This window comes from Camarhynchus parvulus, chromosome 5 (genome assembly GCF_901933205.1).
Source record: "Camarhynchus parvulus chromosome 5, STF_HiC, whole genome shotgun sequence".
Taxonomy (NCBI): Eukaryota; Metazoa; Chordata; class Aves; order Passeriformes; family Thraupidae; genus Camarhynchus; species Camarhynchus parvulus.
In genome coordinates this window covers 29,702,738-29,991,095 of record NC_044575.1, presented here as the reverse complement: position 1 = coordinate 29,991,095, position 288,358 = coordinate 29,702,738, and the positions used below count along the sequence as shown (strand labels likewise).

The 288,358-nt window shown below is 38.7% G+C and overlaps 5 protein-coding genes across 5 annotated transcripts; 2 read left to right on the top strand and 3 right to left on the bottom strand.

Annotated features, from left to right (window-relative positions):
• Positions 1–94,167: 94,167 nt before the first annotated feature.
• Positions 94,168–110,079, top strand: THBS1 (thrombospondin 1). The gene is made up of 22 exons (XM_030949424.1): positions 94,168–94,326; positions 94,489–94,583; positions 95,298–95,875; positions 96,355–96,430; positions 96,678–96,874; positions 97,047–97,172; positions 98,710–98,803; positions 99,150–99,323; positions 99,695–99,871; positions 100,177–100,350; positions 100,527–100,654; positions 100,771–100,923; positions 101,408–101,626; positions 102,128–102,235; positions 102,614–102,773; positions 103,165–103,283; positions 104,978–105,212; positions 105,593–105,820; positions 106,023–106,294; positions 106,755–106,852; positions 106,963–107,102; positions 107,730–110,079. The coding sequence occupies exons 2-22, from the start codon at positions 94,514–94,516 to the stop codon at positions 107,735–107,737; spliced, it is 3,534 nt and encodes a 1,177-aa protein (XP_030805284.1). The 5' UTR covers positions 94,168–94,326; positions 94,489–94,513; the 3' UTR covers positions 107,738–110,079.
• Positions 110,080–119,403: 9,324 nt separating this feature from the next.
• FSIP1 (fibrous sheath interacting protein 1) lies at positions 119,404–185,189 on the bottom strand. Its single transcript, XM_030949756.1, has 13 exons — positions 184,948–185,189; positions 183,968–184,091; positions 183,443–183,629; positions 182,508–182,591; positions 180,845–181,017; positions 179,887–179,971; positions 178,329–178,427; positions 176,682–176,773; positions 175,853–175,960; positions 172,275–172,439; positions 168,154–168,291; positions 120,096–120,642; positions 119,404–119,411 (listed from the first exon to the last, which is right to left on the bottom strand). Exons 2-13 carry the CDS (start codon positions 184,058–184,060, stop codon positions 119,404–119,406), a joined length of 1,779 nt encoding a protein of 592 aa, XP_030805616.1. The 5' UTR covers positions 184,061–184,091; positions 184,948–185,189.
• A 3,431-nt stretch (positions 185,190–188,620) lies between these two features.
• Positions 188,621–220,922, bottom strand: GPR176 (G protein-coupled receptor 176). The gene is made up of 3 exons (XM_030950449.1): positions 220,663–220,922; positions 192,442–192,694; positions 188,621–191,501 (listed from the first exon to the last, which is right to left on the bottom strand). The coding sequence occupies exons 1-3, from the start codon at positions 220,889–220,891 to the stop codon at positions 190,394–190,396; spliced, it is 1,590 nt and encodes a 529-aa protein (XP_030806309.1). The 5' UTR covers positions 220,892–220,922; the 3' UTR covers positions 188,621–190,393.
• Positions 220,923–225,795: 4,873 nt separating this feature from the next.
• Positions 225,796–264,577, top strand: EIF2AK4 (eukaryotic translation initiation factor 2 alpha kinase 4). The gene is made up of 39 exons (XM_030949162.1): positions 225,796–226,010; positions 227,633–227,748; positions 228,890–228,992; positions 231,558–231,731; positions 232,583–232,663; positions 233,106–233,254; positions 233,560–233,675; positions 234,322–234,479; positions 234,885–235,420; positions 235,793–235,902; positions 236,443–236,600; positions 236,943–237,355; positions 238,090–238,159; positions 239,272–239,355; positions 240,560–240,682; positions 241,130–241,234; positions 241,471–241,528; positions 242,222–242,301; positions 244,039–244,140; positions 244,708–244,758; positions 245,811–246,047; positions 246,697–246,772; positions 248,421–248,542; positions 248,931–248,980; positions 249,065–249,233; positions 249,735–249,851; positions 250,269–250,334; positions 250,851–251,021; positions 251,598–251,732; positions 251,832–251,939; positions 252,691–252,819; positions 254,192–254,278; positions 255,569–255,681; positions 257,198–257,256; positions 258,327–258,424; positions 260,441–260,509; positions 261,129–261,173; positions 262,287–262,411; positions 263,504–264,577. The coding sequence occupies exons 1-39, from the start codon at positions 225,858–225,860 to the stop codon at positions 263,556–263,558; spliced, it is 4,971 nt and encodes a 1,656-aa protein (XP_030805022.1). The 5' UTR covers positions 225,796–225,857; the 3' UTR covers positions 263,559–264,577.
• A 549-nt stretch (positions 264,578–265,126) lies between these two features.
• On the bottom strand, positions 265,127–268,311 carry SRP14 (signal recognition particle 14). The gene is made up of 5 exons (XM_030949163.1): positions 268,209–268,311; positions 267,655–267,727; positions 266,871–266,983; positions 266,299–266,331; positions 265,127–265,957 (listed from the first exon to the last, which is right to left on the bottom strand). The coding sequence occupies exons 1-5, from the start codon at positions 268,230–268,232 to the stop codon at positions 265,868–265,870; spliced, it is 333 nt and encodes a 110-aa protein (XP_030805023.1). The 5' UTR covers positions 268,233–268,311; the 3' UTR covers positions 265,127–265,867.
• Between the last annotated feature and the right edge of the window lie 20,047 nt (positions 268,312–288,358).

Below are 288,358 nucleotides of genomic sequence, written 5' to 3'. Positions count from 1 at the left end.
AAATGTACCTACATGATTAGTCTTGTGCCGCTGGCATTCCTGGAATATTATGGCCTGGGCAAGGGACATTACTCTTGCCTGAGATCTCTAGAAGAACTGTGGTTAGACCACCCGGCACCTAAATTCAGTAATTGAACTAAAGCCGTGCTAAATGGCAGGATTAGGATGATTTTTTAAATTGTTTATGTTCTTTTCTTCTTAATACACAAAACATAGATCAGAAATTTCTGTTAATGGGCAATAAAGTATAAATTTCCCATGTTCGCTTTGCTCATGGTGTCCACCTGAGCAAAAAGACCAAATCCCTCCATAATTGTATGAATGTCCTGTGTGCATCAAGCACCATTTCATGGAAGGTGAGTACCAAAGTAAACATCATTAACACAGAAGCACTGATACACCCATTCCTGTCCATGCTTGTGAGTAAAGAAGTATTAGACTCAACGTGCTCCCATAACAAAGATGTGTAAGAAATGCAGGCTCACTGAGACATTTCTTTCAGGGTTTCTACATCACTTGCAACACAAGGATAAAGAAGGTGGTGTGTTGCCAGAAACATGTGACAAGCAGGCAGGGATGCAATACTTGAACTTGTCTATCTCATGGATTCATGCATCTGTACCTCACTTTCTCTTCCGGAGAAGACCCTAATATTTAGTGATTTTAATTTTTTTTTACCTTAAAAACTAATCCATTTTGACTTGCTGAGATTCTCTAGTTTTGACTTTCTAATCTAATTTTAACATTTGTTGGGACTAATTTTAACTTTATTGGAGTCAGTTATGTTTAGTAGTTTGGTACTGGAAATTATGTCCTGGTTTATTCCATACTGCAGTGAGTATCTTTAAAAATTTAAAAAAAAAAAAAAAAACAAACAAACGAAAAAAAACAGCATAGCAAAATAAAAAGAAATTGTTCAGACAAATACCTTTTTTCATTGATAAAAAAGTTTAAAATCTTTGAGCCCATCCCTGAAGTTTTGGTTTCATAAAGTGACTAACTCCTTTTTATGCAAATAAACAGACATTTGTCTATTCTAGAATCTATACCTCAATAAAATCTGTAAGCAACACAGCTTAAAAGTTTCTGTGAAATATAACACAAAGCTGTGAAAAACAACATACCATTTCACTTCTTGTAGTAATTTCAACTGCAAACTTGAGCAGTTCTATTATAGTAAACAAACCATGCAAGTCTGATCTGATTGTGCAGCCAGTAAGCAGGCACATAGTTCCTCTTAATGTATATTAAAAATTCTTGGCACCTTAATGCAAACAAACTGCAATGAAAAAAAAATACCAGCATGAGTAATCCTCCTTGTCTTACTTAAGATTTCCTTCATTGCCCCAGGATCAGTCTTCCTTGCTTCTTGTCCTGAAATTCATGCAATTATTTATGTAAGCCTGAGACAAGTAAGAAATCAAAACTCTTGCTGAGAACATTTTCAAGCAGCTTTTCAGAAGTTTGGTATAGCCACAGTACCAGCTCCCATTGAAAAATATTCATTTCTTTCCTCTGCAGCTATAAACATGCTTTGGTGTTTCTCTGGTGACATCTGAGGAGCAACTGCATCAAACTTTCAGGGTAGCTACATGTTCAGTAGTAGAATTCAATGAATTCTGTCATTTTAATTAATGAAATGGCCAAGCAGTCAGAACTTCCCTTGCTTGAATACGGTAAGAGCAAGCAGAGAGAATAAGTAATAGACAGAAAAATTTCCTTTATAAAGAAATCCATTTTTATTTAGCAATTGACTTTAGCTACATATCTTCTCCATAAAATCCCATAGCTCTGAGTGGCTCTGGGAACTATCTTAATGCCAGAAATGCTTTTACATTTGAAGTTTAATTATGGCCCTTATTTTTATCTTATGCCAAACTTTTGGTAGTCAGAGGGAGTCCTATACGTCTAAAGTCACCTATGCAAAGGAAACACAAGCAATTAAAGATATACTGTCAAGTAGATTTGAAATAGCACTTAAAACATTTCTGCAATTGGAACTGTAAAGAAAATTTTAGTAGTTTAAAATACAGTTTCTATAAATGGCAGTATGTTTCAAAAAAAATGTTATCATCTTCCATGTTCATCAAGAACTTGAGATATGCCTTTAGAGCAGTAATTACTCAGCAATTCCAGTTCACAAAAACCAGAAATTTTTCTGTGTAGCAAACACAGCACTGATGGCTGTTTCAGATGTCAGCATTCCAGGTTTTTCAATCACAGCCATTTAACTAATGATCAAGTTGCTACCTTATCAAGACTCCTCTTTCTTTTCCTTCACTTCAAATTCATTTAAAGTAATTTATCAAGTTAAAAACCCAGTATAACTTCATTCCTTAACTTTTCTTGTGGGTCCTGTCAAACTAAATTAGTCTATAATTTTGTCTTCCCTGAATGAAAATTTGTATCAGAGACAAGGCTCACTAAAATATTCTGCATTTGTTCATAGTACATTTGTGTATAATTTATCATTACATCATAAAAAATAGACAACACTGAGTTATTGGTGCAATAAATTTGTGCTATGACAAGCAGATGACTTACAGAAGGCAAATGTGCTGCAGATAGTGCTCAAGAGAACTTTTCTGATTATTTTACTTATAAGAAACACATTTTACAATTACTAAAATATCATCCTTTATCAAGTATTTCTTTTTTCCATGACAATTCCAGAAAAAATAATATTTACATTTCATATATATGCCATATATAATTTATAAATAAATAGATAATATTTAAAATAATATTGTTTGTCTGAAGCCAACCCTTTCCTGTTGAGAGATAAAACTTCTCTGTAAAAGAATGTAGCAAATATTCCTGTCTTGTAGCTTTCTGACACCAGATTTTCTCCAACAACAAAGCATGAGGATTTAAAATGTGTAACATATACGTATAGTAATGTGTAACACATACTCAGCAATTTTTAACTGCTTGTTTTCATCTTGATTGATACATTTCTCTTGCCCCTTCTTCAAAACTCCATCTAGTGAAATATAACTTATTTCGACAATAGACAAGTTACCATCATCACTAAGAAAACTTACAATCAAGAAGAGAAAATGACAACACAGGAAGAGTTTCTTTCTGACAAGAGGGAAACTTTTGCCCCAAAACAGAACACTGACCTTGCTGCTTAAAGATGCTTCATAAATAAAACACTTTCCTAAGAAACATTTAAGGTTGCAACACTCAGAAAGTCCCAGAACTCCCAGGAAATATATTGCTAACACCACACAATGACTAAGCTTTCTAAAAATGGTCCCAAAAGAATGAAGGTCAAAAGGAACAGAATGAAGACATAAACACACTGTGTGGTTTGGCTCTCCCCATCAGAAAGCACAGCTCCACAGGTCCTTGGCAGATGCTTGTCCTGCCTCTTGTATCACACCCTACTGGTACAAGTTATACCTGCATCGTTTTCTCACGGCCTCCCAGTTCCTGTCCCATTTGTAATCCTTGCACTGCTTGACCTTTCAAGCAATCTCCATTCTGCTCACCAAGCACACTCACTCTCACCCTCTCTTCTGCATTTTTCCTGGTTCTTATGCCAGGAAACCAATGCTTTCCATGACCCAGCAGTTGGATTTAGAGAGAGACCAGTTCAAATCTAGCACTGTTTATAAGGACAAATGATGATCTTTGTACATTCAAAAACAACCTCTTGTTGCCTCTTAACCTTGTCCCAAAATTGGACTTCTCCTCGGCGAGGTCAACTTAACAAAACATGACCAAGTCATGTCAATGATATTATAAGCCAAGAGCACGAAAAGAATTTTGAAAAAACAGAACTGCAATGCAATTTTCAAAATGCTTAAATGTTTATTTTAATCTGGTTGCTGACCAAATTTCCCAGGCAATTTTAAAACCAAAGTGACATGAGGTGTACAAAGTTATTGGTAGTTTGCTTTCTTTCTGATGACATTGGGGATTATCTGTAAATTCCTAGCATTTGATGATCCTTGCATTGATAATATCTTAAATAAAAGACTGAGAACAGTCATGGGAAGAAGAACAGGCCTAAGGTTAAAGCAGTGTAATGGGCCTAAGGAGAAATAGGATCACTTTAGAAATTTAGAAGACATATAAGGATGTCATTTTTATGGGTCTTCAATCATAGACTGCGAAGAATTATAGAGCATCCATATCAGATTTTGGGCCCATGATTATTTTTTATCACAGCTGTGTCAAGTACAATATGTTTACAATTTCAATAGAGATCTCCAGGACATAGAGATATATACAAACCAACAATAAGAAAAAACTATTAGCTACTAGCACAAGTGAAAATTAGATTACCATATTGTGGTAATAATTTAATGGATGAAATTATTCAGACAAACTTCTTTATGTATTTTTAGGATTGTCAAAATTTTAATTACTTCCTGAAATAAATATTCTTCAGCATTTCACACTTCTACAACTGTTCCAGATTTCAGCAAATATTAGCTTTTTGGCTGAAACTTTGAATGCTTCAGGATGATTCAAATATTACTGCTTGAGAGATTCTGATGTCTGCAAAACTTCCATTAAATAAGGCCAGTCTAACCTCTGAAAAACATCAGTTGTCTTATAGTGAAGAAAGGGTTGCAATAACACAACAGATCCTTACTGTGGATTCAGACTGTGCTGTTCATGCCCAGTTCCCACAGAGCATCCACATTTAGCTGAACTACTGCACAGGCCAGTACACTCTGGTTCATGTTTTAATTGATTTACTGCATTATTTACTGCTGTATTCCCCACACTTGCAGTCAGTTACCACTGGGGGGAGAGGACAAGCAAACCAAAGGCAACTAAATTTTCCTATACACTACTGAAGTCCTGCCAATCCTAAAAACAGTGAGATTTCATATTTGTTCTTCCTCCTAGGTTTAAACCCCTTTTCATATTTTAACAACCTTCTCTAGGATGAGATGGATTGTGTTAAACGTTATCGGTTCCAGGATTTCTCTTTCAGCAGAATATTGTGGATAGAGGGGTAGACATGGTGATATAGTCTCAAAATGAAAATTTGTAATAGAGCTGTGGCACAACTTCAGTTACTGAGTGATTACTGCCATTCCTTTGTAACCCACTTCCCTCCTCATGCTATGCCATTAACATTCTGGAATATTAATTAGTATCTTTGAGGTCATCTCCAGCACCTCAGCTATGTAAGGATTTCTCAAAATTTGGAAGGAAGAAACCTTGTAAGAATCCAGGACTAGAAGTAGATCTGTTTTGATGCAATCACATCTCAAAGAAAAAAAAAGATATTTTATTATTTGCACTCAAAATGTCTAATTTTTTAACAAATATTCCAGCAAAATGTATATTTATCCCACAGGGGAAGAGAATTAGAGAGATGCTCTCTCTTGTAAAGAAACCATATTACTCTCCACTCCACCTTGTGAGCTTCACAATCTTCTAGGAATATCCTCCAGACAGACAGAGAGCTGCAGCAGGGAATGGCAGGGATGGGAGGTCTCTCTAAATGATCCAGTGCTGGAAGAGCAATTCCTATGATGGCTTCAGTCTTCAGGACCTTAATGGGCTCATGCCAATTCAAGGGTAGTGCATTTTTCTTCCGAAGTTAAAGTCTTGGTATGCTCCTGAGAACTTCACAAAGTCACCTTTCCAAGCAGTTACTGAGGGTGTATGGTGCCACCACAGTGGGTTTGTGATACTTTCAGAGACCAGAATTACCCTAACCCAGTTTTCTGGTAGCTGCCCCCTACAAGCTGAGGAGCTCCAGACCCTAAGTCTTTGTTCATTCCACTTTTCATCCAAAAATCTGAAGGTTCTGCATTTGGTACCTTTTACAGAGGTCCCAGGCTGAGATCAGGCATTTAACTTCCTTCTTCCATTTTTGATGGATATAAAGGACTTGCTTTCTTGCTTGCTTTTAGTTTTTTGAGTGTGTTTTATTTTGTTTTCACTGTGACGGAAAAATTTCTTGCTACTAAATGAACCAGAAGAACGAAAGTATACAAAGGTTTTGCCTAAGGTTGTATGAAGTACTGTCACCACAGCAACACAATTTTAGGACAACTAATGAATGAGCTGAGCTGTGATGTGATAAACAAAGTATTAAGAATGTCAGGATAAAAAAAGATTCAAGAAAATTCTGACTTTGGTCTCTCTGACTATAATTTTGAAAAAAAAATTTTAAACTATTGTATTAAACCTGTAATAAATACTTTTTACCCTGAAAAGTGCCTTAAAAAGCAAGGGACAAACACCTAAACTATTTTGAATCACTTTAATAAAATATGTTATTTTTTTAAAATTTAGTTAATCTGCAGTTTTCTGAACTATGGGAGTGGCTTATTGCCATCTCCCAGTGTTTTTCAGTTGTATGTGCACAAGAACATTTGAGGATTCAAGGCCAGTAATAGTGGTTTATCCTGTGGAGAGCTGGAGCTGACTCCATCTTTTCTTCTTTGTGTTATTTTGTTTCTATCCTTTTGGCATTTAACCCAGCATATTCACAGCTATGGTCTATGATAAACTATATTGCTAATGGCAATATATATAGTTTGATCTTCCATTCAGCCTGGTAGGCTTGAGATGAGATATTCAGCATGGATCTGCAGGAAAAGCTTGTGTAAAGGCACTATAGAAATTCTATTTACCCATTTTTTAATGATTTAAGTAATAAAAACAAGGCTTTGCTTTTTTCTTCACAAACTTCAATTAAAAATAATTTAACAGCTCTCTATAATCTGGAATAATGAATTCAGCAAGGACACTAATCTGTATGGTTACTTCAAGTGTGAAGTACCTTTTTCAGATGAATAACAAACTGAACCTATGATTAAAAAATTAAAATAGATAGATTAGATAGATAGATAGATAGATAGATAGATAGATAGATAGATAGATAGATAGATAGATAGACAGATACATAGATACATAGATACATAGATGCATTACTTCAGCAATTTCTGGAAATTAATGTTATTTTACCTGCAAATATTTTCCCAGGACATAACCAAAATATACATGCATATAGAACAAAGAAAAAGAAAAACCTTCTAAAAGACAATAGTACTTGCAACCATTCTATTTACTCAGCCACAGCTTATCTGATTTAATTTGGTAAGATCTGAAAATTATTTCATTCCAGCATAATTTCAGCTGCTGAATTACATATTAGATTTTCTTCTGACAGGTTTAAAACCTTTGATTTAATGAAAACTATGTAAAGCAATCTGTTTTGCTATAGCATTGTAAGCTAAATTCTCTTTTCACAGAAATTCACAGGAGCATAACCTGTATATTACAAGAGTATAGCATACAATTAAAATTCTGCAGAACTAAAAAATATTGTTTTAAAAAAGTCTGATCACAATAAGGGACAAATTATTAATTGTGGTAAAACCTGGTTTGTGTAACAAGAAATAACTGGAAGCATGTACACTGATTTTAAATATAAAAAGGAATAACAATTTCTCAGAAGAAAGCTACAGAGGAGACATTTTTTACTAATTCAGCCTATTAAAAAAACAGCCGAAATTATCTCCAGGAGAGAGGATAAGTTTACATCTGCCTGGGAATTAAATTCATGACAGTTTTAGGGTTTTCTACCTACTACTGAACACTTGCATAGCAGTGATAAAATTGTACTGAGGTTATCTCACAGCAAACCACTCTTGATTCAGTAAACTATGTACAGACATGCTTTATTTTTAGCATGGACTTGAACAACTCTGTTTCAATTAAAGCACTTACATGTACTCTTATCAGACTGGAAGGCAGTGCTCTCTTGAATACAGAGTCTGGTCCCTATTCAGATGGAATTTCAAATGACATGAAGGACACATGCTGCTACTAAACCCCAAGTTTACAAGCCCACCTCGCTCCCTATATCTCACATTTTATTAATCCCTTAATAATGAAAGCTTTCATTGAAGAGCTACAAGCCTGCACCCAAAGATTGGAAGGAAATTCTTTCTTAACTACTGATTTGAATGAAAACCTGGAGAGGGATGCAAGTGTCATATTTTTCCAAGCACACTTCCTTTTCTTGTTTTGGGTTGGGTTGATCGTTTTTTGGTTTTGTTGTTGTTGGCTTTTTTTTCGCTAGAGCGTTTGAAATAAAAATTGTCCTGAGCACAGGAAAAAACCCAAAACATGTTATAAAGGAACAGATGACCCAGCTCAAAAATCTGATGGACATTTCAGAGTACACTTGGGTGCTAATTGTAAAAGTAAGGTGTTTTCCAGAACAAAAAAAGAAAAGCTACCTCAAGAGGCAATAATGAATATTTATCTACTTACAGAATTAGATCATATGCCAGAAGGTTGAAAAAGAGTTGGAGGAAGGCTAGGATTCTCTGTGCAGTGTTCTGCATCATCAACAGAATTATTTACCATGGAACTGATCCATGAAGGGTTTACCATCACTGCCACAACACTCGCCTTGCCACCACCTCAGGGAACTGATAGCTGTGAACAAGGCAGTTCAGTTCATGTTCCAAGGTGCTGCAAAGTTAAGCAACAGTAAAAGTGTTCTACAAAAGCAGTGCATTACTAGGAAAGTTTTCTCTTTTTTTCTTCTGTGTATAAAAGGAGAACGGGAATCCCAGTTTTTCAAGATTCTTCTAGGAATTTCAAGGGTTTTTTCTTGGAATTAAAATGTACGTTGATGGTTTCTCACAAACCACAGCTAGAAGAGGCAGTGGAGCAGCATGGGAGATTTTTTTTTAATGTTTGCATTTAAAAAATTCTTTTAAATGTTTGCATTTTAAAAATTTGGCTTCCTTACAGAACACAAGGCATAAACTGCAAAGTTACAGTGATTTGCACAGTCCTGAATGAATTGATGTGCTTTTAGGGAGAAAAACTGTTAACTTAGCAGACTCAAAACAAAAGGGAAGTGGAAAAGATGAGTCCAGTAATACAATTAATGTCATTTTTAAAAGTGGGAACATGTCTAAAGCTCATGACATTTGAGAAAATCAGTGTTGCAGGTAACTTGTTTGAATGTCTGGAGGGAAAAGGTGCTGTAAATAAAACAGCCTTCAGCAAGTGCACATGTTAGAAAAACTTCTTTTTATCAATCAATCATTTGCTGTCAATTGTTTTTCACAGCAGGGTGACTCTGGATCAGGAAGTTAGTAGCACCTAAGGCATTTAGAATCAGACAGTCTTCTTGGTCAGTAATCAGATGTAATATTTTAAATATACAGTGCTCAGATAACTGATTAGAAGTCTTAGTAGTAATTCTCTGAAATTAAGCCTTTAAAGATTTTGGCCAGACAGGCTATGGAATCATGGCAAAATAGTCATGGACTCACCACTCCTTCTGTGTAGTCTGTAGTCAACTTCTACTGTGCTTAATGAAAGACTTTGGAAGCTTGCAGAAAAAATACCACTGAACAAGCTTAAAGGCTGCAATTGTGCTATCTCTAAGATGAGGCATTGTGCATACCTAGCTTGAGTGGCTGGATTAATTATGTCCTGCCACTCAACTATATAGTTTCTGCAGCACTTCCTTCTACTACAGTCAAAGGAATTTAACAGGATCAAAATCAGGTCACCTTCAGCTATAGCAAGCCTAGCCAGCTTGAGCAAGGAATGACAAATCAACAAAGGAAACTCCAAGAAGCCATACATTTCGCTCACCAGTCAGAAAAACAAACAACCTCTTCACAATTTCTTCATACACTGAGAGTGATTCAGTAAATGACACATCAGGTTTGGAATATGTGTTAGCACACCAGAGGCTGTCAGGACACTCAGGCACATATGCTTTGTCAGCACTTTCCCTTCCATACTTCACCCTTATTTCAATGTGCTGATCATGTCCAAGCAGTACCTTTATGGGGAGCTTTATTTGGCCTGCCCTCTGGATTAGCCTGAACAAACACCTACATCATAATACAGGAAAATACCATCATGGAAAAAGAGAATGGACTTCATTTGATTATTCGGTCATTCATTTGGTGATTCAATCTTTTACACCTCCCACAAACTCACAACTGCATTTTAATTTAAGATAGTTCTTAGCTGTGCCAAGTGTTATTAAGTTGGTGAGCTGGCAAGAAATATATAGGAAGATCCAGCTCCAATCCTGCGTAAAAAACCACTCTGAGTATGTATTTCAATTATTGAAGTTAATTCTTATATCTGTCTTCCCCCAAAAACCAACCCCCCTCCCCCCCTCCCAATCCCCCCACTCTTGCAAGTTAAAGTGATTTCCTTGTAGTCTGGAAGGAGAAAGAATAAAATTTAGACTTAACAAATTTTCATCAGACTACCCAAATATATGAGCAAGTCTTGCTGGAAATTGTTTGGAGCATTTCATTTGACCAGTTACCCAAAATTTAGTGCCCTGTAACTAGCCATTATTTCTGGCAGGTGTTGTCACTATCTGGAAATTTGCATATTGCACAACAAAAGGGATTCAATCCAATTGTGGAGTAAGCATAATCCAAAACTGTTGTTTAAGGCATCTTATTTGAAGCAGAAAATTGTGCTGTAATCCTTTGGCATAGAAATCAGTGACCCCAGAGTCCCCTGTCCCCTCCCATCTTTTTCAGCAGCTCTTCCTCCAACCTCTCCTATGGTCAGTCATTTCATATGGCAGAAAAGATGGATTTAGAGTAAATCATTCTTTTCCATAGGGAAACGCTGAAATGATAAATAACTGGTAGCTTAAAATGAGAACAAAACGGAGTAAATGTGATAATGTTACACAAGATACACTTCCAGATTAACAAGCATAAAATGATATTAAATGACTCCTACATAAAATTTATGTATCCCACAACAGTGCGGTTTGCAACAGCATGCAAGGATCTACATACAGAGGTGCTATGGTATCATTTAATTGAAAGATATTTGAGAAATACAAATATTGAGTCTTACTTAGCTCAGAAACATACTCTTTTTAATGGATTTTCTAAAATAAATGAAAGTACTTGTAACTCTACTGGTTTCTGACAGCTATCTAACACAAAAAAATTACCTTAGAGGTGAAATACTGCAAACTGATGGCCTTTCCGGGTGTTGCCTACATATTTGTTAAATAAACAAAAATGAGATTATCAGAAAATGAAAAAGATGGCAAATATAAATAGGTATTTATAACCAGATTCTCCTACTCAAGCTGCTTAAACCAAATAGAAAGAAACACAGCATATTCACAGACACCAGGCTGGTTTAGAAAGCATTTAAAAGGTGACTGGATATCTAACTTAGTCTCTCATTTTTTGCATTACAGTAATTTCCAAATAGCTGCAATCTACAAACTATCAATTTCAGCATCACAAAGTATTATGAGCCTGAGGTTTTGTCAGTGGCCTAATGATATTATCTTCCCCTATTTTTCCTGACAATTAAGGGGAATAAAAATCATATTACATCTGACCACACAATGTAGATTGCTTCAGATACCAAAGTGCCTTTCAACTGAAGCAGTCAAAACAATGTGTTTCATTTCCACAGGGCTGCTGATGCTCCCTTTACCAAGCCAGGTTAACATTTCCTTGAAGTTTTCACTCATTAAGAAATGTTTTACACTCTGGTGCATGAATTGAAAAGGAGACAAGGCTTCATTCAATTCATACTACATGTGGCTTTATGTCCATTTTTGGGCATTGGGTCCCCCATGACACAAACATGACATGATAAGAACAAACAGTGATTGAAATAAACAGTGCAGATGGGGCATATTTGTGCTGATGAATTTGTTTCCTGAGCAGGGCCTAAGAAAGAAGTGTATTAAAATGAGTCACTATAGAAGTGAGCAGTTCAGCTTCTGTGTGATTCATTCCAAAAGAAGCTGGATGTCTGTATATGCCAAGGCCTTCGTTGAGAAAATAATGTATTTTGTGATTTATGTTGTTTCTCTATGTAAGTATTGGGCAATATGTTGATCTCAAACAGATCCATTTTCCAGACTTTAATTCCTTAATAAAGCATTAATAGGCAAAAAATATGCAATTCAGAAAGTTGTCCACCACAGCACTTAACTTGAAACAGGAATCTGAGATTATCAAGTACTCACATGATTTGAGCAATACTGCTTCTTTTAAACTGTATGTGAGTTATGGCTCTTGGAAGAATCTGTTTACTCAAATACAGTGTTTGGTAACCTTAGCAATAGTTTATTTATCCATTTAATGCCCCACAGGTCAACGCCTTAAGCTTGTCAAATTGAGGGCAGTTTTTTAAACTGCAGTGAAGTTCAATAAAGAAAAATTGAACTATATTTTTGGGTCCTGAATGATTCAATATATGTTCAGTAATAAAGAACTTGAGTTTCTGAAAAGTTGGTAATCTGGCATATTTGAGCAGCACTTGAAAATAAAAAACAAAACAAAACAAAAAGCCCTTGGAAACAGAATCAATTTGTCTCGTTGCCTTACTGATGGATCTGTGAAATTCTTGCCAAACATTCATGCCTTACTCTGTCTTCCAAATTTTAAAAGTTTTTAATCTTTTAAAAATTACTCTATAAATGACAAAGCACATCATTATGCTGGTTGCCTCATCAACACAATTGTGTTTTGGGAATCACTAAATTTAAAACTGTTGCATGGCACTTTGCCCTTGACCTGTATCACTCAGAAAGCCAAGCATGCACACATGACTGGGAGGTCTGGAAGAGACAGAAACACTGAGTAACATCTCAAAGTTGCGTGATTGATAAAAGCAGACGCTTGAAACCTCCTTCTCCTTTGAAACACCTGAAATGCTTGTACACTGGTAATTCTTGAAGTTCTGTTATCTTTCATCCCTAAACTGTGAGAAAAAAAATAGCAGCTTATTGATTTGTTCTGATTTCCTCATCAGGGAATTTTCTCTCATTCCCTGCAGTTATTATCTGACTTCTGCTTTCTGGTAAGAGTTTGAGGTTTTCTTCTCTGTATTCTAACAGAAGCCCCCATGGGTTGAAAACCAGCACTGAAAATGAAGCAGGCTTTCTATTTTTATTTTAAAAAAGCTGGCACCCCTTAACTGGATCTGCAGAAAGGCTGTCATCTGCAGTGTCTGGCACCAGTGCTCTGGTTCTGCCACCAGCTCAAGGGTCTGGTGAGCAGAGGGGCAGCACAGGTCTGAGCAGAGAGAAGAGAGGATGGGAAGGAGCAGGGACCAGGGCCATAGAGAATGGGCTCAGCATGAGCTCTGGCCTCTCCTGCCCAAAGCACACATCTCTCTGCTCAGCTGACATGATCCCTCCATTCCACACTCATGAGACAAACGAGTGGCAGGGGTTCTGCCTGAGGGGCTGGCTTGGCATGCAGACAGCAGAACAAGCTGAGGTAGACATCTCTGCCATGACAGGAAAAGTCAGGTCACCAACATGGCCATGCTCCTCACAGACCCCTGTCCCCCAGAGAGGGGGCCCCCCTCAGCACTCCTCACAGACTACACCCAGGAAAGGCTGCTCCAAGGGAGACAAACCAGGGAATTTATAGCTGAGCACAGGAATGGCTTCGCCCTCCAGCTCCTCCTACTGCAGCACTTCCTCCACGACCATGTCTGGCAGCCATGAGAGGCAGGAGGCATTTCTTGCCCTCCTCTTCCCTGCTAGACCCAGGAGAAACATGGTTGAACCTTGTTGCCTGAAAGATCACAGAAAGACAGAGACAGGGAACAGAAACCCTCTCATTTCTCATGGTTTCTTCTAAAAGATCCTTTTATCATGACTTTGAGTGGAATTAGGAGAGTTCTCCCAAGGCAAAATAAAAATGCATAGTTCCTATTTCCTGATTGGGAATGCATAGCTGAGCAGACACACTCCCCAGTACAGCACTCTCCCCTCAGTGCTCTGGACACCTCCAACCCTGCAGGACCTGAAACTACAAAGGTGGATAGTCACTGAATGGCATCTGGCAAGCCCAACATTAATACTGGATGAGAAACCCAAGACAAGGATTTGGAAGTGAGATTAAAATAAGCTGGGTGTTTTCGGAGGAGACAGTATATGACATAACCAGATCAGATAGGAGTGACCAGGCAAGGGCTGGGCCCAGAACAGAGACCTGAGAAATGTATGTCAAGACTATGATGAAAATGAGACTGAAATGAAAAAACTGGAAAGCAGAAACTGTCTGCCTAAAGGAGAGAAATTGAACTGGATGACAAGTTGTAGTAGGGGAGAGACAGGACTACAACAAAGATGGCCAGAAGGAGATGAACAAGAGAGTTGAGGCTAGCAAAACCCGGACAGAAAAGCAAGTATCTTTAAAGGATGCTCCTATATGTGGATGTGGACTGTGGCCTCTGAATACCACTTTTTCCCAGACTTCTGAACACACTTATCAGCAAAAAAAGCTTGTAAAGACGGTGGATTATAAAATTTCTGTATTTACACTCTGTTTCACAAAGAGCCTACTTTCCCCTGTCTAGTACACAACAGATGAGTACTAGATTCACCTGTAGGAAAAATAAAAGCACATGTTCTCAAACACTGTGCTCATGAAGAGTGGAAGCTTCTAATTTTAACATTTCCACATTTCAGTTTTGTTTATTTGATAATACTCTCCTCCACTCTTACTGAGATATTGTGAAAACCAATGAGACATTCCAGGGCTACAGCTGTGGACATAAGGAGAAACACACTGTGAAAACAACCACAGAAGGGAATTTCAATGACAAATACTAAAATAACATGGGGGCCATCTATTTAACTGCAAAGTAAGAGAAAAATTAAGATAATACTCTTGTTAAATGAAGATCAGTTAGGTTTTACTGTGAATGAGACAGAAAGCTTCTGAAGAAAAATACCTGTTTCCCTATGACAAAAATTGTGTGCATGTGCGCACTCATAAGGAAACTAAAATTTAATTCTGGTATTACCTAAATTTTCAAGTATCCTAGTGTTCATCAGACATCCTGCATATATGTGTGTGTTTGGACTTAGATGGATGAGTGACTGTGCCATTCCATAATGTACAGTACAGAGCTGAAAAGTTAATCTTTTAAAGGCTCATGAATAGTGACTTATATTAGCTTTCAATTTTCCAGAAAAAAAAAATAAACTAACAGATCAAATGCAAGTGTTAAGAAAATAAACAATGCTGAAAAGGTTATGCTTCTAAGCAAATGCTAACAAAGTGTTTATAACATTTGCAGGAACTAAGTGACCTCTGTTTGCTAGAAAATAGGTAACCTTTAACCACAGACACTTGTGCTAGATATTCAAAGAATCTGTGGGTTTAGCACATCATCATGATTTGCAGTGAGTAACAAAAAACTAATCTTGAAGACAAGGATTGATTTCCCAAATAAAAATATTAAATTTTACTGAAAAATAAAAATATCTATAGCCAAGAGCTATTTCTAGCTGAAAACATCTCATTCTAAGGAAGTGCAAGCAGATGTGTGTCAAGAATGATAAATGGAATAGGGTTTTATGTGCACCATAAATGTGAAGAAAGGATTGTACTCTCATGTGATAACAAGAGAAAAACAGATTAATATGTTTAGAGGTGTCAGTAAATCAAGTATGATTTCCTGTACATAAAAGTCCTAAATATTCTAAGGTTATCAGCCTTGAAAAGACCAAATAAATATTTCAGCATTTTCAGTAGATGAAATGAAATATCTATTAAAGAAATTATTGTACCTGGTGTGAACATCACTCCCACAACGCAATATTTTTGTTTAAGAATGACCTATGGAAGCCAGAACAGTATACAAAGTGTTGTGTATATATATCAGTATAGTGTCCTACAATGTTGATATAACATATAACATTTTGAGTTAATCTGCATTTTTTATTCATAGTGCATTTGTTTAACACCTTCAGCTCTAAAATGGCACATTCAACCAGAAAGCTTCTGACTGCATTGGAGTTAAATACATGTTCTATAATGCTTGTAACAAAAGTGGGGTATGAACTCTTGTCATAGGGATAGTTCTACAAGGACTGTTATAATCAGCTACAGATGAAGGAATTGAGGCACACACTTGAAAGACACCCAAGGTAGGAGGAAAGAAGGCAATTCCACATTCTGCACCCTCATTTTTAAATACCTTCATTAAAAAGAAATGGAATCAATTGAGCCTTTTATTCTCTGTAAAACAGTTCCTGTAGGTGCCTGGCTACAGGCTGGGCTGTCCCAGAGCTGCCACTCCAGCTGCACCACAGCCACAGCCCAGCCTGGCAGCATTGCAGAGCTCACCACACCATCATAGCATCTCCTGTGCCAGCCTGGGCCATCTCCAGGAAAGTGCGCAGTGTGTGGGACACTGTGCCACTGCTGGCTGAGGCAGTGCAATGGGCCTGGCTAGCACATCCTGCTGCTCACACAGGGTGCCCTGTGGCTCCCAGTCCCCAGGCCACAGGGAGCAGCTCTCTGAGACCTGCCATGAAACCACTTGTCCCTTTCTGTTTTGTTAGTTTGGGGCCTTTGTGAAAGTGCATTTTTCCTGATGCCAAATTAATGTGAAATGGCAAGGAAGGCAGATTTTCTCTGTGAAAGTCAAATTTGGCTCCAAAGAAAAAGAAATAGCCTTTTTAAAATGCCTTGTAGGAGTTGTCATTTCAGCCTCCCTTTCTCTTTTATGGGACTATGTTTTGCTTCCACAATGCAAGAAGTATGACAAACATCAGTTTGCCATGGGCAACAATAATTACAACTCATTATGGGAGATGCAGATATACAGTGAATTCTGGTTTAAAGAGAAAAATGAGGAGATGTACCCTTAGACCTTGACAAGAATTGTCACATCCGATGTAAATGTAACCTGTCCAGATGAATGATGGCCAGTTGGTAATCAAGTCATCTGAATTCTGAGATGGCTCTTCAAAACTTTAAAGCATTTAACTACTTTAAAACCCCTTTTCTTCTGGTCTTGAAACAACTCATGCTTAACACATAAATCCAGAGCAGGCAGTGCTTCTCTGGCTAGCTGGTGTGAAGATGCACCACATCTCTGATGACACTGAAAGCTCTAGGAGACAGAACAAGAAAAAATATTTTAAAAGCAAGAAAAAATAACAAGCTGAAGAAAGCAAGTTGCCTACAACCTAGGACTACCTAAAGACTGCTGTAGCTTTTTCTTCTTCCCATACACAAGCTTTAGCTAACAAACAAGTACACTGGAAAAGAGCCTTGGAAGTTCAAATTGCAGAGCAGCAAGTGGTAACATAATGACTGTAGAGAAAGCAGTGTGCAGGAAGCAGCTGAATTTCCAGGTTTTTGCAGGTCAGAAATTTGCACGAGACCTATCCAGAGGCTTTTCAGAAATTAAACCTCTGTTACCTGAAATAGCTGTGTCCATGCGCTTTCTCCTGATATCACAGCCTTTGGTTCACCCTGAGAGGATTCCTTCAGGCTTCAATAACTAGAAGATTTGCACTCATGCAACTGAAAAGTGAAACAGGGCCTTTGACTTATTACAAAAATGTAGCTGCTTTTCAAGAGTTGGATGACTTCTGTACCTCAGCCTCAAAAAGAGAAGGGCAAAAGAAAAAGAGGAAAAATACTGGAATGGCTGATGGCTTTTGTGGTGAGATGGTATTTGCATTCCTAGAATTTCCAAAATCTCCTTAAAGGAGCCTAAATCCTCAGCAAAGCCTTTCCTCAGAATTGCACCAAAACAGAATTTTGCATTTTAAAAAAATGTAAAGGGATCACCATATGCCTTTGAAATACTGAAGTGTCAATGGATGAATTTAATAGGGGGCAAGTGAGTAAACTGATTGCTGCTGGGGCTTTTAATGAAAAACTAAACATTTTTTTTCCTATGTCAAAAAACACCTGCAGGGATGGTCAGATTTTTTTTTTTGTACGTGCATGTGGGAAGAAAAAAAAAATTTTTCAGGAAAATACACTAATTTTTCTATGAAAATGAGTATTTTCCTTAGAAAGCCTTATATCTTTCCTTTTGCCAAATGTTATATAGAAACAATCTTGAACAAGCTGGACTTGCATTTAGGATTACATTTAATACATGCATAGAATATATTTGGTCTTAATTTCTCAGAAATCTCTTTAGTTTTTTATAGCTTTCTTTTACTGAGTTTGAAGAAAAATATTTTGAAAATGCTATCATTCAAAGCTGTGCATGAGATCTGCTTTGTTGAATATATAAAAGCACCAGAACAAACTTTATAAATAGGTCTGTCTTTTCAGCCTGGCCTACTTGTACATCATTTTCACTTCAGATCAAATCCAGATGGATTAAACTTGTGAGAGTTTTTCACATTCTCCATGTCATGTATCATTTTCCAAGGAAGCATATAGCCATTAAGTCCCTGATAGCAGTTTCACTTAGAAGAAATCAATTTGCTTCTGAAGGCATGAACGTGGGATTGCAGCATTTTAAGGATATCTGCTTGGATTGTAAATTTGTTGTTCTGGGCAGCTGTCATCAAAGCAAAGTTATATATTAATTTGCAGTGATATAAAAGAAAATCTGTCATTTCTACAGGTTCCCAAATCTGCTTTGGAAAGAAGCAGTTTAAACAACTTTACCCTAGAAGTGAAAATACTGACTTCACCATGATTCCAAAGCCTTCAAAAGACAAAGAGGGTTTGATCCAAGCTGATCTTTAGCAAAATTTAAGGAAATATGCCTAGAAATATTGAAGGCCAATAAACATCAGCATCATTTTTTTATAGTAACTAGATTTGGTTACAGTCCCTTCCCCAACCAGCATGTTGAAAAGTGAGTGGCAGTGGTTCACCAATTAATGCGTGGCTTAACTCAAAAGACATTAAAAATACCACTAGTGACTTTCTGGAAGAAAACAGCAACAAAAGCTGTGCTTTGCAGAAGGCAAGGTTCTGAGTCCTGCACTTGGGTAACAACAACCCCATGCAGCCCCACAGGCTGGGGGCAGAGTGGCTGGAAAACAGCCTGATGGAAAAGGATCTGGGAGCGCTGGTCAGCAGCCATCTGAACATGATCCAGCCTGTGCCCAGGGGACTAAGAAGGCCAAAGGCATCCTGGCCTGTAGCAGCATTAGTGTGGCCAGCAGGAGCCGAGCAGTGATTGTCCCCTGTGCTCTGCAGTTCTGTGTTCAGCTCTGGGCCTCCTCGCTACAAGACAGGCACTGAGATGCTGGAGCAGGTCCAGAGAAGGGCAACAGAGCTAGGAAAGATTTGGGAGCACAAGTGTGATGAGGAGGGGCTAAGGGAGTTGAGGGGTTAGTTTAGTCTGAAGAAAAGGAGGCTCAGGGAGACCTTATCAACTATCTGAGAGCAGATGGGGATATGGCATTTGAGGACGCAGTTTAATGGTGACCAGAATGGTGGTGCTAGGCTGATGGTTGGACTTGATGCTCTTAAAGGTCGTTTCCAGCCTTAACAATTCCAGGACTCTATGATTCTATGAAATCAAATTAAAGAGAGGTATGTGATTCACATTAAAGCAAAGTGATACCGAAGTGTTAGCAGGTCTGCATAGTTGGTTTGCAATCTCAGACATGGTTTCTGCAGAGCCACATTTGTATTTCCTCAGTTCTGAACAGACTCAGAACCAAGGCAACCCCTGGGGATACAAGAGCCTGAGCACCACTTTGCTTCACTACAGTGTTCATATTGTATTATTTGCTTTTTTTCCTCACCGTGTGCCACACAATGCCTGTTTATCGCCTAGTGAGAAAATCTAGATAATCAGAGAAGCAAGATAATGATAGTCTGGTTCTCCACAGCAGTATCATGTTTCATTGAGCACAGTAATTGCATTGAAATGGGACAAGAAAGTTGACAGAGCTGGGTTTTTTGCAAGTTAACAAACTTGAATATCCCCAAAGATGGATAGATCCATCTACGTTAATATAGCAGATGCATAACATAGCAGAGCAATTGGAAAAATAAGGGGCTTTCAGTTTTTACTCTTGTTTTAAGTAAAACTTAAGCATGCTTCTACCAAGATATCATCACATTTCCTGAGTACTTTTTTGAGTCTGAGATTCAATCAAATTTAAACTACGAGAAATAAAAACTGCTCTCCTTTTTTTTCCTTCCAAGTTCTACACATTTTCCACACGAAAACGTAAGCAGACATGACTGTGTTATAAAAGAATTGCACCAAAAAAATCTGATACTTTGAAATTTTGCATGTGATTGTTTTTCTCATGTTTGATATTAAACAACAAAGCAAAGCCCTTCTTAAGCAGTTGTGCTCTTCACACAAGGCACTATTCCAGTTATCTAACTGAAGAAGCCATTTGAATATTGTAATAGAGAGCAAAGTGCCCCAGTTGTCTCAATTTATTGACGATATTTCTGGTTTGAAAGCTCATTTTTCTGAAACAGTTGAGGATTTGCTTGAACTTGTAAGTGAAAAACAAACTACACTTGTCCAGTGCTGTTCTGATGCAATTGTTGTTGGATTTTTGCTTTAGAAATCTGGTTGCACTTAATAATATTACTCCTATCTCCACATGTAGGTTTATGGAACTAATCTATTTCCAATAAGATCATTCACTGAAGCCCCACCAAGAATCAGTCAGGCTGGAACTTCCACTGTTGTTTAAACTAGAGCCATCGTGTATATTAGTCATTTCAAAACCCACAGCTTTTCATCATGCAAGTCAGAAAAACATGTTGAAAAAACATTCTGCAAATCAACTTTATTGAGAATTCAAATTTTTTGTTAGCCAAAAGGTTTGACATTTTTCTAGATATGCTGGTAATATTGCAGGAATTTAACTTCTGGCTATGGCAACATTTAAAATGTACATTTTGGAATTGGACAGCCTACAGAGACAGGTCCATGCTGCTGCACATCAACCAAATCCACAGGTGTGCTAGGTACAGCACAAATCAAAAAGCCATGTCACAAACTGCAGTTAGCACACGGCTTTGACCACTTTGCCTGTCTCCTGCCAACAAACCCATTTTCTCTCAAGCTACTTCTGACATTCCACTCCTCTAAGCAATTCTAAACAACCATTGTTTTTCAAACATCAGCATGCCACAAAAATGCTTTCTACTTTCCCCCAAATACCAAATTTCTCTCAGAAAATAACCCTGGCCTGATGCTGACACTGAGCAATATTTAGTTTTGCAGAAATAGAGAGCTCTGATGCCCTTTTGTGACTGCAGAAAAAGGAGGTTTAGGCTATGAAAAAGCCCAAGCCCTTGGATGTAAAACATTTTTAATAGAAAAAAGAGTTATTTTTAACTAATTTATCGATCAATATTTTGGTTTGATTTCCCCTTCTCAAATACAATCTAAAAGAGAGATTTTTAGACTTTGTTTAAAAGTGTGGATGTTCTAGTGTCTTTTCAAAGATGAAACTGGAGAATCTTCCAAATATCCTTGTTTTTACTTATATTCTCTCTATTTAGGCACACTGAAGGCATACTTATTCTGATTCAACTTTTCATTGCTCTGAAATGAGTTATTGTTTTCATCAAAGCCTCTTTGATAGACCATTTTGCAAAAAAAAAAAATTTCTAATTGTTTGGTGATGCATTATAGACTATTAATATTCTTTATAATCTCCAGAAGCCTTTCTTCCTATCCATCCTCAGAGTCCTTTAGACCACTATTAGACCACTAGAATGATGCAAAGGCATTCAAATGTAAATGACAATAAGGCCCTGGTTTTCCAATCGAAGAAAACAGAGTTTTCTGTTAGAGATCAGTTCCATTAGAAAATAATGACAATGACATAATCCCTATTTTTATGAATGGAATAAAAGAAGACCCAGGGAACCACAGCAGCTCAATGTCCTCCAGTGAGGAGTTGATGTTCCTCAGGGTTAGGCACTGGGACTGGCACTGTTTAACATCTCTGTTCGTGACATGGACAGTGGGACTGAGAGCAGCCTCAGCAAGTTTGCTGGTGACACTGGGCTGTGTGGTGCAGTTGACACGTTGGAGGGAAGGGATGACATCGAAAGTGATCTCGACAGGCTGGAGAGGTGGGTCTGTGTGAAACTCATGAAGTTCAACAAGGCCAAGTGCAAGGTCCTGCACATGGATTGGGGCAATTTCAAGCACAAATACAGGCTGGGCAGAGGATGGATTAAGAGCAGCCCTGAGGAGAGGGACTCAGGGTATCTGGTTGACAAGAATCTCCACATGTCCTGGCAGGGTATGCTTGCAGCCCAGAAAGCCAATTATATCCTGGGCTCCATCAAAAGAAGCATGAGCAGCGGGTAATTCTCTCCTTCTACTCCACTCTCATGCTATCCCAGCTGGAGTGCTGCATCCAGCTCTGGGGCCCCCAACAGAAGGGAGACATGGACCTGCTGGAGAAAGTCCAGAGGAGGGCCATGAAAATGGCCAGAGGGATGAAGCACCTCACCTATAAAGACAGGCTGAGATTAGAAGTTGTCCATCCTTACAGCACCTTCCAGTACCTAAAGGGGGCTACAGGAGAGCTGGAGAGGCTTTCTACAAGGCCATATAGTGATAGGGCAACGGCTGAAAGAGGGGAGGTTTGGGTTAGATTTTAAGAAGAAATTCTTTACTTTGAAGTGGCGAGGGACTGGAATCAGTTGCCCAGGGAAGTGGTGGATGCCCCAACCCTGGAAGTGTTCAAGGTCAGGTTGAATGGGGGTCTGAGTAACCTGGCCTAGTGGAAGATGTCCCTGTCTATGGCAGGGGGTTTGAGCTAGACATCCTTTAAAGTCCCTTCCAACCCTATGACTTGAAAGGAAAACAAATTGCCCTTGGTGTCACTGGGGCTGTTTTTCATTGAGGATTTGCAGCCCTTTAGGAAAAAAACCTTTAAATTACAAGCCTTTGCCACAGTCTGAACTTACAGAGGATATGAAGACTACTGGTGATGTTTTCTCTACTGAGTTATTTAATGAGTTCACATTTCCTTTCTTAATACCCTGTAGCTAGGCTAGCTTAGTCCTGTTGAAAGCATCACATCTAATTTCAGCATATACAGAAAATGTGTAAGTTTTAAATAACTTTTAAAATATCTGGATCCTTGAAGAGCTCTACAACACAGTATGACAAAAAAAGAGGAAGATTAAGGACCATGAGAAATTAAAAAATCGATTTTGCCTTGCAGGTATGGCACAATCTTCATTAAAAAATTAGCAAGGGAGCAGCAAATACCTTATAGGATTGCTACTTGTATACTAACAGGCATAGATATATTAAAAAAATATTACTTTATTAGTCTTTTTGTTTCAATTGCCAAAAACATACTCACATTTGGAATACTGAACAGAATGATAGCTCAACAAGAGGAATTTTACAACCATAAATTCCCTACACAAAATAGCCTAAGGTGAAGCAAAGTACTTTGAATTAATTCTTTTGCCCTGAAAGAGACATGCAAAACTCAGCAATGACTTTCAGTTTGCTTAGTGTAATGAAAATTGACAAATAACATTGTGACCATAAAAAGAATTATTTAATAACATGGCCAGGTTAATATTTATTTCTTCCAAAGTTTTAAGACTAAAAAAATCTTAATTTTAGTAGCAGCACAAAGAAGTAATTTTCTTTCAAAATATACCATCAATCCAAGCACACATACTGAAAAAATAGCCATAATGTTATAGAAATTTATACTGAGGAGAGAATGCCCCTGAAAAATTGTTAGCTCAGCATAGCAGAGTGCAAAGGCAGCACAGCATGAAGATATTCATTGGTCCACAAACAAAACAAGTAGATGCAAAATAGCCTAAAAATATCACACTGTGTAAGAAGTAGTGCAATGGGAAGAGATGGAGTAAAATGAGCTAGGAGGAAAGTTCTCAATACATGGAAATTAAAATAATGATAAATTTTTGTCTGCATTTCTGACAAAGCTCACTCTGGAAAGCAATGTAAATATCAGCTAAATCAAAAACACACACAAATTATAAACAATCAAAATCAGAAAGATAAATATTTAATGCAGACCACAGCATACAGGTTAGGTTGACTTCTCTTTAATTGCTGCAGGATAAGCACTTGGACCTCCAGTTTCAGGGCTCCCTAATACTTGGACTTCACATAACCTGAAAGAAGGTCCAAAGGACCTGGCTTTCCAGAGCTGAGGAGTGATCGTCCCAATGAAAATTAATAGGCGAAGGAAGAGGGGATGCATTTAATTCCTTCCTAATAAAATGCTGTCTTTATCACATAGACTGACTAGTTAAAATGGGTTAAAGGGTTACCATTATATAAATTAATTAGGTGTATTAAATATTAAAAACTCTAAAACACACATACTAATAAAAATATAATTAAAGATAAGACCTTCTGTGTTATCTGTGTATGAAAACAAACATGCACTTAAAAGCAAAGTACCCTCAAGAGATTTAAGGAATATAAATAAAAAATAATGGATTAAACCATAAAGATCCTATTCACCTTGTCCTGAGGGAAAACTTTGAACAGTTTTAATTACAAAAGTCTGTAAAATCCAACAGAGATTTTTAAGTAATAAGATTAAATCCTGGCATTAGAGTGAAGCAGTATTTGACAGTTTTTGTTTCAGAACAAGATGGACTCCAAAAAGTGCAAACAGAAAAGATTCTCTATGCTGTTCAAAGTTGCTTTCCAAGTTTCTGATTTGCTTTCCTTTAGTAAGGACATAGAGTTCTCTGAATTTTACAGATGGAAAACTGGAGGGAAAACAAAAGAGACACAATAAGAACCAAATCCCTGTTGTTTAACCCTAGTTAGGCATTAAAAACTCAGGCTGGCATGTAAATAATATTAAAATCTGTCTCTATATGATTTACTGCTAAATGGTCGTGAACCTTGCACATACAGGACCATGCTTGCTTCTATGGCCTCATCTCCTAGAAGAACAAAGGATAATGACAGATAAAGAGCAGATTTAGCCTTTCTTTGGTTTGGTTTTTTTGCAAGAAACTGCAACATGGAGCATCTGGAGTTCTCTTCCTCTTCTTTTATACATATTAGTATAGAGGATATCCTGGTGACTCCAGGGTTGGATTGTTAGATAGATAACCACCAAAGTAGCCAAACTAAGGCATGAATAACTATGCTGCCAAAAGATCACACGTTAATGCTCTTGAAATCCACGATACTGGTAAAACTTCTGGGAACCTCACTTTGTTCTTCAGCAAAACAAGCGGCTTTAAAATTTGCAGTGCATTTGCTAAGTAAAGATTTCAACCTTTCTCATGTTCAACATTTTTTGAATCTAAGCCTGCAATGCATCCTTGCAGCAAAGAATGCAAACAGCCTCCTGGGCTGCAGCAGGAGCAGCCTCTGCAGCAGTCTGAGGGAAGTGATCCTTCCCCTCTAACCAGCACTGGTGACACATGTCAGGTGTGCTGAATCCAGGATAAGAGGAACATGAAGCAAGTACCACAAAGGGCCACAAACATCACTAGGAACTTAGAGCATCTCTCATGTAGCCTCTGATCATACAAGGAGTGGTTGAGTGATGGGACTGTTCAGTCTGGAAAAGGGCAGACCTAGGAGAGAATTCCATCACAGCGTATGCAAATACCTGATGGTGATAGTGAAGGTGACAGAGCCACAGTGGAAGGGCTTAAAGCAATGGCCACAAATTGAAACTTCTGACTTTGAAAATATTGAGACCAAAAGGGACACAACCCTGAACAACTTGCACAAGTTGACCATGTTCTGAGCAGAGGACTTTGAGCTAGTTGATCTCCAAAGGTCCATTCCAAACTCAATTCTTTTATGATTATTCAGAAAAAAAACAGCACCAGGAAGGCAGACAGGTCACTATGGACACCTATATGTTCCAATCAGTTTTTTCACTGAAAATTATTATGCTCTATGAAATCAGTACCTAAAATCTAATTTACCTTCCAAACCAAGCCAGCCAGTCCCAGTTTAAAGCACCATTGTATCTGGGAAAGAGGAATGCTTCTCTGTGAATGGCAGCTGGGTAAAAGGGAAACCTAGATAAAAATTAATCAGGAAAGTTGCACGTATTTCTTCCTTGAAAACATGACTCAGTTTAACTACTAATGTAGGCTAGGTAAGAGAAGTCACGGTGCAGAATTTCACTTGAGGTATGCTGCATGATGGTGTTAGTGCTGGCAAACTGTTCCAAGGTAAAAGTGCAGCCTGAGCAGCCAATACCTTTGTTTCCAAATGGCCAGCTTATTCCTGCGAGATATATACGAGTGGTTGCAGAAGGACAAAGCTAATGCCCAAAGGAATCTTTGGGTCATAACCACAGTCAGCTCTGCAGTGGGAGCACCCTTGGATAAAAGATAGCTTATATCAACACCAAGGTTGTAATTCCACTATGTGAGTGCTTGATATGGTTATTCTATCTTTGGAATATTTTACTTGTAAGAGAATTCCCACACCACAGTCTATGTAAGTGTTTTTGTGGGTCAGCTCTATAAATTGTTTGGAGAATATACCCATTTAAAGAAAATGGACAAAAGCTAGGATTAGCTAATACTGGAGCCAAGTTTTCCACATTGAATGTGTTAGTTTTGATCAGAAGATAATGAAGCCACCACCACTACACACCAAATTTTTTCATATATAAAGAGGTGTTATGTCATCAAGAGGACTTCAATTTTTTTACCCCCATAATTAAGATATTGTCCCTTTTTTCTTCCTTCATGAACTGCATGGGTCCCATGAAAAATTTCAGTAAAATTGAACAGAATGTAACACAATGTTTTAAACATTTGGTGGCATATTGTCAAATTTAAGAATCATATCATTATAGAATACCTAAATGATGTAGGAAATAGCTAGTGAAGACATTTGAAATACTTCATAATGCATATATACAAATAGAGACCTCATTAGCTCTTAGAATCACTAAAGCTAATTCTTATTCCTTCTGTTGATTGGATGTGAACTACTTTCCATTAATCACAACACCTTTTCCCCAAAATATCAAAAGCTCTGAAAAATAAAAAGGAGACCTTAAGTGAAAAGCAAAGCTTGAAAACTTTTATGTCAAAGTCAATTATGTCTGCCTTGTTATACACTTGTGTACTTCCTACCAGCATGAACTGAGAAAAGTTGCTCTGATTCAATCAAATTTATCTTGAAATTACTTAGATTTTTTAGTTTTGGTCAGACTCCATAATGCTTTTTAAAATTTAAGTGTTTGTTTTTATTTAAAGTGAAAGAAAATTGGTTTTTATTTTGTCTAGACAATATTGTGTATAACTAAAAACCTTTGTAGAAATAATTGCAGATGTTGGGTATATATCCTGAAATTGCCCTCGTGTATAACTTCTTACATTTGCCTTTTAGCTGGAATTGAGATGGAGGAAATGAAGATAAAGCAGATTTATGTAGCAATTCCCAAGATGTTTAAGCATTCTCTCACACACTGCATAGAACTGAAGCAAATAAGCTCAACTCACCAGGAAGATTTGCCAAGTGAAAGGAAAAAAGGAAGCTTTGTGCATTTTTCTAAATAAGAAAATCAGAGCTACATAGCTTAGTTTCAGTAGTTTGCAGAACTTAATGATTGCTACAGCCTGGTGTGTTTCAAAGTGTTTATGTGAGGAGATTGCATTGATTTAATCTCAGATTTGATATGATTTGAGGGTTAAGAAGATTTTTGGCTCTGAGAAATAAACACACTTAATACCACCTACTAAGTATGGTTTCACTTTCACAGGACTGCCAGCTTTTGCAGCAGGAAGGCTCTGAGCAGAGCCTTGACGTTTTCAATGCTGCTCTGAGTGGCAGCTTTGAAAAATTTGCAGCTACCTCAACAGGTGTCCCACAGACCTTGCCAGGGACAACCCAGTGAGGAAAATATGATCATGGACATATACTCCAAAGCAATGTACTGCAAGAACTGCATTAACACAGGTTTAGTAATCCTAAGTCCAGGAAGACTCAAATCCAACGACATAAGAGGTCATGGATGGAATGCTCTATTTTCAAATCTGCAAGTTGATGGATCCTTCTTAGGAAAATATATCTTTCTGGTTTTGTCAAAGCCATGTTGCTTACTGAAAATACACTTAGAATTATTGGGATGGAATATCAGAGCACTTGGAGAGAAATAGGTGGTTATGTGAAGGAAAATGATCTTTGACATAACAATTTCACATCAAACCATTTGCATTCAATTTAAAAGAACAGCTTGTTCATTTTCATCTTTAAAATTGCCAGTATTAGATGGTGGAGGCTCTGGACTGGAGTTCTCAAGCTCTGATTAATTTAGGGTATAGAAAGCAGAAAACTGTGATGAAGCTTCCGCTCCCCTGATTAGACTAAAACAGAGGTAGAGGACTAAGATGACACCACTAACAACAAATTAAAGATCTTCTTGTGTCACTCCAAATTATCCTCTCTTTACAGTGGTTTTAAAGAGACTCATCCATAAATAACTGTTTCCTAACTGTCTGTTTAGACTTTTAATTTTTTTAATGGGTTAAATCTCCATTTCTCTCTATAATTTCAGTTGTTCTCTTCAATGCTGGCATTACAGGGAAAATCAGGTAATTCCTGTTTTAAAAAATCCTATTTAAAATAAGTAACTTATATATGGATAAAAGTACTAAATTTTAGATTCCTACTTAGGGACTAGGTTTTTCCTAGTTTAATCCCCTCATAATTTAAAATCCTAGTTAAGAATGAAAACAGTAAACAGAAAAGAACCAACACCTAAAGGATTCTTGTATAAAAGACAAGCAACAAGAACTATTTTGAAGTAAAACACAAGGTTATACATAAATAAATAATAAGGGTCCTTTTAAGAATATACCCTGTTCAAAAATTTTGCATTTTCTGAGCTAGAAATAGCTCTGTAGATATATTTATTTTCAAAACAGTTGAAGACCCCTCCTTCTGAAAAAGTTGGATTAGGCTTTTAATCAGGAGCTCAGAGACACATTAAAAATACCAGTGTGAGTTGGTTTAAAAAATAAAAAGTATTTTTATTGTGAAATGTTCCTTTGGACTTATAAAAGGAAAATGCTTGCTTTTTTTTTTTTTTTTTTCTTGTAAGAGAATAAGCCCCAGACATTTGGAAAGTATCTGCTCTGAGTCAGAGGCACAGGAGTCTGCAAAGCACCCCTGTATGCAATCAGAGACACTCACCATTCCAGTGTTACGTGCACGCCAGTACATCAGATGCACTATTTTGGTTGTTCCACAGGCGCTCTGAGATCAGACACACTCTTGGCAAACTTTGCAAATCATGCCTCAGCCTGACCCGACACTTCAGCCTCACAAAGCTGGAGCTCCGAAACACTCCCATGCCACTGAGCAGGGATCTCAGCACAGAGGCTCAAGCACATCAAAGAATCCTTTGACTGCTGAGTTATGAGGAGACTCCCTTCGCCGAGCAAGGGTCCAGGGAGAGGGACAACACGCTTGCTGTGTTAGCTTTAGCAGTCACACACTGTTTGCAGAAGGGGTTATCTTGTATCCACACTCTCTGATCTAAGCTAATGTTTGTTTACAGAGACTGTAAAGCAGGAGAGCTGGAGAGCAGGAATGTTTCACAGCATTACTTGTGGTCTCCCGCATAAAGGGATCTTTGAGACAGCCTTTAGGGGTGCAGAGGGAGAAGTCACCTGTAACAGCCACATCAGGAGATGCCTATTTCCAGGAAAAAGTCTAACTCTTTTTTTCAGTGTCTGAGCAATCATTTCAGCTTATATTTTGCTTTCAATGCTTTCACAGAAAGAAGAAAATAAACCATGAAGTGTATTATAGCTCTTTTCAATAATTTTTACAGCTGGTGAGCCCAATAACTAAAATCAAATACTCTAAGCCATTTACTGGTTCAGTGACTTCCAACTGACTGTTTTCCTTGCTACTAATCACTCTAGGTGGTGTCTGGAATTTTTTAGCCCATATATTCAGAGAAAAATGTCCCTCAAAAAGTCTTGATTAAGAAACCGGTAATACTTAATTTAAATGTTGCTGACATAAATGACTTCTTGACTACAAAAAAGAAAACCCTGTATCTGCATTGTGCTTTTCAATTTCTACTGCTCTAAAATATTTTAAATTTCTCCTTCAGAAAGCTAAATTATACTTACCAGTAGCATGGATGCACTTACACTCTAAATTCTCTAGAACAATGCAAACTCCCAATTCAGTTTGTCACCTAGGAAAGATAATTAGGAAATGCTGACTGTCTTGATTTATTCGTGGTTCTTTTACCCTGAAGTGCAGCCAGGAATACAGGCCCAGTCATGTACTGGATGCACTGGGGCACAAAGGAGCAACATGTATATGGCTGCTTAGTGTGCAACTGTATAAAACATACTCAAAAGCCCTCAAAACAGAGCAAGGCTACCATTGTTGCAGGCAAGCATGTTTGAATCAGAGCTTTGGGCTATTCTGTTTATAAAATGTCAATCAACACCATTTTGTCCTTCAATTTTTCATCTGATAACAGTGGTTCAAGTGTGCACACATTATGTCTCTCATAGTATACTCTATTATTCAATCAGGCATAAATTTATAAAAAGAGCAGGGAGTCTCAGCACTGTTTTAGCTATCATATAATTAGCTGCTAACTGCTGTTTAGCTAGCTGGAATTTTTCTATGTTAACTTCACTGGCTGATTCATTAAATACTCCATGCATCTTTTTTGATTATTGGTTGAGTTATTTAGATTAAATTACTTTGTGTAATAAAGTTACAGTCAGTTGCATGTACTGATAATGAAACAGGGGCTCTTTACTCTTTAGTTCTCCATGCCTGTGAATATTGGGAAAGCACTCTTGTGTTTGAAAAATATTGCTGAGAACATAATACTACCTGACTTACCTTGATGCTATTGCACCACTTTCAGAAACACAAAGAGAGTTATTAAAAAGAGGTAAGGAAAGACTGCTTTAAATTTTGTTCTACTTGGGCTAATTTTACAAAGAAGTTATGAAAACATTTCAGTAAAATCCCTCTAAAAACCATTATCAGGAGCTTCTGCAGTGTCCTTTCTCAAGGACTAGGCAGGCGCCATGGCTGATCTGGGTATAACATTCTGGTAAGTCATTGAAAGGTTGAGAATACAGCCACGTCTAAGAACACTTAATACGCTGTGAGATCTGTTTGTACTTGAAGCAATGCTTTTGAGACAGGTCCAGCTCTGAGAACTGCAGAGCACTGAGAGCACTGAGGTGTATGCCAGTATTTACAACAAAGGGCTGATGTGGGTGGAAATGGCCATCTCTGAGGATAGAGCTGAAGAGCCCCTCAGAACACCATCTCTGAAACTTCAGTTCCTGGCTCCTACTGATTTCAGGGCCTCTGGAGTGCTGTATACATTTAATTTATTGTTTTAATTAAATCTTATCCCCAGAGAGTGCTAAAATTAAATATGGTGCTCAATTTTTCATCCAATTTCAGAGTCCAGCATTTTAGAGGAAGAAAGAGAGAGAAGAAAACAAAAAAGGTGTTATGATTTTCTCTTGGCAATGTGCTTTGATTTTAATTATGCTCTTAACATTTTTTAATACAGTTGTTTGGAAAGCTGGCTAGTATAATGAGTGAAGTCAGCGGAGCTATTGCAGTTTAGACCACTAACTTTAGATTTCGTCATCTGTGGAGATTTTTTTTTCATTTGTTCCCTGCTCTCAGACATAATTTAGCATGATCATTTTGTGATGTACATTCAGCGTTGCACCCATTCGTTTGTTTTTCAGAGATTTTTCCACTGTTGTCAGTGATCAACAATATTAACATATTCCTCTGTCTGGCTCACCACTTTAGAGTTTGAATCTGTGCCGGATGTCCTGGTGGTTCCACGGCCTGAGTGTCAACACACAAGGTAGAGTTCCTTTTACTGGAACCTTTGGCTTCCTCAAAGCACTATCCCTTCTCCTAATCTGAGAGTCATACCAGGGGCTCAGGAGTTCCCAAAGCTAAAGGCTGTTTGGAGAAGAATTCTCATAGAAGTAGACTTCTGTTAAGAAACAGGAAGACAGTTCAGTAACTGATGTCAAGATAGGAGAAGGCATAGAAACATTAGGTAGCAGGTTTCCACAAGATTGCAGATCATCCTCCTACAAATTGCTGCAGCTGATTTTGGCAGTCCAGCTAAACTCTGATCTGCATAGTAATCACCTCCTCAGCATGAGTATGGGCATTTATATTACTGCACCTGTTGGTCTTCTGGGTGAAAATCAACCTCTCCCATACTTCCCTATTCCCCAGGGTTATTTTAACCTGCATCAGTTTGTATGTGTGGAGAGCCAGGCCAAAAAGCTTAGCAAGCACAGTGGAAAGGTAACACAGGCTGGATCACCTCAGCTTAAGCAGAATAGTCACAGCTTCTGTCAGAGTGTTTGGGGAATTGCATTCGACACATATTCCACAACATTTTTCTTCATTGCTTAAAATATTCACAGAGGATTAAAAAAAAAAAATTAAAACTTCAGCAAACAATGAGAACAAATGGACAAATGCCTAAATTAATGGTCTTCAAAAGCAATTTAGCATTCTTGAACCATGATTTATCTTGCACAAATTTGGGATCTAAAATGTAAAGTTTATAGGATAGTTTTAATTTTAGCATGCTTTGTGAGGCCTCTCTTTCATCAACAGAATCAATGCCAGTCTCAATGCAGCATTCTGAATAAATAGTAAAATAACAAGACAGTTAACTAGTGTCCCGTTCATTAGGCCAGTTCTTAATTCAAATACCAGTCTTTACATTAGGAAGATATTTAGCTCATTTTCTCAAGTGCCAAGTAGAAACTTTTGCAAAAAGATGTTGAATACCAAGGTGACATGGATGTTTCCAAAACCATAATTCACAAAGGAAATAAAAAGGTTGTTCTCCTAAGGCAAAAGCTTTCCATTTGTGGGATAAACAAATAAGCACAATGTATCCTTTAGAAGATTAATTCCTGAAAAATCCTTGTGCAATGTCAGAAGGCATTTAATGCTGCCTTGGATATGTCTGATTGAGTCAAAGATATGTTTGATTTTCAGGGAAAAACAAGATGATATTTAAAGTACTTCTGTTAAATATTTCCCACTCAAAAGCAGCTGAGTGCAAGGTTCTGCAATATTTAGTGAAGAACTGTAATTTATATTTTCAGTCAGTCTTTAGATCTCATAGGACCTGCATCTAGATTTGGTCTCAAGTTGTTCCCAAGACATATAAACAACTGAAATCTCTATTGACTCAATTTTTCCTATCCATATCTACAAAGCAAGATGAAAATTATGAGTGAATTCTACATCAGTCACCTTGCACAATCATACTTGCAAGATTGGGTTCTAGAAAATCTAAACATGTAAGGAAGGCATTTTGATTATCTTTGTGAAATCTTATTCCTTTCCCCATTCCATTACTGGTACAGGTAAGTGAGTGTAAATTATGTCTTACTTTGACTGTTGCATGCTTAGAATTAACTCTCTCTATCGCAAGAAAGAGCCAGATGTCTTTAATCAGCTCTTTTTAAGCTTATCTTTAAAGCTCTCTGAAAATGTCTTTATTTTCTTTCCTCTTTCACAGTGTGATACTATGTATTCTGTAGCTGTCATTCAGGGATTTTGTGAAATCCACATTGAAAGTCATCTGCAGTATTGCTGGTATCAGAAATGTAAAATTAAAGTCATAATTAAATTTATAAATGCATACCATGTACATATTTTGCAAGGAATCACAAGACCTCTGCGCTAACTTGTACTTTTGTCTCCTTGTTACTATTAGTATCTTCCTTTTTGTTTTTGTTAGTGCTGCTTTTATCTTTTTACTGAGATGATCAACAATAGGTCCTCAGAAAGGAGGACTGAAGACTCAGAAGGCTTTACACAAGTCATGGGAACCTAGTACTTCTATTAGTTCATTAGTTCAATGAACAAACTGTGAGTCTCATTTTTTCAGCACACAGGGATAAGATCCTCAAGCAAACTTTGCCTCATTTCTTGGGCATGTGCTCTTTTTTCCTCTGTAGCTGTATCTGGACCAAATTTCCTGTATTTTGCCCTCAGTAGCTGAGGGTGAAAGCACTCCAGACAGTCTAGCTGATAGTAACAAGAGTTTCTCAGAAATAGTTTTGGTTTTATGCTGGAGAACAGCCAGGAATTGCTTCTCCAATTTGTCTCTAAAGGCTGACATTCATGTTGTAAACACTGAAGCGCAATTAAATGACAAGCATTATTGAACCTCTTAAAGAATCATGTTAACACACAGTTAAAAATAAGAAATGTATGTAGAAAACCCTTTTTTTCTTAGAAAAAAGCATATTTTTCAGGCAGTAGAAAAGCAAGCCTCCTTAAGGTATCACTTAAGCTATTAGTATGAGAGATTGCTAACCTCCTACTGGACTGGTGCAAGCCAAAAAAGACCTTCTGTAGGGGAAAGCAGTCTACAGTCATTGCTCTTACCCATGAAGTTTGTCAAGAAGGCCAGATGAAGTGTTGGTATTTAGTACTGTTGACTGTGTTGCTCAAAGTGTGGACAGAGAATATCAGATTAACCATTTCAGACTGAATTCAAGTCATTTCAGCATCTCAGTTAACTCAGTCAACATCTACCCACCACCAAAAAAATAAATGGGGTACGCCATAAGGAACACTTCCAGAATCATAGATTGTATTCATGTATAAAAGTATGTTGAACATCTGGGGATTCCAAGTCAAAAGCCTTTTCGTATTTTCTGCATTGTGCAGTGTTTAAAATCTGTTAGTTCAAAGTTTAACATGTGTGGATAGTTCAGAAGGGAATATCCATACTACTCTTTAATCTGTGTTGATAGCTTCTTGAAATGGTTCAAACCAGTCTCAGTGAAAGGGGTTTTGCAGTTTTTGTTCAAAGAACAGAATGTACTGGGTAGATCACAGAGTTCTAGTGTGTCACCCACCCTCCACACAACCCTTAGCCAAAAATAGGGAATAGCTTATAAAAGCATGAGATTTCTGAATGACAGCATTACTGAAACATGCATACCCTTTTTTTACGTCACAAAAACCCCCAACTAAAATATAGCATATTAGCTCAAGTCAAGCAAGGTCACAGCAGTAACAAAACACTCCATTATTAGCTTACATTTAGTCTGAGGAAACAATTTCTTTTAGGCCAAATCTCTTATGAAACCTGAGCCTGCAAGATTTTATAATATCAACTTTGTTTATATCAATATACTATACCTCTTTTGCTCTTAAATCTTTTAAGTTTTAGACACTTCAACGTTTTTCAGCAAAAAAGTTTACTGTTAAAGTAAATTTAAGCCTTCTAACAGCAGTTAAGCCAACCCTCTCACTTAACAAAGCTTTTTCAACATGAAGGATGAGGGCAAGGATTCCTCCATGTTAGGCAGGTCAGCCACATGAACACTGATGAAGGTCCTCATTTTATGAGAATTTATGCTCTGTGTTCTCCAGACTTCTGGGAAGCTCCATGTGACACCATGTAACATGACCAAAATAATGAAACTTCTAAGCAGAGGAAAGTGGCAGTGCTAACTTGTGAACTCCAGCTATGAACACACTGTTGTTCTGAGAATGGGATACTCCTAAAGACAACCAGATTCCAAACAACTGGGATAACACAGCTGGCCCAGATTTTAACAGTTTTTCTGTCATTGAAGTATCACAGTTCTATCTAGTGCAGAAGTGTTTACTTTGGCAAAATGAAATAAAGCTTATCAAATGCAGCAAAACAGAAATGAGATGGACCTGGATGTAGATGCCATATGATGGAAAGTAGAAAAATGTTGGTGTGGGGAAATGTGAGGTAGAGACGCTTGTTACACATCCCAAGGAAGCTTCAGGAAGCTTTAGAGGAATCTTCCCTAGAGCACAAGTACACTTGATAAGCCAGCTTTGAATGGTTGTCTACTACTCCAAGCAGGACCAGAAAGTTGGTCCAAGTTCCATAGTTAGGCTTTAATATACTGAATCCTATGCATGATTCACATAAAAAGACTCAGGATAGGTTTATCCGCAGGCTAACAAAGTTGAGACATTACTCAATTCCCACAAAGGTTTTCCCATTAATTATGGTCACTTAAGTATCCAAGATATGAACAACATCAGTTAAAAAGTTGCAAGCAAAGGACAGATCAGTTGCATGAATCCTGCAGATTGAGAGAAAGAGGTGAAATCTTTATGGAGTACCCTGAAACTATTTCTGGTAATGGGAGAACACTGAAATGAGTATAGCTGTTTATTTATTGTCATGGACATTGTTACAGAACATTGGCATCTCTAAACCAAGTATTTGGTAATAACAAATCTCGTGCCCAGCCCTCCTCTTAGTACATCTACTATAGATGGGAAAAGAATGCACAGCATCTAAAATTCTGAAAATTCTGCCATTAGTCAATTTGTTCATCAAAACCAAGCATTGAAGATAGAACCTAAACAGCCATTAAAACAAAGAAAGCTTAGAAAAAACACAAAAGAAAAATTTATATCCTGCATCAACAGAGAAGAAGTAAGAAGCACAATTTAAAGATAAGCAAGGAACTGGAAAAGGGTAGTACTATTTTGTTTTCTCCTTATGGCAACAACTTTGGAGCTTTCAATAGAGGAAAGACATGCAATATCTTATGCAAAAAAATGGCAGCAAGTTCAGCAGAGCTACTGGGATGGCTGGGGGCTGGGGCACTTGCCTGTGAGGAAAGGCTGAGGGAATGAGAGGTGTTCAGCCTGTGCAGGAGACGGCTTTGGAGAGACCTAAGAGCAGCCTGCCAGGACCTGGAACAGGGAGACAGCTATGAGGAAGATAAAGCCTGCCTCTTCCTCTTCATAGTGCACATGAAGGAAAGACAAGAAGCATCATTTGATCTAAGAGAGGTCCTAACTGGATATAAGGAAGACCTTTACCGTAAGGACAATTGGGCAGTTGGAGCAGGTTGCCCAGATATTTTGTGCCCTCCTCAGCCTCAGGTGTTTTCAAGATGAAAGCTTTGATAAAGCTCTGGGCTACATGGTTACTGACCTCAGTCAACCCTGCTTGGGCAAGAGATTGGACTAGAGACAACCTGTGATCCTTTCCAATCTGAAATTACCTACAGATTCCTACAACACTAAGCTGCATTATTATGTATTTTCAGTATACTGTGTGTGATTAAATGTTGAACCTCTACACACAACACATACCCATGTTATAGAAGCAAATTCTAAAGTAGTTATGTTTAAATAAACATCTAAAAATAATAAGCATTCTTATAGTATTCAAATGTTCTATGTAACTACCACATTTCTAAAATATCTGCTGCCCCCTGCTATTATAAAAGGACTCTTTCTAAATCTACATACTATCTACCTCTTATATTGTTCCTCAATCTGTATTCAAACAGTCCCTCTAAGTAATAGCCCTCCAACAGACTGAAACTACTGTACATGAGAAAACCAAAACAGTCTCCATTCATTTTTGAGGCTTTGCCTATCAAAATGCTGCTGCGTACATGGATGGAACTCAAGCTGCAAAAATATGAAATTGAGTCAAGTTTTCCCTTAGACCTATGACAGTAGCTGGTTTCAGATACTAATGTAGGAAAAGTGAAAAAAATTAGACAAGCAGCACAGGAGACTGTTTCCTTATCCTGCATTAGCTTCCCTTCACATCAGAACATCCCTTCCCAGACCTCTTCAGAATAAACACATTAATTAGAAAGATATTTGCCCTCAGAAACAAATCAGCAGCAAATGGTTGCCAAAAGAGAGAATGACCAAAGCTTCAGCTTTAGATGGAGCATTCAAAATTCTCTGAAGAAAACAGGAGAAAGGGAAATGGTCATCTAGCCAAGCTGTCCAACTCCCTCACTGGACTGCAACTTCCTTCAGTGCTTTTTCTCCCATCCACCCACACACAGAGTAGTTTTCGTTTATAGAGGCTTTGATATGAAATAAGCATAACGTTTACTTGCATTTCAGGTCAAATCTCACAGCCAAAAAAGGGGAAGAAAATAAAAAGGAAAAAATAGAGTAGTTGCTGGTTGAGAACCACATCTCTAAAAATAAGAAGGATATAAACAGATTACATTCTTTTTGCAGAGTGGGATACAAACAAGAAGCCACAAGTTTAAAGATAATTTGACAGGAAGATTAATTGGACAGCTTCTAGAAAGAAAGTATAAAAAAACCCTCTAATATGAAAAACAAATTCTTCTTTATTTCAGATTACCTGTGAGGGTTTTTTGTTTCCCTGAAGATTCTCAAAACAGAGCAACTGGTCAGATGCTACAAAACAGATAAAGCAGTTAGGTGCTTTGTATGCAGTGTGGTTGTTAATTTTGCAAGGAATAGACAAGGGAGAGGGGTTTGTCAACTCCACTATTCTGATCATTTCCATTTAATGTCAGTGGCATAATGTAACCTTGAATATAAAAGCAATATCTCATCCTAAATGAAGGAGAAAAACCAACTAAGGCCTAAGTTAGCCTGTAGTGAAGCTTTACATTTCTGGAAAATTAGTTGCATAATACTCAGTTTTTAAATTTCTGTGGGCTTTGTCAAAATTGTATCCACCTTACAAAGATTAATATTTGATTCTGGAAACACTGTCATAATGGGAACACTCAAACTGGAAATTAGCGTAGGCTTTTAAAATACTGCCTGGAGTGAATCAGTTAACTGCTGTGCCTTGTACAATATGTAAAATAGGAATAAAAATTGCAATCTACCTCACATGGATTTTTGGACAGCAATCTTAGTCTGTAACACCAAGGAAAGCCAAACAGCTACTGACATACTTGGCTTTATATCCACGGGAGCTGGTTGCTGTTCTTACTTGAGAGTGCTGGAGTTCCCCTTAGATTGATTACTTGAGGAAGATTTTTGTAGCACTTGGCTACTCCAAAAACTTTCTGCATACTAAGTACTGAGTAAACAGAAGCCATAAATCATTTATTTGATGATTGCTCTGACAACTTATTAAATGCAATATAAAATATTATCTACAGTGACCTGTTTCCTTTCATCTCTTATTTTGTATGAAAATTTACTAGTAATGTCTTTACTTGTTCAGCTAGTGAGTAACAGTATAGACAGATATAGTTGAAGGACACTGTGCATAATCTGTCACTGAATCGCTAATGGCAATGAAATAATGACATTTTACAATCTCTATCTGGCTCTCTTGAGTCACAAACACAATTCTTAAGCTATTTAAAATAGATGTTCTTACATTGCAATCAATTCTTTTGACAGTAATAATACCATGCCTACCCAGAAGACTCCAGGTACCTTCTGCACAAATAGTACTCAAAGTTTGTATTAATTAATATTAAAAATTTTGACAAAGTGCTTGTTTTTATGGGATAGTAAGATTAGCAAATTTAAAAGATACCTATTCTAAGATGTTTAACTCCTTTCAAGGAGTGAATGCAATTTCATTTCTAATAAATTTCAAATAAACTGCCGAACTAAATTTTGTCAAAAGACTCAGATCTTCAGTGCAATCAGGAAAATCTCATATTTACCCCAAAAAGGAGAAAAAAAGCAGGAAAATGGAAAGACTTAAATGTGATGCAGTCAGCTTGTTCTTTACTGCCTGAGATTATTGTTGAGAAAAGATCATGTCAATTGGTTAATGATGGCCTTTTTATTTCAAATGTGCTTTGTGATGATATTGCAAGTATATAAAATCAAATAAATAAATAAATAAATAAATCCTCTCCTAGTTTAGAAGAGGAGAGCTACCTCCATGGATTTACAGTGGTATTTTCTCTTCACATGATCTGTATGATGTGACAACATTTAGAGGAATCCAGCTCTGAATCACTTTTGCTAATGTATAATTTTAATGTCTCCTGAAGGAGAATCAAAATTTGCAGGAAACACAAAAGTTAAGGAAAGGAGTGGAAAATTATTGAAAGGAAGGGAATTAACGTATGGTTTTTCTTCCCATATGTTAGTGACTTATGGAGGTTTCTTATAAAAAGATGTATTTTAAATAATTGCAAGATACATATTTTAATCATTGTGGTCTCCATTTTAATCACAGAGACAACACAAGGGGAATGCTAGGAATACAATAAGGCAATAAGACTAGTAGATGTGAAAGAAAGTAATCTCCTCAAACTAGAAGCTGGAAGATCATTGGGGTGGGGTGGGGAACGGGAGGATGTCATGGAAAAACAGTCTTGTGGCCAGAATTGAAGGTGACCTTGGACTTACCCCATCTATGGGATGCAATGCAAGAGAAAGCATGAAGAAAATTGTACTAGAAAACAGTTTATTGCTTGAATTGACAGATTTTACAGTATACCATAACTCAACTTCACAAGACATAACAAACTGCATTTTTGGCTGTTGTCACACTGCACCAGCAACACATTCAGTATTGCCCAAATATGTATCAAGCATATGCCAGATAGCTGGGTTTGCTTTCCAAAAAGGGAAGACAGTGAAATTTTCTTCGGATTACTATTAGACATTTGCTACCATTGAATTTGGAGAGACAAACTCTCTTGATCAAGTTAAAATCTTCTCTTAAATATGCATTTAGGTCATCAGACTGATGGAAGGTTGAAGGGAAACACATATATTGTCATTCATTCTAAATACAAAATGCAGGACAACAAAAACATGTCTTTCTGCTTTTCTCAGATACCTAAATCTTCCTTCTTCCTGTTTTATGTATTTCAAACACCAATTTCACAAAATTCATGGGCCTATTTAAAAAAAAAGACCACAGCAGTTTCCTATGAGCCCAACATTTTTATGAATTTTTTAAGCCCCCTTAGATAGTAGGCAACATATATCCTCAGTATCAATGTGGTTTTAGTAACAATCATGGCAAAATGAAAACTTCTCCCTCATATTGCAAAATGAGAAACACTTCAACTAAACACAGTCCGGGCCTGTTGCCACCACAGCAAATATGACTTTCATTACTTTCCAAAAGACTGGATTCTTTTGCAAGAATCATATTCACATCACCTTTAGTCAAAGCCCTTAACACAGAAGAATTAAAATGACATGGAAAAATTAAACACATAGAAGAGAAAAAGAATGAAGAAAGAGAGTTAGAACTGAAGTTCCAGAATCCTTTTGTAGAGTAAAATTTTCCCCTAAAGTCTCACCAAATAATCCATTCCACCAAATGTTTTGTGGACACATGCGAGAACATTTGACACACTCTCCTGTGGTGAGAGCATGTGTGAGGCATCTTTAAGATGTTTGGTCTGCTCATTCTGCTTCGTCATTCTTCCTAGACTCCCTTGGCCTTCTCGCTATCTGTCTTGCAAAGCTCTGTGCCACACCATCTGCACGCCAGATTCCTCTGACCGCAATGACCCACAAGCAGGGAAGGACTGCAAGTTCTCCAGTGAGTGTGCTAAAGCACTGTTCTTCTAATTACCTTCTTTAATGGGCTGCTTATGGAATTTATTTCTTTTAAACAAGGCAATGAAGTCATAATGTCATTCACGCAATGATTAAAGAACATTTCACTTCTGGGAAACAGCTATTTTACTCCTTTATTGGGCAAGAAACAAGGAGGAGTTAGACACTGAAAAGAGCTTGACCTATTTATCACATCCTCAGTTTCTACAGGTCACAGACAAAAGAATGAGTGGAGTTATCCATGCCCTCCCTGGTCAAAAACATTAATTTCCTATGTGATAAAAAAAGACTTTTCTGCATTGCAAAAATCCTTCAAGAATTTCGGCATTTGTCTATGCCTTCAGAAGTTTTTTCAGTAAAATTTATAGACAGTTAATTAACAGACTAAAACTAGACATGCAAAGCCAAGAGTAGCCATTCAAAAGCCACAGTCAGCTCAGATGTCATTACAACCATCTGCCATGATGTCAAGCCAAAGAAGGTTGGTACAGTCAGTGTCGGGAGAAGTTACCAATGACCAAGCTGTGTGCTGTAAGCCAGCATGTGAAGTACCTCCGAGCAGGCAACTGAGCACAACATCTTACAGGAGAAAGCAGATCTATAGACACACCTGGCTGCGGAGCAGGTCAGCCATCCTTAACACCCATATTACCACACAAAGTCTTTCTGAAGTTCAAAAACCAAACTACTAACTCCAAAAAGTCTCACAAATGCTTTTCTTATACAGGAAAATTATGATTCTGGAATCATGTGTACACTGCTAGTACTTAATCTCACTAGAATAAAAAAGGTAACTGCAGTCAACTCACTATGAGTTGAAACTAAGCCATCCTGGAGCAAGGAGGTAGTGGAAGGAAAGGAATGAGAACCTTAGTGTGAAAAGGCTCTTTTTATCCAAGGACTCTCTTGGATAAAAAAAGCAAAGTTACGGAAAATAGCTTTGTTATTTATTCCCAAATTTTTTATGATATTGTCATTCACAAGTCAAGTCCAGGTCCTACAGACAATAGATGGATAGGTGATTCAGTGACTGTGTGTGATTCTGTAATAATTGGGATATTCCCTTTCATAGATACAACCTTCAGTTACAAGAGGTAACCGAAGAGGAAACTGATGCCTAGTCATGCACGAGGAATCCCAAATATACATCTATATATAACATGGATAAGTCACGGCATGATGCATTCTAAACACATGAGTCAACATATTCAGCAGCTTCAGCCACGCATGGGGAAAGTTCTTCCTGTTCACTAATGACTAACATAGTCCTAATAAGCAGAACCCAGGGAAACATGTTTGCGACAATTCACTGTCTTGTCATTTTATTTATTTATTAAGCAAAGGTTTCTTGCGTTCATGTTGTCTGCATGTTACTTTAGCCTCGGGTACAGGATTTCTTGAGGTTTTGATTTTTGTTTCTTTAAAATCACAACTGTAATAATCTGGTCCCTGGGATTCACTAGGTCATGTTATCATATCTATCAATTGAATAAAGCAAATACCTACTAAAGAAAGCCGCAAGCAAAAAGACCTAATTTATTACTATTAAACCATATTACAATAAGCCACTATGAATCTTTTCATCAAGCAACTCCACATTAGCAATATTATGCAAAAAGCAAAGATACCTATTGAACAAATTAGCAGATTCTGTTCAACAGGCTACTGTTCTGAAGCACAGAAATTGTAGGAATAGAGTATGGGAAAACAAAAGATAAATGCAATCTGAAGATCATAATTTTCAGTAGAAAAGTAGCTCTTCATCCTGTCCCAGGTATATGACAGAAGCATGTTTTGCTCAAATCAAGGTTGATATAGAGGGATATTTTAAAACTTAAAATAGCATATTCAGTCAAAATTTTTATTGTTCAAGGTCACACTACGTCCTGCGCTGCTGCGCATTTATACACGGGAGGTCTTTGAAGTCATGTTAAATTAACCAACTGAATTATATTTTCAGTATCTCTGTTAAAATTTCTGTCTTAAGAGGGCAATTTCTCGGCAAAGTTGTATAGTAAAACATCCATGAGATCTTTAAACAATGCAGCTGTGCTACCCAGAGGAAAATTTTACTTTATTTAGTCACTGTATAGTATTACTGTCATACAGTAGTAAATTTTAGGCTCTATGTCAGAAAAGCAATTAAGCATGACTTTGATTAAACACACAATACTACCCAAACTGATTCAAATAGAATAGGGTACTAGCTGGCGCACTGTGTTAATCAGAAATGGTTTTCTGGATCAGACCTTGACACACCACAACATCCATGTAACCATAGCAAGGGTGTCTTAGTATATGAACACCGTCAAACAGAGCTCCAGTCTCATGACCACTCTCTTCCCATGGCAAGCAGTGGATCAGAACAGGAGCATACATTCTTTAAGAGCATCCCCTCTTTAAAGTCTGACTGTTCCCTCTGAGCTGCAGAACTAGATCATTCTCTCCCACTGAACCTATTATGGAAAGACCAGCTTACAGCAGGCAATAGGAGCACATGGGTTTTAATTTTTCAAACCAACAAGCAAGATTTCTGACCAGTTCATCTGTCAACACACTTATTCCTGTGACATTTGGGGTGACAAATGTGGTGGCCAAGAACTTACCACTGTCTATTTCCACTGCTAGTACATTCATTTGGCTCCAGCTAAAACACTTAAATCCAAAGGACTCCACTGCTACATGGATTCTTACACTCCACAACTAATATTTCCTTCTGTTTTAAATGACAAATCTCTTACTTAATTGATTGTTAATTAAAGGTTCTTGAATACCAACCAGCAGGATGAAATCCTCTCTAGAGGCAGCATTGCAAGCCACAACTAAGGTTTCCCCATGACATCCTCTTGCATTTATCATCTCTAAGTGGGCAGCTTTTGTCTCTGGGGTAAAAGCAGAGTTCAACAACTGCTTGGTCATCTCCTTCTGATTCTTCCTTCTGCTGTCCTTCCTGATGTGAAATGAAGAGCAACAATTACTTCCAGCAGAGAACAGACTGAGAGCTAGGTCACCAGTTCAGTAGCCCAGCTTTAGGGAAAAAACATTTAAGATGGTCACACTGCAGTAAGACAGGGTTTAACTAGTTAATTTGGAAAGTAACACAAAAGTGAAGAAAAAGGAAATGCAGCTGCTACTTACAAGCAGACATAAAACCATTGCAGTTGTACTTTTTTCTTGCCAGTTCCTCAGTCACTAACAATTTCTGATCCAGTACAACAGCTGTAATATTGTATATAAATGCATTAATGCTCTACTGAGATATGCTGTTTGGGAGAACACTAACTTAAATAATCTTTTTAAGTTTTATTTTTGTTATCTCACTGCTGATGATTTACAGATTTCACAGGAAGTCTTCTATTAGCCAACACATGACTGCACAACGAAAGAATCTCCATATTTCAGGGAAACATGTAGGCCAATTGTTTGCTGGAAAATGTACAGATGTAATCTGGGAATGCTCAAAGATTCAACAATAAGTTATTTTTTTGTGATGTTTTTCTCTGCTTCCACCGGAACAATGGCCTTATATGTAGAAACCTGGGCTGTAACTCCCTATGACGCGCAGCATGCTACCATAAATGCTTTCCCCTTAACTCATCAACTGTCCCAGGCTGCTACTCCCTCTCAGATGTGAACAGCCAAGGAATGTCACCATGCAGTACTACACTAAAGCATTCCAGTGCTCAAGATGTCACCAAATATTACCTACAAAGGCTAATACTTTACTGTGTACTCTGGGCAAATATTACCGTGGATCTGGGCCAAGAGAAAGAATATTTTTTATTCCCTATTTTTCTCATTGTTGTTCATTTTGGTTTTTTGTTTCTAAGAGCTTTTTTTTTAAATGTCTTAGCTACATTTTTCAATCTGCTGTCCCAAAGTATGTGCCTCTGAATGATTCTTCTTGACTATGTTATATCTAAAATTATGATGCAAGGAAGGTTAGGATACTTCTATCAGGAAGAGCAAATTATTTCAGAAGGAGACAAGTTACAAAAACTCTTAAAAATAAAATCAAGAGTTCAAAATTTGTAACAAAGAAAGTCCATAATACAGTATATAATTTTCACTCAGCTCATTATCATCACAAATGCAATATTTAATCATATTCTGCTTTAATAAATGTTAAGAATGACATTCTAATAATACATTGCAGCGGTTTGCTCTGTCTAGGCAATGTAGAAACAATCAACCCATGATGAACATTCATCTACTATGCAACTGTTATCTACTTCAAAAGACAAGGAAATTAAATAAGTAACCTATACTACAATTTATTACACTATGATATTACAGCAGGAGTGAACAGTGCTGAGAAATTACAGACTTTAAAACTGTGATACTGCACTGGAATTTTGCTGTGCTAATTAAAATCCTACTGGAAATCTGAACCTGTAAAAGAGACATTTACATGTAAGAACAAGGTACAACAAATTCCACAAGCGAACTAGAAAACAGAACACACACAATAGTAATTTTGCCACTAGTTCTTCACACCATTAATTTCTCAAATCAATACCCACTTTTTCCTCTCTAGACAAGATTCTTACCAGTTCTCCATTTACCTCCTAATTATCTGTTTTCCTTTCCAGACTACTATGTGCAGATTGTGGGTTCAATTTATCATTCTATTTATCCATTTATATCATGCATCCCAGTGCATGATATTGTAACTTTTCACTACTATGTTAAGCAAACAATCTTTCACCATTCAGACCTTTGACTTGTGTACCTTGTTAAATCACTATTCTATAATCTGACTTTCTAATCTTTGCTATGACTTCTACTGATTACTTTATATCACATTAGCAAGATAAAAAACAGGTAAACTTTCATAACATCTTTGTTATTCTAAAAAAGAGCAAAGTACTGCAGTCTCCCAAGTGCTGAGAATGAACTGTGAATTTGAATGAAGGTTACAACAACTTCATTAAGCGGATTAGAGGAAGACAATCCGTCTGATCACAAACAGGTGAAATAAGGAAGAAAATACAGCTTTGGTTTCTTCTGCTTGTGAGGAAGGCACTAATCAATGCAATAACCCAAACTCTCTATCTGATCCTCAGTTGTTTGTCAAATGCAATGAAGGAAAAGTAAAAAAACTCCAAGTATCAAAACATTTACAGTTTTACTGCACATCTTTATTGTTTGTTAAGTAATAATTATTGCCAAGTAATAATAAATAATTATTATTTATTGTCACTATTCCTTCCATCCCAAATGCCTCTCTTCCTGGTTGCATTTCAGAGATGAAAGGATCTCAGGGTGAAGGCTAGTTCAGCTTACCCTGTAACTTCACATAGAGAGAAAACAGCTGTTGCAGATTTAACCTAATAATACGGCCACCACCATTTCACAAAGCTCTGGCCTCACTATTTATAAGGATAGTATTAGTTTATTTGTTTTTAAAACCTACTACAAGAATAGGAGATCAAAGAGAAGCAATTCATAAGATACAAGTTATGTTTACTGATGCTTCTGTAATGAAATAATATAAAATTTTGCTCTCCAATTTAAACAGATATGGATACCATAATGTGAAAAAAACATGACTACAAATGAACTCAGAAACAAAAGGTAACAAATAAGCTGTGGAGTAGAAAAATCTGTGATTATTTAAAATGAATTATTGATTTTATTTTTTTGGTCATCTCTACATCTGTCTGAACAACATTAAGATTGTTGATCACCTTTTGCAAATGCTGTATATTCAAGTTAAATGTTAGAGTTTTGTTCAGTGCTAATGAGTGCAGTATTCCAACAGCAACGTGTCCACGTTATTTGGACTCTCACTATTATCTTCAGATTCAAGTAGCAGCAGGCCAAAGCCAAGACCTTATTTTTCTTCAAATCTAGGATTTATTTCTGTGTCTGATTTCATAAAGGTGATTTTTAAGCAGGCCTCAGGAAAGCCAATAATGAAAAGTCAAAAATTTATAACATTTTTAACTTTTTTTTTGCTGTTTTCATAAGATGATCCAAGATCAAAGCTTTTCCTTTAATTTCTTTTAATTAGACACTTTAAAAATAATGAAAATACCAATCATATTGTGAAAAGTTTTCAGAGTTCATTTTTTAAAGAAACCCCTCCTTAGACTTTCAATTTTGATTAAAAACATTTTATTTCAAAAAGGTTGTACATATACATATGTACATATGAAATAAAATAAAACCTCTACCTAAATAACCCTCAGCCACTGAAGACTAGCCGGTAATGCTGTGGAGCTCTACCCAGGAGCTCTCTCTTGTATTTTGACTAAAAGCAGTGCTAACAAAAAAATGAAGGCAATTTGCACCAGAGAGAATTTCAGCTTGACAGACTGGAATTGACGCAGCAAGGCTTCCTGATACTGCAACTATTGGATTTTTGCAGTTTGTCCACAGCTGGAGCTCACTGGGGAGTTTCATCAGATTTGTTCTTCCAACCCTGTAAACATGGGATTTGTCCTTACAAGTCCCTGTTGCTTTGTCTTTCTTCTTTCTCTGTATCTCCAGAGAGAGATGTAAACAAGTCCAGCAATAGAAAAGTACATGAGGGCACCTTTTTCTCCATGTTTCTAAGCAGGAAAGAAAGAACTGGGAGGGGGAGAAAAAGATCACACAACATGATCTCAAGAAGCCATGCAAATTCCAGAAAACATGAGAGAAAGAACATTCCTGGAAAGGATTTTTAAAGTAATACCACTGATTATTATGTGTGTTTCTCTCTAAGCTCCTTCAGGCTGGATACTGAAGGGACCATTTGAGATGGCAGCCTGTGGTTGAGAACAAGGAATCAAAGTTGCTGCAGCATTGCACAGATAAACTAAAGCAGCCAGAATCTGATGTGTGGAAAGAAGAGACAAGCTGGCAGTACTAAAGCAGAAAGCAAAGGACAATTTCAATAAAGCACTAGTTAAAGAGAAAAAAAACACTGTAGGGCTGCTTTAGGCATGTGACAGTTACTTAGCATACACAACCCAAAAGTTTCTGCTATTTAGCATTCCTATGGCATGCTTTATGAGGTCTGAAAGACATTAACTTCTGTTTGTACACTTTCTGTGAAGCAAGAGCCACCTTGTCGGGATGCCATTCAGTGATTCTCACTGCATTCTCCCTTATATTTAGTGAATCACACTTTCAAAGGCTGCAGTGGAGTGAGAAGAGGACCTCAAAAAAAACTGTGAAGTGACTCTTTCCTTCATTTTGCACACAGGTGCCTGAATGAGGAGAGCCCTGGACAAAGTAATTTGGCACAGTTCAAACTCCCAGAAAACTCTTTGGGTAGAAGATAATTACTTTCTGGTTAGCACATCACATTCCAGTCTAATTATGAACAGAAATAGGGTATCTAACTACAAAGCTTCTCAGGTTATGCAACAGTATAAAGAAACCTCTCTTTCTCTTGCATGCACTTACACACCACTTCCCTGAAAATACGAAAACTATCTTTTACATCTTAAAGAGGAGCTATTTCCAATTTCAAAAAAAGAAAAAAAATATTAAAAAAATAAAAGCAGACTGTAAAGCCATTGTTTTCAGAAGCACTCTGGCAAAATGTTATTTAGCACTTGACTCCCCTGTGCCCTGAAATCCAAACTTTCTTTAAAGTTTTTTAAATGGCTTTCTGCTATGAATGCAGGTAACCAGTTCATTATTGTCTGCCTGAATCTACAGTAAGCCTGCAACAACACCCTACATGATATTTATAACTTTATGAACCAATCATCACAGGATAATTAGAACACTGAAGTGACTGAGCACTTTAAAAAAAAAACACAGAAAGCAGTTTCTTTCCTGACATAAAACTGACCTACACTCCTTTCAGGTACTTGAAGTTGGTGTTTCAGGCAGGCAATGACTACTTCTGCCTGTGAACAGGCAAAGGCATGGATTGTCTCATGATGAATAATGTCTGACCCATCTGATTGTGCTCTGTGACGAAATGACTAAATTTGTGGATAAGGGAAAGCAGTTTCCTCAACTTTAGCAAGGCTTCCAAGCACTCTCTTGCAATAATCTTGCACACAAGAAGGACCATTACTGGCCAAGAGGTTGACTTAACGGGGTGAATAGCAGGGTTCTGTCCTGGGGTCATCCTGTTTAACATCTTCCTCTTGCCATCTGGAGGACACGACAGAATGAAGGTTAGTCATGTTTGCAGATAGCATTAAACTGACGGAAACCAGTTAACAGACTTGAGAGCAGGACTGCCCCTTACAGAAAGCTCAGCAGGCTGGGGGAAACAGCTGACAGAAACTTCATAAAAATCAGTGAGAACAAATGGCAAGACCTCCAGCTGGGAAAGAAAACATTCTTGTACTGCTGGAGGTAGGGACTGAGTGGGAACCAGTGATATTGAGAAGTACCTGGTAGACAGAGAGGGAGGTCAAGCAGCATGTGAGCCAGCATTGTCTTCTTTTAGCAGCAAAGGCCTAAAGCACCCTGGGCTGCATTCACAGGTGCAGAGGTAGAACAGCAAGGGAAGCAATCAGCCTCTCTATTCAAAGCACTTGTTGGACCATATCTAGAAGATGCATTCAGTTATGAGCCCCTTAGGACATGAAAAACACTAATAAAGCTCATGAAGTTCAACAGAGAGGTACCAAGATGGTTGGTAACTGAAGCACTTGATCAGTGAGGAAAGGTTGATAGACCCATCTTTGTTCAGCCTGCTCAACAGACGGCTTTGAGAGGACCAAACAGCAGCCTGTCAAGGAAGGAAAACACATGGAAACACATTTAGAGTAAAAGTGAGACAACCACTGTCTCCAGGGCCAGCAAGGCTTCTCTGCTGTATGGCACCATTCTGCTCTCTGCTCCCTGGCTGAGGTACAATATCTAGGACCACAAATCATACAAGAGCATCTTGGAATTACAGCTCTACTGGTCACTTTCTGTGGGCTTATTTCCTGTGAAATCAAGCCTATAAAAGATCATGTAAAGACACCCAAATGATAAATCATCAGCAATTAAGATTCATATTGGGAGGGATGCATACAGGAAGCCAGAGGCATTCTTCATATTCCAAGTAGCCACTCCTACACACTGTGCTATACATTTGGGGATTCACAGCCAAACATGCACAGGAGTCCACCCTCAGACAACATTAGGCTTTAAAGTTTACCACCAGAATTTTCCCTTTTTCTTCTAAGGTGGTTTGCTGTTCCAGTCCCTCCCAGAGTCCAAGCTCAAGGCAGGACAGGGACTTCTTGCGCCATACACCTACCCAAAAAGCAGATAGCAGTTGTTTTCATCTCTGCTGAGCCCCTAGCAGGATGTGTGGCAGAGCTTGAATCAGTTGTACCTACAAGCAGTAACAGGTCAGACAGCCTCTCCCTGATTACTGTAATGAGATATATAGCCCCGCTTCAGCATGGTACCAGACAAAATTCCCATTACTTTCCTCATCTGTTCAATTATTTGGGCTGACTGCAACTTTCTTTTACACAAAAATCTACCTCCCTCCTATCATGAGAGTCGCATAAAAAAATTAATTTTTTGCAACAAGGGACAAGCAAAGCTACTGCAGTGCCTCAGTGAAAGCATCACTGCAGCTTTTCTACTGAAATGGTGCTGTGGGGTAGAGCCTCAGAAAACAGATATTCTTGGAGACTTCCAAGTGTGGGTAAGCTTCTTCTTTCCCCTGGAACTAGGTCCACTTTAGCATACCCAGAGAGAGGCTATCCTGAGCACTGGCTGTCCTCCCTGCTGGAGAGGCGAGTAACTCATCCCTCAAAGCATGGCAACAACAGCTCTCACCAAGCCCACCTCCCTCCTGACCCCCAGCAATCACAGTAGCCAGCTAAGGAGCCCCCAAGGCTCCCCACTTAGCCCTTCCCTTGCTTCTCACTGCACACATAGCACATGCCCGACAGCCAACCACAAATATTTAGTCAGAAACAGGAGATGTTGACACTTAGTGCAGCCCTCCTATTCTTGGCTGCTGTGTGTCTTTAACACTTAAGGTGGGGCTTTATCAGCTAGATTGTTTATTTTGTTTGCTGGCCTGCTGTTACTATGTACGCTACAATGAAATGGGCTTTGTCACCATGTTATATTTGATTGCGAGGCAATGACAGGAAGCTGTGTCAGGGAAGATTTAGGCTGGATTTTAGAACAAGTTTTTCACCCACAGGGTGGCTGGGCACTGGAACAGGCTCCCCTGGGCAGTGGTCACAGCACCAGCCTGACAGAGCTCACAAGCATCAGGACACTACTCTCAGGCACATGGTGTGACACTTGGGGTGTCCTGTGCAGGGCCCGGAGCTGGACTCGGTAATCCTTGTGGGTTCCTTCCAACTCAGAATATTCTGTGATTCTATTCTATGATTTTGCAATAGCACGCTACAAGTTTAAGCAAGGGCATACAGAAATAAAGACCTCCCATGTATCTGACCTGTTTCTGTCTTAAGTTCTGCGCATGCACAGAATATTTCAGTAAGCTTCCTGTGAGGAACCGGGGGACTCCAAAGCACACTTTCCTGTTATAATGACCTCTCAGAATTAAATCCTAGTGGTCAGACATTTGAGAATGTGGGAGGGGTCTTCAGCTAGTGTCCATCCCGCAGATGGCTCCACTGAGCTCTATAGAAAGCCTCTAAGTCCCCAAGAAACTCAAAAAGCTGTTAAAACTACCAAGACAAGATACAAGTTCAGCATCTTGATAAAAATAGCTTTAGAAAACATGGGTGCTTTGGCAGACCAGTGTTGTTGGGGCTCCATCTTTTTAACTGAGTTTTTTCTCCATCTGGTCTTTTTTCCCCTTTTCAACTACATTTTAATTCTCTCCTCTCTCTTTTGAGTCTTTCTAATTATTTATTCCCTTGTTCACCATTTTTTCATAGCCTTCTCTTTCCTAACAGCTGCATGCCAGTGAAAAGTGACACCAGATGAGAATCCTGGATGACAGTGACATTGTTGATCCTGCTCTTGCTAATTCATTGAACTACACAGAAAGAAAAATCCCCACCGCTGTTCATGTTTAATTTAACTTTGAAGAAATACTAGATCTTAACAATTTCAACAGAACTGCACATTCATTTCTTGTGCTTACTACCATGGTTTTTTCTTCACATATATATAGTTTAGATAAAGAGTCTGTTCTTGCTTTTTATCAATAAGATAAATAAGAAGTAAGATCAGAGATTTCCTTCCATTTGTACTTGCTCCTGAAGCATATTCCCAAACACATTCTGTCGTCCTACCCCAGATATTTTTTCTGTAAAAGGAAGGGAAGAAAGGAAAATGAAAAGGAAGAGGAAGAGGAAGGAAGGAAGGAAGGAAGGAAGGAAGGAAGGAAGGAAGGAAGGAAGGAAGGAAGGAAGGAAGGAAGGAAGGAAGGAAGGAAGGAAGGAAGGAAGGAAGGAAGGAAGGAAGGAAGGAAGGAAGGAAGGAAGGAAGGAAGGAAGGAAGGAAGGAAGGAAGGAAGGAAGGAAGGAAGGAAGGAAGGAAGGAAGAAGGAAGGAAGGAAGGAAGGAAGGAAGGAAGGAAGGAAGGAAGGAAGGAAGGAAGGAAGGAAGGAAGGAAGGAAGGAAGGAAGGAAGGAAGGAAGGAAGGAAGGACCCCCAACATGTAAACTGACTGTGACCTCCCATTCCCTGTCTCCCTGCAGTACTGGGTGGGAGAAGGTAGAGAAGTGGGAATGAAGTTACACCTGGGAAGGAGAGAGGGGTGGGAGGAAAGTGTTTTTAAGATTTGTTTTACTTCTCGTTATTCTGCTCTGATTTTCATCGGTGATAAATTTGATTAATTTCTCCAGGTCAGGTCTGTTTTGCCTGTGATGGTAATCTGTGAGTGGTCTCTCCTGCCCTTATCTCAAATCATGCAGTTTTCATTATATTTCCTCTCCCTTGTCCCATTGAGGGAGGGTAGCAATAAAGTGGCTTTGGTGGGCACCTGGCATCCAGCCAAGGTCAAGTCACCACAGTGTGCTGCCACAGGTTTCTGAAATGCTGTAAGGAATGCAGAAGAATCACACATCATTTTGTTGTTGAGGACTGTGTTATAAATGTCAACAAAAACATGTACAACTGCATAAACCTGTTCTTCCTTATTGCCACTGCTTGTAGGAATTTTATGTTCCTTCCATAGTGTTAAGACATTTGCAATTTTTTCAGATGGGAAAAAATATAAAGCCTCAGCCTCAAAGATTTCTCAAGATAGAAAACAACAGCAATATTACAGATATCACTGTCTGGGTTAGAATAAGATAAACAAGGAAAAAGTCAAGTTGCCAGGGACAATCATTAACTGCTATTTCTATTATGTCACTGTACATTCCGCTCCCTTTATTTTTAATTTTCATTGTCTTTTACATGAACCAAAGCTTTGGAAAATGTCAGCAAACTTTTAACTTCTCCTTTTTATTCTGCGTAAATAAACTTGAACTTTAGCCACAGCAACCTTCACCTTATTTAGCCTTCAGATAACTCTTTTTCAGTTTCCTCCAGTCACTCTAAGATGACCTTTGCAGGCAGTCAGGAAATGTCTAGAGATTATGAGCAGTCCATTGCTTTGAAGCCTTGTAAAGCTTGTGCCAGTGGTAGAGAACATTATTTTCATTTTATTTTTAATCAATTTTCAGGGAAAGCAATAATAAATTCTTAAAAGGCAGATTACACACACTCTTACCTCCTTTACAGGCTTGACTTCCAGTGACTAGAACAGGATGCTCCATGAGCATGAATTCTTACCTGTAATTCACATTATGGAGGACTTCCTTCCAACAATTTTGTACAGGAAACTCCTAAGGGATGGATAAAGACCATACTAGAAATGAAGCAGTAGAAGTTTGCCCTTATATATAACACCTGTCTGGTAAGAGAGCAATTAACCCCTTTTGAACCCTGTCATTTCTCCCAGGTCCCACAGATCCACATTTATTGCCTTTTGATCTTTGCCTTCTGCTGCAACAGTAACTGATGTGCAGAGTTAGTGCAACGCCAGTATTTCTCCAGGTAATAACCTTGCTGGTTTAAAATCTCCTTCACTACAGATCTTGCAGCCTGCATGGGGGAACAGATTGTGAGTGTCATCCATGAGCAGAGCTGCCACTGCCATCACAGGGACCTTCAGATGCAGTTCACTTGCAGGATCAGTTCACTAATCCTAAGGTAAACATGAAGAAGTCTATATCTATAAGATTTTTCTTACTGCTGGACAACAGCTAAAATAAAAATCTTGCTGCTGCTAATGATTTATTTGATGTTTTCAATACTATTTCAGGATACACATGTAAAAACTGGATTATTTTAACAGCTCTGTCAGTAAGCAAGCTTTTGCTTCTGATGTGAGAAAGCCTTACTTCTCCCAGACGTGGCTGGTAACTTTACTTAATGCACACCTTTAAATATAGAAGTCATAAAAATTCTGAAAATTGTTGGAGAAAAATAACGGATCAGCAGAAATGCTTTAACTTACCATTGTTACCTTGGTTCTGACAGTTTTACTCTTGAATAAAACCAGCAGAGTTGTTAATGAAAACATCAGTCTTGGTAGTGGAATAAATAGCTCTTGGTATAAATAAAGTATATGGCACGCATTCAGCTTTTTCAAGAAGTATGTCAGTGGGACCATTAACATCATGGAAAGCCTGACCTTTCTCAGCTTGCACTTCTAGTTCAGACTATAAGGATTTGCTAAATCTTCCACCTGCAACATTCTGCAGTAGGTTTGTCCTCCTACTGTTCCAGGGGTTTTCTGTTCATCAGGTTCTGGGGTTTTACTCTTCTTTCTCACCAATACTTTCTCACTTTCTTTGTCCCTGCCGTTCTTACCTAGGCTAGTCTGTTACTGTTTTATATAGTGAATAAATAACTCCTGTGAGTCTGGAGCTGACCCACTTGTAAAGAGGCTCTTAGCCTTATCTTTTACACTCGCATGGCCCTCCGCTGACATCGGCTCTCCACTCTGTTCTCATGAGTAAAGCAGTATGGAAAGTGCTGATAAGAGGATTAGCTGATGAAAAAATGCCAGAGATCAGTTTGCAAGTATAGAGCATTCATGCATACCACCACAAAGCCTGGGTCCCTGAAGGGGGATATATCTCACACAGATTTTGCTATCTCAAAGTGAGCCAATTAGCCCACGTTTGTCATCTAGTCTTCCTCCTTGTCAATAGAGAGAGAGAAACAAAAGTCATTTGAGAGACACAAATCTGTCCACCTATTTTAGGCCTGCCTTAGGAGGGTATCTCGTCCACAGTGGGTGCCTGCTGTTAAGATAGCTAAAATTAGTCACTACAAGGTTAAAAAAAGGACAAGTGGAGACTTCCACATTTGCAAGAGGGAAAAGATTAGGCATCCCAGGAGAAGACAGGTTGTGTTAAGGACTGTTGTTGGACTTAGTCAGTGATTGCCTCCTCAGATCTAAACCTTCAGAGCCGGACAGCAGAGGAAATAAACAACACATACTTCATTGGAACTGCATGGGGTGGGTGTACACACCATAAAAGAAACTGAACAAACAAATGGTCCATGGGAGCCAGGAAAGCCATCTGCAGAGGAAGCACAGCAGAGCAGGCAGAGCAGCAAGCGGCGAGCGCTCCCAAAGAGCCGCGCGTGTCTCGCACAGCAGCACATGTGACACAAACCACATGAAAGGGGCCCGGCGCACTCTGCCATCGAAACTGCCAAAGCAAGCAGACACAGGGCAAGCAGGAGCAGCACTTATGATCAAAGTCACACATTGCAGATACACTGGTGGAAGGGGAATGTCTGAACTGCAACCAACAGACAGAAAATCATAGTGCAGCTTTGAACTCCAAAAGTAATTTTTTGCTACCCAAGGCTAGGGTCATTTTTGTGTTCTTTTATTTGCTAATTTCTGAACTACATTGTAATAGCTTTGTGTTTGGCTCATGGCTGGGAGTTCCAAGCGCAGCCTAACAAATCCAGTGTGATAATAATACACGTTCTTCAAATAGGAACTTTGCAAAACCAAGCTTGAAATAATGTTAAAAGGAATGTTTTCATGCTTGCACAGCATTCCCAATAGTTCCATTTGAAAAAGAAAGATAGAATTTAAAAAACAAAAAACAAAAAAAAAAAAAAAAACACAAAAACAAACAAACAAACAAACAAACAAAAAACAACCAAAAAAGAAGCTGCTTGTGTTTTTGAAAGCCTAGAAAGCAAGCAGGAAGATTTTTTTTTTGTTTTTTATGGTGGCGTCTGCAGTGGAAAGGAAAGCTGAAAGGGGTGTCAATTCTAATGTTAGATTCTTTTTCATCTGATCCTGTTTATCCACCAGAAAGTACTGCTGCTGCTGTTGCTGGTGTCATCATAAAAGTAGAACATGGTGTCAATATGAGCTTTTAATCTCTAAGGTCCTGACAAAAACTTCCGAAATAAAATGCTACAACTAGTTGGAATTATTAAGATGCAGTACCTTTCCTTCTAACGCCTTCAAGCACTCTAGGATTTGCTACTAAAATCTAATATGACTTGACACTAAAAAACTGCAATTAAATACTGCAATTCAGTTCCAGCAGCAATAAATCTGGCACATCATAGGTAGTTATAATACACAAAGACTAGAGAAGAAATCTTACTTGCAACATCCTCTGCTGCTATTTTTGAGAACAATTGATTCCTGTACATTTCCTTTCTTCATCCTACCTATTTTTGTGAAAGAACAGAATTAGTTCACAGAAGTACTCCTGAAAAGTCTCTGTCAAGATCCCACACAATGTGTCAAGCATGTCCTTAGGCTGTCACGGAAAGTCCCTTGTAAATAATTCTGCTCAAATTTTATTAAAAGGAAAATCCAGTGTACAATAACTCTGAATTTCTCTTTGTTTTGTGACATGATATAGAATGGCAAATTATACTTTTATAAGTAAAAAAAGAGAAGTGTTAAGACAACCGAAAACTTTTTTTTTACTTATTTTACTAAGATCTGTTAGAAAGATCTTTAAAAGGGCTTGATTTTCCTCGAGCTTAATTTGTGAAACAGGTTTTCTCATAAATTAAGGCTTAAAAGAAATATAATATCAGTCTACTCGGTCTACTTTTCTGCTGCCTGTTCTTTCAGTGCACCCGATGCTTAGAGAAGAATGCTTTCAAGTGTAGTTTAAGGGTTGTACTCAGGCTATAAAGACAAGCAGTACTTAAAACTGAATGCAGAGCTTAAGTGTAGCAGAATGTAGGGCTTAGAATGTTTTTCTCTTTTTGAAATTAAAGAAATAAGACATTATGTTTCCTTCTGCTGGCTGCCAAACTGAGTAAATGCTATGGTGCCTGTTTCTATCCCTTATGCAGACAGGAACCCACCAGCACATGTTAATTACAGGTCTCTGAATCTCCTGAGTAAAATTCTTATGTTTGTTCTCATGTCAAGCATGACATGTTGTAGTGACAGCAGAGCTCCCCTGAGTATCCAAGCTCTGTGTCCAGTGTGGAATTCTCACAGCAGCTTTGTCCCAGGCTTCACGAGAGGCTGCAAGCAAAACGGTCTCCAACAGGTCTGCTACTGTAATGATACTACAGGAAAATAAGTTCTTTCTTCCTTTCTTTCTTTCTTTTCTTTCTTTCTTTCTTTCTTTCTTTCTTTCTTTCTTTCTTTCTTTCTTTCTTTCTTTCTTTCTTTCTTTCTTTTCTTTCTTTCTTTCTTTCTTTCTTTCTTTCTTTCTTTCTTTCTTTCTTTCTTTCTTTTTTCTTTTTCTTTCTTCCTTTCTTCCTTTTCTTTCTTTTCCTTTCTTCCTTTCTTCCTTTCTTCCTTTCTTCCTTTCTTCCTTTCTTCCTTCCTTCCTTCCTTCCTTCCTTCCTTTCTTCCTTCCTTCCTTCCTTCCTTCCTTCCTTCCTTCCTTCCTTCCTTCCTTCCTTCCTTCCTTCCTTCCTTCCTTCCTTTCTTTCTAATATATTTCATTTTTCATAGAGGTGTTCATTAAGCAGCACCAAAAATACAAGGATCATTACAAACACATACAAACCTCAACAAATCAATACAAGTAAGAACAACCACTGACAGGTTGACATCTCTCATTGAACAATGTATTGAACAATGTATTGAACAATGTATTGCTCAGTTTACAATGCTTACAAGGTACATTTGTCCTAAGAAATTACTGAATCTTTGCTGTACCCTTACACAGTAAACTTATTAAATGAGCATATATTAATTGCCCTTTCTGTTTACTTTGATGACTCTCAGAAATAGCCAAAAGTAACCCTCACCAATAAGCAACCATCCCCTCATCATGGTAACCACAGCAATGAGCACATATTTCAATTTGTCTAATATACCATGACAATAAAAAATAGGTAAGTGCACCTGGGTTGGCCAGTCACTGCTCCTTTCACTGTTTATGTGTTTGTATCTTCTGAGGAAAGATAACTTTTTTGAAAGAACCTGGGCAGCTCCATGTATGAACAACTGTCAGTAAATGTTTTCCTCTACTCTCTCGCCTAGAAGTTAATAGATTTTAGTGAGAAGAAATATCTGCTCTTTCAATTAGCACAAAACCACTCAAAAAAACCCCAAAACTCAAAAGATAAACACATACACAAAACCAGCTTGAAAAATCAATTCAGCATGGTTCTTGGGTTCTCAAAATGCATGCATGTCTATGCTCAATGGGATATGTATCAACAACATCTGAGTGAAGCAGCAAAATAGAAAAGGTCTTTATACTGTAGACTGTCTACACAAGAGAAAACTGTATACCATAGATTGGAGCTCAGTTTATTCCATTTAACAACCTAACCTCAATCCAGCTGTTTCACACAGGATGGACTATTATTAATTTCATGTCAATTTTTCATTTCCATACTTTTCTCATGTAACCCCAGCTGTCACAGTGCCGAACAGAACAAAATGGCCCATATGAAAGTATCATTCTGAAGGGAGCTACTTAATCATCTTACAAGTTATAGGGATTCACGACTGAATAATGAGCAACCACCAACCAGCAAGAGCATGACAAAGGGGAAGTTTACACTGGTGAGAAACCTGACAGAGTGATTCAAGTTCCTGCTTCATGAGATGTTCTCTAGGACCATTTCCCCAAAAAGGAGTAAAATTCAGGGCAGTATAAATGGGGTGCTCAACCAAGCTGCATAGAACCACCACTGATTTTCCTTTGTAGCACTCCTTCCAATTTTCCATTCGTGGCAGCCAGATGCTGGACCCATATTTTCAACAGATTTTGCAAGTTCACTAAATATTGTCACAACCCATGCAGAAAATATTTCCTAGGCCAGTGATATCTTCTGCTGAAGACACTTCAATGCTTAAGATGCAGCACACCAATGTGCATGATTTTTCACAAGTCCTCTTGTTTTCCTTTCTTATTCCACAGCTGATGACAAAATTTAGTTTTCAGCTGTAATACCAGGTTTCTATACATGCAGTAGACTACTACTATAGATATCTGCAAGCATGATTATGTTTATTTTTTCCCAAGAGAAATCCTTCTTGGCTTGCACCTAGGATGCAGCAGTGGTTCTGCCACCTCGCTCGCTTGTTCATCCCTTTACAAAGGCATTCATAAATGCCATCTGTTCTCATGGGCATAATAACAAGATGTATCTTCCTAGATCTGTTTGCCACCCCAGGCTGTTCCTTCATGTCTTCCCTAGAAACTTAGAGTCAGGCTGTCCTTGCCCAGAATTAAACCATATCCTGTGTGCCTCGGCTTTGAACTCCTTGGATAGCACCAGAGCAGGTCATGCATCCTGCTCTTCCTCTGTGTTCACAAATTTAACTCACTGCCCTTACAGTGCTGTGGTAACATCCAGATCCCATCCCAGCCTGTGGAGAAACACCTTGCAGAGCTACTGGATCTGCAATAGGTGCACTTATGCCTATATGGGCCACTTGCAGAGACACACCTTCAGGAGCAGTACAGAGGAGGTTAGATGAGCTTCAGACGGATTTTAGAGACCACAAAAGAGCTGCACCTGTTCTAGTGGGGATGGGAGATAAACTACAATTTCTGCCCTGAATTCAGATTCTTCCTCATGGTTTTGTAGCTGACCTAAAGGAATGTCTCTTTGCTCAATGTTATATTAAGAAATTAGTCCTGAGTTGTTAAAGATCTATTATGTTTGCAGCAATATGCTGCATGCTGCTTTAAAAGACTAAAAATACAAAAAAAAAACTGAGTAAAGCTTTGAAAGCAAAGTATCTGTGCAACACTAAGATTCTAAAGTGGAACAATGACCATTTTCATCATCTGAAGTCCCTTCTCACAAAACAAATAAAGAATTTCTTTTTAGCTTTTGACACTGGCAATGAAAAAATAGCATTTTTCAAATAAATATGCACAAAATGGTCACACTGTGGTTTCACCCAAAATTTGAGGCAGATTTGAATCTACATTTTTGAAAAACTTCCAGCTACATCTGAATTGATGCTCCTAAAATGTCCAGTTTGTGAAAAAAAAACCTGAAAAACTATCAGTTTCCAAAGAAGTGTGGTGTACATTGATAAATCGTATTTTTGCAACTATTTCTTTTGCATATAGGTACTACAATCTTATACAGAACTAATGGGCTTCAGACACTCTACAAAAGCTTGAAGACAGCCAATATATTTGGCATCTTCATAACTATAAAAAGTTTACATATTGTAAAGCAGCTAAACAGTTACAGGGAATCAGCCATAAGGCCCTGTCCCTATGACATCAGGTCAAAATTTCTAAATTAGGTAGACTGAAATCTCAGTTGGGAAGATTAAATGAACTTTAACTAACATCTTACATCATTCAGGCAATATTAAACTTACATTTAGATACCATGGATGAGGCTAAAATTTATCTATAAAGCTACTTAGCATTTGTTGACCTAAGAAACGTGATAGAAAAAGAGGAAAAGGAAGAATGAATCTGAGAGATAGAGATAAAAATAAAAAGCAGGAATAGAAAAGAGGAAGGGAAGAGAGAGAGAAACACTGAGAGAGACCACATGAATTCTGCAAGAGAGCAAAGCACTTCAGAAGGGGAAAGACTGAGATATTATTTACAACAAGAAATTTTCATAGATAAGAAAAAATAAATGAGTCAGAGTGATGCAAGTGATGGAATTTAATCCAGCTGTTTGTGTCCTATGGCAAACCCAGATAAGCAATATCAGAAAAATGAATTAGGAAATCCAGATGGCAATAAATGTTATCCTCATCAATAAAAAACAGATGCTAAGAGTACTTTTGACACATAAATATTATTACACTGTGTTCCTTTCCTTTGGCTACTCTCTTTCAAGGGTGGACAAGAAAATCCTGATCTCTCTTTTAAATTACTTCAGATGATACTCTTACATTGTTAAATACTTTTGCTACTTTTTGCAAAGTGGTGATAGCATAGTAATTGTATAGCACCAATCTGGAATCCAAACACTTTAATGGACATCCTGGTCACATTTTTATCTCTTTGGAGCCCGGAAAACATAAGCCCGGAAAGGATAATTCTCCTCAAAATTATGTGAGAAATTAAAGAAATATTTTCTACTGTGAAAGCTAAAAAGTACAAACTAAATTAAGAAAAAAAATTGTTCCCACTTAATCAAAATCAGAATTTGTTGTTTTATAAAATTTTATTTAATAATCCTTTTAATACAAAAATAAAAACTAGCTCTAACTAAATTAATGACTAATATTTATGTTTTCCAAATTCTTTTTTTTATCAGCTACTGAAAAAGTAGATGCTATTTAGATTTGTGTCAGAAACAACATTGGATATTTTCTCCTCTGCAATATTATTCAAGATCTTTTTATCCATTATTTTCCTAGCAGTAAAATTGAAAGGTAATTATAAATTATGTAAAGCTTTGGAAATGTGTACACCAAAAAAGCAGATAAGCAGATATTAAGACTAGAGAGCCACCTAAGCTCTGGGCTTTCCTAACAGGTATTCAATATTATAAATCTAACAGTGTCAACATATGGGTAAAAGGAAGTTATACACAGAAATCAGCTAACCTGTGGATGAGTCATGTTCTTAAAGACATGAAAACAAATCACATCCTCCCCCCGCTTTTCCATCATGGAAATCTTTATCATAAGCCTTATTTTAAAGCCAAAACGGGCATGAAGAGGCACTTTGATTCAGCACCAAATGTAAAAATTCAGTGTAGAGAGAAACATCTGCCTGTACCATCCATGCCACTAAAGGGAAAAGTACTGCTTTTTCTGAATTATAGCTCTTAGAGGAGACATAGGTGTGTCTGTCTGCTAGGTGTGGCAAAATATTACTGCAGAAAAACAAAAGATTCTCACTGAAGGCTACCACAGCTAGCATGTTGTACAAGTTAAAATGAAACAAAGCACCTCACTGCTCAGTGGCAAAGTGCTGGCATTCTTATTTAAAGGCAGGTGAAATAATAAATTGTAAACTGAGAAATTACATCTTCATTGGAAACACTTGTGTAAATAGTAAAACAAAACAAAAATAATTGTAGCCTTGTTTTTGCTTTCCCACTGGAAATTCTCTAAACGAAAAAAGCTACCTCTGAAATAGGTATGTCAGATTGAGAAACATCCAGTGACAGCAAGCAGAGCATTACTGTCTTTCCTCAGACATTGGCATGTAATTCCTTTTGCTTTGAAATTGTGCCTACCTACCACATAGCTAAGATATAACATTTGAGACATGTACAGAGATGTACTGCTGAGGAGGCAGTCAGGATCCAGCTACAGAACACGCCACATGATCGTATTTACTGAGTCCCAGTCTTTGCAGGAAAAACATTCAGAAATTATTTGAGGGGGGAGTGCACAAAAGTCCCATAAGCTTACCTTCCTCTTGAGTACTCCATAGTAAGGTGCTGAGTAATAAACAGAAAGTTCTGTATCGTACCTGAAATGCAAGAGCTCTTTAGATAACTTACAACATATGATCCTGCATTTAGGCTTCTGCATAAAAACAAGTTGAACTAAAGGACATTTTAAAGAATAGCCCACATCTGCTGTTGTTATGACCTCTGATGAGGTCAGCTATAGCATGCTGAATATATCAATAGAGGAAGATTTGGTTAGATCCACTCTGATGACTCTGCCATATCATTATTTTGTTCATACACACAAAACTGGTGTACAAAAGCCATCTCCTCGTTGAAGGCCAAGCTATTGGCTTGCTATCAACTTGATAGGAGGAAAAGCAAAATATTTTCTAGGGGAAAAAAATAGTAACAAAACAATGTGTCACTGTCATTCCCTACCTTTCCCACATGGATATTTTGTATCTAAAAATATTTCCTTGACACTGGTGAACTATCTGTCTTGGTTTGGAAAGACAGGAGTCTGCTAAGGAAGGCAGGAGCCTCCCCTGAAACGGAGAATGTAAACCCTCCCCACCCCTCCGAATTGCTACAATTTTAAATTAAGGGGCTCTCAGGCAAAGATATGGGAGCAGGCAATAACAGTTCTTTAATAGGGAAGAAATAAAAGAATAAAATAAACAATACAGTCCACTGGAACAACACTGACAGAGTCAGAACCCAACCTGACACCCTGTTGGTCAGGGTGCTAGTGGCAGTCCGATTGAAAATGTGGCTGCAGTCCTCTGAAGTATCAGGTGTGGTTCTGTTGGAGCAAGGGGGTTCTGTAGAGAAGGATGTAGTCTTCCTCTGAAGATCCAGGAGGAAAAGGTAGCTGCTGTTCCTCTGGGGAATCTCGTGGAGAAAAATAAAAACTGAAACTGCAATTTCAGAATCTTGGAGTATATGGGGTAGCAGTGCTTGGCTCCTCCCTCTGGGCGGAGCATCTCACAATGGGATGTTATAGTTCTTATCAGTCATGCACCGATATTCAATAGTCTGTTATCAGCGGAGGTCCCCTCCCGAGGAAGGTGTGAATGTGGTCATTCAAAGAGAGAGATAAGGCAAACTGCTCACTTGACAAGGTAATCAGCCATACAGATGGTAATGGAAAACATCTTGCATGCAATCTTCAACATTATCCACCCCTTTTCCTATTTCCATCTGTATCACAAAAAAAAACAAACAAACAAAACCCAAACCTTACACACAGTCCTCACTTAAGACTAGGTTTCCCTGTGGTACACAACGGCTTTCTCCATCTTTCTGCATTACCCACCAAGTGCAACCAGGTCCTTGAGCAAAAAACAATTCCACGGATGGGTTTATCTTTTGCCTGAGGTGGGAGTAATCCAAACAGTCTTTCCTAAAATACCTTTCATGTGTACAACAGGGACTTTATCTCCATCCACTGTGTGCAGTGGTTCAGACTGGCAGGACCAGCTCGATTTATGGACCCTCTGGTGTTGACCATCCAGGTGGCCTTTGCTAGGTTCATTTCCCAATTTCTAAAGTCCCCCGAGGTGCTTTCAGGGTAGTTTTAAGTAGTCCATTGCACCGTTCAACTTTCCCGGCAGCTGGTGCATGATAGGGGATATGATATATCCATTCAATGCCATGTTCCCTGGCCCAGGTGTTGATAAGGCCATTCTTGAAATGAGTCCCATTATCTGACTCAATTCTCTCAGGGGTGCCATGTCTCCACAGGATTTGCTTTTCCAGGCCCAGGATGGTGTTCCTGGCAGTGGCATGAGGCACAGGGTGGGTCTCCAACCATCCAGTGGTGGCTTCCACCATGGTCAGCACGTAGCGCTTGCCTTGGCGTGTCTGGGGCAGTGTGATGTAGTCAATCTGCCAGGCCTCCCCCATACTTGTACTTGGACCACCGCCCACCATACCAGAGGGGCTTCACTCGCTTGGCCTGTTTGATGGCAGCGCATGTCTCACAGTCATGGATAACCTGAGAAATGCTGTCCATGGTTAGATCCACCCCTCGGTCTCGTGCCCACTTATAGGTGGCATCTCTACCCTGATGACCTGAGGCATCATGGGCCCATCGAGCTAAGAACAATTCTCCCCTATGTTGCCAATCTAAGTCTATCTTTGACACCTCTATTTTTGCTGCCAGATCTACCTGCTCATTGTTTCGGTGTTCCTCATTAGCCCGACTCTTGGGGACATGGGCATCAACATGACGGACTTTCACAGGTAGCTTCTCTAACCGGCGGCAATGTCTTTCCATTCATCAGCAGCCCAGATCGGTTTTCCCCTACGCTGCCAGTTGGCCTTTTTCCACCTCTCTAGCCATCCCCACAGAGCATTGGCTACCATCCATGAATCAGTGTAAAGGTAGAGCTTTGGCCACTTCTCTCTCTCAGCAATGTCCAGGGCCAGCTGAACAGCTTTGAGTTCAGCAAGTTGGCTTGACCCACCTTCTCCATCGGTAGCTTGTGCAACTTGTCGTGTGTGGGGCTCCATACAGCTGCTTTCCACTTCGGTTCATCCCTACGATGCGACAGGAACCATCAGTGAAAAGCGTGGCGCATTTCCTCTGGGGGCAGCTGGTTATATGGAGGAGCTTCTTCAGCCCGTGTCACTGGTTCTTGTTCCTCTTCATCAGTCAGACCAAAGTTCTCACCTTCCGGCCAGTTTGTAATTATTTCCAGAATCCCAGGGCGATTCGGGTTTCCAATCTGGGCGCTGTGTGATAAGAGCAATCCACTTGCTCCATGTAGTGTCAGTGGCATGGTGGGTGGTGGGAACCTTTCCTTTAAACATCCACCCCAGTACCCGGTGAGTCGGGGTGCCAGGAGGAGTTGTGCTTCGTGCCAATCACCTCTGAGGCAGCCTGGACTCCTTCATAGGCAGCCAAGATTTCCTTCTCTGTGGGAGTGTAGTTGGCTTCAGACCCTCTGTAACCGGCTCCAAAATCCCAGGGGTGGGCCTCGAGTCTCCCCAGGCGCCTTCTGCCAAAGGCTCCAGGACAAGCCATGGTTCCCGGCTGCAGAGTAGAGCACGTTCTTCACCTCTGGTCCTGTCCTGACTGGGCCAAGGGCAACCGCATGAGCGATTTCCTGCTTGATCTGGGCAAAGGCTTGTTGCTGCTCTGGGCCCCAGTGGAACTCGTTCTTCTTGCGGGTGACCAGGTAGAGAGGGCTCACAATCTGACTGTATTCGGGAATGTGCATCCTCCAAAGCCTATGGCACCCAGAAAAGCTTGCGTTTCCTTCTTGCTAGTTGGTGGAGACATCGCGGTGATTTTGTTGATGACTTCAGTGGGAATCTGACGCCTTCCGTCTTGCCACTTAACTCCCAGGAACTGGATCTCTCGGGCAGGTCCCTTGACTTTGCTCTTCTTGATAGCGAAACCGGCTTCTAGCAGAATCCTGATGATCCTCTCTCCTTTCTCAAATACTTCCATTGCCGTGTTTCCCCACACAATGATGTCATCGATGTACTGCAAGTGCTCTGGAGCCTCACCCTTTTCCAGTGCAGTCTGGATCAGTCCATGGCAGATGGTGGGACTGTGCTTCCACCCCTGGGGCAGTCGGTTCCAGGTGTACTGCACGCCCCTCCAGGTGAAAGCAAACTGAGGCCTGCATTCTGCTGCCAAAGGAATGGAGAAAAATGCGTTAGCAATGTCTATAGTGGCATACCACTTTGCTGCCTTGGACTCCAGCTCGTACTGGAGCTCCAGCATGTCCGGCACAGCAGCTCAGCGGTGGGAGTCACTTCATTCAAGCCACGGTAGTCCACAGTCAATCTCCATTCTTTGTCAGACTTGCGCACAGGCCAGATGGGACTGTTGAAGGGTGAGTGAGTCTTGCTGACCACCCCTTGGCTCTCCAGCTCACGGATCATTTTGTGGATGGGGATCACAGCATCTCGATTCGTCCCGATACTGCCGGCGGTGCACTGTTGAGGTGGCAATTGGCACTCGTTGCTCTTCCACTTTCAGGAGACCTACTGCGGATGGACTTTCTGATAGTCCAGGCAAAGTGTTCAACTGCTTGATGTTTTCTGTCTCCACAGCAGCTATGCCAAAAGCCCATCTGAGTCCCTTTGGGTCTTTGTAATAGCCGTTCGGAGGAAATCTATGCCCAGAATACCGGGGCCTCTGGGCCAGTCACAATAGGATGTTTTTTCCACTCTTTCCCAGTCAGGCTCACCTCGGCTTCTAACAGGGTCAATTGCTGTGATCCCCCCGTCACCCGGCAATGGAAATGGGTTCTGCCCCCACATGTCCCGATGGTATTAGGGTACACTGCGCACCAGTATCAACTAAGGCATTGTACTTTCGTGGTTCTGATGAGCCAGGCCATCGGATCCACACCGTCCAGAAAATCCGGTTTTCCCATACCTCTCCCTGGCTAGAGGCAGGGCCCCTCTAACCCTGGGTATACATGGTAGAGGTACCTTCCAGGGGATCTGACAGATCATACTCAGCAGCTTCGGTCATGGGAGGTTGAGGCTACCTTCACTTTACTGGAGTTCCCTCGATTAGTGTTTCCCTCCTTGAGTTGGCCTTTTCGTGCTGCCAGGACAGAAGTGGGTTTTCTATCCCACCTTCCCATGTCTTCCCCATGATCACGCAGGAAAAACCACAGGTCAGCTCGTGGGGTGTACCCTCTCTCTGTAGTTGGGGAACGTTGGACTCTGACTCTGGGGCCTGTGACTCGCACTGGTGCCATATGGGAACTGTTCCTCCTCACCTCCTCCCTCATCTCCCTCATCTCCTCTCTGAGTTCTTGGACTACGGCAGAGACATGAGCCTGCATCGGGCCATTAATCATACTTTCATAATTCCTAAGCTTGTTGGCCACAGAACCCACTGTCTCTCGGTTGGTGTCAGCATTAATTGTTGCAATAAAGGTGGTGTATTGGGATGGCCCTAGATTTGCCAGGCTCCACAGCATTTGCCCTGTGCACCTGACTTTGTCGGGGTCATTATCATGCTGTCCATCCCTCCCAAAAAGTACCTCCAACACTGCCACTTCTCTCAGCTGTTGGATCCCTTCCTCAAGAGTCTTCCAGCGCATTCTATGGTGGTGCTCCTGCATTCTTTCCCTGTGAACAAACCTCTCTCTGACACTTATTAAAAGCCGCTCCCAGAGGAAAGGGACCCTGGCTCCCTTACAAAAATCTGATTGATACCTGAGTCCTGGGTCAAGGGTCCCAAATTCCTTGCCTCACCACCATCCAGCTGGACACCTGTACCCATAAGATCCCAGACCCGAAGTAGCCAGGTTGTATAAGCCTCACGTCCCCGTCGTACAATGTCTTTGTGCAGATTACGGAGACTTTCGTACGTCAGGGACTCGGTGATGATCGCAACCTCTGGTTCCCCTGTGGCTTGTGAGGGCCCTCCCTATCTGGGTGCTCTGCTTTCATCTTAGATCTCCTTGTTTCTACAGGGGCAACTGCTGCTGGCTGTGATTGCCTTTGCAATTCAGCTGGAGCCTGGACAGTTGTAACATCTGTGGGTTCTGCTGCTGCTGCACTGTTAGACTCTCCCTCTTCAGGGTGGGGGAAGGCCTCTCACCAGCTGGGGAAGTGTATTCCTTCAGCATCTGGCCTATCTCCTTCACCAAACCCCCCACCCAATCTGGGTAGTTCACATCTGGAGTGGGTTGTGGGGCAGGGTCAGGCTCTGGGGCAGCAGCATCCCTAGCTGGGGTGGACTGTGGGGCAGGGGCAGGCTCTGGGGCAGCAGCATCCCTAGACTCTGGAGGCGTGTTAGGTTCTGGGGTAGGTGTCATGGTAGTTATCCAGGTTAGTCTCCCCTTCTCTCTGAATGCTAAATAGAGCAGGCCTATCAGCAACACCAGCCACTGTATGATATCATTAATATTTAAAGTGGATCTGAACCCTTCAAAAACTGGTGGGGTGGACCCAAAGAAATGGCTAAAGGGTTGGGAGAAGATTTCGCCTGGGGTCATTTCCTTACAGCAGGTTCCATTATTAAAGTAACCCCAAAACACACACTTAATGTGTGATAGCTGTGAATCCATGTGCCTGCTTTCCAGAGGAAGTTAAAAATCCATGAATTCCTCACCTTATTCACCCATAACACAAACCGGATAACAGACACAGTAGCCTTGGTTATAGGACCCATGTTTAGATAAGGGCCTATAAATGGGAGAAATACAGCCACGATCACGTGCCACCCAAACCAGGGCAAGTTGGACCACATGGTGTCGCTTAATGAGGTTTCTATAGCCACACACACAAGTTAGATTACTCAAGAACTGTTATTCCCTTTTGGTTTCTGTGCCCTCGAGCCCCACGTTGGGCGCCAAAAATCTGTCTTGGTTTGGAAAGACAGGAGTCTGCTAAGGAAGGCAGGAGCCTCCCCTGAAACGGAGAATGTAAACCCTCCCCACCCCTCCGAATTGCTACAATTTTAAATTAAGGGGCTCTCAGGCAAAGATATGGGAGCAGGAAATAACAGTTCTTTAATAGGGAAGAAATAAAAAGAATAAAATAAACAATACAGTCCACTGGAACAACACTGACAGAGTCAGAACCCAACCTGACACCCTGTTGGTCAGGGTGCTAGTGGCAGTCCGATTGAAAATGTGGCTGCAGTCCTCTGAAGTATCAGGTGTGGTTCTGTTGGAGCAAGGGGTTCTGTAGAGAGGATGTAGTCTTCCTCTGAGATCCAGGAGGAAAAGGCAGCTGCTGTTCCTCTGGGGAATCCGTGGAGAACAAAACTGACTGCATCAGGGGTGGTGCTGGCCCCCCTCTGGGGGAGCATCTCACAATGTGTTATAGTTCTTATCAGTATGCACCGATATTCATAGGTTGGGAGGCCCCCCCGAGGAAGGTGTGATGTGGTCATTCAAGAGAGATAGGCAAACTGCTCACTTGCAGGTAATCACTACAGTGGTTGACCTGCATGAACTCAACACTATCTAATTGCACTTAGAATAAACTATTCCTTTTAAATCAGGGCATATTTATGTCTCAGTCTTAATATTGTCCATCTGGATATAACAAGCTAGGTATGTGTTATACCTCCTGTGATACCTGCAAAGGGACTTTAAAGCATTCACAATTGTTTTAACTGTGAAATTTTACTTTCTATCTCAAATTCCTGCATTTGCCAGCAGGAAACTTTAGCTGCCTAAACAGAGCAGAGACTATTCAATTCCTATATGCCAGTGGTAGCAGAATGTCTGGCCAGAATTCTGTACACATAAATCTAAATACAAAATTATCAGTGCATATTTATCCACTGCCTTTCAAACCAGGTTTGATTCATCAGAAATCAAACCTTATCCTAAAAAATAGACACAATCAATATGAAGGGGAAAAAATTGTTTCCTTAGCTTAAACATAGTGCAAAATACGAAACCAGAAAGCTAAAAAAGGCCTATAGCACACACCATAGCACTTATTTGCTGAATTTAGAGGGTTATCTAGAATATTTGGCAGCAAAGGAAGTATCAATTAGAGCCAGGTCACTGTAGCATGAGTGAAGTTGGCTCTGGCCAAAAAGGAACTGTTCCAACCTCTTTTCTTTTTAATTGCTCCTGACATGTCATGAAGGAAATAGAACAACAGAGGAAAGCATTCTGGAAAAAATATTTTAAAAGAGAAAAAGTTGAATCTGGTTACATTTCAGATTCTCTGGGGAGAAAGGATGGGATGAATTCTCCCCCGTTACTTATTACCAAGAAACACACCAAAAAAAAATCAAGAACATCAGTCTCTTCAGTAGCCATCTTCTCTTGTTCCTTACAGTCCAAAGCTGCACAAAGGCCCAGCACAAAGGCCTGAGTTCTACATTGGTGCCTTGTTTATTGAGGCACTGGGGATTTGCCCTAAAGTCGTGACCTATGAGTGTCCACCAAGGGGGCACGCTTGAAAATACTACATATTTAACAGAAAAACCTCCAAACATCAAAAAAACCCCAAAACCCCACAAGTTTAGAAATTAGGATATCTAAAGCTGTTTATTAGCCTTCAGTTACATGGCTTTTAATCATGACACTCCCAATGGCTGCACAGCTCTGAGGAATTTTTAGTGGTCAGATAAAGTTTCTGTTGCTCAGACAGAAACTTTTATCTGATCACTATTTTTCTGAAACAGTGTGTTTCATACTAGGGCACTGTTTGCTTACCTGTCTTAATTTTTAAAGTGGAATATACAGTGTTACACAAGCATTTAACTACCACTCTTGATTAAAGTGGGTCAATTTAACACCTTCCACAGCATTGTTATTGAGACACTGCCTCTTCACACCACAATGGGAAGAAATACAGGGAGGGATTCAGGTAATCTAAAATATAAGTGTCTATCCCATGCTACCTCCATTACTGCTGGAAACTGACAGAACCACTCAGAAAGTGTATTCATGCAGGTATTTTAGGCACCATGATTTCAGAGATAAAACACTTATTGGAAGTGTCCATTTCGCTCTACTCAATAGAAGAGATGTTCAGGCAGCTAGATTAGATTCCAAATAACTATCAGAAAGAACTTCTCTGAATTGAAGTCTGAACATTCTTATTACTGTACTGAGAATCTTTTTTATAAGACTGCATTTTTGTCCTAGAAATGCTATTCCTTTAGAAATTTCTGAGATAGGGAAAGGGACTTCATATCTTTTAAGCATACACTGGGCAAAATTATGTTTGTGTCTCTGCTCTTCGTCAAAAGGGACTTTTTCATGATCCACAAATGTCTATACATCCAACATGTCCTTAACCTTTAGGAGGTTCCAAATAATTGCTGTTCTCCAGGCATGGAGATTTCTGCACAGAATACCATTATTATTCAGACTTCTTCTTCTTCTGTTGTTTTCTGCCTTACACTACAGTGAGAACTCTTATGACTCTAAAAACTCCAAGAGAAGAAAAAAGGAGACCAAATGTCACATATTTGCTATATCAACTCATAAAACCACAACAGAGACAAGAAATGGGCTTAAGCCAGAGAGACTGGAACCACATCCCAATCTGCACCCTCCCACAGAATGAGCAGACTGAGATCCTCTGTTCTGGTCTGGATTAAATTCTGCTGTAGATGGAAATTGTTTAGACTGTTGAAAAAAAGACTTGCCAGAAAAATACAACAATGCAGTGAGTTCAAATTCACAACCTTAAAGTCTCTCCAAGTTCCTTAAGTATCTAAGAACATGCAGAGCTGACCATATGCCTTGCAAGTAAATCTCTGGGGCAGAAGGCAGGAACAGGCAGACTTCCCTGCAGAACTCCTTAGCTATCCATTCAGTTTACAAATAAACTCATTGACACCGCACAACACACTCCTGCCCCGAACTTTTCCTTCTTGACCTTGTGCTACATCTGGTTCACAAACTAGAATTCTGATGTTGTGATGGTGCTGATGCTACTGAAGGGTCTGAAAGCTCCTTTGTGTGTGAAATCCAGTATTTTAGAAGACACCTGAGTTAGAAGTTTTCTTTTTCTCCAGATCCTTTCCCTCTGGCATCAACTGCTCGCCTTAGGACAAGAAAAAGAGCTGGATGAGGATTCCTTAGGAAGCCCAGAATGTGTACCCTGAATACTATCACACCATCAGGTAAAATTACACCTCTGACAGGCAGGTACATTCCCGTGGCATGAAGGAATTAGTAATGCTAAGGTCTGTGAACTTAAGCAAACATCAAAACTCCTGGACTCCAATTCTTTGGCTTAAAACAGGCAAAATAGATCAATGAGAACAAATGCAGTGGAATTTTCCTTCAAGTATTTAATCACAAGCTAAAACCAATGTTTTTTCTACCATTGTCTAGATTGTCACTCTTTTTTATTTTCTAAATTATTTGCATAGCTTTTTCACAGTTTTTAGTTTTTGAGTGGAAGTATTTAATTAATTTAGAGCCAGGCCACTAGATCTCACTAGACCCCTTAAAATATCTAGCATCACTATAAGCAACTGCTGTAGCATAACCTAATATTAAATTTAAACTACTTAAATGTTTAATAATTTGAGAATCACAGTGTGCTGGTTTAGTCCTACATTTACTACTTCAAGGAATACAAAAGGTAGCTCCTGACTTAAATAAGTTATCAATTCAGAAAAGACTGAACAGTCACATCACACATCACACACCACACATCCTCTATATTAATCCTAAAAATTAAATCCCTGTGCAAAATTGTAGTATTAGCAGTGCATATTTTACTCTCAACTGATTCAAGGGGTGTCCCAGTGAAAACTGCAGCAGCCTAGATCCACTGCAAGGATAAAAGTGTTTTGGCTTATTGGCTTATATGAACATCTTCCAATTAAAATAATGAGGAAAATGTTGACCTGCCGGCTGCTATTGCCTGATTTAATGGAGGAAATGGTGACAAGTATAGAAAAACATATCTGCACTTATTTTTTATATGCACCAATGAAAAAATTATAATATCCAAAATGGTTACTGTAGTTATAAGGTGAATCTAAATGTCATATATCTCAGCTGGAGCCATGTAGCTTTCTGGTGTTAATATACTGTGGGACAGGCACTGGGATCCCTCCAGTAATCCTTCTGCTCTAGACATGGGATGTGTATGGGGAGGCCACAAAGCAACAAACAGAAGTTCTTTACAGAAAATGACTACTGGTGCAAGCAGACATTGTTCATTGATAGCTTTTTTCAGAAATATGAGGCATTACAAAAGATCAGGTTGACTCAAGAGCAAGTAGGAATTTACTGGGCCAGAAGAGAGTTGGGTTTTCCTGAAATTCCTGTCTGAACTTTAAATAAGCCTCTTGACATTGAATGTCTTCAAGGAAATCTGTAACTTTACCTACTTCTTCATGATAGTACAGATATTCATGTCTTGGAAGTGTGAGCTGACATAGGGCTGAGGTTGAACTGCAAATGTCAAAGCATTAGGTGGAAAGATTTACATGCCCTATTAATACATTTTTTTATTAAAAATATATAGACGTTTTTATTTTTAAAATATTCTTTAAAAAAAGAGACAAAACTAACCCCAATTTTTTACCATAAAAACAAGCAGCTAGTATGGTAATTGGATTGCACCAAAATTTGGCTTTGGCTTGTTTGTTCTGATCTTCTGCCCTCCAACCACAACAGCCTCACAGCCTCCTAGCACTGTAACGGCTGGAAGTAAAATGCAAGCCTGATCATCAACGTGTTTGCTGCAGTTTTGCACTGCCACATCAGGAATCAAATCCAGTTTGCCCAGACAGAGCCTCAATATTCAGTCTGCTGCTATATTTTGGTTCTCTAAGGGCTCTGAATCATCCGAGTCTTTTGTGTACTCCTCCCACATGCAAGGTCCCACATGAGGCAGCTTATCCTTCCCAGAAAGAAAGGCTGCTCAGAGGTTCCCTCATGAGCATGTGTAATATTGCTGCTGAATTGGCCAAGGATGTAATGCAGAGCACCAAGAGAACAAGCACAAAGCCAGCCTAGGAGCAAAGCCCTGGACTGCAGTTCCACTAAGCTCTATAGTGTACCATAGGACAAGGTCAGCTGCTTCACACATTACTGACATGCTCTGCAGATGATGGGATGCTAAGCAGGCAGAAAGCATGGTTTTCTTGCATTGGGTTTTTCCCATCCTTTAGATGAGAAAAGTTTTCCAGTATCCTTTACCATGCATGTTTTAGTAATTCTTCATTTGTTCACAATCATTCTGTGATAACAATTATTCACAATTATTATTCACATTTAGAAATTATATGTGACCTGAGCAGTAAGGAAAATCCAAAGTTGGGGGGTTTATCTCGATTTTCTAAAAGTAATTTTTAGCATATATCAACTAATTAAGGCAAAATAACTTCTGATGTTATCAACTTACATTTCTTCTAAGATGGCTCAGGCTTTTCTATAAAGTATCTTTGAATCATCCAGGAATTGGTTTATTAAGCTGGGGGAGGCAGACGAATGGTATGGAAGATGGTAGCACTGTCCATCATTACACAGTAAGGACATTTTCCATTATACACTTGTAGTAGATAATGCATTTTACTGAGCCTTAACATTTCATGAAGGGATTGTGCTCGTGAGTTAGTCATGGCAAACTGTGAGGAAAAAATAACCAAAAAGCCACCAGAATCATTACTCTCTTCTTCTTAAGTGCAGAATAACATCTTTAAGGACTTGCCAAATAATTGAGATCATGCTTTTGTTTAAAATTAGAAGAAAAATTCTTTTAACTCCAAGGGAAAAATGTGTTAGCCGTACAAAAAGCACTGCTTTAAAGCAGTGTCAAAGGATAGGGCAGCACCCACTGGATTCTTACTCCATTTCAGTTTCATAATTGTGTTCCCCAAAGTTATTAAGTGAATCAGTCATCTGGGAAGTCATCTCTGATTTGCAGAGGGCAAAGCAAATTATTTTATTTTTGCTTTAAACCACACTGCATTAAAAGGTGAAGTGATGACTATGCATTTTCAGTCTTAGGTGTATAACAAAAATTGGACTTGAACTTTCATGTTTTGGAGGATTAGGAATTTTAAAAGTAAAACCAGAAGGTTTTGCATCATGCTGGGAAGCAGGCACAACAATCCACTTAGTGTGGGTTTTAATAGAAAATATGTTTGCATGTTCCTTCATTTGTATTGGAAGGGTATTTGGTTCTGCAACATTTAAGTAAATCAATAAAATTTCTTATAGATAAAAATTTTGAAATTATTTCCTACTTTAAGTTTGCGGGAATCTGAGGTGGGAGGATTTTTGGCAGGCAGAAGGATTTTAGGAGGTTTAAGTAAAGTTTTTTTAGTCATCAGACTTTTTGAAAAATTTCTGTTTTAGGAAAGCTCAGTTTTGTGGTATTCATTTGGTTTTCCAAAGGCTTGTCCCTGTTCAAGTGAGTACCAGAATTCAGGGACACCTGTTGAGCTTTAGGGAATTCATTGCCTGATTTTTAATAGATATCTAATGCAGTATCATAAAACAGAGAAAATTAAAAATCTTAGCATTGTGGTGATGTTGAAAGATGACTTTGTGCCATGAAATTGAAATGTTGCTGTCATACAGAGAGAACGTAATCCAGAAAAAGTATTATAAACTCTTTGGGGAGCAAAGATTCATTAATACATATTGAACGCTTGTATTAATTCATTCTAAAGATTTGCATTAATGCATTCTAGAAGCCCTTTTCAAATGACACAAAAAGAAAAACATTCTTTCCTCCAGGATACTAAAAATGTAAAGTTAAATTTTATCTATCAGAATGGAATAACATTAATTAATCTTTTAGAATCTTCAATAAATTTCTTCTACTTTTTGCTCAGTTCTGTTACAATGAAGCATCTTTCAGTTCTGGATATGACAATCCTATTTCATATATGTCAATGTATATACATTTAACCTTAACAAGCCAAGGAGCCAATTACCTTTAAAATAGCTTCCCTCTAAAACCCTGTCAGGACACCATTTCTTCTGAGCCTCACTCAATGCAGCTGAATGCATTTAGGCCTTTAAACTTTCACTGAGAAACATCAATAAATAACTATAGACTTCCTCAGTCCACCTAAAGTGACAATAGACAGAGAAAAAGAAATTAACATTTCAGGACTTGAACTTTTGCACTGGCGTCTGACTGATCATTAACAGCTTTAACATTTGTTTAAAAGTAAGCAGACACATACCATAGATTGGGAAACAGAAAAAAAATCTCCTGAGTGAGGAATCTAACCTGAAAGTTACCACAAAACTGCGCAAGAAAGAAAAACATGACAAGCAGCATTTCAGAAGAATTGCTTATTTATTTGAACCTTCAGCCATGTTTGGTGTAGACACTAGGTTACTGATGATTTGCAAAGGATTTGGAATGTATATATCTGGCATTGCATAAATGAAAGGAAATTAAAAAATAAATTTTATCACATGTTATTTTCAATTGCAACATTTCTTCTCCCTATACCATCTCAGCAACTAAATTACAAATTAATTACTGTCATGGTTTAGAAATGGTACTCCCCCATTTAGTGCTCCCACTGAGCCTCTCCCAACCCTGCTGCTGCTCACTCACTCCCCCTCCTCGTCTGCCCTGTGGCAGGATGGAGAGGAGAGCTAGAGGCACAAAAGGTAAAGATCACGGGTTGAGATAAGAATAACTTACTGGAAACAGCAACGGGATAAAAAAAATTAATTGTAAGAGCAGCAATATTAATAACAAAATTGTACAAAAGTGATGGAGTGATTCACATGCAAAATGCTCAGTGTGGAGCCTGACCACAGCCACACCACCCTGACCTCTCCCTCCAGCTCAGAGCCGGCACTACCCAAATGCTCCCTCTGCCACGCTTACCTGACTGGAACAAACCCTGCTCCTCATAAGAGGCTCCCACCCCTGGCAATGATGTACCCAGAGGTGGTACAAAATCACCTCTGTGTCCTGGCCATGCCCCTCCTGGCTACAGCAAAAATTAACCCTGTCCTGGATGGAACCAGGACAACTGTACTGTGCAAATGATTTCTCCCAGCCCCACTCTCAAGGAATGTGCAAGTTTGACTTTTTGAAAGATCATTGAAGTCTGATGAGTTGATAAGCAAGGAGAAAATGAAATACCTGAAGTGAGAAGCACTTGTTCCCTTTGGAGTCTGACTGAAGTGCCTTAAAGATGAGCATAAAACTCACTAGAGGTTTATGAGATGCTGTCTGTAGAAAGTTTTCTTTAGTTTTGTTTGGAAATCAAGGTCTTGCTTTGATTTTGGTACTTGCACACAGAATCAGCACAGGAGATATGTTGGTGCAGATGGGCCAGATTGTATTTCTGCCACTGGTAGATTTGGCTCAAAGGGGCAATGTGCCTTGATCCTGCCACACAAAAATGTTATCTCTTCAGAAATTCTGAGGGAAATTTTCTGTTACTTTGCCAAGAAGCAAAATTAGCAGATTCACTGAAATAAAATACATGATCTAGTTGTTAGCACAAAATCATAAATTAACAAGAAATTAATCAAGCCAGCTACACATAAGGTCAAAAAAGAGCAAGAAGAGACAGGTCTGTCAAACGTTTTGCAAAAGTTTAATACCAGCTAAAGGTCTGTTAATGTACGGCATATACAGTTGCTTGACAAAGGACAACACTGGAACCATGATGTTCATTACCATACTCTTGGTAACTTTTTCTTCTTCTCCTTTCATAAACACATTGGCTGAGAATCACTGTTTTGCAGCTGCCAGATGCAATAAATTTCCAGCAGACTCACATTCCTAGCTTTAGCTTGTTCTCAAAGAAAAGGCAAACACTGTAAAATTTAGTAAACAATTAGCCTGCAAACTGAAAATGCCCCAAAGTCCTGCCTGATAATGTCCCTCATACAGGATGGACATCAATTTAAGACAGCAGTTCATAATTAGATTTTTTTAGCCAGGGAAGGAAGGGGTAAAGTGTGGTTTTCATTTCCTTGGGGAAAAATGAAGACTTTACAAAATTTGACTTTTGAATTTCTCTGTGATAGGCACAATGGCAGTGTGAGTCAAGAGCATCACTTTTCCAGAGACAGAAAGGGACAGATACTAGTTATGGCATAAAGGAAGGGATTTGGTGCATCCATCAGAGAACACCTTAGGAAAGGTTGAATTTGAATCTGGCATTTAGTGTTTAGGCTCATTTCTAGAACAAACAGTTCTGCTGTGCATGCTGCAAAAAATGGAAGAGTGATTCACTACAATGTGCTGGCCTGAAGCAAAGCTTCCTGTTCTGTTCAGAAGTGGAAGTTAACTCAGGAGCCTGCAATAGAGCCAGATCCTGATTAAAAGCTCATAATAATGACTGGGAGATTTCAAGTGGCTGGGAGTGATGAATTCCACTCTGTGCTTTAAATACTCCTCATCCTTTCTCCACACCTGCATATCAGCGAAGAGTCATGTTGAGGAAGTCCAGAGGAGCAGGCTGGGACTGGAAGGACTCACAAAATCTCTCTGAGGGTCCAGTCCTCTTCCTCACCTTATTAACAGTTTTCCTTTCTTCCTCAGTGTAGATTTTCCTCCTTATTTTCCAGACTTTTCTTTGCTGATGTAATTTGGATTTAAAACATTCTGGAATTGCAATTCTTCCACATTCTTGCCTTGAAGACAATTATAAACAAAGATATCTTAATAAGATTCATACTCAAATAGACTAAATGCGGAAATCATGGGACAAAATGTGACAGTGATGCAAAACCCACTAACCCACTGTGTGAAAATCTATCGGGTTAGAGGACTTTAAGAATTTCCTACGAATACCCTGAAACTATTCTTTAAACTAATGCTTTCATCCAACAGCCGCTCACAACTGGAGTTTATAGGTCTATTATAAGCCTGCCAAGTGTACTGTGGTCAAAGGCAAGTCCAAATAGCTTCTCCGAAAAAATCCACATTGGGAAAAAATGAAATAAGTTTGGTTTGTTTGACATTTGGACAGAAAAAGGCAAAAGAAAATTCAGTGCATAACTAACAATTGCCATCTGCCATGCTAGAAATCAGTATTTTCACTTCCCAAGATAAAAAACAACAGGCTGATATGAGGCTCTTAATCAAAACTGCAAGTAACTCTTTTGAGGGGGAAGTTGGTTCTGAGTTTAAACATTAGAATCTAGCTTTAAATTAGGTGACAAATCACAACAAATTAGCTTACAGTCAGAGTAAGCATTCAAAGACAGAAAGGAGGAAAGATGCAAGATCCTGACTGAGCAGTAGGCCTTTTGCACATTTCCCAGCAAAGAAAAAAAAATAAAAGGAAAAAAGATCCACACAATGAGTACAGGAAATGATTCAGCCTAAAAATTTAAACAGCCTCCCAGAAAAGAAATGGGATAAATGTGCCAAATAAACATATATATATATACACTTCTGCAGTTGTTATCAAAACTTAAAATAAACCTCTCTCCATATTGAGGTATTCATATTGAAAACTATTCATTATATAAATTTCCAATGAGGTCCTCCAGGCCCAGGAGCTGGGATCTGGCAGAGCAGGAGGAGATTTGCCTAAGAGTTTTACATTGATCTCAGTTGTGCTGAAGACCATATCTCCCATCATCCAGGTTCAAAAACTGGACAGTGCATCTTGGAAAGTGATTTTCTTCTGCTTTTCAAAACCACTTGGAGTAGACATTGGGATTACTCAGTATCTAGCACAGGACAGATGGACACAGTAGTTTCCTCAGGCAGGCCATTCTGATTTTTTTCAGAAATTGGTCTCTGCAGGGTTTTTTGGCAGCAGCTCTCACTCTCTTGCCAGCTCAAATAAGCTGCCAGAAGCCTTTGACCATTGCCATTCCCTATGCCAGGCTAATAGTCCTGAGTTTCTCTGCCTACTGCTCATTCCAGGCCATTGGCCTCTGTGACATTGTTATGGGACTCAGATCAGGCTCATTGATTCTTGCAAGGTAAACAGGCCCACAGACAATAAGCTAAAGAGGTCAACTAATCCAGAAATAATTCCACTATCAAAGCTGTTTCTTCACAATGCAAATTAAAGGAGAGGGGGTGGGTAAAGGTCAGGAGCAAAAATGAACATCTAACGAACGTAATCCTGCCAGAGTGACGCGACATGCTGCGTTGATTCTTCAGGAGAGTGAGTAGGCAGTTGTGTACATGTGTGTGTTTGAGAACACACACATCCTGAAGAATTCTAGAATACAGAAAGTTTAAGGCTCCAGAAGTGCCACCATAAATTATATATACATTGAAAAAGGGGGGGAAAGGGCCACAGAACTAAATTTTGCCTTTTTCTGGAAATATCAGCCACGACATCTTTGGTACCTCACCAAGAAAACCTTTACTTCACATGGCATTTTGTGATCCTAATTATTTAAACTTAATTTTGACCAGGGTAAGATCCTGCACCAGTCTTCCCTGCCTGTCTAAATACCTAGTTGAGGTTGTTTTACATCTGAGTTTATCATCAGAAAATATCACTTTCTTTAATACGGATAAAAGCCAAGTTTCCTTGCTGTTCAATGTCAAAAGCCACATGTAATTGTCATGCACTTAAAGCATAAATGCTCAGCTGCTTCAGACTGTCACATTGGGCCTCTGCTCTAAAATCCATTCTAGGAAAGACATTGAGACATCTTGTCTTAATTCACATAGAGAAGATACTTACAAGAAGCATTTGCTAATGTTAACACATTTAGAAATTTCTGAGTGAGCAGCACTTAGGAAGGGCTTTGGCTGCAAGGCAATTTTCCAGTGGCAATATGATGACTTAACTGAAGATGGCATTTTGTCCATTGATTATCCCATCACAAGGCTATCAAAACCTACATGCTGAAGAAAAAAATAAAAGATCATTTATCTTGTCATATGGAGTGATAAAGCATAATATTTGTCAGTGTGTATTTTTCAGTTTATTTCTGGCCAGCCAAGGTCAATGACATTGTAAAAGACACAGCAAAAGCCTCCCTTTATTATCCAGGGATATAAAGATATATATAGATAAGTGTGGCACTCTAGACCATGGAGAACATTTGCCAAAACTACCTAAAAGAACTTTAGAGTCAAAATTTTCATCTCCAGAAAATATGTTGCCCTTTAGTTTCTCTATGCTTTTGAAAGTCACTGGATTACAGCTGTAAATCAATGCTACAGCAAAATGCCCCCAAAAAAACTGAGGTTGACCAACGTTTGAAGTCTTCTTTTACCAAAAGGTACAGATGAAAAAGTTAAAGAAAGTTTCTCTTAGACAAACCCCTTGTCATCATGAGATGCTTCAATCATTTTAGAGACTTTTACTCTTGCAATCTTTCCTCATTTTATGTGTTCCCATCTCCTTTGAATGGTTACCAACTTCTCACCCAAATAGAACTTCAAAACAGACTTTTATTTGGAACAATAACTCTGCCTCAAAAAGCATAATACTATCTTGCTCAATTTACTAACAGCAACAAAACCCAATTAATGACTGAATTTGTGCCAAAATTAAAATCTGGGTTGGTTGAGGGTTTTTGCAGAAAAAACCTGTTAATGATTTCATATGACTGCAGAGTCTTGATCTTTGCAGATACATTTACCCCTCAAACAAATTATCAGAGACAGTACCATATTCTAAACCAGACAAGAAAAAAAAAATTTAGAAGACCACCATCATAGGAAAAATTACCAGTATTGTTCTCCAGCAACAGAGCAACTGTTCATTTTTCTGGCCATTGCAACACATAAGTAACCACTACTCTTCAGATGATATGACACACTCATTCTAACAGTGATTCTCCTCCCATCTCAAGAGGATTATTTAGTATTTCTTTCTGAGGTCTTTACAAACCAAATATTTGTTCCTATTCTGCACATCCTGAGTGCTGATCCCAAACACTTTTGCTAAAAAAGTGTGTTCTAGTGTACGTTCTTTTGCATGAATAATTTGTACAGTAATCTACTTTCCTTTCCCCACATGACTGGATTAAAGTTTTATGGGGCACAGGGTAAAACCAAACAATAAGAATAATCTTATTGTCATCGTCACCAAGTTTCACAGCAATTCTGTTCTCATGTTTTCCTCATTCCATCATTTTCCTCCTCCCTTTTTTAGACAATTAATTTCTCAACTTGCTGTCCCTCAGTCTGAAGTCTTCCCTGCTGCTCACATGAAACAGTGTAAGTTACTGACTGTTGAAAACTTCAGCTGAAATGCAGCCAGGTCAAGATGAGGTTATATAAAAGTTTAAAGGCAACATTTTTAGGTCACATTCTCAGCAGCACAGATTCCAAATGTTTCAGTAAGCAGACTGCACTTAACACTCTAGCTGACAGTATTCCTTAAATTAATACTGTACCTATAGACAGTTCATAAAGTACATTTTTACCATGCACACCCTGTAAGTACATGTTGTACTTGTACCATTCCCAGACTACCTATATAGCCAGGCATTATTTGTACTCAGGCACGGAAAGGAAGAAAGTTTAAAGTGGTTGTTTTCCCCAAAATAATTTAATAAAAAAACAATGGCTTTTCTTTCCCTCTCTGTGTGAAGATTAGCTAATCTTTGAAATTACAAACAAAATTAAAAGCCTAGTCATTCTGAATACTTTATACTGTACATGCTTATTTTCCTTTCCTAATATCATTGCATGTGCCAACATGTGAAGATCATCACCACTGTGAAGAATCTCCACTACATAAAACTTCAGTTTTGATGTTTTCCTTTAGTAAAACGGTCTTTATGGTATTTTGGTTATGCATTCTTATGACTGGAGATTTATTTGAACATTTTAGATGTGAAACCTCTTTGTAACTCTTGGGAATGTATTCTGTTTGGTTGCAAATCCTGAGAAAACATGTACTTCTTCATAGTTTCAATAAATTGAGTCTAGGACTGCAGGCATGAATGGACCAGAAAAGAGTAACAATATAGCTCTAACAGAAGGACAAAACCTATCCATCAGAAAAAAATCACTACGTTTTTCTTGTGCATTTCCTTAAATTATTTTTGAAGCACTTTTCTAGTGAACTAGTACAACACATTACCTCCTATATCCTGCTGGCTTCTGACTGAAATGGATAAATTGAAGTCTGGTGGAATCTATCTAAGCAATGTATTATTTGACAGAGATTTTTTTTAATGTTCTGAATTCATAACAGTATTGTACCTTTGATATGCTGTATGTATTTCATAGTTATCCTACCATTTGTGCTGTGGACCTCATTGACGGGTGATCTGAGGAATGAAAAATTGATTTGGCTTCTACAGGGCAATCAAAGCAAGTGAAGGGAAAGGCCCAGGTAGGAAGGCTGTTCATCCTTTGTATTCCAACCAAGTGTACTTATAAATGTTATCTTCCTTTCCTTTTTCCCTTCAAAGTTCAAATTTTTCACTTCCTACTTGCCTCTACAGTTACTCATCTTTATGTGGAAACCTCTGTGGTTGTTTTGTTGCTAGACAAGTTTACATTTTAATAATTGCTTATGCAGAATTATACAAGCTGGGAAGGAAAAGATTCAAAAACAAAACCAACATTCCACAACAGGGTGAGCTTCCAACTGCAGAAATAACAATGGTAATTAAAAAGGAGTTTTGCAATTATAAAATTGCTTTAGCTATAAAAGGGAAATAAATGAAAATACTCATGGTGTCGCTAACATCCTTGCATGATGAAACAACTACAAGCTAGTGTCCTTAAAGTATGATTTACAGGAGAAAGAAATAAGCCAACAAATTCTAAAAGCAGTTGGATTACCATACATTAGCTAGCATCCCGTCCATAAACATATCAATACATGTATTCTGAACTGTATCAGAATTTCCCTTTGGTGGTTAGAATTGATATGCCAACTAAAATCCCCATAACCTTTATCTACTTTCTGCATTTTGTTTTTATGTATTCAGTTATACAGTCCTATTTAACCTATTAATACACTTGTATCTTGTTTATATATTAAGAAGTTCAAGACACAGAATGTCTCTTTTGAATGAAGAAAACTTGTGTTTCCTCTCCATCAAAACATGATGTGGCTACCCATATTCCCTTTATTGAGTATGTCCTTAAAGAAGAACAAGAATGTTTTGACTGACAATCTACTACACGTGAAAAATATGTGGATCATAATGCAGTCAACAGCAGCTAGCTCATGGAGGGCTAGGTCCCAAAATCATGGTCATAACTGGAACAGCAACCTTTGACTACTGGCACATTCCAATCTGTTAAAGCTAACCCTCTCTCACAACCTTATGGTCAGGCATGTTGGGGTGCAGAAAACCATGTAGAATGTCCTGTTTCCAGTTTAAGTTCATATATTTAGATGCTTGCCTCCAAAATCATGACCTGCGCTGCCCGGAGAATTTCTCCACAAACACTCCATTCCTTAACGTATTATAGGCAATGGGGATTGGATTTATGCTTTTTTTTTTCTTTTTTTCCCCTTCAGCCTACATGGGCTACCTGACCTCAAATAACACCTTCCAACAAAAAAAAAAAAGGAAGTTGCCTACTTTTTCATGCCAATCCACATACCACATTCCACTGCCTTTTTAGTTTCTAACTCCTGAAAGCTCTGATTAAACATGTCTTCCTACTTGTTCGTAGAATAGCTATTTTGTGTGGGGTATCACTTGGCTCAGAAATAAAACCTCAAACACAAAGCAACATAGAGTGATTTATTCAGCAACACAGGGGCAAGTTTCTAGTATATGATGAACTGAAAAGCTACATGCAGAGTTATGAACTCCAGAAATTAACATCTACATCTTCCTGATTTTTTGTCTATTTTTGTCTAAAAGCAGAAATACCATTTATCTCTCCCTGAGGATATATACATTATTAAATGCAATATGCATATACTTTATCCATTTATGTTTCTACAAGTAAATTGGAGGCTGTACTTTTTCCTGGCTTGTGACTCTTGGTCATACTCTGAAACATGTTCTAGCAGTTTCAGTTTTCTTGCACCTGTATGTTGAACACTATCCTGTCTTTAGCGTGATAAAATAATTGTTCAGAGCTACAAAGACGGCATTTATTTTTCTAGGCCACTTTATCATATGGAGCATGATTGTAGGAAGAGCCATAAGAGGAGAATAGATACACTGAAATTCACAGTTTCTCAGAGATAAACTTCGTAAAGTTTGAGAGTTGTTTCTCAATCAGTACTTTAGCAATGAAAGAGAAAAGCAGAAAGATAGAATCCACAGCATCCAGAAAGGACAGGTACTTTGGATTAAGAATGGTATCATTTAAATTTGTACATGCCTGAGAATGTGTTCAAAGATACTGGATGTGTACAATTGCATGCAGCAGCCAGCAATCTAAAGGAGATTCTGCATTGATGAATTACACTTTTAGTAAGTACATTTGGCACCACTCTGCACTGAGAAACTACAGGTAATTAAAAATTTCTGAGAGAAAATTGAAGCTAGTATCCTCAAAAAACATTAGGCTGCCAGTGTGAGGCAGTACATTGCTTTGTCTACCTGTTGAGGAAAAGACTGAGAACAAAGATTCAGTGTTTGTCTAGATGAACAATGGAGATAGTCTTGCATTAACTCTGCTCACAGACATGCACAGCTGTGGCACAGAGACATCGCTGGTTAGTGCTGTGCCGGAGCTTATAAGCATAGCTGCAAGGCTGTATATTTTACTTCAGACCTGTTGCCAAGACATAAGATAGTATGTACTCCTAGATACAGACACTCAAATTACATTCCAGCCTATGCCTTGTTTATGCCTTGGCTTGATGTCTGCAGATAGGTTCCTTTGGACAAAATTTTCCAAACAGCCTTCAAGTTTGGACGTCTTTACCATTGCAGGAATCAGACATTCTTAGGAAGCAAATCGTTTACATTTGGCTAATACATCCAAGGCTGTTCTGCAGGAACACCAATTTTGCAGTGGCAGTTTTTAAAAATCTTACTGTCAAATCTTACTTCTTTCATGCCTCTGTTTTCCATCCCTGCAATTGAATAATATAAGTCTACAAATATTTAAAGAATATTCTTGAGTACTTCCGTAATAAATGCTCTAATACTGACAGTAACCTCCAAGACTTGCTGGCTTGCTTTGTGAAGCTATATCAGATTCTTGGTCTTCACTGACCTTAGCAAACTTTGCTAAAACCATGTTAAGATGCAAACTGCTCTACCTTATAAACAGTCTTGTATACAAAAACTAAGTTGAAATTCATCACAGTGAAGACCAACTCCTGTATATATGAACAAGAAGTTAAATACAATGCAAAAATAACTGGCAAGAAAACAAAACACATTGACAGGACTGGAGGCCTGTAATAAACCACAGCAGGCTGCATAAAAATTAACAATATGACACTTTGCAAAACTAAAATACAAGGAAAGAAAGAGAAGATCACTTTCATTCCAGTACATGCTACCAAAAATACTCTATACATAAGAGACTAAATTTTTTCCCTAAGTCTTATTAGGGCTTTAGATGGAGAATTGCATTGCATAAGAGTTTTTATAACCATGCTTTTCAAAAAAGCTAAAGAAAAGCTGAAAAAAGTCCAAAGTGGAGATGAAGAGGTTCAGAAAATATGAACTATGAAGAGAGATTGAAGAAATTGGCTTTGTTTAGTCTAGAAGACTGAGGAAAGACATGATAGGAGGCTTTCATGTGGGCAAGATTGCTTGTAAGGGGACAGCGACCAATATCTATGCCTCCTGAAGGAAGGACAAGAAGAAATCAGAGTAATTTCCAATACGGAGAACTGTACTGTGAAAGCAGCTCTACAAGAAGAGAGGTGTATGCAAGCTGCATGGGGATGCTGTGGAACTAAATTGAACAAAAGGTTTACAAAAACAGGTTGGGCAATTGGAAATGGTCTGCTGTATTTGAGCCTCTTTAAGCTCTCTTTAAGTACTCAAAGTTGTTATAAGGTCTCCTTGGAGCCTTCTCTTCTACAGGACAAGCATTCCAACTCTCAGCCTGTTTACATAGGAGAGGTGCTCCAGCCCTCGCATCATCTTCATGGCCCACCTCTGGGCTTGCTCCAGCAGGTCCATAAACTTCCCATGCTGGAAGTCCCAGAGCTGGATGCAGTATTTGGTGGGGTGTCACAAGGGCAGAGCAGAGACGAAGAATCTCCTCCCTCAACCTGCTGACCATGTTTCTTTTAATGCAGCTCAGTACATGATTGTGCTAAAACTGGTGCGGGACCTTGCACTTGGCCTTGTTGAACTTCATGAGGCTTCATAGGCCAACCTCCCAAGTTTGTCAAGATCTCTCCAAGTGGCATCCCAATTTGGGTTGTCTTTCTTTACTCAGATGCCAATTTTCATAGAACCTGGTAGAACTTCCATTAAAATGCCACTCCTCTGCTGAATTTGTGTTTGACTGTGCTTGAAAACAGTTTTAAAGTTATCTGGGGGGTAGGAAGAGAGCAATTTGTTACACAGAGATATCCAAACAGACACAGAGCATAATCACAGATGTTTCATCTCCTTACAAAATTTGGCTAAAAAAAAAATCTACCCCATTCAAATCATAGACAAAGTAATTTTGATGTATACATTCTCAGTTCCTAGGAACTATTTTTACTGACATGTCTGTTAGGTTGAAGTGCTTGCTAACAAAGTGAGGTTACTAAAAGAATATGCTAGGCTGTAACTTCAAGGCCCATGTCCCAGAGCAATTTCCTAGAGAACTTCCTAATATTGAGTGAAAGTATGCCTAGGCTGAACTGTTGCTGAGCACTGCTTGTGCTTTCATTCTATTTTGCAGGCCAAATCTGGAGCCTCAAAAGGGCCATAAGAATCATTCCTCAGTAAGGATCATACTATTTGATGTCTCTAATGTTACTGGAGCTGTCAGACTGTCCTATTTCAGCTATTATAAGAGGTTTTATTTCAGAGAATGGCAATGTGTCTGGATAGTGGAAAATATTAGTTTTATTTTTTCAGGGGAAAGAGGGAGGTTGGTGCTACACATCAGACGTCAATCTTGCAGGACTCTCTCCGGAACTGCTTACTCTACTCCACATGCTGTGCAATTTGGCAATGCTACAGTATCAAGCAAACTGCTAAGACAACTTTCTCAAAATTTCCTCCCATTCCCAACAGTTAAAGTAATTAAAGTGACACAATTTGGGAGACTTAACTGACATAGATATAATGCTACATGTGATTTGAGTTTAGAAAGCATGAGTCACAGCAGACTGCACTTCTGTCATGGATTAACCCAGCAGGCACCTTAACACCACACAACATTCACTCCCCCCATCAGTGGGATGGGGTAGAGAAGCAGGAGAAAAACAAATAAAATCTGTGGGTTAAGATAAAGACTAAAAGGACAGAAAAAGAAAAATAATGACAATAACACTGCTATTTGTTATTACTGTTATAAGAATTAAATTATACAGCGATGCCCAATGTAATTGCTCTCTACCCACTGATGGCAATGCCCAGCAAGTTCCCAAGCAGTGAGACATCTTCCCATGCCAATTCCCCAATTTTATCTTACAGCATAATGCCATAGTATAAACCATTCCTCTGGCCAGTTAGTGTCAGCTGTCCTGGCTGTATCCCTTTCCAGCTTCTTGTGCCTCCCAGACTACTCACTGGCAGAGTGGGGTGAGAAGCTGAAAAGTCCTTGGCTCAATATAAACACTACCTAGCAACAACTAAAACAGCAGTGTGTTATCAACATTATTCTCATCCTAATTCCAAAACACAGCACTGCACCAGCTAATAGGAAGAAAATTAACTCTATCCCGGACAAAATCAGGATAACTTCTAATAAAGCCATGTAAGAACCTGGTTCTGAAAAATTTTTGACTGTGTAACCAGGTCAACAGGGCTAATGATGTATCTAAAATCTACAGGAATGGGAAAGGCTTTGCAGTATTCAATACAACTATTATGACCTCTGGGATAAAGAAAAGGCTAGAAATAATATGTACCCATACTTTCTATGCACTTTTCACCTCATGTATGTACATTATGTGGCTTGCAGTTCCACTTAGTAGCAGACTGCTTGGGAGTTTCAGCTGGGGCGTGTCAAGGAGTCTTAGTCATAAATTTCATAGATCATTTTATTTGCTCAAAATAATCTCTTGGCAAGACATCTCACTTCCCTGCCCCCAAGGCATTGTTTGTAATAAAAGCCTGAAAATAGCTATACCAGGCAATTTTGTTATTCAGTCTCCTTCTTCAACATGAAATGGAATCTCTTCCAGTCTGTGTTCTTCCTAATGCACCGCCGCACCAAACTGTGCAGAAACTTGTGCAGAATAAGGGAATGAGTAAATGCCAATATTCTTTATTTTACAGCTCAGCTGTGAAGTTCATCCTTTGCCTAATCTTGTTAACTCTAGACCAAGTTCATAAGAGAGACTGTAATATAGATAGAGTGCATGAACAGTTTTTGTGCAAGTAGAAAAAAAACAGAGACCTACACATATTGCCATAACACAGAGAGGACATTAGAAATTACCAACCAGGCTTTCTATTTTATATTTCTCTGTCCCTTCTGGACACTCCATTTTAAGCAATGGGCCTTTAAGAAACTCCAGGCACACCACTTCCTAGCACAACGTTAATCTTCCCTCTGATGAGTACATTACTGTTTATTCATCAATTCTCTTAGTTATTTTAAACACATATCTTTCAAGTTGTGTAATGACAGAACAGTCCTTTTTTAATATACAAGATATTTGTTTTTTCTACCACATGACTTCCAGCAACACCCAGCTATGTATTGCACAGATCTTTCAATGCCTTTTTTCCTGATGATTGGAAGATATTATGCAATATTAAGTAATTAACAGCATTTTTAAGAGTGTTCTATCGGATCTGCAAATAATTGATTGTTTCTGCCTAATTAAAAGAAGGAAAGAGGAGGGTAAAGATTTGTATATGATATGGTATTTTGCTCAAGTGAGGTTTCATGTTGTGGCAAAAAGTGTATGTTCTGTCTTGCACATAATCAATCCTGCCTGATTGTGCAATATGAAGTTAATGGAGACAGGAGGTGCTCTGGTAAGTGAACAAAAAATTAAATTGTGAGGAATATAAGCTCTGCAGCTGCCTGTCTATAACTCACAAAAACACACTGGGACACAGATCGCTAACGGATATAAATGAACAGTTTTCTTTCACTTCAGAGGATCAAAGGTCCCAGTATAAAAATGTACAAACATGTACTTATGGTCACCTCTGCTGAATAAAACATCTGAAAACGCAGGTCCACAAGTATGTCCACAAGAATTCTAATGAAAACCAAGGAAACTCTACCATGTGCTTGAATTTGAATACATGCTCTAATGATTCACTCACTAGAAATACTTCACTGAGGCAGAGACTAGATGCCTATATCTACGGTTACTTTTCTTCTGCTACTTACAAAGGAAGTACATGAAAAAGCCTTTTGATACAGAATACTAGGGTTTTCCTCTTTATGCCTTCACAGACAAAAGAAACCAACTTGGGTTTAGTTTCAGGAATAGTGGTCAGGGGTATTTTTTGGTACATGATGCAAATTCTAAATATTTCTTTAAAAGAAATGCTTTCTCCTTCTAGGGGAAAAAAAGGCTTAAAAATTACTGAATGGCTTCACTTTTTCTGATGAAAAAAATGCTACTGGCATTGCATTGCCAGTATATATATTGCCAGGTTGCATATGCAACCCTGCAAGAAAATTTATCAGTTAATCCCTTTAAAGTATATTCTTCTCTTTAAATTGTAGTACATTTTGCAAACCCCCAGATCTGACTCTTAGTAAACAAATGTGCTGCACACCCACCACAATTTAGAAGAAATTAAAACATTTCTGTTTTTAAGGGGTAAGGGCTCAGCTCAATGAATTAGCTATCATTTAATCAGACAGTGCAATTCCCCACACTTTTTTTGGTATGGGAAAAGGTCTAATTTTGATGGAAGAACTTCAAAAACAAAAAATGCCCAATCTGCCTTGTGCACGCAGGCAGATTACAGCTGTGATTAACACACAGAATATGCCTGCAAAAAAAAAAAAAGAACACCAATAAGCAAGGTATTCTTGTCATGACCATATGCACCAAAATATTTTTTACTCCAAATTATTTGGAATGACTCTTTCACAGACATGGCACAGATGTGCCAAACAGCAATGTCCTGGATTCCACCCCAGAGGGAAAGGGTTATGTCCTGCAGTAAATCTGCACTCCTCCCCTTTGTAGGCAACCATTTAGCTTCTTTATTGTCAGGACAATAAACATCAACAGAGGGCAGCCCACAGAAAGTCATAAATGGTGAGATCCTTCTCATCCGACTTTAGCCACTGTCCTAGTTTCAGCTAGGACAGGGTTAATTTTTTACAATAGCCAGAAGGAGGGGTGGCCAGGCCCTAATGTTATTCAATACCATCTCACATCAATTTCCAGGGACTGGATTCCCTTCAGAGGGAGAAATTGTGGTGGGCAAAATGCTCCAGTATTGCTTTACTTTCCCTCTGTCATGGGCAGGTACACCTCCCAGTAGACCGAGTTGCTCAGATCCCCATCCAGCCTGGCCCTACAGAGATGGAATAAAGAATTTCATCCTAGTATTTAATCTAAATCTACTCTCTTTCAGTGTGAGGGTACTACCCCTTTTTCAACCCCTACATGTCCCTGTAAAAAGTTCCTCTCCAGCTCTCCTGTAGGCTCCCTTCAGGTAGTGAAAGGCCACAATAAAGTCAATCTACAGCCTGAATAGGCTGAACAATCCCAATTCTTTAAGTCTTCCCTTGTGGGAGAGGTGGTCCATCCCTCTCATCAACCTGGTAGCCTCCTCTGAACTCACTCCAGCAGGGCCATGTCCTTCCTGTGCTGGCACCCAGAGCTGATGCAGCCCTGCAGTGGGCTCTCAGCAGAGCAGAGCAGAGGGGCAGAATCCCCTCCCTGGCCCTGCTGCCCACGCTGCTCTGGCTGCAACCCAGGACACGTTTGGCTCTCTGGGCTGGCAGTGCCCATGGCTGGCTCATGTCCAGCCTCTCACCCAGCAGCACCCCAAGTCCTTCCCAGCAGGGCTGCTCTGGGGCTGTTCATCCCCAGCCTGTGCTGATATTGGGGGTTGCCTGACCTGGGTGCAGCACCCTGCACTTGGCCTTTTTTAATCTCATGAGATTTCCATGAACTGGTTCATGAGCTTGTCCCAGTCCATCTGGATGATATTCCGTCCTTCAGGTGTGTCAACTCCATCACTCAGCTTGGTGTCATCTGCAAACCTGACGATCCCTTCACCTATGTAATTGAGAAAGACATTAAATAGAACTGGTCCCAGTACAGACCCCTGAGAGACTCATGTCCATCAGGATTCTGAGCCCTTAACCACCACCTACTGGATGTGACCATCCCACCAATTCCTTATCCAGCAAACAGTTAACAGATAAGCTGTTCTTTTTTGTACCATTATACATCCAGAAGTGAAATACTCTGTGATGTATGATACTGCATTCACTATGCTCTTCAGCTTTATGCTGAGAATACTGATTGCAAGAAGGGAGAAAAATTATCTCAACTAGCATAAAATGTTAAACCTATCCAAGTTACAGCAGTCCATGTATCTTGCATGCTCTCTCTCTTGCTGATGTTTTAGGACTTTTTTACTGACACAGCTCTCATCATCATCATCGTTTCTCTTCTCTCTCAGTTCTTTATCTTGAGACAGTTGAGGTTTTTTTCTATGAATCACTGTACAGCAAAGAGGCCTACTTCAGATGGTATACTCTAAGTTAAAAGGGCAGACAATAATTTTGGCTTTGCCCTAATATACACTATTCTGCAACTATCTCATTCTTTGGGTCAAGAATTTCCCAGAGCATGTCCTAGGATAATCCGTAGTGCAGTAGTTCCTCCTCATACATTAGCCAGCACAATTGTCTGATGCATTTTACACTGTTCAGAGTCCAGCTCAGTCACTGCTCACTCCAATTTTCCCTCACCACACACGCAATTGCCTGACTAGGTCCTTCTCGTTCACTGACACTCCACTTTCCACGGGAGCACATACCAAGCATACAAAGGCCAGGGAACGCAGAGGAATTAACCATTTTTGGAATTTGATTACTTCAAAGCTGTTTCACACACTCAAGTCCCTTTTAGTCATTCAGAATATGACATGACGTAAGGAACCTACCTTTTAACCTTTAGATTTCCTGTTACCTAGAATTCATATTACATGGGAAATTCTTAGCTGAAGTAGTGCTAGTCATTTTGTTCATTAAACAAAGCTGCTATGGGAGAGTCTCAGCTGCACTACAGCGATAACCATTCCATTCCTAAAGCCAAGTCGTTTGAGGGTCATCCCCACACACTTTTCCCCAGCGACAAGGAGTGGAAAGGAGACAGCAGGTCCCTGCTGTTGCAGCCTGCCGTCCTGTCCTCTCTGCCCTCACAGAGCCCGACTCTACCAAGGCTGGGCGGAACAGGCTAACGAGAATTCACGTTATTGCCCTTTTGCGAACCCAATGTCCTGTGTGCTGTGTATTGGAACCAGTGGGCAGGCAGTGAAGGTCTCATTAAGTGAATTGCGTTAATTAAGTGAAGGATGCTTTCACCAGCGCTCAGGACAGCCGGAGGCAGCGGCGTCGGGGCGCACCTCTCCCCAGGTGCCGCCGGCGGAACGCGTCCCCAGCGCCCCCCCTGCGGCCGGGGCCAGAGAGCAGGGCCGGGCCGCCGAGCGGGCGGCGGGAGCGGGTGCCAGGCAGGGTTCACGGCCGGCTGAGGGATCGAGGGCTCCCGGCGGCCTCGCCCGCCTCCCGCTGCCGGCGGGGAAAGCGACGGGAGCCGGGCGGCGCGTGGGGCCGCGGGCAGCGCGGGAGGCCCCGAGGGCCCAGCGCCCCCTCGCGGCGCGGCCGGGCGGCGGCGTCTCCGCGTCCGCCCGCTCCCCCGACCCGCGGGGCGCGCCCGCCCCCGCCCCCGGCCCCTGCGGAAAGTTGTCCCTGGCCCCGGAGCCACCCGGCTCCCGCCTCCCGCTTCCTGCCCCGCCGCCGCCGATTGGCCCGCCGTGCGCCCAGGAATGCGAGCCATCCCTTTATAGCCCGGCGCGGCGGCCGGCGCCCGCAGAGTCCCGGCAGCGCCGCTACAGTTGGCAGCTGGTGCTCACCCTCCCGCGCCGGGACAGTCGGGGCCGCCCGCGGATATTGGTCGCCGGTACCCAGAGGCCGGCGCTGACCGCCCGGATCGCTCTTCCCGCAGGTAAGTGCTGAAGCAGCTCCCGCCGCGCTCGCTGTCCCGTCCCAGGGCGGCCGGGGACACCTGCCCCGTCCCCGCTGCACAGCCTCCCTGCCTGCGGGAGCTCTCTGGCGCCGGCCTCGGGTGCGACGGCAGCGCGGTGACCTTCCTCGTGTGTGTCCCCAGGCTGGTTCAGAGACAGACCTTTGCCATGGGGCCAGCGACTGCTCTCTGCCTCCTTCTCCTCGTGCTCGGCGGCTCAGAGACCAAGCGTACTGCAGGTAAGGCCAGCTCTGTGCTGGTACCGGGGGCAAAAATAAAAAAACTTTGGTGCCTGTGTAAGCAGATGAAGTTGTGCTCGGTGGTAAAGAGCTCCAAAGCTCTCAATGAACAAAAACTTGAACATCAGCTATTTGGGAACAGGAAACTTGTCTCTGTTGTGGAATTTGTGTAGCCTTCAGAAATAGGAATGCAGAGTCTCCAGAACTCGAACATGTAGCTTGTCTACCTCTGCGTTGAGCAGAGGGAAGGAGGAACATGATGTAGGAACTGCCTGAAGAAGGAATGGGGTAGTAGGCTGCTGTCTTGGTGACATAGAGAAGGTGCTGCTGTGCTGCTGTCACTCAGCTAGATTATCCAAACTCACTTTGACATGTCCTAGCATAGGAATATTGCAGACTGGGCTTTGCTGACTATTTTTGTGCTGCTAGAGTGTAATGAGGTGCCAGAGTGGCTGCTACCTTTGTGTGTCAGTCCGCGGGTACCTGGCACTCCTGTGCCGACTGGCTCCTGTACAAGAATGCACATGTAGTGCCGCACAGCAGCTCCTGGTGGGACTGCTGCACCGTCAGAGCTACTGTCTGTGCTCTGATGTGAGGCACTGTGCCTTGCACGGTGTGCACCAAGAGCCAAAATGTTAACTAATCCTGGGAGATTTGCACCTACTCAGCCTCTTGTCCTTTTCTCATGATGCTTGTCCTGATCTCTCCCTGCAGAGTCCCGGAATGATGATAACAGCGTCTTTGATCTCTTTGAACTCATTGGCTTCATGAAGAAGGGAGCTGGGCGCCGGGCCCCTGGGGTGTACCTGGTGAAGGGACCAGAATCCTCCAGCCCTGCTTACCGCATTGAAGATGCCAGTCGCATCCCTGCTGTCCCTGACTCCAAGTTCCAAGACTTATTAGATGCCATTCATGCTGAGAAAGGCTTCATTCTCCTGGCCACTCTCCGGCAAGCCAAGAAGAGCAGAGGCACATTGCTCTCCGTGGAACAGAAAGATGGCTCTGGTCATGTCTTCAGTCTAGTATCAAATGGCAAGGCAGGCTCCCTGGACCTCAGCCTTTCTGCTGATGGCAAGCAGCAGTTAGTGTCAGTAGAGGATGTCTTGCTAGCTACAGGACATTGGAAGAATATCACCCTGTTTGTGCAGGAGGACCGAGCTCAGCTCTATGTGGGGTGTGAGAAAATGGAGAACGCTGAACTGGACATCCCCATCCAGAACATCTTCACTAGGGACCTCGCCAGCAGTGCCAGGCTCCGTATTGCCAAAGGAGGAGTCAATGACAACTTCCAGGTAAGACTTTCACTTATGTTTTTGCCTAGAATTTTCAGTCATCTGTTTTGCAGGTGCATTACCTACTCAATGAGCCTAAACAGCAAAAAAAACCTCTAAATCTGCTAAACTTTACTAATGGAGTTTGAAGGGTAAAGCATTAGATTTGCAGGGATGGAACTTTCTGCAGCAATTAGAAGGCACTGAAGCTTCCAGACAGGTAGTTGCAGCTTCATTGCTTAGCTTCTTATGAGATTCAGAAATCCATGGGTTTTTTCCTTCCTGCCTGGAGAGTCTCCAAGTCCATATGCTCAAGGATAAGACCGTTAGGAAGCAGGGCTGGTTTTCATTAAGGAGAATAGAGCAATATGTTTCACTTTTCCGTCTGTCGTGAAATTGCTCTGTAAGATCTTGCATGACCTTCAGTCTCTCCAAGTGGAAGTGGTACTTCTTTCCCTTGCAGTTGCTGCAAGTAGCTGTAATTCTTCCTCTGTCCACAGGGTCTGCTGCAGAATGTGCGGTTTGTGTTTGGAACAACTCTGGAAACTATCTTGCGGAACAAAGGCTGCTCCAGCTGTAAGTTTACAATCTCCTGAATCCAATGACCTATTAAAAATAAGATTTCTCATTCTGTTAGAAAGACAAGTTGAAACAGAACTCAGAGGTATGCTGACATGCAAATCCACATTGCATAAAATATAAGATTATATTTCTGCAGGCACCCTATTGAATCTGGTGGCAGCTGTTTAGCAGGTGTTAGCCTGGAATGATAAATGCATGTGGTATAAAATGCATTTAATTCACGTCTGGTTTTTTCTCTTAGCCACTAGTGCAATCATTACTTTGGACAACCCCATCAATGGTTCCAGCCCAGCTATCCGCTCTAATTACATTGGCCATAAAACAAAGGACATCCAAGCAGTCTGTGGATTTTCCTGTGATGAACTAACAAATATGTTTGTGGAACTGCAAGGGCTGCGGTCCATGGTTACAACACTTCAAGACAGAGTCCGAAAAGTGGTAAGTGATGGTCAGCTTCATGGTACCTTTCATTAACAAGCACTTAGTGAATTAATGATAACCTGACTTTTGAGAGCCTATGTAAACAGCAAAATATTTACTTTGACTTTTGTGAAAAGGGGTATTTCTGTATTAAATCCTAAATATCTTCTTTTTGCTTCTCACCTCCAAGACTGAAGAAAATGAAATCATTGCCAAAGTAGTCCAGATCACTCCTGGAGCGTGCATTCATAATGGAGTCTTGCACAAAAATAAAGAGGAGTGGACTATTGACAGCTGCACTGAATGTACTTGCCAGGTAAGATTCCTTGTGTTCAAAAATCACCTGAATATAAACTCATAAGCTGGAATTAACAGATATTTCTAAACTGCGTTGTTTGTTAGAAAGAGTGAATCATACACAGAACTGAGCATACTAGAGAAGCCTTAGAATTACTCAGTTTATTTCATTCTACTGGATCTCTGATATAAAGGCAGCTTCCATACTTTGTCTCAACAGCAGTATTCTAGAAAGTTATATAAAACTCTGAAATTATATGTATCACTCTGATACAGCCATTAATGGTTTTAGTTCCGTAATTTGGGGAATGCCTGTATTCTTTACATAAGTCCATCAGTAAACTAAAAGTCATTATCAACACAACAAATGTATGGTACTATCAGCTTTTCTAGATCTACCTTCTGTCCTCACTAAACCTCCTGCTGACTTAGTAGAAAAAGACTTTCTAGTACTCAGTAAAGGCACTTAAACTTGTGATGTTTATCTAGAAAATGCTTCTAGGTGTGTCCTATTAGCTTTTGCAGATTATATGGAACAGCAATCCCTTTTGGATTTCAGTTTAGCTGTTTAAATCCCCGGATCACCTGGAAAGATACTTAAGCTTTGTGTTTCACTTCCGCTGAATGTTGTAAATATACACAAAACATACAGTTTCAGGATTTCTTTAAATTATTTGCCTGTTCCATTTAAGTGTACCTTAGCAAAAGCATTTTGGGATACCAGTCTACCAAAAAGTGGGTTAATAAGCATGCCACTCTTTAGAAACTAAAAGTCAAGTATTTGCATATGTGCAATACAAGGCAACTCAAATTCTGTGTCTGCTTGTTTAGCTCACTATGTCTTTTGTCTTGTAGTCAGCAAATGGTACTGTGACTTTTGCATTTGCCTTGTTCCTACCAACCTGTTTACTCAATGTTAGCTGTAATTGCCTTAATCTAGTAATTTGCTTGGGGAGATTAAAATAGTAATCATGAGAGCATTCTTCTGACCAAGCTGCTACCTTTAAGAGGCAAAACTACAGAGTGCCCTTTAGCTCCTGTTGAGATTGGGGGTGGGTGTTCTTACCCTGCCTGTTTGGCTTACAGATCAAAAACCTCTAATTATAAGTTATAGATTGCACAGCACTTGAGCAGAGTCCACTAAACTCATTTTATCTTTACCATATAATCAGCTTAAATCCATATTAACTGAAAAGAATGTTGGCTTCTCATTCTTTTTTCATTTCTTTGAAATCTGACCTTGTACTTTGGGTATCACATAGTAGTCATTTACTTGAGCCAGCATCTGCTAGCTACTACTGATAAACTTCTGCAGAACCAAAATATTTCTGCTTTTGACTAAAAAATAATGGGTGAGAATGGAAACAAGATGAAGTTTGACTCAAAATACCTGGGACTACCCCTTGGGTTGTATTTTAGCTCTAAATACAAGGGAATCTGCTTTACATATGCTACTGAGTCTTGAAGTTCTGCAGAAAAGGTCCCTATAATTTACCCATACTCCAGGCATTGTTTAAATTCTGCTTGGTAACTGTGAATCTCACAACTCATTATAGAACTCTGCCACTATATGCCGGAAAGTGTCCTGTCCTCTCATGCCTTGTTCCAATGCCACCGTGCCTGATGGGGAGTGCTGCCCTCGGTGCTGGCGTAAGTACTTACTACTTTGAGTCCTGTAGCAGTTGTTCACCTCTAACTAGACCCATGCTGCTCTGCAGTATGCCAGAACTGGATATCCAAGGGGAACCTTGTACTTCTGAAGTAGGTTAATCTGATGTCTTTGAGGCTGATCACTTACGTGATACATGTTCAGATATTTCCTACAATATGCAACATACTGAAATGTTTGAGTTCATGGCCTTTATCTTACACAAAGAAGGAAGATAAATGTGGCTTCTGAGAACAGTGGTGTCCTTTTTTGCGGAGAGAGGGGTGGGAGAAAAGGTATGGAAAAGCATCTACCTGAAGTCTTACTCAGAGCTGTATCTCTCTGCAGCTAGCGACTACGCAGATGATGGATGGTCTCCTTGGTCTGAATGGACCTCGTGTTCTGTGACCTGTGGTAATGGGATTCAGCAGAGAGGCCGTTCCTGTGACAGTCTCAACAACCGCTGTGAAGGCTCCTCTGTACAGACTAGGACTTGCCACCTTCAGGAGTGTGATAAGAGATGTAAGCACTTAATCTACTCATGCTGGTAGTAAAACAGAGGCTGCTTTTATTGGCTGAATGTTAAAAGCAAGGATTACCATGTAGCTCTGCCACTGGCATGGATCCTTGGCTTCTAGCTTTAAGGACTTGTATTAACAAGGTGGAGGGGAGCAGGTAGTTAATGCAGTAAACAGGCATGTTTGGGCACTGCTCCCAGGATGAAATGTGATGCCAGTTTAAGTATGAAATTTCCCTAGTTGCAAAACTTGATCTGTGACAGTCAGGAGGCTATCCATTACACATGGATTCTTTGGTCCTGGTACTGGCTATGTCCTAGGTGTTGTACAGTTGAAGTCTTCAGAAATTATGAGTAACAGAAATCTCTCTTGTAGTTAAACAGGATGGTGGCTGGAGTCACTGGTCGCCATGGTCATCATGCTCTGTCACTTGTGGCACGGGCATCATTACTAGAATTCGTCTTTGCAACTCTCCAGTACCACAGCTGAATGGCAAACCTTGTGAGGGTGAAGCAAGAGAAAACAAAGCCTGCCAGAAAGATCCTTGCCCAAGTAAGTGTGCCCTAGTGGTAACTAGCAATTGGTAGTTTAGTGAACATCCTGAGTAGTTACTAAGTAAGCTTATTCTAGTATTCTTCTCTCTTTAAACTTAGAGGTGGGCAATATAAAACCTCACGGGTTAGTTTCAGATGAAGCTATTTTTATGCCTCTTCCATGGAGTCCATTTATTCTGTCATTTATGTCAGAACAATGTCTGCCCTGCTCTCCCTACAAAAGTAAAGTCCTCAGTCAGGTAGAAACTCGTTGTACCACTGAATTTAAAGCTATACATGTTTTCTATCTTCTTCTCCCTTTAGTTAATGGCAACTGGGGACCATGGTCTCCATGGGATGCTTGCACAGTGACATGTGGAGGAGGACTTCAGAAGCGAAGCCGTCTCTGCAATAATCCCGAGCCTCAGTATGGTGGGAAGACTTGTGTAGGTGAAGCTAGAGGGACTCAGGTCTGCAACAAACAGGACTGTCCAATTGGTGAGTATCCATTTGCCCATAAACATCTGAAAGTCGTTGATTATCTTGAAAATACCAGTGTAAAGTCTGCAAACCTCAAGTTGCTAGAGTTTTAGACCAGGATATCAGCCAAATACAGTACTGTACCAGGATGGTAAAGCATCCTTTGTCATAACATCTCCTTGCTTGTTTCACAGATGGGTGTCTGTCTAATCCCTGCTTTGCAGGGGCTACGTGCACCAGTGCCCCTGATGGTTCCTGGAAGTGTGGTGCCTGTCCTGCTGGCTACCATGGTGATGGTATTCACTGCCAAGACATTGATGAGGTAAGAAGACTGTGGTTTTCTCCTTGAAAGGGAATGAAAGAAAACTGAAAGGGAGGACAGAATCACTGTTTTATAATGCTAACTGTTGTTCTCCTTTATCTCAAACTCAATTTCAGTGCAAAGAGGTTCCTGATGCCTGCTTTGTCTTCAATGGAGTGCACAGGTGTGAGAATACTGAACCTGGGTACAACTGTCTGCCCTGCCCACCACGTTTCACTGGAACACAGCCATTTGGCCGCAGTGTTGAGGATGCCATGAGTAACAAACAGGTATTGTCAATTTGAGACTAGTTCTGGGTTATGAAATCCCACAAAGTTTCTGAAAAACAGAAAACACCTATATGTTCTAGGCAAAAAAGACTTGGATCATTTAATAAAACACCATCTTCTGTGGTTCAGAAGAAGCATTGACCAATTTATTTTGAAGATCAAAATGAGTTTTAAATATCATTATCCTCCTCAGCCACGCAGGGTTCAGAGGTTACACATAATTTTAAGAGTAACTCGGGAGTATTCACTAATGATACAGAAGTATGTGCCTATATATTAGTGCTTGGTTCCATTTGATAATACATAAGGTTTGAACAAGAAAAATAATTAGTACTAAGACTGATACTGGAGTTGGGGACTGGAAGAAAGCCATGTATGAGGCTTTTTTTTTGCCTGATTGATTAGGATGTATTTGAATCTTTGGGGAAAAAGTGAGGGATAAAACAGTGTTTTCAGTGGGTTTAATTTCTGTGTGGTCTTCTAGGTCTGCAAGCCACGTAATCCATGCACAGATGGAACACATGACTGCAACAAGAATGCCAAATGCAATTACCTTGGCCACTTTAGTGACCCCATGTATCGCTGTGAATGTAAACCAGGCTATGCTGGCAACGGCATCATCTGCGGAGAAGATACTGACTTGGATGGATGGCCAAATGAGAACCTGGTTTGTGTTGCCAATGCTACTTACCACTGTAAAAAAGTAAGTTTATCCTCTTTTACCATCTGCCATTCTAACAGCCTAAGGCATTAAACTATTCTCTCTGCAAATAACATTCTAGGGATAGAGGAGGTGTAGGGATACCATTGTCAAGGCATTGCTAGGAGGTTTTTGCTGTTGCTGTATTGCTTTATATATTTTTGTGATATGGGGAAAAATGAAGCCTGATTGTTGTAAATGTTCTAGGAAGATTCTAATTTAGGCCATACCTATATCAGCTTTGTTCTGATAGCAATCTCCAAGGGAAGAGCAGCAAGGTAAGATTCTGAAAAGCAACCCAATCTTTATTTTAAAAATTATTTAACTGTGGCTTTCTAAGACTTATCACTGTAATGACCAGCTCTAAATTGAGAGAATTACAGTAAGGTTACTCCTGCCTGATTGAGGTGTTGCAATTTTGCCTAATTATTAGATTTTACCTGCTCAAATCCATATTGTAATAATACCAGGAGTGAACATCTCTGTGTACTTCTTTCTTTGTAGGATAACTGCCCTAATCTGCCTAACTCAGGGCAGGAAGACTATGATAAGGATGGGATTGGTGATGCCTGTGACAGTGATGATGATGATGATGGCATTCCTGATGACCGGGTAAGAAACAGAAAAGAACAGCCTTTGAGAATGTGGCTTTCCCAGTCCCCAAAGCTGGGGTCTAGCTTCTAACCTTAATCTTAAGAGAGGACCATAGGAAATTGCTGGCACTGACAGCTATCTAGAAACCTTAGATATGCATAACTGTGCAGACAAACTTTCTGCAGCTGTTTGAGCTTTGGAAGTGAATTTTCATTTTTCAATCAGCCATTCATACACTCATGCCAGCAACAGGGTGTTTTGAGATAGTAGCATCTGAATTTTAACTGTTTCCCCACCTTTCATTTCTTCTTTCATATAGCAGTACAAGCATAAGCAGAATCTGGTTAAAGCTTTAATTTGATTCATTTTAAAACTTGACTTTTCTCATTTTTGCAGGACAACTGTCCATTCATCTACAACCCACAGCAGTATGACTATGACAGGGATGATGTTGGTGACCGCTGTGACAACTGTCCCTACAATCACAACCCTGATCAAACTGACACTGACAACAATGGAGAAGGAGATGCATGTGCAATAGATATTGATGGAGATGGTAGGTGGCCTCTGATCACTCCTGTAGATGGTTTTCTAATCAGCTGTAAATCAAATGAACACAATGTAATCCTGATTTCCTACCAAATTTCATCCCTGAACCCACAAAAGTTCCCTTGTGGTGGTTTCAGGACATGAAGGCTACTGAAGGAACAGTTAGGGCTAATGGAAATTTACTTTGGAATATATACATTTTGGCACAGTTCAATTCTAGCTACACTCCCACAAGGCAATAGGAGCAGAAGTCTGTGACAGAGCTAGTGATGAGTCACATTTCTAAGCTTTCAAATGCTGCTCAAAGTGCTTTAAAAATGAGTCAAGAAGTGTGTGGTGGCTTTATACAGTCCTTTGCAGCATTTAGATTTCTCATTTTCATTCATGAACTTTTACAGGGGTGCTTAATGAAAGGGACAACTGCCAGTATGTCTACAATGTAGACCAGAGGGATACAGACTTGGATGGTGTTGGAGATCAGTGTGATAACTGTCCACTGGAACACAACCCTGACCAGGTAAGGGATTTGAATTATATATAAGTAGAGGACTAGTGTGCTAGAAAATACAGCATGTTGTGTGTTGTAGAAAATAATTGAACGGGTTACACCTGAAATTTGACTTGTCACAAATCATTCTTATTACTTTCCAATTTGGTGCCTTTATCAAATAACATGCCCTCAGAATCTGAACAGCTGCTAGGTATTTTCTGAAAAGTAGCTGTAGTGAAGATCTGTGAGACTGCTGCATGTGCTTGCCGCCTAAACATTTCTTAGGTTTGTCGGTTCTGGTGATCCTCACAGCAAGAATATGAAATACTTTGGGAACATTGTGTAAAATGTGTGTAGTGGAACTACTCTCTTCATAGCCTGTAGTGCTGTGTTCACTTAGACACAAAGCTGTTCTTTAAACTTTGTCCCTAAACTTGAAGCCAACTGCATTTCAGAAGATAACTTTTATAGCAGTAAGTAGAAGGCAGCACAAGTTGCTTTTCTCTAAGGAAAAGGCACATTCTGACACTTCTAAAATTCACCTTCATAAAAATCCAGGGGGATCCAGACTCTCAGACAACTTACTGATTCAAAAACTGAAGGCAGAAGTAGATTAAGCCTGTGGCATCCTGTCAGTTAAAAGACTAAGTTTAATAGCTTCAGGGACACAACTGGAATGTTTGAAGGGTTAGAAAAGCAGTTGCAAATCAGTGGAATGTAGTGTAGTGTGGCCATGTAGCCTAAAAGCAGTGTTACTTGAAGGATTTAAACAGATAATATAAAATGTCTTAGTCATTGTCACTTGTTTTATTACTTCTCCACTTGAAGGAGGGAATTGCCTGAAGATCCTTTGAGGCAGCTGCTTTCAGGAAGATCCTTTCTCTTGTGACCTTGAAATTTTAAGACTCTAATGGCTTTCCAAAGACTATCCTAATCAAGTTCTAGAAGTGGAGATACTAGATTTCAAGTGCCAGAATTACTAACTAATCCAACAGTGTATGGCATGCATTGTGTCTACACTAGGGTCACCCACCTGTGCTCACAAGACTACTAGGCTAAATGTGAGGCAACCTCAGGGATAATGGGATTGTTTTTCTTAGTTCGGGAGCTGATTATGCCAATGACTGGCTAAAATATGTGATCAGCAAGCACACTAGTTAGTTAATGCAGTCTGTCACCACCATGGGAACAATTGTCTTGACTGATGAATCAGGGGGCATGAAGAGCATTTATGATAGAGAAAATTGAGCTGTGGTGTAGAGGATGTAACACTGAGCAGTGGTAGACTGTTTTAATGTTACAGTCTCTACTGACTAAGTACAGAGTAGTCCAACCCTGAATTGGCCTTTGAAACCACATTGCTGCCAGGGAAGGTAGGAAATAAAGCACTCTGCATTCAGTAGGGTAGACTAGTGACAGAAGAGGCATGTGGCAAAGATAGACTAGTGACAGAAGAGGCATGTGGCAAAGATAGCTGATGATCACACTGCTTTCTGATGCTGTGAATTCAAATTGAAACCAGAACTAGACTAAAGTAGCATAAGTAGCACAGGCAGTTTTAAGTGTGTATTAATCCATCCACTATATCCATCTTAGCTCTTGATAAAGCAAACAGAAATCCTGATTTATTCTATGTATTAAGACTCCTATTTCAGAGACTCTTATCTCAGCCTTCTTTAAGTGGCCTTTTAAAATGTTTTGGTTTTTTTCTCCTCTGATAGGAAGATACCGATTCTGACCTCATAGGTGATCAATGTGACAACAACCAGGACATAGATGAAGATGGTCATCAAAATAACCTTGATAACTGCCCCTATGTGCCCAATGCCAATCAAGCTGACCATGACAAGGATGGAAAAGGTGATGCCTGTGACCATGATGATGACAATGATGGTATCCCTGATGACAAAGACAACTGCAGATTGGTTGCCAACCCAGATCAAGCTGATTCTGATGGTAAGAGCCAGTATCATAATGACATTTTAAGAGTTTCTTCCAACAGTTTGATGCTATTCTTTTCACATTATTTAATGTTGCACAAAACTAAGTAATAAAAAACCAGAATGTCTGTACCAGAAAACAAAAGAGAGTGTTGTTATAGTGCTTCTCAGGAGTAAAGATCAATGTAAAAATTACTACATATCCAACTTACTCCTAAGTCACTATCAGGCTGGAGTGAAAGGGCATTTATACAGTAGCTGCTGTGGCTTCTGTCATGTGTCTGCCAAGTACCTGGGCAGTCAGAGATCTGCAATTCAGACTTCAACTCCCAAGCTATACGACTCAGAAACAAACAGTGGTGGTAATAAAATAGTAAAATTACTTTTATCCTACAGGTGATGGACGTGGAGATGCTTGCAAAGATGACTTTGACCAAGACAGTGTGCCAGACATTGATGATATCTGCCCTGAAAATGTGGAAATTAGTGAGACTGATTTCCGAAAATTTCAGATGATTCCCCTGGATCCCAAAGGAACATCCCAGAATGATCCAAACTGGGTTGTTCGTCACCAGGGTAAAGAACTGGTTCAGACAGTCAACTGTGACCCTGGCCTTGCAGTCGGTAAGGGGAAAAATTTAACAGGCACTGTTGTTTCGGGTGGTTTGATTGTGTGTGTTTGTTTGTTTGTGAGGGTGAGGGGTGGTTTTGTTGTTTTTATTAGTTAGGGTGGGGGAGAGGAAGAGGACCTAAGTAACTATTAAGGAATTGTTTAAGAATTGTAAAAAAGTAGCACCTAAAACTTTATTCTTTGATGTCCCCATAGGTTTTGATGAATTCAATGCTGTGGACTTCAGTGGTACCTTCTTTATCAATACAGAAAGGGATGATGATTATGCTGGCTTTGTATTTGGCTACCAATCTAGCAGTCGTTTCTATGTTGTCATGTGGAAGCAGATCACCCAGTCTTACTGGGACTCCACACCAACCAAAGCTCAAGGCTATTCAGGTCTCTCCATCAAAGTTGTGAATTCCACCACTGGTCCAGGAGAACACCTTCGTAATGCTCTGTGGCACACAGGAAACACTCCTGGCCAGGTAAGAGTGGCACTTACTACATGCTGAAATACTCTTAGCGTGATAACATGAGTACTCCAGTGTAATAACATACTCTTCCGCATAAGGCAGGCTGTTCTTCCAGAGAATTAGACACTTAGAGGGGACCTGCACATGCTGATCATGTAGGCTTTTTGGCAAATACCAATAACTTCATAATTTTTCCTAATCAAGTAAAATATTATATACAATTAACAGGATTGCTTGCTACAGACAGACTTCCCAGCAGCAGTGAATCAACTGTTTGTGGAATTATGTCATAGCTTGCCATTTACATATTTTAAAAGTAAATTTAAATGCAGTTGATTTCTGTTATTTCTATCTTTAGGCTATTACAGAGTGTAATGACCTATTTGCAGCCTTTAATAATAAGACACCTTCATGTCAAAATAACTGCTGTGTTATCTCTGGCCTTTGGTTAATAAAAATCATTCTTTCACAGGTGAGAACTTTGTGGCATGATCCTCGTCACATAGGCTGGAAAGACTTCACTGCATACAGGTGGCGACTTAGCCATAGACCAAAGACCGGCTACATCAGGTGAGCATCATCCTTTTATCTGAAGTAAATATCACAGGAAAAGTGGATGTCTGTGAAAATAAACCTCACAGGACCTTGTCAAAGATGGCTGAGCTGTTGTCTCTTTGTAGGGTTGTAATGTATGAAGGGAAGAAAATCATGGCAGACTCAGGACCAATCTACGATAAAACCTATGCTGGTGGTCGGCTAGGATTATTTGTCTTCTCTCAAGAAATGGTGTTCTTCTCAGACCTTAAATACGAATGCAGAGGTAAGGATGACACTGCATTTAAGAGATCCTATATAAACGAATTGGTTCAAGAACATAAGAGCCAAGAGGGAAAGTTGAACTGTGATCTTTCGTGGTTCAGGTTCAAATGAGTTCCACAGGCAGGAACAGGGCACCTTAATAAACTCTTCACAGTTAAAATTTTAAATATATAAAATCTAAGTATATTTCTATTGTGTTATTTCAAAGTATCAGAAATTCATGTTGAGTTCCAGTAATGAAATACATTTTGACTCTTTCTTTGAAGTGCTGATTAGAATGAATAAGCGCATCTGACAAAATCTAAGGTAGAAATGCAATATATTGACTTTAGCAAGTAAAAAGTGATTTGCTTAAAAGTAAGCAAAGTAGAAGGTTGTCCATATATTGCAGTACTGAAGTTTAGTGGAAGTAAGTGCATACAACTAGTTCCAGCTGTCTTAGTCTTCTGAAATCGTCACTTCATTATGTAATGGTTACCTAGATTAGATTATGAAGTCTAACTCAAGGAAGTACCTAATTGAAAGTACTTTCAGTTTTCTCTACAAATGTCTCTGGGCATTAATGACTAGGATATAATCATGCATAATATACAGACATATTTAAATATATATTTTCCTTTTTTCACAGATTCGTAATCACAAGATTGTTGGATTCAGAGACTATTTAAAAATGCTGGTAATTGCACCTTTTGAAACGTTTAGCCTTACAAATCCTGGGACCATTATATTATTCCTTCCTTTCTTCTTTCTGCATAAATGTGGACTCGAAACACATGACCTGCCTCAAGAGAATGCTTTTGAGAGAATGAAAGTGAGAACATACTTGGTATCTGACCTCTGCTGAAGTGGAAGGAAACAAACGTGTCTTGCAAATGAGAATTGTCGTCACTGAACAAGCACACTTCTTTCAGTAGGAAAGACATTTGTTTGCTGTTTATCACAGTGCAGTGTCACTGCCTCTCTAACTGGAGGTCCCATGGAGTAGCATTTTGTAAAAGAACATCTTTGGATGTGCTGTGGACTACTTAAACTGAAGACCTTTCATTGTGTGGGGAAGAGGGAGTTTGGGTGGGAGGGGGAACTCTAGGTCTTTCTTCATGGGGTAGAGAATTTTTTTAAGGAAGGCTGTGCTACTTTGGTTTACATCCATTTAACTTGGAGAAATTGTTTTCTGTGTCATACCTTTCAGATAAAAACATAGCCTTACTCTGTTTTTGGTGAGCTAGATCAGCTGCTGTACTACACAGGACAAAACAAGATATCCTAAAACTGATTTTTGTCATGGCAGGAGGGAAAGAGGATAAAAACTGGTACACTGGATCACACCAGCTTTGGGAGAACTGGGATTTATGATTAGATTCTGTTTTTGCCTGATCTAGATGCTGGCCTTGCTTACCTTCAAATGTGTTCTTTCAGATATGGTGCCAGAAAGCACCACCATCTCAGCTAGCACTGTGCTGTCCTTCAGGAAACCAGCACATGCTTCACTTTTTATGGTTAAAGAGGCACAAAAATAATATAATGAAAACATTCCTTTTCTACATGCCATAGATGTTTTAAACCCCTTGCTTCTTTAGAGGGGAGGAAAAGGGGCCTGTAGATAAAATTGTAAAATATTTATTTTTGCCTATTCTTGATGTTATAATGACTGAGGGATTATTGATAAAAACAACAAGAAATGCGTCAAGACTATCCACCTAATCATTGTTACAAGTCTTCATGACTGTAAGATTGTAAATACAGATTATTTATTGTCTCTGTTCTATACTGAAACTAGAGAGGGTTTAGTTGAGAAAAAAAAGTCTTGTCTGGAGCAGATAGTGGTGATGTATTTGTTACAAAGAGCAATTTTCCCATAAAGGCTTTGAGGCGCAAGGAAAAGTGAGGGTGTGGGCAATGGGATGTTTGTTTTTCTCAGTCTGAGCTCAATGTTGGCTTTTCCTTTCTTTGTGCAAGGCAGTTGGTAGCCTGGCAGGCAGCTGTTCTGCAGTGCTAAAATTCAAGTCCTTTTAGGTGGTAGCAGTTTCTGTCCCATCCATAGCACTAGAGGTGAAGGAATGCCATTCACCCTTTTAGTATTCTCTAGTGCTGGAAAATGTCTGTGATGCTTTACCTCTGCTCAGTGGGCCAAACCCAGAGCCAAGAGAGCTGCCCTGCAGAGATTGCAGCAGGAGACACAAGGACAGCCCTCAGTAACCCTGTAACAGCCTCTTTGGGCCCCTGCATGCTCAGTTTGGAACTAGTGACATGCAGCTACAAAAGAAGGAATTCATCAGAGACTAGACAATTCAAGAGCTCCTTGCAAAAGAGGGAGAGGCCTTGATGGACATTAAAAGACTGTTTTCCCCAACAGGAGGGGCAGCATCCTTATACCTATAATACTTCCTTGTCTTTTGAAAAAACAAAAAGAAATGAACATGGTGAAAGTTTTACGTACAAATATTACCTCATGTTGTGTGATTGAGAAGAACCTTTGGAGCAAGCAGAGTTCAAATGTCTAACAAACTTTAAAGCTACTGTAGTACTAAAAAGTTAATGCTGTACATAGTAAAAATTTCTTTGCAGAAAATGTATTCCCAGAAAGGAAATGACATTGGAAAAAAAAAGTCAAATACAATTTCTAATGTTGTATTATATTTTTTTCTGTCATCTTGTATACCATTGCTTGTATTTTTATAAATTATTTTTCTCATTGCCCTTGTAATAGTTAATCACATAATTGTGTAGATAGGCTATTTAAATAATTTATCATGAAATGCTACCTGTAGAGTTAGTATTTCTATTTTTATAAAAAGTTTGCACACTGAAGATTTTTTTGCTTCCCTCCTCCCAATGTTTTTGCTAGCATAATTTTCTAAGAACATGCTTTTTTTGTAAACATTTTTAACCATTTTTCCATTCTAAAATTGTGTAAGTTGTACAATAAAGCTTCTTACATACAAAGAACAATAAACCACCAAGGACATTTATATTTATACCTTTGTGCTCTGGTTTTATTAATGTTTTGTAATACATTTCTGGATCACTGATGTGTTATTTGTGTCAAATTTGGCTTCCATGCAAGAGTTTCTCTGCACTCTACATTACAGCTATTCTGAGGGAGTGCACCTGAGCTGTTCCCCTGTGTGTAACCTCTGGCCCACCTGCAGGCAGTGCTGCAGTCACAGCAAGGGCAGCTGGCACCTTGGATTCTGAAGGCTTCACTCTAAGGCTTCCAAGCCATGCTGCCATAGAGGCAGCCAGGAGGCAGAACAGTCTTTGAGTGACTGCAGTCATGCCCAGCTAGGCCTTTTCCCATGAAAAGAGGCGGCATATTGGCTACTTGCAGGGGCTGGTGCAGCAGACTCTCACAACTGAAACTGCTAGTGTGATCAAAGAGCTGATGCCTGGGCACTCAATCAACTTCTAGGATATGCTGCTAAAACTAAGAATGGTCAAGACTGGCTCCTTGATCGCTGTTTGCAGCAGCAGCTTGTTTTGTGCGCCCCTTAGCAAAGGCAGGTGCTGTAACAGGAGTACCCACATGAGAAGTGTAGTGAGGGCATCCTGCAGGTGTAGAAAATTCATCTTTACATCTTTTCCTGAGGATGAAGACTCGTGTTCTGTGTCACTACTCTTTTGAGGGCAGTCCTGCATATTTGAATTTTTTCCCACTGAGAAAAAGGAGAGCAAAGAACTGCTGGCTTGTTATGAAGGGCCAGGAATTTCTGCCCTCATCAGTCACAGGACTGTCTGCTTGACTTCCCTATAATGAGATGGGGTAGTGGGAGTGCACTGTCAGTGTAACCCATCTGATCTTACCTGGGTCTGGACTACCATTTTTCCTGCAGGTTTGGTCTCTTAACTCTTCTGGCCTCCAAAAGACACTGAGAAGACTGAGAACTATAAAAAACAAAGATGGTTCCAACCTGGAGAAATCCCTTCATTTACTTGCAGGATGAAGGAGATACCTTAAAACCAACAGCTTTCTGAGCATGTATCTATATCTGGAAATATCTATATCTGAATATATGTAAGTCTAACCAAAAGTTTGAAACAGAGAACTGCTGCTGCTGTGGGGAAGGCAGCCTTGGCAGCCCATTCCAATGATCTTGTCTAAGCCATGCCAAACTTTCATGCTAATTTAATGCATGCATTTTTTGTAGCTTTTCTTGTCATTAGAATGAAAAAGGCAAGCCATATGCTTTGTGTTGACCCATAGCCTAAGTCCACCCACTTGTTGCTTGGTGAGTGTGAATACAGTAGGACACAGGAAATAGCTATACTTGAGGTAAGTTAGGCCTTTACTTGCCCAAAGAAACTACTAAAGAAGAACTAAACACAAGAACATGGCAGGTGGCCACACTTCACAGGGCAGAGAACCCTGTGGGAAATTTGCTGTTCCCAACCTCCCTGGAGGCTCATCAGTGGAACATGTAAGTGTACCAACCAATGCATGCCACTTCTAGAATTACTTGGTATTGGCCAACTATTTCTGCATAAGTAATCTTTTAATTTCTTTCTATTGTAGAGAACACAATGTTTTCCTTCCACAACATGGTCTTCTCAGAGCCCATGCAAATGGGCTTCTTCAGTTTTGAAGTGGTCATTTCCATTGAACATATATTCAACAGGAGTAGTAGTTTAACCAGACGTATTCATAAGCTATGGACATAAAGACTGAGATAAGTGTAGAAAGATCTGCATCTTAATGACAATAGGGCATTTTTTACTGATATTGATATGGTTTTTGCAGGGAAGTCCACAGTAAGTGGTAAATTTTCAACATAAATTCATTTTGGAAAGGACTGTTGAGATTGCAGAAGTAAGCATCTTAAAGTATCCACAAGGGAAGTTCTGGTTCTTATTTCTCACCTTTTCCAAAGAGAAAAAACTAGTGCACAAAGTTGTATGAATATTTAAGCAGAGTTATAACAAGAGGGAGAGAACTCATTAAAAAAAGTGCTTGGCAAGCAGAAGTGTCAAAGAAAAAATCTTCCACAGGAAATCCATAACATTAGACAAGTATCATAGAGAAACTTGAATTTTCAAATTTAAACAAATCCCAGGAAGCCCAGACATCATTTGTCTTTTATTTTTCACCTACTTATAAGTGAAGAACTGCTAGGCTAGACAAAGCATACAAGGCTAAACTGAGAGCTGCTGAGACACTGTGTCCATGTCCTTTGATGGCTCTGCTCACAAAATGTGTATGAGAGGCCATTTTAGTGTTATTGTAAAATTAGGGTAGAATGCCTCCAGCAATGCCCTTCCCACCAAAACTATGCATACCAAATACACAAAGTAAACAATAAAAAACAATGGCACAGATCAGTATTTCCACAAGAAAACAGCAGATTTTTAGGGGAAAAAAAATGTTCTGAATACAGAATACCTACCTTCAAAGCACTTTAACACTCTGCAAGTTACTGCACACTCCAGAATATTCCAGTTTACTGGGGGTTTTTTTAAGCATAAGAGGTATTGCAGATTCAATTGCAAGCAGTGAACTATTTCACATAGACATAAATGACAGGGAGCCTTTTATTCCAACTACTGCATCTGGATTCTAGCCAATCCCTCAATGAAACGTATAATTGGATAAATGTAGGTTATGGCATTAGTAGTATTCAGCTGCCTCTATTCTATTTGAAAAGGAAACAGTTTTTCTGACCTTTAAATCTCACTACAAATAAAGGAGCAATTATTTCTCAATAAGCAAGCACATCTGTTGAAAATTAAATTAAATTAAAAATCAATTACTATTTTTCCTAGCTTTCATAAACCCTCCTAACTTTTCAGCTTCCTGAGAATCTGCAAAAACACCTTGTCTTGTATCTGTCCTTCACACTGTGAGACTCTCAGAGGTGAGGCTCTCTCTTCATAAGTGGGGGAGGAAACATGCTTAGAAGTGTAAACTCTGGCAAATTTTTCATGTAAAAAGCAAGAGAGAGGGGATCTTTTTAAAAACTGTGCTTAGAAAGCCTTTTTAAGAAGCATTACAAAAAGGTGCACTCTCATATTATTTGCTGAAATTTTATCCAGCAAATACAGGGCTTTAATAAAATATAAAAATTCTCATAGTCACTGAAATCACAGAAATTGAGTTGCAAACAACCGCCTCTCACTTATCCATCCCTAATATGGAGGTAAAAAGGCACCCTTTCCAGCACATGAATTCACTGGCATACTTTTTCACATTTCTAGACTAGTCCTTGTTACTCTGATGACAAGTTTAAGCAGCCCTTTCCTCTCTGATCTGTGCAGCAGATAATTTTTGCACAGCCTGTTTTCACTCTGTGCTCAGCATGCCCACTGGCTCTGCAGGAGTTCTGCTGGGGAAGTGAGAAGGAAAGCATGCACCACAGCTCCACTAAGCAGACATCAGCCCACGTGTCTTGGAAAAAGGCATTAGGCCCAGCATTTTTGTGGGGCGTTTTCCTCTTTTTAGTTTTTTATGACAAAACTGAAAGTTTTTTCACCCCTTCGTAGAACTACTTTAATTTAGACTTGAATTCTGGACATAAAAGAATAATTTCACTCATTTTATTGTTTCCCAGATTTACAAAACTTTTTAACTTTTTTTTTTTAATCAGGATATATATTTTGTCACTACTCTTCAAAATTAAAATCCCTCAACCACTCTAAGTCTGCATAATAACTGTAAAGCCAGAGTGAACTTCTGACACCATTACACTATACTGAAATAAATGCTGTAATTCTTTGAAATATCCCACTCAAATGTATAGTATATTTTCTATATTACATATTCAATTAATACACACAATTTATATATTCATATTTATAGAAATATACATACATAATGTTAATGAAATTGATTGAACTACTTTAATTTTCCACTTTCATAGGAAAAAAATATGCAGTTTGTCATTTAAGAGAGCAAACCATGGCAGGATCAAAATACACCCACTGAAGGAAATCAGTATCAACAGTTGAGCACTGGCCACCACAAACACCAGCACTGTATGTGTGTCACTGAGGGGTCTCAGTGACAAAGACAGAATGATTTGGTCCTGTACTGCTCAGCAATTAGGTGAATCACACCAGAATCTTTTCTTCATGGCTGTGTTGCCTTCACTAATTAAGTTTTTGGAACACAGCATCTATCTCTGTTGTAAAATCATTATGTGAAAAAAGATAAGGAGAAAAAACAGCATAAATTTACATGTACACATGAAACTTCTTGTTCCTCAAACACCTCAAAGCCCAAAAATCAGAAGGATAACTTTAAAAATCAGAGTCCTGTGCTCTGCTATGTTTTGGATTAAAGGAGCTAGAGAGGACATTAAAAAAAGTTAGTTATCAGAATTTTTTGCCAAATACAACTTATGCTGAATGAAGCTATGTATTTCAAAAAACCTGTTTCTAAATCCCAAGTTAGGCTGCAAAAGAAAATTAATTTAAATATTTTAATCATCACTGCTGCATCACTCCCTGAGGAGAAGCTGCCACATTCCAGTGCAGCTGGAATTCAAGTGGCGGCCCCAATGGAGAGGTTATTGCAGGTCACAACACAGAGTCACTGGAAAAACAAAGAAAAACCCATGAATCCTCCTGGGCTCAACTTTCTTTTACCCTGGTATTGGTGATGTTTTAGCAAATGACCTTGTCACTATATTTTATATAATATCTCTGTTATTGTCCACCTCTCACTAGTACCATATTTTTCCAAATAACTTTTTTCCAACAGTTTTAATTAAAATTGAGACTACAAAAAGAAAGGAGGGCTTGAATTGATATTTCACCTGTAACATCAAGCAAGAAATAAAATATTTCCAAACAACCTTTTCATATAATGCAGTAGAAACCAAGCACAGCTAAATCTTAGGTCACTAATTTTTTATAGTCTCTGAGTTTTGGGTACTGACCCAACACACCTCTGGAATTGCAAGCCATGAGTGCTAGGCCCCTCTGGCTTGGAGTGACTTCAACTGGTGCAGGGTGCTCAGCACTTCCCACGACTAAAAGTTAAGTTACTGACCTCCTGTTGGAATATACATTTCAAGTCAATATCCATCCAAACTTACCTGCTTATCCCTGAAATGCCAGATGCAAATAAAAAGATGTGTGACTTCAGGAATGTTGTAAATCTTTGTTAGCAACAGCAACCCTTCTTTAAGGGTGCTAGCAAAAGCTTTTTTATAGCAGCAAGAGATTCAGGATAAGAAAATAAAACAGGAAAATTAGGAATTATTTGGTATTTTTCTTAATGTTCTCTAGATATTATACATACAATCTTTAAGCAGAATTTAGATTTCTTCAAAAATTGCCCAAGCTCTTGAAACACTGTTTTTGAGAAGGTCTCTATAAAACACAAGTTCCATGAGAAAATAACTGGACTGTGGAAAGATTAGAGCCAGCAGACAGTTCTGAATGAATATCATACAGGCATAGAAAATACTCTTAAAAACACTTGTCAGTATTGCTTTAATTATATTTATGCTAAAAAAATTATGACACAGGCTTAATATTTTCACAGTAAGACTTACATGTAGGTGAGATTTGAAAAATTCCATGAAATGTGCTTACAACAATCCTATGCAGAACATCCACTATGCAAAGGTTTGTTATTGCTGTCGGAGAACAAGTAAAAATATCAGAAAGTAAAAAAAGAAATAGCAACAGCTTGTTGCAAATATAATGTTCCATTCAGATTGAAAGCAAATTGATTTGATTCTGATCTCTGTTATATCCACACAATTACAACTTCCCCAGAAGTGTGCATCCAATCCTACTGGCAACTCTGTAAATTAGATTAAAATCTGGGCCAATATGTGCATTTATTTAAATATTCATATTAGATCAAGTAAACCCTATGCAATAACAGCCCATGTGTAGTTAATGTACTATCCATACATCTTTTTGTGGTAAATGTTAAACGACTATAGGTATAGGATCTGAGAAACAGTTTGTCCTTTTAGGTCAAGAAGTCACACGAGACCTTGTCAATGGGAAAATCTGTTGAGTCTTCTTTGCTAGAGTATCTCTCCCCACTCAAAAAAAACATTTAAAACTGAACCATGTTTTTTTAATAATGTTTTCTTATTCTGACATTGGAGCACATGAAATGGGAAACCGACCATCAGCTGAGTAAATAAGCCAAAAATCAGGAAAAAATACTAGTTAAAGACTAGACAATCAAAAACCTGTAATGAATTGTTACTATGCTCTCAAACCCAAACCAGCTGCATTACCCTTCCCCCATCACTACATGGTTGCACAACCCAGTAGCTGCTAGGGCAAACTTCTGAATGCCTCCACTTTTACTCCCTCCAAGCCTTCACCAGGGGCTGCCATCCTTCCTCATTTAATTGCATTTTTTAACTAGAAGACATGAATGTTTGCTGCGTGATTAGCATTTTACCAGACAAGAATCAGGCAGACCTGAGCAGACTAGTGCTGATGTTCTGATCCAGCAGAGCACTTGTGCAATTCCAGCCTTCAGGCAAACCAGGGGTCCGGCCAACAGACAGCCCGGGGCAAAAAACTGAGTAATGGGATGCTTCAGTGAGTCAGGACTCTGAGTCAGACAGGCTGCAAGCTCCAGCAAACTGCAGTGAGATAAACAGAAGACACGATTCAGCTAACTTTATGAAAAAGCTGGACTCTGTGGGTGTGTATGTGAAGAAAAATTAAATTATTATATATATTTCACACCCTCTCTAATGAAGCCCCATCAGTAAATACTAAAGTTTTGGTTGGCTGTTTGTTTGCTTTGGTTTTTTCGGTTTTGTTTTGTTTTGTTTTGTTTTGTTTTGTTTTTACAAAGACATATATGTCTTATCAGACACACAGCTACACAATATCTGTGTACATTTCTTTATAAGACAGAACACTCACAGAAAATTTAATGAAATGCAAGAGTTTATTTTGAAACCAAAATGCAACAATATATGACAATGACAATAATAATTATCTCTAAAGAAAAAATCAACTCATGGAACATTTTCAATTATAATAATTTATTCCCATCAGGTTGCTTGATATGATACTGTATCAATGCAATATCACTGATGGAGGTTTAGCTACACTTTCAGAAAACAGTTGCGCAGAAAAGCATATAGTCACTCTCCCCTCAAATTTCAATGTTCACATGATCTGAAAAAGAGAAAAGAAAAAGGTGCTGAGCTGCTGTAAGCACAACATTTTTTTCAAGAGCAAAATATAACAATGGTTCATTCTACTTAATATATCCCCTCAAAATAGAGCTGGAAATAGTAATTTACTGGCTCATGCAAATGTGAGAAATAACAGCCTTTTCATACCAGGATGTGGGCAAGACTGGATTCTGTTAACCTCAGTAAACATCATCTATGTTTACATACATAGGAGCTGGGTATAGATTAGTGCTTCTTTCAAGAAACAGGCATCACTTATCTTGGAAGGCACAAGAGAGTTTCCTTCATATATATACATATATATGTATTATGCTCATAATTACGCTTTCCTGAAAATATATATAATTTAATGTATTACAGTAAATCTATATCACAGACTACAGTACCATAAGGAAAGCAAAACTGAAATTGTGCTAAACCAGTTTCACGCTTTTTTATTTGCTTAGCCAGTACTACAAAGAATTTAAACTGTATGTAGAGTAGGCAAAAAAATCAAACTACTTACAGAAGATTATGCATACATATTTAAATGTCCTTTACAATTAAGACAGTAACAAAATGCAACTATCCAAATAGCTCTTACAAATTAAAATAACGCCTGACACTTCTCATACCTTCATCTGCAGATGTATTTGCCTTAAACTGGATTGCACTGGGATGTCTATTTCTCAATACAATTAGCACATTCAATCATGTCTGAACTAACAAGCAAATTATCTACAGAATATGTTAAGCAAGTTTACAAATTCAATAAGTAACACACCCTTTGGCCTATGTCCAGAACTAATTGCTTCAGACAGAACTGCGTCACCTTTGTAGGAAACAAATTAATTAGCTTCTTAGTAAAAAATGAAAAAAAAATCAGGGACTGAAAATTCAGAATACTTCCCCTCCGAAAAAAAGAATTTGTATGCAAAAACATCATAAAACCAAGATGCTTATAAACCATACAGATTTGAGCTCTACAAGATTAAACATTACTCATCATCTGTTTCAGTCTCTAGTTAAAACACGTAATTGAAATACCCCTGTACAGAGTATTTCAGAGTATGACACACATGATTTTGACTCAAAGATATTTAAATTATTATGTGATAAATGTTAACACATTCACCTTGTAAACTTCTACAGTGAGATGTCCCATATGGAAATCCACTTAATATTGAAAATCTCCTTCCTCTCTTGTGCAATAAAATTACCTCACAGTGGCTATATCTATAGTTACCTGCTCACTTCGCTACCCAGTAGTCACAGTGCATGGTGCTTTCCTTGATTCAAAACATTCCCTCTTAAAACACACTCATAATGGGAGCTTGTAGTTGGGGCTGAGTCACACTTGGCTCTGGCCATGCTACATCTCTTAGGACTAAAGGAGAATTTTAACTCAAGTGAAGGCAGCAAGTCACTGAGTTTTCCTCACTGTTGGTTGCCAAAGAGGCCTGGTGGTGCAGTATGTAATCATGTTACTCCTGCATGAGATCAGGCTGCCCCTGGCAGAGGTGATCTCTGTGGAGCTCCCATGAGCACCACTGCCACCCTGCTCTCCTCTGGGCAGAGCACTCTCTTCCCTTGCCTGCTCCTCTCATGCCTGCATCTACGTGAAAAGCAAAGACAGCTTGTGAAGGTAGCTGATAAGTAACCTGCCAGGAAAAAAAAGCCAAACCAAAACCACCCAACCTTTTCTACAGGTACTATTTCTATTTTCTTATGTAGAAGTAGCACTTAAATCTCCTAAGGGGAAAGTAGTGCAGGTAAGTATGGATAACAACTTTGTCCAGCAATGTAAAAACAGCAATACCAAACTTCCTGCATTCTGACAGGCAGAATCACCTTGAAAAATATTAAAATTCCCATCATTGTAGAAAGATTAAGTACAAACAATCAAAGAAAGTGTTGTGATCATAATTATGAAATTAACGTAGCAGAGGGATATTAGAGTGTTCTTCTTAATTACTGATGTATGTGAAAAAACCAGTTTCTCTAAATCCAGAACAGATTACCAGTATAACAAAGAGCAATCAACAAACATAGCAAAATGTATTGATTTCTAGTAAGATGAGATTCTAGCACTAGAATCACAAATTCCATACTGTCAAAACTTTTATGAAAAAAAGAAAAGGTTTACCTGCCTAAAATCTGGCTTATTTGAACATTTGGCCTTCCAGGACAAGAACTAGTCTTAGGTTAAAAATCTAAATATAGATTTAGATTACAATATCACTATGTAATTACATACGAGTAAAGAACATGAAAAAAACAAGAGACATTTCCACAATTGTTTTATAATACCAGACAGAGATTTTTTTTTTTTTTGCTGTTTAAAGTCTATTCTTTATTTTACCAAGCTAAAAGTAATTAAAGTAATTGTTCAGTATTATTAATTTTGGTATCTTATGTGTGTAAATTTGAACTCCCTAAAAGCAGTTCATTATCTTTCATATAGCCAGGTCATGTTTGTTTCTATATGACCGAGTTTACTTTATTAAAAACTTTCATGAACCACTTGGATTTTCGTGTGGATTTTTGTACCAGCTACTGCGAGAATATTTGCTCTCCACAGAACAATGAACATGACTTTCTACAACCAAAAAGGTAATCCATATGTGTTTTCAACACCGTTTTCCAGCTGACAGAATTAATCAACATCAGTGATATATTTCATAAAACTCCTAGTCAATTATTTCAGGGTAAGAATTTTGATAAACATTCTGTTATTTTGTGCGTACTACTTTTGGCACAGTTTTATGTTTTCTAAAAGAACATTCTTGTCCCACCGTAATAATCAGAGTGGATTGGTGCATACCTTTGGTGAGAACCTGCTTAGGTTTTTTCATTATAATCAAAAGCCTATTCTAAAGGGTTGTTAAGAGTCTCACCTCCTTTGGTTTGCAGTGGTATGCTGAGAATGTCAGCTTCTGTGGATGGCTCATTGTTCATGCTGATGCAATATAATGGTTCACCCAAGAAAGAAGGTTTCTTCAATCTTTTTTTGTTGAGTGCTCTTGACATAAAGTAACCTTCAGTAATACTCTTATCTTCCATCTTCTGTAAACCTTCTAGGTCATCAGGTTCCTCTGTTTGGGCCAGTGAATCCTTTGATAAGTGACTACCAGCCAATGCTTTGCTAGTATAGTAGCCAGGGATTTTGCTCTCTGCATTAACACATAAGCTTTTGTCTTCGAGCCCAGCCTTTTCCTGAGCCATTAACATCCCTACAATATGGTCTTCAACTAACATTTTGGAAAGACTAGATGTGGAGTGAAGAGTGGAGTCTTGACTTGTGTAACAAGGGGGACTTAATCCAAAAGAAAGAGATTCCTGAGACTGTGGCATGGTAACGTTACTTATTGTTCTCTGAGGCTGCATACATTCTTCCAGAAGGGTCTTAAGCTGCTCTTCAGAGAGGCTCATTTGTTCTTCAGTCTGAAAAAAAAAAGGCGAGAATTTCTTCTGTCAAAATATAATTAATGAAAGCAGTGCCATAAAACAGCCTGAGAGATACACTGGCAGAATCCTTAAACAAATATCAATGTCTTTCAATTCAAACTGAATTTAAATATACATTTCCATAATCACAAAATTTATGCAGCATCCTCAGTAGGTTCTAGATAGATTCTGTGATGAAAGTTAGGAAAGAAGCTTGATGCCCACAAGGCACTGAGAGGCCTTTAATTTTGCATAGTCTTCCATGAGATCTGACTGGTTTTTAATTACCAGAGCATGCACTTTCTCATATTTATTGGTTTGCTATGAATACCTACAGACACACCCACATAGACACTCTTTAAGGTTTTAGTTATTGAAAGCAAAATAGCACATTCCTAAAGGACTGTTGGGGCAATGTAGCTGGGGTTAGAAATGGTTTTGGACAGCACCAGCCCACAAAGACTGTCACATGCTGACTGAAATATTCCCAGCCTCTCATGCTAGAAATGCCACATAGTCTCTCTCTCAACCATGTGACACAAAGCACATCACCTACCACCATGGCAAGCATGACCCATGACAAGCATGACCCATGGCAAGTGACAGAAGAAAGCTCTGTCTTCTGTAGGACAGTTTTAGTGCTTCCTTCAAGCTGTCACTGCTTGCATAGCTCGCAGATGTATCTTTTCAGGTTAATTTCTTATTCAGAGACTGGCACAGTCCCCTCATTTTTATCACACAGAACATTTCTTAAAATTTGATATTAAAGATGATGACTGATATTAGTTGGTTATGGTGAAGAATAGCAAAGGAAATTTTGCTTAAAGAGGTTAGCAACAGGGAGTTACTTCCAGCTTTTACAATCCTTAATGCTCCTAAAAACAGAGTAGCACTATTTTCCCTAACAATTTAAAGATTATAATGATAAGGATAAGACTATTTTTAGACATATGTAATACATTTGCCCATGAAATAGGAGCTATAGAAGATATCAGAATATATATTTAAGATGTTGGAAACGTTATGCAACATTTAATAGAGAAAAATTCTTTCTACAATCAAAATCTCAGTTTTACCCAACCTCCAAGACATAAAGGATCAGCTGAAACATTAATGAACCCTTAGGCTACAGTGATTTATTTGAAACAAAAAATTTATTCATTGTGTAATGACTTCTACAGAGAATTTACATTGTGCTAGAGGATGGAGATACTGTCATTTCAGAGGAGGGAACAATATCAGATGTTTAGCTGATATTTTTTTCCCTGAAGGTCTCTGATCCAACTGCAAGAGTCATACTATCCTGTTTGATATATATGACATGACTTGGCTACAGCCAAGGTACCATACAAGGTGTATGGATTATGCCTGAAAACTGATTACTCATGTTCATCAGTGGGGACAGTTTTCAGTCAGGAAGCAAAGAATATTTCTTTGAAAAACTTGTGGCTATTAAAATTTCAAGATGACATTAAAAAGTGAACAAGAATGACATTTTAAGTTACCTTCAGTCACCATTCTGTGCTTACATATTCAAACATTACTAATAGCTAATAATCACTGCTACAGACCAAATCCTGGACAGTTCAGGCACTAACTGATGTGCATAAGCTCAGCTCTATAGAGTTATTTAACCCAATAGTCTTTTCCTGCAGATATCAATTTCCTTCCCAAAGATACTCCAAGTTTCTTTCTTCCACATAAAACTGCAAGTGCATTAAAGAAATCAATGTTAAGGGCTTTTAAACATGAAAAAAAAAGAGAGAAGAAAAACAGCATCAACAGGCTATTATTATGGGTAGAGATCTTTATTTAGATGAACACATCATCAGGTAATTATATTGAGATTCAAGTAATCCTGGTATCAATCTATGTATTTTTGATAATATTAACTGAAATCAAACCTCAAGCTTAAGTGCTTACATAGAAAACATGCAAAATATTACAACATCTTCAAACTTTACTTAGTCTTCTAAATTTTAATCCTAGTGCAGAAAGTACTCACTGATGAAAAATAACTCAGGGAAAAAATTAGTAACAAAACACTATGATGAATAAAAAATGAAACATGAAATGTTTCAAATTTTCACTTTTATATCTAAACTACTAGCCCATGCTGAAGTCCTTCAATTTCTTGAAAAAGTATTTTAATTTGAAGGATAACATTTGTTTCCAAGCAGTGATTATCAGAATGGACTCACTGCAAGAAGCAAGAGCATCCACACAGGAAGAGCATAACATAAGAGACCACTACTGGAAGCACAGCTGCATCGAGAGCATATCCACAGAGCAGATTATACTGTGTAAACATAACTATTTTTGTAACATAGAAGATTCTCACATCTGGAAACCCACATGGATTCCCACATGGTTTTGAGTGTGTGGTTCTATACTAACATATTTCAGCCCTCTTGGCCAAGATCATTTGGAGCTAATTTTATGTTAATGACAAGGCAATTCACTCACTGCAGAAAGAAATTATGTATATGAAGCAAATGAATGATCAGTACAAAATTAACATTGGGAGGAAGATCATCTTGTCCTGCCTTTCTTTGGTCCTTTTATTTCCCCCATCCCCATCCCATTTATCTGCAGTCCATTTTCCCTCATCCAAATTTTTTTCTTCCTTTTTTATCTTTCAGGAAAATCATATGGCTTGTATTCATAGATTACCTCACCAGAGGGGTAAGATTTAGAGCCTAAGGCATATGGGGAGGGAAATTAATACAATAACTATGGAGTTAAAAAGTTTGGGAACTAGCGGGCTTGTTTTTCTCCAGAGTGGCAGGCCTGCAGCCAAAGCAGACAGGGTAAAACATTTCTTTGTTCCTTCCTTTTCCTTTCTCTCTCTCTTTCTCTTTTTCTCCCTTTGGATTTTTGTAAGATATGCATGTAAGGATAAGGAAACTATTTAATAAACCTCTCCAAAAATTATGTTTTAAAATACTAAAGGCACACTGTTATTTTCTTTTGCCAAACTCAAGAGATGACTATAGGCTTAAGGAAAAATACACAGTGGAGAAGATAAATAGCCACCAGTCATCCACTCAGCAGCCAGGAATTCACATTGAAATGAAAGCAGAAAGGCTGCGGTTAAAATCAGGAAACAGTTTAGGGAAACACCGTTGGGAAAGACATCTCACAACAAAAAAGGCTGTGCATTTGCAACCAAATGAGCATTTGAACTCATGGAATTGCATAATACAACAACTGTATTAGGAGTCTGCAGAGTATATATTTGCACACATCAGAAGCAATCCAGTCACATCCAACTGTAACTGTTCAGAGCCAGGACTTGGATTCAGAAACACAGTCTCAGGGAGACACTCAATTCTACATCTCCCAAGCTTTCATTCCCCTCATTGTAAATAATTTACAACTCCTATACAGGATAAATCCTTCAAGACATTTTTTTTTAAATACAAGGACATAAAATGAGTGTCATTCAAAATGCAGAAACAGCCCACTAGACAAGGGAAAATGAGGTATCAGGTCTGGTTTCCATTAAAAACTAGAAAACCTTTTAATTGTTCTGGCTAATTTTTAATAGGACACTGAGTCCTATTCATTTCCTAGGCTTTTTTACCGTTAATGATCCAAAAAACTAATTCCTAGCCAGGAGTTTAGGAGCCTGCTAATGACCTTTACTGTTTATGTGTGGTTAGCTTTTCACACACTTGTGGCCCTCCTCTGACTGAAGATTTCTTGTTCCTTGCTGAATTCCTCCGTGACAGGAGTCTATAGAGAAAACCTTACTGCATGTGGTAGGAATGCAAACTTGTAGTTCACTGTGGACAGCCCTGCTGTGACTACAAGTTTTCAAGTTCAAATCTTTAGGCTTTTTTCCTACATCTGTACAGTAACAAAAACAGACTAACACTGAAAGCCCGTATCAGATTTTACCATGGGGAGAAAGCTAACATGCCAGGATTATTTCTAATTATAGTAAATAATCAAAAAATGACACACAGTAAATGAGCAAGCACTACAAAGTCAGAAGGATATTTAAGAACTCGTGTAGCTGGCACATCTATAAACGTGGAAACTTTGTTCCTTAGTCTGAAAGTGCTGCACTCAATAGTTCACATGCTAGTGTATTTGTTTGAAATAATTTACTTTGATGCCTTATTTGCTGACGTTTTTACTAGTGTGTGAGACTGCAACAGTCAATTCTGACGTAACTGCTTTCTTCCTGATATAATGACTCCATTTTAAGAGAATACTGATCTATTGAGACAAAGTTCAGATTTTCGACAGATCAGCCCAGGGAAGTTTTGTAAGTTTTAGTTATTCAATAACTTATTGACAGTTTCTCAAACAGCTCTATTCTGCTTTGAAAAGGCAATCCTTGCCTTCTATCTCCACATAACTCAATGTGGACCATCAGCTCCAAGGTCTCACTTTTCCGCATTACACCCAAGCATCATGTATTTGTCTACAAAGAGTACTGGTCAGTGCAACTGTGAAATATTATTAATACACTGCATACAAACTATACACATCATGTCATTGTAGAAGAGCTTCTTATAATTTCCAGACATGCTGAAAGCCCAAAGTTCTTTTGCACCACAGGAGTCAGTTTGGTGCCCATAACTTGTAAACTGATTTAAATTAATGTAATATGTCCATTGTAGATTAACCCCAGCAGGCAACTAAGCACCACCCAGATACTTGCTTATTCCCAGTGGGGAAGGGTAAGAGGACAGGAAGAGGAAAAAGAATAAAGGAAAGGAAGAGCAAAAGCAATAAAACTTGTGGATTGAGATAAAAATTGTTTAATAAGCAAAGAGAGAGAAAGATAACAAAACAAGCAACACAAAGGCAATCACTCAGCATCTCCCATGGGTAGACCAACACTGAGCCAAAAAAATGGTTAACTTTGTAGAACCTTCTCTTTTCCCTTTTTATTACTGTGCATAAGATTATATGCATTGGCATGGAATGTCTTTTTGGTTAGTTTGGGTCACTGTCTCAATCCCAGCCTGCTGCACATCCCCAGACTATTCACAGGGAGGGCAGCTGAGAACCACAGAAGACCCTGATGCTGTGCAAAGGCTGTTCAGCAATAGCTAAAACATAGGTGAGTTATCAGCACTTCTTGGTCACAAATCCAATGCACAGCACCCTACAGGATGCTAAGAAAACATTAACATCCCAGTCAAACCCAGTACAGAGACCCCACACATCTGCTTTCACAAAGAAATTAAGTGTTCAGCATGTCACTTTACTGCTTCTAGTAGTTGCTTGTTTGTTTTACAAACACTGTGTAAAGAGAAAAAGCTTAATGAATGTAGAAGAAAAAAGTTAATCTTTCCTCTGTACAGCTGCTTCAGAGGGGTTAGTTCAGAATGTAACGACAGAAAATATTAAAGGGAGTAGACCAGAAACATGCTCACACCTCAATGAGCATGTTTTTGGAGAGGCCAGTAATGTGTATGAAGTTGAGGGTGTTAAAAATTGAGACTGAAAGCTGAATCGTGGATTCAGAAATTAAGAGCTCCTTACAATCATGATTTACCATCTAGTGGTTGTGTGCTTATGTCTAGTGGGCTTGGGGACTTCAGTAGTGTTTCAGCAATGACATACATCTTCAAGAATGAACAGATTTCCTAAGCTAAGAAAATCTCCTGCTTCTGTTTTTCCCTCCTTCTGCTGTATTTACTTCTGCTAGTTAAATTTTCCCTTCTCTTATTTTTTCCACTGTTTCTGTCTGTGTAAGGGCAAAAGGAACAGGCCTACCAGTAAATTTTTGGTAGCTGCTGCTGCTAAGAACCAAAACACAGAAAGGGCAGAAGTGTCTTGGCAAAAAAACAGAAGCACCAGACAAAAAGAGGAGGAGATTATTGGGCATCTGGTAACATCACTGTCTGAAAAGAAAATTCAACTTGTAACATTATAAGCCACCAGAACCTCAACATCAAAGTGATTATACATTGGAATAAAATGCCTTGTGGAATAAAATAAAACTTCCACTAAAAAAAAATTCAGAATTTTAGAAGAGAAAATGAACTTCATTAAGAAATTTAAAATAAAAAAAACCTAGAATTTTTTCCCTTCTTTTTCTGACAAAGAGAAATTTTAACAGAAATCAAAAGGAGACATGAGTTCATACAATTTTGATCTTATTTAGAGTAGCAAAGTAGGTGAAAACTGTGGAGACAAGGCATGATAGTTGCAGCAGTTTTTTAAAAGTAGCCTATAGATTATGGAGGTAAAAACAATTAAATCAGTTTTGCCTCCAAGAACTTGTCATAAACATGCCCACTTTAGTCATTACAAAGAGGTGTGACACTTATTTAAATTATGCCTTTCTCAAAAATATCAAGTCAATTGCTTGTGGCTTGAGTGTGCCAATAAAGGAAAAGTGTGTTTCATAGCTATGCCACACTGTAAACTCTCTGTAAAAGAGAGAGCAACAGGCTGCTAGAGGTAACAGAAGTTGGTGAAAAAAAAAAAAGGAAGCTAAAAGATCTTTTGCAATAATTTCTTTTTTATTTGACACTACAGACACTAAGCTACATCGCTTACAGCTGCGGAGATTTCATGGTACTATACGACGGTATAATTAAGAGGTTTGTAAGTGGGAATTATTTCTTAGAACCCTATGGAAATGTTTCCATCATTTCTGAAAACCCAAAAGGCTGTATTTCTGAATTGCTACATGTTGTACATTTTATACTATCTTTCCATTTTAACTTCATGTCATAGTAGCTTTTGATCTACAGGTTGCATAATGTTTTCTGGGTGCTCACATATTACCAGGTTCTCACCCATGGGCACTAAAACCTAAATTACTATGTCCTCACCAAGTTTTAGGAAGGTAACTTTAGGAAACAGAACTTGCAAATGTCACTCAGGCCTAAAGTTTCTAACATTTCTATCAGGCACATATTGTAATAAAAAATAAGTAATTTTCAAGTAACTGAAAATTACTCTGCATCATAATTTTCCTCAATTAAGTACATATGACTTTGAAGCTCCATTTTCACTATCTGAACCAATAGGGTATTTTTAACCGTTAGACCCTAAGCAGTATTGAATTCAACCTAAACAATTAAAATATTAAACATAACTCATCAAAATATGCATTTCCATTAGCATGATGGCTTTTTCTGTAATTTTGAAGTTAATATAAGACTTATGCATCATGTTATATTGTACCATTTCCCCTGAGGTCCAAACACTAGTTGTATAGCATATTTGACTTTTGTATATATTGTATAATAAAAAATTTCTTCTCTGAAGTTTCAACATTGTTCTGCTATTTAATTTTACTCCAGCTTCCATCATTAGCAGCAGGGCACAAATTTCAAGTAAACAGGATTTAACAAAGGAAGCAATTTTATTCAGCATCTTTAACTGAAGATAAGAACTAGAATTCTAAATAAATATATATTAAATTGTGTAATTGAATGTGCACAGAGTATATTTTCCTGACTAGGGCAAAGAGATACTGACTTCATGTAAAGAGCCTGTTTAACTGGATATCCTACTAGTCACTGAACAATAAGAGTTGAGTGTTCCTTAAAGAAAGTGATTTCAAAGTTTAAGAATTTTTAAAGCTGCATAAATCATGATGTATATTCCCCTTCATTTAAACACTGAACTATGATAAAAGTGTCTGATTTAAATCACTTTGAATTTGAAAATCCATCTACTCCAAGGTTGCCAACAGATGTTTTGCAGGAATTCAGCTCTTTAACTCCAGATTAATTCAAAACTTATCTCTTCTAATCTACTGTGTTTGCAGATAGAAAAAAATCCAAGTATTTTTCCATATATGAGCCACTTTAAAAATTTTCATTTCTAAAACCTTTCTCAACAAATGGATAGCTCCCTGTTTTTAGAGCACTTGATTTCATACAGTTTCAAGAGTTCTTATATTTGAAGCAAGCTGGTTTTAACTAAACACACTGACAGTGTGTGAAAACATAAGACACAAATTCCTGAAATTGTATTTACAATCCATTACTCAGAATAAGACTCTCATTTTCTAGCCTCTCCTGAAGAAGCAGAACTTCTGCAATCTAGACTACTTAGCATTCAAAACCAGTTTCCTAAACATCCCATTTTGTGTTTTTAACTGTTTGTTATTAAGCATTTAACAGATTTCATTCCATAGAAATCTCTTCCTTGAATATTAAGTTGTGGCTTTAATTTTCAGTAAAGCCAGTAGAATAGACAAAAATGCCTTGATGTGGTTGCAGCTGTTTTCTGTTACAAAACCCCATTTCTTTTTTTTTCTTTTTTTTTTTCGGTCATATTGGCTTAATATTTTTTTCCGAGAAATAGTGTAGCATAATGGGATCACCCTCACATACAGCATCGTTTAAACTGCACTGAACTATCCAGATATTTTAAGAATGCTTACAGGTCTATAATCTACTGGAGGAACAGAAAATGTTCAAGAACAGAAGTGTTCAAGGCCAGATCAGATGCGGCTCTGAGCAGCCTGGTCTGGTGGAAGGTGTCCCTAGCCACGGCAGGGCAGTTGGAACTAGATGAGGTTCAAATCCCTTCCAACCCAAACATTTTATCCTTCTGTAATTCTCTGAAAACAGAGAAGCCACAAACACATGAACTAGGTGACCTATGCAATTAAGAGTACTTTAGTCTTACAAAATATGGAAAGGACTGGCCCAAGGAGCAGCAGGCCATAAAGACTCATCTAAAGCAACTACAGACAGAAGCTTCAGACTCAATTTTCTGATACTCCTCAGGGATATCTTTTAAAGTGACTCTTAACTGGTTGGCCTTGTGCATCAATAGCAACAGGCACCTCTAAATACTGACTTTTTCTAAGTAACATGATAATGTACATGGTGAGTCTGACCCGCAGTATGTATTTTGAAGGCATAAATATTCTCTTCTGACAGCAGAAGTATTATCTGAAGGAAGGTCTGCTATGTGTAGAATAAGAAGATACAGAAACCCATACAGTTCTCCAGTGAAATAATATAGGTAGGGTACAATTTCAGTTATCCAAATTAAGGTTGATTGAATTCTCTTTTATGAATGTGGTTTTCTTGCAGAGTTTTTGACATCCTCTCTTTGTTTCACATTCACACCGCCTAAATCAAGAGCCTCAGCAAAGTGCTAATGTCAGCTGTAGTGCCCCAAGGTCCTCACAGGCAGCAGAGAGACACCAGTATTGGAATTGTAATTCAACCCAGCTAAAATTTAAGGACAGAACATTTAGGATTTTGCTTACTAATTACTTTTTTAAAACTGAAGCCTTTCTGACAAAACATTTAAAAGACTATTTAACCAAAAGAAAATAAATAGGAAGAAGTATAAATCAATATTAAAAAATAAATTCGGCAAGTCACAGAAAAAGCAATAAAATATACCACTTTTCAGGAACTTGTTGTGAAGAAATATCCTGAAATATAGAATTGCAAAACCATTATCTAACTTTAAATAACAGGACCCATAATGTATCACACTAGTTTAGCATGGCATTGTCTTGCTCCCACAAGCTTAATATAACAGCATGTACAGTATTGCCATGTATGGGAAAATGCAAGAATTCAAACACTGCTAAAATCTAGAACATTAACAGTACCGAAAATTACACAACTTACAGGAATAAAGAAGAGAAGTTGTCAAACTTTGTACCTGTGTGAATTGCAAATATAGAATCCTACCTCACAGTCTCAGGACTATGAAGTGTATTCTAAAAAAGAAAAAATCAAGTACCCATTCACTGCTTCGGAAATGTTTCTGTACTTTTCAATTCATGGCATGGATAATTACTCCCATAAAGGAAGATCCCATCTAAAATCTATGAAACTGTCTTTAAGGGAAAGATCCCTGTACATAAGCTTAGATAAATGATTAAGGGTATGGATGGTTGTGCCACATCTCTGTCTCTGCTTGTGAGAGGCCAGAGAAAGAAAATCCTTTATCAGTTCTGTTTGGTGCGGCCTGTTGCCACAAGGCAAGTGCAAAGTTTCTACAGGGAACATCAGGTTGTAGCTGTGTTTGTCGATGTGGGCATATATTTTATGGAGCGCTGAAATAACATTTTTTAAAAAGAAAGAGAATAATAAGAAGCTTTTTCTTTACTGAAGAATGGAAGGTTATTTTGAAATGAGGTAACTGCATCTGGCTCTTGTATTTCCATTCAAAAGGAAAACCCAAAAGCCTTTAGGAAGAATGTGATGAACAATATTGCCGCAGGCAAAACATTTTATTTGGAGTTTCAAGCCCTCCTGCACCCGTTCTTGATTTTGGATAAGGGGTGGGGCACAAAACCTTTCAGTAAGTACAATAGCAGGAGTTAAAGCTCAAAAAATTCAAATATGTATTACCAGAAAATTCTCATTTACCACATAACAATAACATTAAAAAAGCTGAGACTAAGATAAGTGCTAATGTATTGTTACCACTTGATGTTTGGCAGCTGTTTTTATGAAGACACATAAAAAGCAAAATTATAACATTATTTCTTTTTTTTTTTTTTTCTAACTACAAAAGGCACTGCACAGAAAGTCTAGTTGTTAAAGTAAACTTCAGTTTTAACTATTTATTAAAACACACTTTTTCTCAGGCTTGTCTAGCAAAGTAAATGTGCAAAAGTACTGTCTACATTCCTGCTGGCATGATAAATTTCATATATTATTATAACCAAAGCCCATGTATTTTATGTCTTTGCCAAACTAGAAACAGCATAAACATTTTAAGAACAGGTAAGAGAACAAACCCCTCTATTTTACTTCTGAGGCAAAAAGAGAAGACCTCAGCTACTTTCTGCCACTAACTGTAATGGTTTTCAATTCCCTAGGCCTTAGCAATAAAAACCACTTTCAGCATCTTTGTTCTCTTCCCCATGTCTTGTGGCAAGGACAACTGAAAAAGTCCATGCATTCCAAGTGTTGCAGCTCCTTACTGTTATTATCCTGGTTCATGCAATCAGAAGCACAGCTATCTGCATACGGATAAAAAGCAAGAAACCTTTTACTCAATTTAGAGAGGCAGTCAGTTGATTTGACAATGGGAGCCATAGACCAGAAGGTACACAACACATCACTGTAATACATGTCTCCACTCACTTTTCCTGGTAAATCCATGCCTGGTAGATAAGAGAAGGCTGTGTGTCTGTAACTAGAAGCAACAACAGCATTCAACAGGTCACACAATCACACTGGGCAGGTTCCTGTATTTCCTCCTCATCACCAAGGAGCAAGCCAGAAGCCAAGTGACAGAGGTAGAGGAAATCAGACAGCCCAAACAGTATATACTAAGCAGAAGCATACCAGCTTTCCTGCACCAGGAAGAAAAAATAATTACACTCACGTACAAGGCTTTATAGTAAAAAGACTCATGGTTAAAAAAAAAAAAGTCTTGATGATAGGAGAATATTTTAGTGCTTGAATTTTTCAACCATTTTGTGCAGAATGTGCTCATACATAAAACACAATTCAAAACAGCTGAGTAAATATTGATGCGAAGAAATTTTGCTTTTGGAGAAATTAAAACAATTCTAGAAACAACAAACAAGTTACAAAAACGTAAAATGATACAGATGCATTTAACTCAGAGAAAAGTTTATATTTTGCAGTTTGAAATGTATACTTGCAATAGGATATAAAATATATTTTTAAATTAAGCTTTTGACAATGCCATTTATACTCAATGATGTACACCACAGTACAAAAAGGAAAAAAACAGTATAATACTTCCCCGAGTAAAAGACATGAAAGCACTAAAAGGCTCATGTTTTTCAAAAGAAAGTTATGTAAATTTATCATGCATTTGGGATACAGGTGATTCTGCTGAAGCTGGAGTCTGTCTTTTGCCCATAAAGTCAAAGTTCACATGTCACTCATAAGATCTGAAAGATTAATTTACAAAAAGTCTGTGTGATCACATTACAAGGTCAATGGCTTAAACACAAAGCACTGTGCACCCCAGTTGCTTGGAACGTTCTTTACTGCACATTGGAATGTTTTTGCCCAGTTGCTTTGGTAAAAAAGAATAACCAAAGTTCACAGCTGTGTTTCTGATGAATTAATGATGACATTGTTGGTTTCAGAGGACACTATATTACTCTCAGTTATGTGGAATCACAGCTACTGAATCACTAGGCAGTGACAGAGTCAAGGGTTTTATTTGCTTCTTCCAGGCAGTTAGGAGAAAACTATGTATTGATTAGGTTAATTCAGATAGAGTCCCTTTTAAAAAAACATTCAGAAAAGAACTGATCATATTTTTTGAAACAAAACATAGGAACTTAGAGTGAATGACAAATATTTTAAAATCCTAACTTCTTTAACCAAGGACACTCACTTCTTAGGTTAACAAGATTTTCCATTAGGCTTATTAAAATTCCAAACTTTTAAAAGACTTCCAGGATTATTCAAATTATTCAAATGAAATGTGCCAAGGACCAGATTGAAAAACAGTTTCTATATCAAAAATAAGGCAAGTATAATATATATCCTTAGAAAGATATACATCTCTGAAAACACAGAGCAGCTGCAGTTTCCAGCACAATTATGCTGCATAAGGTGCAATGAAAGGAAATCAGAAGAGATGGAAGGTCCATGTATCTGATTTTTTTATGCTAATGGCAAAAAGAAGAACATATATAAACATGTAACATGTTGTTTCAGACATAAAAGTGTATGTAAATACTAAGGCTGGCTACAGCTACAATCTGGAATGATGATGTTGTGTATTAGTATAGCCTTTACAGTGTGACTGCAAGTATGTATACCAGCCTGGCTGGCACAATTTGAGAGTTATATTTAATTCCTAAAATGAATTAGTTTCAATTAAGAAAGACACACAAGGGATCTGAGCCACACAATGATATTGTATCCTTTCCAGAGACATCAGAAATTCATTCCTTCTGGAATTTTAAGAATGAATTGTTGTGGATATCACTGGTCTGCCTGGCAGGAGACACCAACAGCTTGTTCTTGCCTTATGGAATCTATTCACACATGTATCCCCTTACTGTACTAAGCACCACTTCACACAGGAATTATTTAAATGCACTTGATGCATTTGACACAGTCTATGTTTTATTTTATGCATTATTGGAAAAATACTCCTTACATGGGTGAGTCATTTGTAGCTCTATGTGATCCACTTTAATATTGGCTGCTGGGAGTTATAGGCTGTCAGGCACCATAATGAAAAGCCATAAAATGGAATATGGAGAAAATAACAAGGCAAGTGACATGACATAGGTACTTTTGTATTTTATCCTCAAGTCACCATTGGGAAAGAGGATTAAGGCACTTCAGTCTCTCTGTTCAGAGCTGGAAGTGCTAAGCACTATGTCACAACATCTTGCACCTTTTCAGGCACATCCTCTTTGGCTTGGCTTTCTCGCATGACAGAGCAGTTTCATCAATAGCCATGAACAGTAATGCACCAAGCATTCTACAGCATTCTGCCAAGGATGGATAGGTTTCTCTTAGAAGACCACACTTTTAGTTTGAAACAGTGGGCTTACAAAGAACTAAATTTAGTTCCCCCATTGCCAAGTGAATGTTTGAACCATGAGATAAATTGAGTAATTAGAAGAGCTCTTCCTTGTTTGAAACAAAAATGTTTTAAAAGTGCCTAGCTTTAAAAAAATTCCTCTAGGTTTTACATCTTAAGAAGGCAAAGGCACCTGACTGGAGCCCGCTTTAAAAAAAAACAGACTCCAGAAAGGGTGAGTCCATAGACATTTGGGTTCTGAGTTCAGGTTTTTTTCTTCTTATAAGTTAGCCTTAGGCTGTTCCCAGCTCAGTAAACTGGCTGCTCTGAATATTATTCTAAACCCACATAATCCTCACCCTGAACTGCAGAGAAAGCCCAGGAATTAACATACATTCACTCAATACAGCTTTAACTGACTTGCTCAAGGTGGAAGGGCAGAATGTGCTAAGCCACTGTACCTGCCTGTCTTTCACAATGTTCCTAGGATAGAAATTCACATCTTGTTGAAAAAATAAAAAAGGAAGGCTCAGTAATGAAAAAAAAATCAGTGATTTGAGTCTTTCTCTCTCTCTCTCTCTTTTGATTCTTTCCACATACTGTGCATGTGGAATGGGGTAAGGATGTGCAAGTATGTATGCACATTCCCACTGTGCACCCTAATGAGTTAATAAATCATTTATTGGCTTATTCGCAAAACCAGAAATACTGGGATGGACACAGGAAAAGGCTGCAAATGAAACCAGTACAAAATAATAAAGTATTAAGAATAAATTAGTAAGTGAAGTGAATGTGTGGAATGCAAATTCCTACTCTGCAGTACATAATTAAAGAATTTTGTAAAATCCCAATATTTGACTCCAGGACATGCAAAAAAAAATCTGGATCATTGTTTCTTCCAAAACCACAAACCAGACCCATATGCTCATGAAACAAACCATATGGAAAAAAGTCAATCTTTTAAAAATATTTAGGAATATTTTTGACAAGACTCATCAAAGAATTCTAACTATTTCTATAATGAGAAACTTAAGATTTATTCTTCTCATGACACAGGAAAAAAGTTCACACTAAAATCTTTAACAGGCTACTCCGGGAAAAAAAAAACCAAGAAGTGGTGGATATTTGGTAATAAAAACTAAATATAATAAGACATAAAATGACAGCTTTCCTTCTACAAATGAGGCCTCTTTATAACAGATGAGCAGTACTTGGTTGAGAGTTTTACCAAGAGGAAATCTTGTGGCTTTTGGACAGCTGGGAGGGGCCAGTACTGTATTGCCCATGCAAAAAGAGGAATAGTGTGGCAAAGAAGAGGAGTGAAAGCCTTGCCAAGCTCCTCATGCTTACATCTGGTCACAGCTACAACATAAAGACACACCTGTCTGAAGTTACAGCACTGCAGAAAAGGGGCCAACAGATCCTGAGACAAGAACAGCTATGCAGTCAAGGAACCAACAATACATCTTATTCTAAAACAAAAGTGAACCTGATCCTAAATTTAAGAAACACCTGTGGCTTTTCTGAAGCTGCTGTAAAGTAAACCAGAGGAGTTTAACCTGATAAACTTCAATTGCTACTAGAAGTTCTATATACTATCATGAAGGAAATAAAGACCAAAGATACTGTACCCATAAAAGGATAAATTTTGCTTACAATGCAATTTCTATTCCTGGTTTTACTATATAATTTTTTCTGTTCAGCCACTTACTGTATCTCACTTTAATTTATTTGAAAAAAATTACTATTAAAGGGACAAAATGGTTCAGTCAAAAGCTTGACTGGAGGACTCTGAATTCCTTGAATAAAATCTATTATATGATACAGGAAAAAATACTAATATGGACAAACTATGCGATATTGTATATGCTAAAAATGAGAAATCAGACCTACAGATCTTTTAGGACAATGTTGTGTCTTTGTTCATACAAGTGATCACAAAACTGAGATTACAGAAAAAAAAATAGAATTTGAGAAAGGCAAGCACAAAAAAAGTCCAACAATGAAGAGAAAATTGCATTCTATATTTCTTCTGAAAGTAGACAAGGCATGACACCTCAAGTGATTAAATTTTAGTTTATTTGAACAGTAAAGCAAAGCATTTTTATTGACAACCATGTAACAGTAAGATTACTATAAAATATTGAAATGAGGAAAACATTGATGAACAGAACTAAAAACAAGAGGTGGCTTCACAAAACTGAAGGAATGTTTAATTCAATTTCCTCAATTATTACTGCCTTCATTACATATTTCATGTAATTTAGGACCATACTCTTACACTACCATTTTCTCTTCACTTACCTCACACAAAAAAAATACCATAAGCAGAAAGTCTATGGTCTATTCATCAGCACACATCTTTTAATCTCTGCCTGTGCATTGCCACAGACTGTAATCACGGCTGGTTTATTAGTGCAGTTCAGTGACTCCTTTATCGCTATTTAATCCTGACTGCTATATATCCTACACAGCCAACTATCTACACAGCACCTATTGCACACTACGTCTGCCACTATAAAAGTACTGAACTGTAATTAAAATTACAGCATTACTAAACATACTAAAACCATTGCTAAAGATGAGTGCCAAAGGGGACTAGCTGAAGGGGAATCGCTGAAGGGGATTAGCTAGGACATTCTACAGCACTACCTGATGAGAACATTACATTTCAAGCATATGACCATTTCAAACAACAGAAAATATCATTAGGTAAAGCCAAGGCATACTGATATGCTCTTTGCATCTGCATATTTCAATGTTCCTGTCATATAACTGCAAGGAGTTTGAGTAAAGCCACAAACAAAATCCAGATGTGAGATTATCTGATGCATCTTTTAATAGCACCAAGGAACTCTCAGCCTACAGAACATAAAGGGCAAAGGATTAAAAAAAATTCTTTTCCTTTTTTACTTTGGCTTGTTCAAAGGGTTGCTCTGGGGCAAGGTGCTTCAAAACCACTTCAGGGTGGTCCACTGTAGTTTAATTCTCCTACTCATCACTCTCCTTGGCATCTAAATATAACTGAAATTCTTGTAATGCAGTATTAAATACTTGTTTGCATTTCCCTGCTTCAGAGGATTTTTTTCCTGTAAATCACAAGACCTTTCAAGTTCATCTATATCCTCTAGCACCTTTACCCAGGGTATTTTCCAAAAACAAGATAAATATATCTAAGCAAAATTCCACTCTAAATTTTCAGACATGTACTTTATCCCAACCTTGCCAAAAGTCAAGGGCTACTATTGTGTAATTTGTAGTTATGTTAACATGTGAAGCATGGTGTTCATACACATGGTAACCAAAAACTTCATATTTATGCTTTTAATGGATTTCCTCCTTTCTTCACAAGCATTAAAATTACTGATTTTGTCTGGGTTTTTTTTCAGAATGAGACAGTCAACCAATACAGTATATCCAATAAAATAATACGAAAAGAAAAATCATTAGGTTGAAAGAAACTAGTATGAGTAGGTATCAAATACTTAGACTTCTTCAAAGACACTCATTTCATCAAATATAGAATCACAGGATCATATCATAAGTGAGATTGGAAGGGACCTCTGGAGATTGCTTAGTCCAAAACCTCTGCTTAAAGCAGAATCAACTACAGTATGTTGATCAGGCTGTGTCCAATCAGTTTCCAACTCTCTTTGGGGAAGAAGACTCCGCAACCTCTTCGTCACCAATAGTAGTGTTCAATCACTCTCAAAGGCTTGGGATTTTTCCCTCTTATGTTTAAAAGGAATGTCTTGTATTCCAGTTTGTATCCCTCTTGGTTTTTTTCTGAAGGAAAAGACATGAAAATAATGCTTATGAAGTGTGATGTGTGAGCTAGTTTCCACCAATTGCATTCTGAGTCTAGTTAAACTTCAATAACCCTAAATACTTACAAGGGAGTGTCTGAAAAACATTCACACAATGCCAGGAATTTAATACTCCTAACCAGCACAAGATTTTAACACTCTTTCTTAGAAAACTCAAACAATATGTGCCACCATCAATAACTACAAGGAAGACTTTCTATCTCACATTTCAGCTTCTAACACCAAGTTAATTAATTTTCCTTTAACAGTCTCGGTAAATCATCATAACGGTTTAACAACACATTGTTCATGAACATCATCTTCTGGGCTTGCTAAAGTCACTATTTACTTGATGGTTGTAAAAAAGCTAAAATCATCAGCCACTTGCTGGGTTTCATACAACAGCTAACAACACAAAGGTTCAAAAAAACCAGACAAGTATGAAAGAATGGATTAAATTCATCTGAGTTTTACACTGGAATTTGTTGTCAAGTCAAACATTTACCAAGAACTTTTTAGTATACAACTGTTCTTTGTCAAATATATCAAATAAATGTCTGAGTCTAAAGCTGTGCATGGACTGCCATCCAATGTGATGGCTGTTTGTGGGACCATACATACGCTGTCTTGAAACAGCTGTTAGAAGGAAAATCATGGCAAGAGAGAACTCCATGTAGGCCAGCTATCATGGAATCTACTCATGATCTCCAGAGAGCATGTGCAGTCCAAGGTGAATCCATTCTAATGACAGCTCCATTATCAGTACTAGCACCACTGTCGTGCTCATATTCTCAATGTTGACAGAGGGATGGCAGAGGGTGATATAACACTTGTATTCTTAATATTGTATTAACCCCTACAGAAATTGCGTACTCCTGCTGTATCTCCCCACCCTCTTGGGACAAGGAGTCCTCTCTGCCAGTCTTGCTGATCACTACTCTCAAATATACTTTTTTTCCCCATACTGTTTTAGGGGCAGCAGATTTGCCAAGCACTTACCGGACTTATGATAAATAAATATCATGTCTGTTCCCACAGCATACAGGCAAGTGACTTAAGAGCTACAACTTCCTCCAGTTCTCAGTGTTTCTTTCTTCAACCACAAAGAACAAGCCCCAGATTGCAAGCTAGGAAAAACTCCAGAGTTTTTTAGTATGAGAGTCTAGACATACACCATCTGCGCAATAAAACTAAATTGATGCTTGTTATATCCCATCACGAAATCCAAGTGAATAACAGAGCTCAAAGATTATTTTAGGCCTCTCTGTCTTGGCTGAAGCCTCTTACTTTATTCATGAAACTATAAATTAATACTCAATCAACTTCTTCATTGTCCCTTTTGCTTTTCTTCCTAGCTCCTTTTTCAAACATTAGTACAAAAATGAGACGTTTTCACTGATTACTAAGTCTATGAATTTTCTTTGACAACGAGAAATTTACTAGATGTGCCTTAGTAGACCAACCACTGGCTTTAATGTTTGGGGAAATACTCTTCTGTACCAGAGTTACATTTTTTCCTAAGTGATTCACTCTACAACAACAAGGTGTTCACATTACGAAAACAATTCCAGTCTCAGGTTAAGTTAATACTGCATAACCTGAGATGTAAAGCATTTTTAGCTTTTATTGAGGCTTCATGACTGTTTAAAGAATCAAATCCATAGTTAATGCTTTCAAATGAACAGAATTGAAAATTAAATACAAGATGAAATATATCAAAGATAAAATTTGCTTGACAATGTCAACACACAACGAAAAATTAATTACACTACATGGTACCTCTTGATCTATCTTCTTTTCATGACTGAATGCTTATCTTAATTCTCTTCTTTACTAACTGAGGATGTTTTACAGGCATTTCACAGATGACTGTTACTGGACTACCTTCAGATGAAACATGGTTTGTATTCAGCATTTCACAGGTACAGATGTATTGATAATCTAGGGAAACTGCACCCTCCCCATAATGTCTTATTCAACATATCCACTCTAGGTCCTGCAATAACCAATTCTCTTGAGGACTGCAGTTTCCCTATTACTGCTGTCTGTCACTGCATCTAGCTCTTCTATGAAATTCTGTGACATCTCCTCTTGCCTATATAGAAAATTAGACATTTTGAAAAGAAACATGAAAAATTACCTAGAACAAGCTATGAAAAATCTCCTATTCCAAGCCCTCTAGAAGCATTTAACTATCCTCATGCCATTTCCAATTCAGTTTTTGTCTAATCTGTTTTCACCCTCCTAGTGGTTACTTAAAATACCAAGTTATTTATTGTTTTCTTAATAGCTCATCTGGATTTTTTTTATGGTTGTTGTTGTTCTTCAAATGAAGCACAATTTCTCTTTTGACTTTTCACTAGACACCATTTCCTTCATTCCACTTTGCAGAAGTGCATACTTAAAGACTGCTACCACATTCTCCCAAGAGTTCTCTCATTCATTCCAACTCACCCCAGGTCTTTCCATATTGGTGTACTTAGAATTTTCTAGGTCTGTGATCTAGGCATCTAGACATGGTTTGATGCTCTCCTTTGCTCTCTCACTGAAGAGTCCACTGCTCTTTCACTAAGGTTTGCATAACAGAATATGGGATTCTAACTGAGACCTAACAAACCTGCACAGAACAGAAATATATCTTTTTTATACACCACAGTATGATGGTTGATGGTGTAACATGACTCAGGCAGTTCTGCCACAAACCTGAAAAGCCTTCTACCTAAACAGGTATTGTCCTTTGTATTTGCGCTGTCATTTCTAATCACAGCACCTTGATGAACTGCATCCTAACTATTTTTGGACCATTTTTATACAATACTCTTTTTTTTTTAAGATACTGACATATCTGTCAACTTCATGTTACCAAAAAATTAATAAGCATAATGTTCATTTCAATTTCCAGGTCATATGAAAACTCAAAATAAAACTGAGCCAAAGAGAATCCTGTCACAGTCAAGTTTCACTGACTTTTCCACAGTGAACATTTAATATTTCTAGTCTGCACATATAAATTGATTTGAATCCAATTTCAATCTAATGTTTCTATCTAAAGCCATAGTGGCATAGGAAGAAGTTCTTTTTCATGATCCCCTTTTCTTGACAAATCTGTTTGCTGTTTCATCCTCGTTATTTTTTCCTTAGTTTTAAAAAATAAGTGCTTTTTTCCAACTTGCAGTCTCTCAGTAACCACTCTTGTGGCCATTTTAAATTTTGACTAATAACAATTCTGAGATTTCTTCTTGCAGTAATTTAAGTCTGATTATCAACAAGATATTTGAAAATACTCAGTCTGCATGGAGACTCAATCTTACTTTTGGGGGATTTTTTTGCTATGGATAGAGATGCTAGTTCACAGATATCAGAAATAGTAAGGTTAACACTTGTATACGATTTTTTTAGCAAAATGGTGATGTAAAAAAAAAAAAATTAAAATTAAGAACTTTGTCCCTAGGATGACTTAAAACAGGTTTGTTCCTCCTTTTAGTATTAGGATTTTCTAACATACAATGTTTCTTTCTTTGACATACTTTGCTGATTTCCGAGCCTATCAGTCTTAGCCTTTATGAAATTCTCTCTCTAACCTGATATTTTTCTTCTATGTTTATCCATATTATCTTACGAATACAAGATTATTTTCCCTTTTCATATACTGTCTTAATGTGTTTGAAATCAACAAATTAGTTCCAAGCCTTCTTTTACAATTGGATTACCTTCACATCTGACCTTTCACTTTTAAAAAAGAGTTTGAAAGTTAGAGGGGTGGGAGGTTTGTTGTTTTTTTAAAAAGCTTTCTTTCAATCCTTATTCCCTTGAGAAGTTTAGTCCTATTAGTTCTCAGAGTCTGCTTCTTGACATCCACTTTTTCTATTTTGCTTTCTTTACTAAACATTGTGAGTACCATCATTGCACTGTCACATCAATCAAGTTGCCTTTCACTTAGCTATTTTTAGCTGGTTTCTCACTATTTAAAACTACATCTATAGAAACTTTCCAGCAAGTTGCTTTCATTTTCCTTCTAAAGAAAGAAAAACCAAAACACTGACATTGCTAAAAGGAAAAAAGTCACCAGTGAATGCTTGTTAAACTTACTCTATTATACCTTTCTCAAAGGATAGCTGGGTAATTAAACATTTTGTCATACCACCAAATGCTAGATTGCTTTGTTAACTGCTTACAAAAGTCTGCATACATTTATTGTTCTTCTGTGGTGATCTGCTCACTTTGAATTAATCCAATTTTCCCTTCAGACTTTAATAATTCATTCAATAACTCAAGATTCCTCTAAATTTTGATGCATTTACTTTTCTTTTCTGATTCTTTGGCCTGACCTGGAAAAGGCTGTACGCCATTTATAGTACCCCATCTCTTTGCTGCCCTTCCCCAGACACACTCCAGCACCTCAATGTCCCTCCTCAACTGAAGGGCCCAGAACTGGACACAGCACTCAAGGTGTGCCCTCACCAGTGCTGAGTAAAGTGGGAGAATCCTTTCCCTGCTCCTGTGGCCACACCATTCCTGACACAGGCCAGAATGCTGCTGGCCTTCTTGGCCACCTGGGCACAGGCTGGATTATGTTCAGCCAGCTGTTGACCAACATCCCCAGATTCCTTTCCACTGGGCAGCCTTCCAGCCACTCTTCCCCCAGCCTGCAGCACTGCATGGGTTATTGCAGGACCTGGCTCTTGGGTCTGTTGAACCTCATGCTGTTGGTCTCAGCCCATTTGTTCCTCTGCAGAGAACTACTACCCTCCAATAGATCAATACTTTAACTCAGTTTGGTGTTATCTGCATATTTGCTAATAGCAGACTCAATCCCCTCATCCAGATCATCAATAAAGATATTAAACAGGTCTCAGCCCAACACTGATCATGAGGGTGCACCACTGGTGCCTGGCTGCCCACTGGATGTAGCACTGCTCACCACCACTCTCGCTGGGCCTGACTGTCCAGCCAGTTCTTAACCCAGCAAACAGTGCTCCTGTCCAAGCCATGGGCTGCCAGTTTTTCCAGGAGAGACCATGGCCATGGGAGACAGTGTCAAAGGCCTTGCTGAAGTCAGATAGGCTACATCCACAGCCTTTCCCTCATCCACCACGAGGGTCACCTGGTCACAAGGGATCAGACCCAGCCAGCAGGGGTTGATCAGGCAGAACCTGGCTTTCCTAAACCCCTGCTGGCTGGGTCTGATCCCTTGTTGTCCTGTATGTGCTGTATGATTACACTCATGACCGGCTCCATAGCCTTGTTGGGCAGCATCTTGCATGCTATAAATGCAGAACCAGATTCCACTCCGAATTTGTACAAGAGAGATCTGATTAACTTCTATTTCACAACTCAGGTGGCTTTTTGAATAAAAAAGTCCTTCTTTCCTCCTGTCCTACAGACATATGGGGGTTCTATAGCACAACCAGCCCCAACAGGAATTAGATCTAGAACTGGGGGTTTTAATAACTGCGCTAGAGAGATCCCTCAGCACTTTAGGCATATAGGTTTTACTTTTACCACCTAAAGTGCCCACATATTCTTTCTCCTTAAATTCTTCCCATATTTTCTGCTGGAAGAGATATTTGCCCACATTTCCTGCAACAAAGCTGTTACTGTGCTTTATTAAAACAGCTGTGCTATAAACGTGCTAACATCTGTGAAGGGTTACATTTACTGGTTGGTTTGGATTTTTTCTTAAACGTTGTAAGTGACAGTAAAAGTGATCTAAAAGTGCCAGGCATTAAGCCTAAGCAAGGCAGAGGTCAGTAGGGCTTATCACTATTTAAAAATTGAAAGGAGGGAGTAAATCTTTATATTTAAAACACATTGATAAACATACAAATGCAGTAATGTGAGGAAAGCCAGTCCTATATAACTTGGCTCCCATTTGCTAGATATGTTTTCACCTTCATAATGCTCCAGAGTGATACTCACTAGGTGGCCAAATAGAAAGTTTGGTTTGAGTTTAAATAAAGTAGGAGTTAATTATAATTGGAGAATGCCCAATATAGATTGTAAATACCTGTACAATCCTTCATGTTTATAAAAAGCACTGGCAGAGCCTTGCAGCATTCCTCAGCAGCTACTTATTAAGATATGGACAAGCATCCAAACATGAAGCTTTTTCTTTTCAAAACACAAAACATCCACCACAATGGACTAACACCACGTAAACACATCTTATTCCCTCCATTTAAGATGTAGGCACTTAGAATAATACGAATTATTTATGTGAGAAGGGCAATAATTTCATGAGAAGAATTCCAGCTTCCAGTCAACATGCTGAGATGAAGCAACACATTTCACATATTTACAAGTTTGCCCTGAAAAAGAAAGGAGAATTGCCCAAAGTCAAAGAAGCGAAAATCTGTAAAATGGACAGTAACAGAAATGGTAGCAGACAATGGGCTCATTGTTTACAAATACAAAAACATGATAAGAAATTAGGATAAATATTAAACAACAGAATATAAGTAATCATATGGAGCCTCTGCGAATACTGTCCAAGATGCTGTTGGCCTGCTCTGCTGCCAAGGCACATTGCTGGCTCCCATCTAACCCCCCCAATCTACCAGGAACCCCAGGTACTTTTCAGTGGAACTGCTTTCCAGCCTGTAGGTCCCCAGAACTGTTGTTGGCAGTTCCTCTTTCCCAGGTGAAGGGCTTTGCTTTTATCCTTGCTGAATTTCACAAAGTTTCTGCTGGCCCATTGCCCCAGCTTGCTGAAGTTTCTGTGGACAGCAGCCCTGCTCTAAAGTGTATTGAGCTGAGAGCTGCATCACCCTCTCTGCCCTTCCCCAGCCTGGTATCACCTTCAAACTTGAACAAGAACTTTATAAACAACTATGTAAATAATGCTTCCCATTTTCATCCCATTCTATGGAAATCATTATCCATGCTATGAATCTCATGACTAAGTAAAATCTCAAGAAATCATCCACATCCCCCTCCCAACTTCAGTCAGTAGCTAAAGTATGTTTAAATTTTTCAAAGTTATGGGATTTTATGCACAAATCAAAGCTTTGTATCCAGCTTAAACCAACTCTGAATATTACAACAAAAGAACCTGAAGTTACATGCCTCCTCTGACTGGCTGGGTTTCTGCCATTCATGCCTACTATACAACACAATACCATTAATTGATGTCACAGCAGAAGAATTTTCCTCCCCTGGAGTCACATATTCTAGAGAGGCAAGCATTCAGGACAAATACCAAATTCAATATTTGTCAATTACATGCTCAAGGCAATAAAGACTGAAGAGAACAAGAAAAAATACAGCTATATTAATAATCATAGTGGTACTCCAAATACAAAAATATATCTCTGTAGTTCACACTCTCAACACCTCCCCACAGTATGAGGTTAGAAGGGACAATGGATCAACCCTGTCTCATTGAAGGGAACTTGGGCAGAAATAACAATGTGTGGTGCATTGAGAGCAATAATGCAAGAAACAACAGGGGTTGAAGGATTAAAACCAGTTTGAATTTAGACAACAAAGAAACAGACAAAGATATCAAAACAATAGCTATACTTATTTTTTTTTTATATTTCTTAAAGCATTTTTCAGTGATCCACTGTGCGCTACTTAAATTCTTATTTCAGTATGAAGAAAAGCATCTCATCAGGGTAGGTATTGTGATGTAGAATTCAACACAGTACTGTTAACAGACATTGTTTATTCATCTCTGCCACCTGGTTTTGAATCCAGTCTTACTTACAGCAACTAAAAGCTTCCTGAATTTAAAAGCTTTACACACTGTCCGTAGTAGGGGGAAAAAGTGCTTCCAAAAAGGTACTGAGAGGAGAGAAAAGAATTTCCCATTCTACCTTCTTCTCTTCAACAAATGAGAAAAAGATCTTAAAAGATATTCTCATACTCCCCTCTCTGTTTTCTTGACAAAGAGTAGTTTCTATAGTGACTACAAATCAGAAATTTCTTGCAGGACACAAAACAGAAGGAACATGCAGGGGCCAAAGAAGGAAGCTACATAAACTAAAGGAGAAAACACAAAGCATGAGACAGCACTAACGACAGAAAGATTTTGTAAGAAATGAAGGGCTGAGCAGGTTGCCATGATCATAATGGTTCAATAACAACCCAAAAGGGGCCATCTCTATTATGGGGAAAACAGGGAAAGAAAGGAAGAGAAAAGGACTATGACATCAGAAAAGGCAAACAGAAGTACACATGGGAAATACAACACAATCAAAATTTGAGAAACAAGAACTAAGGAAAAAAGATAATTTTCTGCTTCATCAAAACACTTGATTTGCCTCAAAATTCTATCAAGAGCAACGAATCAGCCACACCTCCAAATATCTTATCAACTGCCCTGCTACATTACCACCTGAAATCACCTAGAGGAAAAAAGCACACACAAAACCACCCTGCACTAAAAAGGCATCTCATGCTAAAAACAAACAGCAAAACCCAAATTTTCAGAAAACAGTACGAATGCTGAATGTTCCCTTAACAGTTCATCTCCTCCAAATAAATGCTTTGAATCTCTTGTTACTGGCGTGCTCTACATAGAACAAGAAATAATATGACAAGTGGATGGAGATGTATTCATATTTCCTTTCACTCTAGCTAGCATTACAATGCTTCTAACATGATAATGTTATATTTTATAAGTAGAGACCGTAGTATAACTATGTTTGTTATTTCTTCCTTTATGGCACATTGTTTCTTGGATGACTTCCCATCACAACATCCTCATAGATATTTCATACCTAGAATGACTTCTAAAATGTTCAGTAAGGGTGTGTCCTCAGACACAGAGAATGTGTAAAAGGAAAATGTGGTGGACTGTTTGCAGGTTTTCCGCCCCCAATATCACAGCATTCTCTCCAAAAGTCTTGCCCTTTATTTAAGGGAACCTACAAAGTACTCTTCTTTCTGGAACTAAAGCACATTAATTTACTAAGCATGATTTATGGACATGGTAATATACTCATTTTTTAAAGGCAGAAATAAAATAGCAAAATAAACTTACTTCATTTAAACAGTTTAAAAAGCCAAACCCCAAAATCTATTGAAGCAATCAAAAGAGGATAAATCAAACTAGAAAAAGGAGGTAAACTGGTTAAACGGGCAGGTACCCACGTTCTGATCTGTATATAGGGGTATAAATGACAGAGTCAGTCCCAATAGAATTATCACTATCAATTACACAAAGAAACAGGTGAAGAAACAAAGTATTTTAACCCTATAGATGAGATTTATGAAACCTAATTAGGAGACTGAATTCCAATTACTTCAGCATGAGCTCTGTGCTTTCATTACATCAAAAAATCTCCAGGCTCCAAAATCATATTTCCCCCTTTGAAACAGTGCATACATCTCACTGCTACTTCTTCAGAGGCATGAAGTGTTTGACTTCAAACATACAACTGGCACAACTTAAATATTGTTCTCCCACACTTCTACTCTGGATGTTTGTAACAATTATTTCTCCTGACATGAAAAAAAAAAGGAGCTGTTAATTCTGTTTCCTAGACATGTGGAATTTTTCCAATTACTAGATGTCCATAACAGATTAGCACTGTGATTTCAACAACCAGAGGGCTGCAGAAAAAATGTGAGTGAAGATTCTTGTGCTTATACAAATTCTTAGTTGCTTTTGACAGTTTCATTCTAAATTTAAGAAAATACCTTTATGAATTGTATATTTATACGGTGCACTTCTGAAGAGTGGTCAACCACACAACTTGCCAGTCTTTTTTTTTTTTGCCTCTATTTGCCAAAAACAAGCGCTCAAAAGTCTTTATGTAGGACTTCATATTTAAAATTGGATTTCTGTTAGCATAAAAATGATGTTCAATTAAATATTTTTAAGATAGAAACTGGTGACATTTCTTCACCTGCTAATCCAAGTATTTCATTGAAGAAGAAAATTAAGACTTAATTTATTATAAAAATGAAAATAATTTGCTAAAATCTTCAAATCTGAGGCATATAGTCACATAGTTCATATTATTCAAAATTCACACAAGTAAAGAAAGAGGGTAATTGCTATTTTATCCCCACATATCTGCTTCAAACTGAATAATGGCTTGAGGTTCTTTAGGCTTATTATTTCTGATGTCCTCATCTTTTTACAATACTCTTCCTCAGAAAAAAAGGCTGATAACTAGAAAAGAATTACAAAATGTTATCAATAAAAGAAATGTCTGGCAGGAATTTTTCTGGGTAAATGCAAATTATCATCTTCTCAAAATAATGATACATGTCTAGCCCATAAAAGAAGATCATACATACACTGCTTATCTGTATTACAGTTATTGATGGAAGCATAGGAATATTTTGGTTCATTGCTGTTGTCAGAAGTGGCTGATATTTAAGAATAATGTATTTAAATTTCTTAATAATATATAAAGATATCTTCCAAGTTTCTGAGCATCTCCTGCTTCTGCTGTCATCAACATAAGCAAAACACATTCAATGGTGCATTGCAGTTTTAGTTGTTGTATGTATTTCAACTTGGTAAAGTCATAGGAAGTACACGTGCATGTAACAAATGCTTACAAACAACAACAAATACATGAAATAAAAAATACAAATAATATGAACAATTGAAACACTTAAACCTATTACTTCTATTTTTCCTTTAAGAAATATATTTCTCCAATAAAAGATTAAGTTACATCTTTTGAAATTAATCCTGCAGCCATAGATATACTCCTTATAGCTATGTAATTTAAGGAACAATATTAAATCTTAACCATAAATCACCTTCAATATTTTGCATGCCTTTGGGTATTGAATTTTACATCTGCAGCTAGGAAAAAAAGACAACCGTCTTGCTATTACTCAGCAGGATACAGATTCCTTTTTGTAAGTGGAATTCCAGACATTCCATCTGCTTCCCATAAAAGTAGAAAATAGTTGGTCTTTAAGTAGATCAGTAATCATACATTTAAAGAGTGTAGGTAGAAACCACATCCAGCCAAACCATATAACATAGCAAAAATGTTTTATTCCTTTATACGAAATTCATGCATATCAACCATTGCTAAAACAATGATATTATTTACATAATAGAAGATTAATATTTCCTGACCAGTATAGAGACAAAACAAAGTTTTTAAAACCAATTCTACAAAATTATTAAATACAAGAGACAACTACCAAGATAGAAAAAAGGAATATCTGTCCTTTATGGGCTCTTTTCACAGCCAGCCATCTCAATGCATAATAGCTACATTACAATGTCTCATCTGGTCATGCAAAAAACTCTTTTCACATGATTAGAGTTATGCATCTAATTTATTATGTGCACACAATGGGCACTTTCCTATTGTGAAAGCAAATCTCCATGTTACTATGGTAAAAGCAGCAACTAGATATGCAAAGAATAATTTGCATGAGAAAATGACTCTGCACACAGCCTATGTGCACTATGCAGAGTTTACTGATGCCACAGTGTTTTGAAAATTTAGCCCTGGTTTCTATGGCTTGACTTGGCAAGGCAGCACCTAAGCAAGTATACACAACTAAATACACACATATAAGCCTCATCTAGCAGGAATTTAAAAATCGTATAGAAGTCAAACTTCACAGATAAGACTGTCATAATATTTCTGCCCACTTTTTAGTGTAGCTGGAGGAAGTTCATAGGTGTTATTGCCATAAAGAAAATGCAAAAAAGCATTCCACTTAGCAGAAAATTGCACTTTTATCCTAAAAACATGCATTTTTGCTATGTTACAAAATCTCTGAAATGGTCTGGACATTTTGTTGAATTATTTTTTAAAACCATCTCATAGGCATAGGCCAGAACAATGAGTTATGTTACTTTTCTGCCACTTGCATAATTTCCAGTAATGGAAATTACAGGCCTCATCCTAAATAAACACAACCTCCCTAAAAACCTTTAAAAAAAAATTATAGATAGTTTTTTTTAATTCACATTACAAGCATGGACCTGCAGGATCAGACACTTATAATACGAATTTAAGTAGTGAAGATAGATTGAAAAGATCATAAAATATTAAATAAGTAGACTCTTCATACCTCAACACCCTTAAGCATGTACACCTAATTATGACAAAGCCATTCAATTTACCCCTTGACAGTAAATGCAAGTATATGATTAAAACGTCTATGAAACTTCACCACCATAGAAGCATCTAAATACACAGATATTAACCTCATATTTTAAACAGAACTATTATGTTTGTTCTGGAGAGGGAAAACAATTGAAACCAAAAGTGAGGAGATGGTTATGTCTAGCAATATTATTATATGTCTTTCATGTATGATATGAAAGAGAACTCAATAGCATGTCTGAAGTAAGACACTTTGAAATCCAATATGAATTCTGACAATCACCTTTACTGTTTAGTCTACTTGTCATACTAACAAAACCCCACTTAGAGCAAGGTTTCCCATTTTATTAAAGATGGTTGTGCAGGTATATGTCAATAAAGCATAATCATTAGTAAAGGATGTCAAATGTTAGAGATAAACTACTGACATTTTGGACACCCTAAGCCAAACTATCACCCTGCTGTTATAAACTATAATGTAAGAGTAGCACATTTGTTATATGTATACATTCTGCTTTCACAGCAAATAAGCCTAAAACATTTCCTACTATTTCATTTTTTATATTACTGGTCCTGATTAATCTGTCAGAATGGAAAAATAAATATGCTAACTCAAGATGAAAACTATTTCTAGCATTGTTTATATAGTAATAGTTTTAACAGTTTTTTGACCAATATTCCCTTTTCCCCACAAACTTAGTAATCTAAGTTATAATTCTGAAAAAATGAAAATATACAAAACAGATACTGTACTGAGCTAAAGAAATCATTCATTGTGTTCTGTCTCTCAGCCTAAGTATTATATTTTGAATAGCTCGTTCCTTTTGCTTACTGCTTTACACAACTTGTGTATTACTAATGTTCAAACACTAAACACACCTTTTGACTTACCACAGTATTTTATTTTATTGATAACTTTACTAGTTAACAAAAGTAATTCAGAATCAAAGAAGAACAATGGAGGGGGAGAAGGTTCTGGAGCACAAGTCCTGCTAGAGCTGCTGGGGGAGCTCGTTTAGTCTGGAGAAGAGGAGGCTCAGGGGGGATTTCATTGCTCCCAACAACTGCCCGAAAGAGGATTGCAGGCAGATGGGCATTGTGCCATGTAATAAGTGACAGGACAGAGGCAATGGCCTCAAGTTGCACCACAGGAGGATTAGATTGGATATTTCTTCACTGAAAGGGTGGTCAGGCACTGGAGCAGGCTGCCCAGGGAAGTGGTTGAGTCATCACCCCTGGAGGTATTTAAATGACGTGTAGGTGTGGCACTTCAGGGACACAGCTTAGAGGTGGACTTGGCAGTGCTGGATTGGATGCAATGACATTACAGATCTTTTCTAAACTGAATGATTCTATGTAAACTTTCTTAGTCAAAACCATACTATATGTGGCAGAAAAACATTTTTTAAATTTATTTCCATTTATTTCAGAACTATGTTCAGAACTATGTCACTAGGTTAAGTGAAAATATTTGTGATGTTTAGATATTGTTTTGAACCACTTGTACACTATCAGTACACTGGAGAAGTCTGAGATACAAGACCACTGTTTCTATTATCACCAGATTCCTATTCCAGAATTCTTTGTTAAGGCTACTGTGCTAAAACACAAAATATCTACAAAGAGGAAGAAGAGTAATGTGTTAAAGCAAACTAATTCCATTTTGAATATTCTTCTTTAAATATGTATTCTGCTTTTTCTCTATCACATTACAAAAACATAACAAAGAATGTGGCTCTTGAACATTTACGATAAACTGTTCCAAAAGCCATAAATGTTATGGCTCATTAAACAACTGCCTAGTTATCTGTAAAGACTACCATGCATGTATATTCATATCTAAATAAAATGTTCAAAAGAAGCAATAATTCTGAATAACTAACTTACAGAGTTGTACGAAAGCCTAAGAAGCAGCACAGTATCAGGATATTCTGCCTCCTTGCAAAGAGAGAGTCAAGATGATACTATTTTAAATTCTATGCCACAGGTAATATATTCCATTTGATTCATTCAAGATTTAGGACAGGAAATAAATGCTGAAAGAAATTACCACATAAATTACATTCCTTGAAACTAGATGGGCCTGAGAATGAAAGACTTCTTATTTTATCCAAGCTATAATACTCATCCTGTACTCAAAATATAGAATAACATATTTTGTTATCCTGCTCAAAATGAAAAGACATCTGTCTACTTTTTCAGAAGGTAAACTAGTAAAAACCAGTCTAACAGACTTTTCAATTTTACTAATGGCAATCATGAGCACAGATTATGACTAGCTTTAGCTGAGAACCTTAAACTGAGTTAAGACTTCAGCAGATTCCTTAAACATCTTAAGTACAATCTAAAAACTGCATGAGGGGCTTTTTAAAATATGTTTGAGGCAAGCTGACACCCAAGTACAAACAGCATTCACAGAGAGCAGTTGAATGCACATGCAGGACTAAGTGGCTTTCATTTAGTTGAATGTAGCCTTTCTTGCAGTGTATACATATTTATATAATATCAAGAGTTTCTAAAGTGACTGGTCTTGCAATGATTTAAATTCTTATATGTATCTTATCTGACAGAGATGCAGTGATCAAACAGAATATGAATTACGTAGAGAAAAAAAATTAATGTTGGACTTAAAAATTAACATATACAAGTAATCTCCCTCTCTGAATTTACCTGACACCGGCCCAACTGCCTCTACAGTTAAAACCTTGTACACAGGCAATCTGTGAAGGATCTGGCAGTGCACAGAATTTTGGGCATAGTTCCCCTTTCTTAACAAAAAGAAATTCAAAAAGCTGAAAGCTTCCACCAGCTTCCAAAATTATGATGTTATAGCTAACAAAAATTGAGCATTTTTAAAAATTATTGCTTAATTATTTAAAGACTGCATTTTTTAGGGCCAAAGTAATACTTAATAGTCCATGAAGCTGAAATACATGTTAATTGTCTTCAGGCATTTTGAGCTAGACAGCTATGCAAGAATGAGTCAGAGTACACCCATACAACTTCACTTCAAATTTAGTGTACCTTTCTTTTTTTTCCTTGTATTTTCTTGCAATAACAAATATCCAAAAATTGAATGCTTTTCTTCAGAGCAGAAAGCATTTGCAATTTTCAGCTGTGGCTGACAACTGGCTGCTATGCAGATAGAGTAAACTCATTGCAGGGGCCATTCATGTCACTAAACTGTATTAATGATTAATTAGACTACTTTAAATGTTCTCCTACAGAGAATGTTTAACTAGTTCAAGCCAGATGGATTGTTAAAATCACTAAATTCAAAATTTAACTTGCAATACCATAAACCCCTCAAAAACAGGATTTTCAGTCTTGCATATTATATTGTTCCTATACTATGTTACTTTGTTTTTACATGCTTCTAAAACTGTTAAGGACATTAGCAGTTCTGTTGTATCAAAGAGCTGAAAGTCATTCCCATCTTTACCTTGTTTAGTTTGTTTCCTTTTGTCTACATCACATTTGGACACCTTTAGAAGAAGAGTGTAGGCTTTTTTCAGGCAACAATTTTTCCGTTTTAGTGAAAAAAAAACAATCTAGTAAGGTTTAATCATACATGGAGATTAAGACAACTTGACTGTTCTCTCTAGCTTTCACCAGAACATAAATAACATTTCTGCATGAGATTCTGGTATCCTGTACCAAAACTACACAACGCTATTTAATTTAACCTTACTTAAACTGTATATTTATTTGCAGTTAGCAAATCTGCACATCACCTGGCAGTTTATAGTTTCAAATACATAATTGTGAGGTAAACCACAGAAATGGTTTTCAATTGAGAAGATTAAGAACAAATTGAATTAGAAAGCATTTGCTGCATGCTGTGTTCCAAAGACAAAATGAGAGAAAATTATTATTCAGAATTAAAATTGCACATAAAAATATGTTGTTCTCACAGTGCATTTTGTTTTCTGTTATCTGCCTGCTCAATGGAATTTATAAAAGTAAACTCCACATTCAAAACTAGTGAAACATAAGAGGAACAGCTGTGATCTACATTGCCCTGCTTAACATCTGATACACTCTGAAACTCAAAAAAAACCCACTACAAATAATAGCAAACAGAATACAAACAGGAAGCCTGAGAGACAGTAGAGAAGGAAAAGCTAAAGGGTCAAGAGCTCCATCCAAATACATAATCCAGTATGTGGAGTTACTGTAACAGGTTCTACCAAAGTCTTAGATACCTATATAAAAGAAGCATTTTACTTTTATTTAAAACTATTTTTTTTGTAATGGAATAGGTAAAGTTGTGAATGAATAAGAGCAAAAGATGGAAGTTTTTCAAGAAGCATATGAAGTTTGACAACACTTAAGCACATTTTTCCCCACAAAATATTACTTCCCATGGGTTTTGGTTGAGTTTTGGGTTTGTTTTTTTGGGTTTTTTTTCTCCTCTGTGGGATTACTGGGAGGTCAGCTGTGAAAGTACAAGTAAGATTTGGCCTAATAATTTTCCACCTGGCAAAAATCCAGATAATAAGTCATGTAGTATAATATAATTAGTAGCCTGGAGTTGTTTTGTTGTATGTATTTGCTTATGAAGCAAGCTCAACAGTTTATCAAACTTTAACTGTAACACATCTTTATTGATTAACCAAGCTCTTTCCTTCCCACATTCTCAGCACCAATTACTGTTTTTATCCACTGTTACCTGTGTTCTCAGATGGTATCTGTCAAGCACAGAAAATACTCCCAGGAAGGTCTAACCAAACAAAGCATTTACTGAAAGGTCTGAGTATCAAAACCAAGTAGTAACTTCAGCATTCAACATTAAAATTATTCTGCCTGAACAGATCTCTACAGCAGTCATACTACTCTGTGACTTCTCAAAAGTTGTGGGATTTTTGCAGGTCTTAATTGATGTAATCTTTTAAGAAAATCCACACAGAAGAGCCCTGATGAAGGTAATTGTATAGCAAGAATTAATAACAACGCATAAAGTAGATACACATACAAGAAATGTAGGTTTTATTTAAATGGTCTACCTAATACTATCTTCAGAAAAGGTTTACAAAAATGAGAAAGAAATAGGATTCTTCAAAAGAGAAAAAGTCATTAAATGTCATGTGCCATCCATCTGGTAGGTTGGAGGTGCCTCTTCTTTAACCATATCAAAATATATTCAATATGGTCATAGAAAGATTACCCCAGTATTTAACTGTACAAGTCCTTAGTAATTCAAAATCAAGCTATTCAAATAAGAGCTTATTTTTATGTGTCACCTTTGTTTCTAAAGGCCACTGAAGTGCTGCATGAAACAACCTAAATTGTCAGTTAGAAAAATAAGTCAATCAGCTATTGAAAAAAGCTTGCAGAAGGACAAGGGGAAAGAGGAAAAGGATCCCAACCAAACAACATACCAGGGCAAAAAAAAGAATTACCTTACACCAAAGAGGAGTTGAAGTAGGAATAAAATTAGCTGAGCTGGAATTGGTTCTGACACTAGTGTTTATTTCTACAATAGTTAAATATAATTCTGATATTTAAAGATTAAAATTATTTCAGTTTTGTCTCACTGTTTACACTGCCAGTTTCATGTCAAGAATGTAAAAGGAAATCCATCTGCTCTACTTGAAGAAAATCAATAAAACAGGGAAAAGAGTTTTTCTTCCAAAAGTACTTGTAAATTGAGAAGATAGGAATTTCAGTAACTTTTGAAGGCAAAGATAATTCTTATAAATTTAATAAGTTAAATATCTTGCACATTATCCCTCGGAGGTGGAAAGTAAGCAAATTTTACTTTCCATCCTATTAAAAGATCAGAGGTTATCTCTAATGCAGCAGTTTTGTGGATTCACATTTTAATGTAGAAAAAATAGTCCAGTAAAGCAAAAGACAATTAAATGTAGCCTAACACTGATGGCACAAGTTTCTGCTCTTGTTCTTTCCATGACACTGAATTTAAAAGAAAAATCTAAATCAAAAGATTGCAGTTACATCATCAGCTTTGTCACTTGCCCACTGAAACCCTGGCCATGTTTTTTTGTGTCCACTACACCATTCATAACATATCCAGTTCTCTAAAATGCTTTGACTTCTGTAATGCCACACCAGAAAGAAAAAAAAATTACATAATAGAATATTTTTCTTTTGAGGCTTTTATTTTCCAACACAATTTTTCTGATTTTAAAAAGAATCAGTCCCCCACATCATCTTTTTTTTTTTTTTGCCCAGTCTTGACACATGAGGTTATTTATCACATGGAGAAAAATATCTGGTTCATCACTATAATCTGAAAAATTTGCATTTGGACTCTTGATTCAACAATTTCCAAAGCTTCCCAAATGAGCAGAATTAATTGTATTGGGGGGCAGAGAAACAATATAACAAAACCTTTAATTTCAGCTTACTTTCCTAGATTTTCCAGAGTAGCTTAATCCCATAAAATCCAAAGTAAAGCCTGTTAGATATAAAAGTGCAAAGCTCCCCATTTAAGGACTAGTTACAACTCATTAAAGTAGGGACACATATAATTTGAAGCATTAGAATGCATGCTGAAATATAATTAGTGGCTATGAATCAAACCAGGATGGATTGAACTAATTCCTGGAATGCTATTATGGAGAGTACCTTGTGGAGAAAGAATGATCCCTCTGTTTGTACAGCAACTAAACGGCTTCAATTTACTTTTAAAATTGACTCGAATTGGGATAAAGGTCCAGGATTTCAAAATGTGGCCTTCTAAATATAATCAGCCTGAATTATGCCTGCTTCACACTGTGATACTTGCAACCTGGTTACAGGCAGCAGGGATAAGGCTGCACTCAGCTTATTTCACTGCTTAATTTATATGGTAATTACCATACCACAGCCAGAATGGAGAGCATCTGCCAAAACTGAAGGCCCCAGAATAATAAAACTGACATGTGCTGTGATATTGTTGAAGTGCTGACTAAGAAACTTCTTTTATCTCCTCTTGAAGCTATAAAATGGTATTCGTGTTATTACTAGCAGGGAATTTTAACAACTCTGCACTGACAGCAATTATGTAACACATGCACAAAACAATAGAGTTTCACATCACTTAATAAATCCTTGAGCTCTCTTAGCTCCAGATCTCTCGCTGGCTGGATTTTATGGTCTGGTAGTTCTATCCGACCTTCAGAACACTGAAGTATACAAACCACAAAAGCTCTCGAAAATTATTAGAAACAACTGGCTTTTCTCCCTGTTACAGCTATTTAATGAAGAGGGCATGATGCATCATGATGGAGGTTAATTAAAAGATTTGTCCACTCACTTTACTCTGTAGCTAAATGCTATTATGAACCCCTGGTACAAAAACAAGCAAGATACAGATATTACTTCTCCTACTATGATCATCCTCTTATTAAGCAACACTCGCATTTAGGAAAAGAATGGAAATTTCTTTAGCATGCAACAATAAAACAGATATAATCTAATTTGTCTTTATTCATTTTTATGAAAATAAAAACATGTCATTAACATAAGGAATCTAAATTTGCAGTTGATTTTCCTGCTTACATTACCAATTCTGTTTCCAAAACTATGCTTTAGTTTTTTAGCTTACATACACTGCACCTGAAACTCCTAGTGACAGTACAAAAATTTCATAAAATAACTAAAACTACTGTACTATAAACATTTAAAAAGCAAACTGTCAGATAAGGAAGTACAGATAATTGAAAATACAGAATACAAAGACAAGTTAAAAGGCCATTTCTGTACTGGAACTTGTATTACAGGATAGTGTTCACACTTCTGCAATCAAAGAATGCTTGACAGACAGATTGATTAAAAAGGAAGATACACTGTTACACCCTGAGAAATCTATAAAGTAACTGGAAGACACTAGGTAATGAGACAGAGACTGAAAAACCAAAGTTACTCATACAGTAATTTCAAACACTGAAAATTCTGTTTTTGTACCATTCTGGTGGAAAGGCATAATCCATTGCTTGCACAATGACTGTTGGGATGAATTCACATCCCTAATTTATCTCCATACTTCATACCTATAATATTTACAGGTTACAGTCTAAGTGTATCTCTCATAGAGTCTGAATAATGTATGCATGATTACTATTTCTAATCTTTCTCCACAAATATGTACATACTCTCTACGTCCTATACAGTTACTAATTCTGTCATTTCTCGAATTAACATAATTCAAGCTTATTATTATTTTTATATAAGTTCACAGACATGCCTTTCTGAGAAGGACCACCATCACACTATACTTGAAATTTCTCTCACAAATATAGGTTACAATGCCTTCCTTTGCATACAATACCAAAAAGTTCACCATTCTTTTGCTCCTTTACCAAATTAAAAATTCTTAGCTGGTATCACTTTGAAGTCACTTACCTCACTACTGCTTTCTAGTTTTGCCTCTAAAAATACTAGCAATAAAACCACTTGTTGGTACTTATAATTGGGTTTTACTTCCTCAATCAATAATCCTAAACAAAAAAATAAGTACCAGATATTGTATATGAGTGAAATTCTAACCATAAACAACTCTAATTACTTTCCCAATTACATACATATACCTGTTAAATATATAACAAATCAAAAAATTGTAGCATTGTGTTATATTTATATGCAATTACACTGAGAAAGTAATATACATGGCTTCAACAAAAAAAAAAAGGCTCTGTAGACTGCTCCTCACAAACCAGAAGCTTCCAGCACACTCTTAATAGGCTTCTATTACATTTAAGCCAATAGCAGAGGACAGGCACAAAATGTTTGTTTCCTGCAGAATGAAGACTCCCTGCTGAGAGACACCACTCTTCCTTGATATTTCTTTGAAGGAAGGCTTTGATTTACAGAAAGAAAAGCAGCTAGGAAGAAAAAAAGAACTGCTACAACCACAGGCCCATGTTTGTAGAAGCAGTTATTCAGTTTTAATCTTCTTTTCCACTAACATCTCAAAAAGTGAAAGCATTCAGAACATTTAAATACTCTTCTTAGCAACAAACATTGTTTAGTGTTCAACATATTTACATACCACAGTATACTTACATTTTGCATTGAGGCACTAGGGAAGATAAATGCAATCAAAAGAAAAATATATTGTTGAAAACAAAGAACATCAATAGTCCAGGCAGAAAAGACTATATGATATGAATAATGACTGGATCCCACCAGAGTGGAATGGGGAGTTTTCTGCATGTCAGAAAATTAAGACAACCACATAAGGAATAGGGAAGTGTTCTAAAAAAAAGAGCAGTGACAGAGCATATACAAAGGGAGATGATTATTAGTATGGAGGTGTGTTTAATTTTGACTGGGTTTTGCATTCGGGGAATGTAACTAACTACACAATTGATTTATTCTTTAAATTATAATGAAGAGGCAGGGAAAAAAGAGCCTATGAAGATATAGTGCAAATATTCTTGAAGCAATCATTTAGAAATGTGAAATCTCTTCTACAGAAGGAATTCAAATAAACCTAAACATAACTGACAGAATACAAAAATAAAAATGGGTCATATTAAGAAGCATTTCTTACAAAGTCCAGTCAGTATCTTCTGTCTTCCAATGTCAACTTATTACAATGGACTTCTTTTTTTGGTACTACCTGAATAGTTGAAAGTAAAGGTAAAACCCCATATAGAAAGCATTTCTCCATAAGTAAGTTGCACAGAACATATTAAAAGTGGTCATTATCATGCAGTATTATGTACCAATGTACACTTCTCAGAACCTCTAAGCAGAACAGTGCCAAAATGAAGAAATAAGGAGGCGAATCACACAGAGTCTTCTGACTTGGAAGGGACTCACAAGAATGACCAAGTCCAATGTGAAGTGAATGGTTTGTACAGGGATCAAACCTGCACCCTTGGTGTTATTAGCACCCTGCTCTGAGGGGAAATCAAAACCAAAACCAAACCAGACAACAGAAAAATGAGCCAAGGAGATGATCCTACAATGCTGCTTCTTTAAGAACTGCAGGACTGTGTTAAAGGTTAGGATTTTTCACAAAGTATGTGGCCATGCTTCTTACAGCGACACAATCAATGTGTGTGATGACAATTGCACTTGCCCTGTATAGTTACAAAAGCACATTCCCAGAAAGCCACTTCTAAGTCTCAGCATAATTTCCCTTTTTACGAGGAAAGACTTCAATGGCTAGGACATAGGCAAGTCTGAAAAGTTTTCATCACAGCCCTAAAACAAAGCACTAGGACTGAAAAAAAAAAATCATGGTGTTAGAAACCATTAATCTAGATCAATGATGAGACTGTCATCAAAAAAAAAGGAAGTTCCTAGTCCAACAATCTGTTCATGGATTTTGCATGAGAGATACAACCAGTGCTCAATATTCCACCCATCACCAGGCCAGAGAAATATGGTCCTTCTAATTGATGCTGGTTTGCCCCTGAATACTTTGTTCCTTGATGAATATTGTAATAGCACCATGGGACAGATGATGTCCTTCCTCCTCCAAATCTTAGAAAAAGATTTGTATGTAGGGTTAGGTCACTCTCTTGCTTGAAGCAAAATGGAGATAAAGCTACTGAGATGAAATTGTTTAGGTTGAATAAGTGGGGGTGTACTCTAAGCCAGATTATGTCTCTGAAAGAAAAGAGGCATCATTTTGATCATACCTGATAACACATTTTGTACCTATGGCTGCTTGGGTGTATTGGCATGCTCTGAGATTGTGTACCAAACACAGGCCATAGACAAAGGAATGCTCAGTCCAGCATCAAAAAACAGACTTAAGCATGAGACAAGCCACGAGGTGCCCAACCCTGCCAAACTGGCAACCAGTACAGATACTCAGTAGCAGAAATTTGCCTATTTTTTCCATCAAAAGTTTATACGTCCTTAGCTCTAATGAGAGGGAATATTTTAAGTGCAGATTTTCTGGAGAGAGGACATCCCAGCCTCCTAAGTATTTTTTGATACTGATCTGTGCTGTGCAGCACAACTAAAAAATATTATGTATAATTAGACTATTTAGATATATGAGAAAAAAACTTCCAAAGCTTTTCTCCAACCAACTTTGTTTGACTCTGTAAACAAGATTACCCTGTTTCTGAAAATAAAATTACTACATTCATGCTAGGAATACTGCTGTCTTCATCACAGGAAACTCCTTCTAGAAGCCAAAATTCTGTTGGAAATACTTCAAGCTTTCAACTAAGCTTTGTCATAAAACTGTGATTATCAGATTTATCACAGTATGCTATCAGTTTGTTTTAAAACATTCCTTGCAGTATCCCTCTTATCTATAAATTCAATGGGATTTTTATATTCTTGGGAATCATACTGAAAATAACATTTTGTTTACCACTACTGCCTTTCATAGATGAAAATACATAAAATATTATATAGCTTAAACTGAAATAAACAACATGCCAACAGCAATATTAAAAATATTTCTAGAAGTCACATATCAGTAGGACATTTAAGAAGTTTTGGCCTAGGAACCCTATGTGGCTGTCACAAATAGTTTGATGTAGTTTACAGGAATATCTCCAACCTGTGCATCTGCTATGTGCTTTATATCTCTCACTCTTAGGGATGCTGTATGATTACACTTCCATCCTGGCCTAGTAAGCTAAAGTGTCTCAAGAATAAAACCAAAGCTCTGCTACAGAGCTTGTACATGGAGACATACAGGAACACACAGGTATAAGATAAATTTACAGCCAAAATTTTCTATGTTGACATTTATCACAGACTCAAAATCACACAGCCACCAACTATAAGATGGAGAGATGCATTTATATATGCTACTTTTCAAAAGATTAAGATGCTCACCCACAAAGGATAAATTACACCGAAGTACACATTGCAGAAAGTCTCATCCACAGGAGCCCTGTTGTTTTTAATTTCTCATTTGAATGGGACATCCTGGAGAAAAGCAGAAACAACCCTCCCTAACAAAATTTGCAGAGAAACGGGCTTTTTCCTGACTATTTCACTTAGAGTACAGAGCACAATCAGGCCAACAAAAATAATTCCTCTTTCCTACAGAGACTAAAGAACAGTGCTAACTTTCAGCAAGGAATGAGGAAGTCTTGTATTTGCCAGTAGAGATGTGTGACAACAGGTAACCACCTTCTCCTTGCCTCAGAGCAAGGAGATGCACACTTCAATCATGAAAATTTTATGGTGTCGACACCTACTAACCAGAGAATTTTTAAGCATTACTTCAATTTTACCACAGCTAGAAACCACAGTTATTGCACTGAAATGTGATGCTACATGTACAAACAGGGAAGAGATAGGAGAAATGAAAAGCCCAAATAAACTTGTTAAGTCTACCCATACAAAAGGTACATGTACACAGTCAAGTACCTGGAAAACACCAAAACTCCAGTGCTTAATATGCTTGACTGTCTTTAACCAGAAGGCTTCAGGCACAAGCAGAGCAATGAGCAATTGCTTACAAATATAACCATTGGATGAAGGGCAGCATCCTGCTTGAAGGCATGCATTTATCTCAACCATGAACTAAGGATAACAGGTTGAAAGGAGAGTTTAGAAGGAATGAAAAAGAGCATTACTAGTAGATATATGGAACCCAGGTTGGAGATTATGAGAGAGGTCAGGAGGCAGAAAAATTGATAACATAGTAAAAAAAGTAATGGACAAATACAACAACACTGTAGAGGTCAGAGAGGCCAGCAGTGTGTTACTGAATAAGTAACACAAGAGCACAGAAGCAAGTCAATTCATGGAGTCTTTCACTGTCTAAGAAAAAGCACATTTCCAATAATAATCTGTTTGATGGTGTTAAATAAACAAAATTAAGAAAGCAGTGTAGTTACACTTAAGCCATGTTAGAGACACAAAATGGGAAGAGATCAAACAATAAGTAGCACTACATGCATTTAGAGATGGGTGAGTAGTCAAAGATACTTTGTTATTTTATGATTGCAAACACCACAATATAGCAGAGTTGTAAACCAGCAGAATTGTTGTCTTAACTAGAAGTTACATTTTGGGAGAGGGAGGATCAGTACATTGAATTGACAGAAAATTTGATCATTCTTACCTAGAAATCCATTATATTTAAAACAGGTCTCATTAGAGGTATCAAATTCCAGCAATTATTTCTCATATCCAGAATCACCTATAACTAATACTTATGATGCAACTGGCAGTATTACTTATCACCATCATATGGATGCAGTCCAACTTAACAGTCATTTACAAAAATATTATCTTTATTTTCCACATAAACTAGAAGCATTATTAAGGGTTTAACTGAACAATATTTTTATATAATTTAGTTTTTAAAATTCAACATGTGTACAAAAATTATTGAGTTTTACTGAATCTTAATGCAACATGTAGTTTTAAAATATTTTTTACAAATCATTTAAGCAGCCACTTCATTCTTATCCACAGTACAGTGGAAAACCATCAATACACAGTAAATTTATTTAAATCATGAGTGAAATGTTTACATTTGGTCAATCTACTATTAATTTTAATTTTATTGCTCTCTCCTAGTGTGTAGTAGCTGTTAAATGAAGAAAATAAGATTTTCACACTGATATTTTCCCAGGTAGAAATGCTACCACATTTCACTCTGAAACAACTCTACAATCACATAATTAAAATGAAGTCTTGTAAAACCTGAATAAACAAGATTTGCTTGAAGCTCAACAACAGCTTGACAAGCAACTTCAGCACCTGGTTGATACTTTTTGAAGAAATAACATAGAGAGTGGCATATCTCAAATTTATTTAGATAGGGTGTCCTTTTTCCTTTTATTTGGTGCAATGTCTTATGAAAATGTTTTATTAAGCAATTTCTACTTTTATGGACAAAAACATGCTTATTTAGAAACCAGACACCACATGATACCATATGAATTAAAATAAATACATTTGCTATTTATCTCCTATAGTCTACAATGACTACCAATGCACAGAATAGTTAAAATATGGATGTGTTTCTGTGATCAAAAGTGTTAGTTGTTAATTTCTGGAGAGACTGTGATACAACAACATATTACACTATTGTCTGGTTAACAAATTACTTTCCAAATATGTGGTAGGTCTTTATGTTACTCTCTTCTTCCATTTAGAAGGAAAGAAAGGAACTATGACTGTGGTCAGGAAGAAATTATTCTTCTTTTCTGGAAGCTGCCTAACACAGACTCAGGATCAGGTACACTGAATTCATTCAGTACCAGGGCTAAAACTAGAACAAGACTATGTGTAACAAACCCCATCATCACCCTGATGAACAGTAAATGATGTAAGAGATGTAAGACCTTCTCCAGGACCAAGCAATAATTAATTTTATCCTGAGATTTTCCCACAGATATACTTTATTTTGCATCAAAATGATAAGAAACATGCTTTTTGGAGTAAGCTCCTACAGGTAATCAAAGCTCCTGAAAGCATAATCACATTTATTATTTTTGTTCTTCATCATCCTCGCCAGTTGCAAACCTTTCTGCAAATTTTAGCTATTCCAATAACCAAACGTGTATTTTCCTAATACTACTTTGCATTTTAAAAAAACCTTAATAATTAACAATCACACAATGCATTTGGCCATGAGATTGCATGTACTTGGAAAAAAATGATTCCTAGAGGTGTACAGACATCTCTAAATTGAAATTTAAGACTTCGGTAACTATATCTAGCTTCTGCTTTAAAAGTACCTACAGGAAGTAAGAGGACACCTTTTTTCAAGTAGGTATCAGTATCAGTGCCAAGTAGGTAACTAGCATTTATACTTATATGTGTGCATACTTGCTATTACATGCATATATATTCAATATGCATTTGAAGTATTTCTGATTTCATATATTTAACCAAAATCCAAAAAGAAATGTGTAGGTAGACTAATGGCAGGAATTAATCAGCTTCCAGTGTAATACATTAGAAATCCACAAAATTATAGGCAGCAAAGGTGAAGCTATCTTACATAATGGCTTGCTTTGATGTGCATTTAAATCTACTGTCTGCCATGAAGAAATTCAACACATCATCAAACGTGTCGCTGGATTATCACAAATGGCCATGCAGACAAAGCCACAATTGAAAAATAACTACATTTATTTTCTTTCTATATAAAATTCTTTTCATTAATGCTCAGCAACACGCATTTGGCAGCTGAACTGGGTATTTTTTTGAAGCAGCAGTTAACAATGCAATCCACAAAACAAAGATAAGCTCAGTGGTTTCCAGGAAACTGAAAGATGAAAGAATGCGGAGAGAGTCAGACATGGTTTCAAATGAAGAACAAGTGAACTAAGGTCAAACTGAAACCTAAAAGAAATTCAGCACGGACCCAGATACCACAGTACAGATACATTTCAGTTGGATTGAAATTTCACAATACATTTCAACAATGCATACAATACGTTCTTTGGTATATTAATTCACTAGGGACAATTTTTTTAAGTAAAGGAGGAACTCAGATTCCAAAGCCCTTAGTTTCACTAATTCAAGTGTAATATTTAGCAGATTCTTTGTGTTTATATCAAATGTAAATTAGATTAAAGTTTTATCTTCTGGCTTTGTTTTGTGAGTTTACTCCCAGATTTAGCTGAGACCATGAAGTCTTACAGCATATCTGAGGTTAACTGTAGTGGAGGAATCCATAAATGTTATCATTTCAGAAGCCAGCACCTACCAAATAGCCTCCTCCAGAAATATGATTAATTCTCCTTGAACAGAAGGTCATTACCATTATACAAATAAATTTAAATAATCCATTCTACAGTAGTGAAAAAATACAGCATTCTACCCATACATACCAAAAAAAGCTAATAGATTTACCTTTATACCTACTGCAAGGAAAGTCCTAACACATGGAGCTAAATTCTGTTTAGATAAACTATTCATAATTTCCACCTAGGAAGAGAAAACCAAAACTATTTTGTCCAAGGGACTTTTCAAAATACATTTTAATGTAAGTTCTCTCAGATACTATGTTTGTAAAATACTGCATTTTACAACTATCAAGTATAACCATGCATTCAGAAATAACACTCCTAACTGGTGGCAAATCACCTCCTGTACTCAGAGCAGAGAATTTGTTTATAATTTTACATAGCAAATTACAGTGGTTTAGGAAAGAGTAAAGGAGAAATTGAAATGCAATGTGAATTTTAAAAACACGGATTTTAAATGCACAATTTAAAAAAAGAAAAATAACAATGCTAAAAGCTGCACACGTGGACTCTTGCCACAAGTGAGAGGTAAATCTCTCACAACCTGCACTTTATAAAGCAGAAATGACAAGTTATTTACCAGCCAAAATATCCCCTAGAACCATGCCTAGGCATTCCTCTTCTGACATACAGTGAAGAGTGCCACCTATTGAATAAAAACCAGTATTTCCAGAAATCATTAAATTATTCTGGAAACATGCAGTCTATGGATTCCCTTCCTCAACCCAAGCTTCAGTTTACTTTTTCATCATGCAGTGTCGTGGCAGAGACCAGATTTGCCAAAATATTACTTCAGTATAGAAACAAGGTCCAAACAAAATTGCACGTTATCTGATCTAAAGGGAAAAAAATTCAATTATGTGTGTTTTGTTAAAAAGAAAAAAAAGCACTCTTTTTTAAAGGCTGCTCTTTTTTCACTCAAGAAAGTGCATCCTTTCCATATATTTAACTTTACTGTTAGAAGGAAAAACCTACTTCCATTCAGACCTGAACACATTACCTTCACTGACAACTGAAGTATCTCACAGAGGACCTACTACTCACATATTTGACATCCACATGACATGATCTCAGTCATGCTACAGAGCAGCAATGATGAGAAGACAGTGTGTCCCGCTAAAGAAGCCCTGCCAGGTGCTGCAATGCAGGTAGAAATGCTACACATTGGTGCAGGTGACATTTGGCATTTATAAACAGTGTAAACTGGCATCACACTCTATCAATTTAGAGTTTTAAATACACACAATCCAGTCAAGGAAAAATGGGCAGTATATTGCAAGAGTCTGCATGTAATCTGATACCAAACAAAACTGCTATAACCCAAACAAGTTTTGGAACTGACCCATTTATAAACAAAATATTTGAATGAGTCAGCAGCCCACTGCATTTCCCAGGCCTGCTGCAGACTATCATACAATCTCCAGACACACTTCCTCAGATTGTGCTTGCCTCATGAGTAAGGTCAGTAGTGACAAAATGTGATATAAAGGTCAATGAGTAGAAAAATATTACAATATACAGACTTACTTTATCTGATTACCCATTAACCTACTCAATATACTAAGGCTCACAGATTTCCCCTATTTATTTGTCTCTCTCTTTTAACTGTTTAATACAACATAATAGTGCACTAAAAAAGAAGTTCTACTATTGTTTTGGATCTGTGAATAAATAAGAATTAAATATGCTTCCTTACTGTAGTAACACACACCCAAGTGAACAGCCTCTAAAATTATCACTGTTTCCTTGTCCAAAGTCTTTGTTCCCATATTCAGGTATACTCCAGCACTGCCAGTATAAACCTTGCTTATGTTGAGTGGCTGGAGCTTTTGCAATTACTGCAAAGGTGCTGTAAATAATTGAGATTATACCACTGTGGTTATGCTGCCACCTGAATCACAAAACTTTTGATCTGCACTGGAGATCCCTTTTTGAGGGTGATAAAAGATAACAGGAACAATACTCTTCCTAACTCTTAATTATTGTGGAGAGTAAGCCTACTGCTGAATAAAGACCTCCAAGAGAAAAAGGTAGGCTACATGGATGTTTGGTCAGTCACAACAAACTTAGATACTTATGTTCTTCTTACTAAGTGAAAAACTGTAAAATCAGCTTCACACAAGAAACAAATTTCTACAATGCACAGACATAAAATGCTATTTTTCTTTCAATTTTATGATAATAAAAAAAGATTACCACAATAACTTACTGTATACAATACTCTCATCAGACTTGGTCCTTCAAAGAACACTGAAGTACATGAGCCATTAAAAAATCCTTTAAGGATGCATTTATATATTATTGTTTACGCTATGCACCTCTGAGGAAGAAGAGAGGAGGATAATGTCTTTGACTTTGAAGTATCCTATAATAAAGGTAAGTATGCATTACAACTGAAAAAAAAAGATTTCTCAGACTAACAATAATTATTTGGGGCTTTTGCCTGCATATTTCTTTGGGGATTCCTTCAGAAATTTACATAAGGTTAAAAAACTTGATTTTATTTAAAGATACAAGGAATGATAAATTCCAAAGTTCTCAGAATAAGGGAGGAAAAATATGAAAAAATAGGAAACTTACAAGACTTCTCTCTAGGGATTCCAGCTGATAATCTATTTCTTTCAGACGATTCTGTCGATCACGTTTTTCTTTATTGTCCCGCAGAACCTTCTCACCTGGAATTGTTTCTAGGCTTCTGCTTGCATAAACCAGAGGCTCCTGAGAAAATAATTGATAGAAGTTAACCACATAACTTTATATTGCTTCATAGACAGATAAGAGTTCTTCTGATTTCTACTGAGAAAATAGTGAAATGCTTAGAATAACACATCAATGTCAAAATCTGCAAAGGAATAGTTTTCATTATGTATATTTTCAAATACAATAGCTAAATATCAGGCAAAACATATTTCAACAAAAGAATTCTTACCCTTTGCATTTTAAGAGGAATTTCTTAGTCTCCAGATCTAACACTTGGATACTTAATTTCTACTACAACAATAAAAGCACTCTGAGAATAGGGGTGACTGAATGACTGGTTCAAAGATGGATCCTCTTAACCATACTGGGATCAGAATTAAGCCAGAGGGGAAAGGAAAAAACGGAGCCAAAAATGACAACATCTTTTGTTTACTAGGTATCATGGTAAACAAGGAAAAACCCTAAGTTGGACTTAATTGCCCAACCTTTATTAAAGATTTGAGTTACATATTCTCACATCCTTCAATAGGCGTGGACTAGATTCTGAAGTTTCTATCGGTCCCAAATACAGTCAGGTTTCAGTACTACACATAATTCAGTTCATTGAGAATGACAAGTATTGGCAAAAGCGCAAAGTTATGTTCTAATCAGAAAAAAACCCAGAGCTTTCTCTTGCAAACCATAGATTCTATAGAAAAATCCAATAGTGGCAAAGGTAAAAAGCCTAAGCAAAAAACCTTTCCCTATCTTGATAATCAATTCAACCCAAAGGGACACGAGCAGCCATAGAATTAAAAAAAAGTACTCTATTCAGTCTTGCTTTCAGAAGCAGCTTGAGAAATTTTAATAGACACACAAGGAAAATAATTCCAAGTAGCATGACTAATTGGAAAGAAAACAACCTTCACAATTCAACATTCAACAGTAAATTCCTCAGCTACAAAATACAAAAAACTGTATCTGTAAACAACTTTTTCTAAACATCAAGGAAATCTATGAGCTCTGACATTTAAATCAAAATATTAGTTGCTTGAAGATAAACTTATTTTAATACAGTAAAAATTTTTAATATATATTTATAATCAGTAATAGTTGGCAGTACCACAATGACAGCAAACTTTCCTGTAACAATCATTATTTTCTGCTTCATTCTGCAATGCTTTCAAAATTATTCATAATAATCTATTTGATATTTGACCACTCAGGAGCATTAAGCAGTTGCTTTCTCATAAGTAGTTCTTACAGCCTCACTTCTCTCATCCCTGAATAGTAACTGATAGAAACTCACAGAATATGACTAAAGTCAAGGCCTTTTCCCACTTATTAATTTTTTAACATTCTTCTCAAGATATCATGAAATAAATGTATAAAGTATTATATCAAGGAAAATATTTTATTTCCAATGTTTCGCACACTTCCAAATATGTTCTGTTTCAATTATATAGCACATGTACATAGTAGAAAAGTCCATTTAAGATTACTTTGTCTTTCATATCTTTAGATCTGTAAAAAATAAAACTGTTAAACCTTTCACACAAGGGAAAATTCGAATACTAAGCAAGAGCCAAAGCTGTAACAAACATAATGCCAAAGAGAAATTTGCAGTATTTGAAATATCTATAATTATTTGTTGCGCTCCCTCTCCTCTGAATTTTATAAATAAACAGTAACAAAATCCCACATAATGAAGCATATTAGGGTCGTACAATCATCTTGAGGCATAAAACTGGCCGATCAGTTTATTAACCTGCTTCTAACCATGCTCTGAAACAGATATCATCTGTGAAATTCATCTGTTTCGGCAAAGCACACGCATAGAGCATAAGCTATCAAGGACTTTATTCATTGAAAAATTAGTGTATCTTCTGAATTTTGAGTATTTATCTAATCTTAAACTGCTAACTGTAGACCATGTCTATAATAGAAAAAGGGAATATTTTCCTGACTAAAAAAAACCCAATCAGTTATGAAAGAACTCCTCACGGTGATACACATTAATTATCTTTTAAGACAATCCAGCCTACAGATATTATTGTTTCTTTAAATATCAAGTTCATTTGCTTTAGTTTTCAGGTAGTTTTTCCGTTTTTCAAGCACTCATCACACACAGTCTTACATTCCATATTCTTCAGCCTATCATTTTCCTGTTTCTTTCAGGATTAAATTCAACTTAATTTATTCTTCCCCAAAAATATTAAGTAAGACAGAAACATTTTTAAATATTTAGTTGATTTGGCACCAGAGCAAAGAAACATTTCTGAGAGAAATACAGTCCTGATGAGAAACATTTCCATGTAAAAGAGAACATTAGTCATGGAAAAGCATTCTTAATCCCGCTGGACTGCTTGCACAAAAAGATTAACATGTCTGCTCCTCTGTTACAGCTCAGCTACGGTATTGCAGGATAATTGAAGCTCACTGTTAAAGATTTCAGAGTGAGAGAATAGTTCCTGTATCCTGGCAAAGTATCCATCAGTGGCAAAAAGGACATCTACCACTGAGGCAACAGTGATTAAGTGTCTGCATTTTGGAAGCTACATCTAACACAATTCTTGGAAGAAAAGAATGTGCGGCTTCATCATATCCAACTCTAAGCTAATTCTAAATTAAAATCATAGAACTACAATGTCTGAAAGCTTTTTACATGCTGCAAAACAAAATTGAAGGGAACTGCTTTTCACTAATGAAAGGTAACAAGGAATTAGCTACCTGGTTTTGGTTGTTAGGTTTAATATTACTCAAAAAAGATAATACGTTAGTCTTTAATTAGCACACACCTAAATGCAGATTTCTGTTCAAATACTTCTGGGTTATTATCTGAAAGGAAGCAACAACAATAACTTGAACAAACATTGCCAGACAGAGCATTCATTATCACAGGCAAGTCACATTAACTTCAAGCTGATGTCTTACAACACTGAACACAAGATCAGGCAATAACTGGGAAGCTCAGGGTAACAACTGAATTTTTAATGTGATTACCAACAAGAGGGAGGTGCTTTTTCACACATTAGATCCCAGCTGGTAAATGATCAACATGAAAATGTGACTCCTCTGGAAATGAGCTACAGAAAATACTGCTAGAGGTAAAACAAAACCTCATGTTCAGAAAGAAGCCAATAAAAATGACATTAAAGTGCCCTTACAAAAGGAGAAAAAAAACAAACCCACAGGTATTTTAGCCTCTTAAAGAGATGTTTCTCATAGACTGGTAACTGAAAACAGTTTTGTGAATTAACATTTTTACACATATTCTCTGATACATCAGTTCTGGTCATAGAAAGAAAATATTACAGAAGTATATAAGCTTTGTGCAAATAAATGAAAAATAAGAATCAGGGGTTTTTGTTTTAAACCCCATTATAGTAGAGGCAACAGTACCAGGGCATGGGATAAACTGTAGTCTTCTAAGTACAAAAGCCAAACAATCATTTCTCAAGGCCGAGACCTTGATTCTTAATCTTCAAATCTCAATATTACTGGCAAGGCAAAAAGACAAAGGCCATTAAAAACAAGAGACATACAATTTCAATCCATCTTCTACAGTCTTTAACATTGCTTATCAGTCATTGCCTTATCCTTCAGATCGTAAGTGAACAGGCACTTTTGGTATCCTGAGATAAGAAGAAACCTATTTCTAATTCCCAAAGGTAAACTATCATGGATAATTTGTTTCTATACTGAAAAAAAAACACCCTCATGCAGATAAAAATGTATGAGTTACCAATTTCTGAATATGTATCTTGGAAGTGTGGAATCAACAACTCTTAAAAACAAGTCAGTTCTCGAATTACCTATGACTCAAAATAGCAACAAATTATTTTTCCATTGTTTTCTACAGCTAAAATGTCTCACTTCACTCCTTAACACATAGACTTTATGAATAAATACAGGATCCTAATGAAAAATGCAAAAGATATAAATACAGCCATATGTAGTATTGATCTCAACACACACGTCAAATAAAATATCAAATAAAATAAAACAGATCTGTAACCTACCTGATATATCTGGCTTGGACATTTTGAGCTAGAGCTGGAAAGAGCAGAAAACTCCCCATCAGAGAGTAGCAGGTGAAGTTTATTGTCTATCTCATTCAGGAGATGAAACTCCATCAGTTCAGGTGTGTACCCTTCTCCTGGTGCCTGCCAGTCAGGTACCTTCTCCTGTTGGAGGTACAGAAAATACTTAAGCTTCATTTGCAAAGGAAACACACTTTAAGGGCAGTTGCATACCAAGTGTATTTATTATTCAGATAAACCACACTTAATAATAAAATGTACATTTTCATCCATCTCAGTATACAGCTAAAATCTCCCAAATATTCATGTCCCTAGCACACTCGAGAGCAGCTATGGACATAACAAGTATAGGCATTCATACATTCATCACTTTTAAATACAACCAAGGAGCAACTTAAATGGATAACTCTCCATTTCCACTTTCCATGTGATAAAGGAACCAAAAAGTGAGAAAGCCTAACCAAAACTTGGTTTGGAATGAAACGGCAGCAGTTGATACTACAGCAGAAACCACCCAGAGCCAAATCTCAAACAGAGGGTATGAGATGTAATGTGATGCTTGCAAGGTACCACCAAAGAAGAAAACAAGGCATTCATAGGAAATCAAAGGAACTGCTCAGAGGTCAGTAGCTGCCATCCTTCTAGAGCCCCTATGTGTTATCACAGAAACCCTGGGAGAGACACAAAGCAGAGAGTTCTTTTCCTGATCATGATTTACATTACTTTTTCCTCTTGATAGCAGTTAACACCTGAATAACACACATGAATATATACTCCTACTACATACAGCTGCATATTTTGAGTGAGCTAGGCCACTTAAGCCAAATCAATGAGCTCATATCCACAGATAGATGCAGGGTCTCCACAGCAGCTGGGCACTCCCTGCCTCACACTCAGGGAAGCAAGTCTGCATAACCCAACCCACTGGGTATCAGAGCAGCAGATTACATCTCTGAGTCCTGACCACAGTAGAAAGTAGCGGTAGACAGGACGTTAGAAGAGGAAGGATGTGTGGAAGGACATGAGTGTATTGCTGGTTTCCTTTCTTTTTCCTACCAGAATAGGACAAGTACCTTGCCCTAAGACTCTAACATCTACCTTGCAAGAAATTCATGTCCACCATTTGTTTCCAGCTTCCAAATTATTCCTCTGGCTATTCAAGCAGTTGCATCCATACAAGAGGACAAAATATCAGCTTCCAATTACAATACCACTGCTAAGAGGTCATTTGTGGTTCATCCCCATTACCCTAAAGCATGTTAGTTGCAAAAAGAAAAAAGAAGCATACCCCAAACACCTGTCATAAATTATCTTCATAATAAAGGAAAAAATAAAAAAAAGAGAAAGAAGAAAAGAGAGTCAAGAGAGAGTCATCCTTTTTGTGAAACAAAATCAGTTCTAATGCTTTCTCATACAAATATGATGAGACACAACTAATGAGCCTAACCAGACCTAAGCTGACTCCAAAATAGCCCCTCACAAATGTCTCAGATGCTTGCCAGCTGTGTGGAAACATCTGTTCAGGTGAGACAGTGACCACAAAAACATAAGTATCCAGCATGGTACTACATTTGTGTCATGTTAACCACCTCCTAATCAGAGAATGAAAATCACAGAGCAAAAACACAGGAAACACTCTACAGGGGTCCAGTAAGATGTAACTGGGCTCACTAGCTACAGCTCAGTGTCTGTATCCCATACTCCAAATATCCAAATTCATTTTACTCCAGGATGAAATGGACTCACACATTCTCTTTTGTATTTCCGTGATAGCTTTGCTTGGAAAATAAGCTTCTGTCCTGTCAATGTTTCCTGTGTGTTAACTCAGAACAATACTTTTATAACAGCATGGTCAATGCTTTCTGCAGAACATCTGAAATAATTATAACCCTGCAGATTCAGCTTTGACCATTAAATTAGCATGAATATGTGTACTTCTAAAATATTTTAAACACTCATAAAACATTCTTTCAGTGAGAAGTGCTGTTTGGATATTTGGCATATATAGCAGTACAAGTCAAATGAGGTTATCTAATCGACATTACACCATACAGAGAAATTCATACAACATAACCAGATCTGCCTTGATTGACAGCCTCCAAAACATTACTCCAGCCAATGTGATTGCATCAGCTTTTTAAAAGTCAGAATAAAATAAGATGAAAGAGGCCACCAGTTAGATAGTTACCTGGGCCAGCTTGAAGTTGTCTAAATTACACATTTGCTGATAATTTCCTCATTACTTTTGTTATGAAGTAGCCACAGGAAATGCCTCACCCAGAAAAAAATTCAAATGTGGGAGAGGAAGAATCCATCACTAGACTAGACAGGTCTAAGCAACTATTATCCTTTCTTTCACTCTACTTTGATAGGAGAGTTATGAGCTTTTTTTCTCTAAAGAAATGATCTAGTACAGACTAGAGTAACCACAAATTGCCATTCTTGTCCATGGTATCAAGAACATACAGCAACACATGTGTTCTGTAAGATGACCTACTTCATATCTAATATTAACAGTGAAATCTCTGTAGATACATGACAACATGATAGTGACATGTGCCAAATACAAAATGGGGACAAATGTTATACTTTTCCATTGCCTCGATGCCTTGAGAATTGCAGCAAAAAAAAAGTACATACTGTTAGTTGGAATTTGCATTAGCTATTCTGCTTAAATGCCTCTAAATTCTGTGACACACACTAGCTTAAAGAGAAAGAAAACTGGTAACTACACGTTTTGAGAGAACACTTTTGCTATCAGTAAAATAAATTATTTTTAAAAAGCCACTATTCCCCAGGTGAGAAAGCAATGTTTACTAACAGAAGGTTGTTTAAAACATCTTCAATCTTTAAATGATGACATTTATCAAACTGAAGACCACCTTCTAGAAACAGTGACTGATGGGACAATCAAATACTCTCTGTTATGCTCTATGAAGACAATTTTTACTCACTTCAGCTCCTGCTATTCACTGAAGTATACAGACTGTGCACTGTTTATCAATATTATGTTCAAGCATTGATGTCTAATGCTTAAGCAGACTTTATGTACTTTTAAGACAGAGTTGGAAGATAATGTAACAAAAAAAGTCATATTATCTTTCTAAACGGACACAAACTTCATAAATGTGTACTTCCCCAATTAATGCATTTTGAAGTCCATTTATCAGTTGTCAAAAAACTGTTGTTGGGATGTTTTTGCAAGCAGTTGCTGGCCTTCCTCCCTGAGACTACAGCACTAACCACTTAGACTGATACTCCACAACTTCACATTTTATGCAAAAAAAAAAAAAAAGGTAATTTTCTCCAAGTGTTCAAGTGTTGCTTTAAGGTTCCCTCCTCCTATGCCTAACTTTTCTTTTAGGTTCTGATGTTAGTAAAATTAACAAAGAGAATTAATAATGAGAATTCATTTTCGGAGAAAAATTCAACAGGATCTATCCATATTTTCTCTCATATCTCAGTAGGGTATTTAATAGTAGAACTAAGATAAAATTTAGATTTACTGTAAAAACAAGCCAAATACAACAGAACAGTACAGACTAAATTTGTCATACCTCAAGATCTTGCAATTCAGTTCCATCTTCTGTATCTTTCAGTAGTTCAGTTAGCCTTTTCCTTTCTCCCTCAAGCATAACAAATTGGTTTCCTGAATCCCTTGCTAGCTGAAAGATTTACAACAAGAAAAAAACCCATGCTTAAGCACTCCACTAACTCAAACACCTCCAAAACAAAGCTTTTAAACTCTATGAAATTAAGAGCCAAATCTTGTTTATTTCAATAATATAAATTATCACTCTGACAGAAAAATATAGCAGCCTACATATAATAAATTTATAATCTTATCTTAGTCTTTGACATAGTGGGAAGACAAATATTTTTCACTGGATGACAAATCATTATACCTACTAGGTCCTCACAGGAAAAAAAAAAGCAGGAAAACCAAGTGATGCACTTTCTGACAAAACGTGGTCTCATCCAGGCTACACATGAACAACCTGTATGTCTATCCCTTATTTATGCACCAGGTTAACAGTAAATAAAGTTAAGTTTATTTAAGAGTAAATAAATTTTTAAAAAGTCTTGGGATATTGACCTTTAAAAAACTATGTCCAGGCACAAACACAACAATTCCGTTTCCAGTACTATTTATCAAATGCATAGAAGCAGTATTATTCTAACCAATATGAGCATCCAAGTTGAGAACTGCCTAATACAGTTCTCTGCCATAAATAGCAGTTTTAACAGAAAGGTAATTTCTTCATTTATGCCTAATTAACTTCTAAAGTTCCTGATTTTAAAAGAAAACAGTCTTCAAAAGTACTTATGGACTGATTTCTAGCTAACATTTAAAAAATGTTATTGGTTTTATGCTTCAATGCTTACCTCAATGTTCTTTTTAATGAAATGCTGGTTGGTTTTGTTTTTGCTATGCATTTTTTCTGTTGGTTTTTCTGTTTCTAGTTCACTTGGATAATCTGATGCTTGAGGAAGAAACGTTGCTACATTAAAATCATTCCTATTTTGATTCTACAAGAACTGTAATAACATCAATCCCATTCAAACCTTTAGCAAATATAAAAAGTCAATAGGCAAACTTTTTGTATAATGTTTTCATTATTTGTGTAATGAAAATAATGCATAAATAATATTATGCATTATTGTATTGAAAACATACTATTGCCAAAATCTAATTTAATTTTCAACTTTTTATGATATGAAATCACTCAATCTTACCAAGGCTAAAATGCTTTTGGAATTCTAACCTCAAAAATGTTAAACATGGTCGCCTTAAAAGCCACAGCATTCCTTTAAACTCTCTCATCATTGCAGTTTTCTCATCATTACAAAACCAGACAATAATTTTTTTGAAAACCACAGAACTATCTGGAGACATATCAAGTACATTTTTATAAATAAAACAGCTGAAAAACAGATGATATAGTTGATATTATTACAACACAGCTTATAAAACAAATATTGTTAAAAAATAAAACTCATCATAGAGCTGTAAATCTATTAAACACACACAATTTTCAAATAACAATAGGTTTCTATCCATGACCAAAAAAAAAGGCATGATTCTGTTTTTCAAAGACTTTCACCATGCTTAAAATAACAATTGCTTTACAAACAGCAAATATTTGTCACATTAAATAACAAGTCTAAGCAAATATAATCAACTTCTAAATCTCAAGAACAGTTTCAAAAGCAGGCATGGTACTTTTTGCTTTTATGGAACGCAGAAATTTGAAAAATGGGTGGGTAATTTCCCTACAAAAAATTTGACATGCTAGATAATAGAAGACAGGCTATACAGAAATAACTCTTTTTCAGAGTGAATAGAATGAAAGCAAGCTCCCAAAGATATGATAGGACACACTACACCACTAACAGCATTTGAAATGTCTGTACAATGCATGATAACACATGGTCCCTAAAAGAATCAGCAGGTGTTTGAGTTTTGCCAGAAAGTACTTATTTCATAAAAACAATGCAGACTTTACAATAATCAGGATAGCAAAATATAAAATAAGTTGTCTGAAGATTTATTTTTGACATAAATCCATATAATTTCTGCTGAAAACCAAAAAAACACCGAACAGTTGCAGTCAGATTCAGCACCACTTGTCATTTCTAGATAGTTTCTTGAATATAAGCCTATTAATAAAAGCTAAGATACCTTAGAGTAACAGCAGACACGTTCTTGAAGAATTGCCATGAAGAATAAATGATACATTTTACAATATATCAGTTACACACCTCTTCCTTTTGAAATGAAACAAAAATGGCTTTATAAACCCAAAAGTAAAACATTTTCTTAGCATGTTGAGTAAAATGTCTTAGATAAGTCACATAGCTGTTCTCTTCTTTCATTTGCAAAAAAGGTAAGACCTGTCACTCTTCCAGTAAGTAACCTTGCTTCTTCCCATTTCACTGGCCTTGCCAAAAAGGCTGTCTTCATTACCCACCCACTGCACATGTCGTTTTGCCATTTCTAAAAATACAAACTCTACCATTAATAAAGCTTACCCTGGTTTTCTTGGGCTTTATGGCAATTATAATCTTCAGGATTCGTGTGTGTATGGAATACTGAAGTGCATATTTCATCCTCTTTAGCATGGGAGGGATCTGTAAGGAATTTTTTCCAGTAAAATTTAATTGAAATGTACTTAAAGAAGACCTAGCATCATGTGTATCATACACTTGGAAAGTAAAGAAATTCACTTGGATAAATTACATAAATTACATAAATTACATTTTCTCAAGAAATAAAGAAGGGGGAAAGGGTAAAGTGTGAGTCATATTTATGCAGTTTCTTATGGCTGTGTTCATGTTTTTAACAACTACTGCCCATGGAAGACAATTCATCACATTCTCAAAGACATAGCCCAAGGCCCTGAAGTTCAAATGCCTCTGCAGACACCATGTGATAAGTCATCTAAAACTTTGAATGAGAGTAAGGCATCCAGGTTTTCACAGCTGGTGTCTGCCTGTGCATGAATTATTAGACTTCCAAGCAGCTTAGGTCAAGGGTATAGTCTAGAAAAACAGCGTTCAAGCATCCTAGTTGTTTCAGTTACTCAAAGAAAAAAAATCAATTGAAGTATTCATATGAACCAACTGGAAATACAAGTTAGAGCAGTATGTCACTCTATACACTTAGCACTTACAGAAAAGGACTCAAATTGCAAAGAACCAAACTAATTACATGTGATTTTCACAATGAAAAAAACATACAATAACCACTAATAATGCAGTGTAATGGACTTAACTGAACAAATGATTTTGTTAAACAGATCACGGGGTAAGGAATTTAGGGCTGTTTCATTAACCCCTGATTTACATTTCTGCTGTGAGTGTGTCAGAAGGTTTTGTTGTGCCTGAAAGGCTTGGAACACTTAAGTTAATAATGATTTTGTACTCGAACTTGTGCTTGATTTCACAGCTACATTAAAAACTATAATAGCTCTCATATATAATTTACTTAATAAAGCTCTATCAAATTCAAATTCTGAAAAGCAAAATATATTAAATGTATTCCATTTCAATATCAACCAGGGCAGCCATCAAGACATTCGTTTAATTAAATAAATACCAAAATAAATAAGATCTGAAAAGTAAGGCTCTACCATGATACAGAAAATATAAAGATCAAGTTGGAAGAAAGCTATAAATCTAAACTACGCAGTTTTGTCAGTGCAGTATACCAGAAACCACATGATGCACATGGTCTCTACAGGAGTTACTTTTGAGATAAAGGAGTTAGCAGTTATATAGTCTTGTTTGTCTACTGTTATTTTAATATATCCTGACATCTACTGGAGGCTGCCTAAATATCACCCCTATCAAATTGTTTCCTTCCCTTAGTAGCCCAAACTTTAGCATAGAAATAAAAGCAGGTAACATTGTAAATAGTAAGTTTTGTTTAAATATTTTAACCACACACTGCTACCATTATTATGCATGTACTTCCAATATTCAAGCCGAGATTTTTGCTCAGCAATAACCATTCAGATCTCAAATCCTTATTCTCTCCCCAAAAAGAAAAAAGATAGGATGTATCACAATTCTGTTTCTCTTTACTTACCGACTGTATTATGCCATGGTGAGAACACAGCCAAAAACTGGTTTGTGTTTTCCACCTCCTCATTGCTTCCTGTGGTTCTGATACACTATTCAAAAGAAATAGACTGTGTATGCAGAGATACATTCATGTATTTAAAGTAAATTCTTTAAAGGGAAATACATTGTCTGCTTATCAGATCTAATGAACTTCAGACCCTATTAAAAAATTACTCTTCTCAATTTATTTTCTTCTTGAGGCTATCTGAATATCTCCTGAAGTTATGAAAAAAGTATGGTGAAACTTTAAAGCCTCTGTTACATATTGTCTTTTATGTGGAGATCCACTTCACCAGACAAACAAGCTCTGTAATGTCTGTGCAGCTCCAAATCCAAATCCAATGAAATTACGAAATGCAGTCAAACCAATCATTTTTTTTAGCAATTCACATTTCTATTCATGTAAAGCAGAGGAAATACTAACTTGTTTCAATGCATTTAACTGCTAGAGGCCCGGACAGGGATAGGGTAAAGGAATTTGTGTTGTAGCATTCTTATGTCTTCTTCAGGCAGCATCTTTAATTTCTTCAACAACAGACAGTACTGAAACAGCTGGGCCTAAGAAGGATCCCACTTGAGCAGAATAAATGATTTTCAGCCTGGGTTCACCGATGTTACCTCCTGACACACCTTACTCTCCCTGCAAGCAGAGAACTCACGCATAATACTATGCTAATAAACCACACCCAGACAGCTGTGTATTTTGCAATTTTTCTTATCAATTTTTAAGGAACATCTTCTTTCAAAGCCTGCCTAGCCAATATGCATTAAAAACTATCCAGTCATACTTTTTAAGATCCATTTCTTAATTTTAGTTAGCCAACTGTGAGTTATTTGATAATAAGGCTTCTCTGAAATATGATAATTCTGTAAGACAGTACTCTAAGATGTATCAGTCACAAAATAAGCAGAACACTTCTAACCTGAAGTTCTTCCCAGAGCATTGCCCTCATTTCTCTGCCTTGCTTTTTAACTGCTTTTTCTTTAAAACACTGTTTTTCAAGTATGGTGTCAAGTTTATTCATTTTCTTTATAGCTGCTTGAATCTGAGCATTTATGTCCATGTCTTCACAACATTCCAAGTCAGAAGAGTCTGCTGGAGAATACATTTAAAATTAATGTTGGCTTGAAGCATGTCAAAAAAAACCAAACAAACACTAAAAACCAGTTCAAGTAATGTGGCAACACCCATAGACAAGAGTACAACATTCTCAAACACATGTTAATTTCTAAACCTGTTTGTAGCAGGGAAAAATAGAGACGTCTTTGCAACAGAGTGCTGAATCAAACTCCGAGCTGTATCAGTTGGATATGGAGGTGTGGGAGAAGAAAAGCCACCTATTTTGGGCAAGTGATTTGATTCATATTTATAATGGCAGAGTGACAACATTTCCACAGTATCAGCAAAAAAATCACTGACTTTAAAAATATTTTTTTCAGCCTGACTTGTAGAATACATTTTGCATTTTGAAATTAATAATTCAAAAGAGAGACTTTTGAGGGGGGGTTAAGAGAGACTCTGTAATATCTCTGCCTTTAAATATTAGACAAGTTTCAGTCTTACCTCTTAGCAAAACCAGATTCCGATACCAGTTCTAGAAAAAGATGGCTATGAAAAATGGGAAACTGTGAAACATGATGGAAACTATCATTACTTAATAAAGTAGATTTCTACATTGTCTCCTTTTTTTCCTAAATATGCAGATTATAATTATAACTTCACCTTTTCCCCTTCCTATAGCATCCTCATGCTCTGTCCTCTTCTATGGCCTCCACATTAAGAGCGGAGGAAACACTTGTAGCACTGCCCCTAATCCCACAGATTTACAAATTTTGGAACCCTGCAACACTCTGTTTCATTTTCTAATCTTTTGAGGTCAAATGCTTTTCATAGCCATTGATCCAACCATTTACTGTGATGCATTGGTCTACTTTATGCCATAAAAAGATCAGGGATAAAACAAGGGGAGAGCTATAAAAATCTAAGAGAGCTACAGAGGACAGATGGACCAAAGGACAGATGGTAAAAAAAAAAGCACTTATTTCAACTGGCCTGAACTCAGCAGATTGATATAAACCTTAAACTACTGAGTGAAGCTTTAGGCTGAGTTCTATTGAATTTCTGTTCTGTAGGTATTAATGTCAGGTTTGGTGACCAACATTGCTGCACCAGATATGATAACCACTGAATTCTGCCTTATTAGACTGATTGAATCTACAGAAAAGTCAAATTCTATTACGGCAGTAAAGAAAATTAACATCCATTAATAAAGCCATCTCTAAATAAAGAATTCATCCAATACCTCTTGAAAAGCACAATTCATACACACATTCAATTTGCAGTATTCTTTTATAACTACAGAATATACACACAAATACATGACCATTACAAACTCAGAAGCATTAATAAGAAAAGGAAAAGGTTTTATTGCACTGCTCATTTTATACACCTGAAAAGGAAAAGGTTTTATTGCACTGCTCATTCTATACACCTGAAAAGTGTATCTAATTTTGCATTACCTGGTTTTTCTGGGGAAGTTTCACAGGATTTCAAAGTTTGTGAAGTAGTATCGGACTTTGCATTACTTGGTTGTCCCAGGGAAGGTTCACAGAATTTCAATACATGTGTTTCAGTGCTTTCATCTTGAGAATCTGAAGTAGAGGTACATGCTGAAAAACACAGGGAAAAGCCTTTCACAATAAACCAGATACATTTTTGTCAATTGGGATCACCACAGAGCCCTTGCAATGAATTAATTTTAAAAATAGCATATACTAATACACCAGAACTCATGTTAAAAACAGGAGCAGGAATCAAGGGATTTCTTTTGACCCCAATTCTGTCATGAAATCGTAACAAAATTTCAAGACAGTGTCCAAACATCTGCTTCACTCACTGGCCTTTGCATCTCTATTTGTAAACAGCTGGACACCTCAGAACATTAATCCATTACCATTTACAGAATGACAGAAGAATGCCTGAAACCCTTCTGCAAGTGCTTCAATTAAAGTTATACACTGCTTACTTACATTGAAAGTACTTTATTAGTATTAACGTTGTTCATTTGTTAAATACTGTTAACAGTATGGTTATAAATTACTGTTGTAATTTATAACCATAAATTCCAGGTTTTAGGACAGGTGAACCATTATTAGGATACAATGTTCCTAACAAATGATCGTGATTATTCTGAAAAGTTTGATAAAAACATCTTAATGAAAACACTTTCTAACATGATTCCATGGAACACACACATATGGGTTTTAATTATCTTTTAAGCCAGATCACAGTTTATGATGCCACAAGACATTTACTGTACTGTATGACAGTAATAACACATTTCTTTTAAAGGTGAATTCCAAATAGTGAAGAAAAATGAAGGTATGGATTTTGACATCTTCTTTTCCAGAATTTTGCCTATTTGCAACCTCTATTCCTTCCATCAGCAGAATTTTACCCAAACTATAAAAACTTTATATTTGCTCTAGACTCAATACAAGAAAGTTTTAGCCATTCCCACCTGACCATGCGTTGGGATTCCATAGACACTTGTGAAGAGAGATGGTCACGCCCTCCACTGTTTGCTGATCAGTTCTTACTTCCTGGGCATCAGATTTATCTCTGTCATCACCTTTGTTTTCTGCTGGACAGCCATCTTCTAGACTGCCACTCTGATAACCATCAGCCAAACTGATGGCTGAATATACCTATGAAATGCAAATTATTGCCACCATGAAAACAGGGATGTTTTGGGTGAAGAAGATAACCACAACACTCACATGCCATCACAAAGGACAACAACAATTCTGTACAACACTGCAGAGTACTTCTTAAATAACAGAACCATTTTCAGGTCTGATACTGATGCTAGGAAAGAGCTCTTTTGCTTAGATTTCACATTGATTCTCCAGCTCATCATTCCCCAGACTATCATATTTGGGGTTGTCAGGCTAGGGTACTAAAAAGCAGAATACTACTTCTTTAGCATTCTACTACAAAGAATTAGGCATGGAGGCTTTAACCTGCTGAAGAAGAGAATAATTACCTCTTGCAAACATGGTTCTGGTGTTGTTAACTCCATAAATGTATTTAAAGATCTACAATTCGGTGGAGCTAGATGTAGGCCTTGAAATTTCATCCAAGTTCCTACTTGTAATATCCACTGTTACCTAAAATTGGGGGAAAATCCAGCAAAAACAACCTTTCAAATGAACAGTTTCATAATAAAGCACTTCAAGCCCTGCAATATTTCAGACATACATGTAAGTTTCAAATACTTTCTAGCAACTCCATGTTGCAAGGTTTTTCCAGTTCAGACTGGCTTGCCACTCAAGTATGTGCTTTTCTTTTTAATATACATACAAATATATATTAATATAAAGCCAACCAAAGTATTAAAACGTGCTTATTATCAAAGACATTTCAAATAGCATACATCTTACAAACAGAGGAAACATTATCATGGCTGTGTAAACTACAGACACATGCGTTTCTCTGAAAAAGAAAACAACAACAAAACTGTGTGAATTCACAGGAATTCACCATCTCAGCGCATCATGACACGTGCTGGAAATTCTCAGAGGGCTCAAATGAATACAAGTCTTTATTTCAGTATAAGGTAGGCAGGGGGAGTAGGAGGCTGGGAGGAATGCAGGCAGGAAGGAAGGCAGGGAGGGAGGGAGGAAAGCAGGCAGGGAGGGAGGAAATAAAGCAGAGGGGAAAGCAGGGAGGGAGGAAAGCAGGGAGGGAGGAAATAAAGAAAGCAGAGGGGAAGGCAGGGAGGGAGGAAGGCAGGGAGGGAGGCAGCGAGGCAGCGAGGAAAGAAAGCAGAGAAGAAGGCAGGGAGGCAGGGAGGGAGAGAGGGAGGGAGGCAGGAAAGCAAAGAGGAAGGCAAGGAGGCAGCCAGGGAGCGAAGGAGGAAGGCAGAGAGGCAGCCAGGGAGCGAAGGAGGAAGGCAGGGAAGCAGAGAGGAAGGCAGGGACGCAGGAAAGCAGGAAGGCAGCGAGGCAGGAGCCCCGTCCTCACCGCGGGAGGGCAGCAGCGCGGGCGCCGCCGCCGTTGCCGTGACGACCAGGCCGGCGAAGTCTCGCGATAGCTGCGGCTGTCCTGGAGTGGGCCCGTCGGTGGCGGGGCCTGTCCCGAGCCGGTCCTGCTGCGGTCCCGTTCCGTTCGCGGGGATCCGGACGTGACCGAGCTCCCCCTGTGCCCCGCTGGAGCTCTGCCCTTCCCGTGTTGGTAGAGGGGAGCGCTGCCTGGAGGGCGCCTGCCCCTCCGAGCCCCCCGTTCCGCAGCCGTGTAGCACCAAGCGCTGTGGCGCCCCTTCCGAGCAGTGCCCGTGCTGGGAATTATTGGTACTCTCTGCTTAGTCTGGGCTTCTGCGCTAATTGTGTCATGCTCGCGCACAAGGATAGTTGAATCGCTTTTCAATAAACCCGGCAAAACGTAAAATTGTTACTGTTGTCACTGTTTTTACGTGAACATTCGCTGTTAAAAAGGAATTCATTATTAATAAGGGGAGCGCGATTGCCTTGCTAATCCCATCCCTTTTTATCTTTCCTGCATTTAAGCAAAATGTGAGGATTAATTCCCATGGTCCGATCAACTTAAAAAGCGGCAGAGACAACTCCAGGCTCCTACTGCTTCCTTTGATACCCATGTGTGTTAAAGTCAGGTTTTCATTGGCACTCAAAATTCACAAGAAACAGTTTCCTCTGAAGAAACAAAGCGCATCTCTCGTTTAAATGAAGGTTTTGATTGACAAATTTTTGTGCCGAAATAAATCTTACTTAGCTAGTGGTGTTATGTATTGAGGTCTGCAGTAGAGCTTTGGTTGATGCTTACAGTATATTGCATTTTACTGTCACATGTGCCACTAAGAGAACCACTTTCCCTGGTATTTTAGTGTAGTCATAATGCAGTGTGGTTCCCAGTTAAGAACTGAAGACAAACAGAAAATGCACTAGGGAACCCTGTGTGGTTTTGCCTCCTCCCTGAGCATGCTGAACTCTGGTACGCTAAAATTTTGACATCATCTGATTTCTAAAGCAATGCCATTGTGGTGTTTGGATCCTGTGGTGCTTTCCAGATGGTGCAGATGATGATCTGAAGCAAAAAAAAAAAAAAAAAAGAATGCATGTTTACATGTGCAAGTTTACATGGGCCAGTAATGACAATGAGAAAACAGTAGAATGGACAGTATCATTCCAAACTGGCTAAATTAAAATATGGGGGTATTAGAAATTACATTAGCTGTGCACAATGAGGTATGGCAAGCAGCTAAGTGTAACTGCCCCAATATTTATTGTTTTTCTACAGCACAATGCCTATGCTGAACAGCTGGCAGAGTTTGTCTTGTTATCAGCTTTCCTGTTACAGACTGACTACAACCTCACAAGAGCCTTTGAGAGGAGACCCTCCAGCTCTGGATCTGCTTACAAATGGACATAAAACTCATTTGAAATTGGTGCGGGAATGAGCTTCTTGCTGCTGTTTGTCCACGTAGAACTACTGAAGGTTTCCAGTGAGGCTGTCACACCTGAGATTGAGTAATAATGTCTGAGCAGTTATCTTTTCATCTGCTATGTGTCCTGGGAGACCCAGAGATGAAGAGGTTCATAGAGCTCATCTCAAATCTGTAAATCAGGTCATAAGAGTCTCCCTCTCCAATAAGGACTGAACTTTATTAATATCATTAAATATTACATAATCTCAAATGTTGTTCTAGGTAGCAGGTGTACTTAAGCTTGAACTAGAGCTTGTACTGAAGCTTGAACTAGAAAAGCAGAATCAAGGATGAGCTTTCTTTTTTTGCCTTTCCAGGAACAGGTCAATTTTGTTCCAAGATAAACTACATTGTTCTTGAATAACAATTTTTTTATTTAAAAAAAAGGTTGGAATGGAAAAAACTCTTTGTGTCTAGAAAGTGGACAGGAAGAAAAACACTCCAAGATGTGCTTTTCATCCTAAAAAATGGGTTATAACATGATGAAATCACATTTGGACAAGCTATCTTGATACTCAGAACACAGTTGCCATAGTAACAGAATTTATTTATCCTTTTCTTCCTGATCCAATCAAAAAGAGAGACAAACAACAGGGGACATACAGGGAACTTGTTCCCAATTACTATTGCTTACCTTCATACTCCTATTCTGAAAAGCCTTTTAAGACACAAATAAGTAGCCAAAACACTTTAATTTCATTGTTTCATAGATGCTGGAGGAAAAAAATCAAGATTTTTTAATAGTCATTAGTTATTTACCTTTGATTATTTTTTGTATCTTCTTCTGTACTTACCTGAAGTACCTTTTATTTACCGTAGGCAATATTTCTAAGGCAGACTATGACAGTTCCAGTAGTCAGGTTAGGACAAGCACAGCAAATATTCACTGTATTAATTCCTCTAAAGGTTATGGCAATAAACAACTCCTATCTTGCAAAGGAAGAAGTGATTATGTAAAAAAGACCAAAAAAATCCCCTTAACTCACTTCTGTGTAACTTTAATGTGATGTTATAACAGGACTTGATTTTTTTTCAAGTTGGACACTGGAAAACATTTTGCCCAGGCAAATAATTTGAACAACAATCCAAGCAACAGCAGTAATGACTGAAAGCTACTACTGTCTTAAAAGGAGTTAAAAATGAAACAAGTCAAATATTCCATCTTGCCTAAAGAATTTCCTGAATTACTGTTTTTTGATGGCAATTCTAGCATAGAGGCTGGTTTGTGAATTTTACACAGATTAAACAGGTTGGTTTTTTACACAGGTTGGGGTTTTTTCTATAAATAGATGTGCTTTTTTGAATATTTTCCACATGGATGAATTGCTAAAAGATGAACTAAAAACATTCTCAAGTCATTCCTGAGGTATGAAAAACCACTGTAGTTAATTTCTTGGTGAAGGATTTCAGTGTCTTTGGATATAATCTGCTAAAAAAAGTACAATCAAGTGTTTACATGTATTCTTTTTGAAAGAAGGAAATATTTTTGTCTCAACAGTAAAAACCCATCACAAACCCTTTCCTTTCCAGATATAACATGAAATTATATACAATTTAACTCTTTAAGTTTATCATTGGTGTTTCATTCAACATGAGATTTGAAAAGGACAAAAACAAGTTTGCTTTCTTCAAAGGAGTTCAGATCTGAGTAAACATTTATCCACATTTAGAAATCTCAGAGATTTTGAGAAGTACCTATATGTAAGCAAGACATGAATGTTAAACTTAGCCAAAATTCCTAAGGAAACTACAATTCCTATTTTGATTTTTAGGTTTTCAAGATTTTCTCAATGGCATCTGTGCTTTCACTAATTTTGGAAAAACAAACACTCCATTAAATTACTTTTTATTGGCACTTTAAAAAAATGCATGCTGTAGTACTTCTCCACCTCTGCCACAAAAGTACCATTTTCTGGAATCTTTCTTCTGTCTGATTTCAGGCAAGCTATGTCTGTCTTTTCATCTCTGTATCTGAGAAGGGCAGCTCAGGCTCCCACCGCCCATCTGGACCCCCTGAAGCCTGTTCCTGACTCCCAAACTGATAAGCTCTTGAACTAGCAAGAAATTAAATGCACTGAAACCAAAGAGGAAATGGAGAAAAACATATTTTACACAGTAATTTATACACTTTAAATACATTTTTATTAAAACATTTGCTTTTAATGACTTGTAGAAATCCACAACCCTGGAGCCATCAGAAGCTGGTGACTTCCTTCAATCATGTTGAAGGAAGAAAAGGTACATTCTGCTTTAGCAGAATTTCTTCTTACTTTTAAGATTAACAGGTTGGATTTAGTAAGTTTCTTTGACCTTGTCAAGATTCTTCACCTTGTCCCTTTTAAAGTATGCTTTAAAGAAAACTACTTTCACAAACAGACAGTAATCACACATAAAGGTTCAGCATGCAGCAAAGGGCTGAAGTACAGGAAAACCACAAGGAGCAAACAGGTGTTACAAGATTGTGCTTTTCAGAAACTACCCACAGAGACAACAGTGAGTGCAGATGAAAGACTGCTTGAAACTGAACAAGAACTAAAATGTCAGGGTTGCAATAGTTTTAGGTCACCTAACAGACAGATAGAGTTTAAAGTTCACATTCAGTATAAATGAGACAATATGCCTGTGATTATGCAGAGAGGCAAGCTGCAGCACAACGCCTGAACTCTCACAGAAAGGCTGCCGAGCTGATACCAGGACTGGCATGACTGACTCACTCAGGAATTAGGCACCAGATTTGAAAGTCTTGTGTTTATACACTGGGTGGTCTGCTCTGCAAGATGAGTGGAGCAGGAGGGTTGGTATCTGTATCTGTGCAGATAGAAGGAAAACTTCTCTACCACTGGCAATATTGAGCAACAGCATTAATAAACCTTTGCCTTTTTAGGTCTGTTGCCAGCTCCTTCACCCAACGGCTCTGCTGTCACTGAAACACTCAGAATCCTTCTCTGTGAGTCTCTCTCTCTGTGTGAGAGTAAGGCAGACTCAGAAACTGAAACTGTCACACTCAGAGAAAGGCCACTAGTATTTTACACCCATTTCTTTAATTTGCTTGCTTTCCCATAAGAAAACAGCAGAGTGCACCATCAGCCAAGTTGATTTCAAGGCTTATCCCTTAGTTACTTAATACGCACATTACACTTTAAGGACATTTGTATATGCCCTTTATCACAGGATTCTTAGCACATACATATTTGTTTATTGGAGTCAGAATTTGTCCTGCATGGTCTCCAATCCAGTTTTTACTTAAATCTACAAGAATATATGTGGGATCTTTATAAAAAGAGGTCTTTCTCAGGTTTAACATGCATGATGATTTGGGTATTCTTGGCTTTGTGGATGTTTTAAGCCAAAAACGAGTGGTTAGGTTTTAAAATATTTTAGATGTTTGGCAGATGCTTGGTAACCAATTTGTGCAAAAAAATCCATCAAGTTTTAACACTGATCAAATAAATGCGCGTAACAGAAAACAAATGCACTTAATAGTCCATCCTACTTCATTCATGAAATGTGCAGAATCTTGCTGTGTCTATTTGTGGGAGAGTAGGACCTACCATGCTGCATGTCTTCTGCTCTCTACAGCCTTTCCTGTTAAGTTACTTTGATGCCCAGTCCATTTTAATACAACATAACATTTCCCAGAAAACAAACTGCTGCATTTCCATAATTCAGCCATTAAAATAGTTCCCAAATTCATACGTACTTTTGAAAGTTAATAACAAGGTATCACTTTAGGGATTTCAGAGATCAAACTACAAATTTCCGTATATATTTGATATATTATTTTCATTAAGTATTTCATATTAATAAGGAACACTTGTGTATATATGTTTTTCTTTTGTTTGTTCGTTTAACTTATATTTGGCAAAAAAAAAAATCAGGCTGTAACAAATTTCAACATAATAAAGATCCATGGGATCAAAAATGTAATAGAAAGCGACCTTCCTCTGTCACTTAAAGCTCCTGATCTTACTAAGAATCCACCTTGGGAAAGATACTGACTTTATTGTTTCTGCTGACTTTTCTTTCTGCTTTACACTTAGGCTGTTTTGTCTGGATTAGCTCTTCAGGGGTATTCCCCAAAGGAGGCAGGAGTCGCTTCTTATTGTTCCGGTTTTCTGAGAGCCACTGTGGAGGCAGCTCAAAGGGTCCAAAACCAAACTGCATGGAATACTTGTCATTTACTGCATCAGCTTCTGTGGGCACAGCTGGGGCCACCTGAGCTGCAGAGTCTGCAATTGTCTGTGGTATAAACCTGTGAACCGAAGTCTGTCCAAGCTCCAAACTGGTGCTAGGAATTTCTTTCCTTTGAAAGTCACCAGAGCCAATGGATTTGGTCTCATTCTCCTCATCTTCCATTGGCTTGAAGATTTGTTGTTGCCCAATATGAAACATCTCCAGAAGCTGGCTTCCTGAATGGACACTGGGCTCCAGATTATCATTTGCAATACCACCCGAGCTGACAATGTTTCTCCTGCTGAACCTCCGGTGCAGCTGCACTATTGTCCCCACTAAGCACTTCCGTACCGATCTGTTAACAGTTAAAAATAACAAAGGGTTGGCCAGCAAAGAGACCTTGGGCAACCAAATAGCAGTGAGGAGCAAGAAGACTGAAATATCTGAAATATTGAGTATGGTGCGGTAAATCACCAGAGTCACATAGGGGACACTGCAGAGGATAAATATCATAACCATGGAAAGCAGCATGAGGTGGAGCTCAGCTTCTCGCTGGGAGGCATATGGGATAGAAACTGTATTCTGAGGGGTCCTTAATGCAGCTATGATGACTTTTTTCTTCTGGCTGGCACTCAGTGCTCTGCGAATGAGAATCATAAAGAGAAATACCACAGCCACTGGCACAATCACAGTGGTGATATTATAGATGATGACATATATCAGGTGGCCAAGGGAGTAAGTCCAAGATTCAGAGCAAGTGGACATGGCATAAATATCAGACACATTGGTCACAGCAAATACTGGAATGCTGGCCACTATTGCATGGGCCCAGATATAGATAACCAGGTCTCGGGATTTTGCATCAGATATTTTTCTTTCCAGAGGATATAAAACAGAGTAGTATCTGTCAAAAAAAAAAAAAAGTAATTATTTTCATGGCCATACTGCTTATGAGAAACTTCTCAGCCATCTGAGCTTAATGGTGGTCCAAATTCCTAACTGGATTGCCAACTGACTGTTTATGAAAGAGAAAAGAAAAAAAAAAAAAAATAACACCCACCAAAAAAACCTCCAGAGGTCTGCCGTTCTAGGTCTGTCTGTAGAAAATAACTGACTATTTAAATGTCAAGATCACATTTTTGGTGGTGAAAATTTCTTTCAATACATCACCTTGGCTGATGCATATGAATATTATTTTGAAGACTTCACCATTAACTCACTTTTAAACTAGACAGTACATTGCACACACTCAAAATTTCAAAAGACATTATGGAGGCATGTGTCATATTCAAAGGCCAGACTCATAGTTTTAGAAGTTGCTTTATAACAGATTTTTTCTGAATATTTGGAAAAAGTTGTTGGTCACAAATTACATGTTATTACATTACATGTATTACCATGTAATTTGTGTACATGTTATTAAATTACATGCAATTACATTACATCTATTGGAAGTACAATGATGTTTTGCTTTGCACAAGCTGTGGTTGGCGAGCTCTGAGCAAAAGCATTGCTGAGCACTGAACATTCTGTGTGCATTTAAAAGAAAAAGTGCATTTCTGACATGCACTTCAAATTTCAGACATTGATTGTTTGCTTACTACTGGAGTACTGCTGTGGACTTTTAAGCAGACAGATTTTTCATTACAGACCTAACTTTTCACACTTATCAATATAAGCAGTAGGAGTTTGTGCTTTTTGTGAGGCAGATCACAAGTTTTCAACTGATATGCTGTTGCAGTTTCAACATTGGTGTGCATTACATATAGTGAAACCTCATTTACCAAGACAAAGGGAGAAAGAAGAAAGAAAAATCCAGGATCATGGCAAATTTTCCCCATTACCTGTCAAGAGCAATGGCTGGAAAACTAAGGATGGTCACTGAGCAGAAGACTTTGTGCAGAAACTTGGCAATTCTGCAGAAGAGCATCGTATAGATCCACCAGCAGCAGTGTGGACTGGCACTAAGGGCAATGTCAAAAGGCACACAGACTAGGCTGGCACAGATTCCCGAGCAGGCCAAATTCTTAATGAAGCGGTTTGTTACCGATTTCAGCAGCGATGTTCTGCACGTGGACCACAGCACCATGATGTTACCTGCGAGTAGAGACAGGAGGCATAAAAAAGGAAAACAGACAAACAAACAACCAACCCCAGGCCCCAGTAACAATAATCTTAACAGATTTGAATTTTTCCTAGTACTGCAAATGGAAATCATTGTTTGGACTTTGCAGGTATCACTGATTTGGATCATGATGCTGCTTAAATTAGGAAGTCTGTAAGGGCTAGTGACTTCATGAATCAGAAGGCTGAAAACTATTACACCCCAGCTATCCCCTCCCAGCTTCTGGTAATGAATGGATTAGGGGATTTCAGTGGCAAATGCCTAAGAAACCTATCTAAACCATATTTTTAGATACTTATGTTGATTCCTGTATTAAATGGTCTATCCTGAGTATTCAAATACAGAAACTGGCTAAAGTGTTAATATTTTAATAAATAGTACAGAATTCTTTTTTAAAGATTAAAATGTACACTATTAATATTAAAAATTTACATATTACAAATTTACACTAAGTAAATACAGATACAATTAAAATATAAGTATGTAGTTTTAATCTGTTTGTAAGTGGATTACAGCAGCTTGCTTTTCTTTTCATTGATCACTTCAATGACACAGACAGGCTTGTGTAAAGCCACATCCAGAAGAAATCTATCTTCCCCCCACTCCCCCAAGACATTCTCTATGTACATAACAACAAAACAGATAGGACAAGCAGAACAGAAAAAAAAAAACTTGCTGCACATAACTTCACAGAAGTACAGACAGAATGCAACCTGCTGATTCAGATATTCAAGCTCTACACATTTCTTTCAAATAGGGTGGGTGGATAGCAGTGAAGCAGAAGTTCAGGGAAAAAAATAAAACAGGATTAGCCATGACAGTATTTTTCCCTTATCAATGCATTCATGCAAATCTCAGAAAGAAATATCAGAGGATAGACACAAATTCTCCACAAATTTCCTTAAGATTCTATCTTACACATCAACAGCACAAGAGTAAATTAAGTGGTCTGTTCTTACAGCATAGGCCCCTTCTAATGCATATCAAGATACCATAAAACTCAAAGGATTTTCTCTCTCCTTTAAAAATCTGTCTTTAGAAAGATCACAGAATCATAGAATGGTTTGGGTTGGAAGGGACCTGAAAGATCATCTTGTTCCAATCCCCCTGCCATGGACAGGGACACCTTCCACTAGACCAGGTTGCTCAAAGTCCTATTTAACCTAGCCTTGAACACATCCAGGGATGGGGCATGCACAATGTCTGTGGGGAACCTGTTCCAGCACCTCACCACCCTCACAGTAAAGAATTTCTTGCTAATATCTAATCCAAACCTGCCCTCTTTCAACTTAAACCCATTTCACCATGTCCTATCACTACATGCCCTTGTAAAAAATCTCTTTCCAGCCAGCTCTCTTGTAGCCCCCTTGAAATACTGGAAGGCTGCAGTGAGGTCTCCCTGGAGCCTTTTCTTCTCCAGGCTTAACAACCCAACTACTTTAGCCTGTCTAGATCAAGTGCTTCAACCCTCTGATCTACGGAGGCAAGGATCTCTGCTAGCACAGCTGAGTGGGGAACGCTCATGTAACATCATGTAACAACATCATGTAACCTGGTCCCAGCTTTCCAGCCCTGACTTCACAGACATTCTTTTTCTCCTTTGTTTTATTTCTCCCAAAGCTGTACTGTGCAGTACCACTAGATCAAAGCATAGCTACCAGCATATAAATACTGCTCAACAAGACAACTCCATTTATTCTCTGCAGCTGGACAGCGTGCAAAGTAGAGTTTAGCTTCCCACCTCCAAGCAAAGTTAAACTGTTCTTACTGCAGACCATATCAACAGCCACATTGTGGATACTCTATATTGTTGACACTTACCAGAAGTTCTTTTGAGTTGAAGTGTAATTGATTTATGTGGCAGATTTGTTAGCGTTTTTGTAGGTTACCTACAAATAGACATAATGAGAGAAAACAGCATCTTAAGCTGCTGATTGAGATATGAAAAAGCAGCTGCAGTCACCCAAAACTTCTCTCTGTTGACTTTACCATTCTTTGCCTTGATTTCTCCTCCAATCAATAAAAAACCCAAGCTTTTATGTGCCAAGTAGAGTATTCCAATGGCTGTCCATGTAAAATACCAGCAAGACCATATTCTTGTTCACATGGCCAATGTGTACACCAAGTGGCAAGTTCCAAGAACTAGCAAAAAGTCTACTTCTGCTTCTTGATAAAACAACGCTGTTTCAACTGAAGCATGCAATATTAGCTTTAAAATCTACCTCACACACCTCCTATTTCAGTCTGCAGTACCTGAATGTCATTTGGGATTCAATTTTCTATATCTTGTGTCATGTGTCTTATGCAAATTCCTTTTGATACTGACAAAATATTGAGTTACATCTCTACTATCTGATGTATTTTGAAGAAAGAAATCATCACCTGGTTTTGGCAGGTGCTTTGGGCTCGACAATGTATTCCTCAGGCAGTATTCAATCAGTTGTACTTAAAGCTTTCTAAGTTGCTAGGAGATAGTCAATCAAACCACTTGCTTTCAAAAATATCTCCAACTCTCCAGCTATTAGAAAGTACTTCTAACACTAATAATATATTTTTACAATGCCCTGGAGAGGGAAGAAAACAGGCTTTTTTTGTGTGTCTTGTTTGTTTGTTTAAAATTAATTTAGATCTTTCATCTAGTTTCAATTGCATTGGTTTTATAACATTAATTCCCAAGCAAGTTTCACCTTCATTAGAATTAATATAAATGAAGAATGGAAAACTAAAATAATTCAGAAATGTTTTCATTAATACTTCAGAAGCCTCAAGAGAACTACTTCGCTTCTCTTCAGAGTCCTGCGGAGGAGCTTCATGCAAGACTCGGTATTATCAGCTGTTGAATTACTTCTGCAAATTATGTCAAATTGTCATTTATACATCAGAGAGTCACAAGGAAATGAAATTAGCTCTGTTCTGACTGATCCGAAATGGGAAAAATAAAGTGTAAAAAAGTATTGGTTCAAAGACAAGGAGGAACTCTTTAAGCAGATCAAATCAGAGCCTGAAAAGCAAAAAAGGATAAGCAGACAGAAGTGTCCACTTGGGACACTGGAAAATTAGTCAGGGAATATCCCTCAGGAAAAAATTATTTTTTCATTTGCAACTATGATTTATCTATTAAGAACCTGCTCTAATGAACAGATCAGCTTTAGTATAGACTGCTAGATCTTTGTGCTGATGCCTTCAAATCAAGTATTTCCCTTCATACATCCCAAAGCAGAGGAAGAATTACACCAGAAACTTTGCATGGCATTAAATATAAGAAGCTTTGGAACAAAACTACAAACATTTCCCATTTCATTGTTCCTCAGTTTTCCCCAGCAACTTCTTTCCATGGAGGAGGATTACACTGCTCCAGGCAACAAGGCAATTCAATAAACAATTGTGCTCTGAATACCAATTGTGCTCTCCACAATGTCTAGAGGCTCTTTTCCACTCTCCATGTATTAGTCATTCACTGATGAACCTGGGAAAAATTTATTCTCCTCAGGTTAAAAGTGTACTGGAGTGTTGCACATCCTCAGAGTGGGCAAAGCTACCATAGGTTAGTTTTAGAAGGGCTTCTGCTGGATAACTGATCTAGAGCAACATAACCTTGGATCCAAACTTCCCATGGGGTTTGTACTGGTTAGCTGAGAAACATCCAAGAAAAATGGGAGTGAACAAACAGCTGGAAAATGCAGCATCTTGCAATTTCCCATAAGTCAATACCGTCAGGAACACGAGATAAACAATCACATGTCACAAAGCATATCCCATATTGCCAGGTTCCATCACTAATGCAGAACAATGAAGTGTTTTTAATTTAAAAAGTAAAAGCATATATTTGGTCTTCTCAGAGAGTAAGCCATGTCTACATAAAACCCTTATGACACCTGACATTATTTGACAACCTCCTCAGTACACAGACTGACTGAGCAGGACAGAAAAATCAAGCTTAGAATAGAATAGCTGAAGTTGGAAGGGGCCCAGTGAGGCTCACTGACTCCCTCAAGACTACCTACAACTAAACCCTCTGACTAAGAGCATCATGCAGAAACTCACTCAACCCTGCCTGTTCCAGTGACCAATCACCCTCTCAGCGAAGAACCTCTTCCTAATGCCTCATCTGAGCTTCCCTTGATTGATTCCAGCTTGATTCCATTTCCTCATGTCCCATTTCTGGTCACCAGAGAGAGGAGATCACCACCTCCCATTCTGCTGCCCCCCTTGAGGAAGGTGCAGACTGAAATGGGGTCACCCCTCCGCCTTCTCTCCTCCAAGCTGACCAAGTGTCCTCAGCTGCTCCCCATAAGCAGCTCGTCTGTGCCTTTGACCAGCTGCCCAAGTAAAAAAGAAATGTGAAATATTAAAGGTAACCACTGCCTGAGAAGCAGCTCTTTTCACATTAGAAACATGTTTAAACCTTGCCGAGTCAGAGTTAATTTCATCCTGTTATTAGTTATCATAACTAACAACATTCAATAAATCTCCATGTACTATATACCAACTCTATTGTATGAGATTGAAAAGATGATTGTTTCCAGTCATTCCCTACTTCTTTTTTTTAATTAAGAAACATCATAGATAAGCAGCTACATTGTACATTAAATTGCACAGAAGTACACTGAAAAAGTAAATAGGGTGGTTCACCACAGCATGCTGCCCCAAAGTCCTTCTAGCCTTTATTGTGGTTCAAGCTCATTGAATCTGCAAACAGTAACGTTTTCTGACCATGAAATGTTATCAGAGTACATTAGTCTGATTCAGAGCAGCAAAAATTACTTTTGCTCCTCTTCCAATTTGTACTCCTTGAATTTCACTGCCAAATGCAGGCATCAACAGCTGAGGTAGTCCTGAAGTACTAGCTTTTAGCACTACTTCAAATAATGTGAAAGGGTCATAAAAATACCTTTAACAAGCAGAAGTAAGATCACCATAGAAACCAGAGGCAGTTATCTGAAGAAATGCATTTGCCATGCAGTTGAAAAAAAAAATAAATAAATACTGCTATTTGTCAACCAATTCATGGAACTCAATCCATTAGCTGGGTATGACATCCATCTTACATTTTTGTTAACTTTAATCAGCACACAACTGAATCAAAACAAAGTCCACTCTCCAGCAAAATCCTCCTCCTCACAACCTGACATCCTCTGCTTGCTCACTTCCCTCCAGAGCAGGGTTCCAGGAATCCAGCCATCCTTCCTAGAAGAGAGCCTATGTGTACCCCACCCACGCTCCCTGCATTGTCACGGGGAAGGAGCTGACAGCCTTCTTGATAGAAAAACAAATCAGGAAGCCACAAAAAAGGTTAGAAACTAGGCTTTAGCCATTAAAATCGTTCATTAAAAACTAACTGAAAAAGTCACTGTTTCTGTGAACATGATGAATGGGAAAAATTCTTGTGTTGAAACACCAGAGTGACTAAATTCCCAACTCTCCAATACTATTTATTATTGTTTTTCAAAGTATTTTGAGGAAGGTGTTTTTCACAGACCTTACTCTGACAAACCACACTCCAAAAAAGTGGTTAATTGGAAACTTTTTTGGCACTCACAATCGGTAGCTATCAAACACTCTTCTTATTAATATGTATATTTACCTATTCATTTCCAGAAAGGATATGGATATATCAGGATACATTTTGGCTTACACAGCTTGAAGAAATGTGCAAATTTATTGCAGAATGGTTGAGGCTGGAAGGGACCTCTGAAGATCATGTTGGCCAAACCCTGCTCAAGCATGGATAAATTCTTGCAATTCTTTATAATTCTTTATAAGTCTTTTTATATTAGTTTGAAGAAGTGTAGTCATGAGACTGATGGAATAACTTTTATAGATTAAAGAAGACCATAAAACTAAAACAAAAAGTAAACTTCCTGAAACCAAATCCAACCTTTTGTAACATTTTTGCTACAAACTTCAAAATTTGGAGATAAAATAACAATTGCAGTCCAGTTAAAAATAGTGAGAAAGTATTTAATTTGTCATTTTAGTATATTTCTTTGAATTTCAGTTTGTGCATATGTGCAACCAAATGTTTTATATCCAAAATGAAGTGTGCTGCTGCAAATGAACTACCTTGGAATGAGGTTTGCTGTATGCCAAATCTTCTTTTCTCTTCATAAAACAGATGAACTCCCTAATTTTAAGATGTTTCTCACTCCTATTCTTAGAATTCTCATTCACACATTCCTGCTTTCATCCTAACTATTGATTCAGAAGTATAATTATGTAAGAGATTTATCAAGTCCAATGAACTACACAAAGTAGGAATTTGCCCAGCATGGGGTAGTTTCCTCCAGAGTGTTTCAGCATTGATTTAATATATATTGGAAGCCCTTTCATTTAAAGTCTGATACTTGTCCACGTGGTTTCTGTTCCCAGTAATGTATAGTTACAAGGTTTTATGGAAGGAGCTTGTTCATAGCAGCTTAGTCCCAGAAAGATTTCCTTGCAGGAACAGGTATGTTACTGCTTTTCGTTGCAGCACCACTTAGAATTATCCAAGGCCACAACCTGCCTACATAATCCACAGGCAGCTGCTATTCTGACTTGCTCTGAAGGTAGAGCAAAAGTAGAAAACATATATGAGGAAATTTTAAATTATACTTACAGCAAACATAACTTATATGATATGATGGTATTTTTAATGTCAAAATAACTATGTAAATTTACCACTAATGTATTTCCATTGTGACTTTTTTCTTACTGTTGTCCTTAGTATTTGATATGTTTATTGTCTGTAGGGAGATTCTAAAGTAACTGCATCCTGCTAATGGTCTTGTATTCCCACTTGTATTTCTTTCAGATATGCTTATTTGAAAGAAGGTAAAAAAGCATTGCACTGGTAATCTTCCAGTTCTTCACACCCCCTGCCACTTTTTCCTACCTCACCTTTTGTATTTGCTATCCCACTAAATGGAAAGAATTTCTAGACAGGAACAATCATTTTCTCCCTTTTGATAAACTATGGTCCTTCAACAGCCATCAAGACCACTTCAGCCCATCAAGAAAATAACCAAACCTCCAAACCTACTTATTTTGCTTAAGTACACTTGACTTGCCTGAATTCCTGGCCTCTATTTTTAAACCAATCTCCTGAAAGAATCTGAAACCCTTCATGACCTGGTAAGGAAAAAAGTTTAGAGAAAAAAAAATTGCATCTGCAACTTCAGAACCATGGAGTGTTCCCATGTCAGGAAAATATGGCAGCAAAGTGTACCTTTCAAACCTAAGCTAGGAAATTGAAAAACTGAAAAAAGAGTGTCCAGATGAACTGTTCTAACAATAACAGGAATATAAAGTCTTTTCAAAGTTAGCAACTTTTTAAATCACAGTGCCTAAGGGACTAGCCTTAGTACAAAAATGGAACCAAATTTTTTAAACCAAGGATTTTACATGATCTCCACAAGATTTCCCCATGACATAGGGAACAATTTTTTGACCAATTGTACAGAGAAAAGAAATACAAGGAACAGCTATAGAAGAGGTAAAAATATTGGATGCCCACATCATCAACATATGTGAAATCTTTAGCAGAAGTCTGGGATCCTGAATCTCCTTTGCCAACAAAGGATCATATCTAGTGAAACCCCTGGCCAGCTTACACAAGGCTTCATGCCTCAGAGAGCCAATCTAATGTTGCCAGTGAAACACCACAAGGCCTGGAATGCAAGTGAAGCCAGTAATCTTCCTGAATGGACAATCTGTCTGTTCTTCAGCATCCTTGGCACAAGAGGAATAGCCATTGTTCCTTTGTTTTATAAAGCAATCAAAAAAGGGCTGGTTTGAACCTGGATTGTCATGAGAGGACTGTGTCAAGCAGCAGGGTGATTTACTTGAGCAACCCTGACCACTGAATCTAACTGGAAATAGCAGTCTTAACACAGGAAACAAGCAAGGTTTAGGATTTGTTTTTAAATAACAGTGCTAACTGCCTCTCTTTGTTTGCAGAGAGCCTGTGATCACTTTTGTTGGTAACCTCCTTACATAAGTGCAGACATGGCTCCTCAAATGAACCTTTTTTGTCTGGCTTTCCACAAACACCTGCAATTCACAGGCAGGTATGTTGGTGCCATTAAGGATGTAAAGTCACAAAGATGTGACTTCTCACATCACAGATGCTTCATTAGAAAGCCAGCCCTAGTCCCTAACAAGGTTCTTTTAGGAGGAACCTGAGGGACCCCTGGCATCTCTGCGTGACATGCCAAGGGCAGATCAGGAGGAGACTGACAGCTTTGCGCTTGTGAGGCTGGGAAAAAAATTGTGGTTTAGAGCAACTCCAGCATTTGGCCTGGGCTGTAAGCTGCTCCACCATCAACAGCTGACAGGAGCAACTTCTTACCTTCCACACTCAAACTGATGACCTCCTGTGCTGTTCAGAACCTTATTCTCTCCTGCCTTCACCCTCATATCCATCCTTACACAAAATGCTGCCAGACCAGAATGCAATGCAGACACAGTCCAACGGTGTCATACTTATGCAAAATTATTTCTTCTGCATCTAGTCCTTTTCTAGTTCTTCACTCAAGATTTTCAGACAAAACTTACAAAAGAAATTAGTTGCTGTGCTATATTGCAATATAGTGGATATGTGAGATCTATGCAGCCTATACAACCAACTGGGCAGTTTTAATTTTACTAAATTACTGGGTAGCTGTTTTTCCCTGGCTTGCTTATTGAGGAAAAAATTAGACATATATGCAATTTAAAATGAATGACACTTAACAGAGAGCAAAAATTTAAAAGCCTGTGGTAATTACTAGTAGTTGGAAGACAGACTTTATCTTTTTTTTTTTTTAGAAATTGAGGCTATCTTGCACTCCTGATTAAAAGAGTGTTATATTACCACCAATTTTCATCCCCCATTACAGCTGAAATTAGGGAGTTTGTAGCTGAAAGATATCACACCAACAGATATTTTATAGAGCAGAAATTATTTCTGGACCTACCCTGCTGCACTGTGACTTTTTTTGCTCTATACAACCAAGAAAGATCTGACATCATTCCTACATTAGTTTGCAGTGCTTCCCTTTCTCCAAGTGCCAGTTTAATAGAAACAAAATTTTATTCTTTATATAGTTTTGTCATGTAACCATTCACCAGATCACCAGCTGGGCATATTTGCTCTTCATTTTTCAAACACAGCTGTCTTCAGACAGGAATTACATATGCCTAATACATCCTGTGCAGTGGGATTAATTTACATTATATTTAGAAACAAGCTTTTTTCCCTCCCTGCCAGCTGACTGTAATGAATGGTTCTCTCCACTCCTCCCAGCCCTGTAAATTCACTGAAGTGATACTCACTAGGAATAAGAAAGTAGATCTGGGGACTCTGACACACATCTGAGAAACCAGGAGACATAAAAAAATCACTATGATCCTAAATCAATATATTATCAAAAAATCACATGGAAAAATATTCTGTTTAGTTATCAAAGTGTGGCATTTCTCTGAAGAAATATGAATTTATAGAACCAAATCAGATTTATCTATCAAATAGAAGTGCTCCCATGGAATAACACTGGGCAGGCAAGGTGCTTCACTGTTAAGATGATGGTGGCATTTCTGGCCGGACAGAATGCAAGTGGGGTTTGGTTTGATTTGGTTTGGCTTTTTCTTAAAATATATAGAGGCCTGAAGTATAATTTTAGATTTTCTTGATCAAGTTTTCACTTACAGAATCAGTTGTTGACAGAGACTCTCCCCAGATTTCTTTTCCCTCATTTTTTTACAGTCTCCCACAGAACTCAACTATTGCACTTCTGTATTGTCCCCTCCCAGTCTGGTTTCTTTTACTTTTTATAACAGAGTTCCCTTTTCTTAGCTTGATATCCTCCCAGCAAGACACAGTTCACAGGTCCATTCTCTGTAAGACAGCACTGCTAAATCCAGAATAACACTGGGCTTAGTGAAATGGGCCTCAACTTTTCAACCTTCAAATGCCTTCACAGGAAACACTGAAAAAAATTAGTATTAGTACTTAGCACTTCATTCAATTAAAAAAAGACAGGAATACAGCTCATTAGAACTGATGACTTAGAATCCAAACCAACATGCAAGTGCCCAGGATTGACTGTAGTAAATGGAACCAGATTAAGATACAAAAACTGGAGAAATATTGAAATTTTTCTTTACCTTAAGAATATGATTATTTTTTTTTTAATTCTACGTCTGGACACCGTGTAGCAGCGAAATAGTTCTGATAGTAAGATAAGTTGTAAAACTGCCTAAAAGTCACCCCAAATACACCCCTGATGCGTAGAAAGAGTTTTTAACTTTTCATTAACCTTCCAATAATCCAGATAACTTCAATACTGGCAAAAGAAGATAACATGGTCATTTTATGCTTTAAATCTGCTTTTTTCCCCTAGTGTTAGAAATACAAGTATACATCCATATTTGAAGTTCGTAAATTGCTGGACACAGCAGAAGATAATGTACCCTGAAACCTACCATAACATTGCCAGTACTTTGCTGTGTGTTACATTGCACTAGTGCAGCAATACATGACTTATCATGTACTGATGACACAAACTCCCTCATCAATCATCTGCATGCAGTATATCATTTTAAACTTGTGTTTTGCTGATAGATGCAGCTGAACAGAATCTCTTTGCTGGCAAATGGAATTTTTGGGCCTCAGCATATTAAAATCAAACTGATTTCAATGTGAAAAAATTATAAAAAGCTGGAACAATATAACATAAATTTAGTTTCTAGCTTTATTTTTATATATATATATAGATATATATATGTATGTATGTATGTATGTATGACCTGATAAGGTAAATCATGTGTTAATTAGCCATATGCATGTAAAAATTAAATGAACCTAAGTCACATACATACAGCTAACCCTGTAAGGGACAGCAGCCTCCAGCAGAAACGAGAGGGAGGCTCCAAATGTGCATGTCCTACCTCTTCCACCAAAGAGGATACACAGCACACAGGCAGTGACTTGACTGGGGCAAATGAGCAAGTGGGTGCATCAAATCACTTACAGCTTGCTGTGTTTTCCAACACACACATACAAATACATGCTCATTAGCAAAGCTTTCCATGGTTCTTGCATCTGTTCTCTGCAGCCATCTCAAAAACAACATTTCTTGTTGTGACACAGGCAGTAAATCCACAAATAACCAAGATATTAGTTGCTGTATGATTGACCTCTGCTATTAAACATTCAACCCATTTACTGCTACAAACCAAGGCATGTACTACTTATATTTCATGTTTTGTATTTTTATATTTCTCACACACTTTTTCTCTTTTGCTTTCCTACAAAAACCACCATGTCACACTGGTTGGGAATGTTTGGATGGCACATTTATGTAATTGCTCCTCTCTTGTACTGAGTCACCCACTGTCAGCAGGTGAAAATGTTTAGTATCTCTCTATGCCACATGGAAACAAGCAAAAGTAAAAACAATTCAGCAATTTTTCTTGACTTCAGTAGACAAAGTAGCAACAAAACCATATTCCAAATAGCTATAGTGATTTCAGCTTTTCCATTAAGGGACTAAAATGTGTCCTTAACACATGAAAAGCCTTCAAGTTGTACTGCCATTGCCTGGATGCAATATTTTCAGTAATAACTATATCATTAATCTTGTTACCTTAAAAGCAAACATGGACATACTTTGTACCTTAAGGATATGGAATATGAAGAGCAAGATAAGGATCCCATATTTCAATAGTCCCTCAAAAATCACTATGACAAATCCAAAAGATCTTCCAAGATAGCAGAGACAAAGAAAAAGCTCTTGTTTATTTAACTACAGGGGTTTTGGCATACTTCAACTTGTGACCTTAATACAAGAAAGAGTAGTGGATCCTTTTCTGAGCCATTTAGGGATTTGTCTGTGGAGACCTGCAACAGAAATACCAAGATCAGTCTGAATGAAATGCAAACAAAACAAATAACTGTGAAAGCATCAGCAGAAGTAATAAAGCAAGAATGCTTTACTAAAAGAATGTTAAAAGAATGTAATGTATGGATAAAACAAAGACAGCACTGACAGCAATTCTTAGACCACAGTAACAATATTACATCTGATAGAGGCAGTACAAAACAGTTCTGCTTTTTTTCTTGGCCAATTTAAGCTGTTGCACATGAAAGACTAAATTCTTCCTTATCAAAGTGGTTTTGATAATTTTCAGATGAAGCCTTTCAGAAGCAATCAAAGATTTAGTTTTTCTTAACCACACATTATTTTTGATATGGACAACATTTCAGTTGTTTCACAGAATGGCTGGAGTTGGAAGAGACCTCTGGAGATCATCCAGTCCAACCCCCTGGTAAGGCAGGTTCACCCAGAGCAGGTTGCAGAGGATCACATCCAGACAGGTTTTGAACATCTCCAGAGAAGGAGACTCCACATTCTCTCATGGCAGATTGTTCCAGTGTTCTGTCATCCTCGAAGTAAAGGAGTTTTGCCACATGTTCAGATGGAATTTCCTGTGTTTCAAGTTGTGCCCCTTCTCCTGTCATTGGGCACCACTAAAAAGTCTGGCCCCATCCTCTTGACATTTGCCCTTAAGATATTTATATGCATCGATAAAACATATTTTCAAAACATACCCTCTTGATTCATTTGTGATGAAGATTACTTGAATCTTTAGATCATTTTTATTTCACCATTATACTCATGTATCAACTATGACCACAAAAACAACTTAATAAATACATTCACAAATACAAATGTAAAATCGCTTCATTATTAAAACAGCACAGTTGTATTATTTGGATTTGGAATGTGTTTGGGTTGTTTTATTAGAATAAGTTACTAGGCATAAAACTAGCACTGGAAATGAGCAAATCATATAAAAAACATATGATAAATGGACTGAAAAATGAAAAGTGGAATAGTTTAAAAAAAACCCACCAAACAGTAGTGCATATGGTGAACAATGTCATATAACTAAATTACTCTCAGGTTTTGTTAACAAACTCTCAGGCTTGTTATCACTGAAGTTCCAAAATCAAACCATCACCATGCTTACACTAAGAAAATACTATGAATGAATCTTAAATACAAATAAATGAATATGACTTGGTTTTCTCATGTTAATTCAATCTAGGACATTTTATTCAAAAAAACTTATCAAGAAAAAGGCATTCCAGAAATTCTCTTTACCTAAGAGACATTGTAATAAACCATTCAGTTATTGAAGTACCAACAAAAGCATCAAAATGCTTAATGAGGAGACAATCAAAGATCAGCACAATCCACTGTCAGAGGTTACCTCGACTTTCTGATTTGCCAGTGGGAGACAACCCATTGTCAGTAACTGTTCAAAACAAGGGCTTCTAGATGTGTACTGGGGAAAACCACATGAGAATCATTGTGTAAACTTCAAGGGCAAGTTTAATACAAGCAAACAGAAGGTTTCACTGTGATAATAATTTAAGATTGCATAACTGTAATAATCTCTCAAATTTTGAAAATTATATAAATACAGCAGGAAAAATAGCTGCTTCTATGTTATAAGATAATGATAATATAAGATGCTTTCATTTTAGCAAACTAGCATATGGATTTATTTCAGATTCTGTTGAAGTGATACCTTTTTTTCTCTTTTTTTTTTTTTAAAGGTATTTATTACCATCAGATTGCAACACTCCAGTGCTTTCCTAGAAAAATATTCTGCACAGGAAACCCTTTGCCCTGAACCCACTCCTCTGTACATAGAAGCCTGTGAATGCTCCATATCCATGAGCCACTCGGATCTCTGTGCTAATACCTTAAGGGTGACACAAACTGTAAAGCTGCTTTAAAAGCTTCAATTTATGAGAAGTGCATTCAGAAGCAACCTCTTTTCTAAAACACAGTAAAGGAAGCCTTCAGCACTCAAGTAACAAACTTGAAATTTAAACAGTGTGTGATCTAGACTGAAAGTAAAGGAAGAAAAAACAAAGGACCCACAGCGTTCTAGTGAGAGGCTACAGCTGCCTCTGGAGCCTACTCAATTAAAAATTAAGTCCAGAAATTAGCACAATAATGCTGTCAAAAAATCACTGCATCAGAACTCAAAGGCACTGTTAAACCCTGACTCGTTCAACCATGGCTCCTCTGAGCTGCTCAAGAGAGCACAGTGGAACTGCACCCCGAGGAGAGCAAGGCATCCCCGCCTGCATCCTCAAGCAGGATTTACATGACTTCCCTGATGCCTGTAAAATTGTTTCTAGTGGAGATTATTAATTTCTTTGTTCACGCCTCACTGTTCCAACAGCAATCAATCAAAAACTACTGGTATTTTAAGGACAGAAAAGTTAATTTACTGCTTCAAGCTTTATTGGCAAAATATGCTAATAGGGATGTAACTGACAGCTACAATGGCTATATAAATTTTTCAGAAAGCATCTATTGTATGCATCAATGAAAAAAAGTGTTGAACTATTAATGTTTGAGTTGTGTATACATTACTGGCTTTAAATTCCTGATTAATAGCCTATTTATAATAGTCTTAATCTGACAGTACAGAGTGGTTAGACTAAACAATGCATCCATTATTTCACATTTAATTCACATGTCTGAGGTTTTAGCTTTTTTGTTTGTGGGTTTGTTTTGGTTTTTTGTTTGTTTTGGTTTGTTTTAAGAAAAGTAGCTCTTCCAGATGAAACACATGGCTAGTGATTTCTACCACAGGGGGCATTACAATATGATGGCAGTCATTTATCTTTATTTTTTGCAATCTTTTGAAACACACAGACCACAGATGTACCTGCCTGGGTACAGAAAGCTCCCTTATAGGCATCAGTAGAAGCCACTACTCTCTCAAGACTGCATGTTTTTAATGTGACTTGATAATGACATTCTGAAAACAAAATGGAAATTAAAAGCAAATTTTATATTGCCATACCCTAAGAGAATTGGGGAATGAACCAATGGGCTATTTTCATTTATTGGAAATGAGGAGATTTAATTGGGAAGCATTTTTATATATCCTATTTTTGCCATCCCACTGATCCCAGGCTGCCTGATGCATGAAGTAGTTGTGAAATATTTCATAACTAGCTTCCCTTTGCTGAGATGATACTGTCTCTGTAGAAAACACCAGAAGATTTACATTATAAATTTACATTTATCTTAGAAAAGATAAAACCATAACAAAATGCAAAACTGAGACCCGAAGCCACTTTTGATCCTTGAAGCAAGCACTGCCAATGAATTTGGCTGTCCCAATACTTACTTAGAGGAACATGATCATAAAGCTACACCTTACTGCCCCCTCAAACATGCTAAGCCTGTGACAAGTCCTGAGAGGAAAGTAGGACTTGCAGGTCATCTCTGACTCCCCCTGCTATGGACAACAGAATGAAGAGAAAATGGGCAGTTTTCATCTACTCTTCCATCAGGTTAATAAATCAAAGTAATGCAACCCATAAAAGAAGGAGGCAGGTGTTTTCTTTGGAATACAAAAGAGGGGGGAAAGGGAGAGAGGAAGAGAGTTCCCTCCAGTATGCATCTCACACATGGCAAGTCAAGCTCTGCTGGGAATATTAAGAGAGCGTTAGCCTCCCAGACACACAAAGTCAGAAACTGCTCTGTATTATTCTGATCACCATTTTTAATTCTCTCTGCAACAAAGAACCTAAGCCAAGCTGCCAGCAGATGCTTCTTGTGTCACCAACTCACTCCTTACATCACCTGTCGTGCCCCCAGTGTGATCAGCACTGACAGACCCCAGTGTTCCTCTCCACAGCCTACCAGAGGAATCAGAAGGTGTTGTCTGGTTAAATTACATTTCTTTCAAATGTCACATTTAGATGAATGATGTACATTGATAGTACAATTACCAGATTTCCACTGCTCTGAAAAAATATAAAAACTGTCATCCAATGCAACTGGCACTGAAATTATTTTCGTCCTCTATTCTAACTTATGTTAACTGATTTTTTTACTAATTCTACATTACTGAGAAACAGGGCAAATGTTGAAAAAGAAATGCACAGATCTGCCTCTTTGTCCATATATATAGGGTAATTTTAGGGTAATTTTTTTATTTCTAAGCATTCTTTATGACATTTAAAAACATGAAGATTCTCAAAGACTATTTTCATGCTAAATATATTAGTGGGTAATTTTTTTCTCGAAATCCACTTTCTTTCAACTGCTTCAAAGCACTTGAGCATATTTCCACTCTACCTCGAGTCTACACAGATGGGACAGAGCAGTTCTGGAGCAGTCACTACTCCAGATATGGCACTGAGTTTCCTGGCATCTACTTTCCTTTGTGCAAGGAAAACCAAAGCATACTCCCTAAGAACTAGTTAACATACTGCTAGTCTGAGACCCCCATTTCATGCTGCTGTTACCATGCCAAAAACAACAAATCTCAAAAAAAATCTCTGTTTGCACTCAGTAGGTTTAGCACCAAAACAGGAAAAAGGCTACAGGAAAAAGGAGATGTAAGAAAACTCTTTGGTCTGCCCGCTTCTTTTCCATAGACCAAGGTAATTTTGTGCAACTCACCTTCATATCTACAGTCAGATTTCAGTCTTTATTCCGGTTCTTTAAGGTTTTGCAACAGAGTTTAAAAAAGCACAGATATTTTTTTTACTGCATGCTCCTGTGATGATCTCAGTTTATAATCAACCTTGGTGAACCCCTAAGCAGCAGCAAATTGTTTAAAAGACTTTCCGTATCATGGCAGAATTGTTCCACATAGTGGTAGTGTCTGATTAATCAGAATAACTAAAAGCACTCAACAACCAGCAGGGATTTTCTAATTAAGACTCTTCCAGTGTAGTGAATAATTTTTCAAATAAAAATTTATTATAAAATAAGTTGACTGAAACATGATAGAAATGTGTAGGAGGGAGAGGGGGATGTGGGTGTGGGAAGGGGGCGTTTACTAAAATCAAAAGTATATTAATATTTTCTTTCTAGAGCTTCCAAAGGTACAACCTGGCCATTGTCTACAATGAGAGACCACAAATAGGAGGAGTATTGAGATAAGATCACAGTATTCCCTAAGAAGCCATGTTACCTTTGGAAGTCACTTATGGCCCAATTTGGCAAAAGCAGAGGAGGATTCTTTGGGTGACATCCCAAGCCCAATACTCAGCAGATGGTGACCATCCATCTGTATGGCTTCTCAGGACAGACAGCCAAAACTCACTCATCATTTTGAACAATTTCAGCTGTATGAATCTCTATGCATATCACATTGCTCCTTCTGCTACCTTCACATACTCTGGCTTCCTCTACTCTTTCCTTTGCTCTCTGGACTTTAGTATCTCTTTTCTTCTACTGACTGTGTTTTAAAAAACAAATCTAAAAAAAAAGGATGTCTTTGCTGTCCTATTACAAAGGCTTGTTACAGTCAGAAAAATTTTAGTGTGGTGGCAATTTGTTCTTTTTTTCAAATTAAAGTGCAGACATAGAATACTGAATACTTAATAGAATACTTAACCAAATCTCACATGAACACTAGAGAACTGTAGTGGATGAAAATAAGGATAACAGATAACAATTTTTATAAGTGGAGTAAAAGAACATTCTGTAATAGACTATTGAGTTCTGCAGCTTTTTCTGTAAGTATAATAATAATTCTGCTGACCTGTACATGATGTTCCTTTCAATGTCCTCATTTTCTATTAATGCATCAATGTTTGTGTGGACTGGGCAAAATAAGCGTCTATCTTTTAAAATATGGGCTCAAAAAAAGCCGTGGACATGTCAGAGAATAGTATGTTGTATGTGGCAACATCCCCCTGTAATTCCCTGATGATTAGCAGTCATATACACAGTGTTACTGTACACATACAGGTCCTTTCCAGACTAACTTAGGAGAGATGGAGACACAATATGTCAATTAAAAAAAGGGATGGATGCTGTCCAGCCATGACAGGGTATCTGTGCGTGCCAAACAAAATAGGATGAATGCCTACCTCTCTGTGCTGGGAGTACATGTAACAAAGGGCAATCACACAGGGCAGGTAGCACAGCTGTTTTGCCCAGGAATGACAGGAGCAGGCAGAAGTCCAAGCAAGACTGGTGAGTTTGGCCCTGGCCTGCTTCCTTTGGTAGCTATGCGCTCTGGGTAAGTGGGAGTTTGGTGAAGCTACTCCGAGCATTTGCCAAGCAACAACATCTTAATTCACTGCTAAGCACCTTACACAGGCACCATCCTACAGTACAGCAGGGGGACAGCAATCTTAGTCACTGAAGCAAAAGACAAGCTAAATTAATAAAACTTTTAAAAACTAACATGTTAAACTCAATGTGCCAGCCAAATTCCAAAAAGAAACAATGTTATTGGCCAGAGCACAATATATGCAATTACCTGCTCAGGGGCTGAGAAGTCCCTAATTCAGACTGATACAATCCAAAGGGGTTGTAGCTAATGCTCCTCTGAAAAAGAAATGGGAAATAAACAGCCTAATACCACAAATGGAAAAGGCAAATCAGACAACTCTTTTTCTTCTAGATACTCCTAAAAAATTACAGCTATTAAACTGAAAAAAAAAAACAAAAACAACACCCTACCTCAGTGGTTTCCACTTGTTCCAATTAATTCAGGCAATAGCAGAAGAAAATGTATTTTAGCCCCTTTTATGACTGACTTTTTTGTTTGCTCTATGGTATCAAAGAAATTATCTAGTTGTGCCACACAAAATTTAGGTACAATAAAAGTAAGGCCTGCTGGGGTCTGGAAACATGCCAAGTGACACAAGGTTTGTGGACAAAGACACAAGAGGTTACACAAGAAGCAAGATCTTGTATTTTCTCAGTCTTCTGGAAGAAATTCATGAGTCTTTGTATGGAATTGCTTTGACAGACAAGAAAATAAGTCAGAGGTGGTAGAAAAAGCAGATCAAAAATAGTCTCTGTCTCCCAAACAACTAGAGGCTTTTTTCCCCCGTCCCAAGAGAACTGGCAGAACAGAAGGAAGGACTGTATTTCCTAGGATCCAGACTATTTGTAATGGAAAGGAATGTCAATTACATCATAGAATATCATAACTAATAAACCATTTTAAAAGGCAGCAGTCCACGGCAATCTCCCAGCAATCACCAATGACAGCAAGACCATGAGCAGAGAATAAGGCAATCAGAGTTCTCCCTGCCATCACCATTCCAGCTTCACTGCTGCTTTTGTTACCGCCATTTGCAGTGTCTGGCTAAACTCATGCCTTACCATGAGAGGTTACACAATTTCTTATTCAGCCAGCCTTCCAGTCCAGGATATTTTCCTTATTGCAATGTTTCCGTGGAAGCTGGTTGACTACAAGGCACCAGTTCTTCTCCCTGCTTCCAGCAGCTAAATCTAATTTAAAGATGCTAAAAATAAAAAAGGCTTACATGTAACAGTACTCTTCAGAAAACAAGAGGCTGTATTTCCTGCAGGCAGAGCATTTAATCAGCAGTGAGATGAACAAAGGTACAATACAATAATTGTTTCACTAGTATTTCTGCCATTTGCAAACTTTCTAGCAGTACCTACCCCACTATCAAAACATTTTGAGAACTCTTTCCTCGTTGGATATTGAGACAGCAAGTATAGGAAACATAACATGGAGAAATCCCAAGTCTTTGGGCATCCAATTTATTGCCCCAGTGACCTCCCATACTGGACACCCAAGACTATTTATAGTCATTTACAAATTCTGTGATGGGATCAAAAACAAGTACAACAGGAAAACAAAACATTAGTTTGGTTATATTGAAAATTTTCCTTAAATATATACAGGATGTATATAAAATCCTTTTTTTTTCCTCTGCAAAGCACTTCACATTGATATTCCCACTAGTATACATCTCCTATATGATCTCAGAGTCTCATCTTAACCAAATATGAAAAAGAAGTGTCTTGTAGCCTATATTAGGAAATATTCACCTCCATGAAGGAGCAGGGTGACAGCAAGTGTGGGAACCTCAAAATCCTACTCAGAGAAAGGAGCCCCCACCCCAAACCCTCCCCAGAAAACGAGACTATATGCCAAAGCTGATAACACAGATTTTATTTAACAATGCGTGTGAGGTAGAAAGAAATAGAAAAGAGAGGGGGAGCAGTGGAGCAATCAAGTAGAAAATAGTCACCACCTGTGGATCCAGTGATATTCTGTTGGTCCTTCTTCACCCTGGGCTTCTCAGTGGTGGGGGTCCCAAGGTCATTCAAAACTTTTTGCTATTTATACATCCTAGCAAACAAAGGAATTAATGCTCATTGACTACACAGTTCTCTTATTCTGTTGGCTAAATTATTTCCCCACCTCTAAGGCTAATAAGTGCATGCGCTCATTCTTTCTCTTCTTTTGAGCTGGTGGACTGTGAGTTGGTGGTTGCAATGTGCCCCTGCCAGAATTACCTTTTAGGGAATCCAAGCTGATTTCAGCACAGCTGCCAAGTTGGCTGTCCTTGAGGCTTGTAAATTCAGCATTATTTGTGCCCATTACCAGTGATAGATTCTTCTTCCCTTTTCTAACATGCCTCTAGGTCTGAGATAACACCTGGACAATAGTATCCCCTTTATCTTATCTCAAGTTCCCACTGTGGTGACTTATCTTACAGTCCAAGCTCCAGGTATCCAGCCATGGTGGTTTGGGGAGGAAAAAGTGCAGGAGACCAGAGGGAAAATGAGATAAAAGGCATCTATAAATTGGCATTTATTTCATACACTGGTCTAGCCACACCCTACACCTGATCAGCACAGTCTGTCCCATCCTGTCATTAAACTCCATTGCCAACTCTTCCCATGGGTGAGGGGCTCTCTCCTCCATGGACCTGTGAGAAAACAGAAATCCAAGTGCAGTAACTGGGGAAAGACCAGGGGGCTGATGCATCAGGATGGCAATGCCTGGAGAGACAGAGAGTGAGCATTTGTGTGGGTGTGTTCAGTGTGTGATCACGACTGAACATCAAGCCAGACCAGCCAGCAAGAAGGAGATGCTCAAGAGGCCAGTGCTGGTGTGGCCATAGGTGTGATCCAGGTAACCAGGGGGGACAAGAGGGCTCTGAGAGTTGACCAGCAGAGAACCAGGAGCTCCAAACCAGCTCCTGGAGAAAGCCATCTACATCTGTGTGTCTGTGTGTGAGGCAAGTGGGAGACAAGAGGATCCCAGCCCAGCTACTGGGCAGACTGGGAGTCTAGGACCAGCTGCTACAGAGTGACCCATATTGGCTTATATGTCTGTATACTTATACATTTTATACTAATGGGCTTTCATCCTTCCCCAGAGAGGGGAAGAGGATGAGGCCATTAATACACCTTGTGTCTGCCTGAATGGTGCATTTTCTTTCTGTGTCAGTCTGTGTGGCTGCTCATGGGTTATTACCAGGTATAGATGTATTGTGTGCATGTGTGCCTCTTGGGAATGCGTGCTCAGCCTTGCTATTGCTCATTCTGAGGACATGGAACTGCAGCAGGAACACCTCTACTGGCCTACAGTATTCTGTAGCACAGCCAGCACCTTTTGTGGAGATACATACAATTTCCTAGATCTTGAAAAATTTCCTCAGTGGCAAATGTACTTTTTCCAACATCACAGAAAAAAGAAATTAAAGATGAACAGAACAGAAAAAACCCCTCATTTAAGAGCTCATGACACCTCCCTAATAGCAAGCCACTAAATGAAATCTGTAACAGAACTAACACTATTTAAAATTCTTGCTAAGTGCGTGGGTTCATTCATGCCTGAAATACTAACTTACTGCCCATGACATCGATACAAAATCTCATATCTAGATTTTCACTGAAGTTCAAAACATTCGAGTGATGCACACCTGCAGGTGTTTCAGCAACTGTAACTCACAATAAAAAGCAAATCACGACATCCAGTCACTTAGTTAAAGAGCTGTGGTTCATAGCTCTCATTAAAGTGTTCACAGGGGAGTACAGACAGTAAAATGACTGGTTGCTCCCTAAACAGCAGCAGTCTGCAACTTCCTCATGAGGGGAGGCAGAGGGGCAGGCACTGATCTCTTCTCTGTGACCACCAGTGACAGGATCTGAGAGAATGGCCTGAAGCTGTCAGGGAAGGTGCAGATTGGATATCAGGAAAAGGTTCTTCATCCAGAGGGGGGTTGGGTACTGGAACAGACTCCCCAGGGAAGTGGGCACAGCAGCAGAGCTCAAGAAGCATTTGGAAAATACTCTCAGGCACATGGTGTAATTCTTGGGGCTGTCATGTGTAGGACCAGGAGTCAGACTTGATGATCCTTGTGGGTTCCTTCCAACTCAGGATATTCTGTGATTCTAGAATAAATGGGATCAATGGCTGTCTACAAGGCACCAGTTTAACATACTCGACACATATGATCTTTAGAGACATTGGTTAACCCCCCCAACACACGTCTGAGGAAGCCTTCATCACACAGTATCCCCACAGTATCAGGTGTGAATGCCATGGGACAGAGAGAGAGAAACAGCAAGCGTTTCTCACAGCGGCTTGTGAGAAGTTTTAGGGAGTTGGAAAAATGTGATAACTCATTGAGTACAAACAATTTGCAAGTGGTCTTTTTCTACTTCATTTTTCTGTTCCTCTCAAGGACAGTGTGTGAGAAAGATGTTTCTGTTAGTTAGCCAGCCAATAGAATAGAACCTATCATACCATCTATAAAAACCATGCGGTTCTTTTGAATAAAGCCTTCTTTGCCTTTTCTACGATCCTGCCTCTCATCTGCTCCTGCCTCAATCTCGGCACAAGAGTGACAACCAGGCACATGCATTTCAGGTATAAATCATTTCATCTCACACTTCCAGGCTAGGTAAAGGGCTGTTTTCCCAAAGCCTCTCTTTTTAAAAGGCAGCAGCAGTGCTACCTGAAGGGCCCCTCAGCCAAAGCCAGACAAGGTGCCTCTGCTGAAGCTCGGGGAGAAGAGAGGTCTCCATGGCAACAGGGGCCCCAGCACTCTCACAACCCCTCTTCTTCATCCTTTCCTCAAACTCAATTTTTCTTCCAAACAGAATTGGTTAGTAGTTCAACTGAACACACATAAAAAACAAAAGCATAACATCTATTCAAAGGTTGACTTTACCAAGGTACATCCTGGACTGGACTTAACTGCTGCACAGTCCATGACTCCTGAGGCTCAGAACCACCCATACAAAACTGCAGGGAAAAAATTATTACTACAATGTTATTACAATATTATGGTACTGCAATATGGTATTACTATGCAGTTAGTAGTACATGCAACCACCACTCATAGCATCATTTGCCTGATGCTTCTTTTTAGACTTGATTTTCAGTCATTTTTTGTTTTGCCAAACTTTATTTCAGCTAATCAGCAACTAAATTAATCTATGCAAAGTCCCTGCTTTAGAAGATTTCATCTAAGACACTTACCAGTGAAACAAAACATCATAATTCCCATCCCCAAACCTTTTTGTTTCTTGCTGTCAGGTAACTCTATCCTTTTTTGTGGGCACAGCTATAAATTTTGGCTGGAGCTCTTGCAGACATGATCCTCATTCTTTAAAAATTCTCAGTCTAGCCTCAAGTCATATATCTGCAGTGTTTTTTACTTCAAGGTTCTCTGCTCCATTCCTTACAGAAGATGCCTATACCTTTACTGGTAGCTATTCAAAAATAGATATTTTATTCCTTATGCTAACATACATTTGCCTTTGTGAACATTAGGCAAATGTTTGTAAACAGTAGGTAAATGTTTGTTACCTAGGCTGTCTTACTTCAGGTTTGTACCCCATAAGGGACCTATCCCTTTAAAAATTAGTTGCTGCAATACTGTTTTACATCTCTCTGCACAGATACCAAGGCAAAGAGAAGATCAGTTTCAGGGGCAGAGGGAGACTGGGAAATCCTCATGAAAAGGGGCAAGCCTGTCCTACAGGACACTGGGAAGGCAGCAGAGGTTCACTTTGCGCTGTGATATTGGATACCTCTTTCAAAGCACATAATTTTCCTTCAAAACATGGCTAAAAACCAGGAGGTAACCAACCTAACCCATGGCTTTCCAAAATGCACTATAATCACTGAAATAGAGTTGAAACTTTAGCAGAGCATCTTCAGCCTTTCCAGTTAAATTCCCTTCTGTACAGGACAGATTTTAGAAGCCAAAAGAGGAAGTAACATAGAGCCTAATTCCCCAAACTTCAAATAAGGCACTGATCTAAAATGTCTGGGAAAGCTTCCTGGATTTGGGATTATGCTGGAAACAGCTAGTAAAAAATCATGGAAAGTAAGATGCATATTCAATCTGGGGAGTAGACATCAGCACTGAGGACATCTCTTTCTCATTGTAAATCACATCAATTTTGTGCATGTGGATTTTTTTCCTAAACCACTGACAATAATTGTTTATTTTAAAGAAGAAATTCAGTTTTATATAACATGAAAATTTTGAAGATACTCAAATAGCCTCAGGAACAAATGTTGATTCTCAGACCTTGGAAATATGAAAAGAACAGAAACCCCAAACCAGTAAAGGGGAAATTTAAGTTAGATATATGGAAGAATAAACTGTGAGGTGTTGAGACACTGGAACAGATTGCCCAGGGAAGTTGTGGATGTCCCGTTCCTGGAAGTGTTCAAGGCTAGGCTGGATGGGGCCTTGAGCAGCCTGCTCTAACTAAGGGTGTCCCTGCACATGGCAGGGGTGCTAGATCTTTAATGTCCCTTCCAACCCAAACACTTTTGCAATATAATTCTACAATGGGATATAATCTCACCTAAACCTGACATGACATGAGCATTCAGTTACACCTGACAGTAAAACCACAACTCATAAGCTCCTCTACTTAATCTGCTGTGACTTTATGTGCAGAAGTAAGTAAACCATGGGAAAACCATGTTCAGAGAGAGAGCCCACATCCTCATCTGCCTCAAAACTGTTTTTTCTGGTCTTCCTTTCCCTTTTCCTGAGAAGGTGCTATTGTCCACTGCATTTCACCCATTATTTTTATCTCCCTTTCAAACTAAGCTCACTGCGCACACTGGTTCCCAGAGCTCTTTAGAGACCCTCTTCAGTTCCAAGATCTCACCCTCCTGCTCACACTCAACTGAAAGAGGCTGCAGTGACCTCTCCCCACCAAAACTCAGAAGTGATACACTCTCTTTCCTCTTTCAAAGCTGAAGTAATAACTAGTCTCTGCATACTGATTCCCTCTAATGGCAAGAGAAAAATACACCTTGCAGATCAGTATTGCTGTACTCCTATATTCACTGCAAAACTGATCTCAAGAATCTTCTTTGATAAAAAGAAAGCTATTAAAACTTTAGTCACTTGGAAAGGGAGCCCTATGTCATTCCAAGCTTAAAATAAAGAAAAGGAAAAAAAATTGACTCTTCCTTGCCTTCAGCAGATATAATGAAACACTCAAAACAGCACAGTTCTGTCATATCACAGTGAGAACTAACACAAGAATTTGTCCTAGTGTCCCTAGTCTTCTCACAGGACTCAAATAGAGGTCTTAAATGGGAGAAAAGAAAACCATAACAGGCGTCTCTCTCACAGCTGAAAACATTCTTCTGTGCAGCAGGGACCTAAATTAAGTTCACAACACCAACTGCGATTCTTCCTTCTTGCAGGACCAGGACGTCTCCATGCTGTAGACTCCTGCTAATGTCAGACCCCTGCAATCATTATCAAGATTGGGTGAGTCATATAGGTTTGTTCCATTTCAAGCTGAAATTTCTTCCTTTAAAAGGGTAATTAATGCTATTTTTTATCAATAGCAAAGTGCCTTGGGCACACACTGATGATGTGAAATGCACAAGCTGCGCATCCACCCAAACCAGAAAGGATTCAAACCCACAGATCCCACCCCTGAGGGGCGTAACCCCCACCTCAGGCTTTAGGGAGAAGGGTAGTCTGTCTCATCCACCTTCTGAAGGGCTGCCCTGCTGCAAAGAGGAACCTGGAACTCACTAGAGCAAAGAACTGCTGTTCTGCAGCTTAACTGGGGTCTCTCATGATGGAGAAAAGAGTCAGATGCCACTCATGCTCTAAGGACCATGTCAGAGGATAAATGACAATTTACTTAACAGCATTTCTGGAAGCATTAAGTGTTAGGCAAATACCCAGTTGTTATTCCTTGCTGATGCAGAGATACTGTCCAGCATGTGAACATCCAAAACTCCTGGCAACATATGAGAGTAAAAAAGTATAGTAGTACATTCATTGGGTTGATATGGGAAGACATTTTTAAAGACTCCAAAGTTCTCAGCTGTTATGATACTGTGTATCATCAACGTTTTAAATTAGCACTTCAGGGACACAGGGAGACTAGTAGCAAAGGCTACTAGTATCAAAAAAATAATTTAGATTGGTTTCCATCACTGCAAATGCATGAGGCCCGCTGCTAACATTTGTCATTGGACTAGTGCACTTTCATAATTTAAAAAGTATATTATTTCCTCCCCTGTTTAGCTCTTTGATAGGCCTGGAAAAGTTATTGATCTGAAAGTTTCATCAGCCTCCCAGGCATCCAATCAGCAAATAAACCCCTTGTGACATTTCGAAATATTTTCTCCATGTCTGGAAAACAAATTTCAGGAGGACCAAACCATAGCTTACATTAATCTTGCAAAACTTGTACCTATGATATTTTTTGGTTGGTTGGTTGGTTTTTAAAACTCCTAGCTACTGAAGGAATGATTACGTGATAATGTCTGTTTTCTTCTTCAAATAATTTTGGAGGGTCCATGCTCATGAAACTAAATCTGGGCACTTGACTCAAATTTATTCTCTGTAAGGTTCAAAACCCAAAAAAAGAAAGAATTAAAATTCCAACTTTCCTCGTCTAGTCTTGTTATTTTAGAACACTGCTGGCTATTGTTTTGTGCCAGGTACTACCCAACATAAAAAAAACCACAGAGTACCTATGATATTAAGAGTATCCTTTCCCCACACAATACGCTGAGAAGAAAAAAAAGCAAGAACCGTGAAGATTATCTCCACTGCACAGAGGAATAGTTGATGCCAAAAAAACTCAGTGATTTACAGTAAGAGTCAGTAAGTGCACTGTTGACTGGGACTCAACGCTGTTCCATGCTATGCTTATCATCTTCTTTAAAATTATTTAAGTAATATTACATATTACCAAAAGGAGATAGATATTAGAATTTATTACCATGACCACAAAAATGGACTTTAGCATAACTCAAGATCAGGAGAATTCAAAAAATCCAAAACAAATCCTTGATAAAATGAGCCAATGACCATCAGCAAATTCCTGAGGAACTCCCTTAAGAAAGCTGGGTGTTTTCTCTGTCAAGCTCTGCGTGTAAAGCCTTGAATGATTGAGGTTGCAGTGACATTTTACTGAAATCCAGCTTACTTATCTCCCAAACAGTGCTAACTTGACTCACCATAAGGCTTATTTTGCCTTGTTTTTTTGTTTTGGATTTTTTTCCTTTTTTTCCTAAGAAATGGGCACATATTCCTAACAAAATTTGGCGTAAGCATCAAGAAAGCAAATGTACGCACATTTGTACAATTAGATAACAATACCTTACGACCACATATCTAATCTATGATTCCTACTGTAAGTAGGCAAGACTGCACATGGTTATACATATTTACAGTATAAAGTACTTCTAAAGGATTTATTTAAAATCTGGGGGGACATAAATACCAAATTACTGCAGAGTGAAATAGAAATTCAGCAAAACTTGTTTTAAAACACTCCACACCATTGTTTATGTTAAAGAGAATAGATCCCATTGCAGCTGAAAATAAGCATGTCATCAACCCATCTAAATTTTGCCCGTTTAAATTCTAGTAGAGAAGGTTACTAAGTAATACATACATCCAATGTACAAGTTCTTATCCTTGACGAATACATTTTCTAGCAACGCTTTTACACATTAAAACCTACAAGGAACTTTAAATCATACACCTAAGGACCAGAAATACAGCAAGAAGAGTCACGAAGGCAACCAGTGATGCCAGGTACCTTTTGGTCTGCAGTGCCTGACCGCAAGGATTTAAAACAAAAATAAAAGAAAATCAACCAAGAACTCCACAACTCTCACTCACCCAGCAAAGAGCCCACAAAGATGACAACCTGCACGGTGGTGGTGAAGTGCCGGTAGCTCTGCTCCTCGCCGTGCTCTTCGCTCTCCACGGCGCCCGCCTCGCTGACATTCCCGCCCTGCCACACCATCTGCCCGGCCGAGGCGCTCCCCGTCTCCAGAGCTCCGGTGACAGCCTGGGACGGGGCATGGTCGCTTTCATTCACCAGCACCCAGCTTCTGTCGTACCCCATGGCGAGGTTCCGCCTTCCTTGCTGCCACCTAATAACACAGGTTGGCCAGCCCTTGTCTTCAGTGAATGAATGGAGCCCACAGGCAAACAGACGCTTCTGAGGATAAAGCCCGGTCTCTGCCTCTCGAAGGCATCTTCACCACATTCCTGTGTCCCGAGAAGCAGGGCTGGCTGTTCGCGTTGACACCTTGTAAGTCATGACAGCCAGTAAACAAAAGCAGAAAACAAGCCAGGCTTCTCCTTCCGATCAGCTGTGCCATAGTTTTTGCTTCACACCGCCACAGGTCTCCTCAGCATGTTTCACCGCAATATGCGAGAGAGAAGGAATCGCGGTCCCCCGAATCACACCCCGCACCGCGGCTCATCCTCCCCCCGCTGCCGAGGGTCGCGGCGCGGCCGCCGCGCACACGCTCGCACGGCCACGGGCTCACTGCACAGCAAAGCCAGCCTGCAAAACTGGGGGGGCACCAACTCTGTCCCCTCAAGGTACTCTCAGCGTTGGCTCTGCCTTTGCTCACAGCCCGGAGAGAGGAAGAGCCGGGCTTTCCCCGTGGCACATCTGCTCCCGCTCTCTCCTCTGCTCCTGCCCGCTCCGCCCGTGGCGAGACACGGCTCCCTGCCGTCTCTCTGCTTGCCCTGCGCGGCGCCGGACGCGGCGGAGACCCTCGCACAGCGTCCAGAGAGGCCAGTGACTGCTCAGGGGCTGCCCCTGCGCTCCCGCTGTCCCTAGGGGGGAATGAGCTGGGGTTTGGATCGCAAGGCGGGGGGCGCTCGAGCGATCCGTACGATCCCTGCGCGCCCCGCGCTGAGCGCGCCTGGCAGCGACAGCCCTGCTCCTTCGTGCTTCTACATCCCGGCCGCGGGCGCCGAGCGCTGCGGCCCCGCACCGCCAAACCCTGCGGCCATGCCGAGCCGGGGGAAGCAGGAGCCGCCTGCCCGCCGCGCTCCCCAGGGCGGGCGCGCCGCCATCACGTAACGCGGCCGCGGCGCTCGGCGGCGCCGCCATTTCGCTCGGGGGCTGTGGGAGCGGGCGGGCGCCTTTTAAACCGGTGTTTTGAAACAGGTCCCTAATTCTCATGACAGACTTTCAAAAGACGGTGATGGGTTCTAGATACGCATGTTACTCGTTAAAATAGATATTTTTCTAAATGTATAATTTTCCAGAAAAGCTCTTCAGTGGTCGTAATAAGGGCATTGATTCTACAGATGGTGTGCATCCATATAGTGGGTACACGTTTCCCTTTAATTTGGAGACTTGAGGTGGGGTGCGGGGGGTTAGTGCTAGTTAAAAATTAAGCCAAAAGGATTTTTTCAGCCACTGGCTGCCAGTCTGGAAGTGCCCCGGGAAGAGGAGCTATCCATGTGCTCAGCCCCTACACAGCAAAGCTGCCTCAGGCACCCCAGGCCCACGAGATGTGTTCCAGTGACATTCACCCAGTCTCCTGCGATGTGAACTTCAGTGATCCAGGACAGAGCTAGGTGCCATGTGTTCAAAGGCATTTGCTTACCACAGGGATAGGGGACTGCCATTGCCCCATCCCACCACAGATCCTGGAGGCTGTTGGCCAAGCCTCTGCTTGTACCTCCATGTGTTTGGGCCCAGCCATTTGCAGTCTCCTCTCATTTCTCTGGGAGTTCATTGCTCCAGCCACTTGTCTAGTAATTCACATCTCTGACTCACTGATTGTGACCTCAGACTCACTCACCCTCCCACCTTTTCCTCTCACGCATAACTCATTCACTTTGTCCACGCAGTCCCATTTTCCCCCGCTTTCCCAGGCAATAATCAGCAGCTTTCACCATGCTTTCCCCTTATCTTTCCCTTCCTGAACAGACTTTTTCCTCCTTTTGGCCTCCAGCATTCTTGTGGCCAGTGTCTGTAACCAGAGTCTGACCTCAGACCCTTCACCTCCGAGTCACCTCAAGGTGCTTTTCCTCACACAGCCATCCTTTTCTTCAGTTCCTCTATTGGTATGGAATGATGACCAAGGAGCCAGGCAAGAGTTAATGTTTGATACCTACAGCCTACACTGTGTACCCCCTGCATTGTCTTTGCACAGATCTGCATAGTCAAGAAAGTTTGAGCTGGCTAAAGGAAGAGGTCCTGTGGGCATAGGATGGTCCGGGTCTGACTTAGGAATGGAACAGAACAGAAGTAAATTGCACAACTGGAACTTTGAAGGACACCATGGCCAAAAAAGAAATCTTTGTCTGATTAAAAGTCATTTAAATATTAAAATATTCATATCTGCATATGCTAATAAGCTTAATGAAGTACATGCTACCACATAAATTACTGTATTACTCAACACTCTGCTTAGACCATGCTACAGGTAATGTAGAAGGAGGGGGATCAGATTGCAGTGTATGTAAGGAGGGCAGACCTGTTCGAAAAAGACCCTTAAAGACCTCAAAGACAGTTCTCACGCTACTCTCTCTCCATCCAAGTGGAGATGCTGTCTTGGTAAGCGTGTACCTGCTATTATTATTATTACCCAAGTTAACACAATGTTATCATTAGAGCTCTATCATAGCTTGTGCATTTATTCAGGCTATTTCTGTTGCTTCAAAAAATCACATTATTTGTGAATCTGTGCTCATGGAAGTTCTCATTGAACACAACCATGTCATGCCAATTTGGTTATAATCAGAATAAGCCCAGCTGCATGCAGCCCCTCTGATCTCTGAAGACTGGCTGGAATGCAAGAGGTTTTATTTTCTGCCAAATTTCTTACTCTTAACACTGAGAACCTTTTCCCTCCCTCCTGCACTTCATAGGAAGACTGACTTCCCCTCATCATGCACACGGGGAAGTGAAAACACATTCTCACAAATCATTTAAATTTTATTTGCTAGAATTAAACTTTAATGTTGTTGTGGGAGAGAATTTTAAATTTTGCCTTAAATCTTGGAAGGGAAGCTTCTGTCCAGATGCAGTCTGGCACATGTTTGAGGCAGGTGTATTCCATCATATTCCAGTAAATCTCTGCTGAGCATGTGAGGACTCCCTTCAGTAATGTAATTTGGTTCAGTTCATGCAGGTTTTCAGAAGATTAGCTAGCAAAGCCACAGCACTGAAAAAACATTGTCTTTTCCTCATCAAATTTTCACACTCCTGCTGGAGTACAAGACTTTTAAAAACAAATTCTTAGAATGTTTTTATGATTATGTTATTTTACTCTAGCTTTCTTCTTAGAAACATTGAATCATTATAGAAGTAATTAAGGGAAAAAAATAGTTTGAGGTAGACATCTGGTCTAGAGCACTTCATTTTAACTGGTTAAAATTTTCCAAGTCACAAAGTAGGGGAAAGTCAGGCAGCTTTAAAAGGCATTCTGTTATCTGGCCCACCCACTGCTATACAGTGTAACTGGGGAGAAATTTCCCATGCGGTGGGCTGTCTGTCCCACATCACATGCTTGGGAAGTATAAACCCATAATTGCTGTTAAAGGAAATTTTGCTGACATTTCTTAATTACTTACTGCATCACCGAGGCATTCTTGCTGTGTATTTGTGTGGGAGAGAAGATGAATCGGTGGCCTGAACACTTTTATTTCCAGTCTTTAATGGAGGGAAACTTTTTTTTTATTATATACAAATTGATAGAGCATACCCAACTGTACCAGAGGAAACTCCAGTGATCAGTTACAGTGCCCCAGGTCACAGATGACTGAGCAAAAGGATGTCTCTGTTGTTGCTAGATAAACGCTAAACAGCTTTGGTCTGTTTCCAGACCATTTCCCACCAAAAAGCACATGAGATAGAAAAACATTGCCACTAAAGACACATTCCAGGAGTGGCGAGGAACAGGGACCAGTATCACAACAGTGATACAATTTAACACTTGGTTTTCGTTTGATACTAACGACACTATTTAAGTGCAACTGAAAGATAAAGTGTGCGTGGAACAAGCTTTCAATTTCAGAAGTAAAAGCTGAGGGCTACAGAAACCAATCATTAAGTGAATGAATGGTTTCTTTATAACAAAAAGTCTGTACCCAAAGGTAAGGGAGTAAAGTCAAAGACACCAAAACTCCATTCCTATATCTGAGTTCGTGGTACCAACCTGCAGACTACTGTAACTTTTTTTTTTTTTTTTGGCTGGGGATTACTCACTTAATAGATAAGCTTGTATGTATGAATTTACTTGGGGTTTCTTTATGAAGATCCCAAAACTTTAAAGGCTCCCTCTTGTGGCAGTCATTTTCAGTAGTTATCGTGTGAAGTGACCGAAGGAAAGCACATTTTCTTCTCTGGTTGTCACTGCTCCCCTGACTGCCCCCAACTGCCTCTCTCTGGCAGGTCCCACCAAGGACACCCGGCCTCACTGTTTTGTTTGCAGTTCAACCAAAGACTGTTCGCCCTCCACTTGCTATTACTCACTACAGCAGCTGTCGGTGGGAGCCTTTCTACACTTTTCACGGGAACTTGTATCCTGCTCCAGCTCTACATGAAATCTATACTGAAATTCGTGGTTCTTTTTTCCCTTTTGTGACTCTTTCTCAAGGTCAGTTAAAAAAAAATCTACACAGTATCCAACTGTCTTTGCTGTGTATCTCTGTAAGGCAGATATACCTGGAAGCACATCCTGTGGGAGTTCAGACTGGACATTACAAGAGGTTCTTCACCGAGAGGGTGGTTTGTCACAGGAACAGGTTCCCAGGGAAGCGGCCATGGCACCGAGTCTCCCAGAGTTTGGACAGTGCTCTTAGTCACACTGTTTAGTTTAGGGAGTCCCGCGAGGAGCGGGGCGTTGCACTCGGCGATCCTTACGGTTCCATTCCACCTCGGCACGTTCCTGCGGACGAACCACCGGGCCCCACGCGGCGCCGGCGGCCCCGGCCCCGGCTCCTCCTCCTCGTGCCGCCGCGGCGGAGGCGGTGCCGGGCCGCGCTCCGGCTCCGGTCCCAGGGCGGCAGCGCGGGGCCCGCCATGGCCGCTGCGCGCCGCCGCCGGCAGCGCTGACATGGCCCGGGCCAGCGGCGGGCGGCAGCTGCCGGCGGAGCTCGCTGCGGAGCCACCGGAGAGTTACCAGCTGCGGCAGGAGAACGAGCTCCAGGTGCTGGAGTCCATTTACGGGCAGGACTTCCAGGACCTGCGGCAGAGCCAGGCCTGGAAGGTAGCGAGCGGGGTCCGCGCACAGCGCAGCCGGGCGCGGGGCGGAGGCGCAGCGAGCCGGGCCGGGCCGGGCCCGGTGCGGAGCGGGGCCCGACGGCGGCGGGGGCGCGGCTGGCGCTGCCTCGCTGGGGCCGCTCCGTGTCTTCCTTGCCTGACGTGTCGCGGCTCTCGCTGCCTGCCCGTGGTCCTTCCCTCAGCCCTGCAACCGGCCACCTTTGCGATTGATTCTCGAGATAAAAGCGCTCGCTCTATAATCAGTGCTGTATCCATAAATTGCATTTAAAGTATTTGTCAGGCTTTTAAATAATGCCTCAATTCATTCCTTAATCTACTAATTACATACCTGCTCAATTAATTAATCTGATCGGTACACCTGACAATGTTTACATAGTTATTATATGCTGTGCTTTTGTCACAGCGCACCTATTTCCATTATAATAGTTATGCTTTCATTTTTGTAGGTGTAGAGGTTTTTTAATTACAGCTAGTTAATGCTCAGAGTTGGTACTCACGACTGTGTCCCATTTGTCTTTCATGTCCCCATCAAATTGATACTTCCTTTCCAGCTGTGTCCATGATACTGTTTTCCTGTATCTGGAGATAATGGTCACTGTTCTGTTCCACAGGTTCACTTTTACTGTTGTTTCTTTTTGCATGCTTTTGTCTTGAATGTCTACTATATATCCCCTCCTTTCTTTTGTGCCAGAGACTTGAACTTACATTTTTTGCAGCAACTTGTGACTTCTCTTCTTATGAAGTTTGATGAGAACACTCTCAGTAATTTGCTGGGTTTCCAGAAGTGTTCACTCTGTATTGAAGGTCATACCTGATATCCTCTTCACTTGAGATGTTCTCCTCCTTGCTAGAAAAGCAAAGGGGATAGTTACCATCTGTTTCTGTATTTGTTATTCCATGTGGTCTTACGTCCCTCTCTGTTTTTCATGTTACTAAGGGCTGGGTTGTTTTGTTGTTGTTTTTTGTTGTTTGTTTTTAAACTTAATTGAAAAGAAAATGTTGGGAATACTTATATGGGCATATTTTACTTTATTCTGATTTTGAGTAGGTGATTTGAACAGGGTAGGGATGGAGAAGGCAATGCTTGTTAAAATTCTGGTTTATAGCAAAACACTCTACAGAAAAAAAATACTGTCCATTGTTTTGGCCATGTAAGGTGTATATCAGTGTGACATTATGGTCTGTTGCCATGTTGGAAAAGAAAATAATGCCTGGGTTAGTAATCTAACACTAAAGAAAAATGCTGTCATTACAATGAATGCTTCAGTTTGTGATATAAATAACCTCTGTTGTTTATTTTTTTTCTACTGCTTTCTTACTGTAAGCAGAACAGAAGTTTTATTATAGAACCTCATTTTTGCTCAGTCTGAATCATCTTTCTAATAACTAACTACACTTATCTTAAGAAATTGTAAAAATATACTGGATAAACCATGATAGTCAGTGGACCTGTTCACTCCTACTGAGCAGTGTCAACACATTAATGTAGTTTTTTCATGGTTTGGATGGTGTAAGCTGTATTCTACTATAATATAGATTGAGAGTTGTGTGTTTTCATTAAAGCAAAACCAAGTAAACCTTTTCAATCAGTTTTGGTTTGTGTTTTAGGTACGACAGCCTCCTGAAATTAACTTAGTTCTGCGTCCTCAGGGATTGACCGGTGCTAATGAAGTATATGCCAAAGTTGATCTGTGGGTCAAGTGTCCACACACTTACCCTGATACGTAAGTGAACATTAAACTATAACCTTTTTTCTCTGCTTTCTGTAGTAAAGTGTAAGTTGAAAAGGCATGTAGTTTTATTCATCGCTCAGTCTTGCTTTCTGCATGTCAGTATTTATTAAGCCTGGGGTATTTTATAATATCCAACTCTAAACTTTGGCACCTGAATTGGATTTAGTCTTTTGTGCAATGAAGAATAATAGGGATGAGTTTGTCAGTGCAGAACTGCAGCCCCAGTTTGTAGCTTGGAGATACATAACCACAGGTGTACCTGCCACCATCTTAGTGCCCTTGTTAAACTTCTTGAACTCCTGGCTCTTTCACCTGAGACAGACTGAATCTCCTTTCTATTTAAAGCCATCTGTTGTTCTGTTTTCTGTTGGATTAGCTTTTGGAAGAGTGCTCCATAGAGCCTGTAGAAGGAGTTGTAGGTGATGAGCCTGCCCCACCATTTTGTGTTGGCAAGTGATTCCTGGGCTGTGTTGCTCTGTGCCCTATTTTGTTCAGTTCTTATACCACTGGTAGTCCAAAACATAACTCCCTTCAGTCCATCCATTTCTGCTGTGGCATGAGTGCTGTAGAAGGGAAATGCTCTTCCTTACTAAGTGATAGCTCAGTTATACCCTGTAACAAGGTTTGTAACAGCTACTGTCATTATTTTGTTTTCATTTAAAATAACACATCTACAGACATTTTGCTTTATTTTAAATATTTTTAAATATAGCTGATATTCATTTATTGCATTTGTTTCTTAGGGTTTGTGTTACCTGTATAGTGGTGATACATAAATTTTAAACATCTAAATGTTATGTTAGTAATGTTTTAAATGGCTTGTTCAGAAAGTTAGTGGTTAAGAACTGAATTACTAGACTGTGCAGGATTTCTTTGGTAGTTCTGCTGTTAAGTGTTCCCAAGAGGTAATCTGCAACCGGAAAATTTGATTATAGGAAATACAATACAGTATTTCTGACTTTATCTTGTATATGTAATATTTATATTCTGCTTATTTAAGCATTGACTATAATTGCCAAGTGACTATGAACTCCATTTCTTTTCCCTCACACAATTTTTACCAACAATCTGTTGCTTTTTACACTCAGTTTTTCTAATGAGGACTTTTTTATGTTTTGTTACTGTCCCACAGAGTTCCTGAAATACAACTGAAAAATTCAAAAGGCTTGTCAAATGAGAAAATAAATGAACTAAAATCCAGACTAGCTGAATTAGCAAAACAGCGCTGTGGAGAGGTAAGAGCTTTTCACTTCCTTGAGAAATATACTCTGAACCTAAATAGTTCTAAAGGTGTATGGTATAATATAGTGGAATACATCCACATTGGAAGTATAAGTTGCATTGCTTTTAAGGAAGGAGGGACTGTCTTTCTTAGGAATGTTTCTAATTAATGAAAGTTCAGACTATGGATGCTCTCAAAATCCATGTATAAATACTGCAAGCTTTATTCCTGTTTAAAGGTTCATGTTATTAAGTTTAAAGGTTCTGGGTTATTTGGCAGTATGAAAAGCAATATTGACTGTAAACCCGAGAGCTTTCTGCACTTTTCAGATTGATTTGAATATCATAAGAGGCCCTATCTGTTTAAGCAAACAGTGGTTACCTGGGGAGTTTTTCCACCTGATCTTGTTCACCTAACGCTGAACTGGAGGGCAAAAGGCCTTCGTTCCAGCACCAACTCAACACTTTGTAGTACAGTCACTCCATGCCACTGTCCCTTTTTTTTCTGTGTTAGGAGTAGTGATACTTGAACTTCCCTGGAACTGGGTAAAAAAGGAAAGATGAAGAGACATGGGAAGCTTAGACCTTTTATCTCTTTTAAGGGATTTTATACATCCTTGGGTATGTTTAGTATTAACAATGCCTTTCTGTTGTTGAGGGATGAAATGATTCAAAGAATTACAAGCAAACAAAGAATTCATGGTAAAAGCAGGGGGTTTGGTATGTTTCTTATCACTATTTGGAAATGTTGCAGGTGAACACATTTCAATAGCTCCATTTGTCTTTTTAAAAGTGAGTATTACACAGCTGTGGACGTTATAATAGGCTGAAGTGGGGTAATATTTTGCTTTCAGTTTCCCAAGCCTGTCAGCTTTACAGGTTTAGCAGGAGCTATCTGTCATTCACTCCTGCCACATCAAGCCTTTTTTCCATTTGAATACCATACTTGTATTTTGATTGCCAATGTTTCTGCAGATACTGTCACAATAATTGTTTTAGCTAGATACGTTCTGTTCGGTTACCAAGAATTTCCTCCGATTTTTCTGTATCTTTGGAAATTAGCAGTTTAATAAAGCTTTCTGGAATTTAGGGCGTGGGAGGTGGTTGTTTGCTGTCAGGTTTTTTCTAATGACAGTGCTATGGACAATTCATAGGAAGTACAAGGGTTAAATTCTCTAAGTAACCACAAAACCATACAATATATACTTTGCTCACAAGTGGCCACAAGAATTATTAGCCTGTAGGGCTTCCAAGTCCCAGTTTGATTTCTGATCTTATTGAAAGGACCTAAATATATGTCATGCATTTTCGTAATGTTAATTTTCCAAAGAAAGAGTCATGCTTGCTCCAGCAAAGTGTAGATGTGGTTGTGAGTTACATGTATGGTACACATTTTGTATGAATGGCATATGCAGTTTATTTAGTGAATTACTGAATTTACTGAATTACTTTATCTGCAGCAAAAAGGGAGATAACTTTTCTCTCTACTTTGACAAGTATTCCTTATTAAATTGTATTGTGAGATACAGAAAGTTTGACAATACCTCAACCACCTATTGAAACTGAACAGCAAACAGTCAGTGGTTTTTTTTAATTATTGTTTTCTCTTGTTTTTGATGGGTTTTTTTAATACATATGTGCATGCAATGATTGCCTTGCCTTCTGAATAGTAACTTGGGAAAGATAATCTAGTTGCACGTGTCAGATTTATGCATATTGTGCTGGTCTTTCTATTTTGAATTGCCTCCTGCCTTCATTCTTACTTTCAAGTAGGGGACTCAGTGTTTGAGAATCTTCTAAATGTCACCCTGTTACAGGCAGATGGTACAATTTAATTTGGCTGATCTCCCACCTGTACATGCAGATCCTGCTCAGTGGTGCTGCTGACTGCACCTTTGTCCTGTACTCTTCCTTAATTTTAGAGCTAAAGTGGTCTCTTAGCACTGTGGAGTGCTTGAACTAATAAGGGGATGCTAGTAGACTGCTGAAAGCTTAAGCCCTGACAGGTCAATAGATCATCAATAGTTCAAGTAAACAGTGACTGAAAATTAATTCCAACCTGGCAAGCCATGTAGCAGAGGTTTCAGTGCAGTTCTTATTTTAGTGGTTGTAGCTATATGAATATGGAGCACTTTGTGACTTTACAGTTCTAAAGGGGAGACTGCTTTACAGAGGAAGGGTTGGATTTGTGGCTAGCAGTGAAATAATAACTATTTCATTGCAGTAGGTACAGTAACAGATAAGTGCAAAGGATAAACCCTTATCTGGGGGAGTAAAAAGATTATGCCTAAAAGAAGATGAGAAAATTATTTTTAAAGCTCACTTTTCTGTTAGAAAAATAAGATGGCTTACGTTGTCTGTTTTTCAATAATTTTTGCCATCTTTGCTACTGTGGTCAGGGATTTTTTCCTGTTACAATTTATTAATAAATAGTTCTGACAAAAACTAGTGAAATATGATAAATTCTCCCTGATAAGTAACAAAATTGACAGTCATGCTTCTGCTGTGTTGCTTTTTGGGCTGGGTAGCATTTGGCTATCATTTGACTCTGCATTTCATTTGTACCTTTTTTCTTTCAGGTGATGATATTTGAACTTGCTGACCATGTACAGTCATTTCTCAGTGAGTATAATAAACCACCTTCCAAGTCTTTTCATGAGGAAATGCTAAAAAATCATCAGAAAGAACAGGAAAGATTGGCTCAGGAGGAATTGCGTAAGGCACAAGAAGTTAAGAGAAGAGAGGAGCAGGAGGTAAGAGAAACCAAAGTGTGACTAACCATATATTCTTAAAATAACATAATCAAGATTTTAAAATCAATCTGCGTAATGGTGAGTTTTAGTGAATTATTAACTTGTCAGACCTGCCAGTATGAGTTGGTCAATGTGTATTATATGAACTATCTGCTGCTGTAATTGTAATATTTTAATATTGTGGTTTTAACCCAAGGAAATATTTGTGCCTGAAAGAAACCTAAATGTTGATTCTTGATCCTATAAAAATCCCTTATCAAGAGGACCTTATACAAAAGTTTAAGCAGAGGTACATATTAAGTGCATTCCATTGTAAACTAGGAAGTGTTAGCCAGGCAGACAGGTAATCATACCTTCTTTCACTCTAGGGTGACTGGAACATTCACTGTGACAGGCATCTCTAGAGGGCCACAGATTTAACCTGAAGAGATGTCAGACCACCAATATGTCTTCCTTCAGTAGAAATGAGGGGATTCATCCAAGTCTCACAGGGGCTAGTAGTGTGAAGTCTCCACTCTGTGGGGAAAATGGATAGAATAGCTCCAGTTTTTAAAAGATCACTTGGATTTATCTCCCTGTCTTTTTTGTGTGTGCATGAAACTTTATTGTTGGGTCTGGCAGTAGAAGTAATTTACAATTCCATTCTCCTGTATCATACAATTGATATTATTAACTTCCTCAGAAGAGCTAAGTTTACTTATATTTTTTTATTCTTGTGACATCTTCTAAGTCCTCTTTCAACACTTCCAAAAAATCAGCATTGTAACTTCTTTACTTTTAAATCAGGGTAAGATTTTAGCAGTTACATTGCATGTACTGTTGCATTTCTAACAACTGAAATTTTATTTCAGCAACGTGAAATCCTTAACGAGATTCAGAGAAGGGAGGAAGAGAAAAGGGAAGAAAGAAAAAAGAAAGAGATTGCCAAACAGGTATTCTTTCTAAGCAGGTGTGCAAACAATCATTGCAGTAAGTTCTTCCCAGTACTGTAACAGTACTTGTAAAAAGTACTTGGACATCTTTGCTTATTCAGGGCTTCTAGTAGATCTAAATTAAAATGGGTTCTTGATTATTTCTGGGGTTTATTTCTGGAATATACTAGCATCTTGAGTGTATCATGGTGGATGTTTTCAAACAGACATAGAAAAAGGCTAGTATATAATGTTTCCAGTTTCTTTGCATTCTTGCCATGGACAGTGCTGAAATGTCCTTTCTGAAATCTCAGCACTTTTTCTTTGGCCTCATGTGTACATTTATTATGAAAACATATTTCTTCTGTGATCTGCATGACTTCATAGAGTAATAACTAAATACTTGCATATTTTGATGAGAGGAGCGGCTTCTGCACTTACTTGGTTTTTTCCTGATTTATAGGAACGTTTGGAAATAGCTGCTCTGACAAATCAAGAAGATTCTCACAGGAGAGACACTGCAGGACATAGAGTTGCTTCACGTTTAAATGGGAGCTGTTTGGAACATGGGGTGAATAATAAACACCGACCTAATTCAGCTGGACGTTCCAAGTACGTCAGTTTGCATGTGGATTTTTTAGATTTATTTACTTATTTGTTTGTTTGTTGGGGTTTTTTTGTTGCAAACATTAGATTACAAAGTGAAATTTGAAGGCAAGAGAATAGTGTGCCATGATGTTGACCTGTTCATTTTGGTCTCTTCCCTGCCACTTCCCCCCCACCTTCATTTGTCATGGTTTAACTAAGCTATGTGCTGTGGGTAACTTGGTAAATTTCCAAGTTTTAATGTTTTCAACTCCTGACTTTAAATACAGTATCTTTCTGAGTTGGAGAAAAATATTTTCTTCACATTGCAGACGAGAACGTCAGCTTTCTGTTAGTAATAATGAAGAGTCCCCTGGAAATCATGAAGTTCTGAACTTCAGCACAAGTGGTGCTGGACAGCTTACTGTCCATAAGGGAAAATGTCTAGGTAAGCAAAATTACAATTGCAACTTGAAATGCTGGGATTTGGTATTCTTTCAGTAACATGTGAAACCACTGATAAGCACAGGGCTGGAAATGGATACTTTCCTTCCATTGCTGCTGATAGCAGTGGCATAAAACCAGCAGGTTTAGCAAAAACATTAATACAGGACATGGATGGAAGATTTCCATGGAGTGCCCACATGGATAGACCATCAGATGTTTTCATTGTTTGTTTTCAACATAGCAGTTCCTCAGTGGATGGATGAACAGCCTGAAAGTCTTTTGGAAAAGGAAAATTTTCCTATTTTGCTGTTTGAGGATGAACAATTGTGTTACTATGTGTAGAACTTGGCATTTGCTAAGCAGGAAAGTTGTTAATTTATTAAAACGTGAAATTCTTGAAAATGTGCAGCAGTTTTTTGTCAACATGTGATTGCTTTCATTTGAGTACTGTTACATAGCATTCAGTCTCATCAAGCCTGATGTTTTCCATACTTACTATATAGATACACGTCTTGTCTAGTTTTAAGTAGGTTTATGTTTCTGACTTTAGAAAACAGTCTTACTGGTATTTATTTAGCATTTGCAGGACCTTTTGTCAAATCCTTAGAAACAGAAACCATGTTCCTCTTCTCTCCCTTTGTGTATAGGCAGAGATGAACAGCTTGGTAAATCTGTCTACAATGCCTTGGAAATTCACAGTGGAGACTTTGTTCTAATATATGAGTGGGTTCTGCACTGGCAAAAAAAGATGGGAAAGTTTCTTACAACTCATGAAATAGAAAAGATTGAGAAGTCTAAGAAACAGGTAATACCTATATTTTGCATTTGGCTTAATAAAGATTAGGTGAGATTCGATGCTTTTCTTTAGGCTACTAGTTTATATTAAGCTTGAGAGGGTGGTAATGAACTTGAAAATGCTAGTATCTAAGCATGAAAGAAAATGAGTGTGTTGGGGTATTCAGGAGTTCCTTTACAATAAAAAGCATGTTTGCAATTATGCATAAACAAAATACTGAAATTCTGAAGAAAGAACAAATCAAGCTTACCTGTTAGAATCAAAGCTGTACTTTCTCCAATGCACAATACTTCCTTTTTAGAGAAGTATGAGGATGTCATATATTTTAGAAGTATTTTGTTTGTGTTATATATTTTATTAGTAATGTGTCCTAAGATATGACAAAATCCATGTTATGTTGTGTTTCTCTACTAGCTTCAGGGAGCAGAAACAGAGTTCAACTCACTGGTGAAGCTAAGTCACCCAAACATAGTACATTACAAATGTATGAACCTCCAAGAACGGGACAACTCAATTGTGGTGGATATTTTAGTGGAGTACATAAGTGGTTGCAGCCTTTCTACATACTTGGACAAAGAGACTCCAGTTCCTGTTGAGCAGTTGCGCCATTACGTGATCCAGATCTTGTCAGCTCTCGACTACTTGCACAATAATTCAGTAGTGCACAAGGTCCTTTGTGCTTCCAGTGTCCTGGTAGATGCTGAAGGAAACATCAAGGTCACAGACTACAGCATTTCCAAGCGCTTAGCTGACATCTGCAAAGCTGATGTTTTTGAGCAAACCAAGGTTCGATTTAGTGAGGATGGTCTTCCTTACAAACCTGGGAAAAAAGGAGATGTGTGGCGTCTGGGCTTACTTCTGCTGTCACTCAGCCAGGGCCAAGTAACCAAGGAATTCCCAGTTGCTGTGCCTACCAGTTTACCTGCTGACTTTCAAGACTTTCTAGAAAAGTATGTTTGTCACATTCCTGTATCTTTTTGTCTTTGATTTTTGGTTTATTTGTTTGGTTTTTGTTTGGTTTTGTTTTAAGTTTTTAACAGTTTTTTAAAGGATAGGTCTTCCTGTGTTGCTAGTTGTAGTTTTTATAGAAGAGGTTGATCTCATGGCTCAGGCTGCTAATCTGGGATTTGGGAAAGCAGGTTTGGTGCTCTCTTTTTTTTCTGCTCTGCCACCAACTGTGTATCACTGTGATAAGCCATTTAGTCTGTCTTTGCTTCTGATTCCCATCTAAATGATGGAGGTAGTAATTTCTTAGATATAATAAAAACTCTTCTAACATTTATGTCAGACATGAAATAGTTCTTTCTGTGGTTTGCTAACAGGTGTGTTTGCTTGGAAGATAAAGAAAGATGGACTCCTCAGCAGCTGCTACAACATAGTTTTATAAACATTCCACGAATAAAAATACCTGTAGCTGAAGAAAATCTAGATGGTAAGGAACTTGGTTCTTCCTGTGTTCTGCTAAGTAAGTGAACTACATGCCTGCAGTAAGAAAAATTGTGTTGTGCTACAGCTTCACAAGACTGCACAAGAGTGTTAAATTAACTAACTTACAAGGTGGTAGTGTGATCTTTAACTTCTCTGTGCAACACTGGCTGGGGTGGACTGACTACTGTTTTTTCTTCTGTAGAAGCAGCTCATGCTTTAAAGAAACCTGTAAAGTCATCCACCTCCTGCATGGTGTAAATATAGATTTAACTTTGTCCTTGGAAGATGGTGTTCCAATGAGACCTTTCCTTCTTAAGTTCTTGTTAAAATCATTCCTTTGTCCAGCATAATTCATGTTTGTAATTAAAAACAGTATTAAGATTTATGCTTGAACTAGAGGTTTACACAGCAGAGCACTTCTGTATTTTAGGGTTTAGTTGCACTTGAAGTTATTTATGTTTTGTCTCCTCCTTGTTCCTTATTTGACAGTCCCTAGCACCTTACCCCCATATTGCCAGTGACGGTAACTTTGTCTTCATTGCAGATTCAGCAGGTATAGATTGCATGGAGACAGTTGTACCCAGCAGTCAGATATCCAGTGCTTCATTCTTCACAGAAACACAGAGACAATTTTCACGATACTACAATGAGTTTGAAGAGCTAAAATTACTTGGTAAAGGGGCCTTTGGAGCAGTCATCAAGGTATGGTATAAAAATGGTTTCCTCTGTGGAAACCTTTTTGAGGATATGTTTGTTTTCTCTGAAGCAGAAAAATATATTCAATGTTTGTATGATTTTATTTACTGTCTGCTGGTGCTGTGCCTGTGTTGAGGTTTTTATCTGGAATTGAATAGTATGAAAAGTTACTTGCAAGAGGTTGCTGGGAGATTGGGGAGAAGCCTGTCAGTATCAGGAAGCTTGGATTTGAATTGTAGTCATTTTCCAGGTGAAAGGGAGACTTCCTGTTTCGTGAAATTATTCTTCTGGCTCTGCTTGGTAAGGCATTTGTAAGCATTTGACTTTAGATTAATTTGAATTTTGCAGGTGAGAAATAAGCTTGATGGTTGCTATTATGCTGTGAAACGTATTCGCATAAACCCCACCAGCAAGCAGTTCCGGAGGATTAAGGGAGAAGTGACGTTGCTTTCCCGCTTGAACCATGAGAATATTGTGAGGTATTACAATGCTTGGATAGAAAAACATGAAAGTCCTGTTCCCACTGTGTCAACATCTGGAACAACTGACGAGAGGAGAGTGCCCCCCAAAGCTGGTCTCTTCATCCTTTCCACTGAGGAGACAAATGATGTGGAAACGAATGCTCCCCCTCCATGTTTGACAAGTTCAGTTGAGTGGAGCACTTCATGTGAAAGATCCTCCAGCAACAAATTCAGTGGAGCTGATCAGGAGTCCAGCGATGACGATGATGATGGTGATGGTGTGTTCTCCCATTCAATTTTGTAAGTTGGCTTCAGTATTGGCACTATAGGGAGTGTGAGCAGAGTTAGTTTTTCCAAGTTTGTGTCTTACTGTTCTCGTTTCTTTTGTCAGAAGTAGTTTACTGCATTTTTATTCTGTCCCCTTGTTCAAAACCAGTCTATGTGCCAGCAGTCACAGAGCCAAGAAGAGGAAATTTTCTAGCTAAGGATTGTCAATCTATATGGAAATTTTTTTGATGTGTGTTTCTTGAAGCTGCTTATTTGTGCCAGAATGCATGACTGCTTACCTTATGTTTCACTGTCTTTTCCAGCCTTGAGAATAAATTTTTTTAATAAAGAATAACAGAAATATTACAAATCTTGAAAAATATCAAACTTGCCCTTTTTTGTTTTGGTTTTTATTAGTGTATTCCATACCTTCCTCTGTGTATGGCTCAGTTGTCTCACTCAGTGATTTTTTTGTATAAGTAATTAAATACATTTATCTCAGTTCTGCTTACTGGATATAGCAATTAAATTTTACTGATGGCAAATATATACCTTCCCTTTTAGAACTGGACTGTCAAAGGAAGTGTTTCTTTGCAAGCAGGATGCTTTTCTGGGTATTGTTTTTTTGCTTTTTTTGTTCAAAGTGTATAGAAAGTGTTCAGCAGAAGCTTAGATCCCACCCCCCAAAATAATTTCCAAATTCTTTAGTAAATATTACTTGGTATGCAGAACTTTTGAGTTTTTTTTCTTTCTGTGTTTTTAAACAGGCCAACCACAGATTCTGAAAGTGAAATAATTTTTGAAAATGAAGATGAAAATAGTAAAGGTCATTCTCCAGTAAGTGTAAAGATAAAGTTATTGAAAATGAAAATATAATAAAATAGTCTTTGACAAGTAAACAGGTCAGTTGAGAAGTTTTATTTCACTTCTGCTGTAATTACAGAAACATAACCTTACCTGTCTGTTAGAGTAAGTGATATGCCATTGTGAGCTGCATCCCATAGAAATCAGTCAGATGCAGCTAATCTGGATTCTGTTTCCTGAAGTGTTTATTGAGGTAAATATGGGTTTTTTTAGTCATGACCCAGGTTATTGCAAATTTAACACTTCAGTGTGTTTATGATTTAACAGTTATGGATTACATGGTCTTGCACCTCTCAAAGTTGAAATTCTGTTCTGCCTTTATATGATTTTAACCAATATATGTGTTCATATGCAACTTCTTAGAGCAGACAAAATGCATACTGCTAACAGTCTGAAAGAGAGGGGAAGTGAGTACAATGACTAAGGTTTTAGTTGATTTTAAGATTGTGTCACAGCACTTGCTGTGGACAGTGCACTGTATCACTAGAAAGCTAAAGCACACTCTTCTACAGCATCTACAGTATGTCACTGCCAACCCTGATGATCTGTAACATGCTTTTACTTAAAGCTTCATCTCCTTCCTCTTTCTGTTATAATGTACATTGGCAAGAAAAGGTTTTCAGTATATCATTTGATAATATAGCAGTGCATTCTTTTCTCAATATATATGTATATGTATACACACCATACCAAAATTGTTGGTTGAGGATGGGGGTTGCATTTTTTATCAAGCAAGCTTTCTATCTTCTAGTTTCAAATCTCATCTTTCTCCTTTTTTTTTAATATGACACAACTTGAGATTTAGGATTCATCTAGTTCTTCCAGAATTCTTTTCCTTCAGTGTCTAATAATGGCAAAATTCTATTCATTTTCACTTTGAGAATTGGTCACACCTGTTTTTCTAGTTTATTTAGATGCAATAGTATTACAAAATTTCACTGTATTACTTTTGCTCTTTTTCAAACTATCTATAGAAGCTGAGTTCTCATCAATGTATTCCACCCATTAAAAAATAGTAGTATGTAATAAAAAAGTCTGCACATCTTCCTGTAGCTAATTGTTCTGCTACTTTCATTGTGATAAAGAATGAAGAAGGCAATGAAAAGAACAGCCATGGAGGAGAGGACAGGACACCAGTCGTTCAGACAGTGCATTATCTGTACATTCAGGTACAAATGTGCTCCTGTGTTCACATGAAAGGATACAATTTATTTCAACCCGCAGATACTAGTTGCTGGTTTTCGTGAGAAGTAATGACCTTTAAAAATGCAAACAAGTTCAGTGCTGTTTTTGCATTAGACTGGTTTTCTGAAGGCTTAGCTGGTGGAAGGCGCTGTGCAGTGCATGTGATTTGTTGTGATTTCCAAGGCTCTATATTTGTGCCTGGAGAGAACAAAGTTTGGTAGTGCCATAGTGTGTAATAGGATAACTGGTGTTGCTCGTGTACAGCTAAAAGTTGGCAATTCCTGATCTAACCATAAAACAACCCAACGAGCCAACCTTTGAGTCTGTGGCTTTCAAAGCATTCTTTTGCCTTGTGCTTATTTGTTGAGAATATCCATCCCAATACCCAACACTCTAGCTGTTCCTCGGTTTGGTTGTTAATTGGTGTTAATTCCCAATGTGGAGTTGAAGTCTACCATGCTAAATTCCTGAGGGAAAGTTTCTTTCACACGTGTGAAAACTTCCTCATTCTCTTCAAAAGCACAGTATTGTGTATGCATTTTATTTTAATAGAAATCAGTAATCTGTAAGGCCATTGTATGGCTCTAACAGTAGGCACACAATTAAACTCCTGCAGAGTTGCAGCTTCAGGCTATTCTGCTGACACCTCCTTTGTGTTAGGAGTTAGTCAACTTCTCCCAGAAACTATTTATAGCTATATATCATAGCAAACTATTCTGTGGTGATATGCAATTTTTTATAATGCACTTAATGCTTGAGCTTGTCTGGAAGTTACAAGTAGATGGAATTAGTTTTTAATAAGCTTATTTGTGTGCATTGTGTATATTCATAATAAAAGCAGTTTAGACGCCAAGTGCAATAAAGCCAGATATTCTTTGTGGTTTGGCTTTATCACATATTATGGCTTGGCTGGTCTCACTTTGTTGTTAATGTTTATGTTAGAGAATATGCTACTCTGCAGGCTCATACCATTGTCCCAGAAAATGAGGTAGGACCCAGAAGTGAATGCATGTTTGTAGCTAAAAGACAGCTTTCGGGAGAATTCCAAATAGCTGATTTTTTTTTGGTGATACTATTTGCTCCTGAGCCCAGGCAGTAATATGTGTACAGATACGCATTTCTGATAGTGTCTTTTCTTAACAAAACTGTTCTTTCTTCCCTTTGTCCCCTGTGAATGCACAACTGAAGATGGAATACTGTGAAAAGAGCACATTGAGGGACACTATTGACCAAGGGTTATATGAAGATACCAGTCGGCTTTGGAGGCTTTTCCGAGAAATTTTGGATGGGTTAGCTTACATCCATGAGAAGGTCAGTAAATAGGATAGTTATGACCTGTACATAATATCTGTGTTATGCCTCTTTCTCTCTGGGTTCTTCATCTTGGGGCATGCATTAGCAAGTTTCCTCTCTTTGCCTTTTCCATTATTAGTTGGTTCTTGGGGTTTATTATATTTTATCATGAACATGAATTTTATAATAAACCACTTCAGATTTTACCCGTTAGTCATAAAAATCTGACCATCTTTTAAAAACATTCTGTTAGATATCTGGTACCACTGAAAATTGTTTCTGGCTTCTGGGCTACAAATTATAGTCTGTCTTCAAGACTGATCTTTAGTGACTTAATGCAGTAGGTCTCCCACTGTATTAAAAGTATGTAATATGGTTTTCTAGTCCATTATAAGGACTTGTATTTTGAATAATGTTTATTCTTTAACATTTTGTGGGTCTTTTTTTATTGTCTTCCTGTAACAGGGAATGATCCACAGAGACTTGAAACCTGTGAACATTTTCTTAGATTCAGATGATCATGTGAAAATTGGTGATTTTGGTTTAGCTACAGATTATCCAGCAAATGCAGTAAGTATAGCTTAAAGTGAATGAAAAAACTCTTGAATTTGGTTTTTGAATTTGAAAAAAACCCAAAAAAAAATAAATTAAATGACCACAATGTTTATATATTGAGAATGCTATAAATTTCTTTTAAATTTCTATGGTTCTAGAATTAAACCATGCACTGCCAACCCAAATGGCAAGAACGGCCAACAGAAGTATTTCACGTGTCATTTACAATATGACTGTTTTGCTGGTTTCAGGTGGTTTCTAAACAAGAGGAAAATCTCTCGGATGGTTCTGCTGTGTCTGACCCATCAGGTTAGTTTACATTGCAACTTGTTATAAATTATTTTAAGCAAGCATTTATATTCTGCGGTCTTGTATAGGCTGTTAAAATTTCCATTTGTTCTTTGAAAATAAAATTTCTCTTTATTAAAGCCAGGGGTGTGACCCCTCCCCCAGCCACCAAGTTGGGTAGCTGTATTATAATCTGGCAGTTTTGCCTCTTATCTAAGAATTAATTAGCTTCCTCTGCTAGTCTTCTGCCTTAGATCAATGCTTTCCTCATGGTGAGGTATAGAGAGAGCCTGTATATCTGTTCCATCTGCACTTGTGTCCTCTTGCCCATATAGAACAATTTCAAGACTTCAGTGTTCTTGGTCGATTGATTTGATTTTAGCTAGAGACTGAATATGGTGTTTTGAGGGAACTTCAGTACATGGTATGTTTAAAGACAAATGTAATGGCGATGAAATTTAGTTGTAACATTTGTGTGCTGACCTACTACAAGTCTGTAAAGCAATAGATAGGTTTAGTTACTACAGACAGACACAGATACTTGACCTGTGAGGGTAAGAACTGTCTGTTTGTCAAAGTATTCTCAGCTGGGTCTCTCTTAGTATGGACTGTACTACCAGAAGAAAGAGAACATGAACAAGTTTTTTCTTGATATGGATGCTGCATTTCTCTCTGACTTTCTTGAAACTGGTGCTCTCATCTTTTGCCACCTAGGTAACTTGACAGGGATGGTTGGCACCGCTCTGTACGTCAGCCCAGAGGTCCAAGGAAGCACGAAATCTACATACAATCAGGTATGATTGAGTAGATTTAATGCAAGGGTAGCAAGGAATCTAAGATGTAGCAGGTATGATTTGGGTCATTCCTCCTTGACAAGATTAATTCAGTGTGGAACAGCATGTCGTTGACTCCTATGCTAATCAGGGGAATTAAACATTCCTTCAAGAGGAAACCAAGGATAGAACGATGTGGGCAAGTCAGTTGTTCTGCCTGTGCTTGATCGTGACTAGATACAAGCAACTTCAAGTTGAAAGCATGTAATGATAGAGGGCCTCTGTAACTGAATAGGATAGAAATCTTACCTTTTATATAGTATACACTATATTACCTTACCTAAAGGTAATATAGTGCTGGATTTCTAGACTGTGATTGTGGGAGGTGGGGGTGTATTTTTTCCATCAAAGAGAACCCTGTTTATATGCAGAGACAAACTGTATTTCAAGGCAAGGAAATGTTTTCAAAGTGGAAGTTATAGAAATATAGAATGGTTTAGGTTGAAAGGGATCCCAAAGCTTATCCAGTTCCAGCACCCTGCCATGGGCAGGGGCACCTTCCAATAGACCAGGCTGCTTCAAGCCCCATCCAACCTGGCCTTGACCACTTCCAGAAATGGGGCATCCACAACTTCTCTGGGCAACCTGTTCCATCCTCACAGTGAAGAATTTTTTTCTAATATTCAGTCTAAACCTACCTCTTTCATTTTAAAGCCATTATCCCTTGGGCTATCACTCAGTGGCCTTGTAAAAAGTCCCTCCCTGGCATTCTTGTGGTCCCCTTGAGGTACTCAAAGGCTGGTCTAAGGTCTCCACGGAGCCTTCTCTCCAGACTAAGCAATTCCAATTCTCTCAGCCTTTCCTCATGCGAGGAGTGCTCTGTTCCTTTAATTATCTTTGTGGCCCTCCTATGGACTTGTTCCATGTACTTGCTCTAGCAGATCTATGTTCTCCTTATGTTGGGGGCCCCAGAGCTGTATGCAGCACTCCAGCTGAGATAGCATGAGAGTGGAGTAGATTGAGAGAATCGCCTCCTTAAACTTGATCATGCTGCTTTTGATTCAGCGCAGGATGTTTGGCTTTCTGGGCTGTGAGTGCACTGACAGATTATGTTGAGAGTCTTGTCAGCCAACATCCCCAGGTTCTTCTCATGGCTCCTCTCAATCCATTCTCTGCCCAGCCTGTATTTGTGCTTGGAATTGCCCCAATCCATGTGCAGGACCTTGCACTTTGCCTTGTTGAACTTCATGAGTTTCACACAGACCCACCTCTCCAGCCTGTCAAGATCCCTTTCGATGTCATCCCTTCCCTCCAACGTGTCAACTGCACCACACAGCCCAGTGTCACCAGCAAACTTGCTGAGGTTGCTCTCAGTCCCACTGTCCATGTCACCAACAGAGATGTTAAACGGTGCCAGTCCCAGTGCCTAACCCTGAGGAGCATTTGCTCCTCACTTTGCTGTTAAGCTGCTGACCACAACTCAAGTGCAACCATCATTTATACATTGCAGTGCTGTGATGATAGAAGGCTTTAAAGTCTACCAAATTTTAACGGATTATGTCTTCTAACAAAAAAGCTTTAAAAACAGATAATAATAAAAACATACAAAAAGACACAGAAAAAACCCAGCCTTCTCTCCAGCTTTAATACACTGTTACATTTGACCTAAACGTTTGTTGGGATTTTTTTTTCTCTGCTTTTTTGTCTTCAGAGAATTGATAGATACTACACACAAGTTTTCATTTTTTTCTTCCTTAGAAAGTGGACCTGTTCAGCCTAGGTATAATATTCTTTGAAATGTGTTACCATCCTATGAATACTGCATCAGAAAGGATCTTTGTTCTTGGTCAGCTAAGGCTGGTAAGTACACAGCTATGAAACATACTAATTCTATGCATCAAATAGTTTGTTAAGAGAAGCAAAAGGATGCAAAATATAGCAAAAAATGTTGCCATAGGGAGTGCTCAAAAGTAAGGTTTGTAAAATGTATCATGAAAAGTGAAGAATACAATTGGAACTGGTGCACTGACATTCCTTTAATGCACTGTGGATTCTAATGGTATTGCCATCAGTCTGTGTTCTATCTGTGAAATTAATTATTACATGTCAGATAAAGGAATCATCTCTTCAGTATACTTAGGTTTAGGCCTGGTGGGCCTTTCTCAGAAATGAGTTGCTATTTGTAGTTGGTAAATGCTTGTGATTATGGGTTGTACTTTTGTTGTGCACCTTCTAGCTCCTCAAATAAATTTAATTTGCCATGTGGGGGTTGGTTGGTTGGTTTGTTGGTTTGTTTGTTTTTTTTCATGGGCAATGGAAATGCTTTGTTTCTCTGTTTAATATGTAGAACTTAAAAGTAAGACTAATCTAAGCAATCTGGACTGCTTGTTAAAATTCAAATGTGGATTTTGGTTTTTGTTTTGTTAGCCTGCAATTGTATTTCCTAAGGACTTTGATGAAGTCAAGCATGCAAAGCAGGTAATTTTGAATATATTTTAAATATTAGGTATTCCTCCTCAGAAAACATTGATTATAATTTTTGCCTCTTAATTTCCCACTTAATTCCCCACCTAGTATTCTCTGCCAAGTTCTCATTACATGGCATTAGAACAGAGTAAGAAATAAAACCTCAGAAGAATACTCTAAGTTGGCATGGGAATATATTTATCCACAAAATTCTCTGAGCACAGTCATGAACAAATTTAGAGTTCACTGGCACATCTTTAAAGCTCTGAGGGACAATTTTGACTTTTTATGCTCAGAGAAATGGCAGCTCAATTGTTTAAATTTTTACTTAAACCTTTTGAAATAAATATGTGTCACACAACAGAAGGAGATGTGCAAAAGCTCAATTGGCTGCTCTGAGCTTGACAGAGCTGCCAAGAGCTTTTCTGGAGGCCTCCATGGAAGAGTAATGAAGTGATAAGGAGCAATGTAATCTTTTCTCGACCATCTAGGTGGCTTTATCCTTGTGCTAATCAACTCTTTTGTTGACCATTAGTATTAACTTTTAGTGTGTTATGCTTGTAAAACAGCAATCTGCATGTTACTAGTACCATAAAACATTTCCATTTTGTACATGTCACTGAAATATGCCAGGGAGATTTCTCCTACTCTAACAGTTGTGCCTCTCAAGTCTTTGATTTCATGCATGCAATTCTGTTTTTTCTCTTAACTTCATGCATGCAATTCTGCTTTTCCTCTTAACTTTCTCTTAATTTTGTTGATAAAGAGATGCCAGAGCTAGCATACCATGGAACAACAAAAGAAAAGGATACTACATATTTTGTCATCCCAGGAGGCACATTTCTAATAATTTGTGTAGTCTAGTAATTTTTTTCAAATGATAATAAAAGATATTAATAATTTAGTAAGCAAATAATGTCCATTGCAAAGATTCAGATTCTGCTGGTTTTCCCCCTGTAGAATCCCACAGTTTGTTATTGAATTGATGTGACTACCAAGTTTGTTACAAATACTGTTAACTTACAAAATGTTTCTAATCTGTAAAATTTTGATTTAATTTGTAGAGATTGGTTATTACGTGGCTCCTGAACCATGATCCTGCAGCACGACCAACAGCTGTGGAGCTGTTAAAAAGTGAACACCTTCCACCACCCCAAATGGAAGAGTCTGAACTCCATGAAGTCCTCCACCACACCTTAGCAAACGTGGATGGCAAGGCCTATCGGACCATGATGAGTCAGATATTTGCACAGAGAATATCTCCAGCAATAGACTATACTTATGACAGTGATATGCTGAAGGTTTGTAGGTGTTCAGGGGAGGTGTGGGTTTGGCTTTTCCCTGTGTTGAATTTTTTTAAAATATGCTTATATGGGTAAGCATTTCTGTAGCATTTCTGAGTGAATTGCATTATCTGAATGCAATTCACTGTGCATTTCTGAATGAATTGCATTATCTCAAGATTCACCTTTACATTGGTTCCCACTTAAAACTACAGTCTCTGCTGTGTGGGTTTCAATAGCTGCTTCCCATTTGAGCTTTACATTCATTCTTCAGTGAAGAAACCAGCAGTGTTTGTTTGTAGCAGCTAAAGCTTTAAGCTTATGTCCAGATGATGACTTTCTTTACTCTGAATTCCTGTCAAATTAATGATTGACTGGTTGTCAACAGAAAGTGTTGCCCCTGGATGCTTTTTTTCTTTCTAATTGATGTGATTTTTCTTAGTTTATTGGCTCTTGAATCTTTCTAAATCTAAAGAAATTCAAGGTAATACAGTACAATAATGCTTCATATAGCTGTAAGTTATTTGTTATTATGTAAGCATTGCAGTTTTTGTATTGGGATGAGATAGCAGAATGTTTATTGCCTGTATTACATGGAATGATTGCCTACGTGGAGTGTTCATCACGTGTGAATTATATATGTACTTTTTATTTGTGATGGTTTCAGGGTAGTTTTTCTATTTGGGCAGCCAAGATACAGCAGCATGTATGTGACATTGTCAGCCGGATATTTAAAAGACACGGTGGGTGTGTTTATAAAAGTCATTCTTTTCCTTTCTTGTGATTGAATGGATTTAAAAGAATGGAATGGATTTACTGCTAGAAGAGAAATCAGAAAACATGTTTGGTAGTTGATTATTTGACATTTTTATGATGTTTTATTCTCTTATTCTTATTGTCATTCCAGTAATAGCTACTAACATCAAATCTGAATGATACATCTCCTACAGAAAGAAGACTGAAAATCTTAATTATATTTTTGAATGTACATGGTTGTTCTGATAAATCAGTATGAGGTTTTAGAGGCACACACTGTTACACAAATTCTGGATCTGAATGCAAGGCTAGCTCTGTAGTGGGGGATCAGGCATCCATGGAGAACAGTAACCTCTCTTTGAACAGCCAGAATGGGAAGAGCATAAGGGAGGGCATGGAAACAAAGCAAGCATGTAGTGGTACTTCCAGTGATGTATTCTTGGAAATGCTTTGCTGTTCAAGAACTTCCTGAGCCAAAGCTGATGCCATGATATTTAATAGTGTCATGATATTTAATAGTGTCTTATTTTCCTTTCCAGGAATCTATCCAGTCATTAATGATAGTATTTGCTTAAAATTGTTTTTTGAGAAGGAAATTTATGCAGCCACTGTCACACTTGGAATGTTATAAATTGTGAACACCTGTCTTACAGGTGTTCATGATACTATTTTATATAAAAATACTGAATTTTGAAATGGAAACTTGGCATTTTCCAAGTAAATCATAATCTGATTAAACATGATCAAAATTTGGCAATACAAAAGAGTGAGAAGCTGCGAAATACAAAGTCGAGGATGGATTTACCTTTTCTACTGCTCCTTAAAGCTTGACAGATTTGGGAAATTTTAGGGACTGAAATGTTTTCATACTTTTGGAAAAAAATGAGGATTGGATATTTATTTCTTTCCATTAGATTGTGTCTGACATCTGTACTGGCTAAAATAATTTCTTTCTATCTGGGGCACTTTTTTTCTCATTTAAAAGTTAATGTTGAGTTAAAATCTAATTGAGTTAAGCTTAAATAAATTTTCTAGTGATTCTCAATCAATTATTAAAACAGGAAACTATTTTTCAGTAATAAGTGGTGTTATTAATATTAAGGTTTCAGTGAAGATTGGATTCATGCAGATAGATGGTTGCAAAATGTAGCCAGGAAAAAAAGGTATTCATAAGGCTTTAAAATGAAACACAAGCACTTCTAGTATGTTTTTGAGACAGAGGATGCAACATGTCTGAACAAAATTTGTTCTATATGGAAATGTCTCTAGACCAAAGCAGTACTTGCTACTGATAACTGCAGAATTTCTCATCTTTCATGTTTCATATGCCTGCTTTTGTGAAAGGTGGTGTTTAAAGAGGGGGAGAGCAAGGTAAGGATTCTGCTGGGCTGTGGAAGTGGCAGTTCTCTCTTCTGTGGCCTCCGTGCTGAGCCCAAGAAGCATGCAGCATAGGCATAAAACAAAATTTGACATTCTTTCTTTAAATATGGAAGAGGAAAGTCCATTAAGGACATTTAATGTAATTTTTTCACTTATGGATTGACATAATTATGCCCTGCAAGGGTGTTCATGAACTTGTAAAAAGCAGGTGTTCTTCTGAAATGAGAGATAATAGTGTTTTCTGGTTTTGTGCAGGAGCCATCAAGCTGCATACTCCACTGCTGATGCCCAGAAATAAGAAACTATATGAACATAATGAAGCTTCATATTTCATGGATCACAGTGGGATGCTGGTAATGCTTCCTTACGACCTCAGAGTAAGTAGCATCATCTCCACAGGCAAAGCTTCAGAGGGTTTGGAGGGTGCTGTGGTAGAATTTTGGCTGCTGAAGTAGTGTATCTTTCAGTGTCTGTTCTTGTTCTCCTGAGTTCTGTACTCCTCCTCTTGACAGCTGGAGCCCTGACCACATTTTGAAGAAATAGTGTTTGTTTGTTTGTTTTAACATAGGTGAAAATAATGTTTTCATTTAAAACTTGCAGCAGGATGATTAGATTAATACTACTTGGCTATGTCAGGTGTTTTAGGCATTATATTACACTTGGGAGAGTACAAGTGTAACTACACAGTATAATTCATCTCTAGTTGCAGAGCTCAGTCAAACCAACTGTTTGGTTTCAACAATTTTTATGTATTTTGTTTTTCAGATTCCTTTTGCAAGATTTGTAGCTAGAAATAACATATCAAACTTGAAAAGGTAAGAGATGTAGGGGTGATACTTTGCACTGACTTTGACAGTGACTTCTGAAGAGGCTGATTCATTGTTCAATGTTTCCTTTAGATACTGTATAGAGCGAGTTTTCAGACCTCGGAAGTTAGACCGCTGTCATCCCAAAGAACTCCTAGAATGTGCATTTGACATCATTACATCTACTGGAAATAGCTTTTTGCCTATAGCAGAAACAATTTATGCAATTTCAGAAATCATTCAGGAGTTTTCAGTGCTACAGGTAGATTCTCTATAATCAGCCCCTTTCCTCTCTTTTCCACCCAAAATTTTAAGTTAACTCAATATTTAGTTTGATGTGTTGTAAAATGATACTTCCTTTAATTTTAACCAGTACAGAACTATTTTTATGTTTACTCTATAGTCACTTATAGACCACTCACTGTCATAAAAGATGTGTTTGCTAGGTAAACTTAAAATGAAGCATAGGTTTATGTGCAAAGGAAATAACTGAATCCTTTGTAGTACCATTGAAATAATGCCTTTCTTCTGTCAGACAAGTGATTACTGTAGAATGGGACAAGACTTGCCATTCTTTAGTTAGAGATGAAAGGTAAGGTAGTGAAAGAAGTGGTTTGAAGTTAATTTTGAACTATTATTATTATTAAATGTTTAGGAAGCCTCTTTGTTTTGTGGGGGTTGGGTTTTTTTTTAAGAAAACAGAATTCAAGCAAAACTTGGCTTTTTCATTCTTTCTTCCTTTTTTTTATTTATGCTTCGCTAGGAAAGAAATTACAGTATTTATCTGAACCACACTGCCTTACTGAAAGCTATACTTCTGCACTGTGGGATACCAGAGGACAAACTCAATCAAGTCTACATCATTCTCTATGATGCTGTGGTAAGGCATTAGTTATTAACCTGTCCTCTGTAATCATTTCTGTAGAATATTCTATTTTGTGGGACTATCTCTAAAAATGAATAACAGCCCATTGCCAGCCTAACCAGGAGTATACTCCAGATACATAAAAAGGTTGGCTTTGAGCTGTAAATGTAGATTAATTACTTTCTTATTACTTCTGGATTGGAATGGTTTAAGATGATTCTTGAATGTGTATTTATGAGAGAATTATTCACCTGTCTAATCAAGAACTGACAGGCTAGTCAATAAAAACATTTAAAAATTAAATTTAAAGTGTATTTTAATATCAGTTAGGTTTTTTATACTTTATAAGCACAGAATATAAGTGAAATTAATTTGAATTGCAGTAATGCATTAAACACAATCAAATACTGTTTTAATCTGTTTTTCTTGTAGACTGAAAAGCTAACTAAAAGAGAAGTAGAAGCCAAGTTCTGTAATCTTTCTCTCACATCAGCTAGTGTAAGTGATCTTAATTCAGTGCTAATTTCCCTGTAATTTGCCATAAGTCATTAATATTTTATTTTCTTTGTAATTTAATCAACCAGAGGAAGAAAAATAACCTGTTACATGTACTGTTCAGGTCAGTCTCTTTGCAAGTGGTCTGATTTTGTTCTCTGTTCTCTCTGAAAGTCAGTATTGCAGCTTGTTCTTTAAACATGTGGAAACTAATAAAGGCTAAATGGAATACTGCGGAGAGGTATTTAATAAAGAAAACTGAGAGAAACTTGGAAAAAAACTTCTCTGCAAATGTTGAATGTGCATAGCGTTGAAGGTAACTTTGGGTTGTCTGAGACTTGTGTCTACCTATTCTTTTCCTCAACTCCACTAGGTAAAAACAGCCAAAACAAGAAAAAAGGCAAATGTCTTACTCCCACAATTAGAAAGTCAGATATTTTTCTTGTTTTGAGATGGGACCTATTATGAATGTTGTAGGTGTTGCTATGTATGCTTATAATTTTATTTTTTTGTTTTTAGCTTTGTCGACTCTATAAATTTATTGAGCAGAAGGGAGAAGCAAGTAATGTATTTCCCTTTCTAAACACAATGATAAAACAAAAGCCAAGTGTCACTCAGCTGTTGAAGCATGGCATGAAGGATTTAGAGGAAATCATTAGTCTATTAAAGCAGCTGGGAATAAAACTTCAGGTTTGTAAAATGCTCTGCTAATAAATTAATGGAATTACAGGGCTGCTGTGCATTGTAATATGCCAGGAAATAAAGATATTTTACAGCAGAAAAAGCACATGCAAGTGTCTTGATGGCAAATAATACTGAATTGAAACTTCTTCCTTTTTTTTCTTTTTTCTTTATTAAAGATGCATTTTAAAAATAAGACCTTCTAGTCAGAAGGTTCTGGCTTAACTTATCTAATGACACTCAGACTTTTTTCCTTTCTCCACCAAGACTGAAGGCATTACTTAGAGCATAAAAGACGGGATTTAATAAATTTTGAAACAAACTGTAAATATTTTAAAAATACAAAAATGTAATGACTACTGAAGGCCTTCACCTTCCTTGACGCTTGCTGTTTGGGTTTTGTGCTACAGGTGAGATGCTGTAGGATTAAATCACCTTTACTTTCCTTATTTTTCACTGTATTTTAAATTTTTGGAGATAAGGAATGTTTCCATATATCTTCCTTATGTGAAAATAATGTTTTAAATCCATGCTGCTAACAGGAAATTAATTATATATCTGCACATATTCGTTTTTATTTTACAGATCTCTATAAATCTGGGACTAGTTTACAAAATACAGCAGCACAATGGTATTATCTTTCAGTTTATAGCATACATCAAAAGAAGACAAAGAACTGTGCCTGAAATTCTTGCTGCAGGAGGCAGATATGATCATCTGGTATGTGCTTATCTCTTCTAGTAGATTTTGATGGTTTTTTTAACCCATTTTGCCAAGATAACTAACTGGTCTTCCATTCTGTTTTTTTCTTGTCTTGAGATTCCACAGTTTAGAGGGCCACAGACAGTAGGACCAGTTCCTTCAGCTGTTGGAGTCAGCATAGCTATAGATAAAATAACTGCTGCTGTTTCCAGTGTGGAGGATTCTGTAAGTCTATGTTGGGATGTGGGGAATTTGTTTACTTCTGACAGTTCAATAACCTAATTATAGCTACAGATGGAAAAAAAAATGAGATGTTCAGATGTGTTCCAAAATAATGCCGTACTGAAATAGAAGGCAGACATCAAGATGACCTGTTTTCTTTTGTGTTTCTCTACATAGAACTATTTATTAAATGAGAATTAAGGGAAGACAGGATCTTCAGGCTTATACCATTTTATTTTTAATTTAATGGGATGTTTTTCTCAGCCTGTGTATTCTTTCAGATGGAAGAGTACAACTGTAGATATTTAGTGTTATTTTTCCCCTACTACTTCTCCCTTTATCAAAGTACAGAAGATAGAGATGGAAAGGAAGTTTAAGAATATTGACCACTTTGTACAGTGTCACACATCTTCACTTAGTTGTGAAATGTGTATTTTATTCTCTTTTCTCTATAAGAATAAATTAACATTGGCAAGGAGAGTGGGAAGGAAGGAACAGAGTAGGCAGTGATACTTGGCAAGCTGAGGCTGTGGAGATGCTTTGCATCGAAGATTGAGCTTCAGTGACTTTCAGACAGACTTAGGTGTCTTGTAGCTCTCAAAACAGGTGGATCTAATCCCTTTTTTGCTTTTTAGCTTGATGCATTTTGGCAAATGTTGGAATGTTTGTCCATCTTTGTAACTTTAGCTACCTTACGAGGGGGAAAGGTGGCCTTGTGACTAATATTGTCTCCTTGATTTTACTTTCCCTTCAGGTTTCTGTCAGCTCCTGTGACCTGCTGGTTGTAAGTGTTGGTCAGATGTCAATGGGTAGAGCTATCAACATTGTTCAGAAATTCTGGACTGCAGGAATTCCAGCTGAAATAATGTATGACTGGTCCCAGGTAGAATTTTTATCTCCACGTGTTCAGTGTATTACTGTTCTCCAATTTAGTGCAGACTGAAACCATACTTTTTTGGGGTATTTTTCTGTTTTTATGTAGGTGGAGACTCATAATACTGAGCATGTAGGATGCTATTCAGGTACAGTAATGTCAAGAAAATCTCACTGGCTTTGCAGCATTCTCCCAGAGTATTTAAAAGTGTGAGGAAGGATCCCTCCTATTAATAAATTTAGTACTTAATAGGGGGTACATCAAGAACAGAACAGTAGCCTCAACTTTTAAATAGCCAGATGGCCAAAGACAGGTATAGAGGGGATATTGACATTATTCTACTGTTGGGTAGTTTATAGTAAATAGTAATTTGTTGGGTAGTAATACAGTGTAGCAAACTGAGTTACTAGATGGGTTCCCCATGTAGTCCTTGAAGAGGTGTGTAGTAGGAGGGGAGCAGAGAGTGGCAAGCTGAGCTGTGTCCGTTTATGTCCAGCTGAAAGCAAACAGAGCTGTAGCCAACACTGCTTCACTGGATGTAGTGAGCTACATGGCAACACTGAAGTCTCTTTTAGAGGTGGTGGCACTTACTTAAGGATTATGAGTCTGCTTCACCTTCAAGTGTCCCAGTTTGTTACTAACAAGAGAGAGACTGCAGTTGCCCATTGCACATCATGTACTGCAGGGCCGGAAGTTTTGAGCTCATTCAGTTTGTCTGACTTTTTTGTAAATTTTTTGCCATAACATTTCCAATAGTTTCAGTCCCTTGGGACTAAAAAATCTAGATTATATACTTTCCCTATGATCACCTAGGCTGGAGTTTCTTGGTTTGGGGTTGTTTGTTTTGTTTGTTTGTTTGATCCATAAGGAATGACCATTTGGATAGTTCTTGCCTCTGTCTAATGCTGTCCTGCAAGCCAGTGCAGAGTGAGTCAGCATAGCCTTGGTTTTACCGGAAGCCATCTGGAGTCAGCTTTAGTGGCAGACCCCCAGCCATGCAGGACTGAAAGCTGCAGGCAGCAGGGTGGTGTCTGTCTGTCTGCCTGATGCTACACTGCACATTTTTACAGTTACTTAGACTCTGCGCTTCTAGGTATAGGTAGCCCTTCTGTGTGGGAACCTGGGCTGCAGGACCTAGGCATTCTCTCTATCCAAGCATAGACTTTGATTTCAATTTTAGCAAGCCTTGGGTGGATAAATACATGCATGATGAAGTTTCATCTGCTCAAGTTGTTAATAAAGCTTTTCTCTCTCTGCAGCTGTGTGACTGTTGTATATCAAGTTGCTTTATTAAAGACAGGAGACTGATTGATTACTTAATTGGTTATTTTATAAGCTGTCAAATTAATGTCTCATTCCCCTTCTTATGTTCTCACTTTAGTCCCAGGAAGAACTGCAGGAATACTGCAGGTGCTCTGGGATTACATATGTGGCTCTGGTGTCAGAGAAAGAAGGAAGTCATGTGAAGGTAAGCACGGGACCAGGGGATGCTTTATGGTGTTTCAGATTTGTACTCTGTTCTACTTTTTTTTTTTTTAAGGTCATTATTAATACAATATACATTATATTTAAGTAAGTGGAGTTGAGGTAAATACAGTTTTGGTTGTTAAGTCGTAGAAATGTTATTCTGAACAATTTCAACATTTTAAACGTTTTTTATCCCTGTAAAACACTTATTCACATACCTCCCTCCCTCTAGGAAAGTCCAAAAACTATTGCAAACATTGCTTGACAGTGCCATCGATGGTTTAGCGTGGAAAAAGGTTTCGCTTGTCTCTGACTTCCTTAAATCTACAAAATGAATTTGTTGACTCAACAATCTTTGCAGTTGGTTTCTTTTCATGTTACAAAATAGATACAACTCAAATGTAGATCTTAAAAAATCAGTGTAGTTCCAACAGTCAGTCAGAACCACACTCTTCACCTCTATAAACTCAGATTAGGATGCAAAGACTGGACTTTGTTACAATATGAATGTACTCTGTTCTTCTTCTGTACTCTTGCAACCTGTGGTTCTGGTACCTTTGGTTTTTTGAAGTTGAAAGTTTTAAAATGTTCTGGATCATTAGAGAAAAGATCATTATTTTTTGAGTAAAGATTCATTTTTTGACTGAAAAAAATACTAACCGTTTGACAGCATATGGCACGAACAGCCAGTGTGCCTTTCTAAAACATTTTTCTTATTCACTCTGTTACTGTAACAACAATAATTGCAAGAATAAGTAAACCTTGATGACGACAATGTGATATTTCAAAGTCCTCTACAAGTCTATTGTAGAGTGTTCTTTTAAATATGGCTTTATTGAAGCAAAACCAATAAAGGAGATGATAATGAGGTGAATGGTGTTGTTGTTGATTAACCTCTTGCCAATAAAGATGGTGCAGATTCCTAAGTTTTGAACGTTTGAGTTAACTCTTGCAAATTGAAAGGCAAGCCTTATTCTAATATAATTATTTAACTAAAAATATTAATAATATGATACTTAAAATTATAAACCATTCTTTAGAACTTAATTATCACATTAGATGCAGGGAGCCAAGCTTGCTTTGAGAATGCAGAATAAATTAGTGGTTGGCAGAAAAAAATCTAATCAAATATTTAATTGACAGTGATTGATTGGTAATGATAATAGCTTCCTACCTTTGACTCTTTCACCTTTAATGGGTGAAACAGTTTGGTTTTCATTAAGTTTGATAAGTTTATTTGTATGCCATTTTAAGAATCAACAATCTTAAGACCCATTGAACTACATCATAGGTGAAATCCTTTGAGAAAGACAGGCAGACAGAGAAAAGGATTTTGGAGTCTGACTTAGTAGATCACCTGATCCAGAAACTGAAAATGAAAATCGGTGACGAAAGATGCAGTAGGTAAGCAGCATAACTTGTGTGTGTCAATAATGTGGATAGTCTAAATCAGAAGTGAATATATGTTGGTATATGCTGAGTTAAACCTTAATTTTATTTGGTAAAGAAATTGCTGAATTTCTTTTGAGGGGAAAAGAAAGCAAAAAGTTTTGTTATAGAATTGTACTGAGATTAAGAAAGAAACTGATTTCTCTAGCTGCTGCTACATTCACACATCCATAGTGTTTCATAAATTAAAAGGCCACACAGTTACCCCAAAGCTGCTAGAACAGCAGTACTGTTTGTCTGGCTGCCTGCAAGTTCCTGATACTGAGCAGAAGTCCATTACATTTGTGTACTGTGTAATCAAAGAATTAAAGCAGGAAATCCCTTTCATTCTGAGGCAGTATTGGTATGGTGAAATGAAGGTGTAACTCTTGCACTTCTGTGTGCTCTGGTGGCACAAGTGAATGTAACACCTGGCAAAGACTCGAGGTACACGGGAAAACCCCTTCACCCTGGCTTCATTGAAATGACTATTTACTGTCACCAGTGGAAGTTAGTACCGAAATGACAGGAGTAGTTAGTACAGAAATGTACTGCTCAAGCACTACAGCTGTCACACATAGCTCGCTGTAAGTCTGTAATAACGCATGCATCCAGATATATTTGTATGTGTGCATTGACAGCAGGAATAGACATGCATTAATCACACAAAGTAGAATTCAGAATCTTAACAGATTTGCCATCCAGTTTTTCTGACTAGGCTTAACAATAAAGGAAATAATTAAGCTTAGAAATGCTGAAATCAAGCAGTAGTTTATACAAGCAGTTGATGTCTCCTGCTATTCACCTCTCATTCTCCTTTTTCTGGCCTCAGCCAATCTTAGTATTTTATTTTGCAATTAACCTGATCCTCAGGTGCTTTGTGACAGATCTACTAGAAGCTGTAAAAGAAAATCATTTTTTCAAAAAGTTACCTTATTTCTAAATCCTGAAAACAGAATAGAAAAACCCTTGCATGGTACCACTAAACAGAGAAATGCAATAGCTGATTTTAATAGCCCTGGCAAATTTCTCTTTTAATGAATTTCTGAATGTGGAAAGTAAAGGTATCCAAACTAATTATTGAAGACTTCTTTGAATATGTGTGCTCTTAAGTATAAATACGACTTTTATACTTTAGTATTATGTCACAGAAACCTGTGAGAAGCAGATTAAATTAATAATTCAGAGAGAATACTCTCACAATATATTTTTGTGTTAGGCTATAAATCACTCTTGTATGATAGGGAGGACATTTTTTGTATCCATAGGGAGCCTTGCTTCTAGACCTGACTTTTAAATGTAATTTTGTATGGTTCCTTGACAGTTTCTGAATAAATTGCTTCATGAATTATAAATGTGTGCTGGGGAATATCTGCAGACTTCTTTATCTGTTGGAATTAAGTTTAAGTATTTATGATAATCTGAAACTACTGTCTTATTACAGTATTTCTTTATAATTGTAAATTCCTTAACTGTCTTTCTTTATTTTTAGAGAAACCGCAGATAATCTTTCAATACCAAATCAAAAAGGATCATTTACTAATATTTCAGGTATTTAATATCTAGTTACAGAACATACAAACTAACTGTTCCTCTTTCTGCTCAAAAACTGTTTTTAGGAGAATAGTACCAAAGGCAAAGTAAGAAAATGTTTTATAAGCAGAGCTCTGATTAGAGGCATTGCCTCCTAATCTCAGATATTGTTCCAACTGATTTAAAACTCACTTTTTCTCCAAACTAAGTGCTCAGACCAATGGGCAGAATATTCTCCATACAAGCATTCATTGATGCAGTAATCCAAGAGGCTGGGGAAGCCAAAATTCACCAATTTTTCCTAGCTGAGGAGAAATTTAGGTGTCATCTGGATGAAAAATAACTTGATCTGTGATTGTTAGAGTATTGAGACCAAATGAAAATGCCTTTACATTTCTAGCTGTGGATTTGCATTCCTTATTCTGATAAGTTTGGACCTAAAGAATAATATTAAGTGCTTACTGTGTGGCTAAAGTTTGGCATTTTTGCATCTTGTTTTATTGAGCACTGATACAGTGTGTGGTGGTGGTGATTCTTCAAGAAACACTTCATACAGACACACTTTTGTATAATAGGGAGGGAGACAGGCCATGCTTAACTCAGCGGGTTGGTTGTGTGTGTGTGTGACCACCAGAAGTGGAAATGTGGATTTCAAAATAAGCCATTTCAAATTTTAATTTTTGTTATTTGGGGAAGCTGGTGTTTATTGTTCATTTTGTCAGTTCTGCTACAGGACTGAGCATTTAACAGTCACCTCGTTCTTGTAATGGCTTTTCTTTTTTTGATATTAGGTGCACTGCATTCCTTTGTAAAATTATGCAAGTCATTTGGAACCTTTTCTTAGTTTCAGGGAACAGTGATGTAAAATACCAAATTTCTTACTCTTAATAATCAGTCCTTCAAAGTTGTGAGCGTTTGAGAATTTATGTGCACATCTCAATATCCTGTCAGATTTTGGAGGTTTTCAGCAGCTTTTTAATTCCTGTACTACAATGATTTTAGCGTATTAGTATTTGTGAATTTTCTGTTTCTTGGTACTTCTTGTTTAAAGAAATACTATGAACTAAAATGATGTGTTTGCATTTCAGGTGTGTTTGAATCACATGGAACTCTTGTAGTGCCTAACGTTAGTGTTATAGCTCCTGAAAAATTGTCTGCCAGTGCCAGGCGTCGTCAAGAAATTCAGGTACACACACATCAAATAAGTATTCAGAAGTGATCCTTAGAAGTTAAGCAGTGGTAGAATTCATACTTCATTATCACCTAACTTAAACAAATTCATCATGTTTGTTCTTTATTCATAAATTAGACTAGGAACAACATAAATGGTGAAAGGCAAAGACCACCCTTTCTAACAGTCTGGGTCTTAGGGATTATCTGTGATATCATGGCTCAGCTATCATTGTGCATGCTTACTAGAAATCTTACTTTTCTAGGAACTGTGGTTCTGGATCATCCCTTTCCTTTTCCTCCCTAAATGCTGAAGTGTGTTAAATGTTGTCGTGGCTTAACCCCAGCCAGCAGCCAAGCGCCACACAGCTGCTCACTCACTCCCCCATTAGTGGGATTAGGGAGAGAATCAGAAAGGTAAAAGTCAGAAAACCCCTGGATTGAGACAAAGACAGTTTAATAGGGAAAGCAAAAGCTGTGCACAGCAGCACAGCAAAACAAGGAATGAATTCAGTTTTGCCCATGGGCAGGCAGGTGTTCAGCCATCCGCAGGAGAGCAGGGCCCCATCACCTGTAGTGGAGAACGGGAAGACAAACACCATCACTCCAAATGTCCCCCCAACTTTATATACTGAGCATGATGTCACATGGTCTGGAATGTCCCTTTGGTCAGCTGGGGTCACCTTCCCTGGCTGTGTAATCTCCCAGCCTCCCATGCACCCCCAGCCTCCCCACCAGCGTGGCTGTACAAAAAGCAGAAAAGGCCTTGGCTCTGTTATCAAACAAGTTATATTGTTTTAAAAGAAGTAGTCTATGCAGCAGTCAGGGAAGATGATGGAAAATTCCTGTAACTTTAGTACAATAGTGTTTGATCCCTACATCTCTGGCTAATAGTCTTGTACCATCTATTGCTTTCTTACTTATCTTTATCAGTGATTAACTGATTACCTGCTCAGCAATAACAAAAACATCTGTTATCAATCCTGTGTTAAGCAAAAATCAAAAACACAGCCCCATAACAGGCACTGTGAAGAAAGCTAACTCTGCCCCAGACAAAACCAGCACAAAGGTGCAAGGTCATCATATTTTTAATATGTAGTATGTTTGTAAAAGGTACTTTATGCATTTTATTTCATTAAGTTGTCTCAAACTAAAGGCCTAAGAAAAAATGTGGATTTTTAAAAACACACAAAAAACCCCAAACCAAAACAATAACAAAAAACCCTACAACCGGCCTAAAACATGATGCTATAGTAATGTAGAAACCATTCAGTGATGCTAGAAACAAATGTCAGAATTTTCTTGTTTAGCATTATTAGCCTCAAGATATTTAGAGTCCATGGTAAAACAGAACTGTCATCTTATCCCGTTTTCTGTCCAAACTTGGATGTGCAACAAAAAAATCTCCCCAGTTAATAGTTCTCAGAACCCAAATAAAGAAATGGATGTTACTCTCTGAGCTAAACAAACTTACACTTACTGTTTTCAGGCTTTGAATATGTAAAAGCAACTTTTCCAAGGTACAAAAGACAACATAATGCAAGCCTGCAACTACGTTCATAAAGTGCTACCTTTGCAGGACCACTAGCTTGCTCTGATAAAAGGCGTTAGAAGGCATGACCCTTATTTTGGTTTGGCTTTCAAAAGCCATCCTCCTTTTTAGCTGGAGGTGATTCACTGCATCCAGTCACAGGTTCTCACGTTCCTTTGAAAGTCATCTAACACCCAGAAACAGAGGGCAGTTTTCACTAATTATGCAAGCATCCATGTTGTTCTGTCTGCTTTAGAACCAGTATTGTCAAGTGTGTACCATTGAGTCAAAAGTGTCTCAGCTCCAGTCTCCTTCCTCTCTGCTCACCAAGGAATATTGTGAAATTTTTGCTGAAAATTATATTAAATATTTGTTTCAATATGATGTAGTTCTGCATCTTGTTAGAAGCAACCTGTTTTGTTCTCATCTATGCAATATGAAATCAGTGTTCCCAATCCGTGTCTCACAAGCTGTATATTTTTGCCCATCTTTTGTTCCCAGGTACAAACAAGACTTCAGACGTTCATTTCTAGCCTGCAACAAAAAACAAGTGAGATTGAGATTTTAGCAGTAAGTATTTGGCAGAAGCCTGAACTAATTCTGAATTCTTAATTGCAGTGGATGATGCCGTTCCTATCTGGAACAAACTACTGCTAATTGCCTCACTTTAGTGATAACCAAATGAATCAAACTTCAGGTTAAGTAAGACCCCTAGCATGTTTCTCTGATACTTGAAAAGTATCTCAAATGTGTGTGTATGGGACAGCTGCATGTAATAAAATTTAACAAGCATTTAGTTGTAAGCTCTTAAGCTGTAATTACACCAACTATTGTGGTAGATGTAATAACTTGTTCCGGCTAGATTTGCACTTCCATTTAAGCAAACATAGCTTTTGTTTGTATGTAGCTTTTAGACTTCACTGTCCATGTCACAAAGGACTTTAAAATTGTGTATGCTTTTCAGGAAATATAACTGCCAGTTTGTCTGCACCTATGTGCAACTTTCCTTAATGGAATCTGTCATGAACAGTTAAAAAGGTTTTAATCACTTTAAACTAAGTTCCCTGTTTTAGCAGCATGAATGCTTCTCTGGAAATCAAAAAATCTGACTCCCTTTAGTATAGCTCATCTCTAGTTGGCAAACTGATAGAGAGAATGGTTAGGTATTGATTTCTTGCTATTTTTACAGGTTGATCTGCCAAAAGCAACTGTGATACACTTCTTATCATTAGAGGTAAGCAATTAAGTAATGTTGTTAGAACTCTAACTGAACACAATAGATGATAAATTCTTTTCCCAGTGAAGTGTAAAATTCACCCATTCTAGAGTTGTCTTTCAAGTTTGAATTAGGTTTAAAACTTAAACCTAATTATTGAAATAGGTTTAAAAAAGATTTTTTTACCCAGGAAGCTTGACTGAGAAAAACTTTTTGTCAAATGTCCAAGTTACCCAAGACAACATTAGGAAGTCCTAATCCAAAGCTCTGAGGTTTTTTTCCCCCAGGAATAGTTATCTAAAATTAAATCTTAACTGCTCTTTTTCAGAAACCTGTAAGTATTAATAACAGTTTCAACAAAGGCCTTAGTGAAGAAGAACCCAAAATATAGAGGCAACTATTTCACATATAGTAGCTGAAACATCCCTTAGTGAAGCCAAGATATAAAAGGGATGTTTATTATATTGACACCTTTAGCAACTCAGGAGCTGGTCAATGGTGCTTGAAAGATGACAACACCAAAGACAAAGCTTTCTTCTTTTCTCCAATGACAGCACTAGCTTAAGAAAGAGATGGATGCCTTTCCACCCCCTTAAAAACCCAAACTCAAGAATGGCATCCTACTTGAAGTGCGTTTATTACTTCCATACCTTTTATCTGCTGCTCTGAAGCAGTGCTTGTCTGGTAACCAAAACCCAGTGAAACATTTCAAAACATTTTCAAAATACTTTGTTCATCCAGTCTGTATGAACCATGGAGGTAGTTTATCACCTTTTACTTAAAAGAAAAAATTAAATACATACGCATGTGATCAGCTTGCATCATTCACTTTTGATCACCATTACATCACAGTTACTGTATTCTCTCCGGCACTGCCAAGCTGACACAGCCCTCGCAGCCCTTTTCATTGCTTGTGCTGAAATGTGTTAAGAAACTGATCACTAAATTAACTTAATTTTCTTTAAAAAATAAAGTTGCACATGTTGTTGACATTTATCATGTTTGAAAGCTGTTTAATTAAAGAGCATTGACATTACACAGTATTCAGAAGGCTGCATCCTACTGGGAGAAGTATTTCCTTCAGAAAAGAATATGAGACTAGCATGGTTCCTTGTCAATTTTTTTTCTTAGCTTGATGGAGATAGACAAGCCTTTGATGCTACTGTGAGACAACTGATGTCACGATGGCCCAAGCAGAGATCTTCATATTTACAAGCCATTTGTGATGAAATTTACAGTCTCAAAATGGAAAAGAGGTAAATTTGTTAAGCTCTTACAGGTACATAAACTAGATTTTCTATTTTTTCTGTATTCAAACTAGAAGATAAGCTGCTCCTAACTTGTCTTCTACTTTCCCCTGTCTCTGAGGCAAAAAGAAATACTCAGGAAATGTGTATAGTTCTTCAAAACTATAGGACTGGTCACTAACCCTCACTTACTAATAAAATGTAAATTTTTCATTTTTCTAAGTCTTTTCAAGAAGCTCTAGAATATATTGCCACTTTTATCTCACTTACTTTGTTAATAAAAATGAATAGCAGACAATTATACACAGTCAGCATCCTGCTATAAATAGTACATATACTCCTATATATGTAAATATACATGTATGTAAAACATATACATCTATAATGTATAATATATACATCTATACTGCTACATTAAAGTCCTCTTTTCTGATGAGAGGGACTCAGCTTGTCTTCTAAAACTCATGAACACATTTAACTCCTCCTGCTTTGAAATAATACCGTGGCAGTCAGGCACAGGTGGGAGAGTGCCCAGGTCCATGCAAACCTAAAGTATACTCTCCCAACATGAACAGTAAAGCCCATTTCTGTTTTGTAAGCATAAAAATGTTTATGTTCACCTCATAATCTGCCTCTTGGATTCTGGCAAGGCTGATACAGATAGTCTGGACACATCTACTATGTCCACTTTTAAATACAAAATTGCTCCAGGTTTGCTGTTTACTAAGACAGCTACATTATCAAGTGAAGCATTTTTTTTTCTTCATGGGGCTTCCAAGGCTATGAGCAACAGAACCCAAATAACACTCCATGCAATGCTGGGTTTGAATGTAATACACTCCCTCACTATCTTCGTATGCCGTCTGGGGCCTGAGCACTAGTTAGCCATAAGCCTTCAGATCACTGGAGTGAAAACTGAACAGGCAAGATCAGTGGAAAGAGGATGAGGAGAAAAGTGCAGTCACAGCCAAACAAACTAAAACTTACTGATTTTCTGCTAAATCTTTGTAGCTATCTTATTCTGAGGATTTGTCATAGGCATTTCAGCATTCAAACCTGCAGTTTCAAAATACTAAAATTCTCTTCTCCTTCCCTCTGCAGGGTTTCTGCACTTATCCTGTACAGTTACCGAGATGAATACAAGGTTTTGTTTTAGTACTTCAAGCATAATTTATGGGATGCTTCTACAAATGGACAACAGCCTTTTGTCAAAAGGAATTTCCAAAAGCTGTAATAATGCAAGACAGGCAACTAGTGCCTTTTTCTGTGTCCAAATTGCATTTCATGTATGATATTGGCCTGGTTCTGGCCAGGACAAGGTTAATGTTTGCTGTAGCTAGGAGACATGGCCAGGACCCAGAGGTTGATCTGTACCACCTCACACCATTCCAGGTGGGCACAGCGTGGCAGAGGGAGCAGTTGGGTCGTGTTGTTTCTGTGGACTCGTTCACCTTCCCTGTACTCTGTGCCATTGGTATTGTTGCTGTTACTGTTTTCTTATCTCATTGCTGTTTCCAGGATATTCTTACCTCAGCCTGTGCTCTTTACCTTCTGTGCTTCCCAGTTCTCCTCTCCAGCCACCAGCAGGGGGAAGGGGTAGTGGGTGGCACATGGATTCAACTGGAGCACTAAACTAGAGAATGACATTCCTAAACCACAACAAATACAAAACTCAATGCTTTCAAAATGTGGAAGTAGTTGTTTTATAGGCAATTAAGGAGCAAGTCTTGACTAGAGCCACAGATGGGTATTACCATGTAGTTCTTGCCTCTTATGCTACACAAATCAGCTGTACAGATGTAAAACTTTTTTTAAAAACTAGTTTCAGAATGTCTTTGATGCAAAAATAGTACGGCAACAAGAAATGCCAGTTCTAGAATTATGAATGAATTACCTTTAAAAAATTGTTTTAAACATTTTAGAGGAGTTTTTATGTAATAAAAACTGCTGAGCCTTACTGAAATACTCATTACAAGCCTTTTGTGTGTTGTTTTTAGTTGTGTTTTTTAACCTACTATTTTAATTTATGTATAAAATATGGTAGATTTCAGGCTGAGTTGTTACACGCCTGGCTGGCTGTGCTTGTCCTGTCTGTACTGTTGCATTTAAATCAAGCAGCAGCTTCTGCAAGATGAAGACCTGATAAAACAAAACACTTGTTCTAGACCTGCAGAACCTAAACTAAAGACTTTAAAGATAAAAAGTAACCAGCATGTGCTTGAGGCACAACCAGAGTTTTGAACTAACTTTCTTTATCTGAGTTGTCAGATCAAGTTTGAAGTTATAGTAATGATGGAAGCTAAACTGTAGCACAACCCTATCAGGAAGAATGAAGCTGAGAAACTATGTATTGTATTTCACATCAAACACAGGAGGAATATGCAGAAATGGTAAGGATTTCTGGAAGTACACTGGTGTTTACCTTCCCTCCCCACTTGGTACCTTTTGTTTAAACAACTTGCACCTCTTTCTCTAACACAAATGATTGCCATTTGCAGACTCATTACATTAATAAATACCGACCTACTTTTTCTACCCTTTCTTGTAGCAAAGAAGGTGACAAAGTTAAAATGCATAAGGGTAACTTGCAAGACAAACCACAAAACTGAGAACTGTGAAGGTTCTAACAGCAATGTCCAAAGCAGCAGACAATCCTAAAGACATAGACAACTATGCCATTCCCAGCAAATCACCATGACAAGTCACATCAGCCATTACACCCAATCCATTTCTCATTATCTTTAATAGGAGCAATTACATCTTTACTTTATACATCTGTTCATATGAAAGAAGAAAAATTCAGATTCCTGAATATATTGAAGGATGATGTTTTTAAAAAAAAAAGTTTAGGTGACATGACCATTTTTAGCTATGTCTGAAGGGAGCATGATGCAGAATCCTACCCTCCCGCCACCCTGAGCCCAGGTCAGAACAGCTGGATCAGCATAGAGTGAAAGCTCTGCAAGAACTCGAGCACTGTGCTGGCTGCCTTGGGGATATCTGCACTGCATCATGTAGACATGGCCCTCAGATTAAGACAGAAACAGGAAAGCAGCTGTTCCTGATAATATGTTGGCACCTGCTTTCCCTGGAATTACTGAGGCTCATCTATAAAACTGGGCATCTGTCACTGAGGCTCCTGCTCCAGTCTTGTTTTGCTTCTGGTAGGGTGCATTTCTCTTCACCCTGTGCTACCCCCAGACAGGTTTTACACCGCAGAGAACACAGCAGCAGTGTAAGTACAAACCAGCTGAGCGTAAAGCTATTCCAGTAGAATGCTGTACATCCTCCTGCCATACAACAACCCACAGAAAGCACCTCTGCTCTCAGTTTAAACAAAAGTACTGATCATATCCCAGTCTCCTGCTGGAAGGAAAGCCAAAGACAAGTGGTAACTCAAAAAGAAATGGACTTTGCTTTGAGCAAGGGTCAAGTCTATAATAGTGATGGTAGCACACTGTCCCATCACTGTGTTGCTTTACTCTTCTTGGCCTTGCTTTTCTTGTCTTTCTTCTTCAAGCCATCCATGTTAGCTCTTAGCAAATTTGAATATGCCTGAAAGAACAATTAGAACCATTTAAAAGAACCCCAAATGCTTAAATGACAATATGCAAGAGGTAACATTTTATGTATTACAAACAGCCAATTATCTGCCTTTTCCCAGAGAATCATGCTCTTCCACCCTGCACTAGGAAAATACTGTTGTTTAAACCAATATACAAAATTAGATAAAATAAAACAGGATTTTTTAAAAACAGATTAAGATAAATGGGTAGTCTCAGTTAGTTTCTGTGGCAGTTCAGCAAGAAATCAACCTGTTCAGAGCTGCCCAGTGCTTCCAACAGACCACTTCTACTACTTACAGAAAAGGAAGATAAAAGGCATACAAAACTTACCATCTGGAATTTATTTACTTCCTTTGAGCTCACCTACAAAAGTAATACTGGAGGTTAACCACGAAAACTCTGGCTTCTATTACAACCAAGTACCAGTACATGTTTACCCACCAGCTACCATCTGGTCTTTTTAGCAGCATTTGGATCAACTTATAATATTCAGTGGTCAATGTGCTGTACTGGTATGTCATAGGACTCCACTGATTTAGAAAACTGAAAACATGCCTTGATTAACAAAAGCCTCTACAGGCCATTCATCCCTAAGTCACATGTTTTCACATGGGAAGAATGTGTAAAAGCATTCAAAGAAAGGTTTGATTCACTTGTGGGGCCATAAAAATGCTGCAGCTCACATGCTCAGCTATTTCTCTTAAGTAACGTTTTTCCTTGTGTCATATCACAGAACGGAGCTAAAGTCAGCTAAAGCCTTTCCCAATCCCCCATTCAAAGTAAACACACATCAGGTTTTCAACTACCAGTTAACATTTTCTCAAGTTTCACTTAGAATATGGAGCATTAAATCAAAAACACACAGAGCCACTAGCCTTTCTAACTTCAAAGTTGTCACTTACCACTGTGCTGATTTTCTTCTTTCCATCAGTTGCTCTCAGGAGACATTTATTGTCTGCTGGTTCAAAACTTTCTACGTGGCCTTTGCGTGGAACTGGTTTTGTTCGACCATCATCTGTATTGAAAAAGAATTTTTATTCTTATTTCATTAAAATCAACAGATACCTTCTGATATGAGGTATTAAAAACTGCTCATGAGCATTCCTGTAAAACACCTTGGAATTTCAGGCCAACTGAACTAATATTGCTGCCAATTTGCTCTTACTCCAGAAACCCAGAAAGATCTGTTCTGTAAATTATATCTACCCGAAAAAATGAAGTAAATCCTCTCCTCAACGTGCTATATGCCCTGTCTGCTCGAGCAGCAGCATGCTTTAAATGCACATCACCCTGCTGCCTCCTGACATGGCCTCTCCAATAGTGCCAGCTAGCCAGGAACCAGAAGAACATGAACACACAAAAACAACATCAGAATTCTCCTTTTACAGAAAACAAACGATTTTCACTTACTGTTTAACAATCCAGAAGTCCTAGTTTGAAAGTCCTGCAGTTTGAAATACAGTCTCACTCAAAGGTTATTAGTACTGATGCTACTAGTACTATTAGTCCTACAGCTAACAGTTGTAAGACTAATAGTAATAGTGCTAATCAGTGCTCCTGCTGACGGGTTTGTCCCTATAGCTGCTCTTATCTTCAGATTACAACTCTTATCGCTTAGAATATCTGGTGATAAGAGTCAGACTTGCAGGAGCACCCCTTTAACCCAGTAAGAGACTCAACACTTACATTTCTTCAGCGTTATGAAAACGCTCCCGGAAGTCCTGCACTTCTGGAAGAGCCTGGTAAGCTCCGTCAGGAACTGCAAGAGAAAGAGAGGCGTCCGTGGCTGGGAGCCCCCACACGAGCTCCGAGCTCTTGTCCCCGGCCGGGCCCGGGCTCTCTCCCACCCGCGGGAGGCAGCACCGAGGAAAGGCGAACTCCCGGCTCTCCCCACGCTGAAGCTGCAGGACACGAAGTCCCAGCCGGGGGCGGCCCGGCCCGGGGTTCTGACTCCGAAGACGAGCTCTGAGCCCCCGGATCTCCCGCGGCCCCGGCGCTTCTGCCCCGCCGAGACAGAGTCCCTGGGAACGGCGACGCCCGCTCCGCTCCCCTCCCCCGCAGCGGCTCCCACGCCGCCGGGGCCGGCGCGGGCCCGGCATCTCCACGCGGCTTTGCGGGCCGCCCTCTCTCTCTCTCCCTCCCTCCTTCCTTCGCTCGCTCCCTCGCTCGCTCGCTCCCTCGCTCGCTCCGCGGCGGCACACGGTGCTGGCCCCCATTGCCGGCGGGCCGCGGCCCCGCACCTGCTCGCTCTCCAGCAGCACCATCCTGCTCCGCTCCGGAAGGGCCGCCCGCGCATGCGCAAGGCAGAGCAGCGCCACGTCAGCGGTGCGGGCTGGGCGGGACCGCGGCGGCCCCGCCCCCTGCACGGCCCGGCCGGGCCTATTGCAATTCCTGCGGCCCCGCCCCCTGCCCGGCCGGGCCCATTGCCATTCCTGCGGCCCCGCCCCCTGCCCGGCCGGGCCCGGCGCGGTTCCTCCGCCCGCTGCCGGGGCCTGGAGACCGCGTTGCGGAGCCCACGTGCCGCGGTGTCTGTGCCCGGGCCGCGGGAGTCGCTCGCAGGCTTCACGTGGGACCGGCCCGTCGCCCCCCGTGGGGCGGGACTGGTGCAAAGGGCCCCGCTGAGCGCGGCTGGCGGTGAAGGGCGGGATTTGAGGCTAAACGAACCAGACCCCTGGGTTTGTGCAAAAACAGCAGAGGGTAAACCTGCGGCTGGCGGGTCCGAGAGAGCACTCCACACCCCTGACACTTGAAGCTCCTGAGGGCTGGAGTCTGTAACGGGAGTTTTCTGTCAGGCCCGTGGCAGTCGGTGCAGGAGCACACAGGAGTAGCACGTGATCTAGTGCCTTCTCGTTTTTATCACTAGGAAAATAGATCTATTTTTCCTCCATGGACCTAACAAAAGTGGAAGATAATGCCTTACAGATTAAAAGGAAAAACTGCTTTCAGGCTGATAGGTGCTTGGGTCCCTGGGGGAATTCATACTGTTCATATATGGGCTCTGGTCTGCGTTCTAGACAGAACCTAGTTGGTTCTCATGGTGGGGGTGTTGTTTCGTAACTTAATCCACACGTGATAATGAGAAAGCCTACTCACTCCGAAAGTCCTTTTTAGAGTCCACTACTCGCGGTCCTTTGCAGGTTCAGCGGGAGGCAGTAGAGGGTGCTGTGATTGCACACACAGAAATGAAGCTGCCTAAAGAACAAGGAAACAAACGCCCAACAAGCAGGTCATTGCAACACGGCCATGGTTTATGAAAATCTACCAGGTTAACGTAACTCCACTATGTCAGAGTCAAGGGAAGTGTAGAGATCCAGCACTACTTTTCCCACGTCGTGGATGGTATCATCCTCCTGATGCTTTTGCATTTGTATTATTTGCAGTAAAGGAGGAAAGACTTCAGTAAAATAAATTCCATTGTTTCTCATGGCATTAAAAAATCACATGAAAAAGGAGGAATATGTGTTATTGAAGCCTCCTGAAAACAAGAATTCTAAGGGGACCCCATCAGTGCTGTTGGTTGAAGTACTGAAGGCCAAAGCCCTGTAGAAGTGTAGTAGGTGATGGTCCCTGCCCCTACCAGCTTGCAGTCAGTGGTCACACCAAGCAAAGATGGGTGGATGCATGGAGTCACTGATGACACGCACTTCCTCCAACCCTGCCTGGTCACTGGAGAAGTCATAACACCTGACTACAAGAAGTTGTTTTGTCAGAAATCAGGGCAGGGTTGTGTTTTCAAGAGAGTCCAGAACATGGTCAATGTAAAAGTGTTGCAGGTTTTTATAGGCAGCTTGTGAAAGAAGAGCAGAAATGGAAAAACTAGAACAATTGCAACACACTCCCCCTTGGAAACTACCATGGTCACAGGCACTGGAAGGCAGAAGTACATTTCCACTAATGCTTGCCAGAAGAGAAGATGGGTGGTCTCGTAGCTAAATCACAGGGACTACCCCTGTCACCTGAATTCTGACTGTTGACCTCACTGGAGAAGTCTTGTGTTGCCATGAACTGCTCTCCTAACTGCTCTGTGCCACAGCTCTTCATTATAAAGGTGGAGAAACATTATATCTAGTTATTGTCTTAAACCTTTGACACAACCAAAACCATCAGTGTCTGTGGGAAGGACAGCACAGAGGTTTTTTTCCCAAATCTCCCCGCTCTGTGAGGCACTGCCTCTGTTGCTGAGGTGTACCTCCACCCTCGGGATGCTGTGGCCGTAGTGGTGCCCATCTTGGTGTAGCTGAGGTGTCAGTAGCAGTGTAGCTGCCCCATCAGAGACTGTGCAGAGGTACAGGGCATCCACCTCTCCAGGCAGATTCCTTGCAGGAATCTGACACTAAAGCTCTGGTTCTTCTGTATGCTGGAAAAAGGGACAAAGAGAAAACTGCTGTGAAGAACTCCAGAGGGTTGCATGAAGTTTATGTTTTTCAAGTCTGTTGTTTTATCAGCAATTTTTTGGAAAATATATTTGTCTCACTGCTAATAAAAGAAGTGGCTCCACTGAACTGCTGGATTTCTTTCCACAAGAAAGAAGGAGTTTTTGGGGTTTTTTTTTTGCATGTGTGCATGTGTGCTAGCTTATCTTCCCGATCTTGAAGCTGTTTTTCAAGCCAGAATGTCACAATTTAATTGGGGGAGAAGCCTTAATCACAACTTGCAAACAAGGTGAAAATGGAACATTTTTAACGATTGCTTTCCAAAAAATAGATGGAACAGGGGAATGCTGACATTGCTTTACTTTTGCCAAAGGCTGCCAACACTCTGAGGGAATAAGCTATTCAGCTGGCGAAAAAGTGCTGAACAAACACTGAAGGAGCTAAAGGGATACTCCCAATCATGATATACTTGCTTTTCACTCTATCTCCTGCCCCAGTCTGATGCCTTTCCCCTCACCCCATGCCTTCACAAAAAAAAAAAATAGGGAAAAATAGAAAAAAAATAGAAAAAAAAAAAAAAAAAAAATAAGAAAAGGAAGGTTGGATTAAAACAGTAGCAAGAGGAATTGACAGATCCTGAGAGCTGGCAGGGGTATTAGTATTTTGTAACCTGATCTGTCATGTGACCTGGGCCAGGCAATAAAAATAAGTCTCCTACCAGCCCTCCTGTTTGCTCAACTTTATTATATGGTGTCAGTGGAGAACTACTTTTTTTATTCTTTTTTTTTTTTTTTGGCAAAAATTGAGCAAATGAAGCCACCTGAATCATTAAATCCTGAAGGAAATCTGGCAGAGAACTGGAGGAGGTTGTTGCTGCACTTCCAAGTTTTCCTGGAAGCAAGCATGTACTGAAGAGAAAAGGAGAAGGTGAAATCTCTCCTGAATGTGGTGGGAGGGGCAGGAAGCAGAAAAACAAAACTATTAGAAGTAAATTAAATTCTTGATCAACCTTAGTAGAGGGTGGCAAAGATCTATTTGAATTAGCCAGCAAAGATTACTACTTGTTATGGACTAGCACACACACATATTCAGCTGCTGCACACCACAGTGAGCAGAAATGTAATAACATACTGTAAATTACAGTTTGCTCACCACAGTGCTCAAGATGAGTTAATAACAGATAATGGCCCACAATTCACAAGTGGATCATTCTGGTAATTCTCTTTGATCTGTAAGTTCAAGAATACCATGTCAAAGTATAGCTAGGTACTGGAAAAAGAGTCAGTGTTAGAGCAAGAGCCCAGTAACAGCCTCCCCCCTTTTACAAGTCTATCATTAGCGCTGTAAAAACAGAGATGCTCACCTCACTGCCTTACTGGCCTCACCAGATCTGAGATTAATAAGCAAAGGAAAAGCCTTCTAGAGCCATCATTTAACAGAGGCTGGTTAGGCAGAAAGACTATTAACCCTGGAATAGCTACCATAACATCCCTAAGCCCTGTGCCAGGGGAGTAGAGAAGAAAAATTTTAACAAGAGGAAGGAACACTTATTCTTTTCTTCTGGTATTAGGTGGATTTCCAACAAAGCAATCAGTTGGTTACATTTGTACCCGTGAACGTCAGTCCTGAGATTGGGTCTTAACCTTCTTTATAAGTGGCCCTTGTGAAAAGAAACAAAGGACATGCAAGGGGACAGTGATCAGAGACCTGTTGATCAAGAAATGTGTTGATCAGAGGCACAAAGCAGTGTTATTTGCTTCATCAGCTGGTAACCCTGAGAAAGAAAAAATATTCTGAATACCTTATAGATTCCAACAGAGAACTAAACAAGGCATTTTAGAAAGATCTTTCTGAGACCACATTATGCCACCAGAAAGCTGCTGCGTGAGAAGCTTCTCCTGGTGAAAAAGCCAGCTTCCAAAGAGAACATCTCCTCAAGAAACAGGTTCCTTTGTGTTAGGAACCAATTAATTTACCCTAAGCTCTTCCCTAAGCATTTCTGTTCATTTTAGTGAATCCCTTCTATTCTATTTATTATCATGTCATATTTACACTTAATGAGTTTCAAGATAGGTTAAGTGTAACCTTGAGTTCAACAGACACTAACTTTCATTGTGTAATAGCAATGCTAACAGGGATTTATATTTTGTGAGGGAGATGAGAAAATATATATGGATACATTTCTTAAAACTCTAATGCACCACATTACTATTGCAGTGCAAATCAAAGCCTATCTGAGTGAGACACAAAAAGATTTTTTGTTGGAAGAGACCTACCTTGAGAGGAAGAGACCTTGTTTTGAAGTACCATCCAAATTTTAGAAAGCCTCCCTGTCAAGGAAGATAAGGGATATATATTTACCATATTATTGTCTCACACGTGCTTGAAGTGGTTTTGTGACAAGCCCCCATCTCACAAAAAATGGAGGGGGAAAGGCTGGAAGAAAAGCGCAGATGCAGAGCTGTTCATGTGTACAAGTGATGGTGTCATCTCTGCTCTCTAAGACCCTGCAATGGCATGTATGTACTGAGTCCGTGAATAATGCTGTAGTGCTTGACATACTTCTGGGAACAAGGAAATTAAAGAGCCAATTCATTTAACTCCCAAAGTGTGAGGGAGGGCCAAGGGACAAGAAGCAACATGTCATCATATGTGTTTCGTTTGAAGGACAGAACAAGCAAAAGGCGATCTCACATACCTCCAAATCCAATGCAAAACACTGGAGGAAAATGGTCAGATAAAAAAGGAGAGAGATGCAACTTGAACTTCACTCTGTGTTTTGATTGGTCCTGGTAACTTTCAGCTGTGAGTAGAGCAGAGCAGAGTGTAAGAACAGCCTGTTCTGAAGGAGTGCACCTGCGAGGTGACACAGCTGAGCTGTCCTGCCTGTCCCCGCCTGCTCTCAGTCCTGGCCTGTGGCTGCTGCCGCCACTGCTGGGAAGTGACACTGCACTGCACAGTGACACAGACATCAGCCAGAGACTGTGTGGCCGTGAGTGTGGCACTGTGGGTTTGTGACATAAGCGCTCAGCATGGTTTCAGTGGGTCTGTGTAAGTCATCTGTGAACTCCAGAATGCAGGATTAAGCCTGTACAATATGAAGCACCTTCTGGGTGCTCTAGAAATGGTGTTTCAAACCTCAACCAAACCTCTCATCTCCTCTCTCCACTGGGAAGAGTATATCTAGTCATCACTTCATTTAGTATGGCAGTTTTTTAAGTAGACACAAAATGGCTGGTTAAGAGCTGTGCAAAGCATCAGGGAGGTAATTAAGTTGGAGCTCAAGAGTAATGAGGTGACAGAGATTAGGTTGAGCATCATTTCTTTCACATCAATGTGTCCTACTTTCAGAAAGACAGAAATGCACTCGTGAAAAATTTCCACCACACATTCCCAGTGAAGTTACAGGAATTTTCTTTGACTATATGAGTTTTTAAAAGACCAAATGAAGAATATCACAACATAGAAAAAAACAAAACCAAAAACTAAACCAAAACAAATCAACAGGAATTTTTGATCAGCAGAATGTCACCAGGGAGGATAACCTTGTTCTTGGTATCAGAGATCACCTGGGGCTGTGTAATTAGAAAGGGAGCCACAATGTCATTGCTATCCTCCATTTGCAGTCTCATCAGAAGGACAGAAACCCCAGCAGCATGTATTCTCTTGATACCTTGGGGTGTTGCTGTCTCAGGAAGAAAAGGGTCACCTACCACCTCACCAGCACTATTTCCTGCCTCTGTTGAGGATGCCCAGCAAAGCGAGACCTGCCTGGACTCCTGAGGTTTAAGGATCACAACAAAAGCTGCAGTGCCTGTAAAACAATAGTTTCTTCATAACTCAAGTAATGATGTCCGATACAAGATCTGCACATCACAAAAAAAAGACAGTCAAGTTAGTTACCAGAGGACTGAGGTGACAGAGACTGGCTTAGACATCATTGCTCTCACTTCCATAAACCCCAGTTTTGGAAAAACAGAGAGGGATTTTAACTGTTTTAACCAGATATTTCCAGTATGAAATATCTTCTTGTAAGAGTTGCCAAGTATACCTACTTATTCAAGATTTAGTGCTCTTCCTTAAACACTCTTCCAAATGTCCCGACACTTTCTAGGAACAGGGAGGTGTGGGGAGGCCACCCTGCACAGCCAGCAGCTGCCCTGGGTTGGCTGGGTCAGCGGCTGGAGGAAGCAGTTTCCTGTTTTGCTGGTGCTCAATGCCACTTAACAATAGGGGGAAAGAAAAAACTGCAGGATCTAGGCATTGCAAAGCTGTTTTCTACATGAGCTGTCCACCTGCCTTCCCCCTCTGCTCCGGCCGCCCCCACCTCACATAGCCATCCCCCGGTGGATGGCAGCGCAGGAGAGCAGGCAGAGACACTCGAGGCTGAGGTGACAAGGGCTTGAAGGTATCTCTGCCATATAAACAGCCTGGACGCCATGTGAGTGAGTCTGAAACAGCAGGCTGGATATTACTAGCTTGTGTCTTTTCTTCTGCCTCCTGTGAGAGAGAAAATGAGAATCATGTGCAGAGCTTCTGGAGCTTCAGTGTCAGCAAGCATCACTCGTGCCTTCTTACAACACCTAAAACATCTCGTCCATCATAGTAGATGGTTTTCAACACCATCCTGAGATAACCATTTCCAGCAGTGGTCAGTTCATTAGGGCAGGAACAGCACTGGCCGTGATTTCTCATTCTGCCTTTCTGAAACATGTCCTTCTCTAGTGGTTTGCTCAGTGCCAAATCCTTAATCCAGTCTTATCAGCTCGTGGAGTGTTTTTACTCTCCTACTTGCCTCCTACTGCCTACACACTCAGGCAACATCCCTTGCTACCCCGACATAGTTTGGTTCTGGTGATGTCTCTCCATATCCAAATCTGACCTCATTTACTGGCTTTGTTTATCAAAAGCTTCTTCTGAGATTAAGGGTTGCAGGGGGTACCTCTATAAAGCAGAAGAATCTAAGCATTGTAACTGTGAGTGGAGCCACTCAGAAACAGGAAGCGCAGGTGCCCAAACCGTAATCTGGGTTTGTTGCTCTCCCTGTCCCTTTATTTCTGCCTCCCCCTCTCTTTCTGAATACATGTTGTCTTCAAAGGCACACAGGGCAGCAGACAGGAGCCCCAGGCAGATTGGAAGTCACAGGCTCTTTGTTAGTGCTCAGGCTATAGAAATCGCAGGTGAGTCACCCCTGCTTGCAGGAGCAGGTAACCTAGACATTGCCAATCAAGCTCACAGAGCCTCAGATGCAGTCTTGACAAGGAAATTATCAGAAACAATGCAGATATTACAAACGCAGTTCCTTTGTTATTGCCTGTAGCCTTAAAAACCTCTGCGACAACTGACCCCTACAGCTTTCAAAGTTCAGGAGTGGCATTGCTTGGTGATACACTGTGCAAGTATTGTGCTAAGTTTACAGAATACTGTGGCAGAAACCTCCTTATTGAAGAATTTATTTTGTTAAAATTTTTGTTTGCCTGTTTGTTTTTGCAGTGAAACCTCAACCCCACCTGTTGGTTTTTGTGTGGGATTTTTTTTTTCAGAGAAGTTATGATTGGGTTATAAAGCCAGTAAAAAAGCAGTAAAATTTTCAGGACTTAAACTGCCAAGCACAGAGAGAAGTTTTACAGAGAACTCAGCCAGTGAGACACAGTAAATGTAGGGCATCCATCATGCTTAAACCTTATAATGACCCAACATTGTTTTATCATCATTTGAACACAGCAGGAAAGCTAAAACCCCACTGAACTCCATTGGAGGAAGAGTACTCTAGGTCTTTATTATGAACATTGCAAAAGAGATGTTTGACAAAAAAAATAAGCCCCCACAAATCCTAGGATGAAAGTGACTTTGTCTATGCTAAAGGTTTACCTGACATTATTTTGCAATCAAGGTATGGTGTTCTCTCACCCTGGTCTTTCTTCGTTGTTGTCCCAGACAAGACTGAAGAGTATCATTAACGCAATTTCTCAGAAGGCATCTGTCATCTGTCACATGTGTTTATATATCCATGCCTACTGTGTGCAGTCTGGGAAAATCCCCTAGTGTTCTTGAGGAAGAATAAAGACCACAGGGATGAGCAGTGGCATGACACCAGCTACCCATGGAGCAGCAGTGTCTTCAATGTTGTGTTGCACTCAGTATTCTTAGGACAAGTTAATTATCAGGTTAAAGGAAGATAATTAACATAGGAAACTACATCATTATTCAGCAAGACATCAAATGCTATCTCCAGTGCCTGTTACTCTTGCTCGACCAGTTCAGCTCTTAACAGTGTATTAGTCATCTGACCACACTGAACATCAATCTTTCACTCCTCATTACACACTCAAATACAAGCTACAGTATAGACATGCTCCATCCTGTAATTACAATATATAGCCGTGCTAGAAAATCTATTATGTCTAGAGGTTAGACTCAGAAACAAATTAATTAATTGCACTTTCTCCACTTCTAGGCTAAGATAAGATTTTGTTGCTTCTTTTCAGTAAAAGACTGCTTTTTCTGTAACTAATGTGGTTTGCTGTGATAAGCAGCATGTCAGCAAGAAACTCCTCATACAGGGGCAAGCAACAGGCATTTAATAATCACAGGCCACCTGATTATCAGTATTATAAAGTTATCTTTTGGCACAGAAGTCTTGGCAGCAAGTAGCCTCTTCGGTGTGAGATTAGCAGTTCTGCAGCAGGCCAGAGCCCAAGTGTCAGCTCAGCCTTGGGTGCATGCTGTGGCAGTGCTGCACAGGGGGATGCACCCCTCTGCACAAGTCGAGTGCTTTTCCATTCCATTCGGTGACAAGGGAATGCCTTCGTGCCTTTCGGAGGCGTACAAATTGAAATGCTGGATTTAAATCGGATTACATGATGTGTTGGATGGAAAATGTCAGGGTGGCCTTTGGACTGTTTGAACGCAAGAGTCTGGAGAAAGCTAATATTTGGGGGGCTCTGTCAATAAGGTTTTCCTTGTGTTTTTGCTCTGTGAAGGACAGGACTCCAAACTGATTCCCCAAATTCTACTGCTTGTGGATCAGTAGTGTGATCCTCCCAGGGACCAGGACTGCAGTGTGGCAGGGGAATGCACAGGTCTTGCACTCATGGGTGCTGTGGTTAGTGTAGGCTCAGAGAGGCACCAGAGAGACAGCCCCATCCTGGCTGAGGAAGACACTAATTCTCCCAAGAATGATTTTACCTTTTCTTTTTCTCCTTTTGCCCAAATTTTTTTTTCAGGGGATTGTTTCAGTTCCTTTTTTTCATTCCTTCAGTTTTCCTCTCGTTTCCCTCTGCCTCAGCTTTTTCTTTCCTATCAGTCACTTCTCTGTCACCATTCTTCACCATTCTCTGTCTTGCCATTCTTCTCTACCACAGTCATGTACCAGCTGTCACCCAGGATGGCTTTCACTAAGGGGGGCAGTGACCTCACTAATATCCTACCCCTGCCTCTGGTGCAAGCTGAGGCACTAATGTCAGAGCTGGAGTAGCCATGGTGCAGTCGAGCTTGGAAGGTGATTCTTTTTGCTATTCAAGACAGGGCAGTTCTCGCATCCCAGCACAGCCATGTCCAAAGGGAGAGTGTTGTGCTGCTTGCAGTATCGTGTTCTGGTGCAGCAGTTCAGGCTGCTGTAGGCACATCTGTATAAAACAATGGTTCCCTACCCAATGCACCCACAGTTTAAGGGACTTTTATAAGCTTAGCATGCTCAGAATCTCTAGTGAAAGCTGCAGTGCATTCAAAGAGCAAGTTGAGAAAGTCCCGCTCTCTGCAGAATGAAAGTCTCTGGGTGAGGAAGAAGAAAGGTATCACTTTCTCTCCTTTTCTCCACTGTTTTGCTCCTGGTCCTAAGCTACAAAACAAACCCAGGATTTCAGGGAACATTCAATCTGCAGCTTGTTCTCAGCTGATCCTGTTGCAGGGAGCAAGTTCCTGGCTGATTCACGAGCAGTAAAAATAAACAGTCTGGGGAAGGCAGGGAGGAGGGAGGGAGACTGGTGGTTACAGAGGAAAAAGTAGGAGCTACAGCAGCTGGTGTTTTCTTTGCTGGTTCTTTTCAGAAGATTTAGGCAGGTTGGAGATGTAAGTGATTAATGGAGAATGATAACACCTCACCCCCCTCCTCTTTCTCCTGGAAGGAACATGAGTCTTTATGCATATCACTGGTCTCTCAGCTTTAACCTTTCCAAGATTTACACACTCCATCCACTCCAGTGCAGTGCTGTGGAGCTGACAGCACATCTGGGTGTATTAACTGTACACTCTGCGGTTTTTGCAGATGCTTAGGGTTTTTTCTCAGTGTTTGGAAATGCTGCACTTAAAGCCCTGAGACTTCTCCCATGGAACTGACCAGACTGAAGACGAGCTGCCACACAAACTTGAGACTGTTTTTGTTTTTTTCTAGCCTCTTCCGTGCATTGAGTAAAGGCTACAGCTCTGTATTGCAGAACACCAGTAACATGTGCCTCCTCAATGGCTCCCAAAGCATATTTGGGAATACTGTACAAGTAGCAGAAATCCTTTTCTGTCCCTCTCCATCAGTATGTCAACTGCTTTGCCAAGTCCTTCTAGGGAACCCACCCTCAGCTCTGCTCAGGGCTGATCCTATCACGGCACACTTCTGTTCTCTTCTGCATGGTTGAGGTCTGCTTTCCTCCTGCCTTTCTTGCACTGGAGAAAAGCAAAAATAGATGGGCAAAGGTGCATGCATAACTTCTGCCATTGATGAAAAGGAGTTGCAACAGAGTTTTTGTGTTACAGCTTTAAGGACAAGATTCCCACCAGGAACAGCATAAGACAAAAGTTAAGGAGATGTTATTTACTATTTGTCTTAAGCAGGGCTGATGGAGACACAAAATTAATAATAGTGTGCTACTGAAATTTACTGAAGGTGAGATGGTGCATCAACAGACAGGATGAGTAGAATACCAGGAAAAAATGTGGTGACTTCTGAAATTCACAGCATAGAAGGTCATACACCTAGGCAGCAGGAGCTCCTGCTGCAAAGACAGGGACACAATATTTGTAAGAAGCAGTAGTGAATAGAGACCAAAACTTACTCATCCATTGGATACAGGATAACTGAGCCACCAGTGTGACACAGCCATGGAAGAGGTAAACACAGTCAGAGGATATATTAGACATGATACTTTAGTTGATTAGAAAAACATTTACCACCATTGTGTAAGGCAGTATCAAAACTTCATCCAGAACAATGCACACAGGCCCTTGTCACCCATATTTACAAAAAAAATAGACCACAACCCCTGATGTTCAGGAAGATGAAAACTGTCTTAGAAGGCTGTAAAAGAAACTGATTTGAAAGCAACGAAACAAGAATGGAGAGCAGGGACAGGATTATTTAAATATGTCAGAAAAGAAAACAACAGGTAAAGAGAATTAAGTCATTTAAACTAAATCATGACCTTAACACAAGAACAAGATGGCATATGAAATAATGACCAGGGGAACAAGCTTATATGAAAAATTTCCATTAAATTTAACAAGGAAGAAATAGAGAGAGCAAGCTTCGGATGGAGCTTCACAAATTATTAGCATATTATGATGCATAAGGTCCCACCAGACCAAGTCCTGGCATGGACTGCAGATGCATGTGCATTAAGAACAGCATGCATGTTTACTCACAGGGTGATTTAATCTTTAATGATCACAACAGGACACTGTGAGGTATTGGTGAGAATGGGAAGCTGTCATATCTTGGTTCCTGGTTGAAATTCAGACCAGATTGTGTCTGGCTGAAGGAGAAACAACCACCTATTGGTTGGTAGCTTCTTTGGAAAATGAGCTGCTTTGCAACTCCAAATGGAGTTTTCTGTCACAAAATTGCCACTGCCAAAAGTGGGGATGGCGGTAAGATTTGCAGGAAATCTTTCTAGCAATGCCAAAGATTGCCTGGACAGGGAGAACAACCAACCAGTATCTGTGTGCAGTGTAGTGGAGGGTGCTGGGTGGCAATCATACAGCCCTCAGCTGATGTTACCTGCCCTGAGCCCAGAGGAGTCTCTTGCATCTTCCAAGAGCACACCCACCACCATGTTCCCTGCTTGTGGGGCAGGCTGGCGTGGGAGGACAAGGGGCCTGGTAAAGGCTGGGCTAGTCACAAACACACCAACTGAACTTTCTTCAGTTTTAAGATCCAAGACAGGCTTTTGCCAAGACAAGTGCTGGCACATCCTGCAGTAAAGGGGAGGGGGAGTGCAAGGGCTTGAGGGAGCAGGGTGGAGAGGGAGACCAAGAGAGACAACTGATTATCTTTTTTTCTACCATGCTGGTCCTGTGAGATAGGGAAATTTATAATGCATGTACATACTCCAGGGTTTTCTAGGGCTGTCTCTAGCTGTATATCATATTTCCAGGGGTCAAATGTTTATACATTTTGTCTACAAGAGTAAAAATGTGTATTTTTATTGGGGAGTGACTGATCACAGGAGTGAGCCAGAGTGCAATACATTAAAGAAAAGGCAAGCTGCTTCACTTCTATGAGGTTAGCTAAGTGGTGTAGGCTCTGTGCCCCATCTTGACCAGAACTGGTTTATCATTCAGACCACAACACCTTGACTGCACTGCATCCTTCCTTCTGAACAAAACCAAACCACCTTGAACAACATCTGAGGATACTTGTTTATTAAGCTTATACCAGTTTTGAGAATTCTGACATCTTTTGATATGTAAATGCTTTCCTGGAATCAGTCTTGTTCACATAACTTGTTTAACCTACAAGACAGAGTAGTTGCAAGCAGTACATCACATACAACTTACATGTAAATGATGTTGTAGCCACATTGATGAACTTTGTCCAGATGGGCACTCTGTAGATCTTGAACACAACCAAATTGACTATGTATAATATGCAATATAGCTTTTCTAAGTAAGTTTTCTAGTTAAGTTCAACAAAGCCAGGTGCCAAATTCTGCACCTGGGACAGGAAAAACTGGGTGTACATACAGATGGGGGAATGAGACACTTGAGAGCAATGCTGTGGAAAGGAACCTGGTGGTCCTGGTCTGTGGCAAGCTGAACATGAGTCAGCAGTGCCCTGGCAGCCAGGAGGGCCACCTGTGTCCTGGGGGGCATCAGGCACAGCATCACAGCCAGGCAAGGGAGGGGATTGTCCCCTCTGCTCTGAGCTGGGGTGGCCTCACCTCCAGTGCTGGGGGCAGTTTGGGGTGCCACAGTATAACAAAGACATAAAGTGTTAGAGAGTATGCAAAGGAGGGCACCAAAGATGGGTAAGAGTCTAGAGGGGAAACCAGAAAAGTAGTGGGTGGGATCACTTGGTCTTCATCCAGGAGGGGACTGAGGCAAGACCTCATAGCTGTCTGCAGCTTCCTATCAGGAGAATTGGAGGGGCAGGCACCAATCTCTTCTCTCTGGTGACCAATGACACAACCTCAGGGAATGGCCTGAGGATATTAGGAAGAAGTTCTTCACCCAGAGGGTGTTTGGGCACTGGAATGGGGTCCCCAGGGAAGTGGTCACAGCGCCAGCCAGACAAAGTTCAAGAGGCATTTAGACAATGCCCTCAGGCATATGGTGTGATTCTTGGGGTGATGTGCACAGGACCAGGAGCTGAACTTTGATGATTCTAGTGGGTCCCTTTCAACTCAGCGTATTCTGAGTCTAGGTTTATGAGGAGTAATGTAGTCAGACCTTTAATGTTGAGACAAAGAGGGGAAATTAGAAGATTACTGCAAAATCTTTGCTTACTTTTAGAAAATGGTAAATCCAAGTACCATTTGGATGCGCATCACTATGAATCTGTCACTATAGGCCACTGAACACTCTTGGGTATTACCCAAACAGGTTTTTATCCAGTTCCTTCTCAGGAATCATGCCACCATTCCTTCATAAAGTAATGACTGCTGCTTTGAAAGACAGACATTGCTTATAACTCACCTTTATTGAAGAAGTTTTATAGAACATGGTAGGATTTCTAAGGCCTTGAGCAAACTGGTCTAGTGGGATGTATCCCACCCATGGAAGGAAGGGGTTGGGACCAGGTGATCTTTAAAGTTGCTTCCAACCCTTAACATTCCATGGTACTTCTGCTAAGGCCAGAAGTCCTATGAACAGCCTACAGGCAAAACAAATACACATTTCTCACAGGGTAAACTAGCTGCTTTTCACTGGTCCTACTTTAGTTACTGCCTCCAAAGGCAGATTTGTTGTTGTTTTTCAACAGATTGCCTCAGAGTTGATGGAGAGATACTTCCCATGGGATGACAAGCCCTGCAGCCCATCAAGCATGCAGCACTCCTGAGAGGTGTTGTAGTACTGCCCATGCCAGATCAGCTCTGCCTTCTGACCCCTGAGTTGCCTAGTGCTAGGTGCTTGTTTTCCATGTTGAGCCAGTTCAAGCTCTTCCCACTCAGAACTGCAGTACTTGGGGTCTTTTTTGTAGCTACCCTTAAAATAGGATGTCTGCCCCTCTTGGCCTCAAGTATCTTTCTGGGTACCCTGCTGCATACTACACAAGCACAGGCACTTGCTGAGTTACCAATTCATCCAGGAGCAGGCAGAGGTGTGTGCTGCGAGATGTGGAGGGCCCGCAATAACTGACAACATGCCTGGCACAGCACAAGGTGTTACAGAAGACAAAGTCCAACCTCAGGGGGAAGCCATACCTGACTTCCATGAGTGTTTGTGTAAGCAGGCAGCTCTTGAGGACAGTGTCATGTTTTTATGTGTGTTTAAACAGAGCCTAGCACAACAAAGTCCTTAATCCAATCCAGAGCTCTTAAGTATCACAGTAATGCAAATTAAATAACACTTATCATACAATTTCCCTCTCTACTCACCAGGTCAGGCACAAGGGAAGGCCCCTTGTTGATTGTTGGGAAGGAGCTGGGCTTCACATCAAGCTGGGCACATCTTCAGGCTAAGCTCAGATGGTTACTGCCCATTAGCCAGGCTGCCCTGCTGGACCTGCAATCAGGCTTCCTCCTGAGAGGAGAAGTATGTTTAGTCTATACCCAAGAGAAGTGTTAATGTCATTTATCCTGTGTTTGCCCCAGCTAAAAGCGCATGTTTGTACAATTACCAGGGTTCAGCTAACACTAGTATTTTTGCATGCCACAGCAATTTGGCTCTGTCAGAGTCTATAGGACCTCTTTCAGAAAACAGATAAAATGGAGTTGGTAGAGAAAAATTCTCAGCAGAAATTTGCTGAATGTGTACTTTTTAAAATAGTCCATGCCAGTTGCTGTCACTAAATTTGATGAAAGTTCTAAGACTTCTAGCAAAATATTTCTGATCCCAAAAGAAAATACATTTCAATCATTTCCATCTATTCTGTAATCCAACATTATGAGTTGGCCCATTTCCCACAAGCAGAGTGCTGTACAGCAGGTAATCCTACAGACACAAAGCTTGTCACAGCTCATCTCCTTCCATGAAACTGCATTATTGTGAATGATAACTGAGGGTCTGCTTGTGAATGAGCATATCACCTCTTCTAGTTATAGGAGGCAGGGAAGAACTATTAAAATAATTAAACATACACATCTACATCATTAATCAATAACAAAATTTTACTAAAAAAATTACAGTGTTTGACCACTCACTGAACTTGGCTGACAGTAGAAAACCACCTTCACAAATAATATCATTGTCAAAAAAAAAATTAGACCCATTATTTCTAAGTAATATAGAATGTAATACATATAGAACAAACACACAGCATTCAAATTACATTCAACAGATGTGTTCAGTTAGCTGCTCTATACAGGCAATATCATTTGAGAAGAAGAGTTTCCAGACACTACACAAGATCAGCATTGTGCCTTTAGCACTGTAAAGTTTTAAAGAGGTTTAAAGAGGGGACCAAGATTGTAAGTTTGCTTATCAGTAACAGCTTTTTTGGAAGGCAAATGTTGAGAAAGATGAGCGATATTATGATAAGATTAAAAGTATGTCTTTTGGTAGGGCATTTGATGAGTTTTGTAGGTAAATACACTGGGTTAATGGTCTCTTTCATATTGAAACAGTATCCTCAACGGGATTTGCTTCCTCGGCTGCTCTCGGTCCCCTCCCTCAGCTCTGTGACATGAGAAATGCAGTGTTCTTAATGACTGGAGCAGGAGGGATCTTGTTATTGTGGCTGCATCACCCCTCCAGGACACAGTTCAGTAGAAGTTTGTCATGTGGCTGAGGAGAAACGATGAATGCAGGTTTTATGAAGTTCATTCCCCAAATACAAAGGAACAGGGGAAAAAAACCCAACCACATTCATGGCTACAGGCTGCGAGAGAGTACACAGTTCACAGCCGGAGCCCTTCATTGATCACTGTCAAGCTGCTAGCCTGCAATGCACCTGCGAGTTCTCCCCCCCTCCCTGAGCAGCAAGCCTTTACCTGCACTCCCACCTGCATTCACAGCATCTCCCAACCCATCTCCTTCTTTCTCACTCCTCTATTTTCCTAGTTGAGGGCATTCTGGTCTTTAGTGTCCCTCTGATGCATAGGTTGGGTCTAGGGAGAGCTAAATCAGCCCTCTGCTTGGAGGCCTGTGGCTATTCACCAGTTAATATCCCCCCAGGCTTGTTTCTCTGCTGCCCTTGCCTGCCTTACCTCGGGTATTGCCTCATTTCCTGTTTGCTCCTAGCAGCCACCTCCTTTGCTTTAACTCCAGACCATTATGCAGGCTAATATCACACAGGTGGAAGGGGTAAACATTAAAAAAAACCTCCCAGCAACCCAACATGTCCTTCCTCTCCTCAATGGGCACGATGATATTGTCCAGAAATGGGTAATAGCTGCAGGTGCTACAAAATGAACTACATGTATAAGAATCCCTAGAGTTTGAGTGTTGAAAACATAGAGATAAATAACTTTGACTGTGAATAGGTTATTCTAAATAGGTAAGCACTAATGCAAGGTCTCCTTGACAAAGCACCTCATGCACACTTCTGCTGTAACAGCAGCTGTCTTGCTCTTAGCAAGTCCTGCAACATCATAGGATGCTTTGGGTTGGAAGGGGTTAAAGATCATCTTGTCTCAGCCCTTTTGCCATGGGCAGGACATCTTCCACTAGACCAGGTTGCTCAAAGTCCCATTTAACCTGGTCTTGACCACTTCCAGTGATGGCACATCCACAATTTCTCTGGGTAACCTATTCCAATGTCTCAACACCCTCACAGTAAAGAGTTGCTTCTTCCCTGGACTGGGAACTGCCACTCCCTCACCTCACCTTATTCTGCTCTCTCCCCAGTGTGTTTCCCTCTGCAGGATTTGGGGCCTTGGTTGCAGGAAGCAGGTGACAGGTGACCAAGAAAAAGCAAATGCTCTGCTGTAGTATCTCCATAGGCAGGTCTGAGCATACCTATGTGTGCCCACACTGGTCTGGTCTGATCATTTGAGGTTCATGAATGGATCAGATGCTGGGCTTTATAGGTTAGGCACTCAGAAATTAAACTCAGAAAATTAACGATTTTCTGACATGTGCTGGATCATTTAGTTTGTTGGCATCTATGTTACAATAACTTAAGGCGCTCTTTTCCCCAGGAGAAAGGCAAACAAGGCATAACAATATCAAAAGTTGCTCCCTTGGCTTTACTTGTCAACTCAGGTCTGGGAAACCATATCCCTGAGCCCATTTCACCAGCTTTACTTTGGAAATCAGTATAATTGTTAGCTGTCAATAACTCACTCCATTTACTGCTCTCAGCTGCTCAGGAGGACACGGCAGACTCTGAGCCGGGTAAGGTTACTGCATGATAACAGCAATTCTTAAGTCAAATGGGATAATGAAGCTCTCCCTAGATGGTGACAAGCTTTGGATTTCCCATAGAAACGTGTGATTGTTCCTGTGTCTTTGCCTGCAGTGTTGAAGACTCTCCCCCTCTTCCTCCTTTGCAGGTCTGGTTCCCCGGCCCCAGCCCCAGCAGTGGTGGAGCTGAGTGGCTGTGGGCACTTGATGCTGATTAAATTCTGCTGACTGAGGAAGATGTCAAATTCTACCCAAAGCAGAGAGCCGCCAAGGAAAAGCTGCTTTTCTTTGCTTTTGACAGCTGGAGCCATGAATTTAAGCAGAGGTCTCACCTTCAGGCAAGTCAACAGCTGGGCAGGGAGCAGTCTCTCTTAAAGAGAGAGTACCGTATTTTGCTGGAGTTCAGTGTTGCCAGGAGGTGAACGAGTTGAAGTGCAAGAGAACATTTATGTAAAACCCCAGGTGCAGCTGGGTTTTTTGTTGTTGGGTTGTTTTTGGGTTTTTTTCTTTTACTAGAGACAGACCAAGTAACAAACAAGAAAGAGGAAATGAAAACAGTCTTAATTCCCACCCTTGGTGTTTCTCATCTTTCATTTCCCCTGCCATATGAACAAGGAGAAGATGCAGCATGTGTCTGTACAGGAAGTTCCCAAACCCAAAGTCCTTTTGCTAAGAAGTCCCTGCACTGCGTCACATCTATTTTTATACTTTTTTATACTGTCTTTGTTTTTAGATGTATGCCATGCTGTAGCTCAGGAAACAGTGGCTCTATTGACCAGTAATGGGGTCCATAAGACTCCTCCCTGTTTCTAAATCTGTCTGTGCCCAATAGCCATCCAAAGCTCTTTCTGCTGAGGAATGGCTTCTTGCCTTTGCAGTGTGAAACCTGTGTGCTCAGTTCAGGGGCCAGTGGATGGGATTTCCCACAACAAAATATCACTGCCCTAACTAAATCACTGCAAATATTACTGGCAGTATCACCTAAAAGACTGAGGGCTGAATGGCTTCACTCACACACTATACTTTCTGAGGCCAAAAGAGAAACGTTGTTACTGCAGGGCGAGGCTGTGTGATACCTAATTTTCATCCCATTGAGCAGACGCCAGGAGCCAGAGGAGGTTCAGACCTTCCAGGAGGCAAGGACAGGCACAACTCAGATCTAAGTGCAGCGGGAAATATGCAGCACACAGTCAGTTACATGGCCACTGTCACATCATGTAATTCAGGTGTGTGATATCTTAGCAGGTGCAACTGGCCAGAGGTGTGAAATGCAGGGGATCCTTGCTTATTGCCCTTTCCTACCCTCCACAAAGCCACAGCTGCTTGCAGTACTCTGGCCACCAGACAAGAAATCTGGGGGTATTCCTAAACTCTCTTGTGGGAAAGCCAGCTTTAGGAAAGGATTAGATATTAGTTGGACCAAAAGGAAAGTTTATAGCTGTCTAGTTTGCAGTCAGATGGTAAGGGAAATGCACAAGCAATCCTGAGCAGGGCGGGGAAGCCAAGGCTCTGGCTAATGTGTGTCCTAGCCAGTAGGCATCATAACCATAGTCACTCTTTTTCTCTCTGACATATCCAATTTTCTTTCCCTTCCCAGCTGAAGACCTCCAAGACAAGAAATGTCCCACCCCAGTCTCTCCCCTGATCATTGCCACACTTTCTAGGGAGGTGGGAAATGTGAATTTTAAACCCTTTTGAAGGGAATTATGTCCATCTCCACAGCACCTTAAAAATATAAAATGAGATCTCTCTCCTTGGTTAGATGGAAGAAGTCCTAATGGACTCAACCATGTTTAGGACTGTCAATTACTTTGTGGCAACTAATGTATATCCTGGGATGACTCGCAACTGCCAAGCTCTGCTGTGAAAACACAGGTTCATCATCATTATCATCAGTGTTGTTTGGGGGGAAAAAAATATCCCCAACAAAAACCAGCAAGCAACATCCTCCAGCCCAACAGGGAAAAGGAGGGAATGGCAGAGGGAAGAAATATTTTGTGTCTGGATCTCCACTACTGTCAATATGGAGTACAAGTCACAGGCCGCTGGCCTGCAAACACTGAAGTGCTAGTAAGTACTGTAAGAGTGCTTAAATAGGATTTGTCTATGGATGTTAAGAGTTGAAACACCTGTTGAAAGCAGGTATTTGCAGAATTAAGCATAACTGAGGTTATCAGCATTAAAATTTATGGTATGGAAACCAAAACTCCATCCAGATCCCAACCTTAATACAGGCAAGACCTCTTTGGATTTTACCTGATTCATTTCAGCATTTTTCCCTAAAATCTTTCTCTTTAGCTCCA

Coding starts and splice junctions, on each gene's coding strand:
- THBS1 (XM_030949424.1), top strand. CDS start 94,514: ATGGGGCCAGCGACTGCTCTCTGCCTCCTTCTCCTCGTGCTCGGCGGC. Junction 94,584..95,297: donor AGAGACCAAGCGTACTGCAG/GTAAGGCCAGCT, acceptor CTCTCCCTGCAG/AGTCCCGGAATGATGATAAC. Junction 97,173..98,709: donor GCACTGAATGTACTTGCCAG/GTAAGATTCCTT, acceptor AACTCATTATAG/AACTCTGCCACTATATGCCG.
- FSIP1 (XM_030949756.1), bottom strand. CDS start 184,060: ATGAAATTTCAAGGCCTACATCTAGCTCCACCGAATTGTAGATCTTTA. Junction 179,972..180,844: donor TGCTCTGGGAAGAACTTCAG/GTTAGAAGTGTT, acceptor TCTTTTGAATAG/TGTATCAGAACCACAGGAAG. Junction 175,961..176,681: donor TCATTAAAAAGAACATTGAG/GTAAGCATTGAA, acceptor TAAATCTTTCAG/CTAGCAAGGGATTCAGGAAA.
- GPR176 (XM_030950449.1), bottom strand. CDS start 220,891: ATGGGGTACGACAGAAGCTGGGTGCTGGTGAATGAAAGCGACCATGCC. Junction 192,695..220,662: donor CTTTGTGGGCTCTTTGCTGG/GTGAGTGAGAGT, acceptor CTCTACTCGCAG/GTAACATCATGGTGCTGTGG. Junction 191,502..192,441: donor CCAGCCATTGCTCTTGACAG/GTAATGGGGAAA, acceptor TTTTTTTGACAG/ATACTACTCTGTTTTATATC.
- EIF2AK4 (XM_030949162.1), top strand. CDS start 225,858: ATGGCCCGGGCCAGCGGCGGGCGGCAGCTGCCGGCGGAGCTCGCTGCG. Junction 238,160..239,271: donor ATAGTAAAGGTCATTCTCCA/GTAAGTGTAAAG, acceptor ATTGTGATAAAG/AATGAAGAAGGCAATGAAAA. Junction 241,235..241,470: donor CAGATTATCCAGCAAATGCA/GTAAGTATAGCT, acceptor TGCTGGTTTCAG/GTGGTTTCTAAACAAGAGGA.
- SRP14 (XM_030949163.1), bottom strand. CDS start 268,232: ATGGTGCTGCTGGAGAGCGAGCAG. Junction 267,728..268,208: donor TGCTGCTGGAGAGCGAGCAG/GTGCGGGGCCGC, acceptor TTTCTCTTGCAG/TTCCTGACGGAGCTTACCAG. Junction 266,332..266,870: donor AGAAGAAAATCAGCACAGTG/GTAAGTGACAAC, acceptor TTACTTTTGTAG/GTGAGCTCAAAGGAAGTAAA.